Below are 251,349 nucleotides of genomic sequence, written 5' to 3'. Positions count from 1 at the left end.
GCAAAAGCAGAATGGCTTCCGACTTTCTTTTTCTTTTTTTTTTTGCTGCTTTGGGCTTGACTTGAATAAAATGTATTTTGTGTTTACTTGTGTGTGTGTGTGTGTGTGTGTGTGTGTGTGTGTGTGTGTGTGTGTGTGTGTGTGTGTGTGTGTGTGTGGAATCTCCCTTGTCAAGAGGTCAGCTATCTTTGAATATTCTGAATATGCAAAGTTACCCAACAGAGAGAGAGAGGAGGACTGAATGTAACATTACGAGCTCATGGTTTCAGACTGAAACATCATACTAACAAACTGTATGATTTGCTTGTTTTTTTTTTAATTGTTATGTTTAAAAAATGTTTTACTTGTATGAATTTCTGTTGAATTCAACATTTAGAATAGAGTGAACTCCCTCTGTGTCAAACAACTATGTCTTTTGTTAAGAATTAGCGACATGAAGCGTTTTGTTTATTTATGGTCTTTTTTTTAGAGTTTGTACATTGTAAGATAGAAACACTGAGGAAATATTGTAATGACTGCCATATTGCATTGCAATAAATCCCGAAACCCATCCATGTATAGGTTTTGATGATGTTTAAACTGAGCTTTTTTGCATTTTAACATATATAATGTAGAGTTTATATTGCCGTGTAGACAGGCTTTCAAATGAAGCCGCAAGCTCCTTCTACATGTTGGCAGAAGAAAGTGTCCCCGAACGCCGAGTTGAAAAGCTTCTGGTGGCATCACGTGCCGTGTTGGAGTGTGTGTGTGTGTGTGTGTGTGTGAGAGTGTGTAAGAGAGGAAGGAGGGAGAGGGAAACCGAAAGGGAGAAAAGGACTGAAAATTAAGAGTGGGCTGTCACCACCAGCGTCTGTGTGGCATCGTGTTTTTTATAGGCTAAATTGGGCTGAGTTTGCAGTGCGAACTTGTCGAATCATCAACATCTGTTTCCCTCTACACTACTACCACACACACACACACACACACACACACACACAGTATGTGTGCGTAACCAGCCCAGGGAATTGATTGGAGGAACCCTTTGATAGATAGGATAAAGGAAGAAAAGATTTGATCTTGATTCTGTGGAAAATGTCAGTGTTTTTCGAGCCTAATGAGAGTTTCCTGCACACACACACGCACACACATGCACACACACATGCACACACATGCACACACACCCGCAGACCACCCCCCCACGTTACTCCGAGATCATCCAAATCACGCACAGCAAACAAAATGCTGATGGTGGTTAATGAGGCAGATGCCTCCGAGTAGGAGACAGAAAGAGAGAGAGAGAGAGAGGGAGAGAGAGAGAGGGAGAGAGAGCAATGAAACAAGCAGTTCTGTCAAATAATGAGACACTGACGAGACATTTAGCAGGTAGCCTTTTGTGGCGATGCGTCACACGCTGAGCTCCACTCCAACATGGAGCGTACGGCCTCTGTTCATGGAGGAAGTAACCGCTCGCTCTCTGTATATAAACTCTTTTTTATTCACACCTGGCTCTATTGACGAGAACGTCCAGGCGGAAATATCCGTGCAGCTTTTTGCACGGAGTGACACAAAGTCCCAACAGGCGGGTTTTGGCCTTTCTTCCAGCTTCACCATGAGGCTCTTCGGTGGCAACTATCGGATGGATAGCGAATACATTTAGTGCAGACGTCCATGTGTGCCTCGTGAAGAATTCTCTCTCAACCTTTTCCTCTATACAGCCATCACCAAGTCAGACGTCTCATCAGTCCATCACTATTGTTTATCACCAACCTGCACAGCTGATTCACTTCGGACCACGCTGGTCTAAGTGCAGTCTCACATGTTCGCACGGCTGCAGACGCTCGAGCTTCTTTTCCCAAATGCACGGCCTGTAGCTGCTCCAAATTGTGCCATGAAAGGGATTAATAATCGGGATGAAAAGGACACCGTTTAGGCCTGAATCCACATCGGCTGACGGTAGAGTGAGCAGTAGTCATTTTAAACCTTAAAAGACACTCTTGTTCTGATGAGGAGGGCAAATCAAATTGAATATTTCTTGTCTCCGCGTCTCAGTGGGAGGCGATTGTGGGTTTTTGTCCTCAGATTAGGGCGGGTATAGAGCCGGCTAATCCTGCCACTGTGGGAGTGGCAGTGGGGTGTCTTTGGTGCGCGGCCAGCCGTAATCTAATGGGTGTGAGATTGGGCTTCATACACGGGCACGCTCACACACACACACACACACACACACACAGCCGGAGACACACAACACAAAGTCTAGATTTGTTTCAGGATTAGAGGCATCACTTCAATGACTGACATAATGCCACAGGCATTCCCACGGTAACCCCATGACGTTGTCTGTATTTGAGAGTGTGTGTTTGTGTGTGTGTATGTGTGTGTACGTGTATGTGTGTGTGTGTGTGTGTGTGTGTGTGTGTGTGTGTGTGCTAGTGTATGTGGTAGAAATGCTTTCTGGATGCAGATGATGAGAAATACATCGAGGGAAGAGGCAGAAAGAGCACAGGAAGATGAGAAGACACACACACACACACACACACACACACACACACACACACACACACACACACACACACACACACACAATCCACTCAGTCCCACTAGAGAAGCAGCTGCCCGAGTTGGCAGGCCGTGTCCCTCTCATTATGCTGGCCAGTCGCTCGTGTCCTGGCTCTCTCTTCCCTGCTGCTGCTGGACAGGTAGCATCTGACACACATTAGCCTGCTATTAATGACTTCTGCTGCAGCCATTAGCTCACATTTAGGGAGAAACATCCCCAGGGTGCCATTTCTGCAGTGACATGGATCGTGTGTGTCCAAAATCATCCGATTTTACGAAAAAGTTTTGCAAAAGCAAAGAAATGTTGTGTGTTCAGAAGGCGAGCATCCTCTTGGTTCTCCTCTTGGTTGCTTTCTACCTCAAGATAAGTCCAGGATGTCTGTGAGTTGCACTCAAAAGAAACTCTTAAGGAATGTGGGCTCGTGCTGATGGACATCCCACATTAGATTAATTGTGTACTCGTCCCACAGGGGATACCGCTGTGATTAACATTAATCCCACAAGTCTCTGCTCAAACAACACAAAACCCCTCTCACAACAGCAGCAGGCGTTTCAGCGCTTTCCTCTCTTCCTTACAATCTAGCTCCGTGTTTGACATTGTGTGTCTGTCCAGGTGTAGGGTTAAGTAAGTCCAAAGAATAATAATGTGTCAATCAGCAGATTGTTCCCTAATTTTTCCTCTTTAAAATCTTGCTGTGATCACAGCGTGAGAGGATCACAGAGGGTCAAGCGTTTGTTCTTCAAGTCATGGAAATTAGTGAATGCAAAAGAATCTGTTGAATATGAGTCATATCTGGTCTTCTGTAAGGTTTGAAAGACTCAGATCTCTGTGCCAGAAATGTTGCACAGTCAAGGTGCGATGGTGAAAACCCAGAATAGCAAACTGCTAATTAATCGGTGAAAATTGTAGTTTTTGCTAAACGCCAGGATATGAAGCACAAAGAAGATGTGCAACACAATGATAACACTACATGTGTCTCTGCAGGAAACACGTGCAGCATACGAGAACAAAGGAAACTCAGGATAGGTTTATCTAAGCTCTCACGCTAGAAACAAACTAGTCGGGTAGTAATTCTCCGTCGATGCGTCGCCGGAGAGATTCATCATGCCGCCGTAAACGAGGATTTAACAAGACGAGCCACGATCACCTGCTGAACATGTGAAGTCTGCTGCGACAATTATGCTCCACAGAAGCCAACGATAGGGATTGATGAATCAGTGGAAGTCAGTAGGAGGAAGATAATTCCCTAAAACTCCCTTAAAGGGAATCAGTTCCTTCAACATGAGCATCAGACAAAGAGAGCAGATCATGTGAGTCCCAAAAAGAAGGAATCGACCCTCTCAACAGCTTCAATACTTATTTTAAGATCAGGTGGATGACTCTTAGATTCAGAGCCGAGAGGAAACATGTCATTATTAGACAATATCACAGACTCAGAGAGACGGTACACATGCTGACACACCACCAGGGTGTCAATCCACTCTCACTGTATGTGCACGAGCTGTGTGTTCAGTGCTTTCATCCATCCATGTCATGCAATTTCAATATTTTTTTGGTGAAACCTCTGCGAGCCCGCAGGTTTTGATAAACCTCTGCACGAGCGCCGAGGCTGCGTTTATTTTCTATTCCACCCTGAAGAATGTCAGGTCAGTGAAAGCCCCACAAGCAAGAGAGACGGATTGGAAAGAGATGAGCAGAGAGAGAGAGAGAGAGAGAGAGAGAGAGAGAGAGAGAGAGAGAGAGGACAGCACACCAGCGGGGAAAGTTTTGCCCTTCATCAGCCCTCCATTCCTCTATCTCTCCATCTCATTAAGGATGGATAGATGATCAATAGGAGGGAGAAGCAGTAGAAGGGGATTAGGATTAGAAATCGATGGCTTTGTTTTCTTCAGCCTGCCAAAGATAAACACTGCCTTAAGACACTGGACGACGCAACGAGGAGACTTTTTATGGCGCCTGGTCTGCGTGAGAGGCCACGGCGTTCAGATACACATCTGGATGTAGCTTCTGATGCCGACGGGTCAACTCCCCCTCATGTGGTTTGGGAGAAAGCGAGGTGGGATCCATCCAATGCGGTGGTTTATTAAGGTAGTAGGATGAAAGTCTGTTGACATGTTGGAGACGCTTGGCGTGTTGAGGCGTGTGGGAGCGACGGAGCTCCACGACCACGGGTCAGAGGTCGACTGCTGGTTCACACCACGTGACGGTTCTCCCTGAGAAGGATCGCATGGAGGATATCGTAATGAACCAGCGGACAAAGAAAAGTGAATCTCCTAAAAAAAAAAGCTGAGTGGGCCGTAAGAAGTGAAGCCGTGCATTCTGGGTAGGTGAGGCTCCACCTCCCACACGGAGATTCAAAAACATACCCCCTGCTTTGATCTCTCTGCGCTCTCACTGCTCTCTCTAACACCATCTCCTCCTCACACACACACACACACACACACACACACACACACACACTTGCCTGTTTGTTGTGGCTTTCGCCCCCCTGTCCTTTGAAAGAACAAAGGCATTTGTTTTTGTGTCCGGCAGATGAAAGCTCAGCTTTGCGACGGGCCGTCTCAGATGTACAAATGCTGCCGCTTCATGATGGTTTTTCACCATAAAGTAAGGAAGCAAAAAGCATTTAAATGAACCGCAACACGACGGTTCGATGGTTCGATGGTTCTCATTCGATAGGACTGCGACGGTACTTTTTAAAGTCGCAGATCCATGATGTCTTGTACTGAGCAGAACGCTGGCGGAGGAGCAGAAACATGAAATATAGTCATATGGCTTCAGTCCACCTGACTGTGAGAGGAAACAGCCTCAGGTGGACACACAACCTCCCAGAAAGGAGCGAGTGGATCGGTTTCCACTGTATTTCAAGCTTTTGGTACCCAGAAATGTTCATGAGATGTACTAATAAGATATTAGAATATAACTCGGCATACCCTTTAACACATATGTATGTTGGTTGGTCCCTGGCAGCGTTGAACTGTGGAAGGAAAACCCGCCTGACTCAATGTCAGGGAGGACATCGAGGAGGCGAGGGAAGGAGCAAAGGGATTAGGTGTTTTCCAGAGGAAGAAGGACAAGAAGAGGAGGTGTGGAAAACAATTTCATTCCAGGACAATTGGTCACGTGGCCGCTGATCCTCGTCCATCACGCATTCCATCACGGCCCGACACGGATGACTTGTCACCCCGAGTGACATTCGCAACACCGGCTTACAAATAAATAACGCACGGAGCAGTGCACGGAGCAGTGCACGAGCACACACACACACCCGCACACAAACACACAAGCAGAGCAATACAGTGAACGCACAATGAGTTGACTTTAATGTCTCCTACAGGGGACGAAAGCTCATGTATTCTCTTCTGTTTTGTCAATGTGTGTGTGTGTGTGTGTGTGTATGTAGATGTGTGTGTGTGTGTGTGTGTGTGTGTGTGTGTGTGTATTAAGACAGCTAAGATCCCGAAGGGGTGTTTTAGTTAAAGCCATATTGATCTTTGTGTGTTTTATTCTATTTTTAGCAGCAAAGCCTCTGCAGAAGGCCAACACCGCTATAGCAATATCACATCATCACATTATGAGTGTGTATGTGTGTGTGTGTGTGTGTGTGTGGGGCGGGGGCGGGGGGGGGGGGGGGGGTCATAATAAACAGAGTAAAAAGATGTATGTGCAATTTAATTTTACAGTGTGCAACTAAGTCATAAACTGATGTGCATGAACATAAGATTCCTCCCAAGACGGTGCAGCGTTGAGAACTCGTTTCTCTGAGACGCTGTGGCGCCACCTAGTGGACGAGTCATGCACACGACACTTAACAGTCAAAATATAGGATTTCTTTCACACGATACAATTTTTTATTTTCTTCAACACAGCGATCTGCTCCAAACACTGCTGCCTCCAAACAGGCGTGTTTCACTCCAGCAGACTCAGACAACACACATGTGACAGCAGAGCGACTCCAGGAAGTCTGACGATGTCTCGTCGCTCCTCTTGTGTGGAAGAAGGAGATTTATGTTCTCACCAAACTGTCCTACACAATCTGAAGTGGTTTCAGTTTTGCTCCGTTTGTTTAATTTGGTCTTTTATGGTTATTATTCCAGTCGTTTGAAGACTGTTTCCATGTCTTCACACAGCCAACATGCGTGTAGCTGGTTCAGACCATCACGGCCTCAAACAACAAATGAAGTTACAGCTTGTGACAATTTGACAAATAGGCCGGACAGAATGTGTCAATACGCATGCAAACACATGCGCACATTGAGACAGAAGGGCACGTACAACCTGACACACAATTTATCTATCATTTACAAAAGATTTGTTATTTTTTTTACTTTGTTCGCTGTTGATCTTTTGGTGCTAAATCCTGAAGAGGTGTCATCACATCATCTCTGTATTGTTTTTGGTATTCACCCACAATAAAATACTCTGTATATTTTATATTTTGTTGCTATTTTGAAATGATTTAGAAGTGACCGAAATGAAAATGAGTTTGTCAATAAGGCAATTTTAAAACACAACCATTCATTGTCAGATACGAGTTTCTTCGGTGGACACACAACCCCGGGACAACAGCACACTGTGCACACACACACACACACACAACACATTAACCGTGCTCCAGTGTTTCAAACAATAATTGATGAGCAGACAAATACACTTTCGGCCACGTGTACGTTGATAAAGTGCTAAAATAAAATTATATACAGCTTTGACATGCTCCTAGTGAAAAATAAACGCATGAATAAACTCTGCAGTGGTTCATCGAAAAAAGAGAAATCAATAATACATATGTCCAAATTGCATAGCCAGAGCCGAGCACGAACACGACAATCCTCCAACACCTCACATCCCCTTTCACAGTGTCAGATTGTCCAGGAATTGATAATATATGATTTTTTTGTCATAAGATTTGATGTATGTACGTTCATTTTGAATTCACGCGAGTGTGTGCATACGTGTATAGGTGTGTACTTGAATGCTTCTAGTTCATTTAGTCTCTGTTGGCAAAGCAAGCTCCCCACATGCAGCCGGGGACACGAGCGATGATGCTCATCGTGTCCTGGTGGCTTTGTCATTAAAACATCTGTCGGGCCTCTGGCTCCGCCCACCGCCGCCGTTTCCACTGCGAGTTACTGAGAGGCAAATAGAGAGACATAGAGGATGAGAGAGTAGCAACACATTGCAGTTAAGTCACGTCCTCCTCGTGCACTGTGAGGTGTACTGTGATGAATAGTCAGTGAGCCGTGCACTCACTGTCTCGCTCTCCCCGTCCGAGCCTCTTCTGGGCTCCGAGCCGAAGTGCAGAGGAGAGTACACCCAGCCCCGGTCCTCCTGCGTCTGCTGTGACGCAATGCAGCCAGCAGAGGGCAGCAGCAGAGGAGAGGAGGCAAGAGGAGAACCAATGAGGAGGGAAAGAATCATTCATGAATAAATTCCCCAAATACTGAATGGTTTGGAGCTGCTCGGTACCATTGAACAGTTTGGGGCCACCAAGATGCTCATGATGAAGCTCGAGCTTCTCAATGAGGGAAATCTACAGGTTCTCAGTCCGAAGGGATGATATAATCTGGATATTCTGGTTTACTTCAAAGACCCCAAAATCATATTTTCCCACTCAGCTTCTTCTCCTGACAGACGGACACACAATGTTCTGTTTAAAGTCATCAACGGTTTTGGTTCTTGCACATAAGAAATGTCTGAATTTATATGTTTAATTTGCCTTTTCTACATAATTCAAGTTTAAAAACATGTTAATCTAAATCTGACGACAGGCTCGTCCAGATGCAGCAGATGTGTTTTTTGACGGTGAAACTTGTACGTAATGCTTATTCATTGTCGTATAAAAAATACTCAATAATCGAAAGCATGTTTTCAGGGGCTTTAAAATGTAAAAAAGCTTCATCAACAGGTGATTTCCAGTGTCCGAAAGGAAGATTTCCTTCCAGCCAAGCACCGAGCAACAATTAAATCACTGCTAGATAAAGATGCATGCTCCATTTAAATGCATATCATGGCCCTTCAGAAGCTGGAGTTATTCATATGCAATCTAACTTTACTTTGAACTACTTCTGAAGATCCAAAGCGGGAACAACGTCCAGCAAAGCGATGGAGCGTGGGACTAATGACTCTGACTACGTTGGTGACGACTTACATTGTAACTCATGCTAGAGTTTAGCTTACGACGGCCAAGAACAGGAGAGTACACCCAATATCTGCCATCTGCATACTGATGGATGGATGGACACACACACACACAAGAATGAACACACAAATGCACATAATGTGGAGAGAGAATGAAGGGAAATGCATGAATTATTACAAAGGAGAGGAGAACGAGGGAAGATGAAGAGAAGAGAGAAGCAGTTATGATCCGAGGAGAGAGAAGAAAGAATGGAGAATGAACGTTACAACATATTCGAACAGAGAGAGAGAGGATTATGGAGACACTGACATGACGCGTGAATGCAGAATATAGATATCAAAACATCATGCTGTGCTGTTGCATGAGCTGTGACAGCCTCGTGCTTTGGATACAAGCGTCTGGGACAGCGATGGCAACCTCTCTCGTACGTGCACACACACACACACACACACACACACACACACACACCCTCACCATCATAACTCTACCACGCTGTCCTGACTGGACCACTGCGAGAGACCCAGTGGTCAAAGGAAGAACAGGAGAAGAACATTATCTTTACTCTCTGGAAGAGGACCGTCAACAAGAACCAAAACCAAAGAGAGATTTCTCCATTTTACTAGAATAATAATGTGTTTTATCATTTTGGTGAAATGTGTAAAAGATCACATTTCTACCAAAACTAATAAAAAGTTTAGTTTTAGACATTTATTTACTTGTATATACTGTTTTATTCATATATTTCACTGCTTTTGTGTACCTAAACCTTTGGTAAACCAATTTCCATCATGAAAACAGTCCAATCACTTGAGTAAAGTTATGTTTTCATAAGTGAGATGAAGAATTTCTAAAAATTGAGATTCCGTTTTTCAGCTTTAGAGTCATATTTTGTCTTTGCACTTTTGCCTTATGACAACGTTGCCTCATTACACAGATAGCTGAGATTGTTCTGCAATTCATGACGTAATACATGGGTATGTATCTTATATGAAAGTGCCTGAAAAGGTGAATTTAAGGAAATATGTCAACTCGAGAAAATCGACTAAAAATGACCCCTAGGGGTCAGAGAGTCAAAAGATCAGATCCAGATCAAATCAAGTGTCTTCGTCACACAGAAAGCGAACGGAGGACTTACAAAGTAGATGTCGGACACCGGCACCTCTCCATCCAGCGAGTTGTGGCTGCTGGACACGGACAGCTGGTTTCGCGGCGTTTGCAGCGCCTGCTGAGGCACCTGGGGGCTCGGAGGGAGGGAGGAGGGCGGCGGGGTGGAGGGCAGGCGGGGTGGAGGAGAGCTCCGGGTGGAGGGGTGAGAAGACGCCGGGCAGATGGGAGTGAACGCGGAGCCGGCCGGGAGGGCGGAGGTGTCCGGGCCGGACGCGAGGAGCTTGGACGGAGGAGCGGCCGCCGACGGAGAGGTCGCGGGAGGGAGAGCCGGGGACCGAGCGGCGACGGGGGAAGTGAGCGGTTTGGTGGACGGGCGGATGGATGACGCGAGGGCGGAGGATGACTGGCTACCGGATTGAGCAGCGGCGGAGGAGGAGGAGGAGGAGGAGGAGGACACGAAGGAAGGAGGAAGGGTGGAGGAGGAATACGCTGAGGCAGGGGGCGTTGAGGCGGCGGCGTGGAGCTGGCGGTCAGGTGACAGGTGGCTGGGCGACGTCATCTCCGTCATCTGAGTGAGCTCAGTGCTCTTTGGGATTTTACTGTATGAAGATTAAAAAAAAAAACATGTTAAAACAGCTCAGGCTGCTGTGAACGTGGTGCTATCGTTGAAATGCACGCGTACCTGAGCTCCACCTCCACTGTAATCGTATCCTGCTTCTCCCCGTGAACCTCCACGACCTCTCTCTGCGCCCTGGAAGGAAGCACACGGAACAGTGAAAGGGCGTGACGTCAGGAGGGATGAACGGAGCCTCACGGAGGCTTCGTTCTTCGTTTGCATGTCGGTGCCGTGTCCTCACCGGGCCACGCTCGGGGAAAGCATCTGCCGCCTGTAGCGAGGGTGCTCTGGGGTGTCGAAGGGGGTTGTGGGTAAGGAGTTGTTGGAGGAGAGCGTGGTGGCGATAGAAGCCGTGGTGGCGTCTTCGAAGGATGGAGGCGTGCAGGGCGGCTCTCTCCCTGATGGGGAGATAGTGAGATATTAATACGACGAAAACAATGAACTGAATTGCTCGTCAGAGCAAAATCAGATTTATTTGTGGATTGCTCGCATAACTTTGACTTCACATGATCACATTCTGTTCGCTTCTTACTCCCTTTATGAGCAATATGCAATACATTATCTTTACATATGTCAATAAATATATTGCAACCTTTACTTAAGCCTGTGTTAAATATGTCTGTGTATCACGTAAAAGTTTACAACAAGTTAACCTTTTGGAAACCGTGCGCGAATATCCTCCCGAGGCCATTTTAAGTCCCAGCATGCCCCATTCAGACAATCTTTTGGCATAAAATACGCAATATTTTTCCATTTTTGAACCGAACGACAGTTTTCAGACTGAAACTCCTTCCTAACAGGCCGAGACTTTGTTTTATTGTGATTTTTGTTGTAGATTCTGATTCTTTAGGTCCTAATCTTTCCAAAAAGGTGTCTTATTGATGCTCCAGGAGGCATTTTTGGAGAATCTGGCTCACATCATGCTGGATGTTCATAGTTAGGATCAAAATATCTTTTTAAAAGTGATTTTTTTGCAGATATACATTTTATTCCCAAGAGTTTGCGGAACAAATACATACAATAAACACAAGTACTGGAATTAATTCGGGGTTCCTTCGACGACTCAAACACGGGGTTAACTACCGTTGTCCTCCAGAACGGGGAAGCTGCGGACTTCTCGTAGGCTGTCGAAGTCGTCCTGGTCGTCCGGCCTCTCGTCGCTCAGTGAAGGACGCTGACCGGCTGAACCCGTTCCGGCGCTGGACTTGGACATGGAGAGAGCCCCCCGTCCTCTCTTAGACGGAGACGACCGCAGTGCTGTGAAAGCAGGAGATGGTCTACGTTTGCTTTTATTCCATGAAGCAAAATGCACCAAAAGAAAAAAGATGCCTTATTGGCGTTGGTGTCATCAAACATAACACTGTGCAGGAGGATAAGGCCCATGCACATTTTATAAACTCACAGCTGCTCTTCTTGAAGACGATGGTGCTGGAGAACCTGAAGAACCTGTCAGCGTAGAAACTGGGTCTGTGAACTGACACTGTGTCCTGAGGGGAGGTGCAAAAAAAACTATCTTTATACATAATGCCATCAATGTAGTAAACGTAATACATAAAGGAAATATACGTAGTGACAAAATATGGTAAAATGAAATGAAAGGTTGGATACAAACTATTATATTACTTTACATGAGTTATGTAAAAGCTACTCACCCCGTCATGGATGAGGGACTTCCAAGAGTGCTCCAGTTTCTTGATCATTCTGTCAGACAAAACATTTGAATTATTTAGTTAAACTCATTCACTTGTGTGGTTTCCTGCCATCACAGCGCCGCGATGCTGACGTGCTGAAAGAGAGCAGATTTAAAGGAAGTTCTCCCGATGAAAGTAGTGTAATATTTAGAGATCTGTAGAGCTACAAACTGGGTTTCTGTAGAGAAATCCTTTTTTTTTTTTTGGAAACACAAAACAAGACTAAAGGCTGCATCTTAGGGATTGACACGTTATGTGTCTCCTCCATTTTTATTGGATTGAAAACAGTCTGACGAGTCAGGGATTGCTTTTCCCCCTCATGATCTCACTCCAAATATTAATATTCCTCGCAGACACATGATGCCTGGATTACTGTCGGACCTCAAACTAATCATATCCTGACTTTGAAGCCGCGGAAAGAAAAATCCTTGTCATTTAATGTGTCCTTAAAAAAAGAAACCTGATGAAGGGCGGACTGATTACCAGAGCGACCTCACACACAACGTCAGACTGAGGAGGCGGCAGAGGTTCAGGATGAAGACGCCTGACCTTCTGGGGAACTCTGAAAGCTTTCTTACGCTGGAAAAAACATCTAATCTTTTATTATTTTACTTTGTAAATATCGTGGAGCAAATGATTTATTTAAACGGTGCAAGTGCAGCCGAATAATTGGTGACAAGATGTTGACATAACGTACAAAATCATAATGATTTCTTCTGTTGAATAACAACGAAGCCTTTAAGTCACAATGTGGGAAAAACATAGACATTACACAATAGATGTGCTGTATTTTATTGCTTAAAAAAGGGATTTTCAACCACTGTGCTGCGGAAGATAGTCATGTGTTGTGGGAAAATGTCCAATTTCACTTAATCGGTCCTAAAAAAATCTTATTTAGTTGCCACAAATCATTTTTTTCATTGTTGAGCGTCTGAGTCTGCAACATAGCGGCTGACCTAGTAGTGAAATACTCTTCCTAGCCAGCAGGTGGCGCAATAATGAGCTAATAATGTGCTGTGTTGTGCTACAATGTGACATTTTGGAACTGTTTTGCTTGTTGCTGTGCCGCGGCTCAAAGAAGGTTGAAAAACACCGGCTTAAAAACATGTCATCTGTTTTGGACTCCTTGTTCCAACTCGCAGGGCCGTTCACGTTCATTTCTCACGGTTTGGAAACTCATTCTTCCGGTTATTCCAACACCCTTTGAACGCAGCGCCACTCCCGGATCTTCCACTACTCATGAAAGTGAATTGTAACGCGTGTGCACCTTTAACTTCTGGTGTTTGTTTTAAGTTTCCGGGCCTACCTGTAGGACTGCAGGATGTCGATGATTCCAATGAAGAGCAGGAGCTGCTCTCCTTTACTCCCCACAGCTGGAATACCGCCCATACTGCAGACAGGACAGGAGGACACCAACACCATTTGTGAACGTAATCATGCCGTGACGAGGACAAAGAGGTCAAAGGTCACGAACGCTGACTGACGTGTCATCGTGGTCCAGCGTGTCCCTGCACGTGGAGCCGCCCTGTATGGACTCCATGGCCGTGGAGTACAGGGCCCTCTGAGCCGCCCGCCGCTTGTCGTCGCCGCCGGCCGCAGGCGAACCCTGAGCCTGGTGCTCTCGCTTGGCCTGGCTTTTGTTGTGGACGCCCAGCAGCAAGCTGTAGTCCATGATCTTGAAACTTTCCAGAACCTGACGTGAAACACACACGTGTGATATTTGAAAAATGTCTTTTGTTCACACAGGTGAGCACATTATAGTTATAACAGCACTGATCTGCAGCTCTGAGTACTTTTAGCATGTTTGTCTCATGGTATAAAGTAACAAAAACCAAAGTACAAGTTAAGGAGTTACAGTCATTTATTTATAGTTTAGTCCTTCATAGTCTTAATAGTTCCTAATTTATGTTGTCTATATGTTATATGTTGTTCTTTTTTGCACTTTATTATTATTACTATTGCACAGTTTACTATATGTTGGACAGAAGAGAAACGTACTTTTGATCTTCTGTGCACAAAATTGATAATAAAACTGACTTTAACTTTGACTTCAACTGAGCAAAAACAGTTGACTGGTTCACGTGTGGTCGGCTGTGTTGCTTAGTTGAAATAAAACGCTCAATGTTCATCTACTTTTACAGAACACTACTCATCCATCTCCCGCTTGTCTTTTCTCACCAGACAGTCTCTCTGCAGGGTTTTCACCAGCGCTCCGTATGTGTCCTGGTCCAGCGTGAGGCCTTCGGGGACGTCGTTCAGGAAGTCCAGGTCTTTGAAAGTAGGTTTGGACTTCTCTCTCTCCTTCTTGGACGCCCGCCTCTTGTACGTGGAGCCCTTCAGGTCGAACTTGAGGTGCATGCGCACCGAGCACGGCAGGATATTGTTCATCACGACGACCCTGATGTTCTTGCCGCCGCACTGGACGCAGTAGAGGCCAAAAAACTTTGGCAGCAACGTGCGAGGGTTCTGGTTCAAGTTCTGGAGGAAGGAGGAGGAGGAGGAGGAGGAGGGTTCACGCCGAAGACAGAGAAGAAGAGACAGGGAGAATGACATGAATGAGATGTTCCAGCACCTGGAGGACATCGCGATCTTTCCACAAGCCTCCGCCAACTCCTGTGTGTCTCCACCGGTTTGCACGCTTAACCTATTAAGGAGAACTTAGCCCAGGTCTCGGTCAGGTGCGATATATCTTTTACAGCGTCACCGCTGACAGCGGCAGGGGGGGTTAGGATAAAGAGGATTAGGATGACTAGAAGTTTCAGGTGCTGCGTTGCTCCTGCAGCGTTCACGCGTGGATGCAAACATCCCACACGGCCGATCATTTACCATAATGGCGTGCACGCCGACAACGCAGAACTCACCATGTAGTACCCGGGGAGGAGCTTCTGGAGAAACTCGGCCTCTTTGTGCTGAACGGTTTTGATGATGAACTCGTCGTCGCGGGTCACGTAGAAGATGGAGCCGCTCGCTCCCGGGTTCGTCAGCTCGATCAGCGGCTCATTACATATAGAATACTGAACACAGAGGCACAGAGTCAACTCAAGCCTCTAAAGAAAAAGAGTTTCTACAGATAACTGTCATAAAAGCAGACTTTATCCATTTCTAATCTCGTTCAACTTTGTTTTAGAGGAATTAAATGTTCCTTTGCTAAAGGTTTGTGTGATGAGAGGTTGTAATTTCCTCCTTTAACACTTCGTGGGCTTCACTGCAGGGCTGCACAGCATTGTTCATGTTGGACCCAATAAAGCTTTCAACTGATCAACCAGCAGACTAATGCATCCGCCCACTCGCACGGCATTGCTCACAACAGCAAAAAGGGAACTTTTCCTTCAAAGCGTGTAAACATTAGTGAGTACAAGAAGGCGTAATGTGCGTGAGTGCAAAGAATGTAAACTGTACTATGACTTTTACACCTGAATGCAGGATTAGTTTCTACAGTAAAGTTACTCATTTAACTGGAAATGTTACATTCACCCTCATCTATACCACACGCAGGGATTGTATGGTTCATTTATGCAAATAATATTATGAACTGGCTAGATAACTAGTACAATATGATCGTATGATCATTGGTAATACATTCTGGACAAAAATGAATGTATGACGTGGAAATATTTCTGATATTCTTCACTCCTGATGCTCTATAACACCGACTGACATGTGTTCTGTCTGTCGCACAGCTCTTCATGAGACATTAAATTACTGACAACGCAGCAAACACATAAATATCTCACCAGGTAGTCGTCCGGTCGGATCCCAAACAGCTCCCGGAAGTAGCGAAAGGCCACGGGGGCGTAGGTTTTGAACCTGAAGTCTGGGTAGTGGTGCGCTGGAGTGAGGTTACTGCCTTCACTGTGCGGAGCGAGAAGACGCCGACAGGAAGAGTTAAAGAAGAGTCCGTGACTCGCCACGCACTCACCCTCACATGAACACACGCTCATGCAAACGCACCTGGGGAAGAAGATGCTTTCCACCACGTAAAAGTCCTGCATCAGCACGTCTCTCTCGGGCTTGGAGCTGAGGTTGCCGACGGTGTATCCGATGCCCAGCTGGATGGACCCTTGCAAGGCGGAGGAGGTAGTCTGGAGGTGGAGGACAGAGAACAGAGAAGCGCTGCCTTCAGGCGTGGGTGGAACGCAGTTGATGGAATCGTGACGCCAAACAAAACCCACGAGAAGCATTTAAGGCAAAAGATGAAGACAAAAAGAGAGACAGATGAAGAGGAGAGGCGACCTTCTTATAGGTCGTCTCTCCAGAGGCGTCGACCCGCCGATGGCCGATCTTTTTCTCGTGGGATTGGCCGACTCCGAATGGGGACGGCATCTGGTGAGAAATGTACACGTGATATACAGGTCCTGCAGGTATTGTTGAGGGATTGAACGATGCAATAAAGTCATAAAGAAGAGAGAGAAGGAAGACTCACCTCTGTTATCTGCGCCTTCTTGGCTGAATCTGTGGAGAAATAATTGAAGAAATGTCCATTAATTACGTATGATGAGGCAAATCATAATTTGACATTGACACTTTTGGCATTAGAGACACATTTGGGTTGATGATTGTTACCCAGATAGATTGATGCATCGTAGATAAAGAGCACAATAACTCAACCTTTATTTATTAGATTAGATCATTAGGGCATATGTTGTTTTAGTCATTTTACTTTTATTTATTTAACCAAATCAGCCCATCTGAAAGCATCAAGACAAATAGAAGATGTCGTAAATATCTTCAAGTGCAGGGAAAATAACATTTTTAACATATAATATTCCATGGCAAAAAAATAAACTTATTATTTTATTGACATCCACATCCCTCAGCTCAGGCGACTCGTATGATATTATTTTGGAAGGAAAATGTACAACACATTAAGTGCAACAGGTAGAGCTAGAAGAGAGTTTGGCAACGTTCACACAAATGTAACTTCATTAACCTCGTTCCACATCACTCGGTGGTCAACTCACCAGCTGAGGAGATTAGTTTCTACAGGTTACCAATTGTTTTATAATCCAGAAACATGCAGCAAAAATGTCTGGCTGAACCAAAAAAAAAAGACAATCAGTCGTCAGACCGCGGCCGAGTGCAGTCGGTGTTTTCTATTCCTGGATCAGTGAGATTTGCACCAGGAAGGTAAAATCTATTGGATTGACTTCCTCCCTAATCTGAGTGCTGTCATTGGCTAAAGTCTTTAGGTCACATTGTGAACCAATCACACACGGGGATTAGGAAGATTCTTTCCCTTCTTCGTGAAGGACGAGACTCGGCCTTGTGTGTGTGCGACTGTGTTTGAAGGATGCAGAGAAAGCAGGAAGGAAGGAAGGAAGGAAGGAAGGAAGGACGGAAGTGAACGTGAAACGAGACCGTTTGTACTTCAAAAAAACAAACTAAATGGTTTACACCATCGAGCTGCAGTTCAGGTCGAGTGAGGGTGAAGATTAAGGAAGTGCAGCTGACGGGATAATGAATCTTTAAGCCATGTGACAGTACAGCACCCGATGAGCAGAGTTCTCCATCAGTGACGGAACGCAGTAAAAGTACCATGTTTGTTGTTTTGGGTCAGTGCAAACAACATGAAGGAATCATACAAATCCAAAACAATGTGCAGCATATTTCATTCTGACAGAGAGAGAGAGAGAGAGAGAGAGAGAGAGAGAGAGAGAGAGAGAGAGAGAGAGAGAGAGAGAGAGCATGCACATATCATGGCATGCTCTCCTACCTTAATGATTATGCACAATAAACAATGCACTATTTACTAATAATATCTCAAGCAACAATGTTTCTTTTTGTTGTCATAAAGGTGAATATCTTGGTGATGACGACATGTTGTCATGTAATGATGATGACGATGATGATAAATGTGCTAAATGTAAAGTCAGGTGATCACCAGCATCATCAGGATCCCTCTGGGCATCACGCATCTCTGAGCTACACGCCAGTGCTCGTTGGCACATGGCACAGACTTTAGAAGACGGTACACAAATAGGAACGCACAAACAAAAACAAACAATGAGTTTCTTGTGCCCACACCTGTAACCTGCAGATAAACACGGCATCAGAGCCAGCCGGGCAGAACAATGACCAGGAGCATCCTGGGGCAGCAGGAGCACACACAAAGAGTCTCTGTGGGATTAGGGTCAGGCCGGAATAATGTGCCACTGAGCTGCGAGCAACAAACAGGACGAGCGCCGTGCAGCATGTCTGATGTGCAAAAACACGCCGCTTGTCAAACAGCTTATGAACGTGCAGGTGTTGAAATGCAGTGACACAAAGCTCGTTTAGATATTTTCGCAATGACAAGTGTTGTGTCGACGTTAAGAAAACGTTCCTTCAGGCCTGTGTGCGTGTGTGTGCGTGTGTGTGTGTGTGCCATAAAGAGGATTATACGTCCCTTATCAGCTGAGAAAGTGGTGGCCGGTTGCCAGTGACATTAACGTGACACTAAACACAGCAGTAGATGTTTATGACCCGAGGCTCTCTGCACACATGTATAATCTGGTGGATTTAATAATAATCATGTGTGCACAAAGTGTGTACACATGAGCATTCACATGCAAAGACAACTCGTCGGACCCGATGTAACTGTCTGTTTTCCTCCATCACCACTTGCACATGTATCATAAACCTGTCATGTATGTTGTGTTGTGGTTGCAGCCGTGGCATGCACAGCGATGCCTAAAATTGATACCCACACAAGGGATTAGTGGGTGGTTTATGTTATAATTCCATATCAGATTATGGAAAGCACTCTTCAGATTTAGCTAGGGAGAGGAAGTGAGGGATGTGGCATGAATTATGAAGACCGAAAAGAGGTTGAGGAGAAGAGCAAAATGACACCGTGTGCTGATGCCACCACACACGACTACTGTGTGTGTGTGTGTGTGTGTGTGTGTGTTTATAAATAGCTCCTCAGTCATTCAGGTAGGAGCCAACACGTATCCAGCAGTTGGTCCTGAGGTCTAATGGGACCGTGTGTAGGTTACACATCCCTGATGTGCACCTTGTGTTGGTGCCAGCGTGCATTGTGGGCCGTTTACTACCGCGCAGCAGGGACTTGAAGCTTGACACTGTTATCTAACCCAGCAATTCATTATTCATCTCCACCTCTTGGGCTCCTCGAACTACAATTTTCTGTATCTGCTCTCGTGGCAGAAATATATATATAAATTTGTTAATTGTCCAGTGGGAAGAAGAAACAACAAAAAAAAATCGACCAATCGAAGATGATGAATGGACAAGATGCTGCCCACCTATGCCCAACTTCCATCGCCTGCTCTCGCCTGGCAGCTGGCATGACGGAGCTACTTGACCGACAACAACCACGACTGAAGGAAAACCATACGAACCGGTGTCCCCCAGGTCCAGCTGTAAACACAGGCTGGCGGCAGCGTCCTCGCTCGTCCTCCCGCCATCCCCGGTTTCCGCAGTCCTCGCGTCCATCTCCCGGTCGTTTCCCGACGATATCATTTTCCTCAATAAGCGAAGGACAAAAATGAAGCGGCGCGCGGTTTTCTTTAACACTGAAATCCCGTCATTTCACCTTCTTCAGTGTGTGCTGCTCCAATGACATCATGTGCGTGAGGCATGTCGCGGGGTTTTGGCGCTGCGGTGCTGCTGATCACCGCAGCCGCTGCTGAGCGTCATCGCTCTCACGCAGCGGCTGATGCGCACCGCAGCTTCTTCCCAAAGTCACGCTATTATACATGATGCCTCTGGGGAGGGGGAAGACTATTTAGACATTTTAAATTGTAGGTACGTGTAATGAGATTCTGCATTTAATGGGGACGACGACTATGAAATAATAGATTTGCAAGGGGGAAAAAGTCATCAAAATAAAACTACAAAGTTATAAGATATGCTCTAATTATCAGATGTCTTTTGGTACACTTCCTGTTGATTGAATCCTATTAATTACTAGCATTACATTATTTTTGTTCAGCTGAACATTACAAGAAAAAGTAAGCTTACCAATCAATACAGGTTTTCCCAATGGAGACATTCATAATTTACTTTGGTTTTAAACATATCGGTAAATACATTTCCCCATCAATTAGTTATTTCCAGGAAACAGACCCATAAAATATAATTTTAGAAAACACTGTATTTGATATAGAAATCCCCAAATTGTGTATTTAGGTAATTCTACATCAACACATGTACTGGGGCAAATTACTAAAGAAGGAAACCATAGAAATCATTACTACTAACACTAAAACACGGTTTACATCTTGCAGAGCAACACCTTGCATTAGCTTTAAAGTAGAAGCATTTGTTTTCCCCCCTCAGTGGTTTAGTAACCAGTCATGAAGCTCGCAGGTGAGCAAAGTCATTGATTTAATAGGTGCAAGTAAATTGACAAATTAATGTCCTGGACAGCGTTTATTGTTCAAGTTCATCACATGACAAGTAATGAGCTACAGATACAATCATAGACCCTTCAGCATGTTAAGTGGACATAATATCATCAATAACTTTGCAGAAATCTATTAAATATAGTGAATCTTTTGGCATTACAATAAATAGATTGACACATGAACAAACTTGTCACTTAACATTAAGAAAGGACGACATGGTATTTGTATTGGAGAAAGGAATGGCTGAGTCTGAAGTAGGATGTGACGGCTCTCTGCTTGCATGACTAACGAATGTCCTCTCAAATGGTGTTCGGGGTCTGGCGTGGGAGTGTTCTGGGGGTTTTGCACGCTGGGGGATCATCAGGCCTGCTCTTCCCAATGCAGGGTTTACAAACAGGCCGTCACTGGTCCAGACAAACACACACCAGCACCCTGAAGCCCACAGGAGAGGTCAGAGGTCAAACAAACATGTAGGACACAGCGGTGTTACAGGTACGTAGGCAGGTCCTTCTCCACCACCTGCAAAGAGAAATAAGTCAACATTTTACCATTTGCAGCAGTGCACAGATATGTACTGTTTACTACAAATCTGAATTGCATATATGGATTAAAAAAAAAGGCAAAAAGTTCCTCTCCCCTTTAAATCCATCCATTTATACACTTTTTTCTCCCTACATCAACATAAACTTTAAAGCACAATGCAACAAATGCCTATAGGTTGAGATTAACAAAGTACTAATTAAAGGAAAGAACTATTGGATGAGCAAGTTGAAGCATTCACAGAAACATAAACATGCAACTTACGCTGGGATCGTCTGTCGGCCCGTATCTCTTCACCACTTGTCCTTCTTTATCAATCAGAAACTGTTGAGGAAGACGACATAAATCGTAGCATTTCACTTATCGTATTTTTATTTTATTTTTTTTACTGAATATGCTTCTTGGAAAAAAAGATGGTGCCCACAATTTGGAAAATTACCTTTGTGAAGTTCCACTTGATGTTGCTGTTGAGAAAGAAACATTTTACGTCACAAAGTGCAGTTTTAACCTTTATGAAGCACAGACTCAGTTTAACAATAGTTAACAGTTTCCAGGGAGGACAGATATTTAATGTTTAGATTAACATCACAGGCCACCACTGCAGCCGCATGATCCACGTCACCTACAACGCTCATATTGTTTCACCAAAAATACGGTAAAATTGATTTGATTTTTGTGCCGCAAAAAACAGCTTTTAAGCGAACATGCCGTGAATGTTTTAGACTATACAGAAAAGAGAAGACAACGAAGGCTGGTTGTTCAGACGAAGCTTATTAAGGGTACTTTAGTCACAACACAATTCTGTGGCTGGTTCAGATGAGACAGACGTTCACAAAGCGGCTGCAGAACTCTGTCGCCAGAGGGAGTCATGCTCAGGATTATAAACAAGTCTGAGGATAGTGTGGTGAATGGATTAGCATGAGCTCAATACAGGTCTGTTTGACCAGGGCAACATATGTTCTCTTCTCACGACACCAAAACAGTTTGTTAATTCATGTAAAATAGTTTCTGTCAGCACAGAAGTTACTGTTTAGAGACAGAACTGGCAGGAGTATACAAGATAAAAGAATACAGTTATTACAATTTAAAGATATAACATTTTGTTCCACACCTGCTGAACAGATTTCAACACTTTTTTCAACACTATCTCAGTTAGTTGTTGTAATCAGATGGCCATGACAGAGTCATGTCTTTAATGTTACTCCACCCAAAGCAAATGAGACATAAAATAGGAAGAAAGACATGCGATGAAGCAATAGAAACTGAACAGGATGTAAATGACAGTGTTCCCATTTCAGGGCAAATTTAAAAACTGTGAACACCAAATTCTTTAGAAAAAGAAAAATATAGTAACTATATGAAAATCTGCTTTGTATCTACATTCATCTCCAACTTCAAAGAGGATCATAAGTGGCTGCTAACGTCCTTCAAGAAATGTTTCATTTAACAAAGGTCCTATTCTTCAGCCAGCGTTCCCATTAGTTAATCAATTAATTGAGTCATAGTGACTTTTTACTAAGAACTCCATTTATACTTACGCGCCCGTGCATGTTTTAGTGGTCCATTCAAATCCCTGTTGTAACTGTACACAACTTAAATAATAACCGTCACGGCAAAATAGACACAATACCGAACCCAAAGAACCCACGCTTTATAATATTTTGTAGGTTTTAATAATTAAATCACACATAATAATGTGCTAAAACTAGAGTAATTTATAAAAAATAGGACAACTTACTTTCCAAAGGTTCCTTTGCCTTTAGGCTGTGCCTTCATCCACTTCCACAGAGGGTGGGCGTTGTCTCCATTCACCTCAATCTTACTGAAGAGGTCAAACTCAGCGTTGTAACCTTTGGCGAAGTCTTTAATCTCTGCATCAGTCCCTGGTTCCTTGATTGTAGAAAAATAAAATAAAAATCAAGTTAGAACATTTCAAATTTCAAGTTATTAATATATTGTCACCAGTTTATCTTTGTTACCTGTCCTCCAAACTGGTTGCATGGGAAGCCCATGATGCGTAAACCTTGCTCAGCGTAGGAGGCGTGCATTCCCGCTAGCTGAGTGTAGTTTACTTTGGTCTTTCCTCATTTAGAGGCGACGTTTACAATGATGCAGACGTTCCCTCTGAAAGAGGAGGAAAACAAGGAGGTTAAACTGGGAACTACAGCTTATTGTATTGGTGAAGTCTAAACTTTTTTAGACCATCATGATTCATGGAATAATAACATATGGTATGTATATATGTTACCTGTATTTCTCGAGAGACACCTCGTTGCCATCAATATCGTTGGCAGAAAACTCGTAGATGGACTTGGCACTCTGCCAGTCTGCCACCTGAGCACACTGCACGAAGAAGAGAAGACATCAGATTGTATGTAAGTGAGAGCGTGTGATTGAGTAAGACAGATGGGCTTGTCAGAGCCAAAGTCCATGAAAGCAAACCAAAGGGCAAAAGCAATCTCAGGCCTGAGAAATGCACAAGATGACTGAGGGAGGAAGGGAGCAAGAACACGTGTGCGTCATCAATAATGTCCCCACCATTTTTACATATACAACATTACTCGAAATTAAGGAGACGACTCTTTAAAAAACAAAACCTAAAAGTATATGTATATATTACATCGTTGGCCAATTGGTGCGCTTTCAGCTATGCGTTAAAACGTGGGAAATGAAAGGATAAGCTATAACAATGGCTTATAAGCAATTAGAGAGTCGTTTAATCTCTTCAAATTATCCGAGGTAGCGCTGCAGCTCAGCCAGCTAGCTTAGTAGTCACGCTTTCATAATTGTATAAAAATCGAAATATTTGGGTGGACTCAGCAACTGAGACCAGATGAAGGGACAACCCGTTTATTAAATCCATCCGTGAACCTTAAATTACCAACCAAAAGGCAGACATTACGCCTCTGTCTGTTCGTCTTTAGACGAAGCTAACGTCAGTGGCGCTTGTTCCCCGTCGGACTCATATGAACGTTACACCACAGTTATAAATAGACGCTAAATCCGACCTACATGTTGTTTTTTATCACACAGATAGAAGCGGACACATCATTGTTTTGACCACGGCGTACATTGAGATTTATAAAGTATAGTGTCATGCTCTCCACACTCACCATGCTTGTCTGAAATCCTCTGCTCCCTATCAGACCTATCAACACAGTCCTTCTCCAGAGGTTCATGGCGGCCACTTTGACGCCCATCATCACGTGATCTGCAACCAATGAAACTCATTGGAAATATGTTGCGCAAACATGCTGTGAACCTAACAAATTGACAGCTTTGGAGGTGAAACAATTAACAAACAGTTGTTTATTTACACATCCAGAAGTTGCAGAACAACAATTTGTTTCGTGTTTCTGTCCTGATGATTGCAGTCAAACTTGTGTTTCTTTTAACTCTCTCTTTTCTTCAAAAAAATATTTGAATGCAACAGCACGAAGGCAGAAGGTGTTTCTTCTTATAACAGCCTGAGTGTGATGTTCGTGCTCACCTGGGAGCAATCATGAGATAGGAATACTTATGACGCTTGTCTTCTTGCCTAAACATGTTTGTGTGTCGTCAGCTCCCATGGAAACTTTGGACAGCAACACTCATATTCAGTCCAAGACTCATCTGCTCTATCATTTAGGTCACAAACCCTGCAGATAAAAGCATGTGAAGGTGAAGATTTAAGATGCTAGTGACAATGAGTGTTTGACCATTTTCAATGTGTGAAATATATTCATGTTGAAGGTAAAACAAACCAACACCCTTGACGGGTGGAGCCGAGAGGAATTGGGCTGACTTAAATATCGCTGGTGGAGAAAGAGAGACTTTAAGGGAGGGACGCACAATGAGATTGAATGTGTTTATCTTTTTTTATTTACTGGGAATTGTGTAAATTGAATATCTGGAATAGGTACTACTACCATTTGTTGTTGCACTTTACTTACATATATGTGTACTGTACATACATAACTTAGAATAAGTGAACATGTTTCTATGTCATTCTGTCAAACATGTTCATAATATGTTACGCCATCAACTTATTCTGGAATGCTGCGTACAGACTTACTCAGCAGGAATACACATGCAAGAATGATGCTCTGCTTTTCCTTTTTTATACTCATCTTCATGTCTGTCTTAAGGTAGAAAATAGTGCAAGGTACTGATGTGTAAAAACTGTAGAGTTACTGTAGTTTTAAAGTTGCTTGTCCGTTGGAAATCAATCATTAAAGCTGTAGTTGTATTCTTTTACCAGCAGATGGCGCTATCCAACTGTAGAAAAGATTCATGTCTTTGGGTGCAACAGAAAAGTCTTTTTTTTTGCGAAATAAGAGTGAGATTGAGATTTTAGTAAGATGCATGATGGAGAGAGTTTTGAAAAGAGAATAGATCAGGAGTTTGTCTGCATGATACCAAGCTAAACCAGTCTGATGACTTGGATATGTTATTCTTCTACACACGTTTATTCAAATCCACACTTTCGTATCTGCACATGAATCAGGCCAAGGACTAATTCATTGTCTCGCTCTTGTCCCGGGACGTCGCTTTGAGATAGCCTCCAGGGGTGTGACGTCACAGTGCTGCCATAATTAAAGTCCCCATGAAACAGCATTTTCTATTTTTTTTAATTGCATGTATTCCCTGCTGAATCTGGATATTGGACTGGGAATATGAAAGAGTCACTCAAAAGTGTGAAGCCAACAGGTTGTCAGTCTGCACATACAGAAATAAAGCAAGTTTATTGTACCATGTATTATAACATAAAAGACACATGAGCACATTAAGCCCATGTTCTATATATTACTTTCCTTGACCAAATTTACAATGAGATGACAATTTGAACTAAATATATGATCCACATGGGTTTATTTATTATAGTGTAACATGCCTTAACACCTCATCGTTGCTGCGATTTACAGAATGTGACTTAACAACATGGACGAGGCGAACTCACGAGACTCCTGCCTGCAGGATAATTGAAGACAGGAAGCTGCGTGAACGCGTTGCTAGTGGAAGCAGTGAGTCGTCTGTTCCTCTAACACACACACACACACACACACACACACATGCATGATGCACAGTTAGTGTGAGCCCGGGTAATGTGGAGGTCACGTCTACCGACGAAGAGCCATTTAATTAGGGTTTGACAAAACACAGAAACTGACCTGTAACGTCCGGTTGAAGCTCCTCATTAAACACCTCACACACAGCCAATTAAAACTCAAATGAAAGGGGCTCAAAATGTGTGTGTGTGTGTACTGTGTGTAGGAGGAGGTATCGCGTAATTAGTTGCCTCGCCTTCCACTTTCAAAGGGTATGTATATTAAATAATACAGTAGATCTTTGTTGTGCATGTGTTTATTTTACACTGTATTAAAATACATGATATCTTACTCAGCCTATATACTGTGCAAAACATTTCTTTATGATTCTACATTGTGAAACCCTGAAATAATGTTTAACGTGCAGTATGTAGGTGCACCTGTTGCGCAACACACAAAGGCACATGTGTGCAGACTCAATTTAATTAAGACTTTAATTATAATGACGAGTGTAATAAGCACACAAGGTGACATTTCACAAACCGCTGCATGACATATGAATGTCATCCCAACAACTGTTCAACAGGCCTGATATCACTAAAAGAAATCAATGAGTTGTATTTGTTGGTTTGTTTACTTTGTCACAGCTCACAGGTTGTAATTTAATAAACAGCCACCATCTGAGAGAGAAGAGGGAAGCAAGCAAACAGCTGTTCAATGTCAAATATGGAAACATCACCTTATGCACACCAGAAGCATGTGGAAGGAAAAGCAAAAATAGGACTTGTGTTACATATTATTATATAAAAAATAATTAAAAAAGACAACAAGTAGAGAGTTTAGAGTATTTTCGCTCCATCCACACACAACAGGTCCAGTGTGTTGTTGGTATGAACGTCTGCATACACACATGGTTTCCTCTGAATTTCCTTCTATATTGATAAAAACTCGCTGCACATTCATCGTGCAGCTGCTGGACGTCAGGACTCCGACCGCCAGAGAGCAGCTCGGTTGTTCATCGCCTCCGAAGAGTGAAGCCTGGTCAGTTCACTCAGTTTAAAATGATGACAAATTATTTTTGTGCACAAGCGGGCTATAATGAACAGGAGCAGATGGAAAACAGAGAAAAACAAACAAGTTTCATATTAAAAGAAGGAGGAAAAAAACAGTTGCTTAGGAACCACCTCTGCTAAACCTGACTCTGCGACCACCACCACCCCACACACACACACACACACACACACACACACACAGACACACAGACACGCACACACGGAGCGCTGCGCACCATGGGAGAGAAGATCAGATGCTTCAAGAAAAGTTAGGGTTATTTCTCACAGTTCCTAAGCAACAAGTTTGCTGTTTTCCTCCATTCGTCATCTCTCCATCGGCTCAACGGGAGATTAACAGTCAGAGGCAGAAATTAAGTTGACCTCAAAAACTCCAGCAATTTCAAACCGGTTCCAGCAAGTTAAAATTGGCATCACCTGGTTATGCACACACGCAATGAAAGGACAAAATGTTCTGTGAAATATTATTATTATCAGATATTGTTATATTGTGTTCTGCTGGTTATGTATTCGGTAACACTTAATATGAACTGATACACATTAAAGTTCAGGTGTGTACTGCTGCTGAAAGTCACACACTGACGTTACATGAAAATATATATTTCAGATGTTATATTTTATTTATTATATATTTTAACATGAAAATATATATTTATTATATATGTATTCTTTATTATTTATTTATTAATTATTTATATATTTATTTATATATATATTTATTATATATTTTTACATGAAAATATATATTTCAGATGTTATATTTTATTTATTATATATTTTAACCTCACCTGGTGTAATACTTTTACACTTTATACACATGTTTTACTATTTATTTTATTCCATCTGTATATTTAATATTTTTGTTTCTTACTGTTTAATTTTAAAATTGTGTTTTTATTACCGTCCAACTGTTTATTTGATCTCATCTCTACTGAAATGTCTGTGACTAACGGCTGCTGTAATCCCGTAATTTCCCCACTGAGGGACTAATATAGGATTATCTTATCCTATCTTATCTTATTTGACCTGTGATGGCAATAAAAGATGTGAATATGAGCAGGCTGCTTTAATAAACACGGTTCTGTAACTGCTATATTAATGTTGCTCACACGTCATCACTCACTGGAACCTGCATGTGCAGAGTCAGAAACAAAAGGCCTGTGTGTGTGGAGACAGATGGCGACCTGTATTTGCATCGGCTGAGCATCTTTTACATTTAACCCTGGCACTCTGAGGGGCTCGGTTGGCAAGGCAACAGATTCTGTTTCCCATGACTGCGTCTCAATAGTTCAGATCGGCCTCCTCATCCTCCATCTTCCTCCAGGAACACAAGTAAGGCCAGGCGAGCGCCGCACGTGTTCAAAGCCTCCGCGATGTGCCGAAAGGCAATTGGCAGCTCATGACACCCTGACACACACACACACACACACGCGCGCATACACACACACACACACACTTATATACATCCTCAAGTTCAATTTAACAGGAGTTGCAGCTGCCTGCTTGTAACCATTTGAGCCTTAAACACGTCAAATATTATATTTTGTGCTTAGTGAGATACTTCAAACATTATATTTCCAAAGGTGTCGCTTCCTAAAGCTTATTTAAAATCAGCTGTAAGGTGAAAGGGCACCCTGTCACATCGCTTTTGGTCTTTTCCAATGTTTCAGTTGAACCGAAGGATTAAGTATTCCTTCATGAGTTGAGACAATTCCTTCTTAAGCTTCATAATCCAATAAAAACCCCTTTAGATTGACTGAAAAACAATGTTGAGCTGCAGACATGGCAGCTTCTCTCAGCTCATGAGAAGTTGATGTTTGCATGGATTTCACAAGACTGCAGGGAATATATATATATATATATATATATATATATATATATATATATATATATATATATATATATATATATATATATATATATATATATATATATATATATATATATATATAAACAGAGGGCAGTTTACCATGTAAAGTATCTTTTAAATACAAATACAATGCATTACTACTATTATTATTTCACTGGTACGCTTCATTGATGGAGCGATGGGTGATGATATAAAAAGATAACTTAATGAATCTGTGCTGCGTTCAGACACAACACGCCTGCACACCGAGACAAAAAAAAGGACCAAAAAACTTTCCACATCAGACTGAACTCTTCGCCTCACTCTTCGTTTGAGTGAACGTGTCTGTAAAACAGATCCAGCTCATTAACCGTCGAACGTGAGCGTGAGGAGGAGCTGGTGTTGAGAGCAGCGGGGAAACAGAGGTCAACATATAAATTAAAATACTATGAGAAATATCACTGAAAGAATCCGGTTCAAGGCTCAACTTTGATTGCTGTTGACTTCTTTGTCCGTGACAGTGAACATCAAAGCTGCAGTAATGTGTTTCATCCTTCTAGTGTCTCTGTGTTACAATGCAACTTTTCATGCGTATTGATATTAAAAGCCTGCAGTGTTTAGTCGCGGCGATAATCTAGCTTTGAGAAGAGGTTGATGAAAACGTGACGGTCCTGGTATTGTTGTACTTAAAGCCCTAAAAACACTGTTCTGATCATTTAAACGACAACTTGCTTTCTTACTGAGGGAGAAAATCAATACCAGTCCTATGTCTGTGGCGCTGTAACTTTAGCCGCGCTGGCTTTATTTAGCTTCAAATAAAGTCGGCCTTGCGCGTTCCACTCCTTATGCTAAGCTACGCTAATTAGCCCCTGGATCTGTAGCTCCATTGCAGGAGCACAGACATGAGAGTGGAAGCGACGCTCTCATCTAAACTCTCAACAGGAAACTTATGGTACAAATTGTCAAACTATTCATTTGAATCCCGTAAAAAAAAACATGCGGGATTAAGTCAAAACAAAGAATGAGTTTAGATTTTGACAAGGTTTTAAATGTGTGTGAATAAATACGGTGACATGGATTAGCAAAGTTTGAAAGCAATAATAACTTTTTTAGAATATTTGCAAACACTTTTTCATGAATTATCCTTCATCATGATACATAAACATCTTGGGTGAAGTATTCTAGTTTGAGAACGTCGAGCGGCCTTCTGCTCAGACCTGAGTGACGCTCGTGGCATTAATGGAGGCCGAGACTAAAGCAGGTGACATTTACAGCGTCCACAGTCACTTTTCGGCTGTTGTACGATGAAAAAGAGCCGCTTGACAAGACAGTCGAATCTCAAACGTGCGCCTTTTTTTTTTAGAGGATCTGTGATCCTGTGGCGGTTTGTCACAGTGGGCAGTAATTGCAGATGGAGCGAGTCAAACGAGCTGAGCTTGACTCTCATTATTACCTTTGGCAAAGGTGAACGGCGGCTGGTATTTTTAGATCTCACCTGATTGGCAGATCGTTTTGCCTGCCGGCTCCACGATGGACTTTCACAGAACGTCTGGAACACGCTGCAGCAGACGAGGAGCTCTGCAGCTTGTTACAGAAGATGGACGTGAAGAAACAGAGGCTGCATATATTTCCTAAAAGTCAATATGCAGGATGAATGTGGAGCAGCCAGCATGTCCATGTGGGGCCTCAAGGGTTAAATCTGGGCTGCAGATAAAGGTCCCAAGTGGGTTTGTGTGCAGTTTCCACGGTGGCCTCACCTGTGTTTGTTGGATTATTCTCCAGATAATAAATAGTAGGGTGATGGAGTTTTAGTTTAGAGTCTTGGAAATGTTAAAGATTAGAAACAAAATTCATTTGATTGCGTTAGTATTTTTCATGTCGTGTCAAATTCTCCCTCTGGACACTCGTGGCCAAAAATGCCTCATTGACTTCCATGAAAACCACAGTTTTATTAATGTCACTGTCATTGCAGTTTGAAACAATGCATTCTGGGACGGCAGCGTTTCATGTTGTTCGGTTGTTTCTCTTGTGTTGTTGAAGTTTTCAAAGTTGTTGAAGTTCGCACAATAAATGTTCACATTGATGAATCAGATGTTGATTTAAAAATGATATCACGCACACACACACACACACACACACACACACACACACACACACACACACACACACGTCACTACAGCTGGTGTTGAGTGCTTTTATGAGGTGTACAGCGCATATCGGTTAGATTGCGATGGGATTTGGTCAGAGAAGGAACCCAGTGTGATGTATTTTATGCCAAAAGATTGCCAGAATGGGGCATGCTGGGACTTAAAATTGCCACAGGAGGATTTCCGAGCACGGTTTCCAAAAGGTTAAATACATTCTGTTCTTTCCTTCACAGCTCAAAAGAGTGAATGTGTTTTCCTTCTTAATGAATGAATCCTACATTTAACATTCAACACCTTTATGGCAGCAATCTGAGAGCAATTAAAGTTGCTCTGAAAGCAAAGAGGCGTTTTTTAATTCAAGCGTGGTCTTTATCTCATCAGCAACATCACAGTGTCATCATGTCATGTTCTCCGTGTGTGAGATTCAATACACTATTGGTAGAAACATGAAAATCAAGATAAAGTGCAGACATTTCTATTGTTATGTCATAAAACAAAGTCTACAGTATAAACAGGGCACACAGGAACACATGTTGGAGTCCTCCCACGCGCTGTAGCAGCATGCCTTCATTAGCGCGTATTCACCACTGGATGTTCTTTGGCCGTCATTATTATAGAGACCTTATGGGCAAAAAATGTATCCCACCTCATGGAGGAAATATAGCAGCTCCATCTCTTTACATTGGCTTGTTTCTTGTTCACAGTCTGTGCCAGAGGTGTGATGGGAGCCAATGTTGGTGCTTGAATCATAGCAGAGAAAGTGAAAACTTTAAAATACACGTCGAATGAAATGTCAAAAGGATTTCTGCCTCTGTGCTGCTGGAGCTTTAACGTTGCCGTTCCAGATATTTACGAGCCACATAATTATACTTTAATATCTTTCTTGCTGCAGAACAATTGATATTGGAACTAGAACGGCAAAACATTGCTGGCTGTAGTTTTTATTTTCCCCTCCAAGCTCAGATCCATCTAAAATCTAATATAATATTAATGCACGGTCTATGTATAGATGCACGCTGCATACATGTGCATTGAGTAAGTTCACCGTAGGCAGAGCATCCTCACTCACAGCTCTCAGGTCCGGTCTGAAGGATCATAAGTGATGGTGCACATTGTGGTTCAACATCTGGTTGCATTACCGCTCCTCATGTCGGCTTAAGCTCAACAGGTTGAGGTCACATTAGGAGCTAAACTCACCTGAACCAGCGACCTGTTGCTGTATTCAATGTTGGTGCAAGGTTTAAAGAAGGAAGAAGAGTGCATGCAATCAAAAAGATAAACCGTTGGGGTCAAATGCAGAGAAGAATCTCCACAAGGGGATTAATAAAGGAGAATATCTTTGAAATGCTGAATATCTGGCACAGTCTTCGAACAATGGGGAGCTTTTTTCTTCTTCAAATATTACATTTTCTCCTTGATTGATCTTTTTTTTTACTTGAGTCATGTTGATACAAGAAGATCAGATGGGATAAAAACATCAAACCCTTACCTTTGCCACTGTGCAAAGGTAAGGGTAAGACACACTATAAAAAGGTAAGACACACTATATCCACACTGCACTGCACAAAAGAAAGGAATTATGCGTTAAATATCGAGTTGTTTTATGCATTTTCACACTATATCTCCAACAGAACATTAACATAAGATGAGGTTTCCTTTTGTTTCTGCTGACATCACATGTGGAGGATCCTGTGTGTGTCACAGTGAGAAGAGACAGTTTAATAAGTGTGTATTAAACAGTGTGACGGTTCATTCTGCTGCACACTGATATCCTCTTTAAGGCCGACCCAGCTGGTGAGGGGCCGCCAGGAACCGAGGTAAACACACACACACACACATACACACACACATGGCTAACGAGAGAGTGGATCTCCCACGTTGCTTTTGAGTTATGATGATGCATTTGTTTGAGGATTAACACACACATATATACAGACCAGGAGACCAGAAGCCATGAGTGTACACAGCACAACACGACAGGCAGGAAAAAAAAGGAGGAGGCAGATGGAGAGGGGGTGACGACGGTACAAGATGGAGCACAAAGTGAAGACTGGACCTGCACCATCTGTAAAACGAGAAGGGAATTAAAAACAGCAAAAAAACACACACAAAGGAGCAAGTCGCGTACTGAAATGTGTCACTGTGAGCACTCTGAGCACAGTTAATACATAAAGCAGATGTTCTCAGCTCCGTTAAAATCATTCAAACAGCTGGAAGAAACAGCTTCTTCCTCTAATTTGAATGAAATTGCTCATAAAGTGTAAAAAACATATGGATAAAACCTGCCTGAATTTCACAAATTTGACAATGTAATTGTTATTCAAGACTACACAAACTGTAATTTACACAACTCAAGAACATATCCAGATTTACCTTGTTTTCAGACTTTCACCGGAAGTGAAACAATGCAAATATAGATGGAAGTACACAAAGAAATGAACACAGAACTTAAGTAGGAGCCAAACATCCCTTCATGTGAATCCTATAGCTTAGCGTAGCAACACTGAGTGCACATGCGATGTGTGTGCAGGACGTCTCACAGTTCCCCTTCTCATCCACATGCAAACACAACGCTCCATCGGAGACAAACCCTTTCTTATCACACTCGGTCCCAACAGAGTAAACCTGCACACAAACAGATTAAACTCCCCCCGCTGTGCAGGAAATAACACATCGGCAACTGTTCCACGCCTCCTCTCTATTTATACAATACCATATGCCGACAGCTTACATGAGATCACCCATACGGGGCAATCAAGTATGAACGACAGACCAAGGGTCGTGTGCAAAAGACTCGAGATGTTTCAACTACACCCAGATAATAAAGTAACAACCGATGCTGGCTAGAGATAGATAGATAGATAGATAGATAGATAGATAGATAGATAGATAGATAGATAGATAGATAGATAGATAGATAGATAGATAGATAGATAGATAGATAGATAGATAAATAGATAGATGGATAGATGGATGGATGGATGGATGGATGGATGGATGGATGGATGGATGGATGGATGGATAGATAGATAGATGGATAGATGGATGGATGGATGGATGGATGGATGGATGGATGGATGGATGGATGGATAGATACTTTATTAATCCCCAAAGGGAAATCATCGTAGCGCCCAACACTTTACAGACACCAAATGGAATAAACTAAACACACAAAATAAAATAAAATATAAGAACAAGGATGACAGATATATACAAAAATAACAAATTTAAAAAAATATTAAAAATAAAAATTAAATTATATATATATATATATATTTCTATAAATAAAATAAAAATATATTAAAAATAAAAATATTAAAAATAATAATTATATATATATATGTATATATTATTATTGTTTTTTTATATTGATTTTTAATATATTTTTATTTTATTTTATTTTTATATATATCCACACAATAGAATACAAATAGCTGTGCAGTGTGTATTAAGGAAATTAAATTAAATGTAAACAGAGTGTGCAAAATGTGCAAAGTATGTAAAATATATACACACAATAGAATGCAAATAACTGTGCAGTGTGTATTTAAGGACATTAATTAAGTTCAAACAGAGTGTGCAAAATGCAAAGTGTGTGTAAGTAAAACTTCATCTACAAAACAAAACTGCAGCTTAAAATAAAAGTATCGTCCGTTATTACCTGTAACACCAACAGTCTTTAAATTATGCACAAGAGACCTGTTTCATGCTAAAAACTATATATATATTTGAATATAGTTACTATAATGGTATTAATTTTCCTCTCCTGTCACTCAGTTGTCTTCTACTTACATTAAATGTCAAACAATATTTAATTTGTTTTGTGCTGCTTTCAATCTTTCAGTTACTCTTTGGATCAACCCCGCCTGCATGTAAACTCACGCCTGTGTGTGTGTGTGTGTGTGTGTGTGTGTGTGTGTGTGTGTGTGTGTGTGTGTGTGTTTAGCGAGCACTTTTTCCTCCATCGCCGCGTGGCATTTTGACAAGTGGGTGACAATCAAATCTGTCAACATGATGAATCCTCGCACAATATGTTCAGCGGCGTCTCTCCGCCAGACAAAGAGAAGAGAAGCGACGCGCAAACAGCACACTGCGTGTATTTCTGACAAGAAGATCAACACAACAGCCAATCCAAAAAAAATAAACCGAGGAATAAAAATCATGGCAGACACCGATTGGCTCAGGGACAAGAGAAGCTCTCATAGTTCCACAAACAACAGACGACATTACTTCATGAAACTATGAAGCGATGAGTTACTAAAAAGACGTCAGATGGTTCATCTTTGAACATTTGAGACAAGTAAAAACGATTGGTTTGCTTCTTGAAGGCCGTCTGCGCTTCTATTGTTTGTTTTTCTCAGGAAAATATGTATTCCTGGATATTGCCTATTTTTAATCCTCTCATCCTGCTGCTCCTGACTCGGCTGCTCAGCGTGAACACGCAGCCCCGAGGGGAGAGGACTGAAGCACTCTGGTCATGAGAGGAATTAAATGAAACGAGGAACCTTTAGGCTCCTTCATGTCGTCTCTCTCTCTTCAGTCAATATGCCCGACGCTTTGTGCAACATGTGGATGACTCACTGCCCTGCTTCACCGCGAACATGTGAATGATTGCTGGTATTGTGAGTGATTGCTGGTATTGTCCGGCAGGCGGGCAGTGAAAGGGAAAAGGTAACCGCCGGACCGGAGCAATACGCCGCTCCCCACAACTTAAATCACCAGTATTGATGTTATTTGGGTGAGATGGCATGGAAACAAGTTATTCATAACCTGAGTTTTAATGCTTTTGTGTACAAACATTGCAATCAGCTGCACACACTCTTGACTATGACATGATTTCAATTGAATTTGACTGAAATAAAAGTCTTATATTTGTTCGTTTTCAGCCTACAACTGGAGGATCTCTTTGCTGCAACAGAAGAACATCTCTGTTTTTGTATTTCCATGTCTCCTTTTTGACTTTTCGGGAGCGCTTTATAGTCACGGTGTCTTTGCACATTTCAGACTTTCATTCGTACGACAATTCAAAAGTCAGCCGCAGACAGTTTGCCGGTTTCCAACCGATTCATGGAGTTAAATATGAGCATTATTATCAAGTTAGCTCAAACGGATCTAGAAATCTGTCACAGGCAGATAATTACTGCCAATGTGAAGGAATCCTGCGACATTAACGTGCGTAAGGTGTCGCGCGGAGAGCGAGGCGGGAACATTTGACAGCAACGCGCCGCAAGACGAACTAAAGGAGCTTGTTGAATTGTTGAATTGTTGCATTGCCCTTTAACCCTCAGAGACAAAAGAGAGTGATCGTCTTTTTTACAGCGTGCGTGATGTAACGGCGAGGAAAGCGACACCTTTCTTCAGCAGGAAGACTCGACAGAGGTGAACCGCTTCGAGTGTTGCTTTATTTTATCGGCTTTGTCGTAGCGCTGACTCATTCACATGGAACGTGTTCTTTGGGCCTTTGTGAATCACCCTTGTGGAAACTAGAAAGGTTATTTGTGACTTATGAACAACCCGACACACTTGACCGGCGTGGCCCTCACGCAGTCCTTCATTTACACTTTCAGCGTCCTCGCCCTTTGTATTTCTCGGCCCACCCAAAGGTGTTCGCAGTGGCATCCGAGTGGCGAGGGTGTTTCAAACGGAGGAGGACCCACGTTGGTGAGACAATAACAGGCCCCCGCTTAGCACGGGTTTATTTATATTGTTAACACTCCCACAAAGTACAGTTGGAGACTTCCCAGCCTCCAGCTCGCTGGATACAGGTGCCAACAAACTTCGATGTCAACAGAAATCCAACGTCTTTCTACAGTTTCTTCACGAGGAACACAACACATACATATGTAATGAAGGCTTGATTACAATTTGTCGGCACGTGAGAAAGCTCTGAAATTCCACATTGTGATACAAAAGGACCTGTTGGTGTGTCTTTCTTGTTGTTATGCAAACGATCAGTGTAGTGAGCCAAGAGAGGATGGACTTCAATGTTGACAGCCGCCCACATGACTCCCTCAGGACTAATCGTGAAAAAAAAGATGCGTAATAAAATACACATGATCATCCATGTACAGGTGTCCACACTGTACCGATTACACAATGAAAAGGGGAACAATTGGTAAGTCAAACCCCGAGAAGAAGGATGGGAAACTCTTTTTTTTCTCCCTGTTGCTAAAGCAACAAGGAAATGTCATGCCCATATACAGCCTACTGAACTGAAACTGAAGCTGGAAGAGAGGAAGATCACATTTACAGCCACTATACATCGACCGTGTTGGTTCAAACCTGACATCTCCAGCTGCCGAAGAGCTCCAGCTGTCCTCACTCGTCAGTTACATGATGTGAACCGTGGACACGTACAGACGGAGAAGACGGCTGCACAACAAGTGTGTGATTAGCAATGTTCTCCAAACGTTTCAGAGTCTGACAGGAAGGTGGAAGCCCCTATTTTAAAATATGCACTTTGTATTTGCTCACTATGGAGAAACTCACCGGCAAACAATTATCCTTTCAATCACGTTGTATTTATAGCGCGGGAATATAAGCCTCCTCACTTGGTTATGCTTCATAGCTACAGGAGAGTGCAATTACTCACGCCTCATGTTGTTTGGGTCTAATTGCTTCCACAGCGGTCCTCGCTTGATGACACGTCTAAGGAAGCATCTTCATCACGATGCAGGTATGAGGAGAACATGATGTATTGGCTCATTGTGATCACGGAAATGATTAATTATCATGTTGTGTGAACTTGAAATAATAAGCTTCAATGTCTCAACGATGCTGCAACAACAGAGGAGAACAGATGTCAAGAACACAAAACATTTAGTTTCTAAGTAACTGATTCTTTTTTTTAACATTTTGTCAATTCACAGCAGTTTTTTAATGAGCTTCCTTCATAATTATGCATCCTCTACCACTGAGTGATAATATATTAGCATATTACACACTGTTTCTATCAAGTGTCTTGCTTTGCACTTCCTATCATAGTGAGAATGTGTTTGACTTTTTGTTTCACATCAACATAAAACAGTTTAAGGACCTTTGATCCAGTGTTTTTCAACCTTTTCTGACACATTTTTTTACAACAAATAAATCCGGCGGCACACCAACAACCCAAAAAAGTTACAAATTGTCACAATACAGCACATATGGTAGATAATTATTGTGCTACCTGCTGTCATACAAGAGTATTTCATTACCTGGTCAGTCTCAGACAATTCAACAATGGAAAAATGATTTGTTTAAAATTATTATTAAGTGAAATTGGACATTTCCCCACGGCACACGTGCCGATCTCTCTCGGCACACTGGTTGAAAATCACTGCTCTAATCCACAAAATAAAATGGCGCCGGTTATATGTCTCACGGGTCTTTTTGATATTTAAGTTAATTCCTGTATGAATGTCGAGAAGTAAAGGTGGAATTGTTTCTAATTTCAGACACATCGGGGACATAAAGGCAGTTTCTCGCACAAAAGCCCATTAAGCATTTTTTTTTCTGCACATGTTTTTGCACTAATGCATGCATGTGTGCAGGTGAGGAGGAAGAACCATTAGAGAGAAACTAATTTGCTCGAGGGAAGGACTGGAAACACAGCAGGGTGTGAACCGCAAAGAGAGAAAGGGGAAAGGGGAGGGGGGGAATGGAGAGCGAGAAGAAACGTGAAAGTGATAAAAAAAAAAGAAAAAGAGGACAGGGCAATAATAAGGGAAGCGAAGGAAAAGTAACATACTGACATGAAAGAGAAAAGCCAGCGTTAAAAACAGCTGCAGGGGCGTCGGTGTCGCTGTGAGGCAGCAGGTGAACGCAGCGCTCATGCTAGCTCTCTTGTGATGATACACTCATCCCCCAAATGCAAAAGCACATTTAGAGCAGAGGTGCAGTGCAGCGGCAGCCAGCAGCACATCACACGTCATTATTGTGCTAAAATGACATCAATCTAAACAAATTGATGTCCAACTGAGGCTCTTCTGCCATCGTTTATCTGGCATGATGACTCATGGTGTCTTCAGCGTGTCCATGTGGGGTCTTAAGGGTTAAATCTGGGTTAAAATTAAGGGTTAAATCTGGGCTGCAGATGAGGGTCCCGGGTGGGTTGGTCCACAGTTTCCTGCCTGTGTTTGCCCAAATGTCAGCATTTCATTTGGAAGAAAAGTCGTGAGATTTGACATTTTCACTGTTTTCCACCAGATTCGACCATTTTCACATCGTAGGCCGATGCATGAATGTGTGTGTGTGTGTGTGTGTGTGTGTGTGTGTGTGTGTGTGTGTGTGTGTGCAGCTTGGTCCTGTCAAATCAGACGTAAGGTGAGAACGGCCTCGTTACAATCAGAAGCCCTCCAGCTTCGGTCCACTGAACGCTGGCAACCACGTTGCCCAACATGTTGCTGAGTGGCATTGTGTGTGGATTTAATATGTTTATGTGCGAGATGATTTCACACAATGTTTCATGAAAAAAAAAACAAGAAAACATCAGGTCAATCACAGAAATTATAAATTGTAACAATGTAATAATTTGTTGTGAAACCTAATAATTAATAATAAATAACAGTTGAAGTGATGTAACTCCACAATCCCGTGGTTATTTATATAATATTATTACTCGAATATCACAAAGACATGTTAATTCTTTCATGGTCATAGAAAACATAGAAATATAAATCCAATAACACCCTCGAGGCACATTGTGAAGATGTTTTAAAACTTGAATTATTTCACTTTCAGCGGTAAATACTTCTTCTCATGCGACGCTCCCTTGACTTTTGCAGGTTTGTGAAAATATTAACGGCCACTGAAGCACAGCGGCGGCTGACAAGTGAAACCTTCTGACTGATGAGAGAAGCTTTTCTGCAAAGTCTGACAAGGAGAGTTTGAGACGAGACCCAGCGGAGGAGACAACCTACAAAACCATTATAAGTATCACAATGTGTTTTCTCACTGCTGTTATGGATCATAAACAGTACAATGAAATGATCACTCTACTTTTATTCATGCATAGTTTGTAATATGCATTACAGCCTTGAATTAAATGTCTGGTTTAGAGATTAAATTATAAATCAGAGGAGCATTTCATCTTTTAAATCCTTAAATAGTTCATTGGTCAAATGTCTAAATGATGGGACAGATACATCGATACTTTATTATTATTATGACCAGTGGATGACTCATACCTGATCTAATGGCTCGCCTCTAATCTGTAACCACAACAATCTATTATGCCAAACAGAATGGATCTCATTTGCATAATCTAGATCCTTCACGTAGGTCTTTGTAGAACCATCGATGGTGATCACACTCTTGTTCACAGACCTGCATCTGAATCAGAGATTTAGGTTCCTTCACTGTCTGCAGGATGGAGGATGTATGGTTTTTTTTTTGGAGCAAAAAGGTCTTTTAACTGTGTAGTAGCAGCTAGTTTAGTTATCATGTACAGGAATGTGAAGATACTGTATTCCTGCTGTCGACAAATTCACGAAAAGAACAAATGATAGGAATATTGCAGCAAGATGTGGGGGGTTGCCAGTTTGAGATCCATCGTGGAGGGACAGCGTTGGTCCTGTAAAAGAGCTTCACATTAGTGGGCTGTTTTATAAATCCTGCAGAAGATTGAATGGTCCAAGCGACTCCTACGAGATGGCTGCTCATACCATGACAGCTCCACCTCCACGTTTAACACCTGGTAAAAGACACTGTGGGTTGAGTTCTTTGGCTTTCTTCAAACAGAAAACGGCCCAGACAGAAAACAAAGACAATGCGTCAGTCCGTGTTACTTTGATTTTTGGTCCCGGTTGAATGTCCTCGTGCGACATTGTGCATCTTCTTGAGCTGACGTTGCATTAAAATGAATAAAAATAATGTTTTTCATTGTGTTGTCTTGCTTCTTTTAGTCTTCCTCAGTAAACACATAGTGTAAAACCACTTCAAATGGCCTGTAACACTTCACTACGCGGTCTTTACACCTTAGTTTACGAGAAATCTGATTATTATTATGAAATTAAGGTTCTTCCAAAGAGTTAAAGGCAAGGAAGCAAAACAATTGTCATTTTAAAACACATACTAAAATGGCAAATGGTCTTCAATATTATGACATAAACAATGGAGCATTATCATTCTCGAATTTTTCCTCAGATTATTTTCTTGATGAATCGATTAATCGTTTGATCTATAAAACCTCCAGATGGTCAACACGCAGCACAAATATTCAGTTTGCCACATGAGAGAAACACAGTTAAGAAGTTGGAAGAATGAAGTGTGACAGTTAATCCATCATCAAAATAGTGATGATTTCCTGTGGATCAGTTGATGGATTAACTGGCTTGCTGTTTCAGCTCAGAAAGAAATACAAGCACATCCTGCTGCCGTGAGACGAGCAGGGACGCTGTTCCAGAGGACGAGTCCAAAGACGCTGCAGGTTTCTGTCAGAGTTTTAGGTACAGCGAGCAGCTGAGAGTCTGTGAACATGGCAGCTCAAACCAGGGACATTAATCCCGGCCCGTGAGAAGATTTATGGACAAACAATGTGAGTTTAACTGTTTGAAAACTGTGGAAACCAATGTTGGCTCCAGACCTCCTTTTCTTCTGTGTTTGAGTCGTCGTATGAACCCCAAATTCATCCCAATACTTGTGTTTATTGTATGTATTTGTTCAGTAAAGTCTTGAGAAAAAAAATGTTTATCTGCAAAAATTCACTTTTGAAAAGATATTTTGATCATAACTATGAACATCCAGCATGATATGAGCCAGATTCCCCAAAATGCCTCCTGGAGTGTCAATAAGACACCTTTTTGGAGAGATTAGGACCTAAAGAATCAGAATCTGCAACAAAAATCACAATAAAACAAAGTCTTGGTCTGTTAGGAAGAAGTTTCAGTCAAAAAACTGTGTCGTTCGGTTCAAAGATGGAAAAATTACGTATTTTATGTCAAATGGGGCATGCTGGGACTTAAATTTGGCGCGGGAGGATTTTTCTTTCCAAAAGGTTAAAAAAACAATCCAAAACTAACTTGAAGCAAGCGTATAAAGGAACTTCACAGCCGGCACGACGTGAGCACTTTTATTTGTTCCAATTCTGACAAGCTGTGATGATTTACAGGCTTATGAGAAGTAAAAGTATTGAAACATATTGGCAAAACTATGTATTTTTTGATAATTAAACTTCTGCAGTTTCTTTTTGTTTACATTATTGTTGTCCAATGCCTGTTTAGCAACTAAAACCATCTCACTTCATAAGCTTTGTGTTCCATATAATTATTAAAGTTGCTGATGGTGGACATGAACACAGCAGATTGTCATCATCATCATCATCATCATCATCATCAGTTTGCCAGCAGCAGGATAAATCCAATGAAGGTGCCTGTCTGCACATTACAGGGAGATAACGACACATGAGAGACGATGTCACGTGGACGCCAATTAAAAAGCACCGTGACGCTCTCTCTCTCTAAAAAAACAATGAGCTGTGAGATCTAAAAAAACACTTAATTTGAAATAACAGCCTGTCAGAAATAACACCCCCCCTCCCCCCGCCCCCCCTCGTGCCTGCGTGGTGAAGAGTTTGATGGTAAATCTCGCAGCGAGCTTCCACAACCTTCCCATTGGCTCAGAAGTCAGAGACCCCCGTGATATAAAGACAGAGTGTCTGCTCGCGCAGTCTTTTCCCGCTGGCACGCGTTTTGGATCACACTTCAACTCACGGGAACATACATCTTTACGCACGGAGAGCTTTGGAGAGCTTTGAGGAGCTTTGAGGAGCTGCAGACCAGCGCAGCCGGAGATCCTTCATTTCTTTCTTCGAAGGACAAGAGTTGTGCAGCCAACAGGTTTGTGTGTTGCATGTTAGACGTGAGACGATGTGTGTTGAGTGTTAACGCGGCTTTTTCTTTTTTGGGGGGGGAGGGGAAAAAAGTTTTCCTCAAATTTGCCTTTGGCTCAATTTAATTTGAGTGTTTTAATTAGAGAATTAAAAATTCTCCAACAACTTAAAGTGATTCTAATCAGAACTGATAATCGTAGTTTGATTGGTTGAACACGTTGACTTTTGCACACGTGTGTATCCTTTAGAGAATATTATCTAATTATCTATATTTTTTTATCTTCACATTTGATTAAAGTGCTCCTTGAACGTACTTGGATGATATTTTATTACATTAATTGTGTAAGGAAAGGTTGCTCCTCTTATGTCCTTTCCTTCCCTAAATTACTGCGTGGCTGAAGGGATTTTTTTTATCTAACTGCAGTCTGAAGAAAAGACACAGATTATGTCTATTCCTGTGTGGAATACTATTTATTCAATATTACTAAACAAGCAAATACTAAAAACAAAGCGATGATGCTGTTATTACTTCACAGTGACGTGTCTGCGTGGACATGTGGCTCCTGGAGAAGCTGCGTATCTCTGTGGAGAGCAGTGGGAGCAAATCCCAGCACCCCCACACCATCGAGGCCATTCCTGTCTCCGTTTACGCCAACGTCCTCACTCCAGAAAAGATCCCCGACTTCTTCATCCCCCCTAAACTCATTTGCTGCCCTCCGGAGGAGTCTCTGACCCCGGACCTCCAGCACTCCTCCACGTTACGCCCCTCCGTCTCCGACCACGCCATCTGCAGCCAGAGCCCCAGGGCGCGGAGCAGCAAGAACCCCTGCAGCCCTCGCCTCTTTTCGCGCCCGGGAGGGGACGCGCGCAACCTCCAGAGGTTGGCCAACCGTCACATCATCCAAATCGAGAGCGCCGATGAACCGGGGGCCGGCTCCGGGGACGGGGTCGGCGTCAACACCAACGCCGACCCCCAGTCCCAGACCGCCATGTCTCTGCCGTACGTCCCCAAGGCTCAGACGTCGTACGGCTTCTCCACCTTGGTGGAGTCCCCTCACACCCGCCGCAAAGAGAGCCTGTTCCACAGCGACCCCGGCAGCCCCCTCACCTCCCCGAACTCCCAGAGACGCTCCCAGGGGGGGACCCTGCTGGCCCCGGCGGACTCCAACCCGTACCGCTACTTCAGTGGCGGAGAGAGCGACACCTGCTCCTCGGCAGAGTCGTCCCCCTTCGCCTCCCCCCTGCTGTCCCGCTCGGCCTCCCTGCTCCGCTCCATCACCCAGGAGACACAAGCCAAGGTGAGCAGTGTTCCTGTGAGCGGCGGTTGCTTGTTGGGATTCACAGTGGAGCTTTCTTTCCGTGTGTTAACCTGTTGCTTTGTCTCTCTCTCGGCCTCTAGGTGTCTCGTGCCAAGCGCTCCCTGGCACGCCACAGTTCTCTCTCCACCGACGACTGCAGCTCGGCGGACAACAGCCCCAACATGCAGCGCCGCCGCGTGCGCTGCCCTCGCTCTCCGGCCTTCCGCGGATGCAAAGGCGTCGGCCAAAGCGGTGGCGGTGGCGGCGGCGGAGGCGCGGCGTCGGACCTCCTGCAGCGCGAGCACACCATCAACCTCCACAAGGGGGGGACGCTGAGGCTGAGCACCCACTACGAGCCGGAGGCCGCCCGGCTGCGGGTGCGCGTGCTCGCGGCCGAGGCGCTGTACGACAGGCAGACCGACCTGAAGAGCATCAACTGTTGCGTGGCGCTCCACCTGAACCCCGGCAAGCAGCAGAAACAGAGGAGCACCATCATCAAGAACAGCAGGAATCCGGTGTTCAACGAGGACTTTTTTTTCGACGCCCTGCCCCAGACGCAAGTGAAGTGTCTGGCCATGAAGATAAAAGTGGTGAACAAAGGAACCAGCCTGAGGAGAAACGTGCTTCTGGGAGAAAGGGAGGTGCTGCTGAGCGAGCTGCTCGCGGGCCTCTAGGGAGTCGCTGTCAGGACTCGGTTACAAACAAGCAGCTTTAGGGCGACGGTGTTATCCCGCTGATCAGATCTGGTTCATACTGGGCAAGTGAAAGCAAGCTGATGACAAGGGAAGTGTATCTTGCACACTGTGTTATGTAAATCGACAGAGAACAAAAAAAAACAAGCCTCTATCGAATAAAAGTCCCACTCTATCCACACGCTTTAGCAATGTGAACAGTGGAGTGGTCGTCCTCGTTTGTAGATTTCTTTTGAAGTATTGAGTTACAAAAAGTGTGTTGCCTTCTCCCATGAGCATTGTGATGTGGCTCTATGTCATACCAGCTGTACTTTTTGTAATAATGTAGTTATATTACATGTGGGTTTTGCAAATTCCTGTGGACACTAATGATGCCTCTGTGTACTTGAAATCAATTATATTGAACATTTGATTTGAATTGCCAGTGGATGTAACGTTAAGATGACTGTTACGTGACGTATGAATAAAAATCCTAAACTCTCACTGGTGTTGTTTTTGTTTTACCCTCCAGCTTTTGTCTCAGTGATTGTGTCCTCTAATAATTCAGCAGGATCAAGAGCGAACTCTATGATTATAAACCCTGCTTGGCTCCCCCAAGCTTTCCATTTTTGCAATCAAGTAGGAGGCTGGGTCCTGTGAGAAAAGACAGGCTGGGTGTCATTTGTGAGGCTTTCAATACTGGATCTCAGCACGCAATATTGTCTCTCTGTGCATTCAAACTCCCTCTTTAATTTAAAAAATCATGTTGCCTATTCAGGCTGTCCTCCAGTGAGGTTCAAGTAGTTATTATGCATAGGAGGTAACATCCGCGCCCCTGAAACAACTGCTGGCACGTCTTCTCCTGCTCTAGATATAATTCATCTGTAGATTGAGGTTGTATCTGGATTCATAGATTCAATATCAAGCTTGATGAATGGAAAGGGGAGAATTACAAAACATGCCCTCGGAGTCCACACTTGTATTTGTGAGGCGTGCAGCGCTGGTCCTCCTGCAAAGAAGAGCATGATAAGCGTGGGCCTTAAGCCTCCTCTACTGGTGGAACATCAGATTGACGCCTGAGCAATATTGTCCAATTTAAAGGATAAAAAAACTATATCATGCAAACTTTTATTTGACTGATGACGCGTCCGTTGTGTTTTCTTCATTCTGCCCGTGAACACGGGGACAGACTCTGAGTCTGAATAGGAAAAGAAAAATGCATTTCATTAAAAAAAAAAAGCTTTAAGTGCTTATAAAACTCTGAAATAAGTCGTAACATGAGAAACATGTGAAATTAAAGAAAATGAATTTCTTCTCAAACATATAAATAACAAAAGAAATAGTTCAAACTGGTGCAGAGAAATAAAGTCATTATTTTTCATTGAGGCAAGTTTTTTGAAGATTGATTGTTTAATATTCTCTGAATTAAGCAAAACATCAGCTTATGAGCATCATCAACTGTTTTTTAAATGATATTAAAGTCTCTGAAAACATATGTTTGCAATCAGCATCTTTCTATTAGTAACTGGGTCCTACATGAAGACTCACATTCATGCCAAAGTTAAAACAGTCTTGATTGTTGACGTCTGTTCTATTTGTTTAAATACAGTACATCTATTCATTCAAATTAGTTTTAAGAATACATACTATATTCTATGATAAGAAAATGAAAATGACTGCCATCCAGATCTTTGTGATGCTGTCAGCAAGCAGAGTCGTCGTATCATCGCTCCAGTTTTCATTTCCACAAGCCAACTTATTCAATGATATTCATAGCATATTCTAATCCTGCTCAACTCATCAACAGCTGCGCTATGCATGCCACACTGCATTCATGAATGTGAAAGTAAGTGGATTATTTTTCATGTGGAGAGATGCTGAAGAAAAAAAAAATCAATATCTACGTTCCACTATCCATTGCTCATGCGCAGCATCATGCATGTCAATATTCAATCAATATTCTGGTCATTAGTTTTGTATGAGGGAACAGATCTCGTCAAGACTCTTCAAGAGGTTCACATCATATACTAAGTTTACAGCTTGTGTATTTGATATTTGTATCTCGTCCCCTTTTTAACAACAGAGTTCTAAAGATAGTATGTGCTATTTAAGTTGTACAGTGCCATAAAGGAAAAACAAACTACTTCTGTTGGAAAACCACTCTGCAACAAACACAGTGAAGAAGCCATTGTGTTATTCACTCCTCTATTAGTGTGACATGACTGCAGAGGTCTGATGCTGTTGCGATCAGATGATGTTTGCTCACATCGCAGGAGGCCTCAAGAGCCCCGTGTTGTTCATTTGAGCTTAACCTTCAGCCTCTATAATGTAGACTTAATGCTGAAAAGGATGGCCTGACATGACAGGGCATATAAGGGTATATATAAGGGTTAAAATGTATCACAAAGACCCACTTTCCTGGTCATGTGAATAAGGTAAAAACTTTAAAATGAGCAAAACACATTTGTCTTTGTCAACGTGGAAAGAAACAACATTGTTTTTTTTTTAAAGATAAATCAGTGCTTCTTCTCGGTCTGACATTAATTTTTAAAATATACACAAGTACAAAATATGTATGTATATCTTTTAAATTGTTGATTTCCAAGTAACCACGTATTACTGTGCGATTGTGTGGATGTCCTTTACAGGGGAGAGTCCATAGGAATTCCTCTCTCTAAGTCATGTTTATTTTTCCTCTGGTGATCCACGGTGTTACGTGTCCACGATGAGAACCAACCCACTCCTTCCAGGGAGCGGTGTTCTACTTTCTGTCGGTGTGTATTTGGTTTGTGAACCGGCACCAGCTGGCTCTCCCTGTCCGAGGCGGTCCGAACAACCACAACAAACGAACCCATCGGCTGGTAGGTCATTCAGACGCTGGGGTGCATGGGAAATGTAGTTCACAAACCCCAACGCTCCCTCAACGAGAACCACCGTCCAAACTACGTCCCCCACAATGCCTTGCGACAATGGTAAACATAGACCTGTCAAACAACACACACGCCATCTTGACAGCACCCTCAAAATGGCAGAAAGATGCGAGCTAGAAACCGAGTCCGAGCTAAGAGTTCAGCTTTCTGCTTTTTAAAAACAAAAGTCCACCGTGAAGCGAGCGGTTATGGCGTCGGCCGCGCGGAGCCTGTAACATGGACGTACCGACGGCGGTGTTCAACGCGGCCAGAGACGGTAAGCTGAAACTTATCCAGAAGTTGCTGAGCAACAAAAGTCCAGAGGAGCTGGAGGCTCTCGCCGAGGAGCGGACGCAGGGAGGCACCCCGCTGCTGGTCGCCTCCCGGTACGGCCACCTGGACGTGGTGGACTACCTCCTCGAGCACTGCCGGGCTCGCGTCGAACTCGGCGGGGCGGTGAACTTCGACGGCGAGACCATCGAGGGGGCTCCGCCGCTGTGGGCAGCCTCGGCCGCCGGCCACCTGCCGGTGGTCAAGACGCTGCTGAGGCACGGCGCCTCCGTGAACAACGCGACGCTGACGAACTCCACGCCGCTGCGGGCCGCCTGCTTCGACGGCCACCTGGAGATCGTGCGCTACCTGGTGGAGCACAGGGCCGACATGGAGGTGGCCAACCGCCACGGCCACACCTGCCTCATGATCTCCTGTTACAAGGGCCACAAGGAGATCGCCAAGTTCCTCCTGGACCGCGGCGCCGACGTCAACCGCAAGAGCGTGAAGGGCAACACGGCCCTGCACGACTGCGCCGAGTCGGGCAGCCTGGACATCATGAAGATGCTGCTGAAGTGCAGCGCTCGCATGGAGAGGGACGGCTACGGGATGACCCCGCTGCTCGCCGCCAGTGTCACGGGCCACACCAACATCGTGGAGTATCTCGCCCACCAGCCTCGCACCTCCAGAGAGGAACGCGTCGACGCGCTTGAACTCCTCGGGGCTACTTTTGTGGACAAAAAGCGAGATCTCTTGGGGGCCATGAGGTACTGGAGGAGGGCGATGGAGCTGAGGCAACCAGGGGACAAAGCCGGCTCCCTGGCCAAGCCTCCACCTGGCCCTCCCATCCTTGCCTACGGCTGTGCACAGGAGGTGAGCACTGCGGAGGAACTGGAAGCTTTGATCACAGACCCCGATGAAATGAGGATGCAGGCGCTGTTGGTTCGAGAGCGCATCCTCGGGCCGTCCCACCCCGACACCTCTTATTACATCCGTTACAGGGGAGCTGTGTACGCAGACTCGGGCAACTTTGAACGCTGCATCAGCCTTTGGAAATATGCTTTGGACATGCAGCAGAGCAACCTGGACCCTCTCAGTCCCATGACCGCCTCCAGCTTCCTGTCTTTTGCCGAGCTTTTCTCTTTTGTCCTCCAAGACCGGGCCAAAGGCACCCTGTCGACGCGCGTCACCTTCCACGACCTGATGACCGTGCTGGGCAAGAGTGTGAGGGAGGTCGAGAGAGCCGTGGAGCAGAGGGACAACCCTCCAGAGGCGCCCCAGTTCACCAAAGCGCTCTCCATCATCCTGCACCTCATCTTCCTGCTGGAGAGGCTGGAGTGCAGCCCGGAGCAGGAGCATCAGAAGAAGCACACGGTGTACCGGCTGCTCAAGCTGAACCCTCGAGGCCGCAGCGGCTTCACCCCCCTCCACATGGCCGTGGACAAGGACACCACGTCCGTCGGCCGCTACCCCGTCGGCCGCTTCCCCTCCCAGGCGGTGGCGGCGCTGCTCCTGGAGTGCGGCGCCGACGTGGACTCGCGGGACAGCGAGAACAACACGCCGCTGCACATCGCCAGCAACAACGGGTGTCCGGAGATCATGGCGCTGCTCATGAAGGCCGGGGCTCACTTCGACGCCACCAATGCGCAGAGGAAGACGGCCTACCAGCTGCTGGAGGAGCAGAGCGGCGGGCAGCCGGCCCTCTACCCGCTGAACTATGTCACCCTTCAGTGTCTGGCGGCGCGTGCCATCGAAAAGCACAGACTGCCCTACAGGGGACTCATCTCTGAGGAGATGGAGGCTTTCATTGAACTGCACTGACGTCCACTACTGTCCCCTGATGGCGCCCACTGCACTACATCTTCTTCCCCCCTACTCCATACCTTACTGTGACCTGCCACAAATGTCCTTCTCCACACCGTTCTCCTCATCTTTGTCTCCTCTCAGCTTTTGCTTTGCTCCCGGCCGTACCAACCTTGTGTCAGACCTCGCGATAGCAATACACGTCCAGCTAAAAATCTCTGGCTGAGATCTGGTCAGTTATCACCTCATTCTAACACTAAGTCACATCCAAAGTGATCGTTAGTTTCTACTGCTATTCAAAGTTTTTTTGCCGAGACTTGAAATTGACTTTAATGCATTTGCCCCTTTTGGTTTCGTTGTCCTGGTTAAAAGGAGACTTACAGTATGACGGTACATGCGTGTGTTTAGTAGCTGGGCCGTATGAAAGATGAGTTTTAGTTATACTGAAATTTATCTGAACAAACTAGCCAGATAACATGCATGGAAATGAAGAGGGAATATGGTAGCTCACTTGTTGTTGTTTTTCTGTAAATTCATTAAGAAAGAAGGTATTTATGAACAAACTGGCTTGCTGGTAATTCAAGCTGATTCTACTTGACTTGTACCATCTGTTATGTTTCTTCGATACGGGAAGGTGCTTGAACTTACTGTGCCAAATGTCAGCCATGGAGCCATGCTCTGTTACAGTATGCAGAGCAACTCATTATCTTCCAAATCCTAAGCAGTAAAGTGGAGACGCACATGAAGAAGATCAGGAATGTCAGCGGTATCCCTTTGAGTATCTCCACACATGCGTTACGCATGCAGTTTGTAATCAGAGGCACTTTTTTTCTTGCAAAAATTCACTACACAAACAGATTTCACACGGGATTATCCGTCAGTTTGACACGCGTATCTTCTCACGATAACGGCTCAAACCTGGAGCTGCTTCGTTGACAATTAATTGGTATCTTCTGAACTCCTGAACGACGAATGTTTTCTTTGCATTTCTGCCTATACGTTCGACTGAACAATATCAAACCACAGCCTAAAGTGTGCCTACATCCCTGTATTCTGGGTGATGCCAACAATCAACAGAGATATCCAAGTTACTCAGGCAAAGAAGCAGAACTGGGACGATATTGTGAAGAGATGAACAAAGCGTAAGCCCCTTGTTTGTATCGATGGGGGAAAGTCACGTAAACTGTCTGTAATCATGTGTCAAGTCTCTTTTGTAGTGAATTGTCACTTTAACCTCAGATGCAGTTACACATAAATGGATTGGCCGTTCCTGCATGTTCGTCTTACTATTAATAGTCTCTCTTTTGTGTATCTTGTGTTATCATGAATGTTTTATCTGTCTGTCTGTGCTAAGCACCACCAAGTTGAAAGCACACTGAGAGGCTCTAAATCCTAAATGGACAACTTACATCGAGGCTATGAACTGTCTCTGCCTTCCTCTCTCTCTCTCTCTCTCAACTGATTCGTTTAACCGACGATAAACGCAAGAACAAAGTGAGTTAGAGATACTTGAATAAAATTCAGTATCGCAACATATTCTTCGTGTGCTTGCTTGCTTGCATGTGCGGGTGATATTAGTTTTGCTGTGTCTTGTCTACATGTGGAACATTGTCTGTTGAAAATTGAAAATGAGTCTCTACTCTTTGTCCCTATAGTTCTTTAGCTTGAGTGCTGTTGCTTACAATGGCAGCATCTGCTTTAAGAGCATTGTTACATATTCAGATGGATTGAAATGGTCGCATGAAACGCATAAAAGACCCCGCCACCAGCAGCCGAAGACGAACAATTTGCTTATTTTGAAAGTGGACAATGTGCTGCAAGCAGACTATTTAAAATAAATAATCAATGCCCGCTTGATTCAGCTCTTTATACCAAATATGGTCTTTCCACCACTGGCATAAACTCAAGGGTACTGAAATAAAGCATAACAGAAACGTGATCTTTCTGAGTCCTGCACTCTTCAGGTATAAATAGAGCGCAATTAACGTCACTGCTGCAGGGCAGAGTTGGAGACAGGGCACTTACCCTGCTAATTTTAGGGATCTTTTGCCCTAGCTTAAACTCTGGAAATGGGAAGACTGTAACGCTGTACAGTCGAGGCAGATCACAGGGCCGGAGACGGCAACAGAGACGGCATTATTCTGACAGGAAACGGACACGATATGAGGTCATTTGTTTTAAAAGATGGGGACAGGAGGGGAAAAAAACACCTAAATATTGATGATGTGCTGTACATGTGACAGGTGTCATGTAAAGAAACCGCCGCTGGTAAAGAGGATTCATCATGTGTCCACGCTGCTGAACAAGATCACATCCCAGAGGGCAGTATCGCCGACCTCTGACCTTTCTGTGTCGGGTGATTACGGTAATGTTGGAAAATCCTGGAAAGAAATCTTCATGGACTTTGTTTTCTATGTCAAGTGAATGCAACATCCCATATTAATAACTCCCACTAGATGTCACCAGCAACAAAGAAAGTCACTCAGCCTTTGTCCCTTCTCAAAAAACTGCAGCTTTCAATTACAATCTGAAGTGGTTCATTTCTTTTATCCGTCCCACACTTTGTCAAACAGTCTTTGTGTCGGAGCGAGAAACAGAGAATGAGTTTATTTTTGTTGTTTTTTAACCAAGATATGAGGCAGAGCTGAGTGTGCATTTTGTATCGTATGTGTGGATGAACAGAAATCCCGGCAGACATTTACTGTGAAGTGTGTTTGCAGAGCGCTGCGCTGGGATCAGCAAACGCATGAGAACAAAGCCTCCCTCATGCCAACCTCCAACACCTCACATTCTGACCTGCAGGCGCTTGTTTCTGTCATGTTGTGTGACCTAAATAAGTGCAAATCTTTAAAAAAACAACAAGAAAAACAGCCTGTGCTCATCTATATGCAGCATCTTTAAGAATTAAAAGCACAGGGCTTTGTTCACTGACATGTTTTTTCAATTTGATTTACTTTTTATAGATGTTTTTTAAGCTAAATGAGTGGATATATCATGTCTGCAGTATTTTTACATTTTCATATCATAAACCAAAAGAAAACTGCATTCTCTGTTTCTTTGTTGCAGGTCATCCTTTGTTGGAAGCTTTTCCTGCAGACATTTCCACACGGTGCTTTCTTGCGAGCTTCCAAAGAGTTGTTTTTTTTGATTGATTGCCCATATTTGCTGTGCATAAACACCTCTAAGCGGGCGATACCGCAGTGCAATTTAACAACACTACAGTTGAATCAACACTTCTCCAAAACAGCTGCAATAAAAACTTTCACATTCGTGAAAGTTTGAATATAGTCGCATTAAGACTGCATTAGCTTTAACAAGGCCACCGTAATGCACTTAAAACCGAGCACGACACATACCTGTAGAGTTATTAACTACAGCTTCCGTCCTTTAAAAACAAATTATCTCACGCAATGTTCTTGTGTATACCTCCCGTGGCGTTATTATTAAATCCCCACAATGCCCCACGGGGATATTTTAAAGTGTCCAACTGTAATTTAGTGCGGGAGTTTTGGCTGTGGAGGAGCTGATACGGGCTCTGACTCTGACTTCCTGCCAACGGCTGTAATTACATCCTATATTATGAGAATCTACAAGGTTTTCAAGGTGCTTATCTTCCTTTTTTAGCTCCTGGGGAGCAGAGTGGAGAAAACTGTCACCAAGGACCAACCTACCTCAGCAGCCACTTTCTTCTTTTGCACCAGTCAGTGACCTGGGGGAGGGAGGAGAGAGAGGTGTGTGTGTGTGTGTGTGTGTGTGTGTGTGTGGTTGGATATGGGGGTAATAGGGATGATGGGGGATACGGTTGCTATTGGAGATCTTGCCTCCATCACGTCATGTGTGGGAGGGAGGGGGAGAGCTCCGGTGTGTGTTTGAGAGAGTGAGAGAGAGAGAGAGAGTGATAGAGCGGGGAGGGGGAGGAGAGAGGAGAGAGGGAGGGAAGGAGGAGGGCATTAAGGAAGGAGGCAGGGAGTATCAATGACATCAACCAGCAGTATCTGAGGCCGCCCGACCGGCTATGCTCTCCCGACAAAAAGGGCTGAGGAGCAGCCCGTGACCCGCCGCGGTACCGAGAGCTCGGTCGACAAGCCAAGCACGGCGAGGGGACGCGCCGGCGATGTGTGCGCGCATCCCCCCACGAAGGCAGACCCTTTAGTGAGCCACTGGATTACATTCATCCCTGCTGTTTTTTTTTTTTTTCCGAGGAAGCTTCCAGCTGCAAATCCACCCACATGAATCCACCAGACAGTAAAGAAGACGGAGCACTATACCTACCAAGGTAACCCGCACCCCCCTTCCTCCTCCTCCTCCTCCTCTTCTTCCTTTACACAGTTTGGGTTTTGCACCCCACCCCCGACGCGTTATTTGCACTTGTCGAGTAGCGGTTTTGGAAAGTGATACGTGTGTTTCCGTGCCGGGGTGAAACGTCAACGTTATGCTATCTCAGGGCGGCCAGCAGCAGCAGCAGCAGCAGCAGCAGCAGCACCTCCACCTCCACCACCTCCACCTCCCCTCTTTCATATCAGCATCACTTGAGACTTTGGGTGGAAATCAGACCGAGAGGTTGTGCAGAGCAGGCTGGTTGGCGACGAGGCTGTGCGCGCGACGAGGCTCTGCGCGCGTCCCCCCCCCCCCCACCCTCACCCTCTCACCCCCTCACCCCCTCCTTATTGTTGGCTGGGCAGCGTGAGGGACCGGGGCAGACTGGCAAAGCCTTTGTTCCTCCTGCGCTCTCATTTAAAGTGCCTTTTTTCTTTCTTTCCTGGTGGCCATTTAAAACACTCTCCAGGTATCACGAGTGTGGTGTCAACTCCTATTTTTTTAAGTAGAAAAAAAAGGAAGAATACACACAATAGCATTGCAGAACTGAACCCTCGTGGAAAGAAAAAAAAAAAACAACAAATCCAGCACCTGCATCCTATATTGTCACGGATATTTAAAAGGAGGAAGCTCTAAATATCATCATCGTGGTATTAGAAAGATGCCACGGCAAAGTAGGAATCCTATTATGATAACGTCACACTTAACACTTCTGAGGGGGCGATCACAGGCATATTAATAATCCTTATGGGCTATTATTCCAATATTAGAGAGGTATTGGAGGTGTGGAAGGCACCAGGTGGCAAAGGCAAATGGATTTATTTAACCCAACTCCAGACAATAGAGTGTCAGCTGCGTGTGCTACTCCCAAGCTTTACTTAAAACAAGCCCATCTGCACAGATAGATCTTTTGTAGTCCATAGACCTCTCGGATGTGTCTATAATTACACACACAGTTGGATTTGCAGTCAAAGCAGCCACTCATGCGGACAGGCGGAGTGTAATTTAATGATACATCGATTCATCCTGACACATTTTCCTGGGGCTATTGCTTGTTTGGGATTTAATCATGTATACACTCCGAATGTCTGTTTAGGTTTTTCCTGTATTTCCGCTGCGTGGCCTGTGTGTAAAACTGGAAAATTGCACCGTGGTGGGTGAATCTGAGGGAGGTCTTCCTCCCCACACACACACACACACACACACAGATGGGAAATGTTCCCTAGGGCACCGTGCGTTTGCTGGTTATTGTTCCAGACCATTTCCACATCCCTAATTATTTTGAATCAGCCATTTTTACACATGGATTCCTCTCTTTAGTAGAGTTGACATTTTCCAGGCCCACCTCCACGAGAGGGCCTTGAATATGTGCATTATCTCGACTGGGAAAAGTTATTATATAAAGGCAAGGAATTATTGAACTACACGCATCCCCCTCTGTGTGTCTCTGTCTTTGGGAAACAGATCAAATGAGCTCTTATACAAGCCGAGAGATGCTCGGCCCCGCAGGTATTCATGTCAGCCCTGTTAGCGGCGCTAGCTTATGAAATGAGTGATGGCATGCAGTCCCTTAAATAGCCTTTTTTTATGGGGTTCAACCACAGGCCTCTATGGGTTATTGCTCCTTCCAAGCAGATACCAGCGTAAGATCCATCCAGACTGGAATATGCCAGATGACTCGCGCTCCCAGCGGAGCAGCTTGGGTTTCACGTCAAAGGCCTCATTGAAGTATTATTCCCAGTCGCGCGGCACCATTATCCTATAACTGCTCCGCTCTCTACTTTCCAACCCTTGTGTTAAATGTTATACCCATCCAATGGGTTTTTGTGTGTGTTTTTTTTCTTCGTCAGAAGCTCTTGTTGCAGCAGTCAGCTGGAAGGACAGACACTTTGATGCTGGGAGCGTCGCCACCTGTATTACAAGCAGACAGAAACTTTGTTGTTGTCTCGGCATTGATATTAATTGACCTTTTCAAAGCCTCCCAAACAGCGAGCGCTCTGTCTGCTCCGCTCCTCCACTTGTTTATTCAGGGGGATGCTGGAAAACAATGCCGACAAGCATGCAGAATGAACCCATTAGGGGTCTGGGCAATATGTTTGACGTTATAAAACATATTAAGGAGATCGTTGAAATGTGTATTTATGGATAACTTCGCAGCTTTTCATCCAAGTCACATTTCAAATATTCCAAACGTATGTCAGGTCAATTTTATTCATGGAGCCCAGAGTCAGAAGAGTTTCATTAAAAAACAAACAAACCAAAGAAAGACTTCAATTAGGAGGAGAATACACTTCAGGAGGAGCAGTGAAGGATCCAGGATGTGCAGTACAATTATTAATTTAACCTTTATTTTAATCAGGGCGTCTCCTGGGAGACATCGTCCCCACAGGCAAAGCACAATTATGGAATTTCTGTCACTTAACATCCATCTGATTATTTATGACCGGCATACATTAGCTATATATAATAATGTAAATTGACATTAAAAACAAATCTCTTTTAATATTGATTTGAACCATATCGGCTTTGCGTTGTATGTAATTATGGGAACATAAATGAACAACAATTACATATAACACAACTATTTGCTGCAGTTAAGATCACATTTCATGATACATATGCATAACTATTCTCTCCAGAAATAATGACTGTGCATCATCACATATCCATTAAACATTTACACATAATTGTGGCAGCTTCCATTAACAAATACATTTTACATCGATATCGTGGAACAATATCACAGTTTTGTTAAAAACAAGTATAGTATAATAAAGTGTGGCATCAGTTTTGCACATTATCAACAAAAAAAACCTTAAAGTTATGTGCAGAAAGATTTACGAAACATCACCATCCAGAATGTCATTATGTTTTTTTAATTGAACAATATACCGCTGAAGACCAATCCCTGTATTATTTTTAACCGGGACATCATTGGCAGTGATGTGTGTGTTCATTGTGTGTCTGTGTTTCCGTGTGTGCGTATGAGTGAAGGCAGAGCGATGGGTTGTGACTTGACTGATGCCCTTCTCCACATGAATCAGAGATTCTGATGGGTCAGCAGGGATGAATAATGCAACCCCCCCCCCCTCCACCCACCCACACACACACACACACACACACACACACACACACACACACACCACCACCTCTTTCCTCTTCCCCTCTTCTCCACCTCTTGTCTGCAGTCGTTTGCCTCTCTTTTCATCACAACTGCCACATCTGAAGACATCTTCATCTTCCTTCTCTCCCCTCCCCCAACCCTCCTTATGCAAAAGAGGGCATCATCTCCCTGCTGCCTCTGCCGAGCTGTCCTCTGTCAACCCGCCTCTCCACTTCAACAGATATCTCCTTCTGCTTCTCCCGAACGACATTTCGCTCTTTTGCACACAAAAAAAAACCAAAGTTTCTTCTCATTGCATGACGAGGGACACGAGAGCGTGTCTTGTCTGCTGACATTTGCGTTGAAAATAGCTAAATGTGTTGAAGTGCGCAGCCCCATTATCCAATGACGAGAAGTGGGAAGGTGCAGCCATTGACTCGCTTTGACAGTTACATCCATGACTGACAGGAGTCATTAGGAGGGGAGGGCTGACTGGCAAGATGGCTGACGAAGCGCAAGACAAACTGCCTGTTTAGAAATCGGAGAAAAAAAGAGCGAACGGCGTCGACTTTTGAAGCGCACAGTTAGCCAGCAAATAAATGCTTTGGATCCTGGAATATTCTCTGCACCTTGCCTCAAGCACTTGACAAGACCTCAAGAGTATGTGCAACTCCTGGAGTGAAAAACTCCTCCATGCATAGAGAGCTGGATGAATTCATTTGGGCTGGACGAGTGCCACAGCATTTTGCGAAATGTGGAATAAGAATTTCATTTACGTTTGCTTTATTCAGTTGGATGAATAATAATGTGGACAGTAACATTGTATATGGGGGCATGTTATTATAGCACTGGATTTCATGTTGTGTGGCAAAAGACAACACATGATTAGCTTAGCTTTTTTAGCCCTTTGGGGTAATCTGTCCTACATTTCTTTGTATAGGATGGATTACTTTAAAAAAGAAAAACAGCCATTCATGTCCTCCTCAGGATGAATCGCAATCACTTTGATGACCTCTTAACTTTTCACCTGGCGCCATCATCAGCTAATTAGCCCATTTTAGCATGCACATGCACTAAACTAGCATTAGGCTACATGTGCTTGACATCAGCATGTTAGCATTGTCATCGTGAGCGTGCTGATGTTAGCGCTTTGCTCACAGCACCGCTGTGCTAAGTGAGCCTCGCAGAGCCGCTAGAGTGGCCCTGGTCCAGTTACATTTTAAAATATCCAAACAAATAGACCCCCCCCCCCCCCGACTCTTCCACCCTTATCCTCTTCGTCGGCTCCACAGATGCAAGAGAACAAAAGCTTTTGGCACCCGTCCGTGTGCCAGTTAGTGAAAGAACAGCTTCATTGCATCAGTGCAACAGTTCTGCTAAAGACCTTCACAAGCAGGAGGGAAAGAGGACAACGTCCAGCTTTCACTCTGCAGACTGTGAAGTGTGTGTGTGTGTGTGTGTGTGTGTGTGTGTGTGTGTGTGTGTGTGTGTGGTGATAGTGAGGACCGGTTGACACGTCTCTTGAATGCAGCCTCACATTTGTTTGTGGCGTTTCATGATTACGCTGTCTCCGTGGCGCTGAAGGATGCCAGGTTGGATGAAGTATTTGTTTGACGGAGGTGAGAGTAATGGCGAGTCGTTGGCGGGGAAGAAAAGCATCCGTGCGCGAGTCCGTTACCGTTGACAAGCATTTCATCTCGTCTCTTATACTCAGACGCTCTCTCTCTCTCTCTCTCCGTCTGATTCCGGCAATGAGACGAAGGACAAATTCACTTTTTTCTACCCCATTACTCCGGTTTTCAATTCTACTCACAACTTTATCTTCCCCCAAGGAGAGATTCATTTGGCGTCACAAATCTCATCTCCATCCGGACGCCATGCAGCGGCTGGTTAGCGTCAGAGCTGCAAAGGCCGGTCTGCTTTGTGGCACCTGAATGGGGTTTGTCCACCAGCACACACACACACACACACACACACACACGGCCCTCAGCAATCATTTCTATTCAGCGGTGAACTCTTCAGGTTCATGATCACGTATAGAAGTCGTCGGTGATTCCGCGTTTCATTTTTATTGCCACGTACCAAACATTAAGTGGTGTGTGAGATGTCGGTTGTGTATTCAGGTGGGCTCAGTCAGAACAGTGTTGTGCGATAATGAGCTCTCAGCGGACGACAAATCACGTGACCGATCCAGACAGGTGATGCCATGGCAGCGCAAATACACAGCAGGAAAAAAAAAAAGTGGATCCCGGGCCAAGAAGACACAGCAGTGCTTCTCCAGGAAATTAATAAGCACCACCAAAAGAGGCCGGAGATATTCTACATAGACAAATAAGGAATGAAGGCATGACTCCAAAGATTGATGCACGCAAGTGGGCAACAGCGAACGAGGCACGATGGTGTATTGTATGTTGGTATTTCAATATTCTGCCTGTAAATGCAAAGGATGCCATTCATCCTATCAACCAATTAAATGACGTATTCATTTGAAGACCATTTGCAGAGATTACATTAGGGATGACGTCCCCGTTGGTTGTAGATTCCACGCCGGATGATCAATCAATGTGAGGTTATTAAAGACGAGCACTCAACGCCGCCGTTATCGCTCTCGAGACGCGCTTATCAACAAGCCCCGGGATCTGCTCCACGCCAGACATCCTCGTCTCCTGACTGATCTGTGTATAGGTTTTGCTAAACTGCTGGAGAATGGAGGGTGAAAAAAAAACAAATGGCTGGCGCGTCTGATTAATGAAGCACAATTGAAATATGTTGACGGGCCCCCGAGGTGACGACAACGACGATGACGTCCAGGAGGATGAAGGTGTTCTCTGTTGTCATGGAGCCTCATCCTGCTTCCAGGAGACGCGCACTAATTGGCTGAGATGTCCGTGGATGACTGTGTGTGTGTGTGTGTGTGTGTTATGGAGAGATGATAGTGAAGCAGACAGACATATATAGATAGATAAATAGATCTGTAGATCATCTCATTGGTTGAAGAGCGTTGATTTCTGTAATCAACCATCTGATTAATCAATATTAAAAACAAATAGCATCACTGACATGAGAGTCAGCTAAAAGCAAACACACTGAAGAATGTAATGAATAATAAAGTAATTATAATTTCACAAGAAAACACACCTTGGTACATCAACTTTATTATTCATTTGTATTATCAGCGACGCTTTTATGTGTTGTGTTAGCTAATGATTTAGTGTGTAATCACTCTTTGTATTTATCATTTAGTTGAGTAATGAACATTCTGTTTTGTTTTCAATTAATATAATTATTCTTAGGATAATCAGATATGAGCTTTTGACACCTTTTCTCATCCTCTTATGAACATTTTGCCGTATATGGAAGCATGAGAAAAATGAATATATTGGGAATGACAGACTTATGGACTCATGCAAAGATGCAAACCCTCTGCAATGGCGTCATTTTACACGATGCCACTTCCCTCGTATGTCACAGCCGTGTAACAATTAGGGCCGTACATGCAAGTGCATAACTATGTGGGCATCAGTATGTAAATACAGTCCCCTCTCCCGCTAGGACGAGAGCGAGTGCCAGCCTCAGATATGCTAATTGGACAGTGAGTTGACAAGGACTCAACCGTCAGCCTGCGTAATGAGTCGCTGCACAAAAGATGGGCTGCCTCCAAGGAGCGAGCAACAGGGAGAGAGAGAGAGAGAGAGGGAGAGGGAGAGAGAGAGAGGTTGCAGAGGGAAATTAGGAAAATATGTTTGTGTGTTTGTGAGTCGTCGTTTCAGTCGTGGCGTAGGTGTCTGTGTGCAGATGCCTCCGCTGTCAGGTGAAAACCTACATCTGTCAGGGGAAACTGTATCAGCACATTGTTGGATTTTTTTTTTTTTTTTTGTGAAGAAGGAGAAGAAAAAAAAAAAAACAGACACGTCTTCGCTGGATGACATTGCATTTTTGGCATTAGCCCAAAGGGGGTTTGAAAGAGGTTTATGAGCCTAAGGGGGTTTGAAAAATTGACTCAGCTCATGGAGGGGAGAGTAATCCTTCAACTTATTTCAAAGCATGAAAATTGTCGTAATCGAAGCTGTGAGGATTTCACCCGACAGTGTGACGCAGAGCTGCTCTGGAAGCAGATGTGGGACACGTTAAAGCATTTATACTCACACTGACTCCTACATTTAAGCATGTTTAAGTACTTTTATACAATGCTTTTTAGTCCATCTGTATATTTAAATAGCCTTTTACTGATATTTTTTTATTTTGTCTTTATTTGCTTGTGAGCAGTGCTGCTGTAATCCTGTAATTTCCCTCCTGAGGGACTAATAAAGGATTATCTTATTTTATCTTAAAACTCTTTACCTTTCTCACCTTCGTCACACAAATATAAATATTAGAAACAACATTCAGGTGTTTTTGCAACTGCGACTCATGCCCATTTAGTCTGTTTTTAAAGCAGCGTATTTAAGATGTGAAAGTATTCATACATAATCTGCTTTTCTTGTCTCTTTTCAAAATCTACAAATTTACATTCATTTGACATTTTTCCACGGTAATCAGAAGCAGTTGGTACGGGAACGCAACACCTGAAAAAACAGGTGGCGTCCCATTAGAGATGAATTAAAGGAGCATTAGTCGTTGACATAATGGTTAGAGAATAATGTAAAAACATTGTGGTACAAAATGTTCTACCACTCATATATCCATATTTAATGATTTTACTTCATTTAAAGGAAACGTTAAGATGAAGCTGACTCTTCATCCGCTAGCAGTGACTTTCACTTCATGCCTAGAAACACTTTTACTAGATTCCCTCTGTTCTGATCCCCTTAATCTGCCCTATATGTACTTTTATACCATTTTGGTAATACATTTCCTGCTTAGCGGGAGCCGTGCGGTCCATCTGTTGCTGGGCTCGTGCGAGGCCAACGCCTCCATCGCTGGATGCCTCTTCCTCGCAGTGGTTTGTTTGACCTTGGAGCCCCTTTTATGTCGCGTGGGCGTTCATATGCAGCTCTATTGTCGGGCCGCAGCGGCTTTGCGATGTCCTCAGACGCGCGGAGATTGAGGTCAAAGGGAGGGAAACTTAGTTTGGTTATTATTTTTTTTTTTGCCGCATTAGGATCGGGGAGCGAGACCATTTCAGTCACGCTTCCCTCGCCAGCCCCCCACTCCCCCTCCTCCCTTTTGTTCCTCAAACGCAAATCCGTGTTTTCTTGGCTATGAAATGGGGTCGTGACGAACAAAATATGAAGCACATCCAGAAAGTTTTAAGCGCTTCTGAGTGATGGAGCAGCTGGTTCAGAGATACTGGTGTGTGAATACGTCGCTAGTGACTGAAAGGACGAGGCGGAAGGGTCAGACGGGGAGGATGTTGCAAGAAAATCAAACTTCAATTTGAGAAAAGTCGACGCTGGTGCCGTTCTGGTGTCTTCTGCGCGACGCCCTGATGGCTGCAGGTGATGAGTTAATTAAATATTGGCCTCAAGCAAAACTCCTGCTCCTCGCCAGAGGAAGCCAGAGAGAGGACGTGGGCGGGAACCATTTTTCTATTCTGTTTTTCTCATGATCCACACGAGCTATTTTTATCACTCGGATATCATTATTTCATGATAATAAGAAAATCATGCTGTTTTTTTTTCTGAAGATCACATAATAAAGTATGAAAGTATAAACGTCCCGCTGGAGACACTGGGGACATGTGAGAGAGGTTTGAAAGCTCTGAAACGACACAGACACACACACACACACACACACACACACACACACACACACAGACACACACACACACACACACACACACACACAGACACGCCACGATACCTGGATGTCTACATATACTTTTGTCAAAAAAAGAAGACAGAAAATGCATAACGCTTTCAAGAAATGGAAATTTAAATCCTTCAGATACAACAAATAATCCACAGAAATAGACTTAAAGTAACGTCTGTACTTACTTACCTCACTTTAAGCAGAAAGAGATCATAAGTCATGATTACTAATACAGAATTACACGAGTGTGATGTCATCAAACCATTAAAACATGTGAAAATATGAATAGAACAAATACATATTATTATTATGTAATTATTCATCTTTAATTAACCAAGTGAGTCTCATTGAGGTTGAAAGAGAGAGGCCAAGACTGAAGGTCTTTTCATTAACTAACTAATTATTCAATATTAAAAACAAACAGCATCACTGACATGAGAGTCCACTACAAGCAAACGCTGAAGAATGTAATGAAGTAATTATAATTTCACAAGAAAACACACCTTACGTGTGCGTCAACTTCATTATTCACTTGTATTATCAACTAAGCTATTATGTTTTGCGTTAGCTAATGATTTAGTGTGCAATTAGTCACTGCATTCATAATTTAGTTTAGCAATTAATAATGCAATGAGGAGAATCGCAAATCCTAATTTAGCACAGTTCAAAGTCTTGAAACGTCTTCTTTTTGGCCACATGTCAAACTGCCAAATTATTACGTTTAAAGTGACACGAATGAAAACAAGTCATCAATGAATCAGAATAAAGAGCGACTGATAACGAGGACGAAGACTTAAATGGATATACAGAGTTGATGGATGAGATATTTGTGCCACTGCCGGATCATGAATCGCATAATAAAGTTGCTTCCGTGCAGGTTGACTGTGAGATTGCTGCAACCTTCAGACCGGTGTTGTTGCCTCTGCTCGGGCGTGTTCATACCTGCCGACGCTTCCCGCGATGACATTATTTGGGTGTTTGCTACATCGGGAATAGTTTAATTCCAGCATCCTGCAGCATTAAGACGGATCCAGAGTTAGCCGAAGCTCCCAAAAGTCTCCTGAGTTATTAATATTCAGGGCGAAGCGTTGCAGCGTTTTGAGTGACAGGTGTGTTTTCTTGTTCGAGAAGAGCCTCAGATAGTTTATATTTCCACTGCTAAAAATGTAACCGGGGCGGTGCGGCTCGTGCCTGCAGTAAGCCGTGCTCCATCCTGTGCCTCTGATCCTCAACGTGTGTGTGCGTGCGTGCGTGCGTGTGTCTGTGTGCGTGTGTGTCTTCATGCATGTGTGCGCGTCTGTATATTTGTGTGTCTGTGGGCTGTGTTTTTAAGAGAGTGAGAAGGGAGGTGTGAGAGAGTGAGTGCCAATCTCCCCCATGATGCTTTGCCATCTGCCATGTTTCTGTGTGTGTGTGTGTGTGTGTGGGGGGGGGGGGGGGGCATGCATTTTGCGACAGTAATGTGCCTCCAGGTTCCAGGGTCATTGGAAACGTGAGCTAACATCCGTCCCGGCCTTTCCTTGTGTCGCCTCGTAATCCTCAAACTTTTCCTCCCCGAGCCGCCTCACAAAGCCACACGCAATTTATTTAATTTATTTAAAATGTATGTGTATGCTTTGAGTTCAGAGTCATTGGTAAAACTGTAAAGGAGGACTTTTATGAGTCAACCCTAAAAAGCTGCACAGCCACAGGCTGCAGTTTGTTTTTTTCCTCCCATTGTGTTCCCCCTTAAAATATAAATTAAAAAAAGTGTGTTTTTCTGATCTCTTCTTCTTCTGTCGGGTCCCCCAAGAACCGTAACACACATTCGCTCACAGCGCCGGATGAGTATTAAAGCTTGACGACACAAAGGGAACACGAGGCCCTCGATCAGGTGTGTTTTCTCTGCTGGCGCGGCGCCGCAGAGAAAGCAGATCTGGTCTCTCCATCCTAGCGGGTTGTCATGGAGACAGGCCTTGTGAGACCATCTCAACCCACTTGTGGTGAAAGGCATCATGGGTAAAAAGGGGAGGGAGGGGGGAGGGAGGGTGAGGTGAGAAAAACAAAACATGTCATCTTCCAAGGGGCCCCGGCGGAGCAGGGGCAGGTTGGACGCCACCTAAACGTTGTTATTTCATCAGCCGGCTGGAGCACAATAACCGGTGTGCATTTCACCACCTGAGCTGCGGTGTCATTATCGGCCTTCCCCGCAATAAATAGCACATGCACCCCCCCCCCCCCCCCTCACCGCCTCCCATCAATCTCTCTGTCTGGCCGACCATCTGTGTTGTCATGCTGGAAATGCAATAAGACCTAAAAAAAAAAAACGCCGCCGCCGCTGCCTCCTCTCTGGATGCCGAGATGATCGGGGGCCGAGCAGGTCGTCGTGTCCGTGCGGGGGCCGCGGGGGGTCTGAGTCATGAGAATATTCACGCTCGCGATGGTTTACGCGGCCTTTAATCCGGCTCCTGCGACAAGCACGCGTGCATGTGCCTGTTTGTCTGTCTGCAGAGGAAGAACGTGGGTTTGAGGGCGTTAAATAGCATGAAGCGCACGAGCCGCAAGACGTGCCCGGACCGGCCCGCCGCCGCCGCCGCCGCCGCCGCGTCTGTGCATCTGTTTTGGCGTCGCTCCTCCGACTCCGACGTTCACAGCTGTAGGATGCTCCGAGCCCTTTTGTTTGAACTGTGTCAATGGACAGACAACAGCTGGAGCAGCTGGAGGAAGAGGAAGAGGAAGAGGAATTCGGATGCAAGCAAGGGGGGGTTAAAAGTGTGCGTAGAAAGCGAAGGAGGAGATGGCATCGAAAACAGAAGAGGGAGTCGAGGAAGAGAGGAGATGGGAGGGGGAGAAGAGGAGATTTTTAGGAATACGGCGACTAATGCAGGAGGGTGAGATTAAGGATTAGGTGGCGCGTGAGCGTCTGCAGTGGACGCAGGGCTTTGTCAGCAGGTGGTAGACAACAGGGAGGGGAGGATGAACTGAGAGTGATAGATGGGGTTAGACTGAGGTCACGGTGAGATATAAAGGCCGCCGCCAAATCCACCGCACAGGACACAGGAAGCAGACGCCTCAACATGGGAGGAGTACCTCATGTTTCAGCGGCGGCGTGGCTCCACGCCCGAGCAGTCCTCCTATAGTTAGATTAAAAGCGGCCGATTGAGTTTTCCGTAAGGGGAGAATTTACTTAACATGCTGCCGATGGTGCTCGAATGAGCCCTGATCTGATTTTTCTTATCACGTTGTTCAATTGAAAAAGAGGGGACGCTGAAAGCTTTTCTGTTCGACGTCTATTACGAGGCGCTTGATAAGACGAGGAGAAAAAAAAACCCACCCCGCGATCAGATAGAACGGCCGTGTTTTCAAAGATGAGCTATTTTTAGTGCGGCGATCTGGCAGTCAGTAATGTGTTTGAGCAGGTCATTAGCTCAATAAGTGGCTAGAGGAGTCTTTGAATATGTAACTCACCAGATACGCCGCTTTCATTTTAGGAAAGTCGAGGACGGGCCCGCCCCGCCGACTCCAACGCCGCTCCTGTTTGCAATGTCAGGGTGAAAGTGCCGCTCATGGGTGTTTGCACATATTTATGTGTCGATCACAACGTGGCCTGTCGCCTGTGAATACATATCATGCCTTTCCTTCTGGAGTATATATGTTATCCTCCGCTGGTACTTGACGTGAATTTGTGTAGATATTTGACAGGTTAACAAAGGCTCCTTTCTCATTTGGCTTCTGACACGTCGGGCAGAGGGGAGGTTTGGGGGGGGGGGGATAGGACGACGACGAGTTATTGAATCCCAGACAGGAAGCTTCTGCACAGCTCGTCTAAATCTCTGTAAACAGACAGAGATGAATGTTCAGACTCCCAGATGTATGTGTGACATATAGTATGTCTGTGTGAGGAAAGGGCGAAAAATACTGCCAGAGATTCTCCCCCCAAAAGGCTGAGGATTAACACGAGGGGCAACATCTATTAAACCAGCCGTTGCTGATGATACATTTGGTTTGATTGAATTTTGCTGCATTCCCGCCGACCCCTCCTCCCCATCCCCCCTTCAATTCTCTCTGTTTAAGTGTTTCCTTTTCTTGCTCTTAGATGAATTATTGCATTAACACTTTTACATGAACAGTAAAATACTGAACGCCAAAATGGAATTAGGCCAAAGCTAAAGTTAAATGAAATTATTAGGACATCTGAGGACCAAAAAAAAAAAAAAAAAAAACCCTCTTAAAAATGTACCATTGCGGCTCATTTCACGGCTCGCTGGGAAAGGATTCTTTTTAATACGGAGGCAGTGCACAGAAAACTATTTTGGTCTGTTTCTTGTCTTAGTTGTTGAGCAGTGGCTCTATTGTTCTGGTATTAGTTCAGTCAGCGCCGGCCTGCTTGAGCTGTTAATCCCAAATCAGAAGTGCTCCGGCGAAATCAAAAGACCTAATCCTACATTAGCATGAATTTATCTTTAATTTTCTTCATGAGGATGTTCTCTATACATGTGAATTATTGTATGTTTCCCTCCCTCCTCTCCCCTTCGTGATGCAACTGGCATTTCAGTCGCCGCTCAAGAAGCGGTGAATCAGAGGTGGAGGAGACGAGCCTTTCCCTGGTCCCAGCCGACCTTCATGTTGTCGTTTCCTCACGTGTGTGTCTGCAGAGTGCCCACCCTCGCTGAGTGAAGTCCGACCCGTATCTCCGACATCTCCAACCGACCCGCGGTGGAGCCATGCCGGCGTCCTGGACAGCTGGAGTTCTCGTCCAGTCGAGCCTGGGGTCGCATCCCGGCCCCTCGGCCCCGAGTCTACTGCTGCTGTCGATTATCCTGCTAAGCAGCCCTTTGAGCAGTGTGTGTGGAGCACCAGGTACTTATCTATCTGTTTATCTATCTATCTATCTGTCTGTCTGTCTGTCTGTCTGTCTGTCTGTCTGTCTGTCTGTCTGTCTGTCTGTCTGTCTGTCTGTCTGTCTGTCTGTCTGTCTATCTGTTTATCTATCTATCTATCTATCTATCTGTCTGTCTGTTTATCTATCTATCTATCTATCTATCTATCTATCTATCTATCTATCTATCTATCTATCTATCTATCTATCTATCTGTCTGTCTATCTGTTTATCTATCTATCTATCTATCTATCTATCTATCTATCTATCTATCTGTCTATCTGTCTATCTGTCTATCTATCTATCTATCTATCTGTCTGTCTGTTTATCTATCTATCTATCTATCTATCTATCTATCTATCTATCTATCTGTCTGTCTATCTGTTTATCTGTTTATCTATCTATCTATCTATCTATCTATCTATCTATCTATCTATCTATCTATCTATCTATCTATCTATCTGTCTGTCTGTCTGTCTGTCTGTCTGTCTGTCTGTCTGTCTGTCTGTCTACCCGTCTGGCTCGAGAAACTAGCTAGCGTGCTAGCTAGTTTCTCGATATTTTGCAGACTGGCAGCTGGTATGTTGTCAGCAGTAAATGCGATGAACAAAGGTGTGAATGTGTGTGTATGCACCTCCTGTGTGTGTGTGTGTGTGTGTGTGTGTCTGTGTGTGTCAAAGGAGTGAAACCAGGCCTGCCAGTCCATCAGCTCTGCACTGTTGCATTGCACTGTTCATATGTTTTGATAAGCCTGTAGCTTCTATTAGCATGTTCCTCTCCATCTCGTTGATGACAACATTTCTACCTCGGAAGTCCACACACACACACACACACATACATACACCCACGCACACACACATGCTCAGACACACCCAGCTGTCACTGCTCTGAAAATATAACCAAGCAGATTTTTTTGTTTTTTTTGTGAGCGGATGCAGGCTAAAGATGGAGAGAGCACTCCTCGCTGTTAGCGATGGCGATTGTGTAATCTATTTTTCATTTTCCATTTTGTGTAAGCAGTCTGAGGACATGATCTTCTCAGAAGACTGACGTCACATTGGAAATAACTTTCAGATGCAGATCTGTGCCTTCGGACCAGCGACAGCGTGTCTCTGAAGAACGGATAGTGCTGGAAAAACAACATCTCCCTGGCATTCTCAATAAATAAAACTCTTTTTTTCTGCCGTTAACAATTTGTTTTGCAGAGCTGGAGTGTTTGTAATAGAAAGCTTTTGAATCCCCTCAAAGAACAACTCAGCTCAGATGTAATGCTCGGAGATTCAAACGTTTCTTGACCTTAGTTTCTGTATATTATTTGTGCCATTTCTTCATTGTATTCTTCATTGTTTTTATGATTTTACACACACAGAATGTAGACATATAGGTGTATAAACTACCCTGACTGCTAAGTCACACAGAGACACAACAAAATGACCCAAAAGTATCACAACTTTCTTATTTCTGAATTATTGTCTCTACTTAATCGGCCCTTTTGGCTCGAATGAAATCTCTTCCACCTTTTTGAAAATAATGAATTCATTGCAGAGTTTTTATTTATTTTTTTACCATTACTGTTTGAATTCTATGCAAACATGTTTATTATTATTTCCCTCACAAAAAAATGATCCAGATTTACCTTTCAGACACAAACAAAGTCAAAATCATGCAAATGTAGTTATGAATAATTTCTACGTGAATGCATTTGCGTCCCTAAGCTTCACAGTGTTCTCCGACTGTCCTCATCATCTTTGTGTCGCATAATTTGTTTTGTTGGACACCTTTTGGCTGTGAGACGCAAAGAGATTTGACAGCAAAGACACACAAACAGGAAGAGATGTATTATTAAAAGAGACTATGAAAGGCTGTCGCACCACAGCTGCCGTGTCATAATGTTAACGCAACTTCTCAGCTGGAGTTCCACTGTTTCCTCCATAAGAACTTCTCCAAAATGACAAATTAAAGCCGTACCAAGTCCTTTTTCTCTTCAGATGGAACAATAACTCCACTATTACTCTACATCTGCTTCTTCAACCGCATCCGAGCACATCAGTAAGTCCGTCAGATGATTAGAGGTTACAAAGGTGTTTCATTAAAAACAGACCGGTGGTAGACCTGCCTGGTGCAACAGAGTAAAACCTACTATTAAAGAGACTGAGCTCCTCATTAGGAGCTCAGTCTCATTTTCCATGCGGCTTTCTATAACCTGCAAATCATAACAAGCTTCTGCTCGGTGTGAATCCATCCACAGCCGGGGCCTCGCCGTGCTCTCCCCCTTGGCTTTGAGCAGAGGCTTAAGCGGTAACATTGCCAGTGGGCTGCGTTTTGCACGAGGATTGCTGTTGAAGCGCATTTAAGAGAACACAGTTTTGGACTCAACGTAAAGCCACTGAAACCCACGCAGAGGCCGTAAAACAACAACAACACGCAACTCATTCATAATCCCGCTGCCGGGAGAAGACGCTTTCAGCCACGGGGACGTTTGATAGTTCACATTGTCGGCAGGGGGGAAAAGGGCAATTTGCTCAAGACGTTGTGTGCTTTAGTGTAAAGAGCCTAAAAAGCCAAGAAATACCCCGCTCTTCAGCTCTTAAATGGTGGGCATGTATTTGTCCTGATTGACGGCGTTTTGCTTCTTCCTGCCTCAAATGAAACCACTTTAATTCTGACGTTCAGAGTACGACACATTGCAGAGACGTCTTTTGACGCCGCGTTGTTGGAGTTACTGTCAAAGCATCGCGGGCGAAGAAGGGGAGGTGGTCTGAGTGGCTGTTAGCCAGCGAAGTGAAACGTGCAAACAGAATCTGCTGGCGATTGTTTGAGAGGCAGATTTTTAAAAAAACAACAACAAAAAAACATTTTTTTTTTTTATCCTGTTCTGTCTTGAGAGCAAAAGTGAATCACCGCAGCAGGACCTCACCCATGCAGACGCAGGGCGAGTGGGCGGAGAGAGCCGGGTTGCTGTGGTCAGGGTCATCCCGACTTCATCCCGAGTGATTCAGGAGCCGAGGAGGAGTTAAGCCGGGCGCCATGGAAACAGGCCGCGTGAAGTTGTTTGATTGATCTGAATCAGCCGCTGTGAAAAATATAGGTTCAGTCCTGTTGGCTCAATATCGGATTTAGAATTGCTATTTTCCTCGCAGAAGGCAACTGCTGCACTTATATATCCCACATCAGATGATTCATAAGTGAAGGAAAATAGCCCCCCCCCCCCACCCCACCCTCCCTCCTCCTCCTCTCATCCCCCCTGAGGCCGAGCTGTGAATCCAAACAATCAGTGTTGGTAAATTCACTTCACTTGTTCACATCATCAGAATTTGCAGGTTCAAATTCCCCTTGTATGCGAGTTCGAGTACGCCGGCACAAAATGACACCTCTGATATAAATATATCTGAAGCAATTATATGCTGTGAATGTGCAGCCAACACTTTTTTTTTTTTCTACCTGTGAAACACTCCGACTTTGCTGCATGCACTACGAGGGTAGCCTGCCCGAGAGGATGCACAACAAGGGAGGGAGAGATGGAGAGAGAGAGAGAGATTCCTCTGAAGCCCAATCCCATCTTTTATTTATGACCCACAGGAAGTCCTTCAGTGTGTCCTCTAGATGATACCCAGGAAGTAAGCACAACACGCAGCCATCATCAGAGCACCAGTCAGCTCGGCCAGTCGCTGACAGTGAAGCGCGGCTCGGTCAGCGGGGGGTTGTTTCATGTTCGCTGGTCGCTGGATGTTCGTGTATCAATTTTCATGCTTTGTGTGTGTTTTTTTTTTTGCTCTCTCTCTCTCTCTCAGCTCCCCCAAAGTTCACCAAGATTCCCACAGACCAGATCGGCGTGTCAGGGGGCGTGGCATCATTTGTGTGCCAGGCCAGTGGCAATCCCAAGCCTGTCGTCTACTGGAACAAGAAGGGCAAGAAGGTCAATTCCCAGCGTATCGAGGTGGTTGTCACAATGCACAACGGTCAACTCTCACTGCGGATGCATAATGAATACAAAGCAGACGTGTCTAGGTCAGACAGTATGTTTCCAGATAGGTCGATTCGTCAATATTTATTTGTGCTAGATCAGATAATAGTGCCTTTGATGACAGCGATTTGATGAGGAGACGGACACATCGCTCTCCTTTCTGTCTGCAGAATGAGAAGCAATATTCATGCGCTAACAAGCGTTGCATAACGATCAGTAGCACCCCGCTACTAGTTGACTAATCGACACCTGCCGGCAGCTTTAAAGTTAAAGTACAGACATGAGAGCCGTGTCAGCTTTTCAAAGGTGTCACATCAAAATATGAAGCAGATCGCATATTCAAATGCACACACTGTCGTCCCTTAGCTCCTTGCTATCAGGCATGCATAGAGGACTTATATTGATTAACTCATGAGACCCAATAGTGAGAGATAATGCATTTCAACCAGAGTGCCTCCACGTAAGCCCACCATGTTGGTAAGTATCTACCTTGCTGCAGTGTCTTTGTGCACGACTGTGAATCCCTGCCAGCTGCAGGACGAGAGCTGAGCCGAATGACCTCGTGGAGGGGAGGGCAAGTAAAGAAAAGCAACAAAAAAAAAGAATTTCTTCGAGGAAATCAATAAAGTATCACACTATACTTGATGTTGCATTATTACGGTAAGAGAGCTAAGATAATGATGTCCAACATTCACTCCGCTGTGACTAAAGCGTCCCCTCCTGTGGTTCTGTGGCCGTCCAGACTGTGGAGTTTGATGAAGGTGCCGGCGCCGTGCTGAGGATCCAACCGCTCAGAGCACCTCGAGATGAGAACATCTACGAGTGTGTGGCACGCAACAGTGAAGGAGAGGTGTCCATCACTGCAAAGCTGGCCATTATCAGAGGTGAGACCACCCCCTCCCCCCTCCACCCTCTCTTGCACACGCATATATATTTTTTGCACGTGCACAAACGTCTCCGGCTCCCTGAGCTGTCAGTTGCAGATCTGACATAAAAAAATAAAAAAAGAGCCGTGCCACACCCCGGCTTCACAGCGGGCTGCAGTGTGTTCTTTTTATAGTCCCCTCTGAGTGCGACAAAGCGTGATCTGGCCACAGCGAGGGCCAGCTAGCGCACTAGCTAAAGGGTACTTCAGCATCCCAGTTTGCCAAAACAGCTGGCCAGAGTGAGGGTGTTGATCTGGCGTCCACCGCCTCATCCTCTTCCTCCTCCTCCTCCCCCTCGGAGGGGGGAAAAGGCGTCGAATGAGGCGCTCCGACATGCTATGAGCTATGAAGTTGCAGCTTGTGGCTGCGAGCCTGAGATCTGAGCACTTGGCTTTCACGCAGCGCAGCTGGACAGGATGAAGAAGTAGAGGGATGGCTGCTTGGGCTGGTACTACATGAAGAGAAATCAGGGGATTAGGCCCCGGTTTTGGCAGACGACTCATTTCTGCAAGGGGGGGAAAATTGAGGCAGAGAAAGCAAGAGGGAGGAAGAGATCGGGGGCGAGGAGGCGGTAAGAAGGAATATGATGGAGGATGAGAAGGTAGAGGGGGGAGTTAAGTAACACCACAGGATGCTGTGAAACAATAGAGATGAAATGGGATGTCGGAGGAGGAGTGGCGGAGAGGGTGTAGAAGTGCAGGAGATAGATGAGGACTGTGGAGTTGGCGGGGCTGTGTGGTAAGCAGAAGGCTGGTAGCCCTGGGAATAGACTCCTGTCCATCTGTTACCCAGCCTGTCATCTCTGCACACACAGCCGCAATCTAAAGCGCATTACCACATAAACTATACCTCGAGGGCAAGCCTCTCAGTGTGTGTGTGTGTGTGTGTGTGTGCCTCTTCCTGTTTGTGTAAACTTTTTTCTCTCACGTCCTCGGCCCCCTCTGTGACAACAGAGTTAATAACTGTCTTTGATTATTTTGGATGAAACCATTAGAGGACTGTGGAGAATGAAACAATATTTCTAACCCAGATTAAGAGATTTTAAGACCTGTAGTTTGCTTTTTTTTAAATGCACAGATGCATTGCAGACAGGATATAGTTCTGGAAGTATGTAGGGTCGACGATATAATACATACGGGTTAGAACATATAAATCTGTCAACCATATGGTGTTCGGCGTCGCTTTAATATCTCCGGGTCGACTTGTGCTGCAAATCAATGAGAAGGTTCTGGATAATATTGGATTTTAAATAGGCATTATAGGTATTTCCTTTACTGGATGTTCCTAAAAGTACATTACTTTCTGCTTATTTTATTCATGAGCACTTTCGGAAAAAAAATGACAGTATTTATTGATATGCTGATGGGAGATTGTCACCCATACATATGTTCCAGATCTAAAAGTTTTCTTACACTAGTGTCCTTAAAGTTTGATGCCGTGGATACATATCCTGATCCTTGATGATGTAATAATACTACGGTTTTAATACCAAGAAGCCTCGGCAGCCGTGTGATCAGAGAAAACGCTTCATCATCAAAGCGATGGATCATAACGTCACTAAATGTCTCCTTGATTTGACAGGAAACTTATTTAAACTGCGTAACGCAATTATCATTTTCTACAAAGTGTAAACTTTAGGGTTTCCTGCTGCTATTAGCCTGCTGTTAGCGGTTCAGGCAACGCAATTTGAAGTCTGTGATTGGTGTTAATTGCCAAGAAGCTCCTTGGGAGCTCCACGTAAAAAAGCTTGTGCCTTTGAATTTTTTGAATTCTTTTGATTTTCCTGCTTGCGATGTGTACTTACCGATGCCTCCTTCCACTTCACAACTCTACTCCTAAAAAAAAAACTAGAACTATTTGACAGTTCGCTCCTAAAGCCGTGCAGCCCTGCGACCCGCTGCCGCGATGAAGTGATGTCATCAGAGAATGCTCTTAAGTAAGTCTTTCTAAAAACACGCTTCAATGGAGAAAAGGTCCAGCAGCCACTGAAGACGGAGAAAGGAGACTTTCCATTACTGACCAACCCCTTGAAAAGTCTTTTCATCCCCCTGTTGTGTTTCATCGCATCATTTTGTATAATGGCTCCCCGACACTAATAGCGGCGTTGTGCGGCGTGAGGGGGCCGGCGGTCGGCCACAGGATGTGCACTGCTGCTCTGTCTGGCCGGCTAATGGATGGAGATGTGGCGGGTTATGGTCAGGGAGGCTTTTTTCTGTGCCTTCAACATCATCTCCCTCCCTCCCCCCTTCCCGTCCCGTCACCTCCTCTGCTTCCTCCTTTCTCTTCTCGCTGAATCTATCGTTCTGTCTGCGACTCGCTGGCTCTTTTTTTGGCCCAGAGCGAAGTCCGTTTCTAATTTCATCTCTCTTGTTTTATTCATTCTTTCATTTTCTCCGCCATCTATTCTGCCTGACCCTCACTGTCTATCCAACCCCCCCCGCCCAACCCCACCTCCCCCTTGCACTTTCCTGCACCCACCCACCCCACCCCCTTTCCACCCGAACTGCTCTTTTTTCTATGGACACTGCAGTTGTGTTGTTCCGCCTTCAGGAGATGTGAATATCTGCAGTTCTGCATGTTTGAAAAACCTCTGGTGGGCGAGAGATTCTCATCATTGCAGCTGTGTATGTGTGTGCATGCACATGGATTTCTTTGTTTATGAGCGCGTGTGTGCGTGCGTGTGTGTGCGTGTGTGTGCGCGGCTGGTTTGTGCAGAGTAATCCTGATTATACTCACCTCTCAGTGTCCCATTTTAGGAGAAAGGGAGGCGAGGGATGGATGGATGGGGGGAGGAAGGGAATGAGAGAGAGATGGGGGAGGAGAGATGTTCTGCCACCACGGCACACACCCTTCATATGAACAACAAAGTCAGATCAGTGATTCCCCCCCCAGGCGGCAGCTGCATTGGCAGGCCGGCGGCTCAAGCAGCATTTCGGTCTGGAAACAACGGAGAGTATCAACTCAGCCTGCGAGAGGATTACACTCCTTGAGTGGAGAGCCGGCTCTTTCATCGCGTATACCCCTTCGTCTGCACAGTTTCTATTCTATCCTTCCTCCTGCAGTCTATTCCACAAGCGTGTTTGCATGTGACAGTGTGTTACGCGTGAGATCATCAGGTTTCGTGTGTTTCTGTGGGGCACACATGCGGGTGTTTTGGTCGGATTCATCTCCAATGCTAAGTCCGCTTTTTTTGCATCGCATTGTGATCTATTATCATAAAGGGCTATTAGCATTTAAAGTGCTCCCCCTTCAGCCCTCCTGCAGTCTATAGGAGTCAAAGTAATACAGCCTCTGAAGACTGCCGAGCACGGGCAGATTAATCCTGAATCAGGCTCCCTGAGATCGGCTTTTATTTGGGCTTCTTTTCAGCCACGTGGTCATTCCCCGCTGAAATGAACAGAGCAACTCTTAACCAGGACAAATGATGATTTTATGTGGGGGAGCTAGCGTTATGTGTGTGTGTGTTTGTGTGTGTGTGTGTGTGTGTGTGTTTGTGTGTGTGACTGAGGGAAAACACAAAGAGAGACAGGAAAAGAAAACCTGGATTCGCGTTTGTTTGTTTGCATCCGATGCATTATGTGTTTGACTCTGTGTGTGTGTGAGGCTGCCCGTGTGTGTGTGTGTGTGTGTGTGTCTGTATTTCCTAGTGTTTGTGTTTTTGTGTGCTTGGACGCGCATGCATGAATTGCATATTTGCCCAGATTCGGTTGGCTCCGACGACTGTTTGCGGGCACCAGGCCTGATTGCCCTTCTGCAAACACAACCAGGCCAAAATGTGAGCTCTCAACCTCTTGATACACACAAACACACACACACACACACACACACAAAGCTGCAGGGAACAATGTCTGTCGGTCGTTGCCAATGTTCCCCCCCCAAAAGCTGTTGACACACTCAGTGTTTATAGACACATGGCGCATTTTTCCATAGGCCGTCTTATCAATTTAACCAGGAGATGAAACATAAGCGGTGCTTTTGTGCGGCAGTGTTTGTGTTTGATAAATGATTCATTTGGTGAAAAGTGTGATCAAGGCCATGCCCGCAGTATCTATTTCAAGCAGTCGCTGACTCATCCAGGAGCCCGGCTGAATACCTGGAGCCCCTCATCCGGCTCTCCAGTGAACTGTGCTCCAACGTCCAGAGCGACGACCTGTCTGCCGCGTTATCTCGGCCCGCAGGACGGCGTGCGAGCCGCCGGCTGCTGCGTGTTCGCAAACATCCTCCATCGATTCGTCCGTCCACGTTCAAGTGTGGCCGTCAAACCCCCCCAGAGCTGCACCGTCGCTTCTCAATTCAATGAATCATTTACATTCTACGGCGTTTTCACCACACATCGTCTATCTATCTATCTATCTATCTATCTATCTATCTATCTATCTATCTATCTATCTATCTATCTATCTATCTATCTATCTCTCTGTCTGTCGTTCCATTCCAGCTACATTGGTCATTTTTTCTCATGTTTTTCACACCTCACACACAGCAAAATGTTCATAAGACGATGAGAAAAGGTGTGAGAAGAATAATTTTATTCACTTAAAAACAAAACAGAATATTAAATGTCACTTGTCAATATGTTCTGGCTGAGCAGTAGCGAGAATACCACACTCCTTTAGAATATATTTCCATTATTTTTTCTTCATCCGTATCTAAAAATAAACCCGTCCGTCCATCCGTCTCCGTGTTCCTCTCACCTCTCTCTAATGATTCAGTCCGAGGTCCGCTCTCTCTTCGCAGCATTGATAAAGACCCGACTGGAATACTGAGCCCGGCCGCCCCCACACGCATACATGCACGCCCCCCCGCTGCAGCGGCATGCTCTAATTAGCAGCCAGGGAGTCCATGTAGTCGTAGCCGGAGGGGTGATAAAAAGACCATCTGAACCCTCTCATGAGGGGTGGGGTTGAGAGGAGGGTGGGGGTCGGGGGGGTGTGGGAGGCAGATGTAGGTCTGGCATATTCCTCGCCTCGGGGGAGCTCGCCTCCTGACCTCCCCATCGATCTACCCCCTTCTCCTTGCTTTCTCTTCCTGCGTGTTTCATCAATGGCCGCACCCCTGGCCTCCATTCAGGTGGATCATTAGTATTGACCAGTCGGGGATGGTGGAGAGGGGGGGGGGGTGTTCCCCCTCCTTCCACTCGGGTCTCCTTTGGCTGACATCACGACGTCGCTCGCTGGGCCCGATCGGCGCCCGGGCTTCAACCAACCACACAGCATCCAGACTCCATCATCCGGACTCTCCTCTGAGCTTTGATTGCTCTCTTGTTTTCTTTTTTTTTGTCTCGTGGCACTCCTCCTCTCCGTCCTCCTCTCGGCGGCGGCTCGACAATCCTATCTTGGCAGGGTTGCTCCAAACCTGATGACTGTGGAAAGAAAGAAAGAAAGAGAGCGATAGATCCTATCTCCACTCGGGCTCTCATCCCCATCGCACAGCGTTTGGAGACAGATGGTACGCGTCTGTCATGTGGTTCGGTAGCGGGAGGCCCGGAGGAGGAGGAGGAGGAGGAGGAGGAGGAGGAGGAGGAGAGGAGCAGTTGATGTGGCCGCGGTCTGCATCTCGGACTGTTTTGGCTCCAGATTTGTCAACGATGCCCGGCGTGAGCAAGCAGACTTTTAGTTTTTTGTTGCTGCTGCTGCGCTTGACAATCAAGGGGCTTCTCGTGAGTTTTGATTTATTAGCCCGGCGAAATTGCCGTCTTCATAATTGCTTTGCAGCGGGAGGAAAGTGGAATATATAATTCTAATTCCAGGTATATATGTGGGGGAGGAGGTGTCTGTGTGTGTGTGTGCAAGAGGGATACGAGTGGTTAAAAAGGGTAAGGAGAGGAGGAAGCAGGAGTGCTGATGGATGCTTGATTACGTGTCTGGCCATCTGGACCGTTGTCACCGAGATGCTTAATCCCATTCACCGCGGAAAGTGTGTGTGTGTGTGTGTGTGTGTGTGAATGTGTTTGTGTGTGTATGTGAAATAGAAAGCAACTGCTTTTCTGCATGCACGCACCTTGATTTCTCCTGGATATGTGTGGACGTGTCTGTACATTTCTGTACAAATCTGTGAAGATGCTAATGAGAACATGGCCACATAGAAACAAATATGTGCACACAGAGAGACACAAGAAACACACAAACACACTTATCCACCGCCCCACAACATAATCAGACATATCCAGACGCGATGCAGACACATCCCAGACCGGCCTCTCTAATCGTTGGTACATTTTAACAATTACTGCTAACAAGTCCTTATTACCCCCAGTGCCCTGCCCCTCCTCTTGATCCCAGCTTCTAATTGCTGCCGCTGTTTCTGAGCAGCTCTCTGCATAGTTATTAGACAGGAATCATTACAGCAACATAACACAGAGCCACGCCACGGAAAACCCACAGTTCACCGACACTGCCGCCAAACACCTGTGTTTCTAGGTGTGTGCATGTGTGTGTGTGTGTCTATACATGTGTGCATGCAGCACTTAAGTAGCTCCTGCTGACTGGGCGATATGTTTATACTCTGTATAGGGCCTGTCACACACACACACACACACACACACACACAATAAAGCCTTGCTGTGGCTGTGCCGCCCATTGGATCACCTAAAGACTAGCTATCTGCAGGAGGGAACAAGCGACTTTGACAAGGAAGGGTACAGTAGGTCATCTGTCCTCTGCCCCTATCTCCACTTTCAAGGCCTGCAGATGTCAGATGGGGGCGAGGGATGGGGGGGGGGGGGCAGTGGCTCTCACGTCACTGTGCATTGGTGTAAACAAAGTGTTATGTTTCACCTTGGAAGAAGGAAAGTAAGGATTAATGCCTGGCGGGGTCGACTCTGTGTCTCTGCAGGCAGAGGTAAGTCTTCAGCCTCGTGGCGCTCGCTGTGGCACATCACTGTCCCTCTGACGTCACTTTGCTCCAGACTCAACTCTTGAACTTCGGCATCCCCCAAACGATCCATCTGAATGACGTCGGCGATGCACAGGATGTCATTTGTAGGTTTTAAAGGGAAATGAGTGAAGATATTGGATGAATTGCCATGAACATCTCGTACAAACAGTCCCGCTCCCCTCGGGATGAAGTGTAATATATTTACTGATCCCTCAGCTTCAAATGTTTTATTTGTCCAGCACTTCAGTTCATGATCAAAGTACATTTGCAGGCCTCAGCTGTGCTTTTCCTTCGTCTACTTGCCGTGAGTTTTAAATGCGGTCGATTCTGAACACTTCATGCGTCTCTGTCCGTCCTTGCAGAGGACCTGTTGCCGTTCGGCTTCCCCAGCATCGACATGGGTCCCCAGCTGAAGGTGGTGGAGAGGACGAGGACGGCCACCATGCTGTGCGCCGCCAGCGGCATCCCCGACCCGGAGATCTCCTGGTTCAAAGACTTCCTCCCCATCGACCCCGTCAGCAGCCAGGGTCGCATCAAACAGCTCCGATCAGGTGAGACAGACGAGCAGCAGTTGTGGGATTATCAAACAAAACAGTGCTTCTGAAGCTTAGCATGGCTGTCAGGTGAAATCCCTGTTTATTATTATGATCATGTTTTAATTACGATTGAGGGATTACATGCTCCACTCTGAGTTTATCTGCATCCTTTGGGTGTGTAAAACCTTTTTAAAGCCAATTTCATGAAGAAAAAACAAAAAAAAAGGCTAATTGAGCGGCCTTTAAGCCAAGAAAAGATTATAAAAAAGATGACATTTTAAAGGCAGAAATCTCTCCATTGTGAATCAGGAATGTTAAAAAGAAAACATGCCACTGAAGGAAAGTTTATTGACAACTATAAAGTAAGTCCACTTTTAATTAAATGCTTAATGTAAGAATCAATGGGCCAAAAACAACAACCCTAATTCTCCCTTCTCCAAATCAATAGATACACACATTAAGTTGAGTTTAACTGATGCTCCTCTTATCTTGTGACCCGCCCCGCCTGGAGTTGTGCAGAGAGGGAGGGAAGAGTGTGTCTGTGCAGACGGATGGAGGGATGAATCCAGAGGAATAACATCGTGTGCTTGAGACCGTTTGTTCAGCTTTGTTTATGCTCTTCTGTATCGATGACACTGTGTCTCCTCCAGTAGACAGGCGCGTATTTTCTCGGCCATTTTCACGTCCGCCGTCCTCACGGGGGGAATGAAAGTGATGGCGAGGCAAAACCATTTTGTTGTCGCTTCATCTTTATTCTTTGTGCGGCGCTGCTGCTCCGTCCTGCCGGCTCTGATCTCGGCCCGCCATCGGCCGACATCACCGGTGCCCTCGGTCCACCTCCTGTCGGCTCTCAGAGCGCTGTGGAAACTAAGTCAAGTCTCACTTTTCACATTTTTAGTGGCTGTTGCTGCACAACGACGTCCGATTGAACCTCGTTCTTCTTTTAGTCATTTTGGAAAGATGGAGAGCTGCTTTCACACACAAGCAGACCCTCATTTATAGCTCGTGAACGCAGATTTTACTTTTTAAAATGACAATTTGTAACCGTCAGATTGTATCCGCGAGTTTAACTACACTTAGCATTTACTTTGAATTATTTTTCCATATTTGTACTTTTACTTATATCTTTCAATTTGACATAATTCTACCCCCATTTCAGATGGAATATTATATATCTATCTATATACTGCCCTACATTTATCTAATATTGCTTTTTTTTGGTACAGATTTAGATTATTAACGTAATTAACTTATAAATAACAATGTATTATTACAGAGCATTAGGAAGTAACTCCAGCCGCATCAGTGATGAATAAATTATTATCGATCATTATAATCCAGTGATTTGAAATATGTAATTCTGAAATGGGCCATTCTGTATGATGAACCCTGAATAATGAATACTTGAAGTGTATTTTGATGTACTTTTAATCTGAGTACCTCTTCCATCACTGACGCTGCTGTTATCTAACGTCCCATTCAGATAAAATCTCTTTTTCCAGGTAGATCTGGCCAAAACAGGCAGCAGCGTAAAAAAAACAACACAAAATTACAGACAGAAAACAGAACAAGACAAGTTAAAACAAGTATAGAAATGTAAGATGAAACTGTTCATGTTGGGCCTACAGAGCGACTGAAGGATGCACACACTGTTCAGTCCATTCTTTACAATGTCGTTCTTGTGCTTTTGCTTTGAAAAAGAAAAGAAACCAGAACGTTATCGACATGGTCGAGAGCCAAAGCACGTTTCCGCTGCCATGCCTCGTTACGGCTGCTCTGATGCTGAAGGGAGCGTTTAATGAACGTCAGTTGTGTGTTTGCGGGTCGACGGTTTTCTGCGCTGAGACCAGTTTTAGCTCCGACACCCATTGACGTGTAGAAATGGACGGGTGTGTGTGTGTGTGTGTGTGTGAGGAGGAGGAGGAGGAAGGGGGGGGGGGCCGTGCTACTTCGTGGATGCAAGTGAAACAAAAGATACGCAAAGAAATTGAGACTTTTAAAGCTGCAGTGAGGGAGCAGCGTCGTGATCCATAATTACGATAAAGAAAAAGCATTTGTTTCTCTATTCTCTACTTATAATGGATGAGGACGCGTTGGCGTCGGTGGCCTCGGAGCTAACAAAGAACCCACAAACCTCTCCGTGCATCTTGAAAACAATGTTCTTTTCCCACTATTTACTCTCTTAGTGAGTGCAGTAATATCATCGGTATGCGCAATATCTATCATGATGAGTGTCACCTGGTGGGTGTCACCCGGAGACGCGACACTGACTCTCCGGTACAGAACGACAAACGACACAGTCAGACGCACTTCAGGCTTAATAGGAGTTCAAATCACCAGAAGCGTTGCAGAGCTGAACAACAAAATGCGCCGTACAATGAACCCCAACACTGGGGCGCAACGATTTGGAGGAAATCAATTACACCTGAGCAACGCCAAATAGCAGCGAGATGCATTCTGGGTGAAACACTCCTTTAAAATCTGTGTAACGGGGGCACCTTCCAAAGCATCGCCTCTGATTTAGTGGACGGCTGCCAGCTCGCGTTGGACCGCGGCCAGGGGGATCTGTTTTGGGACACAATTATTGTTTTCTCTCTGTCTCTTTTCGTTTCCATTTCTCCGTTTTTGGAGATTTTTTTTTATTTTTTTTTATGGCCCATTTGGGTCAGGATGAAAGACGGTTTTGAGAATGACTGCACTCAAATCCCCCCTCACACAAAAGACAACTCTCAGCCGTTTCACAGCCCAGTGAGTCTCCATCCATCACCTGGGGGCGTCCTCCCCGTGCAGGTATAACGGTCCAAACGGTGGCCGCCGGCCCACACACACACACACACACACACACACACACACACACACACACACACACACACACACACACACACACACACACACGCGCCATCCGGTTTCCTGAGGGTATGAAACATATGGCCCGGTATAGAGATGAACTTCTCCTGACGCTACACCTCAACCAAGGCATGCGGCCATGTTTTTTTCATGCCATCTGCTGCAGCAGCGTCGATGTGCGTGAAGAAGAACCGTGACAGCTGTCTGTCCAGCTCTCATGTTCAGGGACTGAGATTTAAAAAGTTTACCTGTAAGCGCTCGACAGCCATCGTGGACCCACAATCTCACAGATAGCATGCAATGTGGACCTCAACCAACAACTGTGGTCTGAAAGGTGATGGTGACGACATCACGGTTTAGGTCACTTTCATCCAAAGCACAAAGGAAGTATTTCGTTGTTGCTCAGCAGGTGTTGTGGGTCTGTCGGACCCGCCGTATTTTGGGGGTTTTAATTCAACACAATCAAACAATTTGATGGTTAAATACTCAACGGATGTTTTCTTCATCCCAATTAGAAGCAATAGAAACACCAAATATGGTTGATAATTTAATTCAGGTGCACAATTTCCACACTTAATAAATAATAAATCATATTATTTTTGTTTTTAAAGGAAAACGACAACGGGTCCCACAGACCCGAACACCACACAAGTGTTTAAAACATAAAGATGCCATTTGGTTTCTTAAAAATCAGCTTTAGAGTAAAACAGTAATATTCGGATCCATCTGTTCAGGCATTCCTCCAAATTAATTATGACTGTTTTTTATTGAAGGCCCGCTCTTCTCAAAATGGCGCCTGTGCCACCGGGGGGGTATTTTCAGTCCCATTTATTTGACATGTTTTTGAGCAGCGCTGCTGATTAACAGACAAACAATGTCGTTTGATGGGAAATTAGGACGCTCGCCATAAAAACCAATGAGTTATTGGTTAGGATCCTGTTTGTTTTTTCAAGGATTTCTGAGAATGGCGAGATAAAGCGAGACAAATGCTGTCATCGATCGTGTTTCTAGAAGTCAAGAATTGCTGGGATTTATATATTTTGTTATGAAAATACTTCCATGTCCGTTTGTGGACGATAAATATGCAAATCAGCGAATAATCTAAACAGCAACTAATGATTATTTTCATTTATTTTCATCTTATTAATCAGCTGATTATTTTCAGGTTTATTAAAGTAAGAAAATTGTCACGATAAGTTTCCTTCTCAAACTTCAGATTTGGTCTGAACATCACTTCAAAACCTAAAATATGTTCAATGTATTGTTGTTTAAAACTGAAGCACCAGCAAATAATCACATGTGAGGAGTCAAAACCTGTGAATATTTGCCAATTTTCTTTTCTGTCCATCCCTTAATGATCTAACTGTTTATATAAGTATACATCTATAAGTGTCTATATTTAATACGCTCAGTAGCTGCCTTGCTTTTCAAAAGCTTGTCTTGTCTTTTAAGCGGCGTTCAGTGGTGAAAACAGCGCCGGCCCGTTTCACCCAGGTAAAGTGAGTGTCTCACCTGGTGGGAGGCGGCGTCCAGGTGATCCTTTTGACCCGGATGCTCTGGCAGAGCGATCGGGTTAGCCGTATCTGCTGTCATCTGATCGGTGGCGTCTCAGCCCGGCGGACATTATACACCTTCCGCTGGTTCGCATCAGATCAATTTACTGACGTCGCATCTCATCCTGGATCTGTCAGCAGCTTCCAGACTCACTAACACACCGCTCCCTCTCCTCCTCGCTTATTTCTTTTTTCCTCTTTTTTCCAGCTTTTTGTCCGGCTTTTCCACACTTTGTTTGTCCGTTGCCAGTCACCTGTTGGTGCTCTTTGTTTGTGTGTAGACGCTGTGACCTTTTAAACGTGCACGCATACTAAACCGCTGTCTTCTTCCACGTGTGCTAACATGTTCCGCCTGAAAATTTAAATTGCCCATTTTCAAAATGTCTGCCGGTGGATAGCCGTGTGAGCCGCTTCCATCTGTCAGATGAGTTCTCCATCGCAAAAAGCTCCACCTGTCCAGCTTCATCCCTCCTCCGCTCCGTCTTTTTTCACCTCACTTCTCCTCGCGTCTCCACCTATTTCTGGAGCGGAGGCTCGGCTTGTAAAGCCGATAATTTATTCCTGTTTATCTCCCAACTCTGCCCCGTACCGCGGGGAAATGAGAGATGGAAAAAATAGAGAGAAAGAGGAGGGCGCGAGCTGTTTTCCTTTCATGTAACTGCAGAAGACAGAAGCGAATGGATGACAGCGTCAGCGAAACACTCGTGCACGCTGTCGCGCCCTCGCCGTGTTTAACAAGTCAAACATTCCCTCCTGTGAGAAGCAAAAGCATGTTTTTGAAAACTTCCTCATATACTGATCAGCTATTGTGTCGTAAACTGTGAATCACACACATGCACACACACATTTTCCCACCAGTGGAACCTCTTAGTGCTTAACTGGCCGCGTTTTCAAGATTGAATAATTAAAAGCTTGTTTTTCGCCATCAGGATATTAACTCGCCGCGTGTGTGTGTGTGTGTGTGTGTGTGTGTGTGTGTGTGTGTGTGTGTGTGTAGTGAGCTAGTAAGTACATTAAGTATTATATTTAATCACTTTCCTCGGGGGCTGCAACTAGTTGATTATTTATTATCTGCTATCTATGTTTTGCTCGACCAACAGGCCAAAATCCAAAGATGCTATAATAATAATAATAATAATGATAATAATGATTAAAGCTGTGAAAAGAAGCAAATCCTCAATAATGATACTAATTAGGAATGCACTTATATAATGCATGTAAAATATGATGTGAATCTTTCTTGTAATACTTCTGCATGTAGTATTTGTAACCATGTATTTATACTGTATGTGTGTGTGGAAGGTCAGAGCATAAATCTTCTGTTTCTCTATATGGTTCCATACGTCACTCACACAGTTCCCTTTTATCAGTCGCTGTGTGTGTGTGTGTGTGTGTGTGTGTGTGTGTGTGTGTGTTTTCCCTCCTCCTGCAGCAGAGTGTAATCCATGGTTTTGTGCTTCCTCCTCAGGCTTCATGTCAAAGTCAGTTTCAGATGAGATGAATGTGACAGAGCAGACTGAAAGAGCAACAAAAAAAAAAATCACTGCTGGTAATTCAAAAGGCTGTTAGCTCCAAAAAAAAAAAAAATCAGTGTGAGTAATTATAGCTCGTTTAGGGATGCACTGTTTACCTCGACGGGATCAGGGTCGCAGGAGGAGGAGAGTCGAGGAAGCAACAGGAACAAGTTGAGGAGTTCAAAGCGCATCGTGGGGTTGTTGATGTGGGATGAAGGTTGCCGAGATAGAAACAGGCTTTCTTTAGAGACGAGTCACCGGCTTGTAGAGCGCTGCACAACAAAAAGTCCTTCAAGTGTCATCTAAGTTTTTTAAATGTCATTTTGAGACTTGCCTTTTTGACTTCCAAACTTTTGGGTTTCTATTTTTTTTCTTCTTCTTCTATGTGTTGCCTGGAACAGAAAGAGAAAACACATTGTTCCCTCAAAGAAAAAAAATGCAACTCCTGGTATTTTTGAGCTCGGCCCATTCAGACGCTTCCCTCACAGATACGACACCAGAGCTGACTTTATTGGATGTTGAAGCAGTAGAAGTGAGGATACCCCAGGGCCCGAATGCACCAGCAACACACCAACAGACCAACATCGCAGGGCGGAGAGGAAGCAAAGAAAGACGGATAGCAGCAGAAATATGTTTGACAACTTTGACTGAACATCTTCATTCTCTCTCTCTCTCTCTCTCTCTCTCTCTCTCTCTCTCTCTCTCTCTCTCTTTCTCTCCGTCTCGTTCTTCGTTGCAGGAGCGCTGCAGATCGAGAACAGCGAGGAAACCGACCAAGGGAAGTACGAGTGCGTGGCCACCAACTCTCAAGGCGTGCGCTACTCCTCCCCCGCCAACCTGTATGTGCGAGGTAGGACCTGAACCCAGAAACGCACACACACACACACACACACACACAAACAAACACACACACACACGTGCACAGGCAAACGCACAGAAACCACTATTGTTAAGTCACTCTTGGTATAAAGAAAGTCTATTTTATTTCTGTCCTTTCTGAATAAGTATTACTAACTCATCCATTGTCTACGATATATGTCGACCTTGTTGTTTGGTATTTCTCACACATTCACCCTTAACAACCTTAAACCTCGGTGCGAGCCCTCACAGTGGCGTCAAATTGAACACGAGGCCGGGAACACACCTTGGTTTAAGCGCATGAAACCTCACTGATCTGTCTACTAAAACGGCTTCTGTACAAGAGGCATTAAGAGCACAAATGTTCCACCGAAAAAGATGCACAAATTTGATTGGCGGTTTGAATGAAATTTGGAAAAAGGATGTTTACATTGACGGCAGAATTGTGCACACATAACTGTGCCGATGCGTCACCGGCTCACGGCTGAAAGACCACCACCAATGTTGAGATTGATAAATTCTAGTTGCTATGTTGAGTGGGATGTTGGAGGAGTGTGTACGCGATGTGTACGTGTTGGAGTGTGTGTGATGCAGTGGAGCGAGTGGCTTTGCGCTGGCCGTTTTTATTCTCTCTGTGTTTCCCCGTTCTCTCTCTCCTCCCCCTCACGTCATTGTGTTCTGCATCAACCCCCCTCTCTCATCCCTCAGAGCTTCGAGAAGGTTGGTGTGCTCTTTCTTTTCTTTTGTTACTCCTTTGTTTCAGAAAGCTTCACTTTTATTGAAACAGAGAGAAACAAAAAAGAAAAAAAAAAACATTTTAAAGGACACCGGTGTAGAGTTGAAGTGAAATGATATTGTCTCCGCCACACACACACACAAAAAAAAGAGTTGATTTTCCTCTAAAGCTGCTACGATGTTGAAGTGGTCTGCCTACGCAGCAGCAGAGTGCATCGACTGCATTGTGGGGCCTTGTGTGCAGAAACCCTCCGTGTTGCCTTCACTTCCCCGATCAATGTTTTCTGCATGGTATGATCTTGTTGTCATGGAGACCCAAGAATTGGAAGATCAAAAAAAAAAAAAAAAAAGAGGCGATGTTTGCATGGAAGGAGCGAGAGAGAAAGAGAAAGGAGCACCGCTTGCATGTCTGTTTGACTGTTTGACTGACGGGCTGACACACGAGCATGGCGCGGCGCGCGTGTGTGTGTGTGTGTGTGTGTGTGTGTGTGTGTTCGGGCCTCGATGCGCTTCAGGTTGTGTGATGCGGCGTCATGTCTCGCTACTGTGTCTCTTTTTCTTTTCTTCTTCTGTGGTGTCATCGTTTTTGTAAAGTTGTGTCGTTCGGCTCTCATGTACTTGTTGCATTGCATTGTGGGGGAAGAGGGGAGGGGGGGGGGGGGTCCTGCACTCGCAGTCATGCTTGTACATGTGTTGTGTGTTGATGCTACGTGTGATGATGCGCTAGTTTCAACGCCAGAAACTCAAGATGGAGACCGTCACCTGTGTTTGAAAGCGACTAAAAATATATTTACTCGAGAACAGATTGGAGATACTTCTCCTGCGTATAGTACTTTTATTTATCAGCTATATTCACAGTTTACATTTTACATAAATAAAAACAGAAATGGACATACAAATGATGATGCATTGTTATAGATTAGTCTCCACAACAGTATTTAAATAGTTAAAATGAGTTTGACCTCGTCCAGTTACAGCAGTGAAATGATACTTCTACATGAATGCAACAGTAATTATTATACAATATTAAAATAATTAACTCATAGCCTTCAGATTATACAGCAATAAAGTTGGTAAAGATGAAATAACACTTCTTACTTCTCTATTAAGTTCAGTAATGGCCATAATGACCATGGTCTCTAATGCTACAGGCTACTTAGCTTTTGGCGGCTAGCATGAGCTAGCTTTAGCGCGCATCAGCTACATACTGCCGTGTCTTATTATTACTGCGTCCGTGCTCGGATTTTCTGACTCTTTTCTACTTGTTGCGCGAGAGTTTAGCATTTTTATTTAGCTCCAAACTGCCGCTTGAGTGAAAACATGTTTAAATATTCATGTAGATTTACAGTAAGACTAAACTTTACGTGTTTAACTGTAAGTAATGTACATCTCTGGCCGTCGCTATCTTCCCCCAAACACTCCGATACTCCTCCATCGTGTGACATTTAAAATAAATCCTCTCCGCTCACATTTTTTAGATATGGAGGAGATATTAATGATTCCCTCTTATGACAGTGGATAATAAAAAAGCAGTGTCCTTGAGACTGACTGGGCGGCGCTGCGTAAATGTCAGCTCGGCGACGGCGCCGAGCGGCTGTGAAGCGGCGCTGAGACGCCGCGGTAATCCTCGCGGCTGTGCCAAGGTCTCCCCGGCCCGGAGCCTCCGGACTCCCTGCAGAGGACGCCGCTAATGATATCCCCGCTAATAAAGATGGAAGCTGCCGGCTCTCGCAAACTGTATAGAAATGGAGGAGGGAGCCGTGTGGCCCCGGCTCGATTAACTCAAAGCTAGCGGCTCTGTGAGCATGTGAAGGATTATCTCCTGTTATGAGGAGCTCACTTCATTGTAAAGCACTCTGCAGCCTGAAAAATACTATATATACACTATAATATATAGATATACTGCTGGGTCCATGTTCCTGATGCCTAAACAATCATCTTGAGTCTTCACCTTCATCGTCTTGTTGCCAAAGAAATCCATCGGCTAAATAATTGTCTTTATTTTTGCCATATTGAGAGGTTTAAAACAACTGAAGGAATGGAAGTGGTGGTGTTGTGTGACGCCACGTTGCATCTGCTGTGTTTGTCTTGTGCATGAAGCTGTCTGTCTGTCTGTCTGTCTGCCTGTCTGTCTGTCTGTCTCCAGCCTGCTCACATGAGGAGATGCCTGCCTAATCATGTCTGTTTTCTAACAGATCAACCTGTTGTTTTTTGTTTTTTTTGTTTGTCTCTTTGTCTCTTTCTTGTCTTCAACTTCTGTATCCAATTCTGGGTGTCTTCCAATATTTATTTCTACTAAGTATTGCAAAATGCTTTTGCACTTCATCGGTATTTCATGAAATGATATAGACGTCAACTCAACTTTCTTTTTTTTTTTGTTGAAATCATGCAAAAAAATGTTAACTTCTATCCAATTGTCTCCAGATGTGGCCCATGAAGAACCCAAGTAATGATGTGACACATTAAGGAGTGGAGGTTATGCAGACAATTCACACAAAGTTATTCATTTATTTCTTCATTTCTTATATTATATAAATATATATTGAATTACTGCTGGATTTCCAAGTCATCTTAAAAAAAAAAAGTCATTGTTTTACTGTAACATTTGATTTAATTCTATTTTTCTGTCATGTCTTTTGGCACACTTTTAGAACATCTGTTGCTTCTCATGTTCATGTTTTATTACACATATGAGCTTATAGAGTTGAGTTTAGGACGATGTTTCTGCTCTCTGTCTGCCTTCCCTCTCATTCTCTCCTTTCATGCAGAGATGTTTGTCCGTGACTCTCTCTGTCTCTCTCTGTTTCCTGTGTTGTGACCTGGGGGTTTCTTCTTCTTCTTCTTCTTCTTCTTCTTCTTCTTCTTCTTCTTCTTCTTCTTCTTCTTCTTCTTCTTCTTCTTCTTCTTCTTCTCTTCCTTCAACGTCTGATCTCTACTAGTCTTACTTTGGAAGCTCCTACTTTCTGAATGGGCCTGACTCTGGTATATAGCCGTGTTTTTAAATAGATCCATGTGTTTTCTTCTTCCTCGCTCCTCTCTTCTTCCCCCCTTTTTCCCTCCTTCCCCTAAAACCCTCTTCTAATTCTCTCTTTATCCCCACTTCCCTGTCTTTTCCCCCTCCTCTCCCTTCCCCTTCTTTTTTTCTCTTCTTCTTCTGCATTCTGTCTGCACCCTGATGTGTAGGAGCGACAGACACATGTACATAAGTTTATTAACTTATAAACATGCACATACTACCTCACATATCTCTCTTTTTGCTCGCACTCGTTCTTTCCCGTTCTGCCTCTTTCATGCTGTCTTGATGTTCTTTACTTAATGTGTTTATTGATCACTCTGTAATGACACCGATCAGAACCCTCAACCCACTCCCGTCAGCATCTTCAACCCATTTGACGACACACTGTATCAGTTATGAATCCTATGTATTGTACAGTATCCTGTTGTACAATGTGGCCGTCCTTTGCTGCATTGCTGTCATTGTCTGGAAGAGAAGCAGAGCTGCCTCTCTCTCTCTCTCTCTCTCTCTCTCTCTCTCTCTCTCTCTCTCTCTCTCTCTCTCTCTCTCTCACTTACTTTCTCTCGCCCTCGCTCTCTCGCTTTCGCTCTATCGCTCTGGCTTTCTACATATATTCACACATTTATATATATATATATATATATATATATATATATATATATATATATATATATATATATACATATATATATATATATATATATATATATATATATACATATATGTATATATACATATATATGTGTATATGTATATATACATATATACATATATGTATATATATATACATATACACATATATATATTATATATATGTATGTATATGTGTATATGTATATATACAAAGATATAAATATATATATATATATATGTATATATAGCTCTCTCTCTTTATAAGTCTATCTCTCTCTCTTGCTCTCTCTCTCTATGTATTATTTATAAAAATTATATACATATATATATATATATATATATATATATATATATATTTATATATATATATATAAATATATATGTATATATACATACATATATATAGCTCTCTCTTTCTATCTATCTATCTCTCTTCCTCTCTCTATTATTTATTATAAATATATACATATATATAAAACATATGTATATATACATATATACATATGTATGTGTGTATATATATACTTATATATATATATATATATATATATATATATATATATATATATATATATACATATATATAGATATAGATATATCTATATATATAGCTCTCTCTCTATCTAGCTCTCTCTCTCTCTCTTTCTCTCTCTCTCTCTCTCTCTCTCTCTCTCTCTCTCTCTCTCTCTCTCTCTCTCTCTCTCTCTCTCTCTCTCTCTCCGGTGTCTCTGCTCTTGTCCCGCTTCTCTCTGTCTCCCTCTCTTCAGTTCTTCGTTCTCTTCTTTGTGTTCCTCCACCATTTTATCCCTCTTGAGTCGCCCAGGCATGCGAGTGACCTATGAGTTCAGTCTCTCGCTGCATCTCTCCCTCACATTCAGTCCACCAAGCGGCTGCAGATCCAGTATTGGATGTAACTTGTACTTCTTATGGGGACACAAATAGCCGGCGGGGCGTATTGATCGGCCCGTATGATGCATACCGGCTCTAAAGAGAGCTCATTGGATGCAGAAGCTCCTCAAGCCACAGAAATCTCAATGAAGTAAAGTTTCTCACTGACGTTTCTGCTAAAGTTTAACACGATTCGTCATTGCTCGGAGGGGGAAATGTAATAATAATACAACTTTAGTCCAAAAAAAAAATTAATTATCTGCTTAAATTAATGATAACCAATAAGAAAACTGTTAGAGAAACTGACTATAGGGGTCATGTCCTGGTTGAAATAAAACTCAAGAGTTCGTCACTTTCATTTTGAGTAGGCAGCTCACTGATTGGTTGAGCTCAACACAAGATTTGTGTCTTTCTGTTGGAATCATCCGTACCATAAAGTAATTGGGACGAAACTTGAAATATCCCTTTGTAATTTTCTGTAAAAACCCTGAAGTTCATTCTCCCCCTTCCTGTTACCTCTCTTTCTTTCTCTTTCTCTCTCTCTTGCCCTCACTCTCTTTCTCAATCTCAATCCTGCTCTCTGCCTCGCTCCTCCTCTCTCTTTCTCTCTGATTTTCTCTCCCTCACTCCTCCTCCCCCCTTCTTTTTCTCCACCTTTCTTCTCCTCAATCCCTTCCCAACTTTTCTCGTCCCTCACCTTACTCCTAAACCCCTCCCCCTCCCCCCTTGCTTTCTTCCCCCGACTCTCCTCCTTTCCCAGTGCGCCGTGTGCCCCCCCGTTTCTCCATCCTCCCCTCCAACCATGAGATCATGCCAGGAGGGAGCATCAACATCACCTGCGTGGCCGTGGGTTCGCCCATGCCCTACGTCAAGTGGATGCTGGGCAGCGAGGACCTGACCCCCGAGGACGAGATGCCGATCGGACGCAACGTGCTGGAGCTCAACGGCGTCCGCGAGTCCGCAAATTACACCTGCGTGGCCATGAGCAGCCTGGGCATCATCGAGGCCACCGCTCAGGTCCTAGTGAAGAGTAAGAGGCGCTCAGATTGAATGATTCCTCATTTTGGCTCCCAGGTAGAGAGAAGACGGCGAGCAGGAGCGCCTGAGCTGTGGCTCTGTTTAGAGATGAGTCCAGTTTTACTCGACATTGAATACAAATATGTGCGTGTCAGGAGAATTGGATGATAATCTTACATTTTACACTTGTTGAGCTCATTGGTACCATACTGTAACACATAATTATACTTATTAAATATCATTATCAGAAAATTTGCACACAAAAAATATTATATTATTTTTATTATTTATATATATATATATATATAAACAAAAAAATATATATATATAAAAATAATAAAATAATAATAATAATTTTTGCAAATTTTGCAAAACATATTATATTATTTTTATTATTTATATATATACATATATATTTATATAAAAGTAATACAAATAATATAATATTTTTTATATATATAATATTTTTTTGTGCAAATTTTATCATTTTCCACGAAAAACATATATGTATTTATATACATATATATATATTAAAATGACAAACTTTGGAGAAAAAAAATATTCTTTTCTTTTTTATGTAAAATTATATATATATATATATATATATATATATATATATATATATATATATATATATATATATATATATGTTCTTTGCGGAAAATGAAAAAATTTGAAGAAAAAAAAAATTATATTATTTTTGTTTTTATGTAAAATTAAAACGGGTCCCACAAGCCCGAACACCACACAAGGGGTTAAGTAATATAATTCTCGTCCTCTCACTTCTCTCTATTCCCCAGCTTTGCCGAAGCCTCCCGGCACGCCCATCGTCACAGAGACCACCGCGACCAGTGTGACCATCACCTGGGACTCCGGGAACCCGGACCCGGTCTCCTACTACATCATCCAGTACCGAGCCAAAGGGCCGGACAGCAAATACGAGACGGTGGACAGCATCACCACCACCCGCTACAGCATCGGGGGCCTGTACCCCAACACCGAGTACGAAATCAGAGTGTCGGCCTTCAACAGCATCGGCCAGGGGCCCCCGTCGACGCGAGTGGAGGCCCGCACCGGGGAGCAGGCGCCGGCCAGCCCCCCCCGAAACGTCCAGGCCCACATCATATCCCAGAACACAGTGATGGTCCGCTGGGAGGAGCCGGAGGAACCCAATGGACAGGTGGGATGAGGACCCAGACTGTACAGACACGAGGGCGACGTACGCCCTTTTCAAATGTCATACATATTATTATAATGTATGTGTATGCGCTAAGAAAATCCCAAAAATAATTATAAACCAAAACAACTCTCTACTAAGTCACCTCATGGTGATATTGGAAGTGTCACAACATCTTTAAAGAAGCTGCATCAATTCCCACAGCGCCAATGTTATGACCTTAAAGTCAGAAAATCTAATTTAAGACGTTTTTAAGATCCCGTTAAGAGAGACAGGAGTAGTCTAGTAACCTATTGCTCGCTCGCAGAGACTTCTATCAAGCTGAAATCAAATGAATGGAAATGCGAAAAAGGCAATTACAACATTGTTTTACATCACAAACACTGCAGGAAGTAGAAACCGACGCGGTAACGCATCAGTTTCTCTGAGTGTGACGCCGTCGGGTTTGTGTACATTTACAAACTCGATCAACTTGAATGAGCGATTATTGAACTTTGACCCGTTGGAGGTGTTTTTTGTTTTACAATGGATGGCCACAGTCGTTCTCTAGTTTCTGGAGAGAGTAGCTCATGTTCACAAATATTGATCGAACCTTCTACGCCGTGGAAATGACATATTGGAATCTTGATTTTTGAGTTTCCCTTCAAGTCTGTAAGGAAAGATTTAATATTCAGTGCATATACAAAAAAAAACATAAATCCATTTCTTTAATTTTTACCTCAAGATGTGACTGAACAGGTCACGTCCTTCTCGTGCTCTCCGCCTAATGCCATCAGTTGCTCTTCGGGGACACATAAAGGACGATTGATTAAAATAAACACACTCGTCGTTTAAGACTGAATCACTCGCTGCGGACGGACAAACATTTAAAAATTACACAAATGTCCACGCAAGGTTAAAACGATGAGGCCTCAATAAAAGGCGCCATCGGGAGCTGTTGGAGTGTGCCGCTTCATGTCCTTTGCAGGGATTGTGCATTGGCAGAGATTTCCCTCCTGTAACTCCCTCGCTGCTTCCCCCACTCTAAAGAAAGAAAATGTAATTGGACTGTCCTCTCTAAGTTAAGAGCAGTCCCTCTTGAGGCTTATTTCCTTTTCTGGCCCACCTGACTGTATAGTAGGTTCATAAAAATGCAAGACAGAATAGATTATGGGGATTATATATATTAAAGAGTAATAACAGGAGAGGTGGTAGAGGTGAAGGGTAAGGGTGATGGAATAACAGAAGGATTACACTCTGAACTGCCCGTAAACAAATCCCTCTGGAGGGTGAGGGGATGTGATTAAATCTTATACGCGCTTCAATATGAGGGGTGGTCCGTGATGTTTGTTTATCAGGGTCAACCGCTCCAGATGGGAGGACGTCACCTTGTGGAAGTGACCTCCGATAAACACCGAACCAACAAATCCACCGCACCGCCGGGACTGAAGCAGGAAATAATTCATGGGTGTTGATCTTAACTGTGGTATTATGGATTACCATCACTCAATTCAGACCAGTGGTTCTCAGACTGTGGGGCGCGACCCTCTAGTGGGGCGCGGAGGTATTACAGGTGGGGCGCGGGGGGAGATGCAGATTCTTAAAAAAAAAAAAACTTTTTTTTTTAAAATCCTTAGCTATGGAAGCCCATTTCTGACACAAAAAAATTAGCCCCCCCCCCCCCCCCCCCCCCCCCCAAAAAAATTAACTTTTTTTGTTGTTTTGGGGGAAATAGCGTTTTGCTTAGATGTTTTTTTTTGTTTTTTTTGTCAACGGAAAAAAAAGTTGACAATTTTTTTTTGTCCTAATTTTTTTTATTTTTTTTTGTCCAAATTTCTTTATTTTTTTTGCGTGGCGGAGTGTGGGATTTATTCTCTGCATGTCACCATCCGTAGTAATGAAGGAGCTTTGTGCTGCTGTGAAGCTCTGGGGCTACAGTGCCTTGCTCAAGGGCACTTCAACATGAAACTATGGGGCGAAAACAGGGACCCAACCGGCTTCCTTGCTCATCTTTATGTCAAATATGAGTTATTTCTTTGCACATATATAACTTTATTTGCATTGTTTTAACAAAGTGATTGCACGTTATTAGTTTTTGTCTGATGGAGCAATCTGGTTTACTCTAAAGGGATTTTAATTTTCTTTAATCTATGAATTAAAAAAACACGGATGGAGGAGTCTCAAACAGTTGGACCATTTTGTTCCCATGTTGTCGGGGCGGTGGAACATTTTGCTTCCTCCAAAGTGGTCTAGCCTCATCACTAGTGACCTTAAAGACCAGTCCCGATCCAGAAGCCCTGCTGCTCTTCATCCCGCGGCCTTCCTTCCTCTCTGCTCCCCGGTTGCAGGTGAAAGGCTACCGCGTGTACTACACCATGGACCCGTCCCGGCCCATGAACGAGTGGCAGATCCATAACGTCCAGGACAGCGTGATCACCACCATTCAGAGCCTGGTGACCTCCAAGACCTACACCATCCAGGTCCTGGCCTTCACCTCTGTCGGGGACGGACCCTTCTCAGACCCCGTCCATGTCAAAGTCATGCCTGGAGGTCAGTGTGCGTGTGTGTGTGTGTGTGTGTGTGTGTGTGTGTGCAAAACATAGCCATTGGTAGATGTGTGTGAATGCTGGTTTATAGATAATAGTCATGTATTCATGTGGAGGAGTAAGGGTTGTTTTACATGCATTGAAGCACAAATGACTCATTATTTGTGTGTGTGCAGGTACACAAAGTGAAGCTTATTCGAGTGTCTTATGAAAAGTTTTTGTGCCAATCGATTCTAAGCTGTACGCAAATAAAAAGCTTGACCTCTCAGGAAGTATGACTTCCTCAGAAGGAATAAACTCCACCTGCAGAGACTTGTGAGAAGGAACCGGGGATAATCTCGGTGCTGCTCGTGTCACTGTGACAGCTTGTGTGAAGTCGCAGGTTTTTGTGTGATGGGAGGGACAAAAAGATGATTACTCTGATGGTATTACTGGTTTAAATTTCCGCAGCGTCTGAGCTCCTGCTGCGGCATTAGATGGCTCATAAAAGCTGCCGCGTTCGAGCACACTGAAGGAGCCTGATACGATGAAAACTGCACAGAAATACCAGTATTTTGGAGATGTATGGAAGTACATTCATGACATTGAGAGTTAGTATATTATTAATACCACTATGACTTCATATCACCGGAAAAATTAGGTCACGGTAAAATTGATTGATTTCCAACTTAGTAATTAAGTAATTTTGACTTAATAAGCAGTGATTATAGTTAGAAAACAAGTACATACTTAGTAATACATTAATTATAATTTAACACTCAGAAAGAAACGCTCCCAAACAGTCCTGTTTCATCAGATTTGATTGACAAGGTAATTTCCTTGGCAGTTTTTAAAATAGTATTGAGAAATCACACTTCATTTATACAGCATTCATGTAAACAGAGTAACAAAGTGATTTGCATTAATAAAAAATAAGACCAAAACAAGCTATAAAGGCAAGTTAGGAATAATTCTACTAAAAACATGAAAACTCATATTCAATAATCACCGTAATGAATTAAAAAGGAAAAGAATACAGCGTGTAACAGAGGTCAAATTGACATAACCAGCATCATTCCAACTTTGTAACATAATATAACATTAATGTAGAACTCCATCACTTAAAGTAAAATATTGTTCTTAAGTAAAGAGGTTTCCAAGACCCAAAAATGTACAAGAATATGGAGAAAAAAAAACTGGATTAATTTCAACAAAGGCTGACTGACATTTGGGTCGTGTCCCCTTCAGTCCCGGGCCAGCCGGGGAAGTTTAAAGTGGGTAAGGTGGCCGACACCAGCATCGAGCTGACCTGGGAGCCGGCGTACACCAAGGAGGGCATCGTCAACTACGAGCTGCTCTACAAACCCGTCAAGTTTGGCAGCTTGGTGAGACCTCTTCCTCTTCTCTTGCTCTCTTTCCATGAACGTGTCTGGATATTTCTTCTTTAACAAGACAGAGGGATGAGAGAGGAGATAAAAGGACGTTTTAATAGATTGACCCCGGTGTCCATTGCCGCTGTGTCTGCCGGTGACGCTCTCATCTCTTTGATGATTTATTCTTCCCTCCCATCGTTTCACCTCTCGTCCTCGTCCTCTGCTCCTTCGTCTCTCGCAGGAGAAGCTGACTTTCGGGCCGAGGATTTCCTACACGGTTGAAGGTCTCAAGGCGAACACGGAGTACTCCTTCTCCCTGGCCGCCATCTCCAACAAAGGCATCGGGGCGTTCACCAACGAGCTTGTGCAGAGGACGTCGCAAGCCAGTACGTCTCCATCCGGCCGGGTTCCCGTTCTGTATATGCATTTAAAATTGTATCGTGGTCCAGTTTTATTCACAAGTCTCGTGCAAGAATGTATTCTCTGAACACACACACACACAGGTCAAAGTACATCAGCTCCTGACCTGGAAAAACCCGGGAAACCATCTTCACATCACATCTATGTCATTTATCAACCATCTGTCCAACCCAACCGCCCATCCATCCATCCATCCATCTCTGTTTGACTGTGCCTTTCTTCCTCCGCTCAGCCGCTCGCTCTCTTACGCAACCGCGACATCGCGACAGATGGAGATGAATTAATGTTTCGCTCTTCCTTTTCTTCGCTCTCCTTTTTTCTCCACTCTTATCAGTGACTAATGTCTTTAAAAATAGCCCCAAAAAATGCCCGCCACCTATTGGCTAGCAGCCAGCGGTGAGGTGGCATTAAAGGATGGGGGGGTCGACCTGCTGTGTTGACAGGTGAGTGCCAGTCTGTATTTGGGTCCACGCCGAAAGTTCGATTCTCTTCCTTGTCTCCTTTTTTTTCGCCGTTTTTTACCTCCTGATAGCCAACAACAGTCAACGACATAAGATCTGACACATCGAGTTAACTCGTGTGTGAACGCGAGAAGAAAAATGCAGATATAATGACGAAAACGGTGCAAGGAAAAGAATCGATTTGAGTAGTCGTGGTCGAGAGAAAAGGCAAGTCCTGCAGCTCACGGCGCTCTACTGTAACGCTTCAACGGTAAGTTTTTGTCAAGTATTTATAATCTCTCAACAGACTCAAAGACTCATACTGTGTGTTCACAATCAGATCGTTTTTAGAACCGAGTATGAAATGTGCTAAACACTTTTAGATGCTCTCCTTTCACTCTTTACCTCCAAAAAGAAAGAAGAGGGAGGATGGGGAGGGATTGGGGGTTCAGGAAGGGGAAGGTGCCAGATAAGCAGACTATTTCATGCAGCAGAATTCATTTCCCTGGGAGGTTATGTGCGCTTTGTTATCGCCAAGCTTTGGTGCACATCTAGATTGTCCCCCGAGGCCAGCAGAACAGTGGCTGTACGGCTGAGTGGATAGATGCTTGAACCTGTCAGCTATGACTATTACACTCCCACACATGCACACTATGCTATTCACTCACACACACACACGCACACTAGCTCAGACGCGGCGGCGGCCATGTACGCAGGTGAGTAGGTTGTGTTCATGACAAACATCTTTTTTTGGGGGCGAGGGATACCTACAGTTTAGGGACGCAGGTCTCTGATTCTCGGCTTGTTTGTTACAGTAAATATGCAAGACTTCTTCTGATGAATTTCTTGTCTGCAATTTATTTTTTTCCAGCCTGACATTCAACATCCATCTGAGTGCCTTTTCTCTCCTGGGCGCCTTGTTCTGTTATTTATTTATTTTTTTCAACCTGCCTCCTGAATCCTTCCAGCACGGTGTGAGATGTGTAAAAGTTTTTTTTTTTCCTCCCTTTGTGAAGCCCAAGACCTAACCTTAATTCAGCAGTAGGCCACCTCAGACCACTCTATTATCACAACTCAAGGATGATAAAGTGCGTATGTGTGTACTGAGCTGTGCGTCCCTGCTTTAGAAATCATGAATCTCAATCCTTTTAGGCCATAAATATACAGCTGGAGGATAAGATATAATCGTTGGGTATCGGATACACATTCTCCTTGGATGTAATTAAGTTGTCCACTCAGGGTCAATACTCTGGTCTCTGGTTTATTTCACGAGGCTAACATTATGTTTTTATATGATGGTTGCTCTCCTCTACTCATGTTTGTCCCGGCGGCATCTCTTTGATTTCAGTTTACCTACGTTTATTATTCTCTCCTTTTTTTATCCTTATCTTTTATCCTTTTGCGTGTATTTTCCCCCCTCTTTCATGCTCTCTCAACCCAAATATCTCGGGTCTTTCCTAAACATTTTTTTTGCCGATTGCCCTCCTCGCCTCCCCTTTGTCCAATCAGAGCCCTCGGCTGCCCCCGAGGGCGTGTCGTGCGAGAGCGCCAGCTCCACCTCGCTGAGAGTAAACTGGAAGCCGCCTCCGGTCGAGGGTCAGAACGGCGATTTGGCCGGTTATGAGCTGAGATACCGGAGAGCCTCTGGGGCCGAAGGTGGAGGGCAAGGCCGGGACGTGGGGCGGCTTCCCGTCCCGGCCCAACGGGGGCAGGCGGTGTTAGAGGGTCTGGAGAAATGGAGCTGGTACAACGTCAGCGTGGCGGCCTTCTCTGCAGAGGGGACCGGACCCAACAGCCCTGTGGTGGTTTGCAGGACTGACGAGGACGGTGAGAATGAGAGCCATCGATCAGGCTTAACCCTTGTGTGGTGTCCGGGTCTGTGGGACCCGTTTTTAATTTTTTTATTAAAACAAAAATAATATGATTCATTATTTTTTTCAGACCTATTGGCCTTGGCTCATTTTCTGCGATGAACATATGTTAGACATTTATATTACACACAGGGTGTTCGGGCTCATAAAAGTGTGGAAATTGTGCAGCTGAATTAAATTAGTAACCATATTTGCTGTTTATATTGCGTCTAATTGGGATGCAGAAAACATCTGTTGAATATTTTAACATCAAATTGTTTACAGCGGGTCCAACAGACCCACAACACCTGCTGAGTAACAACAAAATGAACACCATACGAGGGTTAAACAGTATTGATTGTTTAGTTGATTATTTACTGGCTAGACTGTTGGTCACTGAGTTAACTTTGCACGTGTGTGTGTGTGTGTGTGCATGTGTGTGTGTGTGTGTTTAGTTCCTGGTGCGGCCCCTCGTCAGGTGGACGTCCAGCCGCTCAACTCCTCGGCACTTCGAGTCACTTGGCGGTCGGTGTTGCCTCGTTTACGGCAAGGACAGGTGCGCGGGTACCAAGTGCATTTCAGCCGCACGGAGAGCGGCGACTCGCGAAACCTTCCCCGGATCAAAGACCTCCTGTTGGATGAGTCCCAGGTGACATCTCATAACCGAATATTTAATCAAAAAAGATGTTCATTTATTTCTAGCGTTGAACGTCCCCTCCCTCGCGCCTTTACGTATTTGACTCTGTCCTCGTCTCATCGGTCTCGGCTGCCTTCGGGGTGCGTCTCATCCGCGGGAAAAGATGGAGGACGGCGACTCGACTCAATATGTGAGCGCAATGCATCCAATACACACAAAGACAACCAGGAAGTCATCGTGGAGTTCACTTGAGATTTGATTTCTTCCTTTTTTGATAATTTCTCACTTATTCATAACTGTAAAGAAAGGAAAGCTAGAGATGTTTTACGTTAAGATAAGATAATCCTTTATTAGTCCAAAATTACAGGATTACAGGAGCTCTGCTCACAAGTAAATAAGATTTATTTTTTTTAATTTAAAAAAGTTAAATCAAGTAATATAAATAAACAGAAGAATGGTAACAAAATAAAAAAATAGAAGTAAAAAAAAAATTGTATTATAATAAAACGTAATTGTATAATATTGTATAAAAATAATTGTATAAAGGTACCTAAACATACTTAAACAAAATTAAAAAAAAATAGCAGTACAGAGAATATTAAATATATATAGAATAAAAATATACGGATGGAATTTTTTTTTTAAATTGTAGAAAAGTACTTAAACATACTTAAACAAAATTTTAAAATTTGCAGTACAAAGAATATTAAATATACAGATGGAATACGCAATTAGGAACCTCCTTAACCGTAGTGGATATTGTACTAGGCCCTAGTACAATATCCACTACGGTTAAGGAGTTTTTTTAACTCGGAGATTAAAGCAGTGAGTTAGCAGTATTTGACGGTGCAGTTATGTGGTTTTTTCCCCCCACAGGAGCTGATTTTAGGAGGTCTGAAAGCAGAGACGTTGTACTCCATCTCAGTGGCGGCGTACACCACCAAAGGGGACGGAGCGCACAGCAAAGTCAAACTGGTGCAGACCCCGGGGATTGGTAAGCATATACCAAGTGTACAGTTCACTGCACTGGATTTAGTAACAGGAATTGATCTCACAGTAAGCTGCAGCAGCCGGCAGTAAATAAACCAAATCAATCCTAATTCTTCCGCAAGATTTGCATGAAACATATATATATATAATGATTGATTTCCTGCAGTGCCCGGCCCCCCATCCCTTTGGGTGCGTCCAGGATCCGGTCCGTCGGTGGTGGTCCGGTGGGCTCCTCCGGTGGAGTGCTCCGACAGCCGAGGGGCCCCCGTGGTAATCCAGGGCTACCGCCTCCGGTTCGGCCGGAAGAACACCTCTCTAGACACCGCGGTGGATTTCACGAACAAGGAGAAAAACTTCACCGTCGGAGACCTTTCCCCCGGCTCCTCTTACGTCTTCGCCCTCTCCGCGAAGAGCCGAGCGGGCTTCGGGGAGGCGGCGCGGCGCGAGGTGACGCTTCCCGTCTTCCCGCCCTTGGGATACCCCAAATTTACCGACTCGGTGAACGCCACCTGCTGCTCCCTGCAGCTCTCCTGGCTGCCCCCCGTCCCGGAGGAGTGCAACGGCGTCATCACAGAGTACACCATCTCTTACAAGGAGGCCGCCGGCCCCGAACCCTCCGCCGACCCCGACCCCAACCCCGACCCCGACCCCGGGCCCTCGTCCGTACCGGCCCCGGCGGCCCCCCGCTGGCTGGTCATGTCGCCGGCGAGCGAGTCCAGCTACACCATCCTGAACCTCAATCACAGCACGGCGTACGAGGTGCAGCTCAGAGCCCACAACGAGGCGGGGCCAGGCCCCTTCAGCCCACCTCTGATGGGCCGAACACTGGCCTTTGAAACAGGTATGGCTGGCCTCAGCAACCTTCTAAGCACTGGTTCAGCTTCACACCTCCGCTCCCTGTACCTGTGGATGTCACTCTAAAGCACTAAATGAAGCCTGCGGGGCCCAACTGCAAAAAGTCTAGGGGAACACAACTACTCCCTCCAAATCTCCTCCACTCTTTCACTTATACCTTCATCACCTACCCTTCACCACCAGTGGAAGCAGCCTGAATGTTAATGGATGTTTGCTTCAAGAGCACTTGCTTATCACAAACCTTCAGGTAAAAAGTCAACACCGGAGCTCGGATGTACGATATCTAACGCGGCAGGTGAGTGTTCAGTCGGAATTCAAGAGGGGGAAAACCCAGCGTCCGGGGCTGCGTCTGCAGGTGAGCTCTTTGTCTCTGGTTAGTCCTCCACGTCCACCTTTTCCTTTAGCCGTCGCTGACATGCTGAATTCTGAGTGGAACAAACGTGAGCGTTCACTCTGAGAATGTGGCATGTCATATTCCTGCAGCCGCTCTGTCTGTTCTCTGTACATATTGCTCTTGACATGCACCCTACTCATCACCTGCCCATCCTCCTCACATCATGTCTTCTTCCCCTACAGTAACAAATCTGACTGACGTTTTTTTTTTTTTTTTACTGGTTTGCAGAAGGACAGCAGAGGAGCCGCTGAGTTGAATGAAAATAAGTTGTCCACATGTGACTCTGTGTTTTCTGTTGTTGTTTCTTTCCTCCAGATGTGCCAAGGAATTTTTCAGTCAATCTGGCCACTAAGACCAGTGTTCTTCTGACCTGGGAGTTTCCAGAGAGCACCAACCCCTATCGCTTTACTGTATGTCCCCCGGCTGGTGCATGTGCCTCGTCCGTCATTTCTATAGACGATGTTTTATCCAATGCTTGATTATAATACCTCACATTATCATAAGTGTGTGTGTTTTAATATGCATGACCCCCAATCACAATGGGTATGTGGGCTTTATGTAGAATTTCATGAAAGATTACGCAAACATTTACTATAAATAACAAAATCAAGCAGACAGATCACTAGTTGACCTTGTTTTGTTTAGGATGGATTAAACAATCGAGACACAACGTATTGATTAGCGCTTTAGAGGTGCTGGTAGACAGATTCAGTTACTTTTGGAGACCGTTACCTTTAGTTGGCTGCTGGTAGTATGTATATACTACCATATAGTACATACAGCTACCATATAGTATAGTATATATGCACATGTGAGTGGTATCAAGCTTCCAAAGGGAATTTTTCCCCTAAAACATTATTTTCTTTCACATATGCTGTAAAGTGGGGCAGTGGGACAGTGCAATATTGCAATTAACCTTGGGAAAATCCAAATTAATTTCCTGGATTACATGATTATAATGTATTTTAAATTGAGGCAGACTGCCCTCAGAAACGGGGCATGGTGTTAACGCATTAAAGTACAATAGGATCTCATCAGCACGCAGTCTATAAATAGGCATATTTGCATTTGACCCGTCGCTCCGACGTCCTCCAGGTGGAATATAACCGGCAGAAGATGGAGGTGGACGCTCGCCTGAGAAAGGCGGTCATCCCGAACCTTCAGCCCGACACCAGCTACGACTTCAAGATCACGGCTCCGGAGGGAAACATGGGCGGCCTCCGCCACCGCATCTCCGCCAAGACCTCCCCGCCGATCACCATCCGCCGGCCCGAGATCGACCACACCCGCGACACCGAGACCACGGTCACCATCGTGCTGCCGTCGCTGGAGAACCGCTCGCCCGTCAAGTGAGGCAGAAGTCTTAGAACGTCGTTTTGTTTTTTTAGACTCGTTGAACTCTCGCTGATCTCTAAAGGTGACGATAACGCCACCTGACTCGGCGAGATGTTATTCTTTGCCGAGGAAAGGTGGCAAACTGTTGTGTCAGTGCAACCGGTGTGTGATGTTGTTTGTCCTCTCTGCTCCCGCAGGAACGTGTATGTTGTTGTGGTTCCCTTGCGGAGAGCCCGCGGCGTTATCAGACACCTCAAGAGCCCGGATGAAATGGACCTCGAGGAGGTGAGAACCACAACAATGACAGCACCCACTGATGTTTGGGAAGCGCCTATAAACACACACACACACACACACACACACACACACACACACACACACACACACACAGTCAAATTGCTTAGAACTCCTCACCCTTTATGTTTCTTATCAATGTTTAAACATTCGTCAGAGATATCGGAACGTCTCATTTCCTTCTCTCTTTTTCTTCCGCCCTCCCTCCATCTCTCAGTTGTTGAAAGACATCAGTCAAAAGCAGAGGGATTCTCGGCAGCAGAAGCAGGTGGACCTGCGGCGGGCTTACATCACGGCCCGTTTCACACCTGCCACGCTGCCGGCCTTCTTCACCCTCGGGGACCAGCTGGACTACGGGGGCTTTGAGAACCGAGCTCTGGAGGCGGGTCAGGAGTACGTCTTCTTCATCCTGGCTGAGCTCAACTCCACAACCGGGGTAACAAACAAAAAGAAACACACACACACACACACACTGTGTCACTTCTCTTTTCCCTTCTGTGTTTAATAGCACTCCCTCATTCCTCGTTGCCTGTGCTTCTCTGCCGCCGCCGCCGGCTGTCACTATACGTTGTAATCAATATGGACCGGCTGCTAAAACAATACAATGCTCGTCAGTCAAAGTGGTGTAAAGCGAAAGGCAATAACCTCTCCGTCCTGCCGTCGCCTAATAGAGAGTGAGTGCACCGCTGTGGCAGCGTGCGATGGACGCTTTGTGCGCTGCACTCCATCGTGTGTGGATTTGAATTGAATCAGACGTGAATACATATGGAAGCCCATTAACGCCACAAAAAAGCATTCATAATTATGACAACAACAAAAAGAAAAAGTCATAATTATGACCTAAAAAAAAACAACAATGACCCAAAAAAAAGTCAAAATTATGAGCAACAAATTAAAATCTGTCATAATTTTGACCAAAAAAAGGTCATAATTATGCAAAATAAAAAATAAATGCTGAAGCTTTTTGAGAAAAGAACATAGTAAAATGTAGTATAATTCTATGTAAAACAGAAAAAAATGCAGCAACACAAATCTCTGCTCAAGGCAACAAGATGTAAAAAAAAAAAAAAAAAAGAAATGTATGACTTTTTTTTGTCATAATTCTGATTTATTTTTTTGTGTCAGAAATGGGCTTCCATAAACATATGACTTGAATTAGGATTATCTTTTTCTTAGGGACACACAGCCCAGCGGATGCTTTTAAAAAGTCATTCAGAACTAATAAAAATGCACTTTATTCAGTGCATTGTAATTTTAAAGACACATAACATCAGTACTTTCTTCAAGACAGATCATACATAATCTAATACACACAATTACAATCATTTCCTTTTAATCTAATGCAATACAAACCTACAGCTCTGTAATAAAGACTCCATTTACTTTTTGATTACACAAGTCTCTTAAACAGACAAACAAACACGTCCGGTGTCTTGTTTTCCTGACTGTGTGTGTGTGTGTTTACAGAAGATGTACGTGGCCAGCCCCTACACGGACCCCGTCATCGCCCCAGATTCGGACCCGCAGCCTCTGGACGCCGGTGACGGTCTGATATGGGTGGTTGGACCCGTCTTGGCCGTGGTCTTCATCATCTGCATCGTCATTGCTATCCTCCTCTACAAAAAGTGAGTCGGGCAGCTGTGATGTCGGACTCTTAAAGACTCTCAATAAGTTGTGACTTTGTTGTTTGTGTCTCTGAGTGAGTCAACCCAAGACATATGTAGCTCTATGGACAGTGGAAAACATTATTTAAGGCTTCGGCCACACTTGTTGTCTGTGCAATCAATTCATTGTTAGTTAACTCAAAAAATATTCCATTTTTCGAGCCCCATTGTTTTGTTTTTTTAATGCATTATCTTTATGTATGCTCTGTGCTCACATTCTGCCAGCAGCTCCCACTCATATTTCTTGCAACGGTATTGTTTAATGTTCCCCTATCCTCCCACAAATACTCAACTTTCAGCCGGATATTCATCAAATGTTTCTCCAATTACAAAGTTTGTTCTCCGCTCCCACGGCTCTGAAGCAGTCTGTCCCTGCTCCACGGGCCTGTAATATCTGCTGCAAGCCATCAAGCTTTTGAATACTAATGCAAAAAATATTGATTTTACTCTCTAACAATCTGTCTGTTTCCTTCCTTTTCTTCCTCTAATTATTCCTTTCCTCGCTCTTGTTTCGCTGGAAGCAGCAAACCCGACAGGTAAGATTAAACCAATGTCAAGCTCTTTGTTCGTTTGAACCCGCAGCAATTACACCAGACCAGATGCTGCGCAGAAAACATGCACGACGCTGTAAAACACCATATCTGATAATGCCCTATTTACTCTTTTCAAATAGCTATGCTAATGACGTGTCATGATGAGTTGTTTTTTTTTTTTCCCCATCCCTTGTTGTTTGCATGTATTAATTTTTATTTCTCACCGGTGTTTGAGCAGCAAGCGCAAGGACTCTGAACCGGGAACCAAGAGCCTCTTGAGCAACGCGGAGATGATGGCCCATCACCCCACAGACCCCGTGGAGATGAGACGCATCAACTTCCAGACTCCCGGTACGCAGCGCGGGCACCCGAACCCACTTTGTGTTTGTAAACTGGAGTGTACTTCCGATCGCTCGATCATCGGACGATGAAATATTAATGCGGCTAATTTTAACTTTGGTGAGATCATGCAGACGAGATTGTGAAAATACGCCTCCTCACCACAACCAGCCTGGCAGCTATCAGTCGTTTTGTGAGATCAAAATGGCCTCCGCCCAGGTAGTACAGTCAGTGCTGAGTCACGGCTGAGTAAAGATGCTTTTTTTTCATTTTTTTTAAAGAATTTAATCATCTCCGCTCGCCCACAATCCTCATGCCAGGCTGCAGAGAGCGCATCAGGAAAAAGACGGCGAGCTGTCTCACGGCTCTCCACTGTTTGTTGAGTTGGGTTTAATGGTCACGTTGATATATCAAAAAGCTGAGTTGTGGGTTATCTGATCATTTACAAAGGATTTAATTCTCTTCTTGCCTGCTTAACCAACTAAAGCCCCGCTGTGAAGTACGCACCGCTCCCCTCCACAGTGAGCTCGAACAACACAGCAGCTATTGGTGATGGCGCCCGGCCGAGGACGCTTTTCCTTTCACTTCTTCCATTAAATTGGCCACGTCTAAAAAAAAAAAACCATTGCCTGGAGGAATTGAATCACTGTTCCCACTATATTTTCATGCTGCAGTTCAGATGGGGTTGTTGAAAAGGTGTGTCACCATGAAGAGATGTTTAGTGCTTTACCTGCCAGGATACATCAAGTGAAATAACACCACTGTTTATTTATTCCGGAGATGAAGGTCTGAGGTTGTTTTTTTTTTTTACATGTTCGTGGGAAGCAAAGAAAAACCCACAGAACAAAAGCACTTGAGTGCTTCTCTTCCTTCAGTTGAGTTTTTTTTTTTTTTACTCTCTCGCTGCGAAAAACCTGAAGCTCCCACCGCACCCACATCTTCCCTCCTGAGATTTGTGCTTTTGAGATGCTCTTCAAACATGAAATGTGTTTCAAACCACACCGGCTGATGCCGTCTGAGGTCACTTTGGTCGTGACTGGTGCATTTTGTCGTGATTACTGTGGGTGCTGCAGTGCTAAGCCGAAAAAGAGGAAAATAACCGTCGACACGAGCCTGTTTTTTGATGGCTGTCGCGGCAGAATGAGCAAAAATGCTCTCGCCTCCAAATACATTGCAATTCCAGGAGCGTCGGGAATGCGTTCTGACTAAAAATGGATTGTGTTTATTGCCAACAAAGCAGAGTTTCTTTGATTAATTGTTGTCGCTGTTTGTCTTTTCAATGGACAATAGATTGCTCCAGCTGTGAACAGGAACGTGACTGTACATAGGCATAGGTTGCTTCCTGTGCGCGTGCGTGCGTGTGTGTGTGTGTGTGTGTGTGTGTGTGTGTGTGCATGCATGTGCTCCTAATTAGTGTTCTGTCTGTGTCTGTTTTCTCCGCGTCGTTGCTCCTCTGATCACAGAGAGAGCAATTTATCAAAGGAAAACAATTTGCAAACAAACGAGACTCGCCTCACTTTGTCCTCGCACATGGATCAAAATTGATTTCCTGCCTCCACGTGTTCCCGAACGACACGTCGGGCTCTCTGACCGGAGGGGTCATCGTCGCGTCTTTGCATATGAGCGACGCCGACCCGCAGCGATTCAGGCTATTCGTCTGAAGTCTTGTTGTCACCTCTGACCCTCGTTGTCACCCAGGAATGATGAGCCACCCCACCATCCCCATCAGTGAGCTGTCGGAGCACATCGAGCTGCTGAAAGCCAACGACAACCTGCGACTGTCTCAGGAGTACGAGGTGAGACGCTGCATTATATTGCACATGAGCATCCTTATTGTTTAGAGATGTTAAGCCTGTTAAGCCGTCGCTTCATGAGGCAGACCTTATTTAACATTTTGTGTCTCGGTGTGCAGATTATATTTTCATGATTTATTCAGCGCTGCAATTTGTTGCTGTAGCTTGTCTATATTACGGAGCACTCTCTTTCCATTATCCTCAAATGCACCACTAAGTATGTCTCTGTGTGTGTGTTTGTGTCTGTGTGTGTGTGTGTGTGCTGCTTCTTCCCAGTCAATCGACCCCAGTCAGCAGTTCACGTGGGAGCATTCAAACCTGGAGGTCAACAAGCCCAAAAACCGCTACGCTAACGTCATCGCCTACGACCACACAAGAGTCGTCCTGGCGCCCATCGAGGGTGAGGATCAACCGGAAAGGGTCCTAATCGGGGAAGAGGGAAGGGGGGAGGCGAGGAGGGAAGGGGGGAGGTTACACAATGAGAGAGGGGAGAAGGAGATGGGTGAGCTGCATGATGGATGAAATCTGAAATTGCAAACAGTGCTCAGGACCGGCTGTGTGTGCAGTGGCATGAGACCGACAAACAGCAGCGAGCGCACTCAAGTGCAGCCGGCGCTCCTCCAGAGCGAGCATGGGGAGAACAGATTTGATCTGCAGCTCGTGAATTCACGGCGACAGAGTCTTGTTTGTTTGTTGTCGTCCACCCGTCATCCGGCTGCCTGGTGCACGCAGTTCGTTAGGCTGCTCGATGTCATACCTGCAGGTTAATTCATTGCGACGCTCCTGCCAGATTGCAGTTTAGCGGGAGCCTCACGAGTGTCTTGTGTCTGCAGGCGTCCTGGGGAGCGACTACATCAACGCCAACTACATCGACGGCTACAGGAAGCAGAATGCCTACATCGCCACGCAGGGGTCGCTGGCGGAGACGTTCGGGGACTTCTGGAGGATGGTGTGGGAGCAGCGGGCCGCCTCCGTGGTCATGATGACGCGCCTCGAGGAGAAGTCACGGGTAGAATACCAATAAAAATACTAGATATGTCCGATGGTGACTCAATGCATTGATCGGATATCAGTGAAAATAGGCCGATCTGGTATGGGACACCAATGTAAAGGTAAAACCTGGTGAAGATTGATCCAATATGGGTTCACCGTGTCCTTATTTATATAACGCCATGTATTTACAGCGTGCATGTGCAATATTTTACATCTTCCATCTTCCTTTATTACTGTGTACTTGGATCCATATTGTTACTTATTGTTAATTGCAGCTGTGTGTAGCACTATTACTCAAGACAAATCCTCCTCCCCTTTGGGAACAATGAAGTAGATCTTAACTTACTTTACCGGCAATCTTTAGTTCTAGAAGCTGGAAACTTTGCTTTAGTTCAGTCTGAAAACTGTTAGCGTTCTAGTAATGACGATGATGATGAATTTCCTTTTATTGGTGCAGATAAAGTGTGACCAGTACTGGCCGAGTCGCGGCACAGAGACGTACGGGATGATCCAGGTCACCCTTCTGGACACGATGGAGCTGGCCACGTTCTGTGTCCGCACCCTTTCCCTGCATAAGGTAAATTATTCCCCTCTTTTTTTTCTGTATCCTTGACTCAGCACTGTGTCCTTTCCTCGAGTGATTACCGTTACATCCAGCGAAAGCTGCTTTGATCTCTCAAGTTTACAGTTTACAGGAACCAGAAGCAACTGGAGTAATCACTAAAATGTCCACCGTCGCTGAACGGGACACACGGAGGAGGAGGAGGAGGAGGAGGGATTAGCGTGGGCGCCGTGCAGCGCTCCATCCAGGCCAGCCTCCCTGTGTCAGGCGCTAACATTTGATCTCCGTTGGAAGCGGAGCACTTTTCTTACAGCGCGCGGCTAATCTAGGACCGCCAGACTAGCGTGTCTCTGTGGCCTACTTACAGACACACAAACTAGGCCAACTGTAGCTTCCAAGCGTAGCGCCGCTCCTCAAAATGTGTGTTGAGAAACGTCAAGTGAGGAGATCCGTCAGGCAGCAGAGAATAATGCACATTAACTATTTGCAATGTTGTATTCTTGTGTTTGGTGTACATTTGTGTACAATACTTTTATTTGTTTTTACAATATAGGAATATTTATGGTCTAAAATAAAAGTGTTCCTTATTATTATAGTATTTTTTTATGAATTAAAAGCTTCTTGGACATTCTGTATGAAGAAAGTCGCCACGGCTCAAATGACTAATTAAGAAACTGCACTCAAACAAATGCGTACTGTTCCTTTAATTACCTAATCGTTATGTTGAAATGACGTGTACACACACACACACACATATGTACAGATGATTTCAGTGATGTATTTTGTTGTCTCTTACATCAGAGCGGCAGCAGTGAGCGGCGAGAGGTGCGTCAGTTCCAGTTTACAGCCTGGCCGGATCACGGCGTGCCGGAGTATCCGACCCCCTTCCTCAACTTCCTCCGCAGGGTCAAAGCCTGCAACCCTCCTGACGCCGGACCGATCATCGCTCACTGCAGGTACAACACACACACACACACACACACACACACACACATATTTATTGTTTTGCTAAGCAAAGCTAACCAGCTGCCAGCTTTAGCTTCATATGTGACGGACAGGGGAGTGTATAGCATGGATGGATGGATGGATGGATGGATGGATGGATGGATGGATGGATGGATGGATGGATGGATGGATGGATGGATGGATGGATGGATGGATGGATGGATGGATGGATGGATGGATGGATGGATGGATGGATGGATGGATGGATGGATGGATGGATGGATGGATGGATGGATGGATGGATGGATGGATGGATGGATGGATGGATGGATGGATGGATGGATGGATGGATGGATGGATGGATGGATGGATGGATGGATGGATGGATGGATGGATGGATGGATGGATGGATGGATGGATGGATGGATGGATGGATGGATGGATGGATGGATGGATGGATGGATGGATGGATGGATGGATGGATGGATGGATGGATGGATGGATGGATGGATGGATGGATGGATGGATGGATGGATGGATGGATGGATGGATGGATGGATGGATGGATGGATGGATGGATGGATGGATGGATGGATGGATGGATGGATGGATGGATGGATGGATGGATGGATGGATGGATGGATGGATGGATGGATGGATGGATGGATGGATGGATGGATGGATGGATGGATGGATGGATGGATGGATGGATGGATGGATGGATGGATGGATGGATGGATGGATGGATGGATGGATGGATGGATGGATGGATGGATGGATGGATGGATGGATGGATGGATGGATGGATGGATGGATGGATGGATGGATGGATGGATGGATGGATGGATGGATGGATGGATGGATGGATGGATGGATGGATGGATGGATGGATGGATGGATGGATGGATCGATCCCCTAGGGGAAATTCAAGATCCAAGTAGCTCAAGACAAGCATCACACACACATAATATATGCATACACTCACTACACACACTATTAAACAGGATAAAGGATCACAAAAATTAAAACACAAAAATTAAAACACACGTTATTTAAGGTTGAGTGAATATTTTCATATAACTGCAGACAAAAAACAGCTAATAAGCCCATTTTCCAAAATATTAGTGCTAAAATCCTCCCTATGAGTCAACTGATATCTCATGTATTCCTCCCTCTCTATTAGTGCCGGTGTTGGTCGCACCGGCTGTTTCATCGTCATCGACGGCATGCTGGAGCGCATCCGACACGAGCGCACGGTGGACATCTACGGTCACGTGACCCTGATGCGCTCACAGAGGAACTACATGGTGCAGACGGAGGACCAGTACAGCTTCATCCACGAGGCGCTGCTGGAGGCCGTGGCCTGCGGGAACACCGAGGTGGCCGCCCGGAGTCTGCACTCCTACATGCAGAAGCTGTCCAAGGTGGAGCCCGGCGAGCACATCACGGGCATGGAGCTGGAGTTCAAGGTGGGAAAACGGACCAATCACATCCTGGGATTATGGCGAAAAAGTGGAATAGAAAAGTGGTTCCAAATAGTTTTGGTTTGTGGCTCTTTAATCCGTTGAAAACTGTTGAAACCATTTTTGACTCCAAACTTCCTTTTCCCTGTGTTTGAGTCGTCGTAGGAACCCCGAATTAATTCCAATACGTGTGTTTATTGTATGTATTTGTTCAGCAAAGTCTTGTGAAAAAAATGTATATCTGCAAAAAAATCACTTTTTAAAAGATATTTTGATCGTAACGATAAACATCCAGCATGATGTGAGCCAGATTCCCCAAAAAAGCCTCCTGGAGCGTCAATAAGACACCTTTTAGGAAAGATTAGGACCTAAAGAATCAGAATCTGCAACGAAAATCACAATAAAACAAAGTCTTGGGCTGTTAGGAAGGAGTTTCAGTCTGAAAACTGTGTCGTTCAGTTCAAAAATGGAATAAATTACGTATTTATGCCAAAAGATTGTCTGAATGGGGCATGCTGGGACTTAAAATTGGGACCAGAGGATCGTGCGCGGTTTCTAAAAGGTTAAATCGAGTTTGTTGTCTATAAATCTATGAGAGGTTTGACATCAGATTGCTTTTCCTTCCTAAAATTGTTTGACTAGATTAATATACACCCGCTTGAAGACATAAACCTTCCTACAATCTGAAAAGAAAAAAAATTAAAAGAAAAGAATTGATATGGACATTTTGTCCGTTTTCATTCGTTCAGAAATATTTATTCAAATTTCCTATTTCAACCCCTCAGATTATATTTCCAACCCCTTGAATTTGGAACCAGTTGCCTTGTATTTAATAATGCAAAATCAGTTTTGCTTTATTAGATCATTGTCTTGAGATCAGTATGTAAAACATCATAACTCGTTCACGTGCTCTCGCTCCGTGCAGCGGCTGGCCAACACCAAAGCCCACACCTCCCGGTTCGTCACGGCCAACCTGCCTTGCAACAAGTTCAAGAACCGCCTGGTCAACATCATGCCCTACGAAACCACCCGCGTCTGCCTGCAGCCAATCAGAGGCCTGGAGGGCTCCGACTACATCAACGCCAGCTACATAGACGGATACAGGTACATTTTCCCATCGCGGTGACGCTAACGTGACCCGATCCCCTTGTCCTCTCATGATGGCTGGATGAGGGAAAGGATCGGATGGGTTTTCACCACGGCTTCTCCCACCTGTCACCTCCTGTCACATCTGTCATTACTGTATACATGTTCCCCGCTATTTGTCCCCGCTACGCTAAGCCACAGGGCTTCTGATGATTCAGGCAGTCAGAGTGGCTGTACACACATGTTTTGACGGTTACTCTTCTTGCCTGACCCCCTTTTTTTTGTTAGTCTGATGCTTTGACAGAGAGAAAACAGGATGAATGAATGGAGGAGATGGCTTCTTAATGAATGTGTGTGTGTGTGTGTTTGTGTGTGTGTGTAGGCAGCAGAGAGGCTACATCGCCACCCAGGGCCCGCTGGCTGAGACCACGGAGGATTTCTGGAGGATGCTGTGGGAACACAACTCCACCATCGTGGTCATGCTCACTAAACTGAGAGAAATGGGCCGGGTAGGGGTAAATTAAGTAGACGTGCGCACTCACACAAAGTGCCACAAACATCCAGTGTGACATGTCGGCCGCCGTGCACAACGTTTATCAATCCTTTTCTGTCCTTCTCAGGAGAAGTGTCACCAGTACTGGCCCGCCGAGCGCTCAGCCAGGTACCAGTACTTCGTGGTGGACCCCATGGCCGAGTACAACATGCCTCAGTACATCCTGCGGGAGTTCAAAGTCACGGACGCCAGGGTGAGTTCGCGGCATCTGCGTCTTTAAAGATTCGTCCTCTCGCCGTGGATGTTTTATTCAAGCGGCGGTGTGGCGTTACACTCCTCGACTCCTCCGCTTTATTCCCGATCCATCGGCGCTGCTGGAAGGCAGCGGCGCGAAGCATGTCGTATCGACCTGTCGTGTGTGTCGCTTATTGTGTGTTTTGTATGTGAATGCAATCCCCTCCTCCTTCCCCCGCATAGATTACTCATTCAACCGTGCTGTCTCCAGATCACCTTGACAACGTGTGTGTGTGTGTGTGTGTGTGTGCGAGCATCCTCTGATGCACATATCAGCCGGTCATAGATAACTCCAGTTAAGCCTGTCCTGCCCTGACGCCACATCGACAGATGCTCTATTGATCTCCATTAAAGGGGAGTCAGGAAGGCTGAGCAGAAGAGAAAAGATGTAATTGCCCACTGAGTGGCCGACAATAGCAGACGCACTGACGTTACGGCTTGAAGTTAACCACAGCCACTGATCCAGCGTCAGATAACAGTAATCATTAGTGGGAGGGGGAAAAAAAAGGATATTGCTCGGCAGAGTCTCGCTCTCGAGTCAATACAGCAAGCTCTTGAAATAATCCCCTGTTCATAAACACAAACTACACTTCAAACGCAGCATAAACATCTTGAATGCGTGTTTGAGAAGATCGACAGAATCAGTAAAAATGTCCTCGCTCCCGCAGGACGGCCAATCACGGACAGTGCGTCAGTTCCAGTTCACCGATTGGCCGGAGCAAGGCGTGCCCAAATCTGGGGAGGGCTTCATCGATTTCATCGGCCAAGTGCACAAAACCAAGGAGCAGTTTGGCCAGGACGGACCAATCAGCGTTCACTGCAGGTGGGCGGCTCCCCATCCAACCCAATTGTGAATTAAAAGCACATTTAATGTCGTAATAATATGAATCATAACTGCAGCGGGTTGGTCAGAATGTAGCGCGCCGTGAGCTAAGAGCCAAATGTGTTTTTTCCTCCGCGGCCGCAGTGCTGGCGTGGGGCGGACAGGTGTCTTCATCACTCTGAGTATCGTCCTGGAGAGGATGCGTTACGAAGGGGCGGTGGACATCTTCCAGACCGTCAAGATGCTGCGCACGCAGAGACCGGCCATGGTGCAGACCGAGGTAAACACTGAGCGCCGCGCGGGGACGCAGTGATTCATTAAGCAGGAGAGACACGAGCTAAGGAAGCGCTGATGCAACACACGATCCTACTGCTCAGAGCCAGTAATGCTTTTTATATTTGGCTCATCAGGGATATTTTAAACAATGTGATGAGGAAGGCGAGACCTGAGAAAGCTCAACCTGCGTTACTCTCTGTTTACTTTGTTTTAATAATGATGATATTATTGAAGTCAACATGAAATATCAGTCAACTGGGAACATAATCTAGAAAATTTGTCTCCAAAAACAACATCATCCCTCATATATACCAATGAACAAGCTAAAAAAACGTCTAAAACAAACTATATCATATTTAAAGATACTACAAGTGTGCATTTCTAAATATAAGTATTACTTTTGACTTTATTTAATCTTCCCAGTTCAGTTTTAATCAGCGATTAGGAAAAAGGTTGTGTTTAAAAATCCTTTTTTTTGCCCTCAATGTCCTGTGAAAACCATCTTTCCTCTCTCCCGTTGTCCCGCAGGATGAGTACCAGTTCTGCTACCAGGCGGCGCTGGAGTACCTGGGTAGCTTTGACCACTATGCAACGTAAGTGAAGACACAAGCGTCCATCTTTCTGCTTCGAGGTCCACAAACGAACCGACGAGCGACGCGAGAGAAAGACGACTGGAAACAACGTGAATATTTGATCCTTTTTTTTCCCCCCCGGGAGCGAGACTCAAAGATGAATTCTACACCAACAAGGACGAAAAAGACAACAACAACAACAACAAAAACAGCAACAAGAAATCTGTGTCCAACAGCACCCACGCTCCTCAAAGGGGGCCGGCGGGTGCACCCCACCAGCACCCTGAGGAGCTGGTGGGGGTGTGGAGACTATCCATGTGTAATCCATATACTTACCTCAGTGTTCCAGTGTGAAGGACGTATAATACATGTGTGTTGTGGTCAGCTATCTATGAACAAGTGAATTACAAACAGCTTCTGAACAGGAATTATGATACTAAATGTGTATTTAGAAAAAAAAAACACAAAAAAACACACAAAGAGCCTGGATATTTGCTGCACCCTAAATGGGCTTTTTATCCTCAACTTTGTATCTACTGGTTTGGTGTACTGAGGGGTTACAAAGTGCAACGGTGAACATTTCTATGTGTCTGTGAGTCTGTTTCAAAAGGTGTCTAACTGCCACCGCAGATCGCTCTGATCATACAGTTCACAGCAGACGATGAAAGCGGAGACTCGACACCCCGAGGACGGTCGGAGGAGGAGGAGGAGGAGGAGGAGGAAGAGCGTGCGGACGCTCGTTTTCCCAACGCACAGTGCCAAGAGAAAACCACGCAGCGTGAACATGAACTGTGGCCTACGAGGAGAGACGGCGTCCTCTTTTATCCAGCGTAACACAAAGTCAGACGTCTAGAGACCGCTCTTAGCGCGCCGGCCAAGGATTAGTTCACGCACACCCTCCCCCGCCAATCGCGTCCTCAGAACAGCCATCAGAGCCCGTCGTGTCCTCAGCTGGGCCCGAGATTTGTAGTCCGGCGCGTTCTTCATTCAGCGAAGCTTTGCTTGCTTATTTGCCGTCGTGCTTGTTCATCCTGCAGCTCGTCTCCTCTTGACGTCGGCCCCTTCATCGTGTCCGCTCTGCGGCGGCTTAGCGAAAGAAATGCAAACGAAGAATTGAGCTTCAATCCAGTCCAAACGGTTCTCATCCCATTTTTTTTTTTGCCGTCATGATTTTTATGTTTTTTTTACTGTACGTCTTTATGCCTTATGCTGACTTTAGTCTTGTGTTTAAACATGCTGCTTAACATCCATGCGTCGTCGTGTGCTGAACTTGTATTGTCATACAGTATCTTGAACTTGAGGAGGAACTTTGTGTCCCAATCATCTTCCTCTTCTGAAGCTTAGCGACTTGCATTGCAACACTTTGCGGTTCATTTAGTCTGGGGTAATTTTAGGATACTGGCGGTGAAACACAATGAGGGAAATCCCCCCCCAAAAAAAAACATTCAGCACATTTGGTGAATTGAACAGTCCTCCGCCGTCAACACCTCCACATGAAGTCCATTTGAAGTCTCTGTTGCTAAATCACACTGTACAAAACACCCCAACTTAACCAAATTATGTTTTCCTCTCTGACTCCTCCAGTACAGCTGCACAAATATGTCATATCAATACGTGCGTATACATGTATGTGCACGTATTGATATGAGATATACTCATAATTGGTCCCACATGGTGATTGAAGAGCACAGCGATGTGTCCGTGTGTCAGACATCCCGTGCGATCGCACACATTTTGTACATACAGTCTATCATCGGAGTCCTATACAGTACAGTTACATACGTCTGAGCACAAGATATAACGTGGGATTGGATGTGATGTAGTTCTTATTGTTGCAACAAAAAAAAGCCTTATTGTTATCGTTCACTTTGTCATATTTATTTCATATGATTTTTTAAAAAAGATATTTATTATTCTATTTTGTTACTTTTTACGTTCGTTTTCAAATCTATTTATTTGGGATATCTAGCAACTATAACCAATAAGATGTTGTTTACTCGTTTCTTTTGGCAAGCCAATGTTAAAGTATGATATTGTCACTGTTTGTTTTTTCATTTTGAATGGTCCGTTTTGGTGCTTTTTTATTTGCTTTATTATGATAAAGTATGCCCTCTGTGTAGGGTGCTATTTGATACTGATTACTGATGTCCGACTAGTTAGAGATGTACATTAGAGGCAGACCTAGTTTAAGTTTACAGCGACGCCCTGCTGGTGCCCTCCCCATGCGAGCAACAGGGGCGCGGTCAGCCCCACTGTGATAGGTTGAAGGGTGAGAAGTTAGATATATAGAGCAGAGGCCTGTTGGTGACAACCTCAGACGAGCTGTTTGGTATTTAGTTTGCTGCGAAGCAAATGGTAGCAAGTGTATTTTTGACAGAGAACGGGTTAACGGTGGCCCAGCTACACACACACCCTCAAAACCTTTCTGTTTGTACCTGAAAATATCCTGATATCAAATCTACGTGTGGTCCAGAAGTCTTGAAAGTGTGCGACATATACGAAATATGTTTATTCCTTCGATTTCTAATGATTATTGTGTCGAGAAATATAAAACCCACACACGTGAAACATGCAATGAAGTGTGTTGAGGGCAAGCTCTGACGACGCCACCGCCCTCACTGATGTACCTGTTCTTTCCTTTCCAACCATGGATGTAGATATTGTATCTTGACTTTGTATTAAAAGCAGGATGATTGGATATACAGCACAATGAGCTGCTTGATTTCAGTGCGTTTTTTTTGGCTTTGTTATTCATTCCTCGTCCACTAGATGGGGCCAAAAACAAGTTCTCCAGTCTCTGCGCCCGGCTTTTACTAAATACACTTCACACAAAAGAGCTTTTTACAAAACACAGCTGCTTTTGGAGCCACAAAATGAATTTGAATTTGCATAACTTCAGCTGCAGCGTTAAAGAGGCAGGATGATGCCACATCACGTATGGGATGGATCCCCATGTGACCACTGCTGGCAGTATGATGATTAAAATACTTAACATGACTTTCAATGTAAAAAATTACACATTCCAAACACCTTCAGAAATACTTTTTTTCTTACAACTTCATTCTTGACATTTCAAGCTGACCAAAACATAACAAAGAGACAGTTTAATCCTCACAGGTGCAGTTAATCTGGTTGATTAAATTAGGACCGTGTCGCTTTATTGCCCCTGTTAGGGCGGGACAAATTATACCGTGATCATTCTAATTGAACATAAAGATTGATGACCTAATAAATTCCCATTAAAGCTGCAGCCCAACTGAAACCAATGCCGTTGTTACACTTCATTTTTTTTGTACGTTTTTCATTATACAACAAGACATAATGTAATACTGTACAATGGTTAAAGCTAGCTAACCCCATTTCCAGTCTTTGTGTTAGGTTAGCTAAGCTAACTGGCTGCGGATGCTAACACGGTAATATAATGGTTAAAGCTAGCTAACCCCATGTACAGCAAAGCTAACTGGCTGTGGATGCTAACATGGTAATATAATGGTTAAAGCTAGCTAACCCCATGTCCAGTCTTTGTGTTAGGCTAGCAAAGCTAACTGGCTGCGGACGCTAACATGGTAATATAATGGTTAAAGCTAGCTAGCTAACCCCATTTCCAGTCTCTGTGTTAGGCTAGCTAAGCTAACTGGCTACTTGACAGTCATATCAACCTCATCTCATTTTATGACAAGGAAGAAAATGAGCATATTTCACAAAAATGTCAAACATTTCCTCTTTTTCCTTCTTAGTTTTAAGTTCCACACTCACACTACAGCAACCAGGAAAGACAGTGTGATTATGAAAACTGCATTTTAAAGACTCCTTTCAGTCGCCCTGACCCATCCTCTAGACTACTGGCGTTGTCATGAGCGAGAGGAATGTGCTCCTTGTACGTTGTGGTTTTAGTGCATGCGAGGAGATGTAATCTGTATTTCATTGCTTATGAAACACTGAATACTTCAGGACTGTGTATAGCTCTACACGTGTTTCACTTCAATATCACACGCTCGTCGCTCGGTGTATAAAAGCAGCATCTAGCTTTTGTATGACCATCCTCGGTCTGTTCCTTCACCGGGCGGCTCCGACCTTGAAATCTGTCAGAGGGCCAACCTCATCTGTATTTAATGTGGCTGTGTGTAGTATGAGGAGAAAGGGAAGGGAAGGAAATGTGAGGAATGCATTGCTCTGCCCATCACACAACAATTTATTTGTGGTTGTTTGGATGCTTTCATAACTCCGACCTGACAGGCTCGGCGACTTACACCCACGAGGAAGTTTAATGCGATTCATATCGCACGCAAAGTCACGAAGGTCAACGCAACAACTGCTATTACTGGTATAGCAAACACCTGATGAGCCACAGAGATCCTGTTCGTCTGCACATGATGTGCAACACATCATACAATGCAATACAAATCAAATAACTGACACCTGCTCTGGAGGGCTATTATACGTTGATTATGAAACATTATCATGAAAGGATTTCTTACTTTCCACCAGTAGAACCGCAAAATATGTCACATTTCTTCAAGCAGATTGTGAATATAAATCACACTTGTGATAACACACACTGTCGAGCACAATGTTTGAACTAAAACACTTTTTTTGTGGGAAAATACCAACATAAAAAATCTAAAACTCACCACCAGTTGATAACACTGCTGTTCTTCATATATAGAAAACTTTGCTAAAACAACAGTGTGCAGTAAATTCAAATAATCAATATAAGAGATTTTTGTTTGATATCTTCAAGAAACAGAAATGCAACATGTTCAATGTCATGTTTGGTAAAAGTCGTGTTGTGTTGCGTCTCTGTGTCGTAGGGCTTTAATCATTCATTTGATCTCAGTCTGTGTGGACTGGGCAGCTCACGTGACAGCAGGCTGTGGGGATCACTATCTCTGCATACTTTTAGGGGTGTGTGTGCGTGTGTGTGTGTGTGTGTGTGTGTGTGTGTGTGTGTGTGTGTGTGGGTGTGTGTGTGTGTGTCCAAAGGTGAGGCTAATATCACCCATAGCAACTAAAGTCACGAGAAGTCCTGCACAGTGTGGCCTTTTCTTCTAGGCCTTCACTGATTGGTTCAGTTCGAGGAACAGAAACGCCCCCTCGCAGCTGATTGGTCGGCTGAACAAGCGGAAGCCAATCATAAAAGTAGGCTGTCACACTGTTTAGTGTCTTACCTGCGTTTCACTTACTTGTTCTCGGGTTACTTCCTGACAGCAAAGCCAAAGAATCACTCAAATGAGTTTGTCAACCTGAGACAGTTAAAGCAACTCATTTCCCTGCGTGTGTGTGTCAGTGTGTGTGTGTGTGCATGTGTATGAGCTGGAAATATTTGTTTTCCATCATGACTCTGAGATCTAGGAGGTTATCTCTGGACAGCTCTATGTAAGTATGGATGTATAATTGTGTTCTTGTCTCTGCACTTTTCACATGTTTTCTGTTATAGTGTTGGAATTACCTTTCATTTTCAAAATATTACATATTTGATGAAATATCTTGTCCGTGTGCGTCTCCCTCAATCTCCATAATGGTGTTATGTAGGCAGGCATCCTCTGTGTTGCCCGGAGACTAACAGAGGCCATGCAGCTGCTTTATATATATATATATATATATATATATATATATATATATATATATATATATATATATATATATATATATATATATATATATAAATTATCTAATTTAATTGATGATAATTTAGGATAGGAATATATAAGTATTTTTTGCTTCCACCTATGCCTGTTTTTTTCTGTATATTATATAGTATAGTATAATAATAATATTGTATTATAATGATTGACTGAATAAAACAAACAAACAAAGCTATTCGATGGGCTCACAAACAAGGAAGAACAGCGTAATGATTTCTTCTACCGATGTATTCCTCAGCCACTCTGATGCTATATGTTTGTGTACATTAGTAGTGTTGTGTGTCTGAACTGCATTGATGCTTGTGGACAATCAGACTCATCCTACTGTAAACAATGAGAATAATAATCATGAAATGTTCACCAGTTTAAATCCAACACATGTACGGATGTTCCCACCGGAGAGAAACACATTTCTTTGAGTGTTTTTTGTCCTTTATGTTGTCGTATATCTGTCCCACCTGTGTGCGTCTTACAAAAGCTGCATCGTAAGTCTGCCGTCTATCTCCTGCTCTGTTCGGATCAGCTGTCCGGACGCAGTCAGAGTCCTTGATGGGAGAAGAGGCAGCAGCAGGTTCACCGTTAGTAAATCTAGAGAGTGTCACAGTCTGGACGACGCCCGGCTGGAGATCCAGGACCTAAATCACAGCCTCAACTCCGGCTTGCCCACCAGGTACCTTCAATAAAAAAATACAATCTTACACTTTGTGTCTCACAACACAAAGACAAAGAGCCCATGTGTTATCTTTTGTGTCCTCAGCAAGCAGACCATAGCGGAGGAGAGCGTTGAGCAAGACGAGCTCTTCCATACAAATGTAAGACCTTCCTGTTCCCTGCAACACAACAAGTGTGTTACCTCTGCATCACAAGGAGAAGTGAAGTGGATGTCATCTGTATTTTTAATAACAGCAATGCATCAAATTACACGCTTCACAGAGCTTTAAGAGCTCCTTTTCGCAGTGTTTGAGTGTTTTTCCCTGTTTGAGTTGTTGTAGGAACCCCAAATTAATTCCAGTACTTGTGTTCATTGTATGTATTTGTTCAGCAAAGTCTTGGGAAAAAAATGTGTATCTGCAAAGAAATCACTTTTAAACGATATTTTGATCGTAACTATGAACATCCAGTATGATATGAGCCAGATTCCCCAAAAATGCCTCCTGGAGCGTCAATAAGACACCTTTTTGGAAAGATTAGGACCTAAAGAATCAGAATCTGCAACAAAAATCACAATAAAACAAAGTCTTGGCCTGTTAGGAAGGAGTTTCAGTCAAAAAACTGTGTCGTTCGGTTCAGAAATGGAAAAATTTGTATCCTTAAATCTTTATTGTTACTGTAAACCGATGTTAAGACAAAGGGCGCGGTGGAGGAGCCGGGTCGTCCTTCAAACAGAGGATCAGCGGTTCGATCCCCGGCTCCATGTGTTCTTGGGGCGAGACGCTTAACCCCAAATTGCTCCCGCAGGTGTGTGAATGGGTCTGAATGCTGATGGTTAGCGGCTCGTAGCCCCTCCCTTCAGTGTGTGAATGGCTGAAGGACGTGTCGGAAAAGTACCGTCCATTTTATTATTTAACACAAAACAATCCCAGATACATATTCAGTATCGTTTAACACTATTTGTTTCACTGCAGAGATCCCTGAAGCACAACAAAACCTTCCAGAAGCTGTTCCAAGAGATCCCTGTCGAGGAGAAGCTCACACACAGTGAGTCGAGAGTCTGTTACTTATTCCTTGATATTGATTATGGAAATGACATCATATGCTGTGACCTTTTCTCACTTTGTCCCTGCTGTTTGATTAAGTGCTGCCTAACACTTTACTGTGCGTGTGTGTGTGCGTGTGTGTGTGTGCGTGTGTGTTGTAGCGTTTACCTGTGCCTTGCAGAAGGAGGTACTGTATCACGGAAAACTCTTTGTTTCTGAGAACTATGTGTGTTTCCACTCGTCGGTGCTGCTCAAAGACACAAAGGTAACGCTCTGATGCGATCAGGTGGCGCATTAGTCACACTGCTGAAATCATTGAACACGGAAATGTCACAACAGAGGTGCCACTACTTGGGTTTTCTCACATTTCAGGCCAATTAAAGAGCTTACTTTATGTCCCAGAATGAATCAGTCAACGTTAGCGTCAGCTATCCGGGGAATTTACTCTCAACTCCAGTATTTGTTTTATTTATTCTAAAATCAAGGACTTCTGAGAGGGAAACAACAAGAGGGTTCTTTACGTTGTTCTTTCATGTTTTAGGTCACATTGAGGACAAGTGGAATATGACTATGTCCTCTTGAAGGCTTCAGGAAACAAAGTGTTGTGTCCTCGTGTTGCAGGTGGTGATTCCTGCGTCCAGCGTCCAGAGTGTGAAGAAACACAACTCCACTTTATCCATGTTGTCTATTCAAAATGCTGACGGAGAAAAGGTCAGAAGACACACGTTAGACATATATATATATATAACATATATATATTCTATTATTTCAAGTTACAATCTCTATTTTTTTGTTCTCTTTTCTTTTGATTTACATAAATACACATTAACATTCTATGTCCACATCAAACAATACATGTAGATGCATCTTTCCAAGCCAAGACGTCATAATAACTTCATCAAGTGCACACATATTGCTCAATAATCAACCTGTCATCCTGCCTCTTTTCTCTCTTTTCAGCACACGTTTGTGTCCTTGAGGAACCGTGATCTGTGCTATAAACTCCTCCACACGGTCTGCTCACATGCACAGGTAGACGCTCAACTCATCTGCACAAACTAATCCGCAGCATCAGTCCGAACGCGTGACTCACTCGTGTTTTCTGCGTCCGAAACAGAGGAGGGCGAGCGTCAACAGCAGCTCTCACCTCTCCTTCGGGGAGAACGAAGCCGATCACGACGTGGACGTGGTATGTCGCCGCTCATCTCACAAAAAACAAAACCAGGACAGTGAGGGATTCAACCTTCGGCGTCTCCGTCCTTGTCTGCAGGTCTCCAGTTATTCGAGTTTGGAGGACAGCGCAGGCCGCGACCTCAGCCGAGAGAACAGCATTCAATTGGACAACGGCTTTCCTCAGGAGTCCAGTGAAGGTGAGAAGACGGGAAAGGAGTAATCATCTCTGGGTAATCCTGTCTTCAGCATGAATGCTCTTCACTAGATGCTATTTATGCCTCTACAGCGCCGACAAGACGCAATTCCACCCGTCAAAACAGCTTAACAGACAAAGACAACGAAGGTGTGTGTCAGAGGTCACGCATAGACATGCACACTGTTAAATACATAGTCAAGTTACCCATAAGGCATCAAAGAAAGAGCCATTCAAAAATAACAAGCTGGTTTTCCTTTCAACCAGCTGTTTCCTGGATGTGGAGAATCACCGAGAGGGTCGTGCCGCTCTTCCTCTTCCTCAGAGAACTGAGGAGTCTCAGCGCTCTCTTCTACGTCTACATGATGCTGTGAGTTGCATTATTTCACACAGTTAAGTGCATGTACTCAAGCACTGCACATCTGTACGATATTTGACTTTATTACATAACAAGAGCATAGTGTCGCTTTTAACACTCAACTTAGCTGATGATGTGTCTGTACTTTTACTTTGAAGGAAAACTTTGAATGCAGGACTTTAAGTTTGTGCTGAAGTATTTTTCATGTTTTGACTTTTGCAACTTTAACTGAAGTGAAGCGTCTGAATACTCGTGCGTCTCTCTGCACGCACTGCTTTACATGTGACCCGCGCTGCTGTGCAAGCCCGGCTAATGGAAGAAGGTTGGAAGTTGACTGCGTAGGAAAGAAAGAGCGAGGACTTATCAAAGACTATTAAAAAAACCTCCTGCTTTGTGTAGCATCCTTTGCAGATCCCACATACTGTGCACCCGTTACGCAACGTCACGTCTGAGGGCAGGCACGTTTTAGTACGTTGACTTTCTGCATGGGCTGAAAGCTCTCAGAGGGGGAAAAAACATGATCTTGAGATGTGTTTTTAGAAATGTTGTCACTGGATGGTCAAACGGTCTCGGCACAGATGCAGTTTACTGACATCTTATTGATAGGACGGTGCCGCGAGGCCGTCTCAGACCCTGCTCTGTTTTTCATTCCCTCTGGACCGTAAGCTCCCAGGCGTTGTTGGTCTTGACGCTCGCTGTGTCTGCAGGACGCTGCTGCTCCTGCTGGCGTCCGGCTACATCGGGCTGAGGATCGTAGCGCTGGAGGAGCAGCTGGCCGAGTTGTCTGTGCAACACCGAGAGTGAGTAGTGACACGTGGACTCAAGCAGAAGAAGGAAGAAAGACCTTGTGGGGAAGGAAAAGGGAGATGGCTCAAACCAGTTTGGGAAGAAGTTTAAAACCATTATGGTGAAATCAGATAAGACGAGAGCTGTTCTGCAGGTTTATGAGTATTGTGTGGACACGAGATAAGTGAACACACCCGCTGGGAAATATGCATTTACATTTTTTTACATGTCGACAAGCTTTGCAACCAGTTTAACAGTGTGGAAGAATAACTGCATGTAAATCCTTAAAGGTTAGGTAACAATCCATAAATAATGTAGTTTGTGATTACTTCAAGCATGTGCAGTGTTGGAAAGCACATCTCAGGAATTTGACTTCATACTGCTGTAGTTGCTTTACAGATTCATGTATATTTCATGAGATTTGAACATCATTAAGATTATACCACCCTGTAGTATGAAAAGTAATGAAAATGATGCTTGCATATGAATGCATCTGTACTTATACTCTGCATGAGTACCTTTCCTTTCTCACATTCTTATTTTGTTTAATATTTTTACATGATGATGCTATTTTACTTAATAAAAAGCTTAGGGCTTCCTCCCCCACCGTCCTCTCCTCACGCTGCTTCATCTTCTTGTGCAGGTACCGACAGATGTATCACGGATGAGGACTGTGACAAACAAAATCCTCCGAGGGCCCCGCTGTCCGTTGATCCCCATCTAGACAGGCTACCAAAAAAGCATCTTCGCAGTGAGACTCGGTCCATTTCACACGCAGCACATCTTCCAGTTAAATTCACCATATTGCAAAACAAACAGGGAGAGATTGATCTGCTGTGTTAGCGCCCTCTCTGTGGAGGATGCGGCTCAACAATAAGATGCTTTTTAGACGTTTGAACCAGGCCACACACACATGGGGAGCGACACGGATGACTGACCGCACCGGCAGGGAAGAGTACCAGCACATTATTAATATTTGGAGCACCTTCCATTCTCCGCTGACGTATCCAACACGTGACCGAGGAGCTCGTGCACCGAGCCATATGGAGCCGTTGTTTATTTCCTGGCCGGTGAACAGCTGAGCTCAGCAAGACGAGGTTTGTGCAGGAGTCTTGGCCGTGGTTTTCTCGGATCGACACAACCTGTGAGAACACACACACACACACACACAAAGTGAAAGAAGCACTTCATCGTTGCCCATGTGTGTGTCAGGGAACGAGGATTCACATGTTCTGCATTAACTGCTGGACTATCGTCGTGTTTTAAGACTGTGAGTGACGATGGACCGCCAGCAGAGGGCAGACACTCCCATTAAACGCTGTTACCAGGCAGGACTCACTTGCACTTTGAAAAGAAATCAGACACTGAAACTTCTTAAAAATAATGTTGCATAAAACCTTTGCCATTTGCCTTTTTTGTCAAATTTCCTGACCATATGGATTCTGTCCGACTGATCTTTTTGACTGTAAAACGATGCTTATGCCCAAACAATGAAAAGCTTTTGCATGAAAAGTGTCTTTAAAAATTGTGTGGTGTAAAAAAAACTAAATGTAGATGATAAAGTACATCGGCCTTAATGTTGTGTGGATTTAAAACAACTCATGTTTATTCAAATCTGAGTTTCATTGAACCACATTAAACTTTTTAAACTCCATTTGTTATGAAAAGTCTTTGTATGTTTTTATATATTCTTCAAAACCCATCTTCTCTGGTTTTACCAAGTGATGTCATCATTAAGCAATAGTTTTGAATCACTATCTACCAGATATCCATTCTTACTAACTTGAGCAATGTACAAAAAAATGCAACAGATACTTTTAAAAAACAATAGTCAGTGTCACATTTTTGTACATAAGTGATCTTTTTTTTTAATTATTTTGTTGTCCATAAAAAGGTCAAGATTCAGTCCCATGAATTAATTCATTACATCATATTCTCAGTTCAAAAAAAGCAACATAAAATTACAAATCATAATACAAAGAATAGAATAGGTAAGTACAGTAACCATATAAACAGCCCATTAATAATCTAGCCCCCCCCACCCGCCTAACACTGCCCCGCTCAAACTCTAGCACAAAACTCATAACAATACATCAGTTAGTATCAGCATTTTAAAAAATTCAAATAAACGTCCCATATTTTTTTTTTTCCAAAAGCGCTTCAATGTTCCAATGCCACGAGTTCAGCTTTATCCTCACGTAGAATACATAATAGAGATAACATCCCACCCCATCACTTGCCTTGCAAAACACAATAGACATGCATACAGTTTGTACTGTTCACCCCCCCTCCCTCCCCTCCCCTCCTTCACCCCCATCAATACACATTCAGGGCCAGAGGATACAATATACGTCAACCATAGTGGTGCATCAATAAAAACGGAAAGTCTCCAGCCCGCTTCTCCAACCCGATGAATGAAAAGGTGGATCCAGTGGTTTCCCTGATAACGCGACCAGTTCAGGGGAAGAAAAAAAAAGCAACAGAGCCTATACTTCGACTTTCAAAGAGAGACGATGGCGCTCTCCGATTCTTCCGTCAGCTCGGATCCCCGGACCGAGGCGGTACCAGATTTCCATTATTTAAATATCAGACACAAAAGCACAGAATGAGAATGGAAACATTCCCTGTTTGAAGTGATGACGGGGAGCTCGCTGCGGTCACTAAGACCCACTCGTACTCCCACAATGGAGTAATCAGATCAGTGCTAGTTCAGTACATGTTCCATTAAACAAAACAAAAACGCAGCTACTATCACTGAAACTGATGTTTGCTCCTATGCAGCGGATGTCTCGTGTAGATCTGAAATGTGCCGCTAGCTCGCGAGCATGACGTCCGTTCTTGGACATTTTCAGCTCTACACGAAAGGGCCTGTGACGAGTTATTGAAATGTGATGTTAGGATACTTAACGCTGGCCTGTAAAAGACAGTCAATAATAATGAAGACACACAAACTTACAGTTTATACCCTTATTACACTTTGGATGCTTTGTACAATAGTGCTGAACTTAAGACCTGCTTTTTGTCATGCTTGATCTGATATATATATATATATATAAATGTGTTAATATACTGTATTCTACAGTACATCGTTTAACTGTGTGTGTGTGTGTGTGTGTGCGTGGGAGAAATAATGTGCAAAGGTGTGTGTGTGTGTGTGTCTGTATAGGTGTATGTGTGTGTGTGGTGGAACCTGCACCACACCAACAGTGAGAGGCTCAAGTATGGCTTGTGTCAGACATGAAGCGTGCTGCCACCCATAAGAGAGCTCCTGTACATTTTGGGCCACAGAGGTTAAAAACAGCTAAAGTAGGCATGATGTCCCGTTCCCGACACCCGATCTGATGCGCGAGTCATGACATCGACGCGCACGGCTCGGAAATAAAACGACCCATGGCCCCACACTACGACAAAACACGTTTTGGATTAATTACATCAAGACAAAAAAATAAAATAGAAAATACAAATGTGCATATGAACAAGAGGCTGAGTAAACCCTTGTGGTGACAGCTACTGGAACAAGACTTGTAACACAAGCTGTGCTGTAAGACTTCAAGTTCATCAGCATGAATCTTCTTATACAACTCTCAGCAAACTGTCACACAACACCTTTAAATCTGACTTAAATCCTGCTGTTAGCAAGTCAGTGCAGTCCGCCCGACCTTTAACCGTCGCACATCAGTAAATACTGAAGGGCGACGGCCGTCTGTTGGAGCCAATTGATCCAATGTGACGTGAAAATTACTTTTATAGCTGTTCTCTTAATGCCAAAGACCACATAAACGAGAGATATACTCCGTGTGGCTATCAAAAGGGCCCGTCTCTTTTCAAGCACGCCGTCATTCTTCATCACCAATATGTAGGACCGCTTGGAGAAAAGCAATGGAGGGGAATCAAAAACAATTCCCTGTAAGTTGCTGCTGCCATTCTGTGGACAGGCAAAGGCTAAAAGCTACAGCAGAGCCAGGAAAATGAAATGGAAGTTCGCCACTCTGGAATCTTTTTTCGGAGTCAGAAAATGAGGGAGAGAGGAGCGTATGAGACACCCAAAGCCATACGAGCTATATGACAGTATTCCAGACTAGTCCTGTATCCACCAGAAGGCAAGGAGATGGACTCCCAAAACCACACAGATAAAAGTAGGTTAGTGTTAGCTGGACAGCATCTTGGGAAATGCCCTGGCAGTCAGATGGATGTCCATTAACAGGTAAACAGGGAGTAGAGGAGGAGTGGGTGGGCACATGCTCGACCAGCGTTTGTCCATTGGAGAGAGAGAGAGGGAGAGAGAGAGAGAGAGAACTGGTCGAGCTGTGGAGGTATTCTTCATACATACACTCACAAAAAGAAAAACAATAACATCAATATTGATACGTTTCAATTAGCGTCGTCCACTTGCAGATGTCCAAGTCATCAGGATGTCCTTCATTTCTTTCAGCACTGCCTCTCACACACACTCTCCCTCTCGCACACAAACATGCACACGTATGTCCACGGAGATATGAATATACACTCAACACTTTCAGCCATGACTCAAACATTCCCAAACTACTTTGAAATGACATCTGTGTGCCTTTCTGGATGAAGCACGTTGTTGCTAGTTCTTAAGTTATGTCAGTGACACAGTTCAAAGCTGCAAACGTTAAAAAAAAAAACGGATTTGTGAAGTAGTTTGATCTCAGCTTTTGTTTTATGGCGCTTCACCAAAACTCCACCGTACAGATGGATACAGCTGCAGATATTAAAAGCCGTAATTATTTGAACATATGTCGTGAAAATACAAAATAAAAAAAAAGGTACAGGTGTGCTGCTTCAAAGACACACAGATGTGACAAAAATCACAAATCGTTGCAGGTCAATCTCTCACACGCACTTTGCAGACATGCCGACGTTCTCTCTCAGTCACACACGCACGCACACGCACACACACGCACACACACACAGCCTTATTCATACACACGCAGAGAGGCCGCTGTTTGTTTCTCAGGCATGCTGTGCAGCCAGGTCCTGGTTGATGAAGCGCCGTAGCCGCTCAAGGTACTGACTGTAAAGCTCAATGTCATTGTGACCGGCTCCCTCCACCCACAGGGGCTCCACGGCCTTGGGACAGCGCTCGAACAGAGCCAGGCCGTGAGAGAAGTCGATCACCTCGTCCTCTGTACCGTGGATGATGAGCACGGGAGATGGGATCTTTGACACTTTTTCTATGCTGCAAGAAAAAAAAATATGGAGGCTATTAAAACGCACTGAACAGGTTCATTTCAGATTTTAGAAAACGAGTCATTTTGAAGTCTCGACCGACCGTGACAAATAAGGACGATGTGCATGTAAGTCAACATTTGAGATGCATTACAGTGATGTTACGAAAAGTCTGTCTTTTGGACCACTGCTGCTGGTTGGAATGGTGGACATAACATGTTTACAATTTAATCTGAACATACTTTGTTTAACTACATGGATTCCATAATGAACATATTTTCATTGCTGTCAATCCAAAAAGACAATTATAAGACCAACCATCACTGGTAAATCACAATAAATAATACTTTACATCATAGGCTTACATCTTGATAAAGTCTTTTGTTCAGAAATTGTACTGAGAAACAATTTCTCGACAAAATAACCAGACTGGATGTGTTTTTTGGTCCTAATCCAGCAAATGTAATGCCTGACAAAGCAAGGCACGTCAGTACATTTGCAGCAAAACTGAGAGAAGTAATTGTTGCAAAGGTAACAACCAATGGGAATCCAAATTTAAAAAAATAAACAATGAAATCTTCTAAAGCCATTATGAGCATAATTCAGACATGCTCAATGATATGCAACATTGCCCACGGTAGTCTGATATAACCAGAGAAACTGAAGTGTGGCCTCGAAGGGATTGTCTCATAGTATGATGTCATAATGCACAACTTTATTCATCCACAGTGACTTACAATAAGCGCATTCCACCTCCAGAGGTCATAACGCTTCCATGTTGAACTCCAAATCCCAAATGACTGAATTTGAGTCAGAATTTCAATGAAAGTCGTGAATTTACAATATAATATTTTGGCTTTGGAACCTTTTTTTTCTTCTAAATGTAAATTTAAAGCGTTGACGACACAGAAAATACAACTAACATACGTTAAAAGACTTACTTAGGGAAGGCATCAAAGCAGTATGTTTTCTTGGTGTCGGGGAAGGCCACTCTCATTCCAGAGGTGAGAGGAGAGTGGAGGACCACAGCGGCACATTCGAACCGTGATGCCAAGTCCACTGTGGGCACCGTGCCGATGCTCTGTCCGTACAGGATGATATTCTCAGGACTGATGCCGTACCTGAGATGACACACACACACAAGTTTCACTACAGAATACAAGATTTGCTTTTGTTCTGCAAGTATGAGAAGTGCAGATGGACTGGTGTGCAGGGATCAAGTGTTTACAATTCCAGATGCTGGTTAAGTGCAGTTAGCAGTACGCCTGTGTTTCATGTTGATAATAGACAAAGTCTCGAAGAAAATATCATAAGCAAAGGTAATATTAACCAAAAGACAAAGACAAAACATGAAATGTAAAAAAATTATCACCAACCACATTTTGACATCAATACAGTATATTTCCAAACCTGTTTAAATACTAGCTTAAGCACAAAATAAATTCAGATTTTATTATAAAATAACGGTCCAACTTCCTCTGTGTTGCCGCTAGGGAATGTTAAGTTTCTGCTGACATTAGGCTCATTAACCATGGTGGCAGCTGATAAACAAGAGGAATATTTTTCAGAAGTTTAGATGCGGAGACTTCATGCAGAGCACGGTATGTGACAGCCAATCACAAGTCTTTTAGATATAGAGACATTTGACTGGCTGATGGTTTGCATATCTCAGAATCAACTAAATGTTATTTTGAGTTACTGGCCAGCGATGCGAGTGGCCGCTTCAACTGGCCTTTGGTGCTTTTTGGCTGTTAATTTCGGATCCTTTGTGGACTGTAACTGGGAGTTTCTCCCCGCTTACCGGGAGCGCAGGGCGTGCCAGGCCGCATCAATGTCAGCATATAGGTTCTTCTCAGAGGGCTTGCCAGTGCTAACCCCGTAGCCTGAATAATCATAGGAAAAGATGTTGCAGTTGATGCGTGTGCCTAAGCCGATGTAGAAGCTGCTCATCTGGCCCAGATCTACTGCATTGCCATGGGAAAACAACACGGTAAACCTGAGAGACAAAGGAGGTAGAAGAAGAAAGAAGGAAGTTAGGTGCCTTAACTGGGGAGCCTCAACTTGATAGAAAAACATTAAAAATATATATATTTTAATTTGTTTCCTACAAAAAACAGGCAACCTGCCCGGTTGAAGGAACGCACAAAACACAGTCTTTTGTCTTCAGTCTCAAGGTGTGTAGAGGGTGGTGTGCGTCTCACCTGGCATTGGGGGCACAGCGAATGTACATGCACCCCACCCTGTTCCCTCGGCTGGATCTGGTCAGGAACACGTCAGTCAGATCCAGCTCTCTCTGTGAATACTGGAATTCCGCTCTCTCTGAAAGGTGAAGCTTCCACCTGCCCTCACTCCAACCGGTGCCGCCACCGCTGCTGCCACCACTACCTCCTCCTTCTTCTCCTCCTCCTCCTCCTCCTCCTCCTTCTCCACCTCCAGCACCAGCTACTCCTCCTTTTTCAGCTCCACTACCAGCGGCCTGCCGGGAACGCAGTCCTGGTGCTCCAAGGGAAGGCTGAGCAGCCCCTGAACTGGACCCAGAAGCAGCTCCAGCTCCAGCACTTGGATCCGAGTCAGGGAGAAGGGCGTAGGTGGGCTCTGGAGGGAGGAACGCCAGTTTGGCTGCAATACGGCTGGGGCAAGGGGGGCAGCAGAACAGGCCGCATAGCTCACGTATGGATAGACCGTTCATCTTCTGGAAAAATTAACATGTTAGAAAGAATAATTAGCAGGCAGAAAGATGTAAAAAAGAAAAACTGTGATGGTAATTAATGAGGGAAATGTTTAAATTGTCATTCAGTAGCTATAGTAAATTGATTTTGAGATGTCATTTATTGATCCATCACATCCTACACTTGCTTCAGTCATTAATCATTTATCGTGAGTCATGAATGTGGCAATGTCAGGGCGGGACATGTTTTTCAAGTTAAGAAAAGAAATTGATAAACATAAAACTGACCAATTTATTGTGGGGAAACCCTGCACATACACAGTTATGAATGTACCTGGATTCAGAAGTCCCTGGGTCTCTAAATGAACTGGCACACACAGGTGCCAAGGTCTTCTGATCTAGTCACTGCGCCAGCAGGATCTTAATAAAAAAGAAACACATAACACAATGAAATGGCTTTACATCGTGCAACAACTTACCATACATGACAGCATAGAGTAATAAGGCATGACCACTTAGTCAGCCTGCTCTGTTACAGTAGCTATTGCTCGAGCTATTATGTGCTAATATGCAGTAATAAATAATATTGTTTTTTTTTAAACTCCATCTATCATTCTTGCTTTACCAAATACAGCAGATGGGAGCAGATAAAAGTACAGACAGCTGCGAGGAGGAAGATATCACTTTGATTCAAGGATGAAAGACAACCCCGGGTTCATTATAACGGTTGAAGGCGTCAGTTGTGGTTGTCATCATGCCACCAATTAGCATTTATTTGAGCACAAAAGTGAAACGCATTTAGCCGTTTGCTGCAGCTGCTGACATCTCACCGCGGGGTTGAAAGTGATGCCGATGGCTCGACGTGACCGTGGACGTCGGTGACTAATTACAACACCCCCTCAGCGCGGACACAGGGAGCGACTGTATGCTAATAGGGGCTACACGGTGAACACCGACGTTTCCCTCTCACGGTAGCCGGTGATGCGCGCACACAAACGGGGGAGGAGGGGTGGGGGAAACACGGAACAGTGAACAAAGGGGGGGACAAGCGACACGTCGCCGCTCTCGTCGGGCATCGCAGGTTAATGCTAGCGAACGGGGGCACCGTAGCGTCACTGACCGTTAGCGGGGCAGCCAGCTAGCGGCAGCTCGCGACACCGTTAGCCTCGGATCTACTTACCGATTCACAGTCGGTTGTCAGGCCGGTGAGCCCCGGTATGAGCCCCGGTATGCACACAGGAGCGGCACAAGACTTACTAAAGTGTCCTTGAGTCTTGACATGGATGGTTTTGCCCGAGTGTACTGACAGTTGGTCGGTGGCTAACTGCTAGCTGAAATTCATGGCAACCTGAATCTTGTCTTTTTTTTTTTTTTTTTTTTTTACTACTGTCCGATTAAACTCGGAAGTGACGTCATCGCGTATTCCTCTTTCAGAACTTTATTACCTCGATATCATTTCGCAGGATCACATTTTATATTGCACAATATAAACTGTTAAGTGGTGGGAAATCGCCCCGAGATTGTGAATAGATTATTTTAAATCAATTATAAAACCGCATAGCATTTCAGTTTTGGCTACTCAATAGTTGATATTACAGATAATTCGATATTAAGCATAGTAAAATAAATTGGATTTAAGGATTACAAAATACTTATAACGTTACACACTTCTTAAAATATTCACAAAACCGGGATTTTTTTTAACTCGAAGTTAACAATAAAATAATATTCACCTAAGTGTGTAAAACCCTATTCAGAACTAGTGAATTTATTCAGATCCTTTACTCAAATAAAAACAGTAATACCACGGTGTGAACACAATTAATTGAAATTATAAGCATTATCTGCTAAATTTACTATTCAAAGTAAAGGACCTCATTATTTAGCAACATTGCAAATATAAATACATTAAATTATAATACCACAGTTTACACCGATTTTTACTTGAGTAAATTATATATATTTATTCGTTTAAATATTTATATATAGGCAATGAAATCATGTCAGTGTTCGTTGAAACTAAATGTTTAAAATCCATGTAACCGTATTTATTTTAGAGCAGTTACAGATTCACGTTTTCGAACCTGTATTTCAATAATGGTTAAAAAACGAGAGAGAGAGAGAGAGAGAGAGAGAGAGAGAGAGAGAGAGAGAGAGAGAGAGGGAGAGAGGGAGAGAGAGAGAGCTCCTCCATTCATCATTGATCCACTGCAGGACTCTGTTTCAGGGGGTGTGAATTATGGGCCCCCGCAGTCACTGTGACTGCTCTGCGTTGGACATTTCACCTCGCCACTGTAAATTTAAACAGGGGGATTACATTTTGCTGACTACTGATTTCAAAGCCGTAGCTTGACCAAGTGCAGACAACTGGCCGGTTCCACTGGTCAGTGGACTAAATACAGTCCGCAATTGCAGGATTTGGGATTTTACAGGGGTCTGAACAAAGCTACCGGGAACAGAAAACGTATTCTGGATCACAGAAAACTCGCATATAGGTTCGTGCATTACGTATTTAGACAACCGACTTTTTTTTTTCTCCAGGGGAAAAAAAAAAAAAAAAAACCTTTTGTAGTGGACTGGGCGTTTTGTACGCGCTCGGTAAACGGTGATGCTACGGCGGCGCGCAGGAACCATAGAGGGAAGAAACAGGTGAGGTGCGGCTAAAGGAGCTGCTGTTATATTTCAGGGACGCTTTAGATACCGAGAGCCGTGGTATCCATCACCCTTTTCTCCACAGAGAGGAAGAAGAGCGACCGGAGAGGGCGAGTTGGCGACTGGCACCTGCCACCTCCTCCCTACCTGGCCATCTGGTGCGGTGAGTGTGCCAAACGGTGAGATTGAGAGATGGATATGTGTGAGGAATAAGGGGGGGTGGTGGAGGGTTGGTGGGGGTATAGCAGGTATAGCATGTGCGCAATCTTATTAGGCTTCAGCCACTTAACGCGATGCTGCAATATTAGGCTTCTCCTCCGGGTTAGCCTGTGTGTGTGTTTGGCATCGGCTTGGATCTTATTTGGACATGAATTGCTCTTTGTGTCTGCTGCGAGTTTGATGTTGTATTTGCATAATTTGTGCATATCGTTGTGGCACATCCCTGCATGTCATTGTTCTGTCACGTGTTGCTTAGGAGCTTAGGTTTGAAGTGATGCCTCAGCAAAAAAAAAAAAAAAAAACAGCTCATAAAAATACTCGCACATCACAACACTGCATTGGAGCACAAAGCCTGCAATTCTTATTTAGATCACAACCTTCGATCTGGCCGGATGATAGGTCGTCATATAGCTTCCCAAAATGTGTCTCCAAGCATGTCAGGCTTCTTTCAACAGATCCAGAGACGACTGAATACTCTAAAAACTCTAAAAACATATACTTTTGTCCAAAATATGTCTTGCACACTTACAATAACTAAATTGCCCATAACCACACTGCACACTCACAACCTCCCTGGCCCAAGTTAAATGCTCACGCACTGCCGTCTCAGCTCTTATAGTGATTTAGTAGTTATATGTAATTCATTGTTTACAACTGCATCCTTCACACTAAAAGCTACCGAGCTCCACAGAATGACTATAACAGCTCCCAGCTGCTGCTTTTTATGTTTGTGTTTCTGTGTGAGTTGAAAAGGCAACACGAGATGGTAGGGGACTACAACACACACACACAAAAAAGAAAATAGAAGAAGCAGGGGAGATAGCAATCTGGCATAAAGGCTACAGGGGGGGGATAGACAGAGGACGTAAGAAGACAGAAAAAGAAATGATGGGGCAGAAAGCTCAGAGCGAACGAGCGTTGAGGGAAAGGGGCTGCAGACAGCAGTCTGAGCGGGTGTGAATGGTCTCACTGTTATCCCCGCTGCCCACACAGACAGCCACACAGCAGCCGTGCGAGCAGGTGCTAACCCCACCACACAGAAACCGCAGGGAACAACAGGTGCAGCCACTGTTTCCTCCAGCCTCCCTTTTGGAAGGCGGTCTAACACACCCGCCCATCCGACACATCCAGCAATCCCAAAAGCCCCCTGACACCAAAACACTCACGGCCTATGTTGAAGGCAACCAAAAGGATACTTGAATCCACATTTGAGGGAAATAGCACGCGAAGGCCGGGCTCGAGTGATTCAATTAGAAAATGAATTATGCCGCAAACAAAGTTGGGAGCCACTCGAAGCAACGAGGCAGAAGCAGGCTGCAGGTAAAAGCAATCTAAGAGAGCCCTAGGGTGAGACAACTGCCCACAGGGACATTTAATGAGCTCTATTGATCACATAGGACCCTATTTAATCACACATGCTAAGCCGTAAACAGGCATCTCAAGCACAGAAAAAATGAGATTGGATTGCAGCGTAATACAGCCTTCCCACAAAGGGAGTAAATCACCAGCAGATTAATACGTTGGGGTTGCTAAGGAGCACTGTGTGTGTGTGTGTGTGTGTGTATGTGTGTGTGTTTGTGGTAAACAGAGTGATATGAAACTGACAGAACATTTTGGAGAGAAAGAGATGTTACCTAACAGCTTCTCTCCGCTCCGCCAAGAGAATACATCCGAGCAATTGGCGACAGATTTCCTCTCTTTACGTCTGGTACACGGAGAGGAACACTGACTGACTGGAACACTGCGGGGCCTTGAGCTGCCACTCCAGCCTGTAGTTTTCTTTTCCTACACTTCATATCAGACAACGAGATTGATTTGTTCCTTTTTGCCAAACCGGAGCCACCGAGGACACCGTTTCAAAACTATGTGACTCGCTTTAACCTCCGCTCGCTGTAAATGTCTCTGTTTTCACACGGATACCTCCCACTCAGGGCTCTGCGGATACATGAGGGAATGGGAACGTACGCTCCTTTAGATGAACTTAAAGTCATTTTCAAAACTTTGCCGTATCGACTCCCAACTACCCTGAAGTCACCACCCGTCTCTGCGTCAGGAATATATGCAGGATTATGAACTAATCTGATCATAAAGTAAAGCAAAGTTGTGACAAGCGTCAAGAGATTTGAAGGAATGCTGATTTCCCTCAAAAGCAGCCTGCCACAGCATCTTTTGAAGTTGGAGTTTCACAGAGAGTGCAGTGTTTAGGATTCGGTGGGATTCTTTAATACAAAATCAACACTTGAAAAGCGTGTTGACGTCTGCAGACCTCAGTGCAACGAGATCAGAGGGAGCTAGCTGGGCGGGCATCTGCTGCGTGAACTATTCCTGCAGAGTCCTCAGACTGTGGACCTCGGGGCTTCATTGTACAGGATTAACAAGGTCAGAGGGTCAGGTGTCGTGCAGGCATACTTGCTTTACTTGTCAGAAAGTCGCTTTTATCCTCAGACAGGTATTCACAATAAACTCCTTCATGCAAAGTGTTCTGTGTGGACGTGAGAGGCTTTTAGGAGCCTGACTGGGCCTTTCTGACAACTCCGTCCAGATGTTTGAAAAGGAAAGGAGCCAGATAGGCACCACACAAGCTGAGGAGCTTTAGTGAACGTTGCTGTGAATTGTCAAAAGCACCATAAATTGAGCACCACCAGATGCGCGATGCTCAGGCTGAGCTGGCTGCAAAATGTGGATTTGGTTGCTGTACCGGCCACATGTTCTGTATAATAATGCCTCGCAGTTATGTTCAATGTAATAATCCTCCATATACTTTACAGTGGCTATTCATCTTCATCTTTATGACTTTCTATCTTCAGTGATTCCTCCCCCGAGGAGCAGCCTGTTTTATGCTTCCCTGTGCACATTGTGTGGGCTGTAACGGGCTAACATGTGTGATCATTTTGCAGTGTCTTCTCCTGTCCACTGTATCAGCTTAACAGCACCTCTGGCGCTCGCTCATCCTCATCATCCTCATCAGGGTCGGGCAGATGATAAGACATGCACGGTCTGTGTGGCGACTTAGGGTACACATGCATGCATATTTTATGAGTGTCTTGTATGTGAGAACCACAAGAAGTATGAGTTGGTTTGTGTGTCGTTTTGCATGCAACTGGTTCTCCCATTTAACCGCCTGGCAAATTGGTTGTGATTGATATCACAGCTGTTTCAATTTGGAAAGATAAAAGTAGTTTAATCTCCTGCCTCCTGTGTTCTCATTTACATCACAGAATTGCGAAGTGAGAAAATGACCATCCACTTCATGCTGAGACACACACCTGCACACACACACAAAACAAAATAAGCATATAAGAAAACAACCTTTTCTTAAATGCCATCGCTGAGGCACTTGGCTTGTTACTTCTCTGCACAAAAGGAGAGGAGCTATCCATATTTCTCGGGTGTTTGGTCCATTCTCTCATATTTTGCTGCTTTTGTTGTCCAACAAATTCAGCCAGCACCTAAGCCAGCGGCAGGCTTTAGTTATGGCAGCTTAGCTCGAGGGATTTGGAGGACTTTTTTTATTGGGAGATAAAGGCGCATCCGAGTCCTTTGTCTCCGAGCTACGCGAGATGGTTTTGTTGCCTGATGAAGCTTTGTTGTGGTTAATCTTTCTCCCTCCTTCATCCCGTCCTCACCCCACACCCATCCCTTCTTCCCCACAAACACAACTTTTCTCTTTTAATTATGGCTTTTCATCTGGGCAGCCCAGTCACAACTGAGGGGAGAGGAACAAAGTGTAGCCGAAACACAATTATACCTGCGAGGAGGAGAGGCAGCTCTCAGGGGAAGTGTCGTCTCTGCGTACGGGCGTGTGATGCATGTGTGTGTGTGTGTGTGTGCACGCACACGTCAATCCACAAGCAGGTGCGCTGGCATTTTGATTGTTGTGTGTGTGTAGACCACCTATTGTGAGCTGTGATCCTCTTAGCAGGTTTCTGCCAAAAGAGCTATATTTACCTTTACTGGTGATCACAGCACACGAAGAACAACATGAGGAGAATATGAGCTACTTTTCAGCTTTCGCCTCGCTCTACGCCACCACAAGAGAAGCCACGATCACGGTGTGAGATGTGAGGTAATGGCTGCCGTGTTAAGACATTAGCTCAGCCTGTTTTGCATAGTCTTTGTTGAAGTAGAAAAATGACAAGCGAGGAGACGGTCGGGGCAGTGGTCAGTAAAACAGAGAAAACTGAAATATTTTTGCCCGCTATCACAATTCATTTATATCAAAACATCAATTCTCAAGATGATTCTGATCTGCGCTGCATATTATAAAACCTCTGAAGACACACTCGAGCAGATGAAAAGATGCTCACATGGAGACAGATGTCACGTCCCCCCGTACAGTATGAAGTGCAGCATTAACGCCGTGTGACAAATCAGAAAAGCAGCAAGTTCAAATTCGCAGATCGAAAGCCTTCATCTCCGTTGTGTCATTTAAATTGCATCTTCTCTCTTTGCCGTGGTACGCACTGGAGTGTGCGCGTGTTCAACTCTGTGCTCATAGTGTGTGTCTGAGTGCGTGCACTGCATACTCATGCGCTCGCCTCTAGCTCAGCGCTGTGCAGTGAATGTATATGTGCTTACTGCAGTCAAACTCTGGTTAGTAACGTTTGCCCTTGCTGCAGCTTTGTACAGCACCGTAAATGTGTACGTGTGTGTGTGTGTGTGTGTGCGCGCGCATGTGTGTGTGTGTTGTTTTCATGTGCATTTCTGTCCTCAGTGCAGCACCAGAGCATTACCTGTTTTGGAGCCCAAAGTCATTTGCGAGTGTTTGATTGCTTTGCACCTGCATTTGTGAGAAGTGTGTTTGTGTTCCTACATGTCCATTAACCATAAGCTGATAACTCTGCAGCCGTACGCTTCTGTGTGCCTGTCACGAGCTGCAATTTGGCTTTAGGCAGAAGGCCTGATTGGGGAAGAAGTCTGAGGGGAGATGGAGCTCTCTCTGGCTACACTCCAGCTCTGTCCATCCTATTTTAATTACCTATGGCACTCACCCAGGGGAATATCTCCTTCTTCTCTGTATCTTCTCTCCTCCTTCATCTTCACCCTTCTCTCCCTGCACAACCATCTTCTCTTTGCAGCTCCCCCCTTTCCTCCATTACTTCCATCTATATTTCCCACACATATGCACGCATAAACCTGCGTCAAAGGCCTATGCAGAGGCAACCTTCGCATTAGCATATAAATGACCATGTAGATTGAATAGTATTTTGGGATATTTAACAGCAAAAGACAGATTCCCTTAACTCTGATTAGACCTGCTCTGAGGAGACAGGCAGCCACTTGAGGGAATATCGCCCCCACCTCGAGAAGATAAAGACTTGACTCTTCTGCTGGAGAGAGCATGATTGCGTGTGTGTGTGTGTGTGAGTGTGTGTGTGTGTGTGTGTGAGTGTGTGTGTGTGTGCATGCATATTTGTTCTTCACTGTGTTTAAATATGAGTGCATGTGAACCGGTCTGGCTATCTGAATACACATCGATGTGTTTCTTTCTCTTCAATTCGACATATTTGCCTCGACAGCACGGCGTTCACCTTGCGTATCGTCGCCTAATATGGGAGATTTTTAATACTATAATATACTCTGAATCCCCAGTTACCTCCCAGTTAAACGTACTTTGATAAAGTAAAATTAAAGTAATGGTTTGATGTTTTGGGAAATGTGCTCTGATACCACTCTCATATGAGAAAACATGTCACATAATGTTGCATGGTTCCTTTAACAAGGAAGCTAAACATTAGCGTTATGAGCTACATGACTGACAACAGTGTGAAAATGCTAATATTTTGCCAATAATCACTGGTTTCCAAACCCTCTTCAGTGAGCGTGAACATTCACAACCTCTATCTTCTACCTTCTGCAAAGTCAGCACAATTTTATGATTTCACTTTTTTTTAACTTTGTGTCTTTGTGGTGAATTAAAGAGTAGATGTACTGCGACACCAAAGAGCGATCCTTAACCCAAAGCTCCAAAACGTCCTTCTGATGACCACAATGGTGTTGTTGATGGACGCCATGACACAGGCGCATTGTGGAGTCTGGACTTTGTCGACTACACAGCGCCACAGCGTCCATTATCAGACTAGGAAATGATCAAATAAGTCAAGTGACGTTTCCTACAGGAACCCCGGAAACCACAACGTTGATTACCTATGCAAATTCTAACACCCAGCATGCCCCAATCCGAGCATGGTTAGTCAGATTCTTACAACTCTGTAGGTTGTTGTTTAGGCCTTGAACATTTTTTGTGTGAAATCTTGCTCAGATCATGCTGGATGTTCATAGCAATGATCAAAATATAACTCATTTGGGTTGACATGACTTGAGCAGCCCTCACTAAGGACTCTGGCTCGATAGCTTGAGTCATGACAGTAATGAAGCTGTAGCGCTGGTCGGGTGGAGTCTTGAAGTGTGAAGGTGACCCACTTCTCCCAGTTTAGCCCGTGTCTGCGTCTCTACCCTCAGGCCATCTTTTATTCCCGGCTTTAACCTGCATATCCCGTCTTCAAGCAGCGAGCGTGTTACTGATGAGAAGTTGTAAAGGAGGACAGCAAAGTCTTTGTGTCGATGCGTCGCTGCTTGTTGTTTTGATGCTTCTGTTTCTATATTGTAAATCACAATAATCAAGGAAAGGAAGTCTGCTTTCTTTTGCGATACATAAAATAATAAATACATAAAGACAGAACAACGCTCACACAGCTGAGACAGTCGTAAACGTGTAATAAATGTGTTGTTGGTGTTTAAATGGAAATATTCCATTGTTGACATATTGATTTCAAATGAGCTGTATTGTCTTGGCAGAGTGGATGATGTGGTGGAGACACAAAGCTTGCAGCTCCACCCGAACCCCCCCCCTTCTGCCCCCCTCCCCTCCTTTGCCCCCCCCCCCCCCCCCCCCGCTGAGAGAGGGGACCCCGGCCCGACATCTGTGTCCTCCAATGTGTTCACGCGCTCATATGGACGTGCATTTGGGTTTAAAGCTCGAGCATGTGCATCAGTGTGTGTGTGTGTGTGTGTGTGTGTGTGTGTGTGTGTGTGTGTGTGTGTGTGTGTGTGTGTCGCGGGGAGGCCACGCCCTCTTTCACTGCAAGAGAACAGCTCTGCTGAGCTTTGCTATTGGTTGCTAAGGTAACAAAGGCACCGAGTGGAGAGCGGCTGCAGCAGAGAGGGAGAGACAGACAGATAGAGGGAGAGACAGACAGATAGAGGGAGAGACAGACAGATAGAGGGAGAGACAGACAGATAGAGGGAGAGACAGACAGATAGAGGGAGAGACAGACAGATAGAGGGAGAGACAGATAGAGGGAGAGACACACAGATAGAGGGAGAGACAGACGGATAGAGGGAGAGACAGACAGATAGAGGGAGAGACAGATAGAGGGAGAGACACACAGATAGAGGGAGAGACAGACAGATAGAGGGAGAGACAGATAGAGGGAGAGACAGACAGATAGAGGGAGAGACAGATAGAGGGAGAGACAGACAGATAGAGGGAGAGACAGATAGAGGGAGAGACAGACAGATAGAGGGAGAGACAGATAGATAGAGGGAGAGACAGACAGATAGAGGGAGAGACAGACAGATAGAGGGAGAGACAGATAGAGGGAGAGACAGACGGATAGAGGGAGAGACAGACAGATAGAGGGAGAGACAGACAGATAGAGGGAGAGACAGACAGATAGAGGGAGAGACAGATAGATAGAGGGAGAGACAGACAGATAGAGGGAGAGACAGATAGAGGGAGAGACACACAGATAGAGGGAGAGACAGACGGATAGAGGGAGAGACAGATAGATAGAGGGAGAGACAGACAGATAGAGGGAGAGACAGACAGATAGAGGGAGCGACAGATAGAGGGAGAGACAGATAGAGGGAGAGACAGACAGGAAGACAGACAGATAGAGGGAGAGACAGGAAGACAGACAGATAGAGGGAGAGACAGGAAGACAGACAGATAGAGGGAGATGTTCTGTACCTGCAGTTAACCACAACGACAGATTTAAGGCAGCAGAAAACAGTTCAGATACAGTGACGAGTGTCAACATCTACAAAATACACACACGCACACACACACACACACACACACACACGCGCACACACACACACGTATCGCAGGATCAATGTCTTGTTGTACTGCACTGGGTTCATGGAGTCATGTTTTGGGCGTCGGGTCGTAGCGTTTGTGCCTCCAGACGGACGCTGAGGCCTTCTGCCTTCATGCCTCAGCGTTTCCTCGTGGTCAGTGAACGCTGCTCAGTGCGGACGGCCATGTTGCTTTTTACTCGTCTTCTGTTTATCGGGATGAGAGCTTATTGATTTTGCTCAGTAGCTTTAATAGTTGGGATGCCTTGTGCAAACATGAGCACGTCCAATACACACTAAAGGCCGCTGAGGCGTTTTACGATGGAACCGCGAGTAAATATGAAAAAGATATATCTCGTATAGTTTGTTGACATACTGTGGGGCCGCGAAGAATTTCCCAGCATGCCGCTCAACCCCGACCGCTCCCGCCGGATCCGCTGTGGCAGGTGAACGAGAGAGGAAAAGGACGTCCCGGCTGATGAGGACGAAGCATATGGACGAACTGATAACGGGCGATTATGCTTCTCCAGATGACCTGCTGATTGGCTAATGAGCTGAGTGTTAGCAGGTGATTTGCTAATGGGTTACGGCCTCGAGCGAGGGTCGATTACACTGCGCGGCTGTCGCCGTCGTTACATGCGTCCCATGATAACCGTGTCAGTGTCACGCCATTGAATGCTATCGCACCGACAAGATCTGACACAGATACATAACGCTCCTTTCTTCCCTCCACTCGCTTGTCTCTCTCTTAGCGTGATTTCATGATACTGCAAGTCTGTCGCGGGCGGTATCTTTCCGTCTTTTACTCAAACCTCATCTGTCTTTCATCTTTCATCTGTCTGTTCTGTCTTTTCGGGCCTCAGCGGGGGAAACTCTCCATAGCCGTGCGTCAAAGCGCTGCCCCAAAACCCTTTTATAGCCCACAGCATTAAAAATACTGCCTCCGTCATGGCTCTGTCCAGCAGCGGGGCTCTAATGTGTTGGCCTTGGCCCGGATCTGATGGTTTATATATTATAGATCAATAGCCTTAATCAATACACATTCTAATGAGGAGGCTCCATCAATGGCAGGCCGCAGACCTTTTGGTATGTAGCATGTGAAGGCTTTTTGTGAGTGTGTTTTAGTGTGAGAGAGAAGATGCCTCTCACTGCATGTATTAGACATTCTTAGTCTATATTTGTTGAATTCATTTTAAAATTGGCACCATTAAAAGTCCGGCAAATCCATAATTATCATGTTCTGTCTGCAATGCACGGAGCTATAGACAGATAATAATTGGGATTAATTTGATACTGAAGGAAACTTATGGGACAGTTCATTGCTTTCTTCTTTGCTCTTCTCAAATAGAATAGGACGACATGGCACTCGGCTTGTTTTTAAAAACACATGAATAACTAAACAGTATTGTCTCTAAATGGGAAGTCCTGAGTTATCAAGAGCATCTTTTTGTTTTTAAATATCTAATCGAATGTGTGGACGTTCATTATGTGGCAGATGGAGACAATGATACTCTCAGAAACAGTCACTCTGACTCTATATACGTACAGTATGTATATGTGGTTCAGATTTGACTCCGTTATGACTCTGAGGAAGAGGCAGTGGGATCACAAACATATGACGCTTAAGCTCACTGAAACACACGCTTCATTTCCTTCTATTCATCCTTTTAGTCCACACACATAATATAATTTTAGCTTCAAGCATGATCCAAATCAAATTTGGAGACCGTCTCATGAAATGGCCGTAATGAAATGACCCGCTACTCCCGACTCAATCGGTTCTAGTTCAGGGAATCCCAATGCAGATTAGGATGAAACCCCCTCCCTTCCCCTCCCCCCCCCCCCCCCCCCCCCTCCTCCCTCAGGGCTGTTCCAGTGCTTTTGATGAGGAGAGGCCTCAGAGAGCGTCAGACCTGCAATATCTGGGCTGGAGTCTTCATTTGAAGCAGGCCCCCAGCGTGTCGTCTGTAGCGCCACGTCGCCTCGCTGATGTCGTCAAACGGCCTGTCAATCAAAGCCCGTGCACGGTCTGAGGGGTGCGTTGCGTATGTAAATGTGGACGTTCCATCAGAGCATCTGTGTGCTTCAAATAGCAGTTGTCATCACCTTAGCAACTCGCCGTCACCTACCTCTCTACCTGGTGCGCTGTCTTTGTAGAGAGGTTTTTCTTCTCTGGAGCAGACCAGCTGAGAGGAATAAAGGAAGAGGAATGAAGGGAGTCGGTAGGTGATGGAGGGAGAGCGATGAAGGGTGGATGAGAGGGGGTCGGGGGAAACGGTGAGCATGCAGATTGATTTGTGAACGGCGTTCATATAGTTCACATCTTTTTCTTTCATTTGAAAGCTTTTCATTTGTGTTTTTCATCAAACGCTGAAGAAACCCAAGACTCCGCCCTTTTCATTCTCCTTTCTTTCCCTTTTTTTCTGTACTTTCATAATCCAAAGTATTCACACATCAAAGACGGTGTGTGCAGCTCGGCCGCAGGCATTTTGAGTAAATGCATGAAAAAGATTTACAAAGTGTTTGATGGCGTTGGACGCACAATTTATGACTGGTTGTAAGTTATGTGCAGCAGTGTTATTCCACTGTCTTGGTTTTATAGGTGAGGAGATGTTGATGTACAGCATGGGGCGTGTCTTCGACCACCTCGTCCTGGGTTTTTGCTCTGTTGAACAGTCGGTCCGGCGCTTCGGCTTCACGGAAATGTCTCAATATCGGATGGATTTGCCATTTTGTGCAGATATTTCATGGTTCCCAGAGGAGGAATCCTACAGATTTGACTTTTTCACCACCATGAGATCAACATTTCTGTTTGCCCAGGTTTATGAGCAAATACCTGTAAAAAGTATTAACATTTATTTTGGCAACATTTCTTTGTGTTGAACGGTAATTAGCAAATTTGAACTAAAATGCTATACATGGTTGAAATCTCCAAAATGCTCACGTTAGCATTTAACTCAAATAAAATAAAATAAAACTATGTATTGTACATTGTCACACATGTTCCCACAGAGATATTCATATTTAACCCATGCTAATATTAGGAGCTGTGGGCAGCTAGCATACAGCGGGGGTCTTGGCTAACAGCTAGCATGGCTCTTGCTTTGTTCGTGTGTGTGCACGTATCTTGCAAAGTGTGACCTTTTGTGGCCTCTTAACTTAAAACTAAAGTTTTTTTCCTCCTCATTTCCTTGATTTAGAGCATTCTTGACTTATGACCTTTGGGAAGACATTGTCCAGCTTCTCAAAGTCACTCCCTTCACCTTTTCTTTATTTTTTACTCCCTCTAAAGACCTGCTATTCTTTGTTTTTTCTTACAAAACAACCAGTAATATATCGCCCATATGTTCATACAGAAACACAGTTAAGGGAAGGAACATCATCGCTTTGTAATCCTGTGACTGTTTTGTCTCCCGGTCTGTTATACGACTGTGAGAATCCCATTCGATTCAAAATGTGGGACAATGGGAGGTGACAGCTCTGACAATAGAGCTCCATTATACTCGTGAGCAGACAATAGAAACACATCAGCTCCCCGCTGGAGCCAGGTTGGTGGCTGCAGTCGCCCTGCTGCACCTCTGACCCTGTCCTCTTACACACACACACACACACACACACACACACACACACACACACACACACACACACAGACCTGTTGAGTATGTCATAATGTAAATAACACTCTCACACACACATGCAGGAGAACATGCAGTGTACACAACAATGATCTTCTCCCCCCCTCTCTCTTTCTGCAGTGCATGTGTGTTGCTGCCATGGTGACCATGGCTCCGCCCCTCACATTTCTTCTTCTGCTGCTCCAACTGGCGGATGGCTCATTCCCAGAGGAACCCAGTCCGCTCAGCTACGTCCCAGTAGAGGGTACGTTTCCTCCCCCGCTGAGTGTGTGCGTGGGTGTGACTGTAGACGTGCAGCTTTCATGATGAATGGCTTCGTGGCAGAGGTGGAAATCGAGGGGGTCAAGGGTCAGAGCTGGTGTGTGTGTGTGTGTGTGTGTGTGTGTGTGTGTGGAGCAGCTTTCTCTGCACACAGATGGATAAAGAGACGTCACTCAATGGCTGTATTGCAGGCTGATACATGTGAGAGAGAGAGAGAAAGATGTAAAGACAGAAAGAAAAGAGAGCAAGAAAAATGATTGTTATGGATTTTGAGAGGCCCGGGAAGATGAGAAAGCGTGAGGCGATTGGATCCGAGGGGGGTGATACAAGAGGGAAGGGGTGGAGACAGGTGGGGATGGATTGCTCCGTCCTCTTCGCTCCCTCCCCTGCAGTCAAGGACAATGAGACGTTCTCCCAATCTGTCTCCTGATGATGAGAGCTCCCTGTGGAGACCGCCGTCCTCCACTTTGAAACTTTCTCATACTCCGACACTGCGACTTTCTCTCTCTGCTTCATCTGTACTCTGTATATATGTAGGGAGGAGAGGGATTTTAATGATAAAAGGACAGTACTGGCTGCACACGTGTGTTGCCATTAAGGAGCTTCATGCATCAACAAAACACACTGAGAGGATAAAAGGGTTTCACTCTCCAATCATCGCTTCACATTATCTTTGTTTTCCGAAACAAACGCATCGAGAGTGAGCGAAGACGCTATTCAAATGAGCGTCGGAGACCTTTTAAAGGGGTGAATATATAGATTGACTCGCTCTGTTATCATCTATCAAGCCGCTTCTTTTCAGTCAGCGTTTAACTCTCCGCTGTGTGTGTGTGTGTGTGTTCACGTCAGTCGTGCGGAGGTATCCGGTGTTCCTGGGCAGAGCTCATCGCTCGGCTCAGAGACAGGATCTGCACATCCAGACGGTCCTGCAAGTCAACCGCACGCTCTACATCGGAGCCAGGTAACCAACAGCAACCGCCTCCGACTGTGTGTCACCAACGCGTTCGCATTAATATCCTTTTGCTCTTCATTTGATGCCTCATCTTCCATCTGCTGTCACTCCGCAGAGGACATTTTATGTTTCTGTTTGTTGCAGCGAGTAGAAGCGGCGTCGCTAAATGCCCAGTGAAAGCTGCTGGTTCACATTACTCTCATAAATAATGTGTAGGAAATAGTAAACTGGAGAATAAAAACACAAATAGCTGGCAGTCGAACAGAAATAGTGTGACGATGTCAATATTCTGTTCATTTTTTGCCGAATGTATTAAGATTTAAGCTGCTGTCACTTTGTAAACCCTCACTAATGGGAAAAGTTAAATCTGTTGTTAGGTAAAAATCCGAGAACAATTTGTTTGATTCAACAAATAAAACATGTTCAAATCTGCCGCTCTCTTCCATATTGTTTACATTATATATCAGACACCTATAGGATCACATTGGTCCTGATTGTGTGTGTGTGTTTCATAGAGATGACCTGTACAGAGTGGAGTTGGATAACATGGCAGGTGATGAGATCTTCTACAGCAAGGTGAGACACAACAAACCAAACATGCACTAACAACTGAAAAATGTGCAAAAACACACACAAAAAAGCCTATTCAGACTTTTGTTTTGTCCCCTTTTGCCAGAAACGAACATGGGAATCCAATAAGAACGACATCCGAGTGTGCCGGATGAAGGGCAAACACGAGGTATAGTACTTTGAGATGCACATGCATGGACACCATCGATGCCATCACATGCATGGACACACACTACAGCTGTTATAGAAACCTTATTTCCTTCGGGCCTCCCTGCGTACGGTATTTACAGAAAATCTCATTAGCTCAGTGAAACGTCGCCCAGGCCGAAAGATATCCACGGAGCTTGAAAGCCATCGTCTTGCACACCTGCAGATGTATCTTCATATATCTCATCCATATAGCCTGTGGGGAAACATATTGCAGCCATTGTGTGTGTATGTGAAGTGATAGATGATATTAGAGGTATATGTGATAAAAAATCTACAAAAGAGAGCGATTTGATGGGACGGCAGCTTGCTTGACAGGGTGTAACCTGAAATATAAGCTTTATTGTATAAATGTACCACCAGTAAAATGCAATTTGGGTGGAACTCACGGAAAAAGAGGCAAAGAGGAAACATTAAAAAGCAAACTGAGCAGAAAAAGTGACACATCCCCGGGGAGGAAACAGTAATTGAAATCAGTTGAGGAAGAAGAAGGGATGTGTTGAGGTGGAGGTGGAGAAAGAAACACATGGAGGAGGATCGGAGCAGCCAAAGAGTAGCAAGAAAGAGCCAGAGAGACAACGAAAAGAGATGTGTTGCTTCAGAGAACACGGATGAAAGAAGAAAATATGTACGAGCAAAACAAGCTGTGATGAAAATTCAGGAAGAGAAAGATTTGCCCGTGAAAGAGAGATGGCGAGAATGAAGACAGAAGACAGAAGGTTGAAGCTTAAGCCCACTAACTCCTGGAGAGAGATCAAATTATAAGGCTCAGAGTTAATGATGCAGTTGTGAATCATCTGACATGTAGGACAGACTTAATACTTTACAGTCTTAAAGCGTTAGGTAAGTGTGCATATGAAGTCACGACAGTCCAAAAATAGACATTTCTCACAGCAGACACTTAGAAATGTGTTTGCAATAGCGTGGAAAGCACAGATGGAACCACTAACATTAATGCTAGAAGCAATACTTGGGACCTGAACTCAACTGAAACACCTGTATGGAAAGCATCCATCACTAGCCATGACTAAAACTTTGGAAAATTAATAGTTTTTGGAAAACTCACTCATATGATTTCTTGCCAAGAGATAGATAAGATTGATACCACCATGTGCAAGAGCCAGAAGCTAATTGTTTAGCTTAGCTTAGCTTAAAAAATAGAAGCAGGTTTATTTCATTGTTGGCCAAATGCCAACCGAAACAGTTTTTTACACTTCAAAATGTGGAATTTCCACTTGATAATATACTGTCAACAATGTTCTATTTGTGATATTATGAGAGGGATTTTTGTAGACTTTTGTCATAGTGGGAATAATCTGTCTAGAAGCAATGAGACAAGATCTGGTTTCCGTTTGTAGTCCGAGAATTAATAACTAATAGACTAGTGTCTGACAATGATTTAGGCTTTGTTGTTATTGTTATTGTTCTAAAATCGTCTTGTAAACTGGTTTCACGTCGTCTCACATCTCTGTCTCCAGTCATCTCAAGTTGCAAATCAGACTGTAAACAATGAGCAACGATCAAAAAGTAAAGTCTTGGCCGGTAAAAACACTGGCTAGTGTTGGCGCTAGTGGCTGGTTAGCTTAGCTTAGCAGACAGGTAACAGGGCAAACGGCTAACAGTAGCCTGGTTCTTTTCAAAGCTATCAAAAACATTTGATGATCCATTTGTTTCATTCATACAGCCGAGACTTCATCACGCATGAGCATAAACACGAGAATGGGTTCATTTTATAAGCGCTGGTACGCAGAGCCATGCGGCTTTTATGCTAACTACTTTCTGCCTCAACCTCAGGAGCTCCCAAATATCACCCACTTTGTCCCACAGCTAAGCTATCGTGACACTCGCGAACGCCATTCAATGTTGCTGTACTGATGACCATATCATCCACCTACACAGGTTTATTGAACTCATGCTATCAGACTCTGTTGTAGTATCACAAAGGGATGCTGCTCGGACGCAGTAGCGGCAGCTCAATCAGCAAACTCCGCTTTGAAGACAGCTTTCAAAGCCTGTGTCCCGTTGTTCCTCCAGATGGAGTGTGGTTGAAGGTGTTAGTGATAGTTTAATACTGCGAGTTTCCTTCTTCGCAGTTGCAGCCTTCTTGCTCCGGCTGGTAGTTTTAACACTGTTTGCCCCGCACCTTGTGATTTTCTCGTTCAACTGTTTCCTTTGTGTCGTTCCTCTGTAGGGAGAGTGCCGTAATTTCATCAAGGTTCTGCTCAGCCAGCACGGCGGCCTGTTTGTATGTGGAACAAACGCCTTCAACCCGCTGTGTGCCAACTACACCGTGAGTATCCATCTATCTGTCGGCCGGCCGCGCTCTGAGCGCTCGCCGGTTTGTTGATCTGTCTATATATATATTGTTCTTTTTTTGCAGAAAGACACTCTCGAAATGGTGGGAGAGCCGGTCAGCGGGATGGCGCGCTGTCCTTATGATCCTCGACATGCCAACGTGGCTCTATTTGCAGGTAGCGTCTTCAGTTTGCGACACGAATGGATGATTTGGGGTTTCTAGCAGACATCAGACTCCGGTTTAAGCTCCAGACATTGAAGCGTCTGCGCCCTTGTGTTTTCCTTTACGAATGATTTATAGTCAGACCTCTCGCTGCATCGCTTGTTTGGTTTTAATCTCCCTGACCTTGCGCTATCTCTCCAATCTGTATCTTCTCCTTCTTCTTCTTCTCCTTCTTCTTCTTAATCTCCTCCTTTCCTCTCTCGCTCTCAGATGGAAGTCTCTTTACCGGTACCGTGACAGACTTCCTGGCCATCGATGCCGTGATCTATCGCAGCCTCGGCGACAGCCCCGCCCTCCGCACGGTCAAACACGACTCCAAGTGGTTCAGAGGTACTTTTTACTTTTTAGAAACCACCTCATTAAGAGGACTCCAGGGTCAGACACCTTCAATTGATAGTCCTGGAAGAAATATCATAAACCATCACTGTTATCTGTAATTTATGGAAGCCCATTCCCGCCACACACAAAAAAAAACAAATTAGGACCAAGAAAAAAAAAGAAATAATAATTTAGGACCAAAAAAATAAATTAAAAAAACTTTCAAGTTCTCATTTTTCTCCTGGAATGGAACTGCAAAAAAAAAAAAAAAAAAAAAAAAAGAAGATGATTTTAATTTTTAGTTCTAATTTTTTTGTTGTTGTTGTTTTTTGGTCCTAATTTTTTTTTGGGTCTTATATATATATATTTTTTTTGGTCCTAATTTATTTATTTTTTTGGTCCTAATTTTATTTATTTATTGTGTGGCGGGAATGGGCTTCCATAGTAATTTTACTGAAAACTTAAATTGTCGTGGCAATATTTTCATGGAGCTAAATAATGAGCTCCATTCAATTAAACCAAACATAATGAAAGGCTATATTTAATAGATGCATTTGAAGTGAAACACGCTCAGATGTGATGTATTTATAGGTTAGCTCGACTCTCGGTTTTAAGACAATGAGTTTGTGAGAAAAAAAGGTCAGAGCTGGAACGGTGCTGGATGAATGAAATGATAAATAATGTGTGTCGTAGGAAGATAATTTAAACATGAATATTTGATGAGCGAGGCCCGTGGACAGCAGCGGCCCATGTACATGTGACTGTTATTACAGCTGCTCGTCACGGACCGTGGAGCGCTACGTTTGGCCCACGGCACGGCGTCGCTACTGATCTATACGTGTGTGTGTGTGTGTGTGTGAGTGTGTGTGTCTAACTGTGTTTTTGTCGTATTATCTTTCAGAGCCCTTCTTCGTGAGCTCCATGGAGTGGGGGCCTCATATTTATTTCTTCTTCCGAGAGATGGCCATGGAGTTTCATCATCTAGAGAAGGTTGCTTTCCTCCTCTTCCTCCTCCTCTTCCTCATTGTATTCTATTGACCCTCGACTAAAACCATGCCCGTGTTATTCCAGGTGATGGTGTCTCGCGTAGCTCGTGTGTGCAAAGCAGACCTGGGCGGCTCCCAGCGCGTCCTGGAGAAACAGTGGACCACATTCCTGAAGGCGCGACTCAACTGCTCCGTGCCGGGAGACTCCCACTTTTACTTCAACCTCTTGCACGCCACGAGCGACATCATCCACATGCAGGGACGAGACGTCATCCTGGGACTCTTCTCCACGCCGCCCAACAGGTACAGCGACGCCAGCCATGTGCGCGCAAAACAAAAGCACACCGGCGCCGCTCTTCTCATCTTCTCATCTTCTCATCTCGTGTCCTTTTCGTGTTTCCCCCCGCCCCCCCACCCCCCCCCGTCGGCAGCATCCCCGGCTCGGCGGTGTGTGTGTTCGACATGCAGCAGCTCGCTCACGTCTTCGAGGGCCGGTTCAAGGAGCAGAAGTCCCCCGAGTCTATTTGGACCCCCGTGCCGGACGAAGCGGTGCCGAAACCGAGGTATTGTTACGCAAAGTGTACGTGAGCCATTCTTGGGCAAAAATGCTGCAGTGCTGCTTTACTGAGCATCTGTCGACATATATAGTTGACTTACTCCTCTTGCTATAAGCTCCAACTGTCAATCACACGGCAACTTCCCTACTATTCAGCATATATTCTCATGCAGCCTCCAGCAGCTGCTAAAATGAACTCCGCTGGCTCTTTTTCTTCTTGCTCTCGCTGGACTTCTATCGCTCGCTCTCTCTCTCCTCTTGTCTATCTGTCTACTCCTCAACGCTCACTTTTCTGTCTCTTCCTCGCTGTCTGCAGACCGGGAGGATGTGCAGTGCAGGGATCCAGATTCAGCTCGTCCACCACGCTGCCCGATGAGGTGCTGAACTTTGTGAAGACCCACCCACTGATGGACGAGACCGTCCCGCTCCTGGGGCACCGACCTTGGGTGGTCAAGACGATGGGACGGTACGCACGCTGAGTTGGTTTGAGAGCGGCGTGCAGAACTTTTTATAGCGTTAAAAAAGGTGTGAGTGTGCATCATAAACGTGGTTTCCCTCATGGATGTGTCTAGGTACCAGCTGACAACCATGGTGGTGGACACCGAAGCCGGTCCCCATAAGAACCGGACCGTCTTGTTCCTGGGTTCCACCCGAGGAACCATCCTGAAGTTTCTAATCATTTACAGCGGGGACTCGGTCTTCCACGGCAGCGTGTTTCTGGAGGAGGTGGAAGGATTCAACACGGAGAAGTGAGTGTAGGAATCGAGACGTCTCGTCCTTTGGTTGTTGAAATGTTGCTGCAGGTAGATGTTTACGGTTGCATCCGTAGACTGTGTGGAAGAAGAGAACGTAGGTGATGTCATCCATTGGTTTGTGGACCGCTTGTAAGCCTTTGAGTTCTGCATTTTGGTCGTTTTACAACCACGAGAAGGTGGAGATGAAAATAAACAAATTAACTTCCATACAATCAGACTTATTTTTGCAAACAACTGATGGTTATTAGAAAGAATACAAGTTTAAGGGACGAATGCATTGGCTTTCCCTTTTCAGATTTGGAAGTTACCGCCTGGTTGCAACTATCCACTCAATATATATAAACATTTTCTAAAGAAATGTCCAAAATGACGATTATAAGGTCCCAGGTTATTATTCAAATTGTGTGTTTTATTCCAAAACAACAGTCAGAAACCAAAAGAAGCAAAGAAAAGCATCAAATGTGTAGAGAATAGAATATGTGGAGCTTGAGCTCTGTGATCATTTCAGCTAAATTTGTCTTTGCGATGAAAAGAATATGTTTATTGTTCCTGAATGTATCACAATATCTAAAACTATTCATGTTTTGAGGCTTCAGTTCTACACAAAATAGAGTTTATTTCTTCATGCCACACAGCCTCGATCAAACACTGCTGCTTCCATGAGCCTTTGTTTAAGCTTTCGGTCATGACACCGTCTGACTTGAGGCCTTCAACCCGGTCACGACTTGACTCGAGGGCCAAAAGGTTGCAGGTTGCGTTCCCTCTGCCGGCTGCTTCACCCTCTGTTTCCCATCGTCGCTCGTCTGCGTCTCGCCTTCCTGCAGGTGTGGCGAGGACTCTCCTCAGGCCCGTCAGCTGTTGTCTCTGTCGCTGGACCGGACGAGTCACACTCTGCTGCTGGCCTTCCCGTCCTGCCTGGTCCGAGTGCCCACGTCCCGCTGCCACCTCCACTCACGCTGCATGAAGTGAGTGACGCGCCGGCACCGGTTTTGGTCCAGAAGAGTGTTTTTCTACCAGATGAGGATTCGTCACATTGTCGGGTTTCTAGTTACCCGTTGCCTGTTAGCGATAAACACGCTAACTCCCTGCAAAAACACTTGTTCCCCGGGTTGATTTCCTCTGACGTTCCCAGGGAGAGATTGAATGTCCGCATTGAAAATCAGGTCAGCGCTCAATCTTTCTGAACTTGTTATTTTCATCGGTGTGTAGGAGTTGTTTAGCCTCCAGAGACCCGTACTGTGGCTGGACCAGAGGCAGCACCTGCTCCTTCCTGAGACCGGGCACACGGTGAGAACCACACACACACACACACACACACACACACACACACACACACACACGCTCTGGATACACCCACCTGTGAACAGTTCCTTTCCTCTGCAGCACACCTGCTGCCTAAAGACACAGGACACGATGTTATATGTGGAGGATTGTTTTGGCAAAGTCTCAACGTTCCTGTTTGTTAAACATGAAAAGGTCTCGCGAGTTAGCGAAGTGTTGAATATGGACTTCATCGCGTGAGATGAGAAGGATAAATAAGCGAGCGGTGGCGCGGTGATCATGTAGATTCAAGCTCCCGTGACTGGAAAGCAACACATAAGAGAGAAAACCAAGAATAAAGAAGAAAACTATGAATAAAAAGGTTAATAAATGGCCAAACAAACACTCAATGTTCTATAGCAGCATATAATTTCATGCAATTGTGGTCTATTTCCCATTTCAGTCAGGAAGTTTAACTACAGCTGTATAATAATGTTAAAATGTTCTTATGAATATGTAAACGTTCATATTATTTCAATATTGTATTACTTAAATGTGTAAGCTAATTAAAACATTATTGACGTGTGGATGCGTAGTATCTAATCAAACATGATTTACTGTATTAAATACAAATCTTTATCAATGAATAATCATTTTTAATGAATACTATCATTATCTTTTATAAATCAACATTCCCATAAACAAAGAATTATCGCCGTCAAGTCAAACAGTGTGCACACACACAGTATATCGCTATACTCCCTGACCTCTGACCTCTGACCTCCCCGAGGGAAGGAGGAGAAAATCAATAGTGTGTCCCATTACACTGGATGACGCATCGATATGTGCCATATCAATGTGATTGATAACGATCAACAAATGTCCCCATTAATGTGCAGTTTAGATGCAAATGTGAGCTTGTTCATGCAGAAAGTAAATTGTTATTCCCAGTCACATTCGACCGTGAGAGATGACGTCCACCATAACCGTATGTAGTGACTTAAGGTCACGGTAAAAACATGTTTCCGGTACCGGAGGATGTTTTGAAGTCTGTGCTCTCCATGTGTTGCAGGCTGCCGTTCCAACAGGACGTGGAGTACGGAAACACCACCTCCCATCTCGGAGACTGTGACGGTGGGTTGCAGCACTGTGACATTCATGTGTGTCGAGGGCCGACGCCGCCTAGTGGCCGAGTCCCTCACTGCGCCCGTCTGCTTGTCACTGAACATTTTGTTCTGAGAAAAAAAACAAAAAACTCTGACGCTGTACTTCCACGTAAGACCTGTAATTGAGTACATTTTATTATAATTATAGGTATAATGGGATCCACTCCATCATTATAATAGCAACTGAGTGTTTTGGTGTCTTTTTTTTTTTTCCAGAGCTGAAGAAGGTGGGAGTGAAACTGGGATTTTGGGTTTCGACCTCAATGCCGACAGGTCAACACGCTCCCAGTGTGAGACAGTTTAATTAGGGGGAGGAAAAGGGAGGAGGGGGGGAGAGTTACTGCTTGTGGAGGCTGCAGGACGGGAAAACATCCTCCTGGTCGCCAGGCGTTGTTCTCTCAAAGCTGACCATCTGAGAGAGGAATGGCCGAGCGTAACAGGGAGCGAGCTGGAAAAAGCTGAGCGTAAAACACTGATGTCACCTCTGGTGGGAGGCTCTGATGTCACGGCAGCGAGAGAGAGAAAGAGAGAGAGAGAGAGAGAGAGAGGGCCTCTTTGAACTTTGCTCTGAAATATAAGTACTTTTCCTCTCCAGCAACTGCTCAGCCCCATTAGAGGGCACTTTAGGTAGATCCAAATCCACATTTCCAAACACATCCCATCAAACCTCTCATCAAATTAATTTGTTTTGAACTGATATGGCCGCTAATTTTCAACCTGCACTTAGCAACCGATAGCAGTAGAAGTCGGGGGATGCCAGACCGCAGACCCGACGGACTCCGATCCGAGCGGTTGAATTGTGCAGCGGGGAGGCCGAGCCCGGGGACGGGCATGTGCTGCCGTGTCTGCAGATGGGAGTGATTAGCGCCGGGTGGAAACACTGAGGTAATATAGTGAGAGGCTCACTGACCGGGGCTGCAGGGTGGAAAGTTGTGATTTGGAGAGAGAGGAGAAAAGGAGCATCAGCTGCTGTGGTCTGAGCTGTGCTGATGACAAGTGCAGGCCTCTGTGAACCCGGAGCCTGTGGAGCCCCAAGGCCAGGCTGGAGCTGAAGACGATTACTGCGTAACGCCGAAGCCGTGTTCGCCAATTATGAGTGTTATTGCAGTTATTGATTCATTCATTTAGCAGCAGAATAGCACCGTGGTCATGATCGTTTCAAAACTGCCCCCTGTGGACAGACGTTGGCGATGTCCCCTCGCATCGTTTTCACTGAATGTCATCTTTGTAATTGTGTCTTCATCTTCAGGGATCCTGCAGCAGAGTTTGCTGATTGAACCGGAGAGCTTGGTGTCCCTCAACCTGCTCGTGGCGTCCGCCGTGTCGGCGTTCACCATCGGGGCGGCGCTCTCCGGCCTCGCCGTCTGCTGGATCATGGCCCACAAGCCGAGCGGCCGGCGGCACGGCGGCGCCTCCCAGTCCTCCATCCAGCGGCGCGAGAGAGGCCTGCTGACCGGCGGCGGCGGCGGAGGCGGCGGGATGGGAGGCTCCGTGCTCAGCGTGACGCGCCAGGGAGGCGGCGAGCGCCCCTGCACCCAGGGCGGGGAGACCCTGTTCGTCATGCCCAACGGGTGGGTGAAGTCGGGCGAGCTGGACCCGGGTTTCCTGCCCACCCCGGAGCACACGCCCCAGCAGAAACGCAGAGGCCTGCGGCTGTCCGACTCCAACTCCGGAGGGTGGGACACCAGCCAGACGTACCTGGGCGGAGGCTCGGTGGGCCTGGGCTCGCCCTGCCGCATTCCCCCCACCGTCTACCTGACCACCAGACTCTTCCAGCAAGGGGGCGGCGGGCGGCACGGCGGCGGCGAGACCCGGAGCAACGATGCGCCGCGCCAGCACTACGTCTGCCTGAGCAAGCAGGAAAAGGCAGCGAAGGGGACGCCCAAGGCGCCGCTCCGGAAATCCGCGGGAGAGTACGTGTACCCCATGACGCCCCAGGACTCGCCGGAGCGCCGGCGGGTGGTTTCGGCCCCCAGCGCCCACACGGAGTACGGCGAGCCGCTGCCGTTGCGCTGGCCGGCGCCGGAGGGATACATCCTGAGCAGCCACGGCATGGTGCCCGTCCCCCTGCCGCCGCCCTCCATGCCGGCGCCCGGCGGCCAGTCCTACATGTCCCAGCAGCACCCCCCCGTGCTGACCAGAGCGCTGCTGAGAGGCGCCCTGGAGCGAGGGGAGCTGGGAGAGCTGGTGGATCTCAGCCAGCTGATGAGCAAGAAGAACTGCAGCGATAGGACTCAGACTGGCCAGTGACTCTCCAGGAAATGAAGTGGACGGGGAGCCTTTTCCATGTCTGGACTTTCTTTTTTTTTATTTACGTAGATCTCTCTTCTCTCTCTCTTCCCTCCTCATTCTGTCTCACCTCTCCCTTCTGTTTTCCCCGACATCTTTATTTGTCATTCCACCCCTCCGAGCTCCTCCGTCGGGTCTCTCAGGCGTCAGCCTCCCTCTCTTTACGACTGGCTGCTGGGTCTGCCACTCACATCCCGGCCGGCTCGCACTAATTGGCCAGACGGACCGAGGTTGTTGCTGTGTCTGCATTGCAGAGTTGCCTCCCTCATCCTGCTCGTCAGCGGCAGAGCAGGATGAGGGAGGAGAGAGCATGTCGGAGGGAAGAAAGAAGGAAAGGATAACAGCAGGAAGAGGAAGGGGGGGGACAAAGTTGGACATGATGCTTTCTCTGTGCAGATGAACTGAGGCTGCAGAGCCAGTAAGATGCCGCTTTAGAAGCGGGATTCCTTTCCCTCCTCCCTTATCTTGGATGACATTACCAAGACTGCCACCCATCTGTGCTCTGCTATATTACCTGTTGGTCTGATTTCCAACTATACTTGGAGTGAAACTGTGAAATCTCAGCGTAGAAGCTGCAGGTGACTCACAGACAAAAACAGCTGACTGTGAACACAAACTGACTGGATGGTGAAGAAACGCAAAAAAAATCCTTCTCTCTATTTGTGTTTCTCTCTCTCTGTCCTCTTTGCTGCACACGTGCAGCAGATGCATACATGTTTTTGTACAGCCGACGGAGGGTATTTAGTATTCAATGTGTACGAGAAGCACACGCGTGTGCCAAATGCCTCTAACCTGTCTCACAATACGGGATGTGGGACCGTGATTCACGTCTTGGGAGAGCAGAGTGCAGGATTGAAACCTCAGCACTATTTCTGCTAACCGCATGTTCTCTGTAATGACGGCATCTTCGCCGTCCATCGCTCTATTCGTTTGCCTCCTTACGCGCCCATGTACTCTTAAATTACCAATTATTTCCCCGAGGACGTCTGGGGAGATTGCACACTAACGCTGGACTGACTTGTTTTGGGGGGTTGGACAGAAAAGGGAAATGAAAAGAGTGTTTTAGAGGGATTTAAAGTAAATGCACTGTAATATATGAACACCTTGTCCTTCACTGTCACTTTAGGGCTTTTTTTTTCTTCCCCACAAACAAACGCACACGTTCATTAATGCGAAATTAGAGAACACGGTCCGGTTTTATTAGGCGAAATGTTCACAGTTGGTCACGGCCCCACAGACGTGATGCAGAAAACAAAATGGCCGTTACAGTCGTGGTGATGATTGAAGCCTTTAACTCAAAGCCAATAGGTTTAATGGAAATGTTCCCCAGCAGGCGAACGGGACGATATATATTCAGCCCGTCAAAGTGTCCGGTGCTACAAAATGGCCGCCGTTCACATCAACACCACATGGTGCGAGTGTGTTAGCGGAGAGATGGAAAAAGAGACAAAAAGCAAGTAAGACTTGAAGAAACAGCTGGAAAATAGTGAGGATTTGTTAGAAAAACTGACTTGATGAGCAAACGAATGCTGGTTTGAGCTGGCGAGCAGCAATACGTGGTTTATCTGTACATAGTAAACTTTAATTTAGATAAAAATGATAATGTAAGAGAAACAGTAACTCCAAAAAAAAAAAAAAAAGAGATCAGGCACTGGCTTGCAAACAGAAACAAACATCACGTCTGAAACATCTGAAAGTTCGAGATGGAAATCACAAAGACTTTTTTTTCACATCTGCGTGCCAAAACCATGAATGATTTAATGATGCCTGATTACTAAAGCAAAAAAAAACCTGAGAGAAACTTGTTTTAAAGTGCCATGAAGACACCACAGTCAGCAGGGCACCTGGTGCGCTGTGGTCTTATTGCAGTATACTTGTGAGACGTTTGCCTTCGACCTTTACACGCTGAATGTTAGATATTATTTTTTTATTTCGATGGCGGGCTTGTACTGTTGAAATCATTTGTTTCGGCTCCCCCGTCCGTCTGCACGCCAGCAGCAGTGTTTGAGGGTCTGTTTGTGGACATCTTGTGTCCTGTACATATGTAGAACTGGACGCAGACTCTCGGTCGCGCCCTTCATGCCTTCACGTCAGCCATGTTTATTCTGAAATGTTGTATAATGATGATTTAAAAGGAGCTCATAAGCAAACCTTCAAATGGACTGAAACGCTGCGTGTGTGTGTTGTGGGGGGGGAACCTTGTGTATCTCATTTTGTGTCATATGTGTCCGGATCCGGGGCCTTTTCCGTCGTGCTCTGTCGTGTAGTGACCGTCTGTCTGTCGACTGCCATACTGAAGGATCTCGAAAAAACACTCGTCAGTATTGTGAGTGGATGAATAGTCATCCCTTTATTTCTGTTTATAGTCATTCTACTGTGCAGTAATAAGGAAAAGCACAACTTTTTCTGTTTGTTTTTGCATTTTTAAAAAGGAGCTGTATCATTTGTGAATAGTGTAAATAATCATCTGTAGGTTTAGTGTTTCAGTTTTTGGGAGGGGGGAGGGGGAGGGGATCCTTCATGCTCTTCTGAAACAGGACTGTGTTTGAAGTGTGAGGTTTTGTTTGTTCTTTTCTTTTCTTTTCCGTGACAATGCTGTGAATAAGATGTATGTACAGTATTTACGTGAATCTGGCTGACTGCTGAGCTCAGCTGTTTCCTGTTATTAGAGTAGAGTCGCAGGCCGGACCTCAGCCACAAACTGAGCCTTCTCATTTTGACTGATGCCTGCTGAGTTTTTTGTTTTTTTTTGCAGTTTGCTAAAATTCTGCTGTTATAATAATTATCAATCTTTGGAGTACTGCTATTAAATGACATTATATAATTGACTGCTAATGTTGTTAAGCGTGGTTTCCGAATGCACTCGCAGGAACAAATACATGACATTGCATGCGTATCCGCGCATTTACGCACATTTACAAACGCGATACTATAACTTCACAGTCTCAAGCAATGCACGTGCCATTAGTGCATTTTCTTTTCTTTAAATTAGACGTATTTGTCAACAGATTGAGAGTTTTAAACGTGCTTACGGCCAACGCTCCAGAGCAGAGGCGGGCAAATAAAAAAACTGTTGTTGCATTTTCTTTTCTCGCCACAAGAGGGAGCCGGACACTGGCCGTCACTCAGCTCCTCTGTGAGGATGAAAGGCTCAGCTCAGACGAGTTTTGATGAGATGTCTCGTGCAGACATGAAAATAGGACTTGTTCTCGGTTGTGATATCACGCTTTGAACATCACACATCAGCAAAAGGTTGAGTCAGTTGTGTAAAAGGTATTTAAAACCCCAAAACACATATGAATAATCAATCATCCCTAATGCAGCTGAAGAGTTCATGCAGCACTTTAGTGATGACGGCGAAAGTTATAGTTAGATTTGATTCTGACACTGTATATCCTGATAGCGGAAAACAATATAACTGTATATATGTTATAAAACTGTATCTACAAATCTACAAACCAGCTGTGCAATTAGACAATTTGGCACCAAGAAATCACATGGAACAAGCTGAGGAGTTTATTTTTTCATTTCCTTGGAATAAATCACGAAACATTGTTAAATTAATAGATATTGCAATCTGCAAATTTAAAGGGGTACACACATGTTTTGGTAATGCACACCCAAAAGGTTGGAGGGCTCACAAGAGACATATTAATAATAAAAAATTGTCAAAAACCAAGAAGCAGTGATCGAGATATCCCGTCTTTCAGGGCCTGGAGTGTATCAAGCTCCTGGATTTCCCATAATGCAACACAAAAGCTTTTTTTCCATTTTACTCCCCCTGCTGCCGTTCACATGTGGAGATTTTTGCGTCTTCAAATTCACTGTTGCACAGTGCCGACGTTCTCAAGAGCTTACTTTTCAGATAAAAAACAGTTCAACTTTTGGAAAACAGCGTCATGAACCAATTACAGCTGGCAGATGTCTTCTGTTTTCATGAGTCTACGATCAATTATATGAAGAAGTTAATCACTTTAGTGCAAGAACATCCAGAGCTTTTCCATCTGTTCTGGTCTCCACGGAACATTTGACTTTCTGCACCTTTTCTGACCAATGACATCACAACTTCCAGTTAAAAGATCAGCACAATTGTAAAAATGATCATTTGTAATTGAAAATGGAAATTCACTTTGTTTTGGCTTTGTTTGGTTTAGTCAGCGAGGCCTACTGATAACTAACTAACTAACTAACTAACTAACTAAACAGTTAAATCTGAAGATCTCATAGATTCTTTCCATGACTAGTGAACCTGATGACGTAACCCTTTAACCCGTTGATGACTGTGCTACCAATGTTGGCTCCAGACCTCCTTTTCCATGTGTTTGAGTCGTCGTAGGAAGCCCAAATTAATTACAATACTTGTGTTTATTGTATGTATTTGTTCAGCAAAGTCTTGGGAAAAAAATGTATATCTGCAAAATAATCACTTTTAAAAGATATTTTCATCTTCACTATGAACATCCAGCATGATATGAGCCAGATTCCCCCAAAATGCCTCCTGGAGCGTCAATAAGACACCTTTATGGAGAGATTAGGACCTAAAGAATCAGAATCTGCAACAAAAATCACAATAAAACAAAGTGTTGGTCTGTTAGGAAGGAGTTTCAGTTAAGAAACTGTGTTAAAAAATAAAAATAAATATGTATTTTATGCCAAAAGATTGTCTGAATGAGGCATGCTGGGACTTAAAATGGCCGCGGGAGGATTTTGTCTCCAAAAAGTTAAGTTTCTAATTTATTTTCGGCCGTCATCGTGCGGTCTGGACTCCCACTTACTTATGAATAGAAGCGTTTCAATAGAAAATAATAGCTGACGGAATCAAAGCAGCAGTTTGTGGAGGCGATCCACTCGGACACGAGGAGATACACGCGTGCAGGTAAATATTCAACCTGCCAAGTGTCTGGCACTTTGCTAAAGAAGTTGACAACGAAGCTCACGTGGATGGGCGTGTAGCAGACGACGAAAACGATCATGTTCGCCGTGACGATGCCGATGGTCCTCTTCTTCTCCCCCGACTTGTTGTCCGTCTTTATCAGGATGCGGACGATGCAACTGGAACAGAAGACGACGACGGACAGCGGCGCGACGTAGCCCAGAAACACCAGGATGGCCATGAACTGCGGCCGCAGCGGGATGTTTTTGCATCTTTCGAAACAGGTCCACAGTTTCCTCGGGTAATTGTCCTCTCGGAAGACGACGCACGTCGTCACGAGAAATACCCAAATGAGCAAACACGCGGCGAACGCCGTCTCTTTCTTCTTCCTCCACGACCTGGCCTGCAGCGGGAAGCGTATCACCAGGTATCGATGGACGCCGATGGCCGTGGTGGTGAGGATGCTGGCGTACATGTTGATGAAGTGTAGGGATAAAAGGAAAGTACACAGGTGATTGTTGGGCAGGCAGAAGAAGGCGTCGTAGATCCTGAAGGGAAGGAAGAGGAGGAGCGTGGTGTCGGCTATGGCCAGGTTGAGCATGTAGATGTGGGTGGCGCTCAAGGAGTCCCGTTGGGCCGTGAAGGCGCACAGAGCGGCGGCATTGACGAGGAAACCCAGGAGAAACACTGCACTGTAAGCCAAACCCTGAAGGGGGTCCACATGGCATCCAGCGACGGTAACGTTGGTGTTGTTGCACACACTCATCTGCAAGAAGCGTCCATGTGGCAGAGTGAAAAAGGAGCATGTTAGTCAAGACTGAGAAGCAGTTTGTGCTCTTCAATACAGCTCACGTGCTTTTGCTTTCAAGAGGACGTGTTCTTCTTGAGTCTTCAAACCATATCCACACGCTCAAAGTGTCGGCCGATTTAACCTTTCACTCCGAGAACATTGTCGGTCTCACGGTGGACAAAAAGGTCTCAGTAAACATTGTGAACGTGAGTTCGTGGTCTCGATCACTCGTTTCAAGTCCTCTCCAGTACAGCATCAGGTTCCTTTAGTCAATCAATACCCCATTCAGAATGAGTCAAGCAGGTTAGCTTTAGGGGGTTAGCTACCTTGTGACAGGTCGCTAAGCGCTTTAACCCTTTCATGCTCTGTTCAGCTCACTGCAACCATTTTGCTCGCCTACAAATGACTCATTCTGCACCGTCTCTTCTGTAAAAAGTCAAGACGGCAACGACCCACAAGTCTAGCGAGCTCATTTCCTCCTTCACACATCCAGAACTTTTCATTTTCAAACTTTACAGATTCTGCTAACACCGGGACCCCGACATCACCCCTTCACGGCCAGCAGTGACAAGATAAATGATGGCAGCAACCATATTTGTCTTCTGCCTTCTATATTCTCATGAGCATGCGAGCCGTGAAAAATGTGACTACTTTTCATAGCAGGACTTATTGTAGTACTTACTCATCGTGCAACAACTGATCATTACTTCCTTTTGTTTAAAAAAAAAGTTATTTCTTCAGAAGTGAAGAACTTACTCTGCCTTTTTAACCCATCATTTCCCAAACAGCTAAACAGAAACAACACTAAAACCACACCAGAGTACAGTTACAATTAGCGAAAGACAAGAAAAACACACATCAGCATTGTGTTACTGGTCATAAGGATCCAATTAAAAACAAAACTCACCATATCAAACATGAACCTGAATATATTTCAGGCATATCTATGTCCTCTTGACACATGCAGGCCTGTGAGAACCTGCTACACTTCCTCTCTTTGTGACACCTGCGTTGTTGTCTTTGGCTGAAAGAGTAAGATGAGCTAAATCTGCAGGCAGCAGACCACAGACGCGATTCCCCTTATTGTTCCACAGTGATCATCGCACGCTTCACTATCACTTGCGTCACAGCTGAATATCTGATATGTCTATGTGGGTAATATGAAACTAAAGCAAACACTCTTTGTTTTGCACAACTTGGTGTTCATAATAAATGTTATAGCATTTCTCCTCGCGCCGTATGATTTCCTATTTGTACTTTAAGACCGAGCTACTCGTATTTACACTTCAGGTTCTGCAGGCCAAGTGGTTATTTGCAGCCCCAGTGTTACAGAGGAAAAACAAGGTCACGCTGATGAGAGTGAGAGTTGGAGGTCAAGAGCGACACTGACAGACAACGACAGACTTGAAATAGGAAAATTGCAAAATAAATTGTGTATTTGTGCAACAGATTTAGACTTAGAGCAAAGCTCTTCCATCGCGACAACGGCGAGATTGTGAAGAGAAATGAATCAGTATTTCTGTTCTGTTGGAGGAAAAGAGAAGGAAAAACTACAACAATCCCAGAAATTACGCTTTTTCTTGGATAATGTGCTCCTTAAATTTGGGAACGTTTGTGTCTCGTGCATTCCTTTCCGTTGTAATTGTCGAGCTCGAATAGCCTGTGAGTTTTGCTTCAAGCTCGTCAACACAGGCCTCCGGTGTAAAACCTCCCGTTTATGAAATAACCTTTTTAAATGAAGTTTCTGGATCCAATAAACACAGCTAATTGAAACCATCAAGACATCTGAGCCTCTCTCTCTCTCTCTCTACCTCCATGTAGCTTTGGCAAACCTGCAGCGCATTCGTGAGCTATTTTGTCAACATCAGTGTTGTGTGTTTCTACCCCATCAGGCGGACAAAGAGGCCCGGCTGCAAACCTCAAGCCAGACGCTGCACAGTGAAACCCAACAGAACGCAAACGATAGGATCGCGACCGCAAATGATGCAGATGGGAAACTTCAGAGGTGTGCAGGTTCAACCTGTGTTGAGAGATGGGTGTGATGTGAGTGAGGTATTGGAAGCAGGGAGGGTGATGACCCTCGGCTTGATTTGGCATCGCAAGATGGACCGTCGGTGGATCGTTTTGCTTCGTTTTCGCTGACAGTAGCTTCGTAGCTTCCAGCAGCGGCCGAGAGTCTCATGACACAAATCCCTGACGTTGACTGAGCAGAAATATTCCGGTGGGAATATTTACTTTGTATCAGAAGAAAAGCAGTTCATTCACTGGAAACCGCTCATCCTCAAAAAACAAACTCTTGAGGCCTGACCAGATTTTAACGAGATTATCCAGATGAATCGCCGTCTGCGTCAGACTCTTGAAGGCAGCGTGGGTCTGACACTGTGCTCACTTTCAGGACTCAAGTACAGATAATGATGTAAAAGAGGCCTTCAGCTGTTGTAGATGAGGTCATGGCTGCGAGAGAGAGAAAAAAGACAAATTAAAAAAGACATTTAAAGTGGTATTACTGATTGTGGCTCCTGGCAACATTGCATACAATGGTTGCCTCTATAGTGCAGCACTAGATGTTTAATACAGAAGGACATGCTGTGTTAGCGCGGCATGGATTTAAAAAGAGTAAAAATGGAGTCCGTATGGACAGAGATTCATGTTGGAGGTCAAGAGTGAATCTTTTCTTTGCATTGTTCATTAAAACCATCATAAAAGTGTTGTAGCAAAGCAAGTTTCATGAGTCCGGATAGAACCAAATGAATTGTTTTTGCAGACTCAAACTACGGCGCTCCAGTGTTTTTTTAATCAGCCTCTCTCTCCTTTGTCTCTAAGACAAAGACTTCAGCATGGAAATGCAGAAATGCAAAGCTGAAAGTTCCTTAAAAGAAGGACTGACGGAAAGACAACGAGGCTGAACCACTGAGAGAAGGGAACGGAAATCTGAAAATGTGGCCTGGAAAAGGGTTTTGGATTGGATGGACGGAACAGTTGAGAATACGAAAACAGATGAGCGAGCAGAAAGGTTCGGAGGACGAAGCCGCCCTTTTTACTTGTTGTTGGATACTGTTCAATCGTATTTTTACCAGAGAGGAAAACAATCATCCATTAGAGAAAAGACTAACGGTCAAAGTCAATGTGAAACCTGGAGAAGCGGTGGAGCAGTTTATTAAGCAAAATAATCATAATTAATGTATTTGATTGGCTGTTAATCCGAGAAACACTTCCACTTCCATCGTAACGGCTTTGACAATTTCAATTTCTCCAACAATACCCCTGAAAAGCACGGGGAACGTTATATTACATCGTGTTTATTCGAAATTACTGCTTAGTTATTGCCTTCTTAGCGACGCTGTGATTTTATTAAAAGCTGCTTTATTCTTCAAGGAGGTTATTGTCTGAGAATAAAGGCAGAAATCTAATATTACGCAGGATATGAAGGGGTTTCCATATTTTCTGATGCGACCTGTTGTTATCATTAATTTGTTTTAAATCCCTGCAGGCTTATCCTGTTTTCACAGAGATATTTCCCAGATCTCCCCGTATCTGGTACATCATGGTGGATATATATTTGTCTGCTGGTCTTCCGTCTGCCTGCCTGTCGCTCTGCCCGCAGCCTGTCTGTCTGAACGCTCGTCTTTCCTCCTTTTCCTGACTCCTTGTGGTCGCTCCTGTCCGTCGGGGATGTTAAAAGTGTCCTTTACGCATCAGTAGTAGTGAAGCAGGGTGTGTGAAGGGGGGAGGAGGGGGAGAGGGGTTTCCATCGCTTCTAACTAGGTCAGTGAAGATGCACCTCTCCCCCCTCGCTGTGCCCTTCCTCTCTCCCCCCCTCCTGTCTCCTCTCTCCTCTCTCCTCGGCTCCCTGCTGTGACGCAATGCAGACTTTCGCCGTCCTGTTTCTCTCTCATCACCTCCCAGGATCCGAAAAAAAGAAGCACAACACAGCCTTCCACCTCAGTGATGACAGCGATGCATCCGCCCGCATCAGCATCCATCCAGCAAACCACAAAGACAGCTTGCACTTTTTTTTTTTTTTTTTTTTACAGACGTCAGTCAAGTGAGATGAATCAGCTGCACCAATGTTTCAATGATTTGGGGATTTTTTTGTGTTGGGATGAGGGATTACATCATGCTTCGACATTGCGTAATCTCTGTGTCAATCTGCGATGGGTCACTTGCACATTTGGAGGGGCGGTAAAGTGCACCCATCAGGACGCATGTCGCCGTCCCTGTGCATTTGCTTTGGGAGCATTTTCTCATAGAAAAGCGTGCTGATGCATGTGTCAGAGCAGTTATTGCATTCATCTGCTGTTTTTTAAAAACCCCATAAAATGCTTAACTTGTAACTTTCCATGTGTGCATGCATGCTGAAGCACCAAGTGTTACATAAACACAGGCCCTTGTACCGTATCTCAGCACTAGATGTCTCTGCTTCTGCTCCTGCGATGAGTCATCTGTTACATATGAACTGAATAACCACATCTCACCCATGCCTGATTTTCAAAATGCAGGGTATTTATCTCTGTAAACAACGATGGTGAGGTGAGATATATGTGTGTGTGTGTGTGGGTGCACTGTGCATTTCAATTGTTGAGCAGATGGTGTTTAAAGCAAGAAGCCATAAATCAGGTTGATGAATACGATAAACCAGTTCAGTGCCAGTCCAAAGCTCCATAATAATAGACAAACGTGCACATTTTCCAGGGATTTTCAGCTGATGTATCGTGCATGAATGTGGATTGCGAAACACAAAAAGGATTATTCAGTAATTCCATTCTTCCCCCGGTTGCATAATCGGAGGCAGTTAGAGGATTACATAGAAGAACGAGCTCTGCTCTTGCATGAAAACGAAAGGGAAGCGAGGATCTGAGGGAATAAAGCCAGGACACAAGTGAATGCTGGGGTGAAGATAAAGGTGTGTGTGAGTGTCCAGTGCCTTGCAGATGGCACACGAGAGATGAGGAAGCGAGGCGGCATCAAGCAGTCGACGGTTCAGGGAATGTTGCGCCGTACTTTTCCACCTCGCTGAACTTATTTACTGTCTATGGAAACATCACATGTTGACCCGTGTGTGATTGCATGTGCACGCAGCACGTGTATTTGTGTACTCGCACGGGGTGAACGGGTCACGCCCGCATGGCCGACGCACATTGATCCACACAAGTAAACACAAGTTGAGGTTCGCACCTCGATCAATCATCGCTGTCTTTTGTTTTCCATAACCCATTAACTTAATTAGAGGTCCATTCGTGCGAAACATGTCAACACCTCAGAGTCCTCCCTCTATTCAGGTGTCTGTGGTGGGTGTGGATGTTTAACCTGCTTTGCAAGAAACAAAAGCAAAAGAGATTTAGGGGATAGAATCGGGAAACCTGGAGCAACAAAGAGGCTCCTGGTTGTGTTTGTTGTGGCAGGTCTGGACCCTCAAACCGCCGTGAAAGAACATTTGCTCGTGTGTTGTGGAGGTTTAGAGAAGCTCCAGATTAGAGAATTGCTCGTTTGAATCATGTGACTATTTGTACGCGATGAATAGAGAAGAACTAAACTTCCCCCGTTCAGTTCTGACATGACGGTTTGGTTCCTCCATCAGTTGGTTTGCAGTAGAAAACAGTAGAAACCAGACATCTTGACATGTACAACAAACACAGACAGACATGATAAAAGGACTGAAAGCTACAGATCAGTGCTGCTCCACTCTGATATGAATAATATATGAACAAAAGCCTCTGAAAACCTTCACAGTGTGTGTGACACTGTGAAGGTTTGGTGTATCTATTGAAGAGAGTATGAGAGAAAAAACTCTCTTTAAAGGTATATATTGTAAAAGGACACTGCAGGGGAATAGGATCAAATATTTGAACTGATAAATATCACCATGAAACTATGAAACTTCCCTCATGCATTACTTAAGTTTCCTGAATTTGTTTGTTTAAATATGGAAATGAGGCATAATCTAATGCTGTAGATGAAAAAGAAGTCAAATAAACGCCTGAATGTTTATATTGGATTATGTTTTTTTCCATTAGTCTGAAAGAAGACATTTTATGGAAGCAAAATTGACCAAAATCTCAAAATTGATTGAAGTGTGATGTGATAGTTGAGGGGTGTTTAATATCTTCCAACGATTGGACTTCATGAAGATGTGTGTGTCATAGTGTGTGATACATTCAAAGTTCAACTTAAAGCCAAATCCTATAAATATATCGATTGAACAATAAACATGCATGACCAAATAAGGTATTTAAGTGTGATTTATAAAGACTTTAACCTAAATCTTCTAAGTCTTCTTTTTCTTCGGCAGAAGTCTAATAAATACGTTTTTTGCATCCAGTGGTCACTTCTTTGGTTGACTTCTAAAAAATACATGAAAAAACTGTATTAACATATTATTTGCACTGTGTTCCTTCTTCCTATATAATAAATTATGCTTTTACTTCAGTGATAGTTGCAAAACAGCTGTTGGTGATTATTTTATATGTACAATTTTTTGTAAATACGTAAATGTTGTAAGACTTCACATAACTAATTTAGCGTACTATGCGGGAGGCCAAGGACATTAACAATGCATGTTTGTGTCATGCATGTGAGCTGGAGGAGTGCGAGTGCTCAGTGAGATAAATCTGAATCTAATGACCTGAGATTGAACTCATATTCTATTTATTCTGCTTTATCAAGCGTGTAAAGCGCATGAAAAATTAAACTGATAAGGAGAAACCGAGAGCGAAGAAGAAACAGATGTGGGACAGCGGAAAGTGGGAAGGAACTTCCAAGATAAGAGACGAACGACGTGGAATGAGAAACAGAAAAGATGGCGGTAGAGCGAGGATGGGAAGTGGAGTGGCGAGGAAGAGGAGGAGGACGAGGAGAACATTGAGAGAGGAGGGAATGTTGTTTGTGCTGTAAATCTGACACACTGACCTAGTGACGCAGCGAAGCTCACAGCTCCAGTTTACAGAGCCGCGGCCTGCAGGGAAGAGGGGGGGGGGGGGATTAAAGGTGCCTCCGGAGAGGAGAAAACAGGGAGATTAATCGAGAGGAAGATTACGGCTCTGGACGGCAGGAGCCTGAAATAATCCCAACAAACAGTCCATGTGTAAAAGCATGTGCACTTGTGCCTTTTTTTGTTGTGTGGTGTGATGTACAAATTAGAAGAGATTATGAAGTAAAAGACACGTATGACAGAGGTAAACCTTAAATTACTCGACGTAAGAATGCATGTGAGCCTTTTTACGACGTGCCGCATGAGCAGAGAGACTGGAATGTAAAGGAGTCGACGCTGCAGAGGGAGAGAGATCGGCACTGAAACCATGTGCAGCCAATCAGTTACAGTCGGTCCCTCATCCCTACAAAGACGCTTTGATGTGAGCGAGGCCTTTAAATTCAACCCCAGGGAGTCACAAGGCTACACTCGCCGGCTTTGATCTGAGTCAGGAGAAACCCTTATGCCAGTCCCAACAACAAGGACCTTCAGCACACACCAAAAAAAGCAAAATGCCTGCTTGCCTGACATTCAGGCGGCGAGCACGGATTCACGGGTGACTGCCGAAAAATGTGTGTGACGCAAACGTATGCTGTGTGTAAGTGACCCTGCGTGTGTGTCTGCACAAAGTGTCACTCGTGAACCCGCTGTGGCTGCACCTCGCTGTGTCGCTCACGCATAAAGGTTGCATTTCATTAAAGATTCTCTCTTGCAGATCATTTTGTATCTGGAGAGCCTCGAATATTATTATGCTTCTCTGTAGAGCAGCAGCTATGGAAGCGTATTTACGCCACAATTCACACCATATATATATACATATATATATATATATATATAGAGAGAGAGAGAGAGAGAGAGAGAGAGAGAGAGAGAGAGAATTATGACAAGACATGACAAAAAAAAGAAAAATTAAAAAATATGACTTCTTTTTTGTCAGAATTATGACTTTATTTTTCTTTTTTTGTGGCGGAAAAGGTCTTCTATACATATAGATAGATAGATAGATAGATAGATAGATAGATAGATAGATAGATAGATGTCTATATTTATAGTAAATAAATATAGAGATAGATGGGCTTCCATACATTTCTGTCTCACTGGCATTTTAAACCACTCTTTTGGCCTCTCTGCGTGCTGCAACTCTGATTGTTGTCACTATGATGTAAAAATCCCTTCATGCCCCCCCCCCCCCCCTCCTCTTCCACCTCATCCTGTTATGCTGCTGCTGACAACCTTCCAAAAATATTTCTCCAGCTCGTCTTCCTCGCTTCTTCTTCTACCTCTTAATCATCGGGCAACAAAATGTCTGCCATGCATGAGCCAAGCCGAAGCCCTCCTCCTCCTCCTTCTCTCTCTCTCTCTCTCTCTCTCCCTCTCTCTCTCCCTCTCTCTCTCTCTCTCTCTCTCTCTCTCTCTCTCTCTCTCTCTCTCCCTCTCTCTCTCTCTCCCTCCTCTTCCTCTGCCGTCTAACCGAGCTGCACGGCGGTTACGTAAGACCTGAGGTCAAAATGTCACTGCCGTTGTCAAGGGAGACATAGAACAGAGGGGCTTTAGAGGAGATGTGCATGGGGCGAGAGGAAGGGAAAAACTGCAGACACAAACGGCTGGGAGGGAAAGCCGTGCAGAGAAAGGCCGCGAGGATAAGGTGGGCACAAATAAAAACACACTTATAAGTTTCTAGGAAGCAACAATTACATGTGACGAACACGGAAGAGGCCGAGACTTCGGGTTTGGACGAGGAGACAACAGAAGAATGAAGCTCTGAGTCTTTCTGTGGGGAATGTGTGTGAAACAGAAGAATAATCTGTGACTGCCGGTGCTCTGTAGTAATCTCTCTTATGCTGTTTCATAACACTGAGTATTGCATCATAAAGCCCCCCCTGCTACACCTCTCCAACCCACACACACACACACACACACACACACACACACACACACACACACCTTGGCATACACTGGCACCCACTGTCCCATTTACATCAGAATCATTTCTAAAATGATTCTTTAAAGATGCAAAAACTGTCTGTGTTTAAGTTTTTGGAATAACATAAGATACTGGAAGTGGTTCTGTGATAAATTCCTGCACATCCTGAACAGAAATATGAATACAAAACAGGACCCAGATTGCGGTGGATCACATTTTGCAAGATCAATTATGTATGTATGGAGCAAACATGGATAAATAAATAAAGACACGATTGTCTTTATTGTCAAAGATTCAAAAAAGTACTAATTAAAGTGTCAAGGAGACATAGTGTACACTCTCACCAGTGTTCAGAGGTGTTGGAGTAACAATTATTATATTTATTTTCTGATTAATCATTTATTCTAAATGCTAATCATGAGCCCAAAGGAAAAAAAACAGATGTCTTATTCATCTGGCAAACAGTCTAAAAGTGCACTATCTTAGAAGGCTGTAACAAAAAAATGGTGGTTCTGTCAGAGGTCTGTCACTTTTCAGTCACTATCACATTCATGAAGCCACATGTTTAAATAAAATACTGCAGGTTAATTATATTAATGCAACACACTAGTGAGTGAACAAACTTTCAGCTCTCTGATCAACAAAGACACAGTTTGATAGCTTCATGCTGCTTGTTCCAACTCACGTGCACATTAATGCAGTCAGGGAAGTGTGTGAAACCACACACTTTAATGTCTGCTAAAAAAAAAAAGCAGAAGTGTGTGTGTGTGTTGTTCTAATTGCCTTCCTATTGGTTTCAAGGGTCGATTGTCTTCATTTCTCACGTCAACTGAGCGCCACACAGTCGATCATTCGCCCAGACACCTTAAACTCGCGCTCGTGACTGCGCGTTCCCGCGAGAGCTGCGCGGAAAGGAGCCGTCGGCAGTGAGATCATGGGAGAGTCCACGCTTGGAGAAAGTAGGTTAGCAGGGTAGACTGAGAGGGAAGCAGGCGGAGAGTCACATCGCAGAGGGGGGGTCCGATCACCGGTCGTCCACTCTGGGACTATTTTGTCCAAAAAAAAAAAAAAAGTTGAGCAAAATCTCTCCGCGCAGCGCGCAGACACGGTTACGATGCGATCCACGCAGACTTTATCCGCGCTCTTGTTTTTGGTCGGACCGGACCGAGCGACAGCGCAGCGGAGTTTCGGGTAGTTTTTCCTCTTTCTTTATTTTTTATTTTTGTGGGGGTCGTGCTTTACGGGAGCTGTCTGCAGCCGGAACAAAGTTCATATTTACAGAGGCAGTTTACTGCGCTCTCCGGGGTTATTCTGCTCCGTGCTGTCACCACCATTAACCCCATGTAGCCGAGTGTCCTTCTATCCGTCAGCCAAGAGAACGAAAACATCAAAATGAGAGGTAAGTTGATCATATTTGGCAATGGATATGTGCACGTTTGGTTGTACTTTTGAATGGTGAAGAACCACGGCGCTACGGGGCTTGAACGGCCACATGTATGTACGCGCACGGGGACTTGAGTGCGCCTTGTCCCACCCACCCCCACCCCCCGGTGCATTAATCCCTCTCGAGCTGCATTTGGGCCCCGAGGCGACATGCTCAACACTGAAGTTCAGCCTGCACTGATAAACAGCTGGAGGCATGTGCACGCATGATAATGTATTGAAGGAGATAGTTTTTGTTATGTCGTCTCTCATGTCTGTTGATTGTGAAATCAATCCAAGACACACATGCGTAATTGTGCGTTTGGCGTTGCCAAACGTATCATATCTCATCTGGGGAGGGCATCTATAAATGTTGCCAGGGGATCCATGTTAGGGTTACGCAATAGCGGGAGGGCGGGGCATGCGAGGAGGTTGTTGTTAACCCAAACTGCAATTATGTAATCGAGCTGTGACGCGAGGTCATCGGGTTTCAGATCCGGTGAATTAAACAACCAAATAGTAACTGTATGAGTAACGCCATTTTGATATTCAACCTTCTTATTTCGTGTTTTTTGGAGGAAGAAAAAACTGTTCCTCAACTTTTCTTCTTCTTCTTCTTCTTTTAGCGTTGACTTTTTTCAAAAGAGGAATCTGTGTTGGTGCAGTTGTGTGATTGTTGTGTGGTGGCGGTGCCAGAATGGCCTACTGTATGAGTGCACAGAGGGAGAGAGGGATCTGGCTGTTCCACTGACCTAGTTATGTCACCCGACATCATACAGCAAACGCAGCGGAGGGAGGAGGAGACGCTGTGGGAAGCGCCGCAGCCGCGCAGCGCCATGCGCGGCCACTGGCGCGCACTGACGGGCGGCCTTCAGTGTGTCACATGAACTTGACCAGAGGGCAGCAGATAATTGTAATTAACTAGGACGTGTGTCTCCCGTTGATTCATTATAAAGAACATCCACATGTAATTGAGTAGAAATAGCCCTATTATAAAATATAGAAATTCAAAATAGGCCCCAAATGAGTAATCTAGTTTATTTTATAGTCCACAGACGAGAGTCTCATCACAACAAGCTTCATGCACCAGTAAAGATCATAGTGTTGTCTTGTGTTGTGTTAAAAATCCAGTCTTTCCTTTACACTTTTTTTTAGCAAGACAAGAGATTAGCTGCACAGAGTTTTGTTTTGTTTTTGACAGGGGAGGAAAGAGATGGATTTTCTGTGAGGGAGGGAGGGAGGGCGGAGGAAGCAGAGGGGGCCTCTGGTGGAGGGAGGCTCCATTTCTGGCAGGATATCCAAATGTAAACAAGCCACGGCTATTTCTTAGCTCGGTGCGCTGAAAAAGTCGTTTCCTCATAGGAAAGCAAGTCAGCGGTTTTTGTCCCAGTTTGACACACACACACACACACACACACACACACACACACACACACACACACACACACACACACACACACATGCGTTACAGTCAACATTGGTCTAAATTATTGAGTCACTCCAACAGATTTGGCATGCTGACAGACTTGTCGAGGCCTGTCTTGACGTCTGGACACTTCCTGTAGCTCATTGTGCTGCACAGCAGTGTGAAGTATCTTTATTACATAAAGACACAGTGAAAGATCATACACACAGTGACACCCGGTACAAGAGGCCTATGAACCTATTAGCTCAGCTCAAATCCCCTCTCTTTGTGCTTTGGCATGGCCTCCACTGGCATTTGCATCTTTGAAAACAGAGCTCCTTGATTTGAATACAGGAGAGCAGCCAGACAGTCAGAATGTGTACATATATATATATAAATAAATAAATAAATAAATAAATAAGTGTGTGAGTGAAGTCTCATTAGTTTTACTTTCCAAGTTGTATCATCCTGAGAGGGGTCAGATTAAATAATGTGTGAGTTAGCTGCGTGCTACAACGTGTCAAGCATAATCAATGAGACACTTCATAGATTCAAGCTGAGGGTGTGAAATCAAAGTGTTTTTTCTTTTTTGTTGGTTTCATCACATCCGAGAATTTATTTGCTCGTCTCCTCCGGCTTCGAGGCTTTGTAAACACCTCGAGATGGAATAATCAGGAAAGCGTTCCCGTCCTCTTAACATCACTTCACAAGATGAAAAGGCAACAACCCCAGTGGATTGTTGTAATGCAGCTCCGTGCTGCACGACACCCAACCGTGAGGCATGACACAACAAGCGCTTCAGCGTTGCTGATACGTATCCAAGCCGAGCGCGGGGGCCCCCTCGCCTCCTATTGAGCGCCTCCTCTCGCGCTGTCAGTTATTCTTATGCGCAGCTAATGAAAAGGACTGAGGAGAATGTGATTGAGCCTCGCACTTGATGTGCGAGGGCATTTAGCTGGAGGCTGCAGGGCATCGCGACTCGCATCATAAGCAAACCTTCACTGACTCGCTATACGGTTAGAAGACGGGGAAGTGATGCGTGCACATAGTGGCGGTGAACTTGTGAAGGGTCAACATGTATGTGGGGGGGCTGCTGGAGGATCACTGACTGCTTGTTTCACATTAGAGACCAAGAAGTGAGCAGTTGGAAGCAAAACGTCAGTGATTTGTCTCGGCCCCTCGCTCCCCCACCTCTACTGAATTGAACCTTTTGTAGAGATAACACAGTTACACACTTCGCTGGCTGGTAAACACACCAGAGCCAAAGCATTCTGGGAACAGACGCTTACAGTTAAGCGACGTTTATTTATTTAGTTTTTGTAAGTCTTGGGTTTTCCTCCTGCCGCTCAAACACTCTGCATACTCAAACACCGTCCTTTGTTTTCCCGTTTGTGTCGTTTCACTTCGCGGCAGTATTGAGAGAGAAGAGTAAAGAGCTGCATGCAGCTCTCATCCCTCATGTTAGCAGAAAAGCAGGTTTGGCATTTATCTTCTTGGAATGCAGCCGCGCTCTGGAGAGCGAAAGGTCGGACGCCTGAGACTGTTTTTTTATTTTTTATCGCAGGTCAACAGTGATATTCAGGGTTAATGCGAAATGTTGATTTAACATTAGTGTACTGCTACTGCTCCTGTGTCTCTATCAGCATTGTTAGACACCTACATGTATAACATATGTGAGTAAGCTCATTACCTCTGGGTGTTTGTCTCATAACGACAGTGTATGTTGTAGCTATTCAATGATTATTCAACTAATCGTTTAGTCAATAGACAGAAAATGCACACGTTCCAGTTTCTCAACTGTGCATAAATGCTAGTTTTCTTCAGTAAATTCAATACTTTTTTCTTCTTTTTGGCAGTTAATCCAATGTTTTGGTCATTTTAAACTACTTGCTGAAGTTTTTACAGAGTGGAAATAATGGAGATTATTCAAATAATTGTCCTAGTTTGCTTCTCTGTTGGCGCTCCAAGTCTTCAAGACGTGGCCATTGCTTCTCTGTTCTTATTGGATCATCATATGTCGGTAATTGCTTTAGCTGCGTCGTACATTTTCATCTACCGGGTCGTAACAAGATGATCGCTGTAAATAAAGGAACGTAAAAGGACAGAAATACGTTACCGTCTGAGGGTTGTGCCTGGATATCTGCATGCATATGTGTGTGGTTGAAGTGGTGGGCGGCTGGGCATCTGTACAACGCTGGCTCTCTGCGCAGGACGAGAATAGATCGGGTTGAAGAAGAGACTCAATGTCAAAGACTCGGGAGAGGGCAGAGGGTCGAAGAGCCGACATTGAAGCGCAGTCTGCTTTGAGCGGACTGTTGCCAGGTATAACACGAGCTCTTACAGTCAAATCCAACGTGATTTCTCATTAATTAAACAGCAGATTGCCTATAGAAACAGTCCTGAGGGGGATATGAGTGCAGATCTGTGTTTGGTATTCGCCTGAACTGTTAAGTGCTGTTTGTCACGGCTCAATATCAATGCCATGCTCGGTTAATTTGATTGTTTCGCAACCGCTCTCTGGTTTGAATCTACGAGCCTCCGGGGACATGTTTTAATGGGAGAGAGTCTGAGCACATTGTTCAGCTCCACCTTAAAACCAGTCTGCAGGGAGTCGGACCCCCCCCCCCCCCTCCACCCTGCAGTGGGAAAGTGTGTCAGTGGGACAGCATGTGTCCACATGGGCCGACAGACCCGAGCGACAGACGACTCGGCCAATGGCGAGGAGGCCGAGGAGGCCGCTCGGCCGGCGGAGCGGAGGGAGTCTGCGGAGGGGGCGCGGTGTCAGCGTCGCCAGCAGAGTGAGCCTGCTGAGTATTGCGAGTAACGAGTATTGTGAGGAACGCTCACAGACCAGAGTTATATAATCGCGAGAGGAGGGAGGGGCGGAGGGGAACCGGAGAGAAAGAGAGGAAGGGAGATATTTTTCCATCGCTTGCCTGCAGCTGCTCGGATCACTTGGAGTATTTTAGTCAACAGTTTGAGAGCAGAAACAGCCGACTGTGTCTTTGAAAAGGGGAAAAAGAAATGAAAAGTAGTGTTTTCCAGTACTTAAGAGTGCAATGATGCTCCGTCTATCATATCAACCTCTTTGGGTTTTCAGACATCATTCTCACAAGTGGTACAAATTTGATGTTTAAAAAAAAATCAGTCTAAGATTGTAAACAAGAGTTGAGCAACAAGCATCTCCAGATGAAGCTGCTGCTGCTGTTTTTTTCCCCTCGGTCAATAAGCAAGGCGTCTTTGTGTACGTGTGCAGGTGTCATGTGATTCCCTATCTGTTTGTGTACTGTGTGGACATGAAGGGTGCAGTCAAACAAAGTCCATCGCGAGTTATCTTAACTGCGTGTGCGTTTTGTTGGTCACTTTGTCTGCCGGGGAGTTGCAGAAATACAGAATATGTGCCTGTGTGGACTCGTTACACACTGTGTAAAGGTGCAAAGTACAGGTTTTGTTTTAGTTTCTGAAATGTGTTCATGATTTCCTGAATGATGAAAATGATTATTCACATTTTTATAAAACAATCTTAAATGTCTCCAAATGATTTTTGCTAGCATTAGATAAACATTTCAAAGACATAGTTCTGAAACTCATAGGCTACTAGAAAAGGGAGGAAAGGATATAGGTGCACTGTAAAACTTATTATCTTAATAAAAGAAGTAAGCTAACCCAACTTAAATGACAGAAAGTTGTGGTTACTTGAGTGAAACACTAACATCAACTCATAAGTGAACTGCTGGCCTTTTTAAATACAACACAAACTAAACTTTAAGTTTAACCAGTTGTAAACTTCCCTTAAACCAAGATGAGAAGAAAACAAACACCACAATCAGCAGTTATTAATAAATCATTATTTATCTTGATAAGAACAGTTGTAGATTACAGAAGTCTGCGAATAATCCTCTTGAGAAACTCGAGTCAGATGTCAAAGAAAACATCAACAGAATATTGAATGAAGTCGGGTGCTCGAAGTGAAATATGGGCTATCTATGAAAGAGTGAATTTGAATTAATAGATCACGTTACCCAGCGTTGTATTATCGTTTAGACATGAACTGTTTTGGAAAGCGTCTCAGTGGTGTTGTATCTATCTTTCTGCACTTCACCATCAAACATGAACTGCTTGTTGAATCTCCAGCTCACTTTGCATGTAGATCTAAACCTCTTGTGATGTTGTCTTTGGTCCTGAAGCTCAGATCGAGGTCATCCCCTGTAAGATCTGCGGGGACAAGTCCTCAGGAATCCACTACGGAGTCATCACCTGCGAAGGCTGCAAGGTGAGGAGGAAACACAGCGGCTGAACCGGTCTGAACCAAACTTAACCTCGCCCGACCTGTTCCACCTCTCACGTGCTGGTCATTTACCGCGATGGTATGTGTGTGTGTGTGTGTGTGTTTGTGCAGGGTTTCTTCCGCCGCAGCCAGCAGAACAACGCTATGTACTCGTGTTCCCGCCAGAGGAACTGCCTGATCGACCGAACTAACCGTAACCGCTGTCAGCACTGCCGCCTGCAGAAGTGTCTGGCTTTGGGCATGAGCAGAGATGGTAAACACACACAAGAAGACGCACTGCAGCCTCTTTCTTTTTACACTTAATTAAGTATGTGTTTACCTGGCAAATCCCCAGTATGCGTGTTCCTTTAATTTAAAGGTGACGCCAGACTCTCGGTGCTTTTTTTTGTATAGTTTGCAGAGAGAAAAACAAATACAGTGTGCAGAGGGATGAGCTGTCATCAGGGCTCATAGGATTTAAGGGACTGGAACATACAATATTAAGGATGAGGTGGAAGAAATATGTGAGCCAGAAATAGCTTACGATTAGATTAAAGTGACAGCCTGAGAAAACAGAACTGTATGATGTTTGGCAAAAGGAAACTTGCAAAGTCTCTGTGCTAAAGTTTAAAAAAGAGAATAAAATGTGTTTTTATATTATCCAGGTAGATGCATTATAAGATGTCTATGAATTTTTTTGTTGTCTTTTTGACCCTTGACCTTAGCTCAGCCTGATTTTTCTGCATGTATATTCATTTTGTTCATTTCTATGTGTTCCCTCTCTGCAGCGGTCAAATTTGGTCGGATGTCCAAGAAGCAGCGCGACAGCCTCTACGCCGAAGTGCAAAAGCACCAAAAGTCCCAGGAGTGTCTGTCCTCCGCGGGCGGCGGCTCCACGGCTCTGTCCACGCCCAAGGAGGACTTGGGTGTCTGCGGCGGCGGCGGCGGTGGCGGCGGTGGCGGCGGCGGCGGCGGCGGCGGCCCGGAGGACAGGGAAGAGGGTCTGAGCCGGTCCTACAGCAGCGGGGGCTCCAGCTCCACCCTCAGCGACCTGGACGACATCGCAGCGCTGCCCGACCTGTTCGACCTGCCGCTGACCCCCGAGGAGTCCGGCAAGTTCTGCGGCGTGGAGCTGCTGGGCGGCAGAGCCAGCACGGGGAACACCTCCAACTCTTCTCCCGCGTCTTCCTCCTCGTCCTCCTCGTCCAATCAGAACTCCCCGCAGCAGACGACGCTCGACGGGTCGGACACCGCCGGGATCCACCTCTTGCATACGCACTCGCTCACGCATCCGCTGCTGCAACGCACACACGCACTGCTGGAACATCTGCCCGACGACTGCTCAGTGACAGACCTCGGTGAGCACCGACCAGGATAATTAACAGATCGTTTCTGCTTTTCTGCTTTTATTCCACGTTACCATGAGTGTACCTAAAGCTCACAAAGGCTGGTCGATGTTTGTATGTAGCTACATGAAGAGTAAACAGGCCTTCAGTTGAGATTTATATTATAATAATACAAAATTGTAAGAGATAGGCATTTATTTCTGAGGTTCCCTTTTCATATTTTGTCCTATTGCTCCTGTTTTTATGGAAATTGCCTCTTGACACAGACTTAACACTTCAGGCAGCATTATTATTTTCCTTGTGAAGCATTTGCCATAAGTTTTGACCTTTAGTAGCATTAATTTGCTTTAAAATGGCAAGCCAAAGCAAATCTATCCTAATTAATAAAACAAGAGAAATAAAAGTCAAGTTTGCACACAAACAAATGGCATGAGCATGTTGCTCAGTTCGATCTATAATTTAATTTAATGTTGTGGTCATTTATTTTTTTTAATTTTAGAATATACAGCAAATCATGAATGAAATGAGACTAAATGCAATAACAGCAGATCTAATAAAAAACAGTGTTGATTCAATAAAGAGATAAGATGAAGCTCAAGGATGTCTCTTATAAACAGACTAGCTATGAAAGAAGAACCAGAGTCATGGCAGATAAAACAGGACAAGGACAAGATGTTATGGTCAAAACAAGCAATATGAAAAAGGCATAAAGATGCATAATATTAAAAACGGGGACGGATAAAGGAAGCATAGTCGAGTGGTATTTATAAAGGTAAGGATGCAAAGATATTTTTACAGAAGCCTCTCGAAAGGCCTTAAGACAGGTTACTGGTTACAGCAACCTGAAGGAGGCTTGGAACAGGGCTCTGAGGACTTTTAAAGGAAGCAATGAGTGCATACTCTGACTGGTGGGCGTTGTAAGTGCAGGAGATCCTAACAGCCGCAGCGATAACGCGAGTAGATGAGCCGTTATCACTCCATCTTGTCAGGAGCCTGAGTGGCGCTCAGCATCCAGTTATTCAAGCTGCCGCCGCCACAAACAACTGGAGTGAGACAACACCGGTGCTTATCTCTGTGTGTGTGTGTGTGTGTGTGTGTGTGTGTGTGTGTGTGTGTTTCCACAGAGCGCATAACACAGAGTATTCTGAAGTCTCACTTGGAGACGTGTCAGTACAGCGCTGAGGACATGAAGAGGTTCACCTGGGCGCAATACACACCTGAGGAGACGCGTGCGTTTCAAAACAAGGTACGGGATGAATTCCGTGTGTAGTTTAAAACCTCTCCGTCTCGGCCTACTATGGATCATTTTAACAGTGTTCAAAATGCAATATTACATCTAAAATGTGTATATTTAAATCACATGATGAGCTCACTTTGCTGACATATTGTTTGAGTCGAATGTTTTATTTGTTTACTATCAGTCTGATCTGATGTTGCACAACTACTAAGATGATATTTCTTGTGAATCTCACATCTTTTTTTGTGTGACTTTTTTTCCAGTCGGCAGAGTGGATGTGGCAGCAGTGTGCGCACCACATCACCAACGCCATTCAGTATGTGGTGGAGTTTGCCAAACGCATCGCTGGCTTCATGGACCTGTGCCAGAATGACCAGATTATATTGCTGAAAGCAGGTCAGTGTACGACAAGAGAGTTCCTTTGGGGATCTTCCCTGTTACCCTGTTGACTTTGAACTGGTTCAGAAATGTCCTCGCGTATGCCGTGCACCAATCTGCGTCTTCTTTATCCACGTCTCCTACCCGTGGCCACGCTTCAGGCTGCCTCGAGGTCCTGCTGATACGCATGTGCCGAGCGTTCAACGTCAACAACAGCAGCATTTTCTTCAATGGAAAGTTTGCCCTGGCTCAACTCTTCAAGGCACTCGGTGAGGATGAGATGGAGTTATGTCCGCTAGCGAGGATTCAGACGATGTGCAGGGTGACACCTCTTAGTTTCCTCACTCTTTATGTCAACTAAAAAAGCATTTTTCACACGCACTATAATCAACGATGCCGAAGAAAATGCCTCTGCACCGACTGAAGTATTAATTCATTATTTTGAATGATAAAAATGACTCTGGCTGGAGCTGAGGAGTGTTCAAGCTATTGTTGTTAACAATTAAAGTATTGATTTGCTGTGTTTATGCAGGCTGTGATGACCTGGTCAGTACGGTGTTCGACCTGGGGAAAGGACTCTGCCGTCTGCAGCTGTCTGATGAAGAGATGGCTCTGTTTAGCGCCGCTGTTCTTCTCTCTCCAGGTGATTGTTTTCCTCCGTTTATCTCTTTCTCGCTCTCACGTACGATACAATACCTCCATGGATGTGCACATAATACGAATCAGAGTCGTCTATAATCGACTATTTAATGCTGTTTTGCCTTATAAAGGCCGCAGTGATATTCAAGTTCATTCTCAACATACACATTCAACACAATTGATGTGTTTTTTTTTTTAATAGTCTTACACGTGTAGGTTTTCAATTTGTTTTTGCAGATTATTTCACCCGTTTTTCACTTAATACATGTCATCATCTCTTAATTAATGCTTCTTTAAAAGCAGATAATCTTGTGTAGCCATACAATGAACTCACACAACTCACTTGTAAATATTAATGGAGTTTCCAAACATATGAAATATGTCAGGCTGAATTTTGGCGTAATGTGTAAATAATAATGCGCTACACTTGATTGAATGGTACGTAGAGCCGTATACCAGATATACTGTGTATTTAAAGAGAAACGCAACTGCATGTGAATGGGGAATATGTTCTTTCCTGCAGATCGGCACTGGCTAACAGAAGGCCAAAAGATTAAAAGTCTCCAGGAGAAGGTCTACCTGGCTCTGCAGCACAGTCTACACAAGAGCGGAGCGTCAGATGAGAAACTGGACAAAGTAAAGACGAGCAGTCACAACTCCTTCTAAAAAAAAACTACAAAAATACACACATAAAGAAGTATGGACATGAACTTACCTTGCATATTCCTTCTTCCTTTGCAGTTGGTGTCCAAGCTGCCCATGATGAAGTCCATCTGCAACCTCCACGTAGATAAACTGGAGTTTTTCCGTTTGATGCACCCAGAGACCGCCTACAGTTTTCCACCACTGTACCGGGAAGTGTTTGGCAGCGAGATGTCTCTGCCGAACTCCACCAACAGCTAGAGAGAGACGGAAAGACAAACACAGACAGATGGAGAGTGTATTATTAAGAAGTAGGGAAGCAAAAAAAGGAGAGACAGAGAAAAAGGATAGATAGGTTGAAGCGCAACTACCAGCAGTTGAGAGACAATCCAGGACTTTAAGTACTCCGTCTCCCATGATCCCAAAGAAGTCCTCCACTTCCCAGCAGCCCAAGCACCTTACACTACAGACCACACAAGCTCAAGGTCCTCTGCATATTGTAGCATCAACAACAAGCGGCTGGGCGTCGTAATAATAACAGCCCACGAGACGCGAGACAGGCTCCAACACTCGTTTAACATCAGATCCACTGCGGATCACCCAACCCGTCATGAATGTACCTCATCGATGAGCACCGGTGCACAAGCCAGAACCCAACAACAGTGAATGTACAAACCTGCCACTCTCTGACAGAGTTTTACACAAAGTATTAGAACAAAATCGAGTCGATCCACAGGTCTCACTATTAATATAGCTCTGTGGATAGTTCTCTCTATATTAACGCATCTCAGTACGGTACGCCTGCGTATTCACACACACAACATCGTTGTACTGACCATCACTTCGGGACCAATATATTGAGCCATTTTCTCTGATATGAAACACACAGATATGACACGACTCTCGGCTCAGGCCGAGCTCTTCAAACCGGTTTCACACACAGTTAGACAGTGTTCGGTGCTGCCTATTTGTAGGCTCTTGTAATGCAATGAGAAACCTCAGTCCCACACACCCCTTTCCTTGTAAATGCCACTTAGAGAGACACGAGAAGATGAAATTATCTTTAATTTATATACACATTTATAAACAAATATTTTAAATAAGAATGTAAATAGATGACTATATAAGTATATGGACAGAGTCGGTATGTGTGAGAGAGAGAGAGAGAGAGAGAGAGAGGGTGAGAAAAGTGCGTAGTAAGATGTAGAGAAAAGACGGATATTTCAGGAAAGCTGATATTTGAACTCGACTAGTTTTCTGGACGACTTCCCCTCCGAGCAGTTCTCTCAGGTTTCAAAGGCAACGATCCCCTCTTGCACTGACGGCAAAACCCAGCTGGGGTCGGGGAGTCCATCACGCGAGCGACGGGATGGACACTCGTTGCAGATGCGACGCAGCAGAGGGGGGCGAAAAGACGTTGCATTCAAATGACTTTTTTCAGTCTGCGCTGTGGCGCCCTGCCAAAAGAGACGAGACACACGGACACTGAGGAGAAGAGAAAGCGAGGCACAAGATGACGTCGTGGACTATGTAATAAATGGGATGCACGGGGCCTCAACCACCTGTTTCTAACCAGCACAGTCAGTCAGTGTAGTGTAAATGTCACTCACAATGTTTCCGTTGGGGAAAGGCCGGAGCAACGATGATCCATAATGTGTATCATAAACCCTCCTTGCTGGTTGAAAAAAAACTGTATTATTTTGTATATTCGCTGTTCCTCTCTCCTTTCCCAACACTTGTCCAAAGCAAGCACTTGTACTTTTCCTCTTCCTCACTGGACACTAGTCTAAGGACAGACAGAGCTCCCAGCTGCCCCCCTGAGTCGAGCATCAATGCCAGTAAGACTTTAGAGTCAATTATTGTTTTTTTTGTTTTTTATTCCATAGCCGACACACAAGGTCAACCCACAACTGTTTACATTTTTCATGTACATAAATAACACACTCTGAAGGTTACATTGAGATGATGATAATGTCTCACTCGGGGTGCTGTGAAGTTCTTGAGCAGAGTTTGAGGAGCTTCTGCGGACCGCTCAGGGAGATGGCTGTGGTCTCTTTGTCCCTTTTTTATTATCAGTGTCGTCTTTTAGCCTCGTGCTCCTCACACCTTTTCACCTAAGATAAGACCCGTAACGATAATCACTGTGGACGTGAGTTCTATTTTTGTGAATGTCACTCAGAAAGTGTCAACGCCCTTCCCCATTTGTCCCATCTAATATTATAAAAAATCACATTTTCAAGACATAGGAATTGGATAAAAAATAATCAGTTAGCATTAAAGATGAATTGATTATAAGAGTTTAATGTTTATTTTTGCTGTGGTTTTCATTTATTTGTCGGTCTTTTATCCACCTTTTTATTTGTGTCTCCACTTTCGTCTCGTAAAGTCAGTGATCTATTTTTTTTTAATTGAAGAAAGACTAGGTACAAACAAAAAATAATAGTTTGTCTCCCTTCTCTTTCCCTGTATGACAAAATGTACAAGAGGTATATTACTTGTCCAAGAGTAACTGAGTTACACAGCTCTATATATATTGTTGTCCATTGGATACATTATATGTGGTTTTAAGAATGTAATAAATGTTTTGTTTCCTTTTGATTTGGTGCATTGAGTCTTATTTGAGTTGAATTTGGCGTTCATGTAAGATGGGTCTTTGCATATTTTTGACTTTTGAGGTCTAATCCGACTCTGAAATCAACTCTAATTATATGCATGTACTGCAAATGGCTACGGCCTCGACTAACATTTTCTATTTCCTCCATTTCATTATCTTAGTAGTGCAACAAGTTCATTATTCAATTGACCAAAAGTAAGTATCTGCACCGACACAACACCACTAAATGTTGAATCACAACAGTGTTTTATGAATCCACAAATCTATCTAAGGATGTTCTGCCTTTTTTCTGATATCAGAAATCAATATCATCATTTAACATTCAAAGTTGAACGTGCAATTTCAAGCTTTCACCTTGGAAATAATAAATTGCCATAAAAAATGGCAATTTATGGAGCTTTTATGGAGCTTTCAACCTCTCAAAGTCTTACTTCCTTAGTGGATGGAGTTATTCATACGAACAACCTGATAAAATAGACAGTAATTCAATAGATGTACTATTGGTTTATCTAACCAAAAGTATACAGCAGCAATATACAGTAAACTATGAAGTCAACGTGGACGTGTTGTGTTTCCTGACCCACTTTCAGTCCGCTCGGACGGGGCCTCCCACACATGAAGTTGCGGCCACAACGTGTAGTTGCTTCGCAAGTTTCACGTCCACAGTGCAACGTTGGGCGACTTGCTGCGCGGCTGCTGCTTGTGCTGTACACTTCTAAACTAACAAGCAACTGTTTAAAAAAAAACAACGCAATTTCCCCCCCAGTTTGAGGTCCCAGGTGGCAAGACTAACGGTGCAAGATGTCCGTGGCAGGATTCAAGAAACAATTCTACAAAGCCAGTCAGGTAAAAAAAGCGCGATTTAAAAAACAGACGCGAACGTTAGCCGACAGCGTTAGCTCAGGCTAACTGTGTACTTTTTATTGCTGGTTCGCGCTAGCTTGAAGCTAACCGTAGCTGGTTAACACACTGTGTTGACGTTAGTTGCCAGTTTATACACGCTTTAACTTGTTGAAAAGTGCACATCTAGCGTTAGCTGTAGTGTTGTTGAAGTCTGAAGTAACTGTCAGACGTGTTGCGGCTCACAGGCAACGTCAACATGGACCCGTAACGTTAGCTTCACGTTAACTAATCAAGAGAGATGGTGAACTGACTCATGCTAACTTTTTGTTAGCTTCCATAGTTAGGAGTTTCATCGCTGCATTGAAGCACTTTAATTAGTGGGGTAAATTAAGTTTATCCACTGTAGGTTAGGCTAACGTTAGTGTTGTGTTACTTTTCCTGAAAAGTTTTTGTCGAACAATTTACGCAGCGTTACGTTGTATTCCTCATGTATCCATAAATTGACTTTTGAATCCAAGTTTGCCTCTTTGTGACACTATCGCATTGAGATAACTAATCTCTGGTTGGTTGGTTGCTATCGTCGTGTTTTGTTGTGGACGTTAGACAGCGAGTAGACCATCTCGTGTATGTGGTATTTGCTGGATTACACAATGTTTTCAAAACACTTGTCTCACGACACATTGGCCAACGTGTTGGGGTACTATCGTTCAAAACTCGTGTTTGCTGTCACCTCTCAGCTGGAAGTGTCTCCTATGTTTCCAATAATAGAGCTGAGCCATAGATTATATCAGGACACAGAGAGTCCAGATATATTTATGTAAACAAGCTCCAACATATTTAAATCTGCAATATCTCACAGACTGATATTGTTAACTCTCAAATACACTATTAGTTCCAAGCTCATGTTTATATCTTCGGTGACACTGTTTCCTTTGATGTAGCATGAATATGAAATTACAATTCACCGCTGAAGCCAGATGGATATGGACGCTTAGAGAAGAAAGTCACATATTTACTCTAATGGAAGTGTTGAAATTGTGAACAGACATTCACAGTAATCGTCAGGTTGTCGTGTGCTTTTTCAATTCATTCCTCTCTGAAAGAAATATATCTGTTAGCTCTTGAGACGACTATAAATCTCACCCCCATGAACCTAAAGTATCAACAAGACATGGGCTGCAAAACCGGTGTTGGCCTGTATTTAGATGACAACGACCTTGCAACAGGTCCTTGCTTTGGCATACCATTTTGTGACATGCAAGACATGCTTCCCTTCTAAGTAAGTGTGTGTGTGTTGGAATCCAAGTTATGTGACGACTCTGCCCAAACAAGCTTCTCCCGCAGATTAGGTCCTCAAATTGACAATACAGTAACAAACAAGGGGTAAGTGCACAGAAAGCTTTTGCAAATCGTAAGCCGTGCTTGTTGGATTGATAACACCTCAGTACAGTGGTGCTGGCCAACTCCCATTGCAAAAATCCTTTGCTATTTGGACGTAGACTATAGCTGGGAACATATAAACTGAAATTGAGTACAGGCCTGGTCAACAAGCCCTTCAGCTTATTAAAATAACTAAAACCGAGTGGAGGAGTATAATCAGTTCTGTAAGTTAGTTACCTAATAAGCTCCACGTCATGCCGTCATAAAAATAGGCTTTATTCAATCAATGATTGAACTGAAGTTGCTCAGCAAACACACAGTATATAGTTGACATTGTGCACCGTACACTTGCTCTTTCATTTTATTCCGCATTATATCATGTATCTTGCTTTTATTATTGACAAACAAGACAAACGTGTACTTTCTACAAATGCTCTGATGACCGTATCTTTTTGAAACAAGTATTTATTTTCCATATTTAGGTTTCGCTTTTATCAAATCTAAGTACTTAAAATAATGTCATGTCATGTAACTAGCAATAAGACAAGTATTTCCAGATAGGCGACATACTCAAGTGAGACCAAGATGGGCAGGTTTATTAGTCATGTAGGACAGAAGGCGTGTGCTGCAATGAAGCCTGATCGGCCGCTTAAAGTGTGTTTGTGTTTGACACATCTACAACTTCTGATACATTGGTACATTTTTCATATACTTGGTTTTATTATTGCAATTAAAATGTTGTTTATTATACTAAATAATTGGGAAACATTTGGCAATCAGTGCTTCCTGTATTTTCCCAGCCAATGACTTTCATACAAAATGACTTTACCAAACCTGTACATTACATAGTAGATGTTTATTGATCCATCTGGTCATAGAGTTTTATCTGCAGTGTGGTTCTGACAGCTGCACCGGTTTGAACCAAATAAGAAAACGCACTAACAATGAGCCTCTGTTCGGCCTGCCAGCCAACTGCACTGGGTTTTAAAGTGTGTAGCTCTGGATGAGTAATGGAGGATGTATGTGCCATGTGTGAGTCAGGATATGAATTAAGAGCAGGATGAAGTAAGCGAGCGCGTGTGTATGTTTAGTAAAAGTATCCATGGATGTGGTTGTAGTGTAGGAAACTGAAGTGTGTGTGTGTGTGTGTGTGTGTGTGTGTGTGTGTGTGTGTGTGTGTGTGTGTGTGTGTGTGTGTGCTGACCTGATAGAAAGAAAAAGGAAAACTCTGAGCAGAACTCATAATGGAACGAAGTCTCTCAGTAGAGAGGAAAGTCCAGTTTTCAGCATTCCTTCCTTCGTGCAGACTTGAGGTTCCTCCACTGATGGAAAACATGGGTATGTCTTGGAATCTGAGAATTGTGTTAACAGGGCCTGGAAATAAAAAAAATGAATGGTGGAAATTGTTAAATATCCATTTCAATTTGGAAACAGACAGCACGGTGGCTGTGAAGGACTAGCCACTGGTTAAAGCCCCTTTAACAATTGGTTCTTACCCAATTGAAGTTTCCTACCTGTGGCGTATTCATCCATACAGTCGGCTTTATTACTGTAATTGCTCTGTGTTCACAGATGGTGAGTGAGAAGGTTGGAGGTGCAGAGGGAACCAAACTGGATGAAGACTTCAGGGACCTTGAAAGGGTAATATATCTGTACTAAACATGAATATTAACAATATGTTCTTGTGTTTTACTGAAAGTTAAATGATGAAGTTGTACACGCGCATCATTTGTCGTCTCTCTCTCTCTAACCTGTACCACCAGAGAGCAGATATTACCAGCAAAGCTGTGGTGGAAGTCCTCAATAAAACCTCAGAGTACCTCCAGCCCAACCCGGCAACAAGAGCTAAGCTTTCCATGCTCAACACGGTGTCCAAAATGCGCGGGCAGGTCAATAGTCCTGGCTACCCCCAGCCTGAGGGCCTTCTGGGGGAGTGCATGACGAAGTATGGACGGGATATGGGCGAGGAGACCAACTTTGGTAAGAAGTATTTTGAGGATGAGCTAAAGGGTGAATGTTATGGTTATGGTATATGTTTGTTCTTGGGGGGGGGGTCCACGCATCTACTTATTGTGGAACCAATGATTATTAGTACTCACAATGTCCCACACATTACACATAATGTTGTCATTTTGCATGTGTGTACTGCAGGTGGGGCTCTGACAGACATTGGAGAGACGATGAAAAGGATGTCTGAGGTCAAGGACTCTCTGGATATTGATGTGAAGCAGAACTTTATTGACCCACTGCAGGCTGTCGCCGATAAGGATATTAAAGACATTCAGGTAGAATGAAAGAAGTAGTTATTTATAACTAACGAGCTCCGCAGTTAACTGCAATAGTATGAAATAAGTTTACTGTCCTGCTGCATAATCTTTAAACGACCCCAACTTTCCAATTTCCAACTCTTTCACCCCTTCAGCACCACCTGAAGAAGCTGGAGGGCCGTCGGCTCGACTACGATTATAAAAAGAAACGTCAAGGTAAAATCCAAGATGAAGAGATCAGGCAAGCCTTGGAGAAGTTCCACGAGTCGAAAGAGATGGCCGAGGGCTCCATGTACAACCTGCTGGAAACAGATGTGAGTAACCTGTACACTAATACACACTGTGCATTGCAAATGGAACATTATAACCTACTGTATTTGTTTTCACAACACTGTAAAAACTACAATAATTCTTATTTTCACTACAGGTTTGTCTAGTGTCTTTGTTTTTTTAACTAATCCTGTTGGCAATAAAGTAGGAAAAGTGATTTTAACTTGTCCAAATTCAGAAAACGTTTTTTTTTTTTAAATTGATAAATGAGCCAAGTGATTCAATCATTGGAAATGCAGCGTTTCCTTAATGAGTTGTTTGATAGCGTAGTAGAATTAACACGAGGCAGAAGTGCTAAGGTGCTGTGAATGTTAGTTTTTAGTCGACAAACTCGAAACAGAGGGGAGAAATACATGTTACTTCCCTAATGACCGAATGTGTCAGGTGACATGTTTTTTTTTTCCCATGATGACTTGCAGTAGTGTGAGCTCGTCAGACCCGTTTGCTTTGTATTCACCGGTTTCACACCTGCCATCATGAGGTATTCGAGTGAGGATCACATCATGATGAAATGATGTGAGACTGGAATGCAAAACGATTAAAACTCTGCGGGATTACAGCCAGAGTTTGGTCTCATCCTAAAATAGTTTCTGTTGTGCATGTACAGGTGGAGCAGGTGAGTCAGCTGTCTTCTTTTGTGGAGTCTCTTCTGCAGTACCACAAACAGGCTTCGGAGATCCTGGCGGACCTTTCTGTCAAGCTGAGAGAAAGGTCAGTGCCATGACTCTTTTAGATAAAATAAGATAATCCTTTATTAGTCCCTCGGTGGGGAAATAACAGGATTACAGCAGCACTGCTCACAGTAATTAAAGATAAGATCAAGTAATATGAATAGACAGTACAACAGCAATAAAATGAAATTTAGAAAAATAAACCGCAAGAAGAATATTAAATATACAGATTGAATGAAAAATAAAATAAATATCGGTAAGTGTGTATAAAAGTATTGCACAATAAGTAAAAATGTGGACGATTAGCATACATTTTCAGTACAAATCACTTATTTCTATTCTTTTACTCAACAATATAGATATAGTTTATTATTATTGGTTTTGCAGGCACCAACTTTTTAATGAATTGAAAATGTTGTTTTTTTATTTTTAACACTGATTTGAAGTGGTAGTAATTGGATTATTGCCCACAAGAAAATGAATCATCATTGTTTTAACCGGCCTGTATTTGTATTTGTGCATCCCCCCCACGTTGTGAGCTCATAGATGTCTTTTCCTTTATTCTGATTGTGTGCAGGGTGAATGAAGCTCAGTCTCGTCCAAGACGTGAATACACACCCAGACCCAAACCAGTCTATGACTACGGAGACGTCGAAAACTCTAATGGAGGATACTCCGCCGCTGCAACAACCCCTTCGACTTACTCTTCTGGTAAACTTACTTTTGTAGATATTGTTCAGGCAGCAAACCAACGCGATGTCTTAATTGTCTTAATTGTCTTAAACTTGCATTCTCTCCACTGACCAGCAGAGGGGACTCTGTTGCAAAAACAAGTCTGATTGGAAAGAAGTCTATCGGAAAATGAACCTCCTTCTCACTTCTTACCCTTAGTAAACATGAGTTTATGGTCTCAATTGCTAGTTTCAACTCTATAACACAAAATTATGTTAATTTAGTCAATAATGTCCCAATTTAGAGTCAAATGGAAGGAGTATGCTTTACCGTGTTTTTGACAAGATTTACCATCCCAGTGATGTATACACAGTCTCTTTATGCCACTCCTCCACCATCCAAATATGGTCACTTCCATTTATTGGTTGCAAAAAAGCCAAGATGGCGACAGCCGTAATCCAAGATGGCGACGGCCAAATTGACAAATTTGAGGCTTCAAAACGGCTCCTCACAAACCACCGCCGGACGTCACAATGCCTACGTCCACTTCTTATATATGTAGTGTACGATTTTGTGCAAGTCAATCTCATTCTTAAGACTAATGTGTCTTTCATTTTGCGATATAAACCAGCCTCTGCACAATATCCAGGTCCGTCCTTCCAAAGAGCCTCCATCAAGAGTCGACCGTGTGAGTGAGACAGATGAAGATAACGTGTCACTTACACAGAAACTAGAAAGTTTCACTGCTTTCACTTACACTGGTGCACATCCGTGTGGCAGAGAGCTGCATGGTGGTGTGATGGTAAAGTAGTTGACTAACATTGTTAAAAGGTATTTTTCGGGTCCACTGTGTCCAGAACAAGACACGGCTCGTTAGATATATATTTTTCAGCAAACCGTGTGTGTGTGTGTTTGTTTTTTTAAACCAATGACTATCGGATTGGAAACCTATTCTAAAATTTAAACCGACATTTATTACCCACCGTCATGGTTTTGCTGATTTGTATGTATCTGTATGTCTGTTCACTAACGGATGATACTCCTGAACCTCAAGAAAAATCCCCTCATGCCAGATGGTTTATTTTATAGATATAGTCGGTGTGAATCTAAGATCCTTCACCTCCTCAAACAGGAAAAAATGTATGTTTTGGCCTACAACTTTTTTAGCAACGTTTGTCACGTGATCTTGAGCTTCAGGAGGATTCTTCCTCACCACTTACTGATGACTAACATGTGGACATCTTCGGTTGTATGGTCCTATTGGAAAAACTACTGGTGACACAGGATATACTAAAGTAAAAATATATATATTCACATTATGACACTATTTCTTCTTTCTCCCTTCTTGCATCTCTCTCTTTTGTGTCTCCTCCTGCAGCCGAGCCGTGCTGTAAAGCTCTGTATGACTTTGAGCCAGAGAACGAAGGAGAGCTGGGCTTCCGCGAGGGCGACATCATCACCTTGGTCAATCAAATTGACGAGAACTGGTTCGAGGGAGCCATTCGTGGCAAAACGGGATACTTCCCCAACAACTACGTTGAAGTGATGGTACCTCTGCAACACTAAAAAAAAAAAACAGGAAACGGCAAGATGGAGAGGATAAAATGGGGGATGGTAGTGGATTATCAACTCTCAATAACCGAAAATGATCTAATCTTTATTGTAATTAAAAGGTAAACGAAGGCAGGGACCTAATTTGTAACGAGGAGTTATTTGAGTAAAGGGCCTTTTTTATTTTTTTTTATTAAGTCAGATTCTGTCAATATTTTTTTTTCTTTTTTGAATTTTTTTTTTTTTTTTAAACAAAAGAGGGATGTTCAGTCAAAAAATGGCACCGTAATGTGAGCATTCACCATATCCATTCATTCTCTATGCACCTGTGCACTTTCTACACTACACCTCCATCACCGGGACTGACGAAGCAACATCAGGAGAGAAAGACATCCGTAATGTTCAGCTGTATCCACAAACACTAAGAAGTGCAAGTACTTTTTCTATATTCCTCACCTACTTGATACTCGCAAGACGACAAGTCTTGTTCTACGTATTGCTGACGTTGGTACTACACACATGCATGTATTCTTCGACAATCTCAGTTTTCACATCTGTGCCTTACGGCCTCGGTGCTGTTGGACGAGTTTGAGTCAACATGGAGGAGCGGCCGCCCTCTGTTGCTGTTTGAGACTGTCCTCCACCGCCATCTGGTGGAGGAAGACTCTCAGCTATTGCTTTGAGTGCCTTCATCTCTCCTCAACTCCACATTTGGTGTCTTGTGTTTTTAGTGTGGATTTCTGTCTTTTTTTCCAACTAGCTGGAGCCAGTCAGGTATCATTGACTGACTGCTGCATTAAGTGTTTTTTTTTTTCCATTAGTCCACCACTGCCGATCAGATAAACTCTGAGGCAGTTTGACAAACATTTGCAGTTTGTTTGAGACCAAAAATATGTTTTTATCGTCTATTCCACACATGCTTTAATCACATAGTGTTCCTAGTTTGTGAATTATTTACAATCTCTAAATATACCAACAGCCCTTCCAATCTTTCTCACTGCACTCCACTCGATTATTATTATTATTCCCACCTTTAACGAGACTGTTTGTCATTAAATTAAACGTATTTCAATACAGCCTTGTGCCTACAATTCTGCAAAAGTTATATTGTATGCAAACACTTTTTCCTTTTTTATATACTTCCATTTGAGTGTAACTCACAACAAAGCACCATTATTCACTCCCACCTCATTACACCAAAGCCATAAATAAGCGTCCTTCAGTTCCTCTATTTTCTCAGGCTGTATTGATACTGCTGGCAGTGTCGCGCACAATGTTTTTGTGGGCTTTTTTTACTCAACTGTTTGACAATGAATTTCAGTCTGTGTTTTGTTTCCACCCCCCCACAGTTCTGGGGTAAGCTTGGCTTTAGTACTCTAACCTATAATTTGGAGCATGTAAATTAATCTGATGTGTTTTGTACCTGCCTCAGTTTTTCAGGCTGAACTGTGCACCGAACCTGACAGAAGATACCGCATAACTATCACCAAGCAAATGTGTACCGAATGTACTAATAATGAGGAAGGCCTCTGCACAAAAGCCTGTTTTCAGTTTCAATTAAGTCTTTTTACAAGCGCGCTATGAGCTGTGAGGGGTTGTGCTCGTCACTAAAATACCAACTTTCTCTTCCCGTCATGATCCCCTTGTTCGACCCACAGCTCCCCGCCCCGCTCATCTCTCCCATCTCTGTTTAAACTGGGAGTGGAACAGACAGGTCTTTTCAGAAGGGAGAGGCTCACAGCGGTGGATTATGCCCTCCCTCCCCCCACTAGTCTTTATTCACCACCTGCCCCCTGAACCCCCGCCCTCCTTCCTCATTATCTGCCCCATCCCGATCCCATGACGCCTCTGGACGATCCTGGTCCTCTCCTGAAATACTCTCCTTTATTATTATTCTTTTTTTTCCATCAGAGCCTGTGCCTGGTTTGTGTTATGTTTGCATAACCAATGTTAATCATGTTGTCGGGCTTTCGTCGTCTTTTGGCCGTGCAGAGTAGAGTCTGTGTGGTTCAGGTGTGGGTTTACATGCCTCATTACACTAAATAGAAAGCCCTGAGTTTGAGGGAGGAGAGGGTCAGGGGTTCAGGTTGAGCTTCTACGCAGCTTGTATAATATTATTGATGAAGAATGTTATTGTGCAAAAGGCTAAGATTTTTGTGTGTGTGTGTGCCGCTGCTGTCACATCTGAAGTAGTTCGTCTTAAGCCGACATTCATTGCAACACTACATTTTGTGATTGCTCGTATTGCATCCATAACCACGAGTCTCTCAACTATGCAACATTGATGTATGATGAAGTATTATCTGACTTTTAAGCTTCATTTTATGATGCACAATCTTAATGGAAGTTGTGTTAACGTGTAACTGCTTTGCATGAGTCTTAATTACACCATCTGTGTCTTAGGCAATGCCTTATTATTATTTTTTTGTAACTGTGACACTGCGGGGAGGCTAAAAGTGGGATTATCCTGGATTAGTTTTAGGATATATGGATTACCTCTGAACTATAAGTGTAATCATCTGTCTATTGTATACTTTTGTTACCATGTAAAGGGAAATGAATGCTGCATTCACTTCTAATAAATATTAAGTAATTTGGTTCCCAGTGTGTTCTTCCAGCCCTTTAACTGAATTTACCTTTTCTTTCATGCATATAATTCAATAGAAGTGTGTACACTGATGCAGGGCATACAGAGGTAGGATCACGGCTTGACATTTGGACAACTGATCATTTTAAAAATAATTTTCTCTCTCTACCTCGGACATTTATCTCGCAGCCACCGCATTTCTAATCTGCACAAACCCATCTGCACAATCCCGCCCCCCTCCCAGACACAGGAGGCTACAGCAGCCAGCTGTTGGATTATTGCCACGGCACTATCTCATCGGGGGAAGGCGTGTCACTCTCCGAATTACGCGGCGCCCCTTTGTCCTCGCTCGGTGCCCAGCCAGCGACACTCATGGCGGCTGCACCCGTCAGGCAGCGCTCCGGGCCGGGGGGAGCCCGGGCGCAGCTCCCGCCCTGCTACTACGAAGGATACCTGGAAAAGAGGGGACCGAAGGAGAAGGTAGGCTCGCGCCCGGTGCAGTGCCATGTTGTTTTACAGTGCATGATGTGTAAGGGAGCGGTGGTCAGTGTGTGCGTGTGTACACACACACACACTGCACACCGGCTTATGATCCCCCCTCATTCCCAGAGAGCTGTCAACTTCCTTATTGTTACAATGGGCGAGACGAGACTAGACACTGATGCTGGAGGGGATTGCTTCACACAGCGGATCACATGTCCTGTGTCGAGCCGGCGTTTTTGTGAGAATCCTGACATTGAGAGTGTGCAACGATTCATTAACGAGTCCCGACGTTTGCATTGTGGAAGCCCGGTTGCTGTCAAACACTGCATGCCAATTAAAATCCCATCACTTGGTTGTATCCTGATGACAATGCATTGATGTCGCGTAGGAGACAGGGTGCATGACTGCCAGGCATTTACATCAAGAATGAAGTGTCATGTCAGAGAATACTGTTTGACATGTTCTGATCCCTGAAATGCATCTTAAATCTCTCAAATACAAAGTGTACAGTCAAAATGTTCCTCAATAACTCATTTATTTATATATAAAGGGACAAATTCATACACCCCCCCTCAGGCCCAGCCTCTCATTAAGCTCGTCTTAAGGCAATATAGACGTGTAATGTGAGCCGGGCTCAGGTGCAGGGTATTGCCCTGATCCATGGCCACAGATTGAGAGCAGCTGTGGCTCACTTCCAATACTCTCTTGGGACAGGAAGTGGGATGGTGATAAAAAAAAAGGGAAATATCCATTAGACACATGTGACAGCAGTGTGTCCTTTTATTTTTTCCTGTCTCGCTCTTCTTTCTGTGTGACAGGCGGCCAGGAGACTGTGGACCTGTCTGTGTGGGAATTCGTTGTATTTCTTCAACAATGCCAAGGACAGCCATGTAAGTGTCAGGCCACATATGACGTGTTGTTTGTGCGTCTTAGTGAGTCGCCACTGAAACGTGTGTTTGTGTGTGTTACAGTATGTGGAGAAGCTGGACCTCAGTGGGTTCGTGTCCCTGAAGGACGACTGCAGCCGGGACAGAAACCTGGAGGCAGCCAGACTTATCTTACGCATGAAGGATGGAGAGACCAAGCTCACAGTAATACACACGCACACACACACACCCACACACACACACACACACACACACACACACACACACACAAAAATGATCCCTTTTTGCGTAACAGTGCCGTTGTCTTTACCAGGCACCTAACTTGGAATCAAGGGAGCTGTGGAAAGGTTTCCTCTACTCCGTTGTAGATGTAAATATTAATGTCCTTCACACTCTTGCATCCCCGCATCCATCTTTACTTCATCTCTTGTGCCGTACTAAAAGCCTTCTCCCCCATCTGTCCCAGCTGAATGTACCGTCCTGTCTCACGTTGCTGCCGGGCCAGCTGCAGATGCTGAAGGAGATGGTGGACAGAGAGCGGTCCAGGCGGAGGAATCGCACTCCCACTCGCGCTCCTCCCTCGCCCCTCTCCGTGCCTTTAGTGGGGGAGATCCCACCGTGAGTTCTCCTTGAGAGGATGCGTGTAGCAGCTGCCAGTGTATGAGCACGACTGCGTTATCGTCATTAATAATGTGTGTGTGTGAACGTGCAGGTGTTTTCGACCGGTGTCTCGAACAGAGGCTGAAGTCCTTCTGGAGAGACACCCAGACTGCGGCAACATGTTGCTCCGTCCAGGCAGAGACGGATGCTCATTGGCTGTCACCACTCGGCAGGACCTCAATGGGTAAAAACACCTGCCGACACACCTGGAGCCGGGACGCGGCTTTCACTGCAAATGTGACACGTTTTGTGTTTGTGTCTTTTCCTCCAGGTCGGTGTTCAGACATTACCGTGTGACTCAGAGGGACCAGGGCGGTTATGTCATCGATGTAGAAAACCCTGTGAGTGATTCATACCTGCAGAAACACTTCTACACATTTCTGAAAGTGGAAATGTTTGACTGCTCTTGACTTTCTGTTGTCATCATTTTTGTATCACATATTATTATTGTGTATTAACAGAAGAAATCATGTTAGGGATGCATCTATCCAACTTTTTAACTCCCAATACAGTTTCTAATACTTTAATTCAGGGTGCTAGTGCTCTCTTTAACCAGATTTATTCTTCATATACCTCTGCACTGGAATTGTGGGTAATAATTGTGATTGACTGCAAGAACACATCATTTTATAATTTATAAGATCCCATCAAGTCAGCACTCAATTTTGTAAGAAATAGAGATGACAACAATCTACCATCCAGCTGCTTTAGGTGTATAACACAACGCTCTTCCTCTTCCAGATTCCCTGTGCCACACTTCACGAGGTCATCGACGCTCTGGTCGAGAAAACAGCGGGAACTTTGCAGCCTTTCCTGCTGGAGGAACCGTACGAAGAGAATATCAGTGAGGCACACACATCTCTGAATATTACTCTTTTTTGGCGTTACAAGGTAATCAATAAGGCTGCCCCATTTACATTGTGTCAAATCATATGATTTGTGTCGTCAGCGTATGTTTCCGCAAACGATGAGAACGGGGAAAGGATCCTGCACACTGCCCCGTCCAGCCCGCTTCCCAAAGCTCCCGCCCTGCCTCCAAAACAGGGTTCGTCTCCGCCATGTAAAGCACATGCAGACAGTCGCGGGCGGACGACACTAACGAGCGCTGCTTTTGTTCCCCGGTGCAGATCGCTGGCCCGGCGGCCCCCTGCCCAGGTCTCCTGCCTCCGATCGGCGCATCCTGACCTCGCCGGTGCCGGCCTCGCCCACCAACCCCATGAGACGGCTCATCCTCTCTCCTTCCCCTCTCGCACAGAGTGAGTCAATGCACGTCTCACATCCTGATTTACAGTTCAATAAAACAATAAAACGGGTATAATCTGCTGGATATGAAAGAGACATCACATGATCCGGTTCCTCTTTATTTTCCCAGCTCTCAATGAGGAACTAAAAATGAAGCTCGAGAAGAGACGAGTCTGTCAGGAGTGACTTACTGATAAGGAACGACCTCTTGCCACATCCAACTCAATCTTCAGTGCCAAACCCCTTCTCACCACAGCTATGTATTAATCCTGTGCCTTCTCGGTGGAAGACGAGGGACTGTAAATACCGCCACCTTCTTGTAGAGGGAGATACAAAATGTTGGACTTAGACGGTCCGATGAACTCTGGTTCGCTCCATAAGAGCAAGAATTGGCTGGTGAAACACTGGATTATGTTCATAAAACCTCATAAAGCGCAGCCTGCCTTGGTCGGGGTAACAATCCACTCGTTTTTTGTCCACTTTCATAACGCTGTTTACAACCTGCCTCTGAGCAAAAGAAGTATAGTGCCACATCAAGTGATCTTCCCTCAGATCAGAGTCCACACTGAATCTGCATATCTGGCAGCTAAAAAGGACCACCGACTGAGCCTGATGTTTTCTTGTCTGAGCCCATGTCTGTGTGCCGAGCTGCTGATGTTACTGCCGCGAACACTGGAGAAGAAGAACAAACAAACCCACCGACTGCCAAGATCAACAACCCGGAGACCTGAGACACTTTATCTGCTCTGAAAGTGAAATAACCAAGGATGGCTCAGGTTTCAGCTCAGCAATTCTCTCCCCTTCACCTCGTCATCACATTTAACGTGACTGAAAAACATGTTTCTGTTCACAGTCCAGCCAGAAAACTGCACAATCTCTTCTGTCTGCCGCTCTGTTTGTGATTGATGAGCAACCATTGACGTATTGTTGATGCAATGACACTGTTAACTGTGCTGTTGGTGCTTATTTTAAAGTGTTTCCTTATTCTTCTACCGTGTCCGTGCTACTGTATAATGCAATGGTGCTCAGACCTGCCTGAACCCTCCAGGTGATTTCTGTTGCTCTTCAAGCAAATTAACTGTATTCATCTGTGAGACTGCCCTCTAGTGGAACGTCTGTCAACTAAAGGGACGGAAACCTTATCGGCACACAGCCTTTCACAAAGTACACACAAGTACACTTTGCAGACTGAACCAGCCTCTTAGCTTCATCGCACCACCTGTCGACCTTTAGAACAAGATTAGGATTTGTTCTGTCTGAAGGTGCTCGACCATGACGGCATGTATTTCTACAATAACGTGTATTATTATCGGACAGTAGATTTGTTTCTGAGTGGCAAACTGATCAAACGACTCGTGTGTCCTCTTACGTTGAACCGTTTATTGTATGTTTGTACATGATGTGTTGTGTCTACTTGATCACTATCAAAGAATAGTGTTTGTTAGATATCAAGGGCATTAAATGATTTTGCATGGATGTGATTTGTCCGTGTTGTGAATCCTCAAAAGTGCCTCACTTATTATCTTTCTTAACACTTTGAGCCAATTTTGTCTCCAGACCTCCTTTTTTCCTGTGTTTGATCCGTCGTAGGAACCCTAAATTAATTCCAATACTTGTGTTTATTGTATGTATTTGTTCAGCAAAGTCTTGGGAAAATTATTTATGTTCCATCATAACTATGAACATCCAGCATGATATGAGCCCGATTCCCCAAAAAATGCCTCAAAAAAAAAGACACCTTTTTGGAAAGATTAGGACCTAAAGAATCAGAATCTGCAACAAAAATCACAATAAAACAAAGACTTGGCCTGTTAGGAAGGAGTTTCAGTCGGGTTAAAAATGGAAAAATTATGTATTTTATGCCAAAAGATGGTCTGAATAGGGCATGCTGGGACTTAAAATGTGCGTGGGAAGGTTTTCGCACGGTTTTCAAAAGGTTAAAAGGTCAAGCTGTTCATTGAAACCAGAGTGAGAACAGGAAAATGAGATTAAAATCACGTTGGATATAATCAATACCATAAGTTTATCACAGAAACATAGAAGAAACTGTGTCACCAAAGTTTGCAAAAATCACTTTTTTTCCAACAGTATTTTTGTGTAGTCTTCCTTCATTTTATGGTCTACTATGATCTCACACACGTCCGGTTTTATTTCTCTTTATTCATTAAAGGCAACACTTCCTACACTTTTTTTCATTTACAGCTAATCCACTATTATAATCCACTATTATCTTTATTAGACGTGTATTTTTTTCTCTCTTTATTTGTGAAATGTGTAATTTAAAAAAAAAGAGAACAAACAAAAACAGTGAATAGGTCAGTTATGTAAGATGGATGGACAACAGACCCAACATGTGTAATAACTGGATAGCACATTTTGCAGCAGGTTATGTTATATCAACCAGAAAATACATCTAAAGACCCCATAAATTATCATATGGTGAAGTATAAAATTGTGTTTAATACACATCCTGCTGCAGGTGCATATGCATATGCATATGCATATGCATATATATATATATATATATATATATATATATATATATATATATATATATATATATATATATATATATATATACCTCCCACAACACACCACAACTGCACAAGTCAAAGAAAAACATGCCGACCCACAAACGCCCACCAGCTGCGTGTATCTCCAACCGTCCTGAGATCAGCGACAGACACAAAGTACATGAGGACAATGAACAGCTAATCAGACCTGAGGTCAGCGGTGCCCTCCACCGACAGACACAAGCATACGAGAACAATGAAAAGCTAATCAGACCTGAGATCAGCGTCTTCCGCCGAGTACCAAGCACAACCTGCGGGACCGAGCGGAGCTGCCGCTCAGATCTCTGTCTCTCTCTCTCTCTTTCTCTCTCTCTCTCGCCCTCTCTCTCTCTCTCTCGGCGGGACGCGAGCGTCTCTTCACACTTAACGGATGACTGCCGCTGTGGCTTTGAGAGGACCCGACCGACAGAGACCCACTGGTGGACCGAGAGGAACCGTTTCCGCGGTCCGAGGTCCGAGAAGTTGGACGTGAAACCCGCCGCGGCGTCTTACGGCCATTTGCGACGTGAAGCGAAGTTCACTTGGAAGCTCGCGCGGACACAAGTGTCACGTTTTCACGCTCTTCGGCCGTTTGTCAACGTTATTTACCACCAACCTGTTCGTTAATGAAAAGGGTTAAAGAGAGAAAACTACACTTTAACAGGTGTTGTGATATTTTATTTGCCCCCCCCAGTGGAAGTCTCTGTAGTTTTGGGCGTGTCGGTGCGCAGGTAAGTGATTAACTTTTCACTGTTGACGGTTAACCGCTCGAGCTCGCGCACGCTGCCATTATACTTGTGTGCGTTTGCTTTGAAGCTGCGTTACTATCAAGTACAAGTTACTTTAAAACAACACGTTGTATTCTAAGAAGCTACAACAACTCGCACGCGTGAATTGCTCGAGGCTGCATTTTATTTCTCTCCTGACTTTTAATGCCTGAAGCCGAAGTTGCTCACGAGCTCGTCCTCGCTGAGACGGCATCTGACGTCATAAGTGCGTAACACGCCAAGGTGCAGCGTGTGTGTTGCCTGTGGCCCCCAGGGCCAAATATGTGAGGCATCTTATCAGGGCTGCATTCTCTGACAAGCTGCAGCTCATCAGTCTCTTGGGAAAGAAGCACCCTAATAATGTACACACACACAGACACACACACACTCAGTGGGCTGTCAGTAACTGCTGGATAGAATCATAGAAAACTTCTGTAATCAACCTTTAAGTCTCTGTCAATTTAACTAGTTTCATGTGGCAAGGATGAGGTGAAACCCACATAGTGTGTGTGAGTGTTTGTGTGTGTGAAAAAGAAACCGCACTTGCAACAAAATTGGTGCAAGAGCTCCTCTGATGTGCAACAGCCTCTCAGTGAATCCTTCATTGTGCGCCTGTTTTCTGCGGCAGCAGAGCTGCAGTTTGACGTCGCTGCACCCTGCTGAAGGCCTTTCATGGCTCTGCATTAACATCACTATGGCACTGACAGAATTACTGCCGCGCTGACTTTAGCTCACTCAGCCCTTTTCTGGCTATAACCTCTGCTCTTTTCTTCGCTTCTTTCTCTCTCTCTTGGTTTCAAACAAATGCAATGTCTTCCCTTCACATGTTTTCTTTTATTTCGCTGTGTGTTTTTGGCTCGAGTCTCATTTTTTTCTCCATCAGGTGAATTGCTCGTGATATTCATACACCCATGTGTGTGTGTGTGTGTCTTTCAGCCCTCCTCCGCTTCCTTTCTTTGGCCTGTGCCATCCATCTCGCCATGGACGGCCCGCTGAGCGGAGCCAGTAAAGGGGCCCGGGCCCTTCGCTCTGAACAGACCTCAACACGTCATAGATGCCACTCGCTGTCTTTGCCCCTGTATGAGTAACCGTTGGGGGAAACAATACAAGCTTAAATTCCTCTTCGTTTTAAACAAAAGAGAGCCATGCATCCGCTGCTGCTGCCCCTCCGTGTCCTTTGGCTGCTGCCGCTGGCGTGGACGATAAAGAAAGACTCGCCGCTGGACTGCATCCCCCGCAGATCTTTGCCCTACCATCGTGAGTGTTGCCGCCTGCCTTGTGTAACCTCGGCTTACAATGTGTCTTAACTTGTCTTGAGTCACACGGTTCGAGTAAGTTTAGCTATACTCGCGTTGTGAAACAGGGTTTTTGTCTCACTGGTGGTTGCTGCGTTAATTGTCGGTGTCTTCAGGGGACAACGCCCACCTGTTCCACGAGGAGGGAGTGTTCAACTACTCCACCATGCTGTTGAGAGAAGATCTGGACCTGCTGTTGGTGGGAGCCAGGGAGGCAGTGTATGCTCTGGACCTCAAGGACATCTCCAAGAAACTTTCTTCTGTAAGAGCACCGACGTTAACAAAGTAGATCAGGACAATTCCGATTACAATCCTCCAACCTTTGTGTTGTTGCTGCCCGCGAGCCTCGGCCAACAAACAGCTTAACAACAAATTTCCCCTTTGGGGATTAAAGTATCTATCTTTGCTCTGTGTTTAAACTTCAACACCTCCTAAAACCATCCATCTTTCCTGGAAGTTGTTTGCTGAGTCCAGCTGTGACACCTCCACTTCACTCCACGTCACATTTGCGATGGCAATTTACCTGCTTGTTACACTTCTATTATCCTAATAACAACTGCATTGTTTCCACAGTCATGAGTATTTGAATCGTAAGAAGTGTTTCTTTTGGGTGCCTTTGTGACATGTCATGCCTCGCTCTCTTCCCACCTCTTTTCTTTACTCTTTTAGGTGAAATGGGAAGTGACCCAAAAGCAAAAAGATGGGTGTAAAAACAAAGGAAAAAATCTTGAGGTGGGCCCCTTTTTTTTGGACTTTGCCGTATATAACATATTGCATAGTGGATAGAAGTCATTGCTTTTTTTTTCAAATGCATTCACAGACTGATTGCAAGAACTATATCAGGATCTTGCATCAGATGGAGGATGACAGGATGTATGTGTGTGGAACCAACGCTTTTGATCCCGAGTGTGATTACATGGTGAGACAAATTCATCATAGTGTCAGTACAATGACTGTGAGACACAGACTGTGAGTTGCGTTGCCTCTGTTCGGCTGTGCAGTCCTACGCAAACGGGGAGCTGACTCTCGAGAAGAAGAGAGAGGACGGCAAAGGGAAGTGTCCTTTCGACCCTTTCCAGAAATATGCTTCCATCATGGTTGGTGAGTAGCAAGAACACAACGGAAAAGACGTCGAAAAAAAAACAAAAAAAAAACAGTATTAATCCACTGCGTCCACTGTCCTGTCGTTCCAGAAAACAACCTCTACTCGGCCACTTCAATCAACTTCCTGGGCTCTGAACCCGTCCTGACGCGCAGCACTCCCACCTCCATCCGCACTGAGTTCAAGAGCTCGTGGCTTAATGGTAGTAGATGCAATAGATGTGTTTGTTTTTTTTTGCTACATGCAATATTTTCGCTTCGTAGCTCAGTCAAAGTTGACGTTTTCCCCTCTTTCCGTGCCAGAGCCCAACTTTGTGTCCTTGACTCAGATGCCGGAGAGTTACTTGAGCGAGAAGGGCGACGCCGACAAGGTTTACCTGTTCTTCAGCGAGACGGCCGTGGAGTGCGACTGCTACAACAAACTGATGGTTTCCCGCGTTGCTCGCGTCTGCAAGGTGAAAAAGAGTTAAAGAAAAACAAACAACAATAGCATATAAACGACACTTCCTCATGTGCTCATTCCGCCCTTTTCCGATGCTTGATGGTGCATCCCGTTGTGACGTCAGTGTGGCATACGGTGTCTTTTTTTGTGCTCGCAGGGGGATCTCGGAGGTCAGAGGACCTTGCAGAAGAAATGGACATCCTTCCTGAAGGCCAGGATGGACTGTCCCGTGCTGCAGTCTCAGCTGCCGTACATCATCCAGGACACTTACCGCCTGTGTGACCCGCAGCGGGGCTGGAAGCACTGTTTGTTCTACGCCATCTTCACCCCGCAGTCGTACGTTTTGGAATTGACAAACGTGTTTGTGTGTCTGAGGGAGCGGGGTCTCTTTTCTATTTAATGATCCTTGGCATGCCACTTGGCTCCCATTTTCTGTGTGTGTGTGTGTTTCAGGGACACATCAGATCTGTCGGCAGTGTGTGCGTACCGCGTGTCTGACATCAGCAAAGTGTTTGCGGAGGGGAAGTACAAGACGCCAGTCCCCGTAGAAACCTCTTTTGTTAAGTGGGTGATGTACAGCGGAGATGTCCCAGTCCCTCGACCTGGAGCTGTGAGTCTGCCCACTATTTTGTGTGTGTGTCTGTGTGTGTGTGTGTGTGTGTGTGTGTGTGTGTGTGTGTGTGTGTTGAAAACAAAGGCAAAACCCAAAAGGCAACTCTGTTTTTTTTTTTTTAGGGGGGCTTTCACGAGTGTCCCAGCAGGAAACTGATTCCCTTTGTACTCTGACTCTGTTTTCTCTCTCTCTTCTCTTTCCTCCGCCTCTTCACCCCCGCCAGTGTATAGACAATGCGGCTCGTAAAGCGGGCATAACTCAGACCCTGGACCTCCCAGACCGGACCCTTCAATTTATCAAAGATAGGCCCCTCATGGACCAAGCCATCCAGCCAATAGGAAAGAAGCCTCTTCTGGTGCGAAGGGGAGCCAAATTCACACACATCGTAGTCAACCAAGTGCAGGCGGCTGATGGAGAGAAGTACCGGGTGATGTTCATCGGCACAGGTGTGTGTATCAGTGCAGCGCGCTGCCACTTCCTGTATGTATTTGACTTTGCCGCAGTAAGCGTCAGACAACATGTCGCCATGTAAACGTCACGTGTCTATTTTTATACATGAAGAGAAAGGCACAATACTGAAAGCGGTGAACTACGATGGAGAGATGTTCATCGTGGAGGAAGTGCCACTCTTCCAGACCCCAGAGCCCATCAAGATTTTGACATTTTCTAATCTCACGGTAATCTAAAACCCTGTCTAAGCCTAAAGCATGGTTTATAGCTTTCAAATTATCACATACAGTATTACGGTAAAGCACCTCTGCTCTGTGTGATGACATCGTGTGCACAGGGTCAGCTGTATGCAGGCTCAGACTCCGGAGCAGCACAGGTACCGCTGGCCACCTGCGGGAGGTCCTCATCCTGTATGGACTGCGTTCTCTCCAGAGACCCGTACTGCGGCTGGGACGAAGACGTTAAGAGATGCGTCTTCCTGTCTGATTCACCAAGGTAAGCAGCCGTCGCAAGAGTACGTGCTGATGTCGGTTCGATCCTAAATAAACTTCCTTTATTGTATCTTTTGCCTCAGAGGACTCATCCAAAATGTGAAGAAGGGAGACGCCGCTCTCTGCCCAGATGCTGGTGAGTCAGTGTGGACTGTCGCCTAAAAACTTGTGGATTTGCCTCATTTTCAACTCTTTAGACATGAAAGAACCATCAAGTTGATCGTGGGTTGTTAAAAATCCCAAATGTGCTTCATGTAAAGAACCTTTGTTGTGTTTTCAGACCCTGTGAAGCCGATGAAGCGGTCCATCTGGCCAACGGGAAACCTGAAGCTGCCTTGCCCGTCGCCTTCAAACCTGGCAAAAATCAGTTGGGTGAGGGACAACGGCGTGCCTGTGATGGCGTCTACTCGCTTTCAGCTGTCGCGAGACGGACTACTCATCCTCAACGCCACATCCTCCCACACCGGGCGGTACCGCTGCCTGTCCGTCGAGCGCTCCAGAGCCGGCACGTTCACGACCACCGTGGCCGAGTACCAGGTCCGCGTGGCTCCGGGGGGATCCGGCGACGGGCTTTTACCTCAGGCCCGCATGTCCGGCGCCTCCGTGACCGGACTGCAGGCTTTAGTCGGGCTCTTAGTCGTTTCTCTTCTTGGCCTTCTGACGTGGAACTTTTACAAAGGCCACCTGCCGCTGCCCTGGAAGTGCTTCAAGAAGAAGAATGAAGCGCCGACCCAGGAGACCCGTGAGCAGGGCGGTCTGGACGCCTACCAGGAAGCAGCGGTGTCCCCGCCGGCAGAGGACAAGCCCCTGGTGTCCGGAGCGAACAACGGCCGGAGTCACAACCACACGGGGAGGGAGGCGGCCGAGGAGGACGACGACGACGGCCCAAAGGTTTCTCTTCCATCGCTCCAGTATATTGACGACGAATCAGAAGTCTGACAATGTCAGTTTGAGGAATGAACAGTCACGACCCAAACCAGTTGTTTCCGGGCAGAACTAATGGAGTCATCCATTCAGCTGTGATGCGTTGAACTCTTAATGCGAGTATGAAACATGACAAGTGGCTGAAATTAGGCCACCAAAATATTCTATGAGGATTTTTTGTTTATTATGACTCTTGGATTCCTGCTTTACCTTTTAAAGGTTTTACATTTGTAGTGTTTTAAGCTTCCTATTAATTGTTAAATCCCATTATCGATTTGAAATCTGATATGATTTTCACAGGGAAATGTAAAATAAATTAAAATTGAGCCATTTTATCAATAACCACTAGCTGTCAAGATTGTTTTATTGTATTAAACATTTTGTACCTGGTCCTTGAGTTGTTTCTGTGCATCTAAAAATAGCCAACAGGGTTTACTAGTTTTAAAACGAGACTGGACTCGCCAAGAATGTGAAGAACAGATGTGGAAGATACCTGCACTTCTAAATCATCGGTCTTCTTTTGTGCACGTGATCCAGTTTCTTTCGCAAGACTGGGGCTGAGTTTCAGATGTTCAGTGTTGTAACTCTAACATTACATGTTTTTAAATGTTGCCACAACACCAAACCATCAACCAGTGGAAACTTGCGAGGTGTAAAAAGGGGAAAAAAACTTTAATGTGTAATTTTACATTACAAATGTGTGTTTTCAGACAATACAGAATAAATTGTAGCTTTAACAAACTGCTTTTATCTGTTAGAGCAGCTAAAAACAATAAAACAAAGCACTTTGACATACAGCCCACATATCATAGCGAGTATGGTAAAACCCAGCATCTGGTCCTTCCTGGTCCTTCCTGGTCCGGGGCCTCTATCTCCTGTAGCGGTACCTCTTGAAGTGGAACCACAGCTGGAAGATACCGTTGGAGAACTGACAGCGGAAACCGTGTCGATGAGAGTACTCCCACTCCCTGTTCACGATCTTAAAAGCGATGTCCTCGTACGGAGGACCGGCGTGGAACCGCAGGATCCCAAAGTCCTTGTTGTCCAGACTGGGCTCCAGGAAGTACTGCGGGGTCGAGCGCTTGTCGATCAGGTCCGGGTAGAAGATGTTGAACTTGTAACCCTGGACAATCTTGGGCGGGGGGTTGTCGAAGTCGTAATGCGTCTGGTTGTATTTGTTCCACTCGAAGCCCGTGTGGACCCTGTTGAAGAAGCGGGGTTTCCTGGGACGGTACTTGTCGGCCCACAGGTACATCTTCCCGGTGACGGGGAACTCCACGCTGAACTGGGCCTCGTCGTTGCCCATGCCCTGTTTGGCGCGGCGTACGAAGGCGTCCTCGGCGCTCTCGCAGGCTTCACCTGTTAAAGAGGTCGAAGAAGCAACAATGGGCGGGTTGGAGAGAAACAATACTTATTCCTCGACTGTCTTTTTTTTTTAAAAACAAAATACTGTTTTTCATCATTTTTTTCTTTCTTTCTATGGTGCAGTGGTTCTCAAACTGTGGGGCGCGACCCTCTAGTGGGGCGCGGAGGTATTACAGGTGGAGCGCCTTGGAGATGCAGATTCTTAAATAAAAAAATATTTTTTTTTTGAAAGAATCCTTTATTTATACGAGCCCATTTCTGCAACGAAAAAATATTAGGGCCCAAAAAAAAAAGAAAATTAGGACCAAAAAAAAAATTGGAAAATTGGGACCCAAAAAAAAAATTCAACCACTTTATTTTTTCCATTGCCTTTAAAAAAAATGATTGCTTAGATGTTTGTTTTTTTGTCAACGAAAAAAAAAAAAAAAGTCGATATTTAAAAAAAATTTTTTTTATCCTAATTATTTCATTTTTAAAATGTATTGCTATGTGGCGGAGTGGGGGAATTATTCTCTGCATGTTACCATCTTTAGTAATAAAGGAGCTTTGTGCTGCTGTGAAGCTCTGGGGCTTCAGTGCCTTGCTCAAGGACACTTCAACATGAAACTATGGGGAGAAAACAGGGATCCAACCTTGGTCATCTTTTTTGCCAAATATGAGTTATTTTTTTGCACATATATACATTTATTTGCATTGTTTTAACAAAGTCATTGCACATGTTATTAGTTTTTGTCAGATGGAGCAATCTGGTTTACTTGAAAGGGATTTACATTTTCTTTAATCTATTAATTAAAAAAGCACGGATGGAGGAGTCTCAAAAAGTTGGACCCTTTTGTTCCCGTGTTGTCGGGGCCCGAACATTTTGCTTCCTCCAAAGTGGAGACAGAAAAAGTTAGAGAAGCACTGCTGTAGTGACATGATTTATTCTCAGCAGGGGACTAGTTTTCATCATTTGTGACTCCGCTATCAACGTTTTTGATGTGTTCTGACTCGTTGTGGGTGTGACGATCTCATACCTGTGACTTGTAGCTGTGAGCGCGCCAACTTCAGCCTGTGCTCGTCCTCCTCCGCCGTGATGGTGTGCGTGTCCAGCGGCAGCTCGGAGGACGTGAGCAGCGAGGGGCTGTAGCGGCCGGAGTCGTACTCCGCCTGACTCTGCTGGATCAAATCCTCCTCCGTCAGCACGGCCTCCACCACCTCGCCCTCTTTCTCTTCACTCTTCTTGTCGCCCTTGTCTTCTCCGTCCCCGTCTTGGTTTCCTGCTGTGGATGTAGATGGACCTGCCACCTCATCATCATCCTCCTCTTCCTCCTCCCCCTCCTCCTCTTCGGTGTCTCCGTTCTTTTTTGTGGTGGACGACGATGGGCCAGGCTCCTCTGTTGTGGTAGCCCTTTTTTTTTTTTCAAACACAGAATTTACACATTATCAAATGAAGTCAGCTGACAGTGTATGCAAAGTAACTGACGGAGCCTTCGTTTCTCAGGGTGTGTGTTGTGACTTACTCATCGTCGCTCCTGTGCTCCTCTTTGATGATGGGGAACAAAGGTTCGCTTTCCACCCCTTGCTCCTGTTTCAGCTTGAACAGCTTCTGACGCAACACATCTTGATGTCTCTCTCTCAACCTGGGACATACAATAACAGATTTACACACACACACACACACTTCAATGCCTATTCGCCAAGTGTTGACCTTCTAATATAAACGATTTAAACAGCATGAACAGGAGGTGTTCCCCCCCCACAGTCCTACCTCGCCCTGGACATGTAGACTCTGACTTGCTGCAGCAGACTCTCCCAGTAACCGACGTCGAGGTTGGATCCACCGGCCCGGATCTTTGTCTCGATGTTCAGGTGCAGCGCCTGCAGCTGGCTGTACGTCTTTCCTTTGAAAACCGTCTGGACATCGATGCTCACAGCTGTGTTGATGCCCTCCCGCCGATCACCTGAGAATTAAAAAAAATAGGGTTGCATTGACGATATATAGGAGGACTTGTGGTGGAACATGTCGCACATGAAGTTCACAGGAGGGGAAGAGACGTACCTGGTCCTTTCCCAGAAGCCTCCAGTTTTCTCAGTTTGCTTATCTCGTCCTCAGTGATGGTCGTCATGTCTCTCCAGAAGTCCACGTTCTTTCCTTGCTCCAACTCCATGTACACCTACCAGCACAACGACACTTGGTAAAAACCACATACAGATGCAGCTCTTTTCTGCAAGAGTTGAGTCTCCGCTTTGGGCTGCGTAATTATTCACGACCAATAATGTGTCTGCATTTCACTGCATTGTAGCACACTGTTCACCAATTTCATGCCTCAATGAATGCGTTGAATTTAACTATAAGCTGTCAGAGTGAGAGTTTATTTAAACGTTAAGATTTGGTCTTTGTTTTCTACAATAATAATAATATCTTGTACCACCAGAATAATTTGAAAGATGACGTATTTGCATACAAATTCATCATATAAAAGGCTTTAACTTGCACAATTAAATGTAAATGTTTTGGATCTCAACTAGACGAGATGTATTCAGGCTGTGGCGTCTCACATTGAGGTGATAACAGTAGGTTGTCCAATCGCTAAGAAAGTGATGCTAACCTGAAGCTCGAGCTACTTTAGTTGAACATGATGCGCTTTGTTTGCGTTAACTGGACATTTTACAAGAATAAAAAGGCTGCCATGGTGCACTTCTTCTTGTCGCTACATTAACATCTCTAACAACATCTCTCCGATGAAAGCGACCTGTGTGATTAGAGAGGTTTTTAAAATGGTCTTTTACACGTCAATGGACATGCAAGGCCACACCTTAATGTCCTCCAGCAGGTCGTCCATGTCGGTGACCGTGAGCCCGTTGAGGAAGGTATACGGCTCGTGCATCTCCACGGCGAGATCGTCATCTTCTGCACTGATGTACTTCGCCAGCAGGTCGATAGGCTTGGCACGGCCATCGCGGATTCGGATCTTAGACCTTAACACACACACACACACACACACACACACACAATACACACAATATTGTGAGACAGCGCATACACTGCATTTATTAAAAGGGATATTCATGGAACTTGGAACTTAACGGGAATTGCGCAAGAAAAGAGGACGAAGAGCGGATGTACAGCACTTGTCGATGCACACTTGCCTCAGTTTGGCCTGATGCAGATGGAAGTTGTCCTCCTGCTCGGCCCAGGTCTTGAAATGCTCGGCCTCCTTTTCTCTCTGAAGCATCTCCAGCTCCGTCTCTCTCATGGCCTTTTCTCGCTCCCTCTCCAGACGCAGCTGTTTCACCTACATAATGCAACGTTGGCATGATTAATGAAGGGGGCCGTTATTCATAACTCATAACATTATACGGCCACAAAATACAGCACATACCTTCTGCAGCTCTCTGCGATTCTCCTCTTGAATACATTTGTTCCGGTCTTTAAGATCTTTTTCTCCCAGATGGCCGATGCCTTTCTTATCCAGCGCCTAAAAAATACACAGATTTCTTTTTTAATGAGGTACAATACTTTTCAAAATGTTGAGCTGCGTGCAAATTTACTAATACAATTTACAGTAACAACTCATTAAATGCTAGTGAACACTGCTCCCCAACTCACCTTCTGCCATTTGAATGTGCCCAATAAGTTGTTGTCACCAAAGGGATTGTCTGCGTTGGTGTATCCCATGTACTCTTCACTCCAGCCCATCTTTTCTCTCCTCTTCTTCTCCTTGGTTTCCTTCTTGGTCAGTCTCCTGGCCCTCTTCTCCTCTGGCGTCTCCAGCGCTTTCATCATCTCCCTCTGATTTTTCTTGTCCTCCTTCTCTTTGACCACGCGGCCGCCGTGATCAGACTCTGAACTATCAGACGACTCGGGTGAAACGGAGCGCTGCCTCCCTCTGCCGGCCCTCTCGCTCCCTCTGTCGGCCTTGTCGCTCCTCCCTTGCTCCACGTCTTCGCTCCTGTTCCTGCGCTCGAGGCTTTTGTCCACGTCTCCTTTTCTTTCCCTGTCTCTTCTGTTGCTCTCCCACTTCTCTCTGTCTTTGTTTCGGTCTTGCTCCCTCCTCTGTCGGTCTCTGGCGGGACTTCCTCTCTCGGGGCTTCTCCGCCTTCTCCTTTCTATATCGCTGGCTTCATCATGGGAGTCAGAGCTGGACTGGGATCTTTCCCTCCTCCTCTCTCGAGACGCTCCTCTCCGTTTCTGCATGTCCTTTCTCTGCCTCCTCGCTTTGTGATCGCCTGAATCAGAACTGAGACAGAAAAGATGATTCGGTACATTTTCATTCCAGGATGGAGCCTAAATGAACACATGTGTTATGGATGGCATAGATGGTATGTGCTGTGGAATATTAAGTTTGTGGCAGAATCCTTTTGAGTCCATGGGTTAACCCTAAAACCTAGATCCAGATGCCCAAAAACTGATTGATAATTAGTGGGCTATAGAAAGGTGGAATGATGACCCGGTTAATTAGCACAATTACACTAACTTCATACTTAAAGTACCAAAAAAGTTGTGGGATACATTGCCTGGCTTCCTTTTTTAATGGTTTCGTTTACAATTAAATTAACGGACTAACAGGACCATTACTGATTCTACTGATATAATGTTAACCGGGCATTACCATTACAACAGGTGGACTCGGGACGTAAAAACGTGTTGAACACCCTCACAACCCACCGAGCACTAGTTACCTGGATGAACGGGCCCTCGCCTTGCTGCCGGCCCGGGGTGGTCCTCGCCTCCGGTCGCCTTCCGAGTCGCTGCGGTCCGCCAGACGGTCCCGGTGTGGAGGCCGACGGCGGTCCGGAGAGCCATCGCTGGAGTTCCTGCTGCCTGATCGTCCCCGACCACGAGCGGGTTTTTTCAAATCCAAAGACCGACTGCGGTGCCTCCTTTCCTCCGGAGACCGAGACCTGCTGACTCTGGATCTGTTTCGCCGATCCCGGCTCCGACTTCTGGACTTAGAGCGGGACCGACGTCGGGATTTCGGATCCATCACGAACTTCTCCGTAAATGCGGGGGTCCTACGTGGACTCTGTCGCGTAAATAAGAGGTAACAAAGAAAACGGTTGGCTATCTTTACACCGTGTAAAGTACTCCTGTGCATTTGTAAAACATGTAAAGAAGTAAATCGACCTCCATTTGATACACGCGTGAGAACTGTGAGGTAAATAGTCCACTTTCAAAATATTTTGATCAGACAGGCAGCAGGAAATCGCTTTAAAGGGGCTTTCCGCAACGTGGCGCATAATTTAGACGTCATAACCAAAGATCGCGAAAACAAATTATAATACATACAATTTAAATTAATTGCAGTATGTATAGTATACGGGGAATCTGCAATAAATTTAACATCATTGAAATATGTTATTTTGTCATAATAACACGAGAGTAAAAATTAGGTCAAAGCTGCTTTTCAGAAACACAAACAACATTCGCGTTTCCGTGACGTCAGGCAAATGTAGTTGTCTCCATTCACTCTTTAAATAATAGTTAATAATAATGGTGACATATCAATAATTTCCCCCCTCGAGTACAATTGTGTTCATATCAACAGGTATTGTTCAACACCATTGTGTGGCTTTCTTCTTGTTTGTACGATTAAAAATCGTGTTTGCGGATGACGCGGGACTACATATCCCAGACAACACCGCGTCGTTGCCTGTGTTGAAAGGAGAGGAGACTCCTTTCAGCAACATTCTTCTTTCCCCTTTCTCCTGTCAGGGCGTTATAAACTACACTTGTGACTTGTCGTCCGAGTTCTTGTTTGCTCGCATTTCAGGTCGGTAGTTTAGTTTTCTTCCCTCACCCGACTCGTCCGGAGTCAGAAACTATTCCCGCCGAGGTAAACTCGTCTTCAGCTGCTCCCGGAATTGAGCGTGTGAGCTAGTTTACATTAGCCAGCAGCTACCAGTAGATTTACGGCTTATATCCGGGGCTGCCAGGTAGATCAACTAAAGCTGGAGGCGCTCGTCAGCCACCATGGTTTGGTCAGTACACCAACGTATTGATAACACTTGTATATAATTCATCTGATTCGAGGGTTGTGGGGGGAATTAACGCAACCTTTGTTTGACTCGTGCGCAGCCAGTCTGGTTTGGCCTGTCTCATTGTCTCCGAACACCGAAAACAGGCAAGTGAGTTTGATTATTTTTAGTGTCAGTGGGTCGTTTGGCTTGTGAGGCAAACTCCGCCGCGTTCGTGTAAACAAAGCGGTCAGCTGTCGACTCCAGATAATCGTGAAAGCTCGTACGTAGTTCAGTATGGCGCAACACGAGCGCACTCATGTCGCCAGTTCACAGAAAGCACTCATGTTGGAAATGAAGAGCCTGCAGGAGGAGCCTGTCGAGGGATTCAAAATAACACTGGTGGACGAGGCTGACATGTACAACTGGGAGGTGGCCATCTTCGGGCCCCCAAACACTCATTATGAAGGGGGGTATTTTAAGGTAGGAATACAACTTTCTTTGTCTTTGCCACATCTGACATGGTCGTTAAAACTGTACGAACTCTTCAAATGCAACCCACCACATTACATTTATGACGATCAAGCCTGTCAGTAAAATGTGTATATCGTAGTAAAGATGACCTGTTGTGTTGTCCCAGGCTCGGATCAAGTTCCCTATAGACTACCCTTACTCCCCACCTGCCTTTCGGTTCCTCACCAAGATGTGGCACCCCAACATCTACGAGGTAACGTATCAAACCCTGATTCTATTTCCTAACATTAAATGTGTTGACTTTTCATGCCCTTACATTAGAATTTGCCATCATCACGTATTATATGATGCATTGCATAATGAAAGGAGTTGATTTCCTGTTTTTTAGAATGGAGATGTGTGTATCTCTATATTGCACCCTCCAGTGGACGACCCGCAGAGTGGAGAGCTGCCTTCAGAGAGGTGGAATCCCACCCAAAATGTCCGGTGAGCGCTCTCTCCCTCGATATCTCTCCTCATCTGTCACTCCTTTCTCGGTGCCTCCCTTCTTTGTCTTCTCTTAACACCCTCAATGACTGACCTGACTCACATCCTCATCACATGACTTGTCTCCAGTGGAGTTCCTTCAGAGTTCCTGTCTGGATTTTCGGTACCACAAGTGTAACCTGTTTTTGGCCAGCGTTGTCATTAGATATTTCTCTTTTGGATGTTTGTTTGTTGTGCAATATTTGTATATCCATAGAATGTGTCAGGCATTACCAAGCAGTTAAAAACGTAAACATATTTGAACTGTTTCCTTTTAAACAAAATGAATAAACTCTTAAAAAAATACCCCTATAGCTGCGTACGCTTTCATTAAAATGTGTTATAAGCAATTATTTAAATGTATGTGTATAGTAATACATCAATGATAAATAGGGGGATTTCATGTTGGGTATTAATGTAAAAAAAGATTATTGTGTTTTATATCTTGTTGAAAAATTGCTATATTTTACATCATTGTAATGCATTAATATTTTGTTTTAGGTTAAAAGGTGCCACTTGTCACTAACCCTTGTGTTTCCTCCTAGGACGATTTTGCTGAGCGTGATCTCGCTGCTTAATGAACCCAACACCTTCTCCCCGGCCAACGTGGACGCCTCCGTCATGTACCGCAAATGGAGGGACAGCAAGGGCAAGGACCGCGAGTACGTCGAGATCATCAGGTAAACGGGCGAACTTTATTATTCCCACTGGTTTCCTCTCGAGACTCAACCGCATTAGAAACGCCTCTTTGTCGAGTGTCAGTCGTCATGTGTGTGTTCTTTACTCCCCTCAGGAAACAGGTATTGTCCACTAAGGCCGAAGCCGAGCGCGATGGCGTGAAGGTGCCCACCACGCTGGCCGAGTACTGCATCCGCACTCGCGTCCCGGCCCCCGACGAAGGCTCCGACCTCTTCTATGACTATTACTACGATGACGACGACGTGGACGGCGAGGACGGCGACTGCTGCTACGACGAAGACGACTCGGGCAACGAGGAGTCGTGACGTGCTTTTTTACTGCATCCCGACCGTAGTTGACGCACGCTACACGTTTTTTTTCTGTATGGGTTGCCAGAAATTCTTGGTCGACACCCAAGAATGATTTGAAGCTTCCCACTTCTTAACCAATGAAAAGAGCAGTTTTTTTGCCCCCTGAGTCGCTGAATTATTTTCAGAGGCGAATCTCGATGTACTGCTGTCGAGGGGTCAGATCTAGTCCAATTTGCACCAGCACAAAAGTCACCACTTCTTCTCAGTTTTACATACATTATCATTTTTATTATCACCTAAAACCTTACTTTCAGAGACTAGAACTTAATGCTATTGAGTTGTCACAGTCTCCCGGACAGTACATAGTATTGTGGGGTTAATACCACTTTTAACAATCTCTACATTTGCATTGGTGCAAACGCTTCCAATCTTTACTCGGCGTCTCTCTCTCTCTCTTTCATATCTTTATTCCTCTCATTGTAACGGGGTGTTGCTCAACAGTAGTTGGTCTTATTCACTCACAGAACATTGAGGGCTTCAAGCACTTTTGTGTTTGTACTGAACAATCTACTGCAAATCCGTTAAATCAGACATTTTTCAAGTTTCACATTCTGCTGGTCTTCGATAAGACGGGATGTCACAGGACGTTGTTTTCAAAGTTCTTGTGCATGCCGGATCACTATCGGAAGCTTTTGTTTTTGTGTCCCTTTTACTCTCGGACCGTTTACCTTCATCGGGATCCGTTTTCGGCTCAGTGAGAAGAAAGGACTCTCGTTGACGGAGATGCCAGAGAACTTTGTATCTGGAGGACCGGCCGTGCTGAGTCAGTGGGTCAAATCCTCATGTGAACAGTTTTGGTAACAAGAAAATGTATCTTTTGCTGTGTTTCTTCTGGTTACTGTTGGATGTGTTTCTGTGAGTGTGGGGTTATGTTATTTGAAGTAGCTCAGATTTAATAGTCATGTAGGGAAGTTATTCAGGGGGGCAGAACTAATTACTGATCAGATCTGTATTTCTCCTCAGGGTTGCTCTCTGAGAGGCCTTGACGGAGCCAAAGACGTAAACGAAAGCCCAAAACTGTTGTATTGTTGTCTTTGATTGCTTTCCTGCAGGCTTTGTTATTTTAGTCTCTTTCTTTGGGTAGACATTATGCCTGCACTCTCTTGCTTGGGTTGATTTATGTAATGAGATTTGGTTTGATTGGCAAAAAAATGCTTCTATAGAAAAAATGTCTGTCAAAAAGTGTTGTTGCGATATCGGTCAGAATTATCAAAAGTTTTTCAGTCCCTGAATTGAAAGAACAAGGCCGTCATGTTCTATTCTCATTTATATTCGTTGTCTGCAGAGGGTAGGCAGGTTTTGATATCATTTTTAGAGTGCATGGGTCTTTTTGTGTATTTTTGCAGATGCAATATTGATTGTTTAATTAACTCAAATTAGGACTTCATACTGAATTTCTCAGGATAATGAATTAAATGACAAAACAATTAATACAAGCAACTATTTTACTCTTTTAGGTGGTCATCAGAGTTGAGCTTCAACAGGTACCATAACTGAAATGCACATGTAGCTGTATGGATGATAACTGTATTGTTTTATTCACCTGTTTATTTTTTATTTTCGGCTATTTAAACTGAAAAATAAAGATTTATTGGGAAAAACAATGACAAGTCTTCCAGTGCTTGGATTGGTTGCTCTTTCAATATTGTCTGTTTGCACCAGCAAACGATTGGTGCAAATTAAAGTAATATAATAACAATATTCCCTCTCTTTGTATGAATGTAATTGTGTAACTATGTTGCATATTTATGATGATATTCTGCTTGTTGGTCTGTTTACTGTAGGCTACCTGCCGTCTATAGATATGACAATCTGGAATGTTAATGGTTATTATATAATCTAGGAAATCAATTAGTATCTCACAAGAACATTATTTCATGATTAAGACACTGCTGCATTCAAGTCACATGAGGAAATTGGATATTATCAATATAGATTAAAAGCAACAGCCTTCTGAGTGACTTTACTTTGACTGCGCCGCAAACTGTTTGACGCTTTATGTTTTATTTGAAGATCTAGCGTCACAGAAAAGTATCTAAATAACCGGTTTCAGGGGTTTGAAGCGGAGATGTCGCGCATTTCCTCAATTTTGTGAACGCAGCTCACGTTGTCGCTTAGAGATGACGTCAGACAAACAATACGATTGAAGAACCGCCCGGGAGATTATTCAGCTTTATGATACAGGGAAAACACAAGAAAAATAAAGCTATTGAACCAACAACAGCCATGTCTGTGAACTATGCGGCTGGTCTCTCCCCGTACGCGGACAAAGGAGTGTGTGGACTCCCCGAGGTAAAATACGTCTACTGTGAGCTTATGTAGGTTAGCTTCTTTCAACTGCTAGCTTAGCCGCGTTCAGTCCTTTTAACAATAGATATATTTAAATAGCAAGATACACTCCAAGATAAGTAAAGCTTCTGCTTTCCATTGTTCACCGAGGAAAACTTACGTTAATGTTAGCCAACAAAAGAAAGCCCTGAAGCAACGTTTAATCGGTCATTGGTCTTTGTTAAGAAAGGATCCATTCACAGTTTAACATTAGTTTTACACCATTAGCTCACGTGCAATCAAGGCAGCGGGACGAACATTGAGGCGTATTTTTACCCACTAATGTACATCCTAAATATATAATATTAAATATTGTCAGCAGAAAGCCACTGTCTCCAGTTTGGTGTTGTCATTTTATGTTTTATGTAAAACATAGATTATTATTTAAAGAGATGACCAAATTAGGCTAAAGCAGTCACTTAAGCAAGCAGATACATTTGAGAAGGAAAGGTGCAATACCCTCAATATTTTATTTTATATATCTGAAAATATTTATGCTATTTATGCGTTAAAATTGTACACTGATGAAAGTGCATATATTGTGTTACATTCCACCCTAATTACAGGTTGTTGTGTACTTTACAATACTGTCATCAAATCTGTCACATGTTATGTAAAAGCTCCCCTCCGGTCCAATAATAATACACCCGTAACTTTTAAAAAAAACATGTAAAGTTATCACAGCTTGAAAGAAGCATGATGTGCAAAATCCAGTGCAAAGTTTCTTGAGTAATTACACTTTTCAAGTTGCAGTGGCTTGTGTGAAAGCGTTCCTTTCCGCTCCTTGTCAATAATGGTCATGGTATTGTTTCATAAGTAATGTGATATTTGGTGCCAGAATCATTCAGCTGTTCTAACCGGACGTGTCCTTTTCTTTGCAGAAGTTTGACAGTCCTGAGGAGCAAAAGGCCAAGGTGGAGACCCTCGCCGAGTTGATAAAAGAATCTCAATACTTGGTTGTCCACTCTGGAGCAGGAATCAGCACCTCAGTCGGCATCCCTGACTTCAGGTAAAGCACAAACAAAGTCACTCCTGCCCCCTGTCTGTCACCCTTTTCCCCTTTCTCTCTGAACCGTGTTTCATGAACATGACGACAAAGGCAACTCTGACCTCACACATTCTGTCTCTAGGAAAGTTTGCTTTACAAAAAACGCCCCTAAATAACTTGTTAAAGGAATGGTTTTGAATACCAGCAGTACTTTGTTTATGTTTATCCATATATTGTCTCCTAGCCAATTTTTGTAATGTTTTTTTTGTTTGCCTTCACACTGGCAAGTCATTATTGTCTTTGTCATGAGCCAAAAGTTCTCCTGGTTGTATGTATGTCCAGTTCCTGTGAACGCGATATCGCAGATATGGCCGAAATTTCCACTTGCACTCCATAATACACTGATTGGATTATATACAATATATATATATATATATATATATATATATATATATATATATATATATATATATATATATATATATATATATATAATGGATTATATAACATTGCAAGTCTGAAGATGCCTTGTGGACTGCTAGACATAATGTGGAACTCTTCACTTATCTTAATGCTTTCTCTTGTAGTACCACTGTACGAGCAGATGAGGGCAGTACTTGCTTATTATTTCTCAAATTCAGCTCTTTGTAAAACAACGACACACATTATTATAACTCCTCCGTCTGTGTTCTTCCTTCATAGTGACAGAATCTCATATGATACTGTGCAAACACGGATTCTCCCATAATAGCTGAGCTAAGGCAAATCAAATAGAGATCATTTTACTCTTCATTTAATTCATTCTGGTGTGCATGTCAGATATTTACAAGTGAGAATTCATACATTTGTAGATGTTTGCTGGGGACCTGACTAATTAATATCTGATTGGTCAGGTATAGTTGTCCTATGCGAGTAAAACAATGTTCTTATGTCCAGATCAGTAGAATGACAGTAGAAATTCAACTGTTGATATTATTGACAATGTTTTCCTTGTGAGTACACCTACTTCATAGATCCTTCACAGATTAGATTGGACAAAACAGAATTTACACATTTATTCCCCTATTTTCTTTGTATTTGGAGAATCTTTGCAAATTGTTCTTCTTGGTCTCCTGTATTTCTAGTAAACTCTTATATGCAGCAAAATGTCAATTTGGTACACAAACTTTGCAAAACTTCTCTCTTTTTAAAGGATTTTGATACTCAGTCAACTATGAATACATATCCATTATCCACCTCATTGCGTTACAACCTGTCCAATCCGGATTATAACTATAATCTCTTCATCTCTACGTTCTCTTCCAGGGGTCCAAAGGGTGTGTGGACGTTAGAACAAAAGGGGGAGTCGCCTCACTTTGACACCACGTTTGAAGACGCCCGACCCAGCTTCACTCACATGGCCCTGCTGGGACTGCAGAGGGCCGGCTACCTCAAGTACCTCATCAGCCAGAACGTGGACGGCCTCCACGTCCGATCCGGCTTCCCCAGGTAACCCCGCCTCCTGTCCTGTAGCATGATGTAGGTATCTCCAATTATTGTTGTGAGTGGGCATGGAGCAATGCAATATTTCACAGGTTACAGGTGCAGTGTAAGTTGATCTGATTGATTGGCTACCGATAGATACACACACGCATACATACGAATACGCAGCGAGGCATCCATCTTGACGCACATTACAATCAACACACACAACAAGACCAACATGACGTTAAAAGTACACAAAGCTGTCAGTGCACTGTTATAATTATCATATGTTCACCTGCTGCTGGAACAAAGCTGTTTTCGTACCGCTTTGTTCTACACCTGCTGCTAAACACCTGCTGCTAAATGCCTCCGTCTCGAAGGGAGAAGCTGAAATTCCCTGTGCGAAGGTTGGAAGCCGTATTTTTAAAATGGAGCCGGTTATCCGTTGTAACTGTCTGGTGTGCAGGGACTCGGCACGCTACCAATTAACAATCTGATGCAGAGAGTTTCTGTTCTGCTTCTTACTGCACTAAATGTCCTCGTTTCCATAAAAAGATCCATATATATGAGGAACTCCTTATGCAAATATATATTACATTGGAGATTGCAATAGATTTCATCTAGTGTGCCCTGCAGAATATTTTGGACTTGAAGCAGAGGGTGTGGAGAGGAGAGAGAATGAATCAGTGAGAAGTGGATGTGAGATTTATATTAAAGAGGAAAAATGAACTTGCAAAATGCAGTGAATTCCTTAATGCGGAGGAAAGGACTTCATTATAGTTGATTTGATCTTTATTCATTTCTAATTATTTACAAAAATACACAGCATTGAAAGTCGTGTGCGATAACCATATTGTTTCACGCCAGTTTTCATAGATTGTTATTAAAAACGAAGCTGCTGCTTTGTGTTAACGGCTGAAGCAGAGCCAGAAATGTATTTAAAATACAGTTCAAATGATCCTCAAGTGTAGAGAACGTCTCTGGATTATCCAAACGTATCGGACTAACTGAAGGCCAAGAATCTAATTCTTCATTCAGCGCGTAAACTCAACCTTTACGCGTATCGCAAGACTCGATCTCCCTGGAACATTTCATCCACTACACTCCATCAGTGTTTTATTTTTATTTATGAGGCGAGTGAGCGAAATCGTAGTTCTCCGAGGAAATCATCGAGGAGGCAGCGGACAAACTGGTAAAGGAAACCGGTTGTGAAAAATCTGCGAAGATGCCGAGTGGAAGGCGGAAATATTAATCATAGAGGGACTGCAGAAAAGTTCTGCTGAAGAGACATTCATTTTGGAGAAGATTATTAAAGTGAATCTTTTTTATTATTCCAGGGATGTGTTATCAGAGCTCCATGGAAACATGTTTGTGGAGGAGTGTGAGAAGTGTGGCAGGTATGTGCACACACACACACACACACACACATTTGGATCTTGAAACTGTGAGAATTCACATCTTTCACAGAAATCCATTTGAGGCCATTCTGTTCGGTACCTTGTTAAAACAAACGGCGGCCATGTTTAAAGCGTAGAGAGGAGATATGCGCCCATGACCCGTCCTGCCGCGTGTCAAAGATAAACGCGTCCAGCAGGATAAAGTATCCTGTCACATGGCGCAAATTATCTTAAAAGGAATCCGGGATTATGATCGTGACTTGATTTCACTTCAGTGACCTGCAGATCTCATCCAGGTGGATTTACTTTGGTTTGAAGTATAAGAGAGACTATAACGTCACCCGATATGATAAAATATACTTCTATCTATATAAAAATATATTAAAATACAAGGCAAATTGAAGTACTCTTGATTTATTTTACCCTATATAACCTTTCTTAAAACAAAAACCCTATAAAAAGTCTCAAAACCGGGTGAAAAATTGGGGAATTGTCAATAAAACATTATTTAAAATCTGAATAATGGAGCTATGAACTTGTTCTTTAGTCCACAGGTTCCTGTGACATGTGAGCCTTGTTCTGTGAAAGAAAAGTCTCCCTGTTGAAGTGTCCTCTCCAGTCTGTCTAGTAGTATGTTTTTCAATATTGCAGGGTCTAAACTATCCTTTTTAGGAGTAGTTTAGTAACTGCACTTTTTAGGGCTTGTGGGAAAACACCTGAGAGAAGAGACGTGTTTACAATCTGTAAAAGATCAGAAGTGTGTTGGTAGAACATCTAATCAGCAGGAGGATGTTTTCAGACGGTGTTTAATGTCTTCTAGGCTTCTTTTGGTTAATAGAGTGAAATTGTGTCGTGATATTTGAATGGATGCTATTTAAAGATGCGACAACACGTATCCTGTGGTTCGTGTGGAGCCACCAACCGCTTGTCTAATTGTTTGAATTTTGTCAGCAAAAAAGGAGGCGAGTTGATTGCACTCCCAGGTGGATTAGAGCGCAGCAGTTAGCGACACCGGAGGGGTTTGTTAGCATGTCCACGGTAGCAAATAAGGCGCGTTTATTGTTATTGTTTTTGGTGGTATAGGCAGTATGTCAGAGAAAAAGTCATCGGCGTGATGGGACTCAAACCGACAGGACGTCACTGCGACGTGGTCCGATCCAGGGGACTGAGAGCCTGCAGGTAACGCACGCTGTCATGTGCATTTTAAAATATATCCAACAATGCAATATGATCCATGTATTAGTACGTCAGAGTATTCTTTTTACCAACACAGGGGCAAGTTGATGAGCACGATTCTGGACTGGGAGGACGCTCTTCCTGACACGGACCTGAACAAAGCAGAGGACGCCAGCAGGTGTGGTCTCATGCAATCTTTTGTGAATGAAATGTTTGTGTTTCAGCTCGACGCATGCACCCAGTGACCCGCAATAGACGCATAATTACCATACTAAACTATTTGGAGCTCTAACTGATAGAGCTGGAGTTGCATCCAGCTAATTTCTATTCAACTTTGTCTCATTACTGAATAGGAGATTAATTGTGGGGAGTTGCTGTGTTTGTGCTCTTTCATTCATTCTGCCACAGCGCAGCTGAAGTGTGTTACCTAAACAGCCAATAACAGCTTCCCCCCCTCATGCATCACCGTTACGTTTGAGTCACAGCGCTAAGCACCCGTTTCTCTAAACCCAGCAAATCATTTTACGACACATGTGGCCGTTCTTAAGGTATTTCAAGGGTCCTTAAAGAGAAAAGGGCATTATTTTTCTCACACATCTCGTACTACACACACAGAACGTTCAGTCTTGATGAGCACCTCCAGTTTCCTTTGATTGCTGTGAATTGTGCACCTTTTTCCAAAGAAGAGTTCTCGAGCCGCGCGGTTAGATGAACTCACTGGGTTGTCTTATTTCACAGTTTGTGGGGAAACTGTGAGATAACATGTATTATAATTATTTTGACCTATTAGCTTATGTTCTCCTTGAGCAGCTCCTGCATCCTGTCACTTTCTATCTGCTTCAACAAAGATGTCGTCTGTAGAATAAGATGCCGAGGCCGGGGGTTATCTCTGCAGCACCACAATATTTATAACAATATAGCAATACAGAAATTGGGAATCCCTACTTTTTAACTTTTTCTCACGACCAGAAATGTCTCCGAGCATTGGAAACTCGGCTCGTTCTTTTAATTCAAGAGCGTATTTTTCTCCCGTCTGCACCCAGACGAGCCGACCTGGCCCTGACGCTCGGCACCTCCCTGCAGATCAAACCCAGCGGAGACCTCCCGCTTCTCACCAAGCGCAAAGGAGGGAAACTGGCCGTCGTCAACCTGCAGGCCACCAAACACGTCAGTCTCACCAATGCACCACCTGACACACATGTGTGGAGATGACACTGGAAATGCTGTGAACAAATCAAAGGCAACATGGTGTTTAGCAGTTCAGGGTTCAACGTTTCACAGTATTCATCTCCTGTTTTTCGCAGGACAAGCATGCGCACCTGCGCATCCACAGCTACGTGGACGATGTCATGAAACAGCTGATGGAGCTGCTGGGAGTGGACGTCCCGAAGTGGGACGGCCCGACCGTCTGCGAGGACTCCAAAGCCGCCTCGGAGTCCGCCGCCGACGCCGACGTCAAACCGCCGCGTTCAGCCACAGCGAAGAAGACGAAGGTGAAAAGGGAGCCGGTGAAGACGGAGAGAAAAAGAGACAAGACGGCTCTAACGGACGATGGGAGCGCCGACGAGGAGGAGGAGGCGGTTTCGGTGAAGAGGGAGAGAACGAACTCTCCAGTCGAGTTAAAAGAAGATAAATAGCGTCGGGTATTATTTCCTCACAACAACTTCATGACACAAACCTGTCCAGAAATAGATTTTACAGCAACAAAAGGACTTTGGTTTGATCGGCTGAAGAGTACAAAGCTTCTTCTCATCTTCTTCAACCCCTCTGGAGCAAAGACTCTTCTTACCACTGTGTGTTTTTATATTATTTTTACACAGCAATATGAAACTGACTCCCCGGCTGAAGCCTCAGAAGTTGACCATGTGATGAAGCAAAATTAGCTCCGTGATCGACTCCTCGTTAGATTAGTTGTTTGAGGTGTTTTTTCTTTTTTAATTTCTGGACAAACAACATGCCTTAAAAGTACAATAAATGACCCAAACTTGGGGCTTCGGTTTACTTTGAGAACTAGTTTCTAACGGCTGGATTAGATCTGGAGCACAAAGTTAGAAATGAAGCTTCTAATAAGGTGTATGAGGTTAGTGCGGCAGCTTTATTTATAACCACGCGCTGCAGATCTCATCCCTACAGGTCTTTAAAGACGCCGTGTTTGGATACTTGGTTGAGAAGAGCCATCGAGTGAGCAGCTCCGCGTCCGATTGACGCTCTCATACAGCTGCGCTTCTCTCATTGTACCAATTAATTCAATTCCTCTGGTGAGATGTATAATTCCATCTGATTTTGTACATAAATGGAGCGCCGGCTGCTGCTGCTGCTGCGCGGCTATAAATGGATCATAATCACACTGCGTTTCTTGGAAAATGTGTTTATCTCAAGAAAACAAAAATGCGGGAAAAGGTCACTTCACTGTTATTTTTAAATTTTTTATATGTATGAATGATTTTTGGCAATAAACACAATCGGTTCCTGGGAGAACCTCCTGAACGCTGTGACCTAGTTGCAAAATGTAAAACGACGGTTCAAAGGAAATTGTGGCTGCCTGCGTGTGTGTACCTGAGATAATGGCAGGATGCTTTGTTTGTCGTGAAACCTCATTAACATCTCCAGAGGGACACGTTTTTACACTCCGGTCGTTATAAAATCACGTTACGCTTCGCTGCTTAGTGACCAGACGTGATCATTAAATCTAGTTTTCTTCTAAGAGCCAATGGAAGGAGGACCAAGAACCAAAAGAGCAGTGAGCAACAGGTGTGTGTGTGTTTGTGTGTGTGTGTGTGGATAATTACTGCACGAAACATGTTGCTAAGTATGCGTCATCCCATTAAGGCACTTTCTCTCTTCACATTTGTCAACAAGATCAAACACAACAGCTGCAACTCCAAAGCCGGCGTGCAGCCAGTGAAGGGGTCGTTACAGTCCTCATTACAGCGCTCGCCGTGCTGATGAGCTGACGCTTCCTCCTCTGCCTTTTGCAAAGTGCTCGTCCTCTTCGTTTGGCTCTGTGACAACCGCGCAGACATTTTCTTCTTTGAGTCGGTCCAGTTCATTCTCGTGAAAGCCATGATGGAATTTTCTTGAAATGGAGCACATGTATGTGCACCTTTTTAGTCAAGGATGACCTCATTAGATGTTGTTGTTCAAGTTGTTGGCCGTGACGACAGAATTCGGTTGCTAATTAGGACGAGAGTTTTGTTTTGTATGAACTGAAGCAAGCGGACGTTTCAGAATGAAATCATCGTCGTGTATGTTTTTTCGATGAAGTGCCTTGATCCGTGAGGTGTTTTATTCTCCGGATTGTCCAAGATGTTTTATTTTATCCAACAAAGAGACTATTAACTATATCGTCAAATGTATCGCCAATAGATTTTCTTATTGCGAAAGAGGAAATCAAAAAGTGAAATCATTCAAGTTAAATTTGACACTAAAGTGTGAGAGAACCTAACTCGGTCCTGGTTCTGGTGGTTCATTAAGCTCCGAAAGGAATGCTGCAGCCTACATTTCCCATAATGCAACCAATGGAAGCACGTCATCACCCCCGAATGGACGTTTCCAACAGGATAACTCCCCATGTGGCAAGTTCATGGTCTTCAGTCACATTTTGGGATGTGGTGGACATCCACAGGAGATGTAATCTCTCTAAAACTTGCTTCACCTGATCAGTTCAAACGCCAGGAAGCGGAGACTGAAGCGTGCTGTCTCTCCCCCGACATCACTCGGATGACTCTGTAGTTCAAAGCCGTGCACTGTGAGGCGCCGGGTAACATTCAGAGAGCCACTAGTGAGGAGGCCCAGCGCAGAAGAGTTGCATGAAACGGTCTCTGAAGTGTTTGTGTTCACAGGCTCCCTCATTAGAAATTGAAAAACTTTTGCACACATCCCCAGACAGTTTCTTCCCTCTGCTCTGCTTCTTCCAGTTCTTCACAGGTCTTGTGTCAAAAGGCAGAGAGTGGACATCAGGACTCTGTGACGGCACCAACGGAGGAGAAGACGGCATCAAACTCCCCGGCTGTGATTCAAAGTGCTGCGTCTGGAGGGAAGCGGCGCAGCGTATGAAGCATTTAGCATGAACGCTGCAGCGACGCAGCAGGGAGGCGACGTCACGCTTCGCTAAAGAGTTCCTCCGACAGTCACGGAGAGACTCTTTTCATACGGTGAGAACATTCACCAATCCTCTGGAGGAGAAACGTCTTCTGAGAACACACAGACGCAGCTTTCAGGACGGGTTTCATTTGAGATGCGAATCGAAGCGAATCGCATGAGGACGCTTTTTAGTGACATCTTTTGTGCAAAGTCATGTTTCATTTAATGCCGCATGAATCTGTAGTATTTAAATGTTAAGCTAAACAATTAACAGCATGAAGGGTGCCAGAAGTAGGAGGTCCAAGATGGCTGCAGGGATCAGGATCCAAAGTCCAAGATGTCTTTTTACAGTGTAATTCAGCATATAATACAGCTCAGGCACATTTATAATTGGCAGCTGTTAGTTGAGGTTGAATGAACCTTTTAGTCATTCGAATGACAATTTTGTGTCATTTTAGAAAATCATTTTACGGACATTTCACGTTTTAAATTGCAATACGAGTCAGAAGAAACGGCTGCAGTCGGTTTCATTGATGATTGATTTGTGGACGGAGACTATAAGGCCTCCATAGGAATGTTTCCCCTTTGCCTCACAGTGCAGCCTAAATGGTTTTGTCTGAATATTTATGGTAATATCAATGATCTGCTCTCAAGACTCAAAGCTTTCAACTATCAAGTGAACTCCTCACTGGCTTGCTTCTTGCTTTTTTTTTAGAAATGGTTTGTGGTTAGGGTTCGATTCCCCTTTTGAGCTCCAAACACCTGAGTCCACAGATGCATATTAAAATACTTCACACGTCTTGTACTACTTGACATATCACCCCTGAGTGTGACTGACTTTGACCCATTTTTAGGCGCATTTTGATCCTTCAACTCCTGTTGGAGAATAAACTTCTTGAGCTTGTAATTGCTTGAAACCATCGAGCCCTTACCGGCCGTAAGATCGTGCTTCTTGTTCCCGTGAGATGTGACGTGTTCATCGTGTAGACGTTGATGAGAAGACTGAGTCCAAAGGCGACAACACCAGAAGATACCAGTGAACAGCGAAGTGTTGCACAGAAAGGAACTGGCGCACACTTTTTTTTGGACACCTGCTTGTTCAGAAATCACACTTTTCATTCACAGCTTGAAGAGGCTGATTACCTCGCTGGCTTTTTGTTTTTTAGCAGCATCAGAGACTTCCACGCAGACACGTGCATGTAAATGTGTGTGTGTCTGATTGGAGGAGTAATTACTACCAAAATGGCACACAATAAGGTGATTGGTTTCGTGTGTGTGTGTGTGTGTGGTATCAGCTGATGATGGTTATCCATATTCAGACTTTAAAGGTTGCAAAAGGGCGAAAATGCGGTTGACTCATTTATTTTTTCCCCCGTCTCGCCGGTGTCGACTGCAGACGAGATTAACTTTTCAGAGACGTCACCGAACTCTTTTGTCCTCTCGTTTTATTCAACGTCACTTTTTACACACGTGTGCAGCCACAGAACGATTCCCAGCCAGGCAGAAAACGAGAGACACGACAAGAGACGGCAGTTTCATGCTGGGTCCTGATCGAGGTAACAATATCACAAAGAAACATGAAGCACATCAAACCCTCGTGGACATGAACGCGTATGAATAACACACATGAAAAGGAAACAAATGCCTCTGTAGTGTTGGAGATGGAAAGTAAGCAAATTACTCCCCAACACACTGTATTTTTGCTTAATTGCACGAAATAAGAAACCTGCCCAAAGTGTAACTGCGAGCTCAGTCGGGGGTTTGAGGATTGACAGGAATGAACATGTCACCAGATATTACTTCCATTTTCAGCATGTTTTCACAAAAACGTGCAGAATGAAGCTCAAACGTAGAGAAGTTCTGGTTTGTCTGCAGAAGGTGAGGATCCAGAAGTGTGTTTGTGTCCAGTGTGAGGGCTGAAATCAATATGAAGGCAACATGAACATGATTAGAAAATGGCTCATGAAGTTGACGCCTAAAGGAACATTTTCTTTAGTGTAGAAGGAAAAAGTTTGACAATTTGGGAAATGCGTTTTCTTAACACAAAGCGTCACACAAAGACGAGCCGGCTCTGTCCAGACGTAGTTCCACCTTCCACCTCTGAACATCAGGTATGAAAACAGTGGGTAGCATTTATCTATTGGCGGGGAATATCATATTTACAACAGTTTGTCATCAGCGTGATCATCTAAAAAATAACTTTGGGTTTTCGTGACCTCCGAACGAGTCCTTCATGTCTCCAGAGCGGTTCCTCTTCCAGCATGTTGCACCGCCGAGTCTCTACAGAGCAGATGAACCACTCACCGGAGACGACGTTTTGCCTTTCCCTTGGTCCCAAGAGAGGCGAAGGTCCTGAAAGATAACGCGGGTTTTTGCGCCACGTGGTCGCTCGCGTTCCCGGTAGCGTTGGAAAGAGCCGGGACGGCCGTTCGCCCGCGTGTCCTGCAAACATGGAGGGCGGGGAACAATTGTCAAATTTGTCCCTTTTTCGTGAATCACATGTTGCTGTCTTTGAGTGTCACAACCGGGCTGGGCGGGGCCTCCTCCACCCGCCTCCCTCTCACGGCCATGGTGAAAACATTTCGGATGGAGCGAGAGACCCCCAGCAGGAGCTCCTTCAGCCCGGCTCGGTACTCGTTTCGGATCAGGCAGTAGAGCACCGGGTTCAAGCAGCTGTTGGCGTGCGCCAGGCACACAGTCAGCGGGAAGGCGTAGGCCTGCGTGTTGTAGAAGGCTTTGCTGAAGGGCACCAGGTCAAACTTGATGAGCACCCCCCACAGGGTGAGCGCCTGATTGGGCAGCCAACAGATGAAGAAGGACAGGACCACGATGGTGACCGAGCGCGTGACTTTGGAGCGCCGGCGGTGGCGCCGCTTCTCGTACTCGGACTGCTCGGCGACGCTCTCGCCGACCACGCTGCTGCCCACGACGCGCCGGCTCAGGATGAACCTCAGGAGGAGGAGGTAGCACACGGAGATGACGACCAAGGGGACGACGAACCCCAGGAGGACTTTCTGCGTCTGGTAGAGGCCGAGCAGGAATTGAGGATCCCAGCGGCCCGAGTCGGAATCGGAGAAGCGCACCAAGCAGAGCTCGTCGTCTTCGGACAGCTGTCGACACAAACATCACGAGAGGTTTCAAACAGAGAGGACAAGCACATCTGAATCACTGGAACCAACCTGCACTGTGGTGGAGTAGAACGCGTGAGGCAGCGTCGCCACCAGCGACACCAACCAAATGGTGAAACTGGCCCACTTGGTGCAAGCGGTGCCGCCGGCCCGAGGGCCGCCCATCTTCAGGGAGGTGACCAGGGCGTGGTAGCGGGTCACGCTCATGGCGGTGAGGAAGAAGACGCTGGCGTACATGTTCAGGGTGGTGACGGAGCTCACGATCTTGCACATGACCTTGCCGAAGGGCCAGCGGAAGTCCAGCGCCGTGTCCACGGCCCAGAAGGGCAAGGTGAGGACAAACTGGAGGTCCGTCAGCGCCAGGCTCATCACGAAGCAGTCGATGGACGAGCGGTGGCCGCGGTGGCGCGAGTGGAGCAGGAGGAGCGCCAGGGTGTTGCCCACGAGCCCCAGGACACACACCGCCAGGTAGATCAGGCCGATGACGACTCGGACCTGACAAACACACACACGGCACATTTTGAGTTAGTCATCTTGGACCTAAAAAGGTCAAAAAAATATACAAAATGCAAGCAAAGGAAGTAAAAGTAAAAACACAACATGCATCCTCAAGGCATCGTCTTTCATATGTTAAGACAATTCATGCACAAATTTTTATAGATGCACATGTATTTGTTTAACTCTTTTGTGGTGTTTGGGTCTGTGGGATCAACACAAAAATGTGATTCATTATTTTTTTCAAACTCAGACTTATTAGCTTTGCTCATTTTCTGGAAGAACATTTATCAGACAAAATGTTACACACAGGGTGTTCTGCCTCATAAAACTGTACCTGAATTAAATTATTAACCATATTTGCTGTTTATATTGCTTCTAATTGGGATGAAGAAAACATCTGTTGAGTATTTCAACACCAAATTGTTTGATTGTGTTGAATTAAAACCCCCCACAGACCCACAACACCTGCTGAGTGACAACAAAGTAAACACCACAGAGGGTTTAAATCATCTGGATTTGTGGATCCTGAGCTGAACCCACCGCCAGGTTCGCGCTGTCAGTGTGCAGGTCCAGCGAGGACTCCTTGGAGAGGATGTGCAGCCAGCAGTTCAGAGAGAGGTTCAAAGCCGCGAGATTAGAGGCTGATCCTGCGGGGCTGATAAGTTTGGAGAGCTCGCGCTCGTCCTCCTCTCCCCCGCACAGGCTCAGGCTGGCCAGAGGCGCGGAGGCGCTGCCGTTGCCCTGCATGATTCTGCACAGGAAAAAAAAACAAAAAACGCTCTTTTATTTCCCTTTTTGAAGTGAGAAGTCACGGCAGGTGTCTCACCCGCTAACTTCCAAAGTGTGGGTGCGCAGTTGCGGGTGGAGACATCCCCATCGTGCTCGTCCTGGATTTAGTGGCGTTCAAAGACCCCCGGAGTGGCAGAGGTCTATCCGAGAGAGATGTCTATAATCCTGCAGGAACCCGGTTTACACACACGGGGTGTGAAGCGTCGTCGGGCTTCAGGAGCGTTCAGGTTGGATCCTGCTGCCTCGCAGCCGCTTCTTCTTCAGTCAGAAAGTCTCACTCAGCATCCTGAGACTTTTATACTCGCGGAGGCGCCGCGCGGAGGCGCCGCGCCGTGGCGCGCGCACGGCGGAGAGTGATGTGATTATTGAGGTAGATACTTATTGGAGGAATGAAGCTCCACTTCAAACCAGCCAGCTGGCTTTAAATCGATGAAAACTTTGGCAGCAGTTTTGTCTCTAGACCTCCTTCTCCCTGTGTGAGTCGTCGTAGGAACCCTAAATTAATTCCAATACAAAGTCTTGGGGGAAAAAAATGTATATCTGCACTTTTAAAAAGATATTTTGATGGTTACTATGAACATCCAGCATGATATGAGCCAGATTCCCCAAAAATGCCTCCTGGAGCGTCAATAAGACACCTTTATGTAAAGATTAGGACCTAAAGAATCTGAATCTGTAACAAAAATCACAATAAAACAAAGTCTTGTCCTGTTAGGAAGGAGTTTCAGTCAAAAAACTGTGTTCAGTTAAAAAATGGAAAAAATATGTATTTTATGCCAAAAGATTGTCTGAATGGGGCATGCTGGGACTTAAAATGGCCGCTGGAGGATTTTGGCACACGGTTTCCAAAAGGTTAAAGTCAGATGAGCCACTTGTTTGTTTCCATTTGGTGATATTGTGTTAAATAGATGTGTTGCATGGTAGAAAAGGTAATTTAGCAGTCTGATAGTCTTTTTTTTCTGACTTTGCGTTGCTTCTATGAAAGTCTTTCTAGCCAGAAACACAACTTGAAATACATGTTTTTTCTTCTTCTTTCTTTAAAGTGAGAGTATTTGTATTTGCTTTAAGTCTGCTATTGGTTGTTTGTACAATGTCACCAACCAAAAATCACCTTTTAATATTACATTTAAAGTTAGATGACACTGGATAGTATGTTCAGGAAAGCTTCCTCGGCCTCCAAGAGATTGTTAACACACATCTGAAACAATGTTCTTTAGAGAAATAATCAATTAGATTAAAATAATTGACCAGCGAGAGCCGGATAGATGTCTGTGTTTCTTTAGATAAATGTCTGTATCCACACAGTTTGAGCAGGTGTGTGTGTGCGTTAGAGATACATTGAGGACAGAAAGTCGTTCTGAAAGCAGCCTAAACCGTTTAGACGGCTCAGACAGTCTGTAATTTATCAAAGGTTTCGCACTAATCACATTTCTAAGTCCAGTCAACACCGTTTACGATCCACTCTCCTCCCTTTCCTTTGTGGTCGGCCTCATACGTGCTGTCAGGAACCACTTTTTAAAAAAATCACTAATTGGTTGACGGCTCCCTGAGGATCTCTGTGAAGCCGCTAATTTTCATTCTGTTGAAGCTTTCCAAGCTTCTGGAAGACGTAATTTAATTGTCACACTTTTATGTTTTCCTGGTCCCTTTTGACTGCTTCTCTTTTAGTCGATAGTCAAGTTGAGGGTTTAAGAACACTCGCCTTGGTCAAGGTGTAAATGCAGAATGTCATTAGAAGAAAGAGCCGACAGGAAACGATTGCGTCGATCAGATTATCCGTGAGAGCACGGCGTGCAGCTCTCAAAGCTTTTGTGCTTCATTGTTTTCGTGCTACACTTAACTGTGAGCTCCGACGGGGTCCATGCTAATCAGGTCTTTGCTGACCAAGAACATTTCATGTGCTTTGTCTCTTTCTTTGGAGAATCTCGCAGACAAAGTGACTGAACTCCCTCCAACCGTCGCTGCGATGCGTGAAAGGCAAAGGTCCAGACAGTTTCCTCCGTTGAAAGGTGACATGTGGAGGTCAAACAAACCTGCTTCTGAGGAATCGTTTTATTCAAGAAATGATCGTAATAGAACTCCAGCGTGGGTGGAAAGCACAGAAAGTACTTCAGACATAATGAATATACATTAGTTCTGGGTGAAGAGATCAGCAGCAGTTTGCTATTATTCATCAAGGTTAACATGATGATGTCATCACTTTAATGATCCCCTTAATGTTTCATCCGAAGCTAAACCACCTTACGTACTGCAAATCCGCCAAATTTCCCAAAAAGGTTTCAAAGGACATGCCATCGTGTTGTCCTCCATGACATGTGGACTCGTGCCGTGTGTGAAGACCATCTCATGGTACCAGTTCATGTTATTTCAGTGACCTTGATGAAGGTTTCCTTCTGAGGACATTTTTACTTTCAGCTCGCCAAGATGATTCTGCAAAACAGATGAACTTAAACATGATGCGTTTACGTTCAAGAACAGGAGATGAGGAAGAAAAACAATGGATGTTGTGGACAGAACGAGGGGAGGAAACACGACGGGCGACACAAAGCAGAGCAGAGACGGTGATTAGCCGCTTGAGTGTTGCTTTAATGGACTCCATGTAACAGAAGGTTTCAGTCACTGTGCTGGAAAAGCATGAAATGACAGCCTGCGTTGCAACAATTGTCTTTAGCCTCACTGAAAAAAGGCACTTAACATAATTACACGACAAGTCTATAATCATATTCCACAAATATAATAACTTTTTCCTCAAAAATGTGGATAATATCCAATATTTTACAACCTGAAGCTCACATTGACAGCTTCCATGAAATAATGAGGCTCATTTTAACTTTTTTTTTAGCTTTTTCTAATATAGTAATTATTTTTTGGAGGCCAAATCATTTTTAATTTTTTCACATATTGTCTCATTATTTTTCTCCTCCAAACGAGACACATGGCGTTTCTGAGAGGAACAAATCCCTTCAGGGGTTTCCAAAAAAAAAAAAAGAAAATCTCTTGTCTCATGCGCTGTCAGCATCGCAAACTGTTACAAAGGGCACATCTTTTTTTTTCAGAAACATTTTTCTTAAAATATACTTTAAAAGTAAACAATAAAATACAGAGTTTGCAGCATTTACATATAATACAGGCGCTCGTGTGGACGACCCTGCTCCGTCTCTCTTGTAGGAGAAAGACGGAGACGATCCTCTCCTCCCGGCGGTGAGAGGATGAGGAAGTCTTCCTTCATGGGGCGACACCTCCGGGGTCAGAGCTTCTCCATCAGCCGACACAGCGCCTCAAAGGAGACGGAGAAGAGAGGAAGAGGAGGAGCGACGTCTCGCACTTCGTCCACCGACTGCAGGCCGCGGGACGGCACTGAGGGGCAGAGACGAGGGTGCAGAGGAGTGAGCGCACGTTTGTGTGTGTGTGTGTTATGAAAAAGAGAAAGTGTGTTTAGCGTATTCGCAGCACACCTTTGGTCTGTGTGTACTCTGCGTGGCTGTGATGGCTGTACGGGTCCGGCTGGAGGTTTGAGGAAATGAGCAGGGAGAAGGAGAGGAGCAGAACCTGGAAGAGAAATGACAGAAATCGACATTTTAGGGAGAACCTACAAACCATTTTGCACAAAACTAAAATACCACATGTAATCACAGCAGTAGTAGTTGTGGTTTAATGATGTGTTCAAGCACTGCAGTGTCTCTTATATATATATATATATATATATCCATGCCTATATATTATTCAGTTGTTGCAGATTCTGAGCAAATTCTCAAAGCTGTAGATCAATACGCGGCTGTGTCGTGTGTTTCTCACCAGGAGGCAGGTTCCTCTGTGTGCGGTTCTGCTGCCGCCGTGAGGGAGGAGAGCCTGCAGCCGGCTGAGCTGCTCCAGCAGATCACTGCCATGCAAATGCAGAGAGGAGGAAGAAAGAGACTGTTGCATGTTTTACACCAGGGCCCACAGGTTTGTTTCAAACAAGTAAAAGAAAAGTGTAGGAGCATTGTGTCTGTTCCCAACGTAATGAGACGGCAGGATGAAGAGCGAGCGCTGCTCGCTTTGTGAATTTTGCAATTTTACACTCGGCCTCCTCCTCCGCCCTGATGTTAAACACGTTAAAAGTTGTCTGAACTGGGTTGTCGGCATCAGAATGAAGATCAATGAACATCGACAGGCGTTCAAACAATTTAGCCGTGACGTCGTCGCTGACTTTTTGCCCGGGACGTTCAGTTTCAGCAGCACATCGTCTGTCTAACCCTTGACAGCTACTTTAGCAAGGTCATTTCATCTTAAACAAGTCAGCTGGAGTCTGAGCCGTCAAGCAAACCGAGGAGCTAAAGTACGCCGAGTGAATACGCTACTTATAGTTAATAAGCTAGTTGTAGTTTATTATTTCGGGTGGCAGAAGATATTCTCTCTTCTAAATCACTGTGAACTGATTAAACTATGTGGGTCTGTACTGTGGGTAAGACAAAAAAAGGTAACTTAAAGTAACGGGAAAGATCCCCGGATCATGAAAACAGGAGTCGGCTGATGTGAGGACTCACTTGTTGGTCTCCTCCAGCTGCTGGATCTTCCTCTGCAGCTTGAGGTTGTGAGCGCCGCATGCAGACATCCTATAAAAGCAACGGAGGAGAAAGAAGGGGGGGAAGTATAGATCAAATCAGGAAATAAGGGAATCACATATAAAGACTGTGTTATGATGTTATGTGTGTCTTCATTTGTTTCTCTCTTTGCCAATATCCGTCTGCTGGCTGTTATCTTGCACCCCATTCTGTCATGCAGTGAATCCACTTCCCCTCCTCCTCCTCCTCCTCTTCCTCCTGCTGTGGCTCATTTCTTTTAGTCCATGTGAGTCACGCTTCATTATGACCCGACGACTGAGCTCAACAGCTGATAAGGACACCGTGTCCATGTGCCTCGCCAGCAGCCGGCTTGGTTACCAAGAAGCTATGAATCTGCTCGCTGGGAGTGATAACCACCTGAAGCTCAGCGTGACGACGATCAAGCAGGCCTACAAAATGCATGTGGGGAAGCTCACGCTACAAGACACGCTGCAGAGGTGTGACGGGCAGGAAGAGCCAACATGGAGGAGGCAGGCAGGATTAACACATTTTGGGGATTTAGGCATTCTTCACAGCCTGGAGGAGGAGGATGAGGAGGAGGAAACTGAGCTCCATCTTGGCAGAAACCTCCTGCTCCTCTATTGGGAGATAATGCATCTTGACAGCGTCTTCATCCGGCGCTTCATCCCTGTCCAGCTGCAGCAGAGTGTTTTCTGTCCATCTGACCTCCGACCGGACAAAAGGAAGCTCGCCGCTGCACTGTCTGTTTTGAAATCGTTGCTGGAAACTAAGTTGTGTTATCGTTTATCAAAGTACCTGAGACCAGCCTGCCAGCTGTACTCATCATACTCCCATAGAACCTTCATTTACTCTTAAAATAGTCTTATTTCATACATTTGTGATTGTTTATTCTGCAGTTTGGGTGTAGAAAGTGGCTTTTTATATAGCTTGTGCTTATTTCAAGTGTTAATAATGACAAATATCAGTGAATTAAAGTATAAATCTGCAGGATCCTTGTGTTTTACTGGTGACATCAGAGATATCTCTTGTTTCTTTAATGTTTTGCTGATGAAGTCCCTCGATATCCACGTTGCGTTCGGCTCTGTGAAGCTCTCCTCCCGTGGAAAAGTTAGTTTCTTTAAGTTGGGGCTCTTTCTGTGTTTGCTCAGTGGTGACAGCTGCCGGCGCCTTTTATTCCAAACAAACCACTTCTGTCGCTTTGCAGGAATACTGAGAAACTTTTCTCAAAGGAAAGACCATCGATCGACTCTCATGAAGGCTGCGCGCTTCGTTTAGTAAAGTGGATATTTCTTCCTTTTAAAAATGTTCCCATTCCAACAACAACGTACCACAGATACCGGCTTCAAGGCCGAAGCACACGGAGGTGACGCGGTGTAGCGCGAGGCGGCTTCCTACCTTGCCTCCAGACTGTAAACATATTCTCTCTTCTTTTTCCGGCTCTCTTGAGCCGAGTGCTTGTTGCGGATTTTCCGCCGGATCTTCTTCAAAACCCTCTCTTCGAACTTGTCGCGGCGATGAAACACAACAGAGGACGGCGGGCACGGGGGGAGAATGAAGAAGGGGAAAAAGGGGAAGTGAGAAAAATGGCAGAGGTCGTAGAAGCGGGGATGCAGATTGTAGATTTTGACGTGTGTGAGGCCGTCTGGCCTGCACGTGTGTGTGTGTGTGTGTGTGTGTGTACCTTGGACAGAGGCAGTTTGTTGGGTAAGTTCACTCCTTCTTTCACCAGCAGCTTCTTCTCATCCTCATTAAGAACGAGCTCCTGCAGGGAATGCTGGGGGATTCGCTGTGCCTGTGAACCGGATGGACAGAACATCACAGTTAAAGAAACTCTATTTTTGGAGCCGTTTCCTTAAAGAAGCGGACCGCTTCATAACGGTCTCTTTATATTTTGGTGCTTGCTCTCAACGGGGGGTCACCTCCAAAGTGTCTGGTCATATTTTGCAGAGAAGTAGTGGACCGTACAGTTAGTTCATATTTTATTCATTCAGAGCCCGGAGACCGAGTTCTTTTTTTTATTTAACGACTAAAGAAAGTCAAGTGAAGTTGAGGTGGAAGTCATTCCACATTATTCCACTCTTCTCCTCACTTTGTGTCCCAGGCTGGAGAGCAGCAGGTCCTTCACCGTGAGCGTCTGACTGGCCGTCGGGTTGGCGGTGAGGTAGTGTGCGAGGCCGAGCGGCTCCTGCAGGTCGTCAGACTCCCAGCCTGCAGATTGAAGCAGCAAAACTCACCAGTCAATTTCACCAAATTGCCATTCAAACAAAAACGCAGCGTATTTTGGTTGAAGCCCTTTTTTTCCCCCTTGAATTATGAGACAAAAATGTATGTCACTTTTGTCTGTGTTGGATATTTCTTTTTTGTCATTCATAATTCATATCTAAAGTGTTTTAACACTGGGGCGGTCAGTAATGATGTGAAAGAGGACCATATGACAAAAGAGCACTAAAAAGACAATTTCCTCAGGTGATGAATTGCACCTTTTATCCTTTATTTATACTCGGAAATGGGGAAAAACCGAATGATTGGCTCTCTGAAAGGACCCTGAACTGTCAAACGCCTCAGAGAGCAGCTCTCATCATTACTGCAACGGAAAATCAGAAGGATAAATCTCACACCGAGGGTTGTGCAGTTTATCCAGAGCTCTGGATCACATTGTTCCAATAGTTGTTGTGCATCTTAACATGACACAATGTGCTGTTTTTTTCCACATCTAGTCCCACCTAGATCAATGGAAACGTCAGATGTTCTTTCATGCGCCGGCAGATGGTTCTCTGGACGTGGCGGCTGAGGGAGCGGCCGCGCGTCAAAGGCCGGAAACAGTGAGCAGAATGGCGGGCGGAGGCTCTCCATGGGGTCCGCCGGCGCGTCCTCGTTGACGCCGCTGTCGGTGGTGCCGGGCGACCACGGGGGGGATGCCGGCGCTGAGGAGGAGGAGTCGCTGCTCCCGCCCAGCAGGACGTCCAGCAGGAAGTCATCGGCGGCGCTGCCGTCGGGGCTCGGGCTCTGAGGAAGACGAGGGGAGAGAGGAAGCTTAGACTTCTGGGCTCAATCAGACGAATCAGATCATCAGTCTCTCGCGCGCGAGCACGGACGAGACGCCTGGTCCTCCATACGAGGAAAGCCAATGAAACTGATGTGCTCGGTGGCAGATGACCCATGTTGAGCACACACAGATTCACCGTCGCATGACTCACTTCATGAATCGTGATCGTGCACGGCAGGTCGCCGAGGCGTCCGAAGGTTTCGTCCGGGTTCCTGAGAAAGAGGTCGATGAAGTCCATCCCACTGTTCACCTGGAACAAAGAAGCAGTCTGAGCATCCGGGAAGGCTGTGCTTCTTTTTAACCTTTTGGACACAGTGCGAGAAAATCCTCCTACGCCCATTTTAAGTCCCAGCATGCCCCATTCAGACAATCTTTTGGCTTAAAATACGTAATTTTCCCATTTTTGAACCAAACGACACAGTTTCTTGACTGAAACTCCTTCCTAACAGGACAAGACTTTGTTTTATTGTGATTTTTGTTGCAGATTCTGATTCTTTAGGTCCTAATCTTTCCATAAAGGTGTCTTATTGACACTCCAGGAGGCATTTTTGGGGAATCTGGCTCATATCATGCTGGATGTTCATAGTTACCATCAAAATATCTTTTAAAAATGTCTTTTTTTGAAGATATACATTTTTTTCACAAGACTTTGCTGAACAAATACATACAATAAACACAAGTATTGGAATTAATTTAGGGTTCCTACGACGACTCAAACAGGGAAAAGAAGTCTGGAGACAACATTGGTTCCAGAGTTTTCATCGGGTTAAACATCACGACTCAAATCTTCAGTGAGGTCGTGTCCCACACTTGCAAAGACTCCTCAGGTTAATTTAACTTTAGTTAAAACTGTCTATGAAGCGCTCTCAGTCTGAATCCGTCTCTTCGTTGCATCCTGTGGTCTTACCTTGTCTGTATTCAGCGTCATAATTCCAACATGAAAGCAGCAGCTGATGAAACGACAGTGAAACTATCCGCGGGAGTGAAAACACAGAGCAGGACGTTCGTCTCTGTGGCTTTGAAGTCTTGGAGGATCGCTCGAGTCTGTTGAAGGGGACAAAGTTGAAAGACCATATCACACGACCGTGTTCTCCGAAACGCACTTTATCACCGTCCAATCAAGTCTCCAGCAGACGGCCGAGCCAATCGGCACCAGGAGAAGTCGTCCTGACGGATGAACTCCTCACAGGTTTGACCTTTGATGTGGACATGATAAGGGTTTGATTCCCTGTGTAGTTTCACATTCATTTGTTGTTGGGCAGCTTCTTGTGTTTCTTTAAGGGCAGAAGGGAGTTGTGTTCTTTCCACTTGATCTGCTACCGTCAGTTAACAGATTTATTTGGTGAGATTATTGCCTAATCCCTCATCAGAGTGGAACAAACAAAAACTGTCTGCTCTTTACTTCACTCATCAGTTAACTTTTTCTTATTGTGTATTTCACAATTATTATGAATATCCTTTTGGAAACATCTTTTTTTTCCCCCTCAGATCGACAGATGGATACTTTATTAATCCCCAAGGGGAAATATGTAAATAAACTAAACACACAAAATAAAATATAAGAACACTGATGACAGATATATACAAAATTAAAAATATATATATATATATAATATATTTTATTTGTATTTTTTTCTTCATTTTTTATATATAAATATATATATATATATATATATATATATATATATATATATATATATATATATATATATATATATATATATATAACATATTGTATATTATATATATATATATTATATATACACAATAGAATACAAATAGCTGTGCAGTGTGTATTAAGAAAACTAAATGTAAACAGGTTGCAAAATGTGTAAAATATTTATCTACACAGTAGAATACAGTGTGTCCTGACCTCGTGGACATTCAGGAGATAATTAACAGAAAACACTGAATTATCGCTGTAATATCAGTCAGTGTGTAACGTTCGTGCTTCACCCTGACTTTGTTTTTTCATCTCGAGGCACCGTGACGTTGACTTTGGTTTGGAGAGAAATATCTCTACAACGTTGGCAACAACTGCTCTTTCACACAAACCACACTTTTACAAAAGTGACTCATCTATAATTATATTCATATCTTCTTCAAATTGGTCAAAGAAAACAACTTGTCCATATTTTCTTTGTGAGAGACTCGCTGTGGTTTTAATCTGTTGCTGAAGTTGAACAATGACAACGTACGTCTGTTTTTCGCAGAACAACCTCACTGCTGCTTATCTTTATTGCCATAACTGAGAGCATCTGTTTCGTGCTATTTGGAAACACATCATAAAGCAAAGACATTACGTAACATAACGTCACAACAGCACAAATACAAGAGGAGCATGTGCACTCGTAAAGACGTATTGAACTATTGTCTCACTGGCGAAGATGTTCTTTCAGAGCTTTTGTACTTTGGTGTAGAAAAAGCACGATCAATAGTTTGTCGTCTAGTTTCCAGAAGTGAAAACACCAGAACAATCCTTCCATCACTCTGTGTTGCACCGCTGAGAGATTCAGCCTCGTGTGTATCTGCTAGCGCAAATAATTGATGATTTCTTTTGACATTTTTACCTTCGTCAGTCAGTTAAAAGTTGACTGAGACGTTAATATATTTCCTTTTTGATTTCTTTAAGTTTATTTTCTCAAGGACATTCCTCCTTAAGCCGGTGAAAACTCTGGAAACAATTTTGTCTCTTTTCCCTGTTTGAGTCGTCGTAGGAACCTCAAATTAATTCCAATACTTGTGTTTATTGGATGTATTTCTTCAGCAAAGTCTTGGGAATAAAATGTATATCTGCAAAAAAAAACACTTTTAAAAGATATTTTGATCGTAACTATAAACATCCATCATGATATGAGCCAGATTCCCCCAAAATGCCTCCTGGAGCGTCAATAAGACACCTTTATGGAAAGATTAGGACTTAAAGAATCAGAATCTGCAACATAAATCACAATAAAACAAAGACTTGTCCTGTTAGGAAGGAGTTTCAGTCAAAAAACTGCGTTGTTCGGTTCAAAAATTGAAAAAAAATACGTATTTCATGCCAAAAGATTGTCTGTGTGGGGCATGCTGGGTCTTATAATGGTCTAATAAAAAATAGACACATCCAAGGTGATAATATACAGGATAAGGTTCAGTACAGGTAATCCTTGTGGAGCCAGTGTGAGTTTCAATGATTCATGCTGAACCTGCCCGATGGACTTATTCATATTTTATAAAGCAAAAATACTTCAACACCATCAAGTCGACTCCTCACATTTCTTTGACAGAAAAGCAGCCGATAACCACTTTAGCTGCTGATCTGACAAAGTATGCAACCTATAGGGTAACTTTGGGGGATTTAAAATGCACTCAAGTCCCCAACATATCTCAGGCTTTCAAGCACTTCCCTTAAATCTATATATTTGTTGCATTAAACTCCAATACTCTCTGACAGAGCCCAGGATTATCAGCCCTGTAGTAAATGTAATTGCATGACAAGCGGAGCTCTGCTATCTTTATTGTTGTTCTTTCTTGGATTAGAGTTTCAAAGTACATGCAGATATGATCTAACCAGGACACGTTCAGCACATCGCTGGATGTGAATAATAGTTTTCAGCTCAGAACAGATAATTGCTGTGTTATTGCAGATTGCTGATATCGGCACTGGCAATCCAGGTTATCGTGTCCATTCTGGATGCCCGGGACTGAGGGGTCAAGAAGAGTTGCATCCACTGCAGGGTGTAGCACAGAGAAGGGATGAAAGGAGACATATAAGTGATTCGCTACATAAGAAGAAATGTACCATGAAATCGCCGTCAATAGGTTGAATCTGGCGGGCGAAGAAAAGTCACAGCGACTGAGATGTTTAAAAATATTCACGGGACAGAGAAGCAGAGACTGTAAAGATACGGCCTTATCGCTGCAGCAGCCGTGAAATGCATGTTGGATGGCTGTTATCTGGAGCTCAGTGGTGACTCTGATGTGCACAACATGATTCAGCTCCTGCAGCTCGTGCAGCGATCGTTAGGTGAGTCACAAATAAGAGAATCGAAAGCGAGTCCGCGTTGTGTGGAGGGAAAATTGGTTGTTTAGATTTTGGAGCGCTTCTTAAACTGATGAAACCTCACATTCAGCTCGTGGAGATGAAGATTAAACAATCTGGCAACTCAGCACGTCGTCATCATCCTGCTATGACGACCATTGAACACGACCTTCCTGTCCAGACACTTCTCCTTAACCCGGTGAAAACTCTGGAACCAATGTTGTCTCCAAACCTCCTTTCTCTCTGTGTTTGAGTCGACGTAGGAACTCCAAATTAATTCCAATACTTGTGTTTATTGGATGTATTTGTTCAGCAAAGTCTTGGGAATAAAATGTATATCTGCAAAAAAATCACTTTTAAAAGATATTTTGATGGTAACTATAAACATCCAGCATGATATGAGCCAAATTCCCCAAAAATGCCTCCTGGAGCGGTTAATAAAACACCCTTTTGGAAAGATTAGGACCTAAAGAATCAGAATCTGCAACAAAAATCACAATAAAACAAAGACTTGTCTTGTTAGGAAGGAGTTTCAGTCAAAAACCTGTGTTGTTCGGTTCAAAAATGGAAAAAAATTACGTATTTTATGCCAAAAGATTGTCTGAATTGGGCATGCTGGGACTTAAAATTAGCTCGGGAGGAGTTTCCAGTGGTTTCTCGACTGCAGGACTTTTTCCAGTTGCTTGAAAGAGCTTGACTTGCAGTTACCTCATTACTCATCATGAGCTTCCTCTGAGGAAATGCCACCAGCAAAGGAGCCAATATTCAAACATTCCCGTGTTCATTTCATTATCTAATCCTATCATTTTAATTGGTATGTATTAGTTGTAATCTAATCTTCGACTGTTACATTTAGGAGACACTTATATGCCTTCATAAAACCTGTTGCGATAAGCAATGCGAGCAGATTTCAGATTCAGATTTCTCTCCTTGACTTTTTTACAAACACTTGTGTCTCTACTTCAATCTATCAGAGGAAGAAGCTTCACGGTGACACCAGCTGGAGAGGAAGAATAAAATATACATATATATATAGGAAGAATTGTTTGGCAACAGCCACTATTTCTGAATGCAAAGTAATGGGTGCTCATGTCTGTGAAGGGAGAATGACATCTGGACTTGTTCATTACTCTGAATAATACTACATTTTATCTGGTTTAAGAAAAAACATAGTTGAATCACTTTCCTGTCCGATAGCAGCTGGACCAGGATCATTGCGTCTTCGAGCCTTTTGGCCTCTTGATGCAATTAAAGTAAAGTATGAATTAACAGAGTCTGTATTAACTTACACAGCGTGAGCAGAAACAGTTGTTTGGCTCTTACCCGAAACTTATCTTTCCTCCTTGGTGGTCAGAAAGCTTGTAGAGGTGAATTATGTTTTTATAGGATTGTATTTTTTACTTGTACCATGGTTAAGAATGGGTACATGTGCAAAATTGATGAAAAGGTATGAAAAATACATCTGGCTAGTGTGTATCCTCCTCCAGCAAAGCCTCACTTTGTTATTTCATCTTCCTGTTAAATTCATAGGGAAAGTTAACCCCTCACCTGCTGAAAAAACAACTGAAAAGCATCCTGATAAAAGTAAATGTGCAGTTAATCATTTGTCTTCTGTTGAAAGAAACATGCCCATTAAAAACACATTTGTTGTGTTGACCTCAGTTTGCAATATTGTAGTATCTTGTCTATTGTTATTACATACAAACAGATAAATAAAACTAAATTCTTCCACTACATGTCAGGTACTTGTCTGCTCCTGCGAGAGCATCACATGTCTCTTATGGTACATCCTGTGTCGATGCAGGAGTTCATCGCTCCTCTGAGGATGCTGAGGGACCAGGACACCTCTCACTCTGCAAACACACATGTGCATGTTCACGTGGACATGTGCACGTGCACCACCGCACTGGGCTTTTCCTCCTTCTGTTCTCATTTCTTTTGATTCAATGCAGATCGAGTCGACCATCCTAACATGTCTTGCCCTGCTCTGCCCTCAGCTGGTGGACGACTGCTGCAACATCCTCAAACAGTGCAGCGTTTCCTTTGCTCACGTGAGTAACCGTGTGTTTTTATTATAAGAAAAGATGTGTACGCTCTTTATTGAAGGCGTAGACGTACCCAACAGCAATGGTGCTGCTCGAAGTGCTCGACCTGTCTTGACTACCGGCTAAAATGTCATCAATGTCAATATAATAATCTAAAGCATGTAAATACATTAAATACATAAATTAAATCAACAATGTTAACAGAGACACGTCATTTTTCCATTTTTGAACCGAACAACACAGTTTTCTGACTGAATCTCCTTCCTACAGGACAAGACTTTGTTGTATTGTGA

The 251,349-nt window shown here is 44.4% G+C and overlaps 18 protein-coding genes across 39 annotated transcripts; 11 read left to right on the top strand and 7 right to left on the bottom strand.

Annotated features, from left to right (window-relative positions):
* Nucleotides 1-6,373: 6,373 nt before the first annotated feature.
* Nucleotides 6,374-19,739, bottom strand: LOC137782093 (phosphatidylinositol 4-phosphate 5-kinase type-1 gamma-like). 4 transcript variants are annotated; one of them, XM_068571191.1, is made up of 17 exons: nt 19,427-19,739; nt 16,510-16,538; nt 16,320-16,409; nt 16,038-16,168; nt 15,821-15,938; nt 14,948-15,100; nt 14,265-14,564; nt 13,571-13,779; nt 13,393-13,476; nt 12,048-12,096; nt 11,798-11,882; nt 11,479-11,652; nt 10,637-10,793; nt 10,462-10,530; nt 9,808-10,378; nt 7,784-7,870; nt 6,374-7,662 (listed from the first exon to the last, which is right to left on the bottom strand). In XM_068571191.1, the coding sequence occupies exons 1-17, from the start codon at nt 19,545-19,547 to the stop codon at nt 7,660-7,662; spliced, it is 2,430 nt and encodes an 809-aa protein (XP_068427292.1). In that variant the 5' UTR covers nt 19,548-19,739; the 3' UTR covers nt 6,374-7,659. The 4 variants fall into 4 exon arrangements, with proteins under 4 accessions (XP_068427292.1, XP_068427293.1, XP_068427294.1 ...); XM_068571192.1 differs by having other exon boundaries at nt 7,784-7,867; XM_068571193.1 differs by lacking the exon at nt 6,374-7,662 and adding an exon at nt 9,147-9,181.
* A 687-nt stretch (nt 19,740-20,426) lies between these two features.
* LOC137779359 (phospholipid hydroperoxide glutathione peroxidase-like) lies at nt 20,427-24,195 on the bottom strand. The gene is made up of 7 exons (XM_068567027.1): nt 24,088-24,195; nt 23,223-23,317; nt 22,954-23,098; nt 22,713-22,864; nt 21,414-21,438; nt 21,239-21,298; nt 20,427-20,953 (listed from the first exon to the last, which is right to left on the bottom strand). The coding sequence occupies exons 1-7, from the start codon at nt 24,175-24,177 to the stop codon at nt 20,921-20,923; spliced, it is 600 nt and encodes a 199-aa protein (XP_068423128.1). The 5' UTR covers nt 24,178-24,195; the 3' UTR covers nt 20,427-20,920.
* An 18,538-nt stretch (nt 24,196-42,733) lies between these two features.
* On the top strand, nt 42,734-45,329 carry LOC137782140 (C2 calcium-dependent domain-containing protein 4C-like). Its single transcript, XM_068571267.1, has 3 exons — nt 42,734-42,883; nt 43,413-44,174; nt 44,276-45,329. The coding sequence occupies exons 2-3, from the start codon at nt 43,431-43,433 to the stop codon at nt 44,846-44,848; spliced, it is 1,317 nt and encodes a 438-aa protein (XP_068427368.1). The 5' UTR covers nt 42,734-42,883; nt 43,413-43,430; the 3' UTR covers nt 44,849-45,329.
* A 2,481-nt stretch (nt 45,330-47,810) lies between these two features.
* On the top strand, nt 47,811-51,466 carry fem1a (fem-1 homolog a). Its single transcript, XM_068571302.1, has one exon. The coding sequence runs from the start codon at nt 47,992-47,994 to the stop codon at nt 49,843-49,845; it is 1,854 nt and encodes a 617-aa protein (XP_068427403.1). The 5' UTR covers nt 47,811-47,991; the 3' UTR covers nt 49,846-51,466.
* A 2,319-nt stretch (nt 51,467-53,785) lies between these two features.
* On the top strand, nt 53,786-120,165 carry LOC137805068 (receptor-type tyrosine-protein phosphatase S-like). Of its 16 annotated transcripts, XM_068604854.1 has the most exons (36): nt 53,786-54,103; nt 67,633-67,837; nt 71,648-71,793; nt 72,563-72,704; nt 79,985-80,173; nt 86,812-86,922; nt 90,849-90,863; nt 92,963-93,232; nt 94,020-94,399; nt 96,724-96,925; nt 98,149-98,285; nt 98,515-98,659; nt 100,643-100,960; nt 101,439-101,632; nt 101,784-101,810; nt 102,497-102,614; nt 102,777-103,451; nt 104,175-104,269; nt 104,955-105,208; nt 105,392-105,479; nt 105,706-105,924; nt 106,956-107,113; nt 107,674-107,688; nt 107,924-108,036; nt 109,723-109,820; nt 110,094-110,217; nt 110,651-110,826; nt 111,268-111,387; nt 112,174-112,328; nt 113,501-113,786; nt 114,706-114,884; nt 115,249-115,375; nt 115,487-115,612; nt 116,322-116,476; nt 116,621-116,756; nt 117,281-120,165. In XM_068604854.1, the coding sequence occupies exons 2-36, from the start codon at nt 67,702-67,704 to the stop codon at nt 117,347-117,349; spliced, it is 5,898 nt and encodes a 1,965-aa protein (XP_068460955.1). In that variant the 5' UTR covers nt 53,786-54,103; nt 67,633-67,701; the 3' UTR covers nt 117,350-120,165. The 16 variants fall into 16 exon arrangements, with proteins under 16 accessions (XP_068460955.1, XP_068460964.1, XP_068460973.1 ...); XM_068604863.1 differs by lacking the exons at nt 100,643-100,960; nt 101,439-101,632; nt 101,784-101,810; nt 102,497-102,614; nt 102,777-103,451 and having other exon boundaries at nt 107,677-107,688; nt 117,281-120,058; XM_068604872.1 differs by lacking the exons at nt 100,643-100,960; nt 101,439-101,632; nt 101,784-101,810; nt 102,497-102,614; nt 102,777-103,451 and having other exon boundaries at nt 117,281-120,058.
* Nucleotides 120,166-122,659: 2,494 nt separating this feature from the next.
* On the top strand, nt 122,660-127,907 carry LOC137802285 (GRAM domain-containing protein 2B-like). The gene is made up of 13 exons (XM_068600084.1): nt 122,660-122,700; nt 123,493-123,639; nt 123,727-123,781; nt 124,595-124,667; nt 124,828-124,931; nt 125,288-125,377; nt 125,627-125,698; nt 125,784-125,855; nt 125,937-126,036; nt 126,126-126,182; nt 126,300-126,402; nt 127,098-127,190; nt 127,820-127,907. Exons 1-13 carry the CDS (start codon nt 122,660-122,662, stop codon nt 127,842-127,844), a joined length of 1,032 nt encoding a protein of 343 aa, XP_068456185.1. The 3' UTR covers nt 127,845-127,907.
* A 1,579-nt stretch (nt 127,908-129,486) lies between these two features.
* On the bottom strand, nt 129,487-136,390 carry abhd17aa (abhydrolase domain containing 17A, depalmitoylase a). Its single transcript, XM_068571256.1, has 6 exons — nt 136,218-136,390; nt 135,372-135,457; nt 134,571-135,061; nt 134,171-134,365; nt 133,311-133,490; nt 129,487-132,379 (listed from the first exon to the last, which is right to left on the bottom strand). Exons 3-6 carry the CDS (start codon nt 135,056-135,058, stop codon nt 132,154-132,156), a joined length of 1,089 nt encoding a protein of 362 aa, XP_068427357.1. The 5' UTR covers nt 135,059-135,061; nt 135,372-135,457; nt 136,218-136,390; the 3' UTR covers nt 129,487-132,153.
* Nucleotides 136,391-137,259: 869 nt separating this feature from the next.
* Nucleotides 137,260-164,295, top strand: LOC137782106 (semaphorin-6B-like). 3 transcript variants are annotated; one of them, XM_068571214.1, is made up of 18 exons: nt 137,260-137,686; nt 137,775-137,852; nt 149,743-149,866; nt 150,733-150,844; nt 151,351-151,411; nt 151,512-151,574; nt 153,804-153,902; nt 153,993-154,083; nt 154,341-154,460; nt 155,350-155,438; nt 155,520-155,737; nt 155,866-155,997; nt 156,307-156,456; nt 156,563-156,739; nt 157,570-157,710; nt 157,955-158,032; nt 159,078-159,139; nt 160,421-164,295. In XM_068571214.1, exons 3-18 carry the CDS (start codon nt 149,746-149,748, stop codon nt 161,419-161,421), a joined length of 2,715 nt encoding a protein of 904 aa, XP_068427315.1. In that variant the 5' UTR covers nt 137,260-137,686; nt 137,775-137,852; nt 149,743-149,745; the 3' UTR covers nt 161,422-164,295. The 3 variants fall into 3 exon arrangements, with proteins under 3 accessions (XP_068427315.1, XP_068427316.1, XP_068427317.1); XM_068571215.1 differs by having other exon boundaries at nt 137,775-137,868; XM_068571216.1 differs by lacking the exon at nt 137,260-137,686 and having other exon boundaries at nt 137,696-137,852.
* On the bottom strand, nt 163,679-167,099 carry LOC137802279 (G-protein coupled receptor 35-like). Its single transcript, XM_068600071.1, has 2 exons — nt 166,398-167,099; nt 163,679-163,753 (listed from the first exon to the last, which is right to left on the bottom strand). The coding sequence occupies exons 1-2, from the start codon at nt 167,097-167,099 to the stop codon at nt 163,679-163,681; spliced, it is 777 nt and encodes a 258-aa protein (XP_068456172.1).
* A 9,837-nt stretch (nt 167,100-176,936) lies between these two features.
* Nucleotides 176,937-189,946, top strand: LOC137782110 (nuclear receptor ROR-beta-like). The gene is made up of 10 exons (XM_068571219.1): nt 176,937-177,413; nt 183,029-183,114; nt 183,241-183,382; nt 183,897-184,466; nt 185,579-185,700; nt 185,955-186,087; nt 186,231-186,338; nt 186,602-186,712; nt 187,232-187,344; nt 187,450-189,946. The coding sequence occupies exons 1-10, from the start codon at nt 177,407-177,409 to the stop codon at nt 187,609-187,611; spliced, it is 1,554 nt and encodes a 517-aa protein (XP_068427320.1). The 5' UTR covers nt 176,937-177,406; the 3' UTR covers nt 187,612-189,946.
* A 651-nt stretch (nt 189,947-190,597) lies between these two features.
* LOC137782112 (endophilin-A2-like) lies at nt 190,598-197,817 on the top strand. 2 transcript variants are annotated; one of them, XM_068571223.1, is made up of 9 exons: nt 190,598-190,810; nt 193,399-193,525; nt 193,760-193,828; nt 193,951-194,167; nt 194,339-194,472; nt 194,610-194,768; nt 195,392-195,495; nt 196,033-196,166; nt 197,506-197,817. In XM_068571223.1, the coding sequence occupies exons 3-9, from the start codon at nt 193,760-193,762 to the stop codon at nt 197,691-197,693; spliced, it is 1,005 nt and encodes a 334-aa protein (XP_068427324.1). In that variant the 5' UTR covers nt 190,598-190,810; nt 193,399-193,525; the 3' UTR covers nt 197,694-197,817. The 2 variants fall into 2 exon arrangements, with proteins under 2 accessions (XP_068427324.1, XP_068427322.1); XM_068571221.1 differs by lacking the exon at nt 193,399-193,525.
* A 2,817-nt stretch (nt 197,818-200,634) lies between these two features.
* stap2a (signal transducing adaptor family member 2a) lies at nt 200,635-204,552 on the top strand. The gene is made up of 11 exons (XM_068571220.1): nt 200,635-200,745; nt 201,567-201,638; nt 201,720-201,839; nt 201,949-202,005; nt 202,102-202,253; nt 202,348-202,479; nt 202,567-202,636; nt 203,037-203,139; nt 203,245-203,340; nt 203,423-203,551; nt 203,668-204,552. The coding sequence occupies exons 1-11, from the start codon at nt 200,638-200,640 to the stop codon at nt 203,721-203,723; spliced, it is 1,095 nt and encodes a 364-aa protein (XP_068427321.1). The 5' UTR covers nt 200,635-200,637; the 3' UTR covers nt 203,724-204,552.
* Nucleotides 204,553-206,419: 1,867 nt separating this feature from the next.
* sema4e (semaphorin 4e) lies at nt 206,420-212,516 on the top strand. The gene is made up of 15 exons (XM_068571218.1): nt 206,420-206,820; nt 207,793-208,113; nt 208,268-208,413; nt 208,821-208,883; nt 208,972-209,070; nt 209,153-209,252; nt 209,345-209,455; nt 209,556-209,707; nt 209,852-210,030; nt 210,148-210,304; nt 210,531-210,753; nt 210,869-210,984; nt 211,095-211,252; nt 211,332-211,384; nt 211,529-212,516. The coding sequence occupies exons 2-15, from the start codon at nt 208,002-208,004 to the stop codon at nt 212,185-212,187; spliced, it is 2,328 nt and encodes a 775-aa protein (XP_068427319.1). The 5' UTR covers nt 206,420-206,820; nt 207,793-208,001; the 3' UTR covers nt 212,188-212,516.
* A 335-nt stretch (nt 212,517-212,851) lies between these two features.
* Nucleotides 212,852-218,515, bottom strand: cactin. The gene is made up of 10 exons (XM_068571217.1): nt 218,203-218,515; nt 217,130-217,760; nt 216,903-216,998; nt 216,670-216,815; nt 216,336-216,498; nt 215,579-215,693; nt 215,288-215,480; nt 215,040-215,159; nt 214,554-214,927; nt 212,852-213,531 (listed from the first exon to the last, which is right to left on the bottom strand). Exons 1-10 carry the CDS (start codon nt 218,505-218,507, stop codon nt 213,041-213,043), a joined length of 2,634 nt encoding a protein of 877 aa, XP_068427318.1. The 5' UTR covers nt 218,508-218,515; the 3' UTR covers nt 212,852-213,040.
* Nucleotides 218,516-219,173: 658 nt separating this feature from the next.
* On the top strand, nt 219,174-221,547 carry LOC137782210 (ubiquitin-conjugating enzyme E2 R1-like). The gene is made up of 6 exons (XM_068571400.1): nt 219,174-219,501; nt 219,599-219,960; nt 220,118-220,204; nt 220,340-220,437; nt 221,022-221,156; nt 221,270-221,547. Exons 2-6 carry the CDS (start codon nt 219,775-219,777, stop codon nt 221,478-221,480), a joined length of 717 nt encoding a protein of 238 aa, XP_068427501.1. The 5' UTR covers nt 219,174-219,501; nt 219,599-219,774; the 3' UTR covers nt 221,481-221,547.
* Nucleotides 221,548-223,663: 2,116 nt separating this feature from the next.
* On the top strand, nt 223,664-231,323 carry sirt6 (sirtuin 6). Its single transcript, XM_068571020.1, has 8 exons — nt 223,664-223,817; nt 224,735-224,862; nt 226,147-226,329; nt 227,643-227,702; nt 228,786-228,881; nt 228,976-229,056; nt 229,922-230,045; nt 230,183-231,323. The coding sequence occupies exons 1-8, from the start codon at nt 223,701-223,703 to the stop codon at nt 230,513-230,515; spliced, it is 1,122 nt and encodes a 373-aa protein (XP_068427121.1). The 5' UTR covers nt 223,664-223,700; the 3' UTR covers nt 230,516-231,323.
* A 3,086-nt stretch (nt 231,324-234,409) lies between these two features.
* Nucleotides 234,410-237,624, bottom strand: LOC137781968 (relaxin-3 receptor 1-like). Its single transcript, XM_068571003.1, has 3 exons — nt 237,128-237,624; nt 236,141-236,584; nt 234,410-236,071 (listed from the first exon to the last, which is right to left on the bottom strand). The coding sequence occupies exons 1-3, from the start codon at nt 237,332-237,334 to the stop codon at nt 235,457-235,459; spliced, it is 1,266 nt and encodes a 421-aa protein (XP_068427104.1). The 5' UTR covers nt 237,335-237,624; the 3' UTR covers nt 234,410-235,456.
* Nucleotides 237,625-240,623: 2,999 nt separating this feature from the next.
* Nucleotides 240,624-245,915, bottom strand: LOC137782386 (cyclic AMP-responsive element-binding protein 3-like protein 3-B). The gene is made up of 10 exons (XM_068571667.1): nt 245,895-245,915; nt 245,139-245,237; nt 244,665-244,947; nt 244,031-244,149; nt 243,623-243,733; nt 243,337-243,443; nt 241,903-241,971; nt 241,172-241,256; nt 240,832-240,925; nt 240,624-240,733 (listed from the first exon to the last, which is right to left on the bottom strand). The coding sequence occupies exons 1-10, from the start codon at nt 245,913-245,915 to the stop codon at nt 240,624-240,626; spliced, it is 1,098 nt and encodes a 365-aa protein (XP_068427768.1).
* Nucleotides 245,916-251,349: the final 5,434 nt, after the last annotated feature.

The sequence above is a fragment of the Clinocottus analis genome, unplaced genomic scaffold (genome assembly GCF_023055335.1).
Source record: "Clinocottus analis isolate CAN_PGR_092001 unplaced genomic scaffold, fCliAna1.0.p SCAF_11, whole genome shotgun sequence".
In the NCBI taxonomy this organism is placed as follows: domain Eukaryota; kingdom Metazoa; phylum Chordata; class Actinopteri; order Perciformes; family Cottidae; genus Clinocottus; species Clinocottus analis.
Note: the sequence above shows the minus strand (reverse complement) of the source record. Positions and strands in the feature narration are given on the sequence as shown.

Excerpts from the sequence above, each read along its gene's own strand:
- LOC137782093 (XM_068571191.1), bottom strand. The coding sequence starts at position 19,547 with ATGATATCGTCGGGAAACGACCGGGAGATGGACGCGAGGACTGCGGAA. Across the intron at positions 16,539-19,426 it reads GCTGGACCTGGGGGACACCG|ATTCAGCCAAGAAGGCGCAG; the intron begins GTTCGTATGGTT and ends ATTTCTCCACAG. Across the intron at positions 10,531-10,636 it reads CTTTCCCCGAGCGTGGCCCG|GGCGCAGAGAGAGGTCGTGG; the intron begins GTGAGGACACGG and ends GCTTCCTTCCAG.
- LOC137782140 (XM_068571267.1), top strand. The coding sequence starts at position 43,431 with ATGTGGCTCCTGGAGAAGCTGCGTATCTCTGTGGAGAGCAGTGGGAGC. Across the intron at positions 44,175-44,275 it reads CCCAGGAGACACAAGCCAAG|GTGTCTCGTGCCAAGCGCTC; the intron begins GTGAGCAGTGTT and ends CTCGGCCTCTAG.
- fem1a (XM_068571302.1), top strand. The coding sequence starts at position 47,992 with ATGGACGTACCGACGGCGGTGTTCAACGCGGCCAGAGACGGTAAGCTG.
- LOC137805068 (XM_068604854.1), top strand. The coding sequence starts at position 67,702 with ATGCCGGCGTCCTGGACAGCTGGAGTTCTCGTCCAGTCGAGCCTGGGG. Across the intron at positions 105,209-105,391 it reads GAGAACCGCTCGCCCGTCAA|GAACGTGTATGTTGTTGTGG; the intron begins GTGAGGCAGAAG and ends CTGCTCCCGCAG. Across the intron at positions 110,218-110,650 it reads CGTCCTGGCGCCCATCGAGG|GCGTCCTGGGGAGCGACTAC; the intron begins GTGAGGATCAAC and ends TTGTGTCTGCAG.
- LOC137802285 (XM_068600084.1), top strand. The coding sequence starts at position 122,660 with ATGACTCTGAGATCTAGGAGGTTATCTCTGGACAGCTCTAT. Across the intron at positions 124,932-125,287 it reads TGCTGCTCAAAGACACAAAG|GTGGTGATTCCTGCGTCCAG; the intron begins GTAACGCTCTGA and ends CTCGTGTTGCAG. Across the intron at positions 127,191-127,819 it reads TTGTCTGTGCAACACCGAGA|GTACCGACAGATGTATCACG; the intron begins GTGAGTAGTGAC and ends CTTCTTGTGCAG.
- abhd17aa (XM_068571256.1), bottom strand. The coding sequence starts at position 135,058 with ATGAACGGTCTATCCATACGTGAGCTATGCGGCCTGTTCTGCTGCCCC. Across the intron at positions 134,366-134,570 it reads CGCTGTGCCCCCAATGCCAG|GTTTACCGTGTTGTTTTCCC; the intron begins GTGAGACGCACA and ends TTTGTCTCTCAG. Across the intron at positions 132,380-133,310 it reads TGCTTTGATGCCTTCCCTAA|CATAGAAAAAGTGTCAAAGA; the intron begins GTAAGTCTTTTA and ends TTTTTCTTGCAG.
- LOC137782106 (XM_068571214.1), top strand. The coding sequence starts at position 149,746 with ATGTGTGTTGCTGCCATGGTGACCATGGCTCCGCCCCTCACATTTCTT. Across the intron at positions 150,845-151,350 it reads ACGCTCTACATCGGAGCCAG|AGATGACCTGTACAGAGTGG; the intron begins GTAACCAACAGC and ends TGTGTTTCATAG. Across the intron at positions 159,140-160,420 it reads CCATCTCGGAGACTGTGACG|GGATCCTGCAGCAGAGTTTG; the intron begins GTGGGTTGCAGC and ends CTTCATCTTCAG.
- LOC137802279 (XM_068600071.1), bottom strand. The coding sequence starts at position 167,099 with ATGAGTGTGTGCAACAACACCAACGTTACCGTCGCTGGATGCCATGTG. Across the intron at positions 163,754-166,397 it reads TCTGCTACACGCCCATCCAC|TATGGCAGTCGACAGACAGA; the intron begins GTGAGCTTCGTT and ends GAGATCCTTCAG.
- LOC137782110 (XM_068571219.1), top strand. Across the intron at positions 183,383-183,896 it reads TTTGGGCATGAGCAGAGATG|CGGTCAAATTTGGTCGGATG; the intron begins GTAAACACACAC and ends CCCTCTCTGCAG. Across the intron at positions 186,088-186,230 it reads GATTATATTGCTGAAAGCAG|GCTGCCTCGAGGTCCTGCTG; the intron begins GTCAGTGTACGA and ends GCCACGCTTCAG.
- LOC137782112 (XM_068571221.1), top strand. The coding sequence starts at position 190,766 with ATGTCCGTGGCAGGATTCAAGAAACAATTCTACAAAGCCAGTCAG. Across the intron at positions 194,168-194,338 it reads GGGCGAGGAGACCAACTTTG|GTGGGGCTCTGACAGACATT; the intron begins GTAAGAAGTATT and ends TGTGTACTGCAG. Across the intron at positions 194,769-195,391 it reads ACAACCTGCTGGAAACAGAT|GTGGAGCAGGTGAGTCAGCT; the intron begins GTGAGTAACCTG and ends GTGCATGTACAG.
- stap2a (XM_068571220.1), top strand. The coding sequence starts at position 200,638 with ATGGCGGCTGCACCCGTCAGGCAGCGCTCCGGGCCGGGGGGAGCCCGG. Across the intron at positions 202,254-202,347 it reads TTAGTGGGGGAGATCCCACC|GTGTTTTCGACCGGTGTCTC; the intron begins GTGAGTTCTCCT and ends GTGAACGTGCAG. Across the intron at positions 202,637-203,036 it reads TCATCGATGTAGAAAACCCT|ATTCCCTGTGCCACACTTCA; the intron begins GTGAGTGATTCA and ends TTCCTCTTCCAG.
- sema4e (XM_068571218.1), top strand. The coding sequence starts at position 208,002 with ATGCATCCGCTGCTGCTGCCCCTCCGTGTCCTTTGGCTGCTGCCGCTG. Across the intron at positions 208,414-208,820 it reads TCTCCAAGAAACTTTCTTCT|GTGAAATGGGAAGTGACCCA; the intron begins GTAAGAGCACCG and ends TTACTCTTTTAG. Across the intron at positions 210,305-210,530 it reads CAGTCCCTCGACCTGGAGCT|TGTATAGACAATGCGGCTCG; the intron begins GTGAGTCTGCCC and ends CACCCCCGCCAG.
- cactin (XM_068571217.1), bottom strand. The coding sequence starts at position 218,507 with ATGGATCCGAAATCCCGACGTCGGTCCCGCTCTAAGTCCAGAAGTCGG. Across the intron at positions 217,761-218,202 it reads GCGAGGGCCCGTTCATCCAG|TTCTGATTCAGGCGATCACA; the intron begins GTAACTAGTGCT and ends TTTCTGTCTCAG. Across the intron at positions 215,160-215,287 it reads GTCTACATGTCCAGGGCGAG|GTTGAGAGAGAGACATCAAG; the intron begins GTAGGACTGTGG and ends TGTATGTCCCAG.
- LOC137782210 (XM_068571400.1), top strand. The coding sequence starts at position 219,775 with ATGGCGCAACACGAGCGCACTCATGTCGCCAGTTCACAGAAAGCACTC. Across the intron at positions 220,438-221,021 it reads AATCCCACCCAAAATGTCCG|GACGATTTTGCTGAGCGTGA; the intron begins GTGAGCGCTCTC and ends GTTTCCTCCTAG. Across the intron at positions 221,157-221,269 it reads GAGTACGTCGAGATCATCAG|GAAACAGGTATTGTCCACTA; the intron begins GTAAACGGGCGA and ends TACTCCCCTCAG.
- sirt6 (XM_068571020.1), top strand. The coding sequence starts at position 223,701 with ATGATACAGGGAAAACACAAGAAAAATAAAGCTATTGAACCAACAACA. Across the intron at positions 226,330-227,642 it reads GTCCGATCCGGCTTCCCCAG|GGATGTGTTATCAGAGCTCC; the intron begins GTAACCCCGCCT and ends TTATTATTCCAG. Across the intron at positions 227,703-228,785 it reads GAGTGTGAGAAGTGTGGCAG|GCAGTATGTCAGAGAAAAAG; the intron begins GTATGTGCACAC and ends TTGGTGGTATAG.
- LOC137781968 (XM_068571003.1), bottom strand. The coding sequence starts at position 237,334 with ATGCAGGGCAACGGCAGCGCCTCCGCGCCTCTGGCCAGCCTGAGCCTG. Across the intron at positions 236,585-237,127 it reads CTGACAGCGCGAACCTGGCG|GTCCGAGTCGTCATCGGCCT; the intron begins GTGGGTTCAGCT and ends TGTGTTTGTCAG. Across the intron at positions 236,072-236,140 it reads TCTACTCCACCACAGTGCAG|CTGTCCGAAGACGACGAGCT; the intron begins GTTGGTTCCAGT and ends TTGTGTCGACAG.
- LOC137782386 (XM_068571667.1), bottom strand. The coding sequence starts at position 245,915 with ATGACGCTGAATACAGACAAG. Across the intron at positions 243,444-243,622 it reads ACAAACTGCCTCTGTCCAAG|TTCGAAGAGAGGGTTTTGAA; the intron begins GTACACACACAC and ends CGCCGCGACAAG. Across the intron at positions 240,926-241,171 it reads ACAGAGGAACCTGCCTCCTG|GTTCTGCTCCTCTCCTTCTC; the intron begins GTGAGAAACACA and ends TTTCTCTTCCAG.